This window comes from Lissotriton helveticus, chromosome 3_1, assembly GCF_964261635.1.
Source record: "Lissotriton helveticus chromosome 3_1, aLisHel1.1, whole genome shotgun sequence".
In the NCBI taxonomy this organism is placed as follows: domain Eukaryota; kingdom Metazoa; phylum Chordata; class Amphibia; order Caudata; family Salamandridae; genus Lissotriton; species Lissotriton helveticus.
The window spans coordinates 452,716,484-453,004,841 of record NC_136061.1 but is presented as its reverse complement, the minus strand read 5'-3'; positions in this window follow the sequence as shown (position 1 = coordinate 453,004,841).

Below are 288,358 nucleotides of genomic sequence, written 5' to 3'. Positions count from 1 at the left end.
TGTTTTTGTTGGCCTTAGGACTCTGAGCACCTTTCCATTGCTAATCAGTGCTAAAGTGCATGCTCTTATCCCATTAATCTGATGACATTGGTGTATACGTGTTTGGCATATTTGTTGTACTGATAAGTCCCTTGTAAAGTGGAATACCATACACTCAGGGCCTGTACTTCAAATGCTAATAGTGGGCTGCAGCACTGATTTTGCCACCCACGGAAGTAGCCTTTCAAACCTGTCTCAAGCCTGTAACTCCAGTGCCTGTGTGTGTAGTTTACTGGCACTTTGACTTGACATTTCAACCTACTTTACAAACCTCATACTCCACTTTTATTACATATAGGTCATCCCTAAACAAGGTCCTATGTAACCCTAAGGGCAGGGTGCTATGTAAGTAAAGGGTAGGCCATGTACTATATGTTTTTCATGTCCTGGTAGTGACAAACAGACTATTTAATTGTTCACTACTTTGAGGCATATTCCTCTCATAGTCTAGTATTTGAAATTTCTTAATACCCTTTTAAGCTGTATTTCAGGATCATGTTCCATATGTTTGCAATGGTAATGATAAAAGCTCCAAACTGGTGACGTTGGATCTAACATTACTGTTTTAGAAATGCCACTTTTAGAAAGTATTGTATTAGCATAGGAGGTTTTACGGTCACTGGGGTTTATATCATGGCACTGCACAGAGGATTTTTATTGGCTGATCACATTTTGTATCATTTTGTTTGTTTGTATTGCTATTTATAGTGGTATCATGTTCAGGGTCACATTTGTGTTGCCCGGTTACTCTGTGGTGTACAGGATTTGATTGTTTCTATTTCTATAGGCACGTCAGCATGTTCACTTCTTATGTTTTATTTTCCACAGGTTTAATTTTAATTTTCACCACTTTGTTTCTCCTATTTAATTTCATTGAGTCTCCCCAACATCATTTTGAATGCACAGTTTTGATTCTTAGCACTTGAGCATGTCCACTTGGGTTTCCATTCAACTTAATTGAGCCTTGCATCAATGCGTTCGTTTTACTTTATTAAGCCTTCCCCGGATCAACGTGCGCTATTCCACCAGTCCTCCTTCTATGATGACAATGGATGTCTTATACGTCTTGGATGATAGAGTTTACTGGTAACGGTCACAAAGTTATTCGGTTGACGTTTTCACGGGTGGGCTATTCGGGAGACTTACGATTTGGACCTGGAGTAAACTGTGGTGAGGCATGAATCCCGAGATGGGTTTAATTTTACTTTGCTCATTTTAGTTTTCTGCATATTGTTTCTTAATATTCAATCTTGTTTCATTTTTTCAGCTTGAGGCACTGACACTGGTTTAGCCACACAAGCTTGTAAACTGTACGTTTTCCTTTGAGCACTATTGGTTAGTGGTTTGTAAAATTTATTTTATACAATCTGGCATGCCATATATGCACAGTGAACCATTTCAACACACACTCTCTTGTAGTAGAGTTATTTAATTCATACAAGATACGGCATGTGAATTTTCATGTAATGTTATTGTGTTGCTGATTATGTTATTTATGGACTATGTATACTTGATATGCTCTCTATAAAACCAGCACGAAAGACTATTAGGGAAATTATTGTAATTATGTAAATATGTCAATATTTCAGGGTTCCCTGATGAAGGGCTAGTGAACAGCCTAAAATGCATTGGGACCATCTATTATTTAGATCTTCTTGCTGAATTCATGCACTTGGAATTCTTTTTAAGCATATTAGACTTCACCAGTGATCTTTGGAATTAAAGTCATTGGATGCTTCTTCAAGTTTGTTTATTTGTCTGGAAGAGAATATACATTGATATATTGAGGATTCATTGCATTAAGAATTGTGTTATATTTAATAACCCATATATACTTGTTGTTTTAAATTCATATACACTAGTCAGTGACATGTGGTAGTGCACGTGGGATTCTTGATACATATCCAGGGTATTTGCTTTCCATTTGAATTTGGTGGCTGGCAGAGCCACTCACCTGGTGCACACTTCATTCTATGAACTTTGGATAACTTGTTAATTATGTTTGAATACGTTTAATTAAGTGCATTTGAGCTACATTTGTGTTATTACTTTTAGAAAGTGGACATTTCTCTGCACTTACTGCTCTGTGCCCCTCTAATACAATTCAGGGGTGTGTGACATCTATATTTTGTGCATTCCCTCTAGACATCCAAAACACAGGAAGGGTAGGTATGTCTGAGTACCCATCGACATAAATCTGCAATTTGATACCCTTGCCTAGGCAGGATGGAATGGAGGGGCTAACACTTCACTTGAATAAGCAATGCCATGTCCTCACACAAAGGAATGGTTACCCCCACAAATAGCCTGGCAGACAGGACTGGGTTGAAAGGGATAATTGTGCACTTCAGGGAGCTACTTTGAAGTCACCCGCAGCATCAAGGCACTTTTGGGTTTAAGTACTGGGTCTCCAACCCCCTAAAATCAGACACTACTGGACCTTTAACTGAAACTCTGCCAGAAGAAATGCTGTGCTACGTAAAGGACTCAACTGGACTGCTGATGGAGAAGTTCTGCTTTTCTGTTTGTAGCCCTGCTGCCGGCTGCTCTCAGACTCTGCTGAAGGGGAGCTGGACCCTGCTTTCAGTTCTAGTGATCTGTAAGGGCTTGCTGTGCTTTCTCCTGTTGCTTGATAGTCAGGGATATCAAAGTCACAACCCCTGCTTCTGTGCCTGGCTCATTGGAAGTGCCCAGATACCTGCAACATGGATTTTGACACATCTCTTGTCTGTGTGTAGCAGAACCAGCATTTCGACCCAGTTACAGGAGTAAAATCAATGCATCGCATTTTAATCAGCGCTTTGCCTTCAGAGATTGAATTATTCGACAGTTTGTCGCTGCCACCGCAGCTTGGTGAGATTGATGCATCCCCTCGCCTGAGTGGCAGAATCCGGCACATCGCCTCTCAACTCTGGAACCTGTCTTTGGAACTGGCAAATCGCCTTCACTGCACGGAGAAGATCGACACATCTTGTTGTTCGTGACCAGGAAAGTGTCTTTCTTCACCAGGGCCTGCGTGGGTCCTGTAATTTTTAGGTTACAAAATAAGCCTAGAGAGGTTTTCAAAATTACTAATAAAATCACTAATCCATCCACTTTTTCTCTGAAATTAGAATCTTTGCCTAAGCTCTATTCTCAATTACCTGTTTTATTTTAGAAGAATATCTGTAAATTTGTGGAGTGATTGGGGCTCAAACAACATAATCCCTTTTCTGGGACATGAGGTTGTTGCTGAGGTTAACAAGAGAACATTTATCTGGTCAGACAACATAAATACAAAATCTAGTGGAACAGAAATCCATTTCCCAACATTTTCCCCACTGCTGGGGTTTTACTCTTTCTCCCTAGAAGACTGAATGCATGCTCTTAGAGCCTGTAAATCAGGTTCTCCTATGGATCTGTGCCCTCCTCAGACTCTAGCTACTAATGCTTAAGCCATTAATCTGGCTCTAAATTCATTATTAAAAACATCTTTATGACTGGCTATTGTTCCGATGTGCTGGAAGAGGGCTACATTGATACCACTGTTGAAGAATCTGTCAGCGGAGAAATCCATCTTGGCCAATTATAGGCCAATCTCTTTGCTGCCGGCTTTTTCCCCAAAATTCTTGAGAAACTGGTTAATTCTCAGCTCTCCAGCTACCTGGTGGCAAATCAACTTCTTCATCCTTCACAACCTGGATTTCGCTGAGGTTTTAGCACAGAAAATTCCTTATATGAAGTTCCTGATGTTATTAAACTTGCACTGGATAGTGGAAAGAATGTGGCCTTATTGTTGATGGATCTTTCGTTGGCATTCGATACGGTTTCCCACACTATCCTGCTGCATCATTTGCAAGATATTGGGATAGGTGGGACCACTTTGTGGTACCTAAGTTCTTTCCTTTTGGATAGATCTCAATCAGTGTGGATGCCACCGTTTGCTCTGAGACCAAGCCTTTGAAGTAAAGAGTTCCTCTGGATCAACCGTTAAGCCCAATATTGTTTAATATCTATCTTACTCCACTAGCAGCTCTGGTGGAGTTTTTTGGGGTGCTGATTATGTGCTAAGCTGATGACACACAGTTGATGCTAACATGGTAGTGTGACATTTCAAATGCCCAGGTTACATTCAAATCCTGACTTTCTGCAGTATTTAATTGGATGTCTCGGAGCCAGCACCAATGTAACATTAGGAAGACGAAGGTGTTTGTTTTTTGGTTCCCTACCTCCTCTGTGGGGAGATGAGATCTGGCTCAACTCATCCCCCCTCCTTAGACTCCTTCCACTGTAGTGAGTAATTTATAAATACAATTTGATAATAATCCCACCTTCAAATCCCTAGTTAAGAGCATGGTTTGGCTCCTCAGTATACTGAGAAAGGTTTTGTATATGCTCCCCACTTCCTGGCAAAAGTTGGTGATCCATTCTTTGATGACGTCTCAGCTGGATAATGCGAATGCTCTTTACTGGGGTCTCCCGGAGTACTTGTTACAAAGATTGCAGGTGGTGCAGATGCTGCTGCTCGGCTTTTACTCAAGATTCCGAGTAGTAGCACGGTGTAAGCTCACCTCAAAGATTTGCATTGGTTGCCAGTCAAGGCAAGAGTGACATTTAAGGGACTGACCTTAGTCCACAAAGCTTTCAGTAGACTGGGCCCCAGCATTCTGTCCAAGAAGCTACTGCACTATCAGCCCCCAAGAACATTGCACTTTACGGAGGCTTTACTGACTGTGGTGCCCAATATTAAGAAACAAAGATGGGGTGATTCTTCTTTTTCGGCACAGCTACCAGAGCCTGGAATTATTTGCCCTTGTCTCTCCGAAGTATCCAGATTCTTTTAAACATCAGTTGAAGACTTGGCTTTTGAATGAGGTTATGTAATCCCTCAATCATAGATCCTCTTGCTTTTATGACCTGTTAGAGATGAGGTACTCTATCGAGTAGCCGGGCACTTTAAAAATATTTTTGATTTGATAGCCGACCGGCCAGTGCAGTCGGCCCAAAATGTTATTTTGCCACGCTCCAGCATGACCTAAAGTAACCTTTTTAGCGCTTTTTGCTTTGGTATTGTTTTGTTCAGAATATAATAATCTGTTTTTCTCAACCTGTGTGGAGTCTTTTGTGGTGTATTCATTATGTTACTCTGTGTGTGTGTGTGTGTGTGTGTGTGTGTTGCACAAATAGTTTACACATTGCCTCTTTAGATAAGCCTGACTGCTCTGTGCCATTCTTCCAGAGGGTGAGCACAGGTTATCTTTTAGAGTGTATCTAACTTACCCTAACTAGAGCCAACCAAGAATACAATTTCTAACGCTCAGTCACCTTTAATTCCCACATATACTTTTCCTGCAACAACTTGCTGTTTGTTCTCTATTTAACACGTTAATACGCCTAATATTTGTATCCGCTCATGGCCATAACTTGTGGGTTTTATGTCGAATTTAATTAACTTTACTATCCATTTTACTCCTGCTTCATATATCTCTCAAGAAACTAGGCTATGTTTTGCATCCGAGTCAAATGATATGTTAGCATATATCCCTTTTATCTTCATACTTCTAAAATCATTTTCTTTTTCTTAACCGAAATTTGCATTATTTTATCCTAAACACGACTGTTCATCAGAAGCATACACATCATTCTTAATTTCTTTGATCCCCATAGTTATTCTATCAGACTTGCAACAATGTTTATAAATACCTTTGCAACTACACATTTATGAATGTCTTTCCATCCTCGACAACTCTTGTTTTTGGCCATGTGATGTCCTTCTCCACATATGTTACATTTGTCGAAAAAAAATTCCATGCATTTAATGTTTCACGTAACCTTTCACATTACTTCCTTGTGTATTCATTGCCATGTTTATAATTTTACAATTTGAACTGGATTTCCTAAACTTTTCTAAACACTTTAAACTGTGTTCAAACTTTTTTTTATCAACATTCTTATCTAATTCAAAGAAGTGTCATCTCTCATCCAAAGCTGCTCTTGTACCTTTGCATTATCACACCCCAACATACACGGATCCTGCAATCTTTCTTCCAAACTGTTACCAAATTTGCATGACGATACCACCTTCCTTAAATCAGCCATATATTTGTCCACAGACTCTCCTTTCCTTCATGCCGTCTTACCAAAATGAAATCCCTCCACAATTATTAATTTTTTTGGCAAAGAGTGACATGTTTTATAAATTCCTAATATTCAGTTAAACCCACCTCTTTATCACCTATCAGTTCTGGTAACTAGTCAGTCAGTCAGTAAGAAAACTTTACTTGGTTAGTTACAACCTTAAAAGTATACCCTATACATAAAATTCTATAAAACATAAGCAGGATCATATTAAAAATGTGGCATATGTACATCACGTTGAATAGCACTTTCCTTCATACTATACACAAATGTCCCCTTTTGGGTAATTAAGTCAGATAATTTTCCATCAGCATCAAATCCTTTCCAAGAGGTTTCATGCCATATCGTTAACCTTTACATGCACAGCCTCATCCTAGTAACTAGTCAAATACCTCTTGCCCTTCAGTCTCTATACAGTTTTACAATGGCAATGTCTTTGTCTCAGTACTTAAGCTTGTGTCATATATTCTGGCATATTTTGAACATACTTTTTCCATGTTTCCCACCTTATATCAGGTTCACCATGAGATGTTAACAGGCATTTCCTAGAGCTATTGGCGATGTAAATGACAATGTTTTTACCTTTGTGTTTTGGTTTGGAGTGTGTGGTATAAAAACTGCTTTCCGAAAAAAATAGGTCATGCAGGGCAACACATTAAACAGCCAATTATGAAGCAGTAGTATGTAATATATTGCTGCTTGTAAAAGGCTAGTAGGGATTGAGGATGAATCCTTTTCTTTACTAATACATTCTTCTATAAAAAATGATTGCCGCTAACCTGTCGGTAGTCCTGGGAATGAAGCTAGCATTTATTAAATCAGTGGTGTCTAAAAACAGGGATGGGCTTTCATACTATTTAATTCCTTGGTGAGCATTAGTTCATTTTAGGATCTGCATCTTCGCCCATTAATCCTCACTATATGCAAGGAAGTTCCACTGTATGCAGAGCTATAACAAGCAGGGATACTGGAGCGCTTAGAGCTAGTGGCACTCACTCTGTGTAGGAAGCTGGGCAGTGAAATAGGTGCTTAAGCTACACTATTGAAGCTCCATGGATTTATTACTTAATTTATATTTACACCTTCGCTGCCCTCTAATTTGTGATCCACATTCTAATATAAAGATCATTTTGAGCAATTGTTGCTGGCTGAGCAGAGTGTGGGAGGTGAAAGAGTGGTAGCAAAGATGGGGAGAGCATGCTCAAGCATGTGTGCTCCCTTTCGCCCGCTGTCTGCAATAGATTCCCCCAATGCTTGCTGCAGTAAAGTACTACAAAGGGCATTGGTTGCGGAGAGAATTGAGTAGCAGGGTGTCAGGTGCCATGGTTCCTGGGCACTCTGTGTGTTGAGTAAGTGACATGTTGAACTCTGTGGGTGGTTTATGTATTTGAGTAACTCAATAACCACGCAATATGGATGCTGAAAAAAAAACACCCGGCACTTCCATCGTCACCCACAGCAAATGAATCCCATGCATGTATTGCCACCTGGACCTTGATGCAAGTCATAAGCCCATAAATCACCGGGACATATACTTCACCATTCACAATGTGAAAGCCTATTTGTTAAGTCAAGTCAAGAGATACTTTATTTCGGGCTCACAAGACCTTAAAGGTACAGATAAAACATTTAAAAGTTCGATACAATTGCTCTGTACACAAAAATTCATTTATGCACATAAACATGTGAGGACATGAGTGTTAAAAAAGTATTAAATATGCTGATGGGCTCTAGGTATGCCAGTCATAACTTACAGAATTCATATATATTAAGAGCGACTAAAAATACAGAGTCCCAGAACGTAACGGGCGCCTAGAGTGGGTGATTTAGGCTTGGTCTTTTTTTTAGAAGAGCACAGCGAGCACACCACATTGAAAACAGGAATCGGGAGACTGAATAAACAATTGGCATAGCAGTGTCATATTTGAGGATCCTGTAAGCCTGTAGGCAGTGAGGTGTTCTGAGATTCCTACAAAGCTGTTGTAGCCAACAAGCTCTTATTGGCTTTTAGTTAGGGTAAAAAACCAGCCCATTCAGGTCAGTCTCCATACAGTTATTGCAAAACGGACAGTCCTTCGTGGAACACCATGCCTAAACTACATATAAAGTTTTCTGGCAAGGGGGGCTGTATGTCATCTGCGCTAGATTCTTAGATATATTGCTGTTTGACTTCTAGGAAGGATGATGTAATTGTGCCTGTCCTGGGGCCCCTCAGCAATAGATTGAAGTGGTAGTCTTTAAAGATTTTGGTCAAAACTTTTTGGGTGTTACCAGGGAGCTTTCTTCCAGATTAACCCATAGATCTCCCATTCCAATGTAGAAGAAGGATTTCTTATTAAAGGTGATATTTTGCTAGCTCCCCTGAGGTTTACCACCTCCCTTAGTTCCTCTCTGTACATGGATAGTTCAGGGGTGCTCCATAGGCAACGCCAGTAGAGTAGCAGTCTAAGTTGGACCCCCACAGACAATGGGCTGACACCCATATCTATTCTTAGCCGGGTTAGTGGTGTACTACTGGAAAGTCCTGTCAACTGTCTGAGGAATGAATTTTCAATCCTAGGAAGCTGTTCTGATGATCTTTGGCCCCATAGCTCCGCTCCATACAGGGTTGCCCCTCTGGCTTGTGCCTAGTAAATTTCTAGCACTGGCCCCAACATCTTGTGTGCACTCTTCCTCTGCTGTTTTGCAAGGCCCCCAGATGTTTGTGTCAGCTTGAGAGAGGCCTTCTTAATGTGATCACCCCACTCCAATTTCTCGTTAAGTGATAGTCCCAAATATTCACAACAAGGGACGCTCTCTTAAAATTCCCCTGCTAATTGTGGGTTAGATTGTTTGGAATGCCATGTATTTTGTTTTCTGGGTATTAATCTCCAGGCCCCTGTTCTTCCAAAATAGATGGAAGGTATCCAAAAACCTTTGAATACCCATCGGTGATTTCGACAGCAGGAGGGTGTCCTTTGCAAACATCAGGGCAGATATCTTGTAGCCTGCTAGTTTTGGTGCATCTAGATCCCCTACCGCTGACAGAGCTCCTATTAGGCCATTGATAAAAATGCAGAAGAGGGTTTGGGCCAGAACACATCCCTGTCTCAGCCCTCTCTCTGTGGGTATGCTGTCAGTGAGGTCTCCATTCTTCCCATATCTAATTTGGGCAAAGTTGTTTGTGTGCAGTCTTTTCAAGACCTCGCAGAAATAAGTGGGCGCCCCTAAGTCAGATAGGATAGCCCAAAGTTTTTCTCTAGGAACTAAATTGAAGGCCGATTTTAGGTCCACAAAGATCCCGTAGAGACTGCCACCCTCCACAATCACTGTTATCCATTGCAATAATTGCAAACTGACATTTGATCAATTGTGGCCGTTTTTGTTTGAAAGCCGGCCTGATAGGGAATAAGAATGGAGAACTCCTCCATCCAGTTCTGCAAGCAGTCCAGACGCACTTGAGCAAAGAATTTTTGTGCGACATCAATGAGGCTTATGGGCCGGAAGTTAGCAGGATGGAGGGGTGAGCCCTTCTTATAAATAGGGATGGTTTCTGCCCCTAGCCATGTTGAGGGACTCTCAATTCCCTGCAAAATGGCATTAAAAATACTCCATAGGTACAGAGCCCAAACACTGGGTTCAGTGCGATATAGATATCCGGGGATCTTATCTAAGCCCGGTGCCTTAGTAGGGATTACTCGAGCAATAGCAGCCGTTACCTCTTTTAAAGTTATTGGAGGAGTTTCCGGACAAGCTGTATGTAAAAGAGGGGTATGGTTTTCTGATTGCTCGAGAGTGCCATCTGGCCTGGTATAAAGTGACTGAAAGTGGATCCTCCAAACCTCAGCACCCAGGTTGGGTTCAATAGCTTGTTTGTCCTCCTTTGAGTCTGTGCTAATCAGTTTCCAAAAGGTCCTCATATCCCTCCTTTTCAGGGCGTCTTTCAGACTCTCCCATTTTTTTCCTTCCCACTCCTTTTTGTCAAGCTTGATTACATGTTTATATAGTAATCTATTTTCCTTTATTGCCTGCTTGTCATTACATTTAATGGCTATAAGCAGGGTTGTCTTAGCCTTTCTGCATTTATCATTGTAACAGGAGTCCCTTGCTGGTGCTACATAGGAGAGACTATACGCCAGGGTTGTCACTGAACCTTGGTGGTTTTCAGCATTTTCATTAAGTGGACAGATAGGAGCTTCAGACTTACTCAGTTGGGACGCTACCGCCAGATATGGCATGATTATTTGGTAGAGAGAAGATAGTCTATCTTGTGATTCACATAGGGTGCATCATCTTACTCTCCTCCTGCAACTAGTTAAAATCGGGCCTGGGGTTTTTGACAAGTGGCCCTTGTGGACAACCCCAATATATGGACAGTTCAATTCTAGGGTCAGGGCATTATGATTGCTATCATATCTAGGGACGATCTTAAAATTAAGCATCCGATGTCAAGATTTAGTATTTACCATGATGTAGTCTAAGATCGAAGAAGAGCCCGTCCTATTATAGGTGAAATTTGCCGGACTGTCAGAATTAGAGCGCCCATTACATGCCCTAAGTGAATGAGTCAAAACAAGGGTGTTCAACTGTAGAGCTAGAGAGGTCCATATCCGGACTGGTGGAGCATTAGCCACAGGAATGGCCCAGTGCAGATCCTCCTCATTTAGGTCCCAAGCCCCAAGGTCCTTCAAGGGTTCATACTGACAATTAAAATCGCCAGCTGGAAAACAAAGAAGAGAGTGAGGAGTTGCGTCCGTAGTCGTCGGACGGGGAATACTCCTGATTCCCTGGTCAAGGTTCAGAAGAACAAAATGGAGGAGTACTACCCGATGAGGGTGACAGAAGGCTTTTGTCTAAACTCAGGAAACATTGTTCCTTTGTTAGGAAACCCCTCACTCACCACCTAGTGGTGACTTGCTTCATCATCGGGGCCCACCCAAGTGGCCTAGCGTCACTTGGGTGTGCTTCAACACCTGCGATTGCAGTGGAGCTGGTAGTGAAGTGTGGGGTGCGAACAAAAAAGAGTGTAAATGTTAAAATTGTCCTGGTTAATGCTTTTATACAATGTTTAATAAAAAAGTAACTGGACAAAATTAAAAGTATAGGTGAGATAGTGGTAGGGAAGTTACGACCTACTTATCTCTGTTTCTATGTGTTGGTCGACATGTTTCTACCATAAGGGGAAAATCCCCGGTATTCCTCAGGACCAAAACAAGGAAGTGGGTGGTATGTGCCCCCTAAAAGACACACCCAGCCCTAATTCCTTGGACATCCAGAAGAAAAATGTACTTCTGGGTAAGCACGCCTAGGGTTCAGGGTGCTAAAAAACAATGCTGGGGCTCTAGTCGAGCTGCATCAGGCAGGAGTAGGGCGCTACACCGGATACAACATAATAGTTGCGTGTGGCGAAATCAGGCGGGTCACCTACTTCTCCGTACTCGCTGCTTGGTAGCGATATACCGGGGATTTTCCCCTTATGGTAGAAACATGTCGACCAACACATAGAAACAGAGATAAGTAGGTCGTAACTTCCCTACCACTATCTCACCTATACTTTTAATTTTGTCCAGTTACTTTTTTATTAAACATTGTATAAAAGCATTAACCAGGACAATTTTAACATTTACACTCTTTTTTGTTCGCACCCCACACTTCACTACCAGCTCCACTGCAATCGCAGGTGTTGAAGCACACCCAAGTGACGCTAGGCCACTTGGGTGGGCCCCGATGATGAAGCAAGTCACCACTAGGTGGTGAGTGAGGGGTTTCCTAACAAAGGAACAATGTTTCCTCAGTTTAGACAAAAGCCTTCTGTCACCCTCATCGGGTAGTACTCCTCCATTTTGTTCTTCTGAATTAAAATCGCCAGCCAGATTCACTATGTTGTTAACTATGAGTGTGGGTACAAATGATAATAGTGTATCAAGTGTGGGAGACTGTTGCCCGTACTCTACTGGCCTTGAATACACATTAATAAGCACTTGCCTGGTCCTGCAGGTGGAGCTCAAGATAACACTAAGAATGTCTCTAGATGACGTCTCCACCTTTTTCACTGTACAGCCCAGGTGCATAGCAACCGAAATGGTGAGTCCCCCAGATGGTCTGCCCTTCCCCCTGATGTAGCAGGTAGATTATACGTTATATAACCCGGTCTATGCGTGGTCTCCCAATCCCAGGTTTCCTGGAACAGGCATATGTCAACATCTTGGATAAAGGTACCCCACTCTGGGTTGTCAATTTTGGAGTGGAGACCTGCAACATTCCAGGATAAAATTTGGAGCTTCGGTGAGAGGTTTGTGGGAATACTATGGTTTTTAAGCTCCTTATCCGAAGGGCAGTGGTTGCTCCTAACTATAGGCTGATTTATTTCTGTGGTTGTATGAGGTAGGTTCGCCAACGGTTGTATGTTGTAAATTTCAGATAATGGTTCCGCATTATTGTTGTTGGGAGCAGAAATTCCCATTGCCACGTGGCTTTCTCCACCTCTAACTCCACCTATCTTTACTAGACCCTGCATATGGGGCAATGCAATGCCGAAAGTGTGGGATGTCTGGTCCACGCTCAAAGACTTAAATATATTGGCTCTGCTAGCCTCCGGTTTGCACTCAATAGATTTCAAAGGGGAGAGCATGCTCAAGGACTAACATATTTGGAGTTACTAGGGGTCCAGGCTCTTTTTCAGCCAAGTGCTGCCAAGGTGGTTCGAATTGCCATAGGCCTCTTCTAGCTACCCTTCTTTCGAGTGGCTCATCATTGAGTGGCTTCAGTCAATCATTATCATCCATGTTACTTAGAGCCGCATAGCGATTGTTCACTGTGGTGTTATATCTGGGTTGCGTCCATCCCCCACCATCATCCATCCCATATAGCATCTGGTTGTGGCTAGGTTGCTTATAGAAAAACTCCAGAGGTAAAATGTGTATCCCTCTTTGCTCAACTGACCAAGTTCCCACCCTATCAAGTATTGTTTGGACTATGTTGGGCAACCCAAAAGAAAGCACCACCCAATCCCCCCAGTAGCTCTTTTGATCTGAAACCAACCTGTCTAACCATTTTGAATTCTGAGAAGAATGGGGAGGATATTCCAGACCTTGAGCTTAGCAGAAACAGTGCCGTATTTTTAAGTGAAGTTCAATGTTCAATAGTGCCGTCTTGCAACAAGGGGGCATTGGCCAGCACTATTGTATAGGGAGTGGCTTCTGGGGGAAAGTGAAAGGTATTTGAGTCATATAGTCCACTAGGTATGTGTGGTGCTCTGTGTTGTGCATTTCTCGTTGGTGGTTTCCTTGAACAATTGTGTCATACTCTGCCTGAAGAGAGCTCATTTTAGATTCCTAATAAGCGTTCCTGCACGGAACCTGGGGCCTGCGGTTTATGAAGTACAGTGGACACTTGTAGTTTGGGGAGCCAGTTGGCCTGTTTGCAGTGCCGTCGTCAGGCTAGGGTTGGTGTTTCCTATTTGTGTCCTATTGTTTGCGTATCTCAGTGAGACTGGGGCAGTTGGGACAGTTGGTCAATGGGGGCTGGCTAGAGTGGGGACCTGAATGACTCAGCAAAGGTTGCTGCAGCCGCTCAAGTTTTTCTATACTTATTTCAATGAGATTTAGTTTTCGGTATAGGGGTTCTAATGGGGTTGTAATCAGCCCTCCAATGTTTGCCCAGACCTCTGAATTGTCAGTGCCGTATGGAGTTATTGGGGGACTTGTAGAAGGCGCTATTGTAGCATGTCTGATTGCCGACGGGTGCCCCTAAACCACCTCCTCTAACTCTTCCCTCGTGGTTTTGCTTTTACGACCTATCTTTGGAGCTGGATGGGTAGGTTTATTAAGGCCCTGCACCTTCCTCTTTCTGAGTTAGGTAGGGGAGTTATGCCCCTGATTGATCTTTCTTTTCTGGCCCCGGGTGTTTTTTATAGATTTAGCGTTTGCAACCCTCAGCGAAATACTGTCATTTGCTTCTGTGGTATGACTTCTCTCTGTCCTGGTAGGGGAAAGACAGTCTTGGTGATCGATATTGCTAGAGGCATCCATCTGGTCAGACCGCCCATGAGAAGATTTAGGTTCCAAGGGCAATCTTCTCTCTGTTAGAGAAATTACATGGATGAGAGCTAACTCTGTACGAAGCAAGAAGGCATCATGAGTCCCCACCACTCCCTGTCCTGTGAGGGCTTTTCTTTTGTTCATCTTATTGATGTGACTATGTGGAAAAAGGTAAGTGTAATAGCCTATATCAAAGGGTAATCCGCTAATCAGACCGGCTATATAGCCGTACCAGTAAGGATCACTGACCCAGAGACACTATACCCCCACTACGGACTGTAAACATATAACATTTTAAAGCACAGAATGTTAATAAGGTGGCTCTGCCCTGACTCCTACGGTCTCTGTCGAGCACGGATGGGCCCGCCCTAGGCCTGGGAGCGTCTGCGCATGTCCCGTGCTGCGGGAACACTGACAAGATTTTATACGCCTCCTTGGTGCTATGGCGTCAGGTTCCGGTGCGCTTACTCCCAGAGGATGCTGGGATGTGAAGTCCAATGCTCTGGCAGCCCCCTCCTCGCGGGAGGCAGAGCCGCGTCTCAGTGTCGGCTGTATGAGCAGCAGCAGCTCTAGGGACCCAGCAGCGGTCAGTGTCTATTTGTGTTCAGCTTACCTTAGCCTCTGACGATGCCATGCATTTCAAAGAAGATGCCTATTTGCAAAGTGTTTTTTTTATTTAAATAGCATCTGGACAACTTAGTGTCACTTGCTGGTACATATCTGTACTTCTAGTGCTGGGGCAAGTGAGGCGAGGGAGGGGAGTGGAGGTAAGATGGTGTCTTGGACGTGAATCAAAAAGAGTCAATGAAAAAAACTTTGGTGGTCTGGTTGTAGGTGTGAGTTTTCCATTTTAAAGGGGGGTGTCATGGGTTTGTGAACAAATCAGTGTTGTAGTTATCCTGGGTGTCAATGTCCAAAGAGCCAAAGGTTCACATATTCCCCTGAGCAGGGAGTACCTGCACATCAAAGAAGGATGTATATCATTCAGAGCAGATACAGTAAGCTGTCCCAGGACAGAGACTGGGGCTCTGAGATGTAAGTCACTGAGTGCCTCGGTGCACTTCCTGCTCACACTAAACAGATTCACACAACATTCTTCATCACTAGGGTGGGAGGCACGCACATTCACCCACATACATACACACACACACATACATGTGCATGTTCACACAGGAATTCATAAATAACATGGATGGAATGGGAAGAAGATTTATAAAGCGCGATAGTTACCCTGAGGCGTCCTAGCACTACAGACTGTTGCGAGCTGAATGAACAGAAAAGGAATTAGTCCGGGTGAGAGAAAAGTAGTGTTTTTAAATGCTTGCGGAAGCACAGTAAATTTGGTTCCGCATGTAGATTAAAAGAGAGGGAGTTCCAGAGTTTTGCTGCATTGAGTGAAAAGGACCGGCCTCCACATCTTGATTTTTTGATCTTATGGACTGTCACCAAAGAGGAGGATGATGATCTAAGATGCCTTACAGGGTTATATGCGGTGACCAAAGAGTGATTGATAGGCGGTCCAGTTTTCCAGTAGGCTAGATGGACGATCCAGAGAGTCTTAAACTCAATTCTTCGTCTTACTGGTAGCCAATGAAGGCTCCTCAGTCCGGACTTAATTGAAAGACGACGGGGGATTTGGAGGAGTGTTCGCGCCGCACAGTTCTGTATAATCTGGAGAGTTTTGAGAGTAGATTGGGGGGCACCTAGGTAGAGGGCATTTCCAAAGTCCAATCTGGAAAGGATAAGACACTGAACCATTATTTTCCTAGCTTCGAAGGGCAATAAGGGGAGGATCTTCCGGATTAGCCTGAGTAGGCCAAAGCAGGTTGCTGATAGTTTCGTAGCTTGTGCACTTAGGTTCAGAGATGTATCCATCCATATGGCTAGGCTCTTAATTTGTTCTTTGGGAGTGGGAGGTGGCCCAAGTGAGGGAGGCCAAAGAGTCATAAGAGCTTGTGGAGGGGGATTACCTTAAAACATTAGCTCGGTTTTATCACCGTTCAATTTGAGGTATGACTGGGTCATCCAGTTGGAAACTTCTTCCAGACAAGTCCTGATGTTGTCAGGATTTGTATTTAGTTGGTTGAGGGAAACCACTAGCTGGGTGTCGTCTGCGTATGTGATGATTTTAATTCCAAATGGACGGACTACCTCAGCTAGTGGCCCCATATAAACAATAAACAGTGTTGGGCTCAAGGATGAGCCTTGAGGAACACCACAGAGAAGGGACTTGCTTGGGGAGATGAAGGGACCCTCAAAAACTTGAAAGGAACGATCGGCGAGAAAAGATTCAAGCCAGGATATAGCCTTACCCGTAATCCCGATATTCTCCAGCCATCGTAGAAGTGTGCCATGATTGACAGTGTCGAAGGCGGCACTAAGTTCCAGGAGGATAATGGCCGCTGATCCTCCCTGGTCCAAGATCTTTCGTGCCTCCTCCGTCACTGCCAATAGCGTGGTTTCAGTTCCATGTTTGGGACGAAACCCGGTCTGGGAGTTATCAAGCAGGTGGTTGGCCACAATAAAATTTACCAGTGTGGCGTTGGCATGTTTTTCAAGAATTTTACTCATCCAAGGGAGGAGGGGAATAGGCCGATAGTTCCTTAAGTCAGTCTGATCGAGGTTGTTTTTTTAAGAGGGCCTTAATCATGGCACATTTCCATGGAGGTGGAACTAGGCCCGTAGCTAGAGAAGAATTGAGTAGGTTGAGTACTGTTGGAAGGATACTATCATTTACCTTGATCATAGTGTGTGGAGGGGCCGGGTCATTGGGGGAACCTGATTTCACCTGAGGTAGTATAAGATTTAAGGAGGCAAGGTCAAGAGGCGGAAAGGAGTGCACTACAGCCATGGGGAGAGTTTGCATGATGGGGACGGCTATTGGTTGGGCCGAAGTAAGAGGGACGGGAAGGAAGAGTAGATTCTTTGGATTTTTTGCGAAAAAAACTCGGCTAAATCGTTACAGCGGACTTGAGCGTTACATGGATCAAGGGGCTGTTCACTACGTTTGAGCAGGGATTTCGCAATCCGGTAAATTTCTTTTGGTTTAGATGCTGCTGTATTGATCTTTTCTGCAAAAAAAACTGATTGGGCTGATTTAATCTCTCTTTTGTAGGTTCTGAGCATCTCTCTATATTTAAGTTTACTCGTGTGGGAGAAATCTAATCTCCACTTCCTTTCCAAACGTTTGCATTTGGATTTTAATTCGCGAAGAGAGGGAGAGTACTAGGGGGCTGTTTTTGAGCTCCGCTTGGGTTCCATACTATTTAAAGGAAGTACAGAGTCTAAGGATTTGGAAATCCAGCTATTAAACTCCTCATTTGCTGAGGTGGGGTCTGGATTGTAAGGGGGTCGGGTGTTGTCTAGGATCATCCGCCAATCGTCCAAGGGTAATTTGGACCAATTTCTATGTAGAGAAATATTACATTGTGACGGGATGGGTGAATCAGGAGCCGACCAGGTGAACGAAATTAAATAGTGGTCAGACCATGGGATGGGGAAAGTTTCAGAACATCCAGTTCCGGGCAGTTACTAAAGATGGGGTCAAGAAGGTGACCCTTTGTATGAGTTGGATTGGTTACTAGCTGGGTCAGTTGTAGAGCCGCTAGGCTATCGAGCAGGTGTCGGGCAGTGGAATTGGTAGCGTCCTCGAAATGAATATTAAGGCCCCCAGGAGAGTGAAGTTGGCAGGCGAAGTCGCAAGACAGGCTAATATAGGGGGAAGATTGAAGGTGTAGTCAGAATGTATTGATAGGGGAGAAATCTATAGCGAATGATAGGCTTTCACAATCCGGAATGAGGCGGTGAGAGCTACGGCACCGGAACGAGTCCCTAAAAATGATAGCTACTCCACCCCTTCCCAGTTTTACGGTCCAGGCGAGCTATTTGGTAACCAGAGGGAATAGCCTGAAAAAGCTCAGGTTCGGAATCATCAATGAGCCATGTTTCGGTCAGGAAGACGATATCTCGATCGAGGTCCTGAATAAGAAGATGGATTTCTAGAGAGTTTTTAACCAGGGATCTACAATTTAACAGGAACAGCTTGTACTTGGTCAGAGGGGTCTTATTCAATGATGTTCCCTTAAAGTGAAAACCGCACAATGAGCAGATGGTCTGAGAGGAGGCCGGGTGCCAGGAGTGATCGCAAGGTTTAGGGGTAGTGGGCTTTAGCTCAAAAAGCTTGGAAGAGCTATAGGATGTTACAACTGGAGCGGAAGATGCAAGGTTTATGGCCCCTGGCTGCGCTCGCCTGCTGTGCGTCATATGGGGTATGGCCATTTAAGTCAGTGGTGGCGGGAGGGGCGAACAACTAGTCCGCCGACCCACTCCTCATCTAAGATGGCGCCTACAAAGATCCCCACCTGACAGCACCTAATCGGCTGCGGTGGTAAAGTGAGAGCGAGTAAAGGCAGGTATGTGCAAAGCGGCAGAGACACAGAGTTAAAAACACAGAAATACAATTTTTAAAATAACGCGATGTTGTATCCTCGGCTTCCGCCTCAGCAATAATAAACCTACTGGCAAAGTGCGAGCGAGTAAAGGTAGGTATGTGCAAAGCAGCAGAGACACAAAGTTAAAAACACAGAAATACAATTTTTAAATTAACGCGATGTTGTATCCCCGGCTTCAGCGTCAGGAATAATAAGCCAGCAAGTCTGCGCGCGTGAATAGCAGCGCGGCTTTTAAGTCAGTGGTGGCGGGAGGGGCGAGCAACTAGTCAGCCGACCCACTCCTCATCTAAGATGGCACCTACAAAGATCCCCATCTGACAGCACCTAATCGGCTGCGGTGGTAAAGTGGGAGCGAGTAAAGGCAGGTATGTGCGAAGAGGCAGAGACACAAAGTTAAAAACACAGAAATACAATTTTTAAAATAACGTGATGTTTTATCCCCGGCTTCCGCCTCAGGAATAATAAACCTACAAATATCCCCACCTAACAGCACCTAATCGGCTGCAGTGGCAAAGTGCGAGCGAGTAAAGGTAGGTATCTGCAAAGCGGCAGAGACACAAAGTTAAAAACACAGAAATACAATTGTTAAATTAACGCGATGTTGTATCCCCGGCTTCCGCCTCAGAATAATAAGCCAGCAATAACAAGACAATGATTAACATACATACAGTTGCACCTAAACAATCATGCAAGCAAACATAAATACACAAGATACAAGCATGAAAACGCACATATTCCCAAATTATCATGGTCTTGGACTGCCGGCCACCTCCCCCCTTGAACACTGACTGAATTACCCAACTCAACCAGTCAACACATGGGGGTCTTTGGAAGTCAAGGGGGGGTACGGGGCCCCCCCCCTGGCCGTATTTATTAAAATATAAAAACAAATCAAAAATTTTTAATCAAATAAACATTTCTGATAATTATTAAAATGCACACTTTTCAGAATATTAGATTGACATCCGTTTCGACATGGTATGATGGGCTAACCTTAACAAATAGCTAATACAGCGTGTCTCCTAACGTAATCTAATCATCCTGAAAATTAAACTGCATTCTAATATTTCCAATACTTAATAACTTTTTAATAACTTTAATAAAGGCCTAGGGCAAGGTCGCCAACCGGTGTCAGATCCTTTTACAGCTGCGCTCTCGCGTTGAAGATGCGCATGCGCAACCCAGGGCACGTTACACCCACGTGCGCTCCCCGAACTCCATTTAACCATAACAGGAGGGCCCAGACACTCGCGCACCTTAATGACGTCATAGTGTTGTGAGGGGTGGCTACCAGCCTGAGGAAAGCGTAAACTCCCTCCCCCGCACCCTTTAAATTAATGGAGACCATCTCCTGCCCCTGAAGTTCTGAGAGAGACCAAATGGCCCCTCCCGCGGGCGGCCCCTTTCGTGAATGGGTCCGCCCCCCCCGTAAGGACCTTAAAATGCTGCTCACCGATTAATGACCTTACCGCCAGACACACATAATAAATACGACAATGCTATTCTAAAAGGAAAAAAGGCCTAAGGATAAAATTGTTAACACACAGCAAAGCATAACATCACATATATAATTACTCCTGTAAGCGGGAAAAAAGGGGCCTAAGGAAAGAATTGGTTAAAATCACGGCACTGCACCAACGTTTAAATTCTGTACTTCCTTCCAGTACACAGGAAATTCCAGGCCTACTGGATCCAGTCCCCCTTACATCTATGTTCCGGCACATTGACAAAACCTGATACTCACCATTTTGCCAAGCCCCAAGGTCTGCTAAATAAGGGATGGAGGGTGGGGAAAATTAAACGGCCCCACGGTGGGGCGAGGAGCGAGCCCGGGGAGCGCGGGCACAAAGAGGCCGCTTCCCGCGCTCCCCAGGCTCTTAACCCCTTCGCCGCCGCGACCCCGCCCCCCCGCCCCGGAAGCACACCAGTACTTCCGGGGCGAGGGGGCGAGGAACGCGGCCCCGAAGGGGACGGGTTGTGGGAGGGACCGGGCCCCGCCATGCTTGCGTGGGGGCCTATTGGCCCCCCCTTGTATGAAACATTAGACACATGTGCACATGGAAGTAACTTTCATATTCAAGCACATAAACAGACACACACGCAAACATGATATTACAACCAGACCAAAGCTGATAAGTAATTACATTAAAGCAATGTGGCTTACTGATTTACCGGCACACTCCATTTTAGAGTAGAGAAACAGTGGCCATGTGTGTTTTGGGTACACAGGCGCTGTTTTACTTTGGATTCTGGGACTTGTAGTTTCAAATTTATAATTAAATGTAGTACCTTAAACATTCAAGCAAGAGAAAGTTTAGTTGGGTATCGAGCCATGCTTTATTGAAGGTGTTACAAGAACTAAACTCCTATCTGCAGCAATGTTAACCACAGAGCCACACGGAACATTATCAGGCTGCCAAACGGATGGCAGAAATTATTCTACATCATAAAGGGCTCCATTGCACAGATGAGTACTCATCCTAATGACCTTTAACGATGACCACTATGAGAACTGAAGCGCGTAATTACGTCACTTATAGATAGCCATGAAATCTTAACCCACTGACATTTATTGACGTGTACAGGATAACAGAAGGAAGATGAAGAAAACCCAGTACAGGATGTAAAAAGCTACTCCAATCTAGATGACTGGACAGAATGGTCCATGGGTAGATAGATCAATGAAGCACTGCAAAAACTAGGAAGTGTATGCATTGTAAACAACTGTCAGAAAGAAGTTCCCTTCTGGGTGAAACTCTATACCATATGGACTTTTAAACACAACTACTCATTCAAACAGGAGCAAAAAGGAAAACTAAATTAAAATTAATTAGTTTATTCAATTGAATTGTTAAAAAGCAAATCTTTTCTTGTCATCAAAACACAGTTAAAAAACTACACTGTTGGCACAAAATAAAATCACAGAGCCAGTTATACAATTGGGAAACAGAAATTAAGGAATGTATAAATCCTATTGTCATGAGGTAAATACAGGAGTCACAAATGTAATCCCACTCTGACATCCAATTGACTTTTACAGCCAGAGTTGTTATCCCATGGACTTAAAGTACTTAAACTAAAAAAAAAATCCTGGAAACAGCGTCCCGACAGAAATGCTGTAAACCAGGCCAGTGCCTCACCTTTTACTCCGATCTCTACCAAACGTTGGAGAAGGATTTTATGGGAGACCGTGTCAAAGGTGGCACTAAGATCGAGTAAAACCAGTGCTGATGTATTACCCTCATCTTGTGCTGCCCGGAGCTGCTCAGTAACAGCCAAAAGCGCTGATTCCGTGCTGTGTTTTGAGCGAAACCCGCTCTGAGAGCTGTCCAGAATAGAATTGGGCTCTAGATAGTTAGTCATTATGGTGTTGACATGGGATTCCATAATCTTGGCCAGATATAGGTCTGAAGTTCTCTGGTAAGCATGAATCAACAGTGGGCTTTTTAAGTAGCGGTACAACTTTTGCATGCTTCCAGGAATTGGGAATCTCAGTTGATTGGAGGGAGTTGTTGATAAATGTCCTACCCTCCAACAGCAAGCAGTTGTAAAGTTTTTTAAAGGTCTCAGGTTTTACAGGGTCATCAGGGGAGCTGGTTTTAACTTTCGCTGTCAAAATAACTAAGTCTTCAGAGGACACAGGTGACAAGGTATCTTTCACAAAGGAGAAAATGGTTTTAGAGGGATTAGAGCTGGAGGCAATGGATGCAGCATAAAAGGAGGCTTTCGTTTTCTGAACTAAATTGTGATAGATTTTTATAGCCTTTCTGTACGTGTATTTGGCAACTTCGTCGTATGACCGCCTCCATGCTCGCTCTAAGATTTTACACTTTTTCCTTTCTACTCGGAGAGTCTCATTATACCAGGCATGAGTTAAAGCACACCTGGACTTAGACAGTTACTCTGGGATATGTTGATCGAGTGAATCATTGATCCAACCCCTAAACGCTCTGTCGGCTGCCTCAGGATCAAGGGGCCAAACTGGACGGGAAGCTATTAGCGTAGCTTGGAGGGTGGTTTCGTCCATTTTGCGCCAGGGACGTTTCCGCAACAATTGGCGGGGGGCTTTCAGAGTGGTTTCTTCTAAATCCAGGTACATAGAAATAAGGTAATGGTCAGTCCATATCAGAGGAAGGGGGGGAAGCACTATCAGTTTTGGAAGATTAGAGAAGACTGAGTCAAGTAAATGACCAGCTTGATGTGTAGGGTCCACAGCAAATTGAACCAGTTGACAGGCTTCCAAGTCATCCAAAAAATTCGAGATCTCATGGGAGTTGTGACAGTCCAAATGGAGATTGAGATCCCCTATAATATTTAAATTGGCTCACTATAAAACAAGGGTAGAGGCAGTATGAGCAAGAGCCTCTTGAAAGGCCCTGGCTGGGCCAGGAGGGCGATACATGAGAAGCTCGGTATAGGTAAAGTTGTGTGAGATTTTGCACAAGGCGCTTTCACAATCAGGAATAGGCAGAGAGGATAGTGAGCATTGAAAGGCAGTTTTGAATATCACTGCTAGACCACCCCCTCTGCCTTTAAGCCTGTTCTGGGTAATCAGCCTATAGTCCGCCGGTAGGGCCAGGTTAGTAGTGACCATGGAGTCAGTGGTAAGCCAAGTTTCCGTCAGGAATAGTATATCAGGGCCAGCATCTAATATAAGATCCAATATATCAGCATGGTGTTTCACTAATGACCTACAGTTGAGACTAAGTATAGTGACTCGCGTGGGCAGGAACTATTAGGAGGATTAACAGGGTCCGGTATGCCTCTAAACCCACAGTTTTTACCATCTTTCCAAGGGGCATTAGGGTGACATATGTAGTACTCACAGGGTACTTTCGGCTGAAGGGCAAGCAAATACTCCCATGAATAAGACCGTCTTTGGGATGGGCCAGGGCCAGGGGGGAGGCGCCGAGTGGCGGACTGGCGCGGATGGGCGCAGACGAGCTTGCCTTTGGCACGCAGACGAGCTTGCCTTTGGCGTGCCTTCGGCGCTGCGCGTTCGTGATGCCATCCGGAGTAAATAGAGTGGAGCGGGGAAGATCTCCCGCCTCCTCCACAGCCCGGAAGTGTGTCACTAGCTCAAGGGCAGGGCAATCTGTCCTGTCCCCGCCCTCCACTCAAACGGCAGAAGCTGCAGTGGACCGGGGTTGGGCCGGTGAGTACAGTGCCAAAAAATATAAAAAAGTATATGGACAGAATAAAAACTTTCAGGAATTAAAAAACACAAGCAGCAAAGTCACTCGCATATAGTGCAAATCAATGTACATTCAGTAAGAGGCAGCAAAAACAATGCAAATGACCCTCTAAATGTCTGCTCCGCTGCGCGTTCGTGATGCCATCCGGAGTAAATAGTGTGAAGCGTGGAAGATCTCCCTCCTCCTCCACAGCCCGGAAGTGCGTCACTAGCTCAGGGGCAGGGCAGTCTGTCCGGTCCCCACCCTGCACTCAAACGACAGAAGCTACGGTGGACCGGGATCGGGGCCGGTAAGTACAGTGCGAAAAAATATAAAAAAGTATATAGACAGAATAAAAACTTTCAGGAATTAAAAACCACGAACAGCAAAGTCACTCGCATATAGTGCAAATCAATGTACATTCAGTACGGGCAGCAAAAACACAGCAACTGACCCTCTAAATGTCCTCTCCATTTAGCTAACTATAACTCGCGTCCCTGTAATGCACTGCTAATGACGTCACATATTACATCATTCATAACATGGTCAGTGACATCACTGATGACATCTCAAATGACATCACTGATGACATCATCCCCGTGATAATCTGATGCACCTCCTTACACCCTAATATAATCTTTGATACACCCACTCTAAAATACAGACTACCATTTTCATAACCGTAGACACACCAATAGCAGTTACTACATACCCACTCACTGATTTCTAGGTCTACACTCACGTCCACTCATTCACTCATACAGTCACTCATACATGTAGTCACTTATCAATACAGCACTATCATTTGCATTCATACACCTATACAGACACTCACACATTGCCACTCATCCATAAAGTTACTCACACACCTAGTCAATCATGCAAAGAATCATTCACACTCCCATTTACTCACCTATACAGTTATACACACACCACCTCACTTATTCATACATATACTAACACATACTTACTCTCTTAAACAATCACTGATACAAGCACACACTCATCCATACAGCCACTCTCACAATTACTCACTCTCACATATAGTGAGTAATATACCACAACACTCACATATACTGCCCTTCACATAAATAGTTACTCACACATGTACTACTGAGACAACCATTCACCCACCCCTACAGCCCTTTACAGATGCACTCTTGATCCTATACACTCAGTGAATTACCAATTCACTCATCTATGCACAGAGTCACACACATCCCACGCACCCACACAGACACTCGGGCACCCATACAGATACTCAGACAATCAATCAATAACCCATGTAGACACTCATGTAGCTACTCTCCATCCCATGCAATTGTTTACACACCAACTGTCAGACTAATACAGACATTCATACAGTTTAGTAACCCTTGCATTCAGTAAGACACGACTAATCACTCACTTATGCAGTTATTCACACACCTTCTAAATCATCCATTCAGACACTTATACACCCACTCATTCTTCAATACACCTTGGCATATGGCAGGGCAAGAATTGTGGTTAACTAAATATGTGAGCAATGTCAAATGAAAATATGGTAAAATAATTAGTGTTTGTTGAGAGATATCAACAACTAGAAAGGATTTAAATTTTATCAAATAATTATGAACTACATTGCCCATAATTCCTGAGACACTGAATCAGGATTCAGGAAGTTGCCATATGATGTGTTTCCTGTTTGGGAGGGGTTTGCTTTTCCACTCGATTTTTTTCAAAAAATGTAACTTTAAATACACGAGAACACAGTAGCAACTTGACCGTGATCAAGGTAGCGGAGGCTACCGAAACGCGTTGGTTATATCTGTGCTGAACCTAAATGGATTGAAGAATAAATTAACTGAATACTGATCGAGTTGGTTGGTGTTTGCGGCTTCAACTTTCTCCTTTCGGAAGAAAACGTTGTTGTAATATATATATATATATATATATATATATATATATATATATATATATATATATATATATATATATATATATATATATATATATATATATATATATATGTATATATATATATATATATATATATATATATATATATATATATATATATATATATATATATATATATATATATATAAACACCTGTCCTCCCACCAGCCCATAAATAAAATTGTGTAGCTGGGGGCGAAGCAGGTGCCAATTGGTGTGCCCTGAGTCTGTTTGTAGATGCACTGGTTAAAGAGAAAATAATTGTACATTAAACAGTACTTCGTCATCTCTAACACCATCTCTGTATGTAAAAGCAACGAGATCGGCATAGCTCTAAGGAAGTGTCTTATGGCCTGGATCCCCAGGTCATGTGGGATACTGGTATAGAGACTGGTTACATCTAATTTAACGAGTAAAACAAATTCCTCCCAAACTACACTATCAATGAATCTTAAAGAATGTGTGGTATCCTTCAGATATGCTGGTAAGGCACAAACAAATGGTTGTATATAGTGATCAATAAATGTTGATGTCATTTCTAGTTGGGAACCCATTGAGGAAACAAAGGGCGCCCTGGTGGCTTTTCACGATTTTTTGTGCAATTTGGGGAGAAAATAGATGATGTGCAATCTTGGATGTTTACAGTACATACTATGAAGCTCTTCCCATTCTAGCAAACCCTGATATTCCCAGTTTACTATCATTTTGTTGTACTGAGAATATGATGACAATACCTCCGATTTGTTACTTAATATACAGCACAACGGGTCACTCAACTGTCATATTCCTTCATTCAAGAAATCTTTCTTACTCCAAACCACAACATTTGCTCCTTTATCGGAACATCTGATAATAATCGAATGATCATATTTAAAATTTTCAATTGCCTTAAATTGTTCACTGTTTACATTACTTCTTGCTCTACCATCCATTTTATACCTCATTTTCTTCAAGTCTGAAATGATACTCCTTTCAAATAATTCTAGAGCATCACAATGGGTATTTGGTTTAAATGTAGATTTAGGTTTAAAATTGCTAAACCCTGAAGCATCCGGGTTAATGAGTGGATCCTCATGGTATACTATGTTCTCATTTAATTGTGCCATTGTATGCAATGTTTAAACATCCGTAATACACAGTGTATCTGCCCCCTGATTAGGCGGGAGTTCCCTCCTAAGTGGAGCCTGTGTGTGAAACCATTTTTTCAATTTAAGTTTTCTTAAAAAACTGAAAATTATAATTCTAGTCTGTACATAGTCCAAAGGCCTGGATGGACAGAAACATAATCCCAATGACAGCAATTTTATACCCTAGGATTATAACCTATGGTACCATAAATTCCCCACAGTCATTTTACACCTCTCTTGGCTCGAGTTGACCATGTCACCGGTTTGCCAGCCTCTCCTTTTTCTTCTCCTTGTCCTTGCTTGTTTGTTCCTGCGGTTCCTCCTCAGCCTCTTGTTCTTCCTCGTGTCCCACGTCCTCAGCCACAACAAAAATCCTGTTCCCCTTGTAATTGATTTTGTTTTGCTCTTGTTAGCATTTGGAATTGTTTCAGGAAGTTATTCTTGGCCACGTTGCTAGTTGGTGCATTTTGTGCCAATGTCTCCGCTGATATATCAGATGCGTTACTATCTGAGACATCACTATCTTCTGTAATGTCTCCTCTTGTTGTTTTTTCATTGGCCTCACAAGTCTTTTGCATTCCACTATCATTAAATAGATGATCATACTTTCTATGAAATGTTAGTGTCCTCCCTGACTGGATATCATTGAAGTCTCTAATAAAATTCCTCTGTCTTTTGCTAGTAATTTCTTCTTCCAGCTTTACCAACTTTAGTTGCATTTTGGCATAAAAATCCTCAAATGCTTCCTTGGAAACTAATTTCAACAATTCCTCCCTTATTTTATCGATTTCTGCAAAGAGCACTGTGCACTCTTTTTAAGCGTATTTAATTAGAATCCGCATCATGACTGTGGAACACTCTTTTGAATTCCCCGCCCACTTTTCTAGCATCTCTGGGTCCGGGTTCTCTTAAGTCGGGACAGTATATACGGAGTCCTCTCGGTACTCGGCCGACATCAATGTATTTTTGTAGGGATTCTGCTTCCCACCATTTCACTAATTCCTTTTTATATAGCTTTTCCAATTTGTCGTACAGTACTTGTATTTGTACTTCCTGATTTATATATACATGCTTTTGACTTGACAATCCTGCCCCAGCTTGTCCTTTTACCATTTGGGTAAAAAATAACCTGTTTGAAGTTTCTTTCCTTTTAGCTTCTATCAAAGAGGCCGTTGTTGTCTTCGTTCCTTGCATCCAATTAATCTTGTGCGTTCTCCTGTGCCAGATGACTAGCTCCTAGTCTCACAGCCATCCAGCTCCGCTCTACGTATTCCTGCTGCTAGGATCGACTTTCTCACAGCCTGCATGTCTTCCACTGGTTAGAAGTCACCTCCGTGACATTACCCACTGGCTCATATGGCACACTCCGAGATTCGTCGCGCATCAGTTTCCGATGAGTTTGAAGTAAACACAACCTATGCAGTGTACACAGTACTTACATCCCACTTTGTCAGTGTTCTTGAGATGACGGCGGCTGATATCAACACGCCGAGGGGAATAATTGTGGGTAGCTCCGCTCTTGAAGTCAATTGCACAACCAAACCCTGGACGTCCGGAGCTTCACTGACTGAGGTCCCAGATGGGTTTGAGTAGCCCGTATATCAGCACAACTCTCTCTGTATCAGGAAAGAAACCCAGGGCACACAGGGATGCTTTTCAAGATTTATTTGGGCAAGATAATGCTTTGTCACGGAATGGCAGCTACTTCATTGTTCTCTTATTTACATACAATTTCATTCATTGACATAAAGGAAGGACTACCATAATCCTGTGAATACGAAGTTTTATATGGGTGCCATTTTGAGAAGGTATCTCACAGAGGCATTTACTTAATTGCTGTATATTAAACATATTCCAAACTTATGGGTAAAATACTATTCATATTAAAAAACAATTCATATTAATATTAATGCAAGTGATACTAGTGTGATTTGGTAAGAATTCGCAATCACAAAACAACTTTACAAATACAATTGCAAAACATGAGAGGGGTGGCGACAGAGAATGTCAGAGATGGAGTATGGAGTCAAGATTCATTATTGACTTCAATACCTTGATTCCTTAAGGTTTGAACTCCAGTTTAAAAATGGCTGTACATCTGTAAAGAGTTATTGGAACCTTAGTTTGAAGCTGATTTCTGATAACAAGTGTTTTTATCTTGAATTTTATGAATTTCTGAATTAGTGATTGAAATTCTTAGAGTGATATGAGAAGCAAGAAGTAAAAAATATTTTTTCTTTCTTTTTTGTATCCTTTTAGTGTTTACATAATAAGGAAAGATGAGCGTCAGGACAGGAAATAAGAGGATCTCCGAGAAGGATCTAAGTGATAAATGCGAGGAATTGGAATAGTATGAAGTGCTTAATTCGTACTAATGTTTTGGCCCACTTGGTCGGGAGCTAATTTGCCTGTTGATAGTTGGCATTATACTGTAAGACACTATCACAAGTGTTGCTTGCAACATTAGCCGACTGGGGCAAGATTGTATTAGTAAAGTTGTTTTGTGAATCCCTCTGTGAGATACCTTCTCAAAATGGCGCCCATGTAAAACTTCGTATACACAGGTTTATGGTAGTCCTTCCTTTATGTAAATGAATTAAATTGTATGTAAATAAGGGAATAATGAACATGTTGGTGAGGCATTATCTTGCCCAATTAAATCTTGAAAGTGTCCCTGTGTGTCCTGGAATTCTTTCCTGATATAGAGAGAGTTGTGCTGATATAAATATATATATATATATATATATATATATATATATATATATATATATATATATATATATATTCACTGAAAAAACCATAGGTTATAGACCATATATAGTTAGGAATTAGCATTTAAAAAACCTTATTTTACTCACACAAAACCATTGAAATTCCATATATAGTTAGTTGCACTAACTATATATCGCGCACCCGCAATCCACTGCTGATCATGTCACATATTACATCATTCATGACATGGTCAGTGACATCACTGATGACATCACTGATGACATCACTGATGACAACATCCAGTGATTATGTGTTTCTGTAAAGTTTAAATATGTTTTACATATTGAAGAATGAGTGGATGTATAAGTGTCTGAATGAAGGTTTTAGTAGGTGCGTGATTGACTGTATGAGTGAGTGATTAAATGCGTCTTACTGAATGCACGGGTTAGTGACTAAACTGTCTAAAAGTGTGCATCAGTATGTCTGTTGTTGTGCAAGCTGCTGCACGTGTTGATCAGTAGCTATATAAGTAGCTATATGGGTTATTGATTGATTGCACAAGTATTTGTATGGGAGACTGAGTGTGTGTATGGCTGGCTGGGAGGTGTGTGACTCTGTGCAGATCAATGTGTACTTGTATCAGTGATTCTATAAGAGAGTAACTATGTGTTAGTATATGTTTCAAAAATGTAAGGTGTTCTGTGTTTAACTGTATAGATGAGAAAATGGAAGTGTGATTGATTCTTTTCAGGACTGACTAGGTGTGTGAGTAACTCCATGGATGAGTGGCAGAGTGTGAGTGTCTGTATAGGTGTATGAGTGCATATGATAGTGTTGTAAAGATGAGTGATTGTATGTATGAATGATTGTATGAGTGAATGTGTGTGTAGACATAGGAATCAGTGAGTGCGTATGTAGTAACTAGTATTGGTGTGTCAATGGTTTCAAAAATGATACTCTCTATTTAACACTGGGTGTAACGGAGGTTATATTAGAGTGTGAGGAGATGCATTGTATTATCACATGAATGATATCATCAGTGATGTGATCATTGATGTCAAGTGAGATGTCATCAGTGATGTCATTTGAGATGTCATCAGTGATGTCATCAGTGATGTCACTGACCATGTCATGAATGATGTAATATGTGACATGATCAGCAGTGGATTGCGGGTGCGCGATATATAGTTAGTGCAACTAACTATATATGGAATTTCAATGGTTTTGTGTGAGTAAAATAAGGTTTTTTAAATGCTAATTCCTAACTATATATGGTCTATAACCTATGGTTTTTTCAGTGAATTTTCAAGGTTTTGTAAATGCTAATTACTTACTATATATGGTCTATAACCTATGGTTTTTTCAGTGAATTTCATTGGTTTTTTAACAGCTAATATCTGTAGCTGTAAAATGTATTCTTCTTTAAATCCAAAAATATATTTTATATGTTTATTAATAACTTTTTTTTTTAATATTTTTTTTTCTTCGTTCCCGCTTCGCGAATCGGGAAGCTTCCCGTTAGCTGACCTTGATGCCGCGAAATAGACCGCGAGCCGGTAAACGTTTCTTTACCGCAACTGCCGCGTTAGAAAACAACATTGTGACGCCTCCCGTCCGCATGACGTTTCGCGTTGTCGCGTGATACGTCATATGACGTGCTACGTTAGCGAACTCGTACGCTTACCGAGTCGCAAAGCACAGGTTTCTGGAAGCAAACCGGGAGGCCCTGCAAAGCGCGTAACATACACACAGCAGATCATGTGACTTGGTAATAACACTTTTCATTGGTTCATTTCACTTTCGGTTTCCTAATGATGTAAGACTAGGTCATATGATCTAAAATGAACACTTTTCATTGGTTGAGAACTATTTTTTTTCCCAAATGGTGAAAATCCCTCCTTCTTTCCTCACTCTGACTTTCATCATTGTGAGAGAAAGACCCTTTGTTACCAGTGAGCAATGGCTTCTTTACTAGCTTCAGCTGGTGCTTCCCCACCACCTCCACCACATCCAAGGAAGAGTGGACCACCTGCTAAAGTTATAATTCAGCAAGAAGAGGAAGAAGAGGAACAGGACGACCTAGATAATCTCCCTATTATGGCCAGAAGATCTGTTGTACCGGAAGTAACGGGACCAGAGGGCAGGGAGATGGTGCCAAATATACAAACGAGATTTCGTGAAGTAAAACAAGTCTGCGTACATTGCAGTGGATTCATTTGCTACGCAGAAAGTAGCATCACTCTGATCAACAGAGCTATTGACAATCATACTCATGTTTGTCCGAAACTCCCCAAACAATAAATTCTTTTTTTTTGTTTTCTTGCTCCTGTTGAGCCCTTTACAATGAATCGTTTTCGTTGCCCCCTCCGAAAAAAAAACAAAAAAATATAAAACTGTTCAGAAAAATTCAAAAAAAGTAAAAAAATGTTCAGAAAAATAATAAAAAAAATATAAAACAACAAAAACAATTTAAAAAAAAGTTCTTTTCAGAACTACCTCCCCGTTATTAAAAAATTGGTACAATATTTGCAACTGTGCCAACCTCTATTTCTCTTAGTTCGCTTCCCAGTTCGCTCCCCGGTACGCGAACCGGAAGCGAACCAAAAATTTTTTTTTAAAAAAAAGAACAGTAAGTATAAGGGAAGGAAACAGACACTTATGTTAAAAGAAAGACAGCTATAAGGGAGTAAACTAGAGATACTATTACCCGTAATCCACTGCTGATGATGTCACATATTACATCATTCATGACATGCTCAGTGACATCATCAGCAGAGGATTGCGGGTAACAGTATCCCTAGTTTATTCCCTATAGCTGTGTTTCTTTTAACATAACTGTCTGTTTCCTTCCCTTATACTTACTGTTCTTTTTAAAAAAAATTTTTTAGATCAGTCAGAAACAGTGAAAGTAATGAAATATAAAAGACTACGTAGAATATGAGCACTGTATGCAACAACTTTGACACTTACAGAAGCCTCACCTTCTCCATGCCTCCTACACAGTTCTACATGTACATCATAAATGCAAACAGAACAGAATTAATTATACATGTTAAATGGTTTATTTTTGCTGTTCTCAGAATGTATCAAATTTCACTAAAACAGTGACTTGAAGGTATTCATCATATAACAGCGGGGAAAAAAAAACACAATCAAAATGATTGTGTTTAAAAAACCCATACAACATTAGAAATCAGAATTCAGAACTCCTTAAAGTTAACTTACTTTCCATGACGGCCAAGGATGTCCTATGAACAGCTTACACTCTGTTGTGCTGTTATTACTTTCAACCCGCCACTTTCTGAAAGGAAACCTCCATCGTTTTCAAAAACATGTTACATACAATAAATGACTTCTTGCTCTCTACCACAAGATTCCACAAGGCCAAATCTTGTCAGAGCCATGTATAACTCTTGGATTTCTTGTTAGCCAATCCCGTCTTTTCGCATTTCCGCAACTTTCAGAATTAAAATGTTGAAGATCATTTACACAATCCTGGACTAGTAATATCTTCCCCTTCTTGCTCAATCATGTTCTACATTTCCTATCACACTGATACTGCTTACTATGAAGCAGACTTACACTACCTTTATGACTAGTACAATTATTTAATTCTCTACATCACTTTTAATCACAAAGCAATTTAAAACAGTAGACAGCATTGCAGACTTACATTCCCTCTACTCCATGTTTTGATTGGCTGCTTCAATTAGCTTATAAAAAGAAATAGTGTTTCTGAACTCATTCAAAGTGCACGTATTTCTCAATAACGTCCAGTGTTATGGTAAAAAGTTATGTCTCTGTACTACACTTATCCTCAAGGCCAAATAGTGTAGGAGCCATGAGAACTTCTTGAAATTCCTCAGAGCACATCCCGAGATTCTTTCCCTAAAATTTTGGTTTTAAAAACACCAGGTAAGAGTTTTTAAGGTCATATGGCAATTTTTTTTTTTAAATTAAAACAGAATCATTGCAGAATGACCAGCCATTTCTAGACTTTAAATAAGCTGTGTAATGTCCTGATGTTATTGAAGGGCCATCATGATATATAATTGCTGCAGTTACAAAAGTCCTTCCTGATATTGACAACTGCGAAGCTACAAAATTTTTAATTAAAGTTGTCAATTTTGTTCCATCAGGCCTACATCGTTGGAACATTAAAATGACATACTGGCCATATGTTCGTATAAATAATGTGGACATCATTTCAGATTTACATTGGCTACACTCCATGTTGTGATCAGCTGCTTTTACTAGCTTATTAAAAGAGACTGATTTACTGTCTGGCAAAGTTAAATATATAAATCTTTCTGAGTCTACACTAGTAGTACTTGATACCCTACAGTTCTCGCAGTCATGCTGCCATTGATAAGAAAGCCCAAACAGGTGATCTACATCTACACCTTCATCATGCAATACATCAAGCATATACATTAAAAACTCCTGACAATCTTGCTGACTATTTTGAGAGAATTGTGTTTGGCCTGAACATCTGTCTAACAGATTTCGAATTTCAGACACACTTTCTATGTTTGTTCTATCAGTGCTACATTTCTCTAACACAGAATTTAACAAACTGCAAAATCTTTGATCAGAATTGACCACAATCTCTTCTTTTACATTTTGTAGAGAAAACAAAACATTTACCACTACATTAGCATAGCAGTTGACACCAGAACTGTTTTCAAATTGAAAACCAACAACATCTTCAACAGAATCCTTTTTGTTTCTGCTTATAATTTCAGGTTCATCGACTTTTCGTCTTTTTGCTACAACCTCCCCAGTATTGGTCACATTTCTTCGTTTCCGGCCTACCACACGTTTCTCAAACAAAGGATACTGAGGCAAATGTGGCGCATACTCTCTTCTCAACCTATTGAATTCCTTAACACAATCTAGATCCGCACAAATGTTTGTGACATCACACTCAATCAAGTACAATCCCGATAAAGTCCTAACTCGTGACAATGCCACATATGCCATACCCTCCTTGAACACAGAACTGCCAATATTCACCAATGCACAATCTACACTTAAACCTTGCGATTTATGGATTGTCACCGCATATGCCAAGCAAACAGGAAACTGCTTACGACGAACATATAAGTCTTTTACAAGCAAAAATCTAGCAGAACAACGAGCAATTAGCTGTACTTCCTCAATGCCATCAAATTTAATTTTTAAAAATTCAATTCCATCTCTATTTCTGTATTTCACAAAATCAACAACATTACCCATTGATCCATTTACCAGACCTCTTTCAACATGTAAATTCCTTCTTAAAATTATACGGCAGTTCAAGCACACATTCAGAGTCTTTTCAAAACCCGCAGTTTTAGATATACTCTTCTCTAATGAATCCAATTTTGTTTTCAGATTCTCAGACAAAATAATTGTTGATCCCATATGCTCTACTCTGTCAATAGCTTCCAATTTCACAATCTCTTGCTTTTCTAAATGCAACATTTTGTTGTTGAATTTGGCACATTCTGCAAGAGTTGGCATCAAACATATTCCAGATTTTTTCTCAGTAACTTTCTGAAAAATATTCTCAGGCACAACATCTTCGTCTGGATATAAATTTGTCAGTAATCGTGCATGTAAAGCTTCTTTCCCATGCTCGGTCACTTTTCCAATTCTAACATCTTGTAGAATAGTCTTGTAAACTTCATCCTTTGCCTGACGCATATTTTCATGCAGTTCAGCATAATTGAAGTTTAACCATATTTTGACGTTGCCAATACTCCCTAAGCACTTCCTGGTATCTTCATGCGTGAGCATTTTGAACACAGGTTGCCCTTTCACTGGTGTCAGCTGCAGAAGATCTCCGAAAACAATGATGTGTTTGCCACCAAATAACACATCATACTCTGTTTTGAGAACTTCTTGCATTCTCAAATGCACAAAGGCAAGCATGACATTGGAAACCATGCTTACTTCGTCAATGATAAGAAGTTTCATTTTCCTCAAGACTCTTGAAACTTCAAAACAAGCATCTCCAGATAGCTTGTGATATTCTAATTTGTTGTCATGCTCCACTGGCAGCATCAGTAAACGATGTAAAGTAATCCCTTTAATGTTATGTGCTGCCAGTCCAGTTGGAGCGGTGACAACACAAGACAGCGATGACTCTGTCCTTTCCTGCAAATAACATGAAATTGCTTTAATAAGGAAACTTTTTCCAGTTCCCGCTTCTCCACTCACGTACAGTCGGACAGGCTTCAACGACGTACATGAGCACTCTTTCTTGTCATGACTTAATCCATGATCAATTTGCATGGTAAGTTCGTCATATATTTTCCTCTGCTCAACGTTGAGTTGTCTTTCCAACTCTTCTAAGTTAACCACATCCTCCTGAGCATGTGCCATGGCTCTTTCCACTTCATTCATAGCAGTGGCAGCTTCATTTTCGATAAGAGGTCCTCCTAGTGGATCCTGACTCAATGAAGCAGAACTCTGACTGTCCTGAGAACTGTCTCTGGCAATCTCGGCTGCAATCGTTGCTTCCTGCTCAATTTCCACATTCAACATTTCTACATATTTGGGAAAAGCAGGACATTCTATGGTCTCCTTGGCAGCATTGAATGAGTCTTCGTAACAAAGGAAATCTCCAAGCAGTTCCTCTTCTGCACGCCAAGGCTTAAAAAGTTGCAAAAGTGCTAAATAGAAAAACTCCTTTTTTTCAGGAGATTCGCCACTCAGTTTTCGATGGTTTATCAAGTGACATTTTCTTTGCTTGACCAGACATCCCTCACTTCCTATTACAGCATACACTCCTTTCTCAGTATCTTCTTTGATGTTCTTCTTGAATATGTAATTTTGCAGAACCTCATACAGACAAACATTCTCGAGGTGACTGCTTCGATTTGGATAATATGTATCCAACATGTTGCTCTTCAAAATGTCGGTACTGTTTGGCTCCTTTTCCGCCAAATACTCAATTTCCCGCACAGGTTTCAGAACTCGATTACGCGTTGCAGCAAGACCAACACTCGCCCAAACGATACTCCTGGACTTGGCATAGAGACTTGCTGAAGACAACCGGTCAGAACATTCGTAAGCTCCGATTTCTCGATGCGACAACATCTTCAGACTGAAACTGTACAACTTCTTGCTGAGGCTCTTTTCATGGGAAATGTCCTCCCACATATCCTTCAATTCTGTCTTCTCTTTTTTGGTGATGTAAGATGTCACATACCGAGCCACAGCCATACAGTTATCAGCCACAAACTGTATATCCATGTTAGCATTCCACATGGACAAAATCACCGGGTTGTAGTCGTTGATGTACTTAGACTCTTCGTTCCTCTTCAAATTGTATGTGTTTTTAGGTGATTTCTTCATCACATTATGTCGCAGCGAAGACATCAAACTGTTCACTCTTCCTTTAGAAATCACCGATCGTGGAAAGCCGAAACGACATTTGGTGTAGAACTTGTCTTTGTTCCGGAATTTACGACGACAGTACTTTCCACATCGATGGCTTTGGAAACGTAGAACTTTTTCTCTTAGGCTTTTTTTCTCCTTTGCGTTTGGAACAGCACACGTAGAATACTGTTCTATGAAACTCATCACTGAGTCGTCTGCATCCGTTCCAAATTTAGGTGCATCCTTGATCCACAGCAACATATGTATATGAGGAGCACCTCTTGCTTGGTACTCCTTCCTCCAGAAGAAATCCAACACCTCTCCAAGAGGTGGATTCTTCTTATTCATGATGAAAGACATCATACCTTCAAATCTATGATTGAAGTACCTACATACATTGACTGGATCCAAAGAGCACAGTTCTCCGGGTGTCTTGAATTCGATGTTTTCTACGTTAGCATTTGCCTCTCGTAGAAATTCAAGTAAGTCTTCCCAGCCATACTCAGCACAGCTCAAAGTGAGGAACCATGTGGGAGTTCCTAAGTTCCTCAGCATACATTTTAAATCACCATGACGACGGTACCAGTACTCATTAGTACCACGCTGACACGCCATGAGATTAATCAGGTGAGAATCCAAAATACTGTCTTGGACATTGACTTTATCCATAAAGTCACTTGCCGAGATGTTTTGCATGTGTATACCACTTTTCAAGATGTGGTTCACTGCATATGACAGTCCAGACAGATCGCTTTCAAACAGGAGATGAAACAAATAAGGAATGCATTGTCGAAACCTAGGATCTCCTGCATACAATCGCAAAGTCCGGTATTCAGAAGCAGGAATTTGATGAGGTCGCTCATCATATCTTCCTCCCTGACCTGTTGGAAAAAGCTGTGGGAAACACCGAGCTTCCAAACTTTCCTCCCAAACACTAATGGGACTCCCTTTCGCTTGTTTCATTTGAAACAACTCAATAGCATTCCCCATGACTTCCTTGGAATGCAAAGGATGAACACTATAATGTTCATATATTTCTTCACTAGTACAGGGTTCTACTTTCTCAATTTGACCAGCACACAAATCGCTATCCTCTTCCTCACTTACTTCCTCTTCTGCAACATATACATTTTTATAGTATTTATTATATTTTTTCAAATACAATGTTGCCCTTTTGACTTTCCTAACATCTACTAAATCTTGCCATATTTTCTTATTCTTTGTCGGAACCCCATTAACTAAGATAACAAGAGGTTCCTCTTCCACTTTTTCTACTCCAATTGTGTTAATGTTTTTCTTCAAATCTAGAGGCAAATAAACAACTCTTCCCTTTAATCCTCTCTGTAAATCTGATGGAGGCAATTTCCCTGTCTTTGGCTCCATTCTTACAATAGCCTGAAAGGGATGGATACTTTGAATCAAAATAGATTCATAAGTATTTAAATCCTTCAATTCAGAAGGAATCTCAACCAATTCCAGATTATTATGAACTGCTCTAGCAGGCATCTGGTTTTGATTTAATTTGTTACAACAATAAGTACACACACGTTGATCCAATCCCAAATCAAAACAATTTTCTACCATCAAGTATGTTGCAAAATCCTTCCATTCACTATTATTTTCCCTTTCACTTTTTCCATATAAATCCACTAACTTAGTCTGATTCTTATAATAAGTGCGTCGACAACACACACAAGTGAAATTTGGCCTCTCACTTGATTTCACCTCAAACGTCGCAATTTCCCTCTGGAAATTATCTGTACTGGAAACCTGTACACTATCTTCCACATTACTCTCTTCTTCTTGGTCAATTTCAACATTCTCCTCTTTACTTCCAAAGTAACAAAACTCAATTTCTTCACATATATTCTTCACATCTATTTCAGAACCATGCAAAAGAGCAGCGCATAATTGTTTAAGCATAATTGCTGGACTCTTAGCATAATACAACATTCTAACTAATTTCCTCACTTTATTATGATGCACTGCTAGCATCCTGAAATGATGAAAAACACTCTGGCATACTCTCCTGGAAAGACAAGCCAGTGAAGGACCATGCAAACCTATCACTTCTCTCACTCTGCAAGGATCTAATTCTTGCAACAACTTCATTTTCTGCTTCAAACTTTTCTTACTAAATGACCGTATAAAATCACAAAGCAAATTGATGGAATCCTGTCGTACACTGCAAATACTACTACACTTCCAGGTGTACACAGGACCCTTAAGACGTCTCCCTAAAACCTCATTACAAGTTTTTCTTTTTCAACTGGACAACCATCTTTCACTTCATAAGCTCGACCACTGGTGTCAACTGCATGCACCAAATCATTATCCTGGAAATAACTCTCCTCATTAAAAAATGCCTCAGAGCTTGAACTATGCATCCATTCTCCAGAAAAAACTTCACAAAAATTACTACGATTAACTATTCTCTTCCATCTACTATTTCTTTTGAAATCATAAATTACCTTGTTTAGCTTCCTAATTCTATTGATTGTCAAAATAAATAACTTACGTTTAATTTCAAATGCCTGATCAATAACTTTCTCAACTATTTTTTTTCTCTTATAAAAAACCACTTTCTGCTGACCTTTCTTAATATTTTTTTAACAAATTCCAAATTATCCTGTGGCGGAACATTCGTTTACGAATATCCCTAAACTGTTGTTTCCTTCTACTTTCATGCATAGAGTTATCTCTTACTCTAGCAGTAACATTTCTCATTGGCCTTTCCTTACCATTTGAATTCTTTCTCCTTTTCTGGACTGAAACATTTTCTGTAGTAATATTTTTTTTACTACACATATTTCCTATGACTGTTTTTCGACTCTTACCCGGTGCTTTCTTGGTGACTTGACAAATCTTTTTGTTAGAGGACTGCTGCATTATTCCATGGTCCTGCTGTCTTTGACGTTTTGCAGCCTTTCTTACTCTTTCTTTGCTAGGCATCCTAAAATCTTGAAATAATCTGCAGTTGAATCTGTGGTAAAATATAATAAAAAATGTTATTAACCACTATTACTCAACAGTAAATTAATAACAGTCATCAAAAACTTAACACACTACTTAAGTATATAATATACTGAAGCCTATCTCCAATTTTTCACTGAACAGGACTCATCTCTTCTTAACCTTGGATAAACCTCACCTACTCTGTGTCCCCTGCACATAATTAAATGTAAAGGGGCAGATTTATATTAACTAGCACATCCCCAGGGATGCACCAGTTAACGTGCACCGCTGCTCTGCCACCCACGGTGTGCCGCATTTACAATCAGATAGGACAAAGCTACATCAAAACCCTGCGCCTGCTTGAAGCAGGCATAGATCTTGACGCAGGTAGGCTGAAAGCTAAAGCAACAACTAAGTGTCGTGTGCAGAAGTTACAAAAAAGGAAAAATGGCGTTTAAACCAGTAATGAGACCATGCTAACGTAATACAGAGTAAAAATATCCAGGATCTACATCAGTTTGGGGTTCACGAACCTGGCAGGTACAAGGCACTGAGGCTTTCCACCGTGCATGTCTCATCCCAAAACATATGTGGTTTGTGAATGAAACAATTTCCCAGACCAAATGCTTTGGATTGGCTACTTCTAAAAAATTAAACACCCCTACTATCCCGGAGTTAGAGGAATATGATGGTTGGAGTAATTTTACTCGTTGTCTATTAAAGATTTACAGGCCCTACTCCGTAACTCTTCCTTTAACATTTCCAGTATAAATCCAAAAGGTTGACTGCTTTGGCAACGTGCCTTATCCACGGTTTAATAACGCTGCCTTTTGCTTTATATAAGTTTTCAAATTGTATGAAATATATACCAATAGGTCGTTATTAACCTTTAGGTAGTGGTTTTCTTCATGAAGTCTGGTCGCTTCCATACACATACAGATTTTCAAAGATGATCAAGAACTTTATCTGAATGGAGAGGAATGCACTGAGACGCCAGATCATTCACTAATGTGTAGGCACATACAGTTACACGGTTCATGCAACAAACACCGACCAAATATGGCTTGCGTGTTGCAAGGCACACCAGTTCCTGCTATCATCCCCACGTTCAAGTTCTTGGAAAATGGTAGTTATTTGATGCTCAATAATGAAGATTGTTCTGGGTTAATTAAAAGTATTCATTTTATCGTAACAGTAAATGAACGGGTTATTTGCTGCAGAAATGTTCAATTTCCTCCCACACATGAACATAGGGAGTTTTCAATCTGGCCACAAATACCAACCTTGGCAGCACATTTCAACGGCATGGCAAGAATAAGAGCTATTTTGTCTCAGAGAGAGGTGGCCTTGAGTTCGGCCCGTGAAACTTTCGTGCTTCACACAGCGAACACCCGTACAGAGGTGCAGACCCTTTTAAATACAGATTCGCCTTTCCATTTCAGCAAGATGGTTCGGACTATCTCTAACGCGTCCTCCACAAAGGGCCTGGCGCACTTTTTTAAAATTGTTACCAGTGGTCTCGTGACTTCATTTGAGAAAATCTTTGGAGTCATCCCTGCTTTCTTTCATTCTATATTTTTCCACTGTGCTTCGTGGATTCCCATTTTTACTTGCATTACCAGCGGACGCTCTTGTGCTTTTTTACATTTTTAAATATGGATGTCCCTCCTGTGCAAGCTCCCGCCCTGCAGCTGCTGACACTGTTCCGCAATCGCATGCTAGAATATTATGGCACAATGCCGTTGGCGATATTAAGCACGGCATATGGATTATCTTTTCTATGCTGATGTGATTCCTTCAAATCTAAGACACTAAAGTATCGGCACGCCCTAAACCAACACAAAGAGACCTTCTTAGCAAATAATATAATATGTGTATTAGGGAGGGTGAGATATAAGCAGCCGCGGGCCGTGGAGGGAGTTACGGTGAGGCAGGGAGGCGGGGAGGAGGAGAAGCAGGGTGGAGCCCTCTCTACCTTGCCCCTCCCCCTCCCCGCCTCCCTGCCCCACCGTAACTCCCTCCACGGCCCGCGGCTGCTTATAAGTGTTGCTAACTCTTATTCATTTACAGCATGTTAACATACTGTCACCATTCGCTTTTTATGTACTATTGACTATGCTGGTAATTTTGCTACTGATAATATGTGTACTTGTATAATCTAAGATACTACGCCTGAGAAGACGGCATTAGTAAATAAACATTTCAAATACACATGTGTTCTTCTTAACTCCATGTTCTCGTTTCTAAGAAATATATAACGACCGACTGTTCATGAGTTCCACGTATCCTGAGGTACTATAAGTTCATATTCTGGATTGTCTAAACATTGAGAGTTTGTTATATCCAATGTGACACTGTACCTAGCTTGCTAAGGGGTTTTGATTACTAAGGTGAGTTTTGGGACACCCTAATTCGCCGAGGTTCCAATCCTCTGTCCACAGTTCTGTGTCAGAACAGAAACCCTGCGACAGGGGCACCCCTCAACCTTACTGGAGCTTCATCACACTTGCAATACAACTCCAGCAATGCGCCAACTTTACGGCACAAATACGTCACGCATCTGTGCTGTTTTTGCCCCATGATGCACACCATAGGTGACGGAACAGCGGCACAGAATGACTAACACATCCCTGGTGATGCGCCAGTCATCATAAATCTATCCCTATGCTTCTTATCTTGTTAGAGATAAACCGCCATATGTATCATCAAAGTTTTTTGCATTTCCTAAATAGCGAACTTTAAGGAATAAATAGCGATTCTTTACCATTCCTAGTTTGCGATGAGCTATTTGCTAATTACAAATTACCCATTCATTTCCATGCAGCAGGAGGCCCATAGGAATGAAGGTGCAATTTGCGATTAGCAATTACCTCATCGCAAATTACGAATTTTTCCGACGGTGCAGGGGTGTCTCAAGAACACCCTGCTGCACCCCTGAAAAAGAAATTTGGGGTCATATGGCGCACATAAATTTTGAAAACATTCCTTTACCTCAAAAACGATTTTCAACTCATAATTTGAAAACACTGCACATGGGGAAATGACTTAAAATGTCCTTAAGACACATAAAAGCATTTTTTGATTGCCTTTGCAGCATGTTTCAATCACCTTTAACATGCCTATGTAACGGAAACATTCAAAATCTAAATTTGCCATGCACAGGTGGGAGCATATTTACAAGCAATTTGCTCCACAGACAAACTTCTTACATTGAAATGGGAAAAATAACATCAGAGACTCTCAATTACCTTATAAAGAAGCAGACACCATTATGTCCTTCTCATCAATATTAAAACCATTGCTTTTTCTCAAAAACGATTTACAAGTCATAATTTGAAAACACTCCACAGCTCCTATGCACATAAAAGCCCTGTCAGTACTAATACTTCACATTTTCTCCAATTACAATTTCTCAAAGAAACAAAATCTATTTGTGAAACACTTGAGACAAAGCAACATTTGAAAAACACAACTTTCTGGCGGTCGCCAGTAGGTATATATAGCTAGGATTTTTTCTCTATGGGATTTTTGAAAATTCTATGTCTAATAACTTTGGCGTTTGTGGACGGAATTGGCTGAAATGTTCAGGAAAATGGAACATGTTGTTTCTGAGCAGCCACTGAAATTTTGGAGGAGAGTCGTCAAAGGGGGGCCGAGAAAAAAGGGGGTCCCAAAATGCGTTTTTCCCATGTTAATTTCCATAGGGCGGTTGGCCTCACTTTTAGCTCGAACGGCTGAATGGATTTGCACGAAACTTGGCAAAATTGTAGGGACTGGTAGCCCGATGTGCCTTTGCTAGGTCTCAATATATGTGCTCCAGTGGATTTTGAGAAATTAACGTTCAAAAAAACATATATATCTGTAAGCGCGCTCCGGGCAGCGCCCCGGTTCGCGTACCTGACGCATAACGGAACTTCGCGAAGCGAAGCTGATTGGCTCTCCGGTGTCTGTCAACATTCTAAACAGTCCGGAGCGGCCGCCATCTTGTCTCTCGGTATGATCGAGAGACAAGAGGAGGCCAAAACAAAGGGGGAAATGACCATAAGGGGGCATAGTAGATCCTCCCTGACCCCCTAGGTTTGATGTGGAGGCTTTAAAAGGGCCCCGCGGGTCAAAAAAAATTTAAAAAAATGTTTTGTTTTTTTTGCGTGGGGAGCGCCCGGTACGCGCACCGGGAAGCGGTCCGGGGAGCGTACTATAAGGAAAAAAGAATGATAGACTATGATATTTTGAAATATTGTATGTTTATTGATTGTTCTTTTTTTTTATTTATTTTTTATTGAAGTAGCAGTATTAATGATTATTAAATATAAATGTATTTTTGGAATTGTGAACAGTATACTATAAGTATGAATTTACATTATAATCAATTTGGTACTAGTTTATGAATTACATATAAAAATGATTAAAGACTCAAACAATTTTTTAATATTAAATATAATGATCTTGCAATGTAGTTCAGGAAGTAGTAGTCAAAATGGCTGTGTTTTTCTTTCTTTTTTTATATATATTCAGGTACATAACCAATCAAATGTCAGGTAAAAAAAGTAGAAAATGAAAGTAACATTTTAATTGGTTGTCAATTCCAACACTTCAGATGTGTTTTGTGAAGTAATTTACCTCAGGGTATTTAGAGAGGTCTACAGGCTAAATGGCTAAATGGAATTTCAACCAAATTTGTGAAAATGGTAGGGATTGGTATGTAGTATGAGTTAATCTATATTTGGTGACATTGTCTCCAGGGTTTCTTCTGTAAATTACTTTCCCACCTTTTTTAATGGAGCGCTTCCCGGTGAGCGCCCCGGTATGCGAACCGGCAGCGTTACGGGAGTCCACCATTTTGTGTTTCGGTAGAATTGAGATACAAGATGGAGGGCAAATAATGTTCAGAATGGTTAGAAGGGGGCACGGTAGACGTATCTTGACCCCCTAGGTTTTCTGAGGGTGGCTGAGGAGGCCCATATGTGCGGAAAAAAAAAAATTTAAAAAAATTTCGCACGGTTAGCGTCCGGTGCGCGTACCGGGTAGCGCTCCGGGGAGCGTACTTTGGTGAAAATTAGTGAAAAAAGTTAGAGTAAAATAATAATTGTGAGTGATCAGATGTAGGGTAGCTCTGAAAAGAGCTTTTGGGTCCTGTGGCTGATGTAGGTACCTACAAGTAGGTACCAATGCACAGTCTTAAATTGAGGATGAAAATTCTGTTCCCCTCATCTGAGAAGTGAACTCCATCTCCTCTGTAGATATCTTGCATGTAGTAACGCAAGTTATTGTTGTAGATGGAGCCCATTCCATGGTCTCTCATGTAAGCTGAAACAGACTTATTTACATGCTTCCTCGATTTCTCAATTTGTGGACAAAATTGGTTTGACCACCTCCATTTCTGTCTTTGGCATATATTTGAATATACCAAGGCAGTTTGAGGAAAAAGTGCCATCAGTTGCTCAAAGGTGTCCTTTAAAAGCATTTCCAGACCTACCCCAGTCAAAGTGCCCAATTCATTACCTCCACAGTGCACAATTAACAGGTCAGGTTTTGGCAAATGCAAAAAGGTTTTCACCAATGGTATCAATTGGTGACATTTTAATCCTCTGTGGGCAATCCACTTGATTTCCACATTTTGTAAATTGAGGTTAGGTAAATTTCTGTTATCAGCAAACCTTTGAGCCCAGTGGATATAACTATGTCCAACAATCCAGACAGAAAACATGGTGAGAGGAGGTTCTGCTGCAGTCAGATGAAGTGTGGCAATGAAATGGGAGTTGAAAAAATAAGGGGCAGATTTATGTTAACTGGCGCATCCCCAGGGATGCGCCAGTTAACATGCGCCACAGTGCACCACAGCTCCGCCACCCATGGTGCGCCGCATTTATGATGCGGCAAAAACGGCATAGATGCGTGACGCATCTGTGCCGTAAAGGTGACGCATTGCTGGAGTTGCGTCGCAAGCGCGACGCAGCTCCAGCAAGGCTCGGGGGTGCCCCATCTCCACAATGCTGCGTCAAGACCTACGCCTGCTTCAAGCAGGCGCAGGCTTTTGACGCAGCATTGGCCTGAAAGTGACTGAGTGAAATCTTATAGATTTCACTCAGCAACTTTTGCGAGGCGCACCTACCCCGGAACGCCCACCCTGCGCCGGAACGCCCACAAGCGGCGCAGGGCTTTACAACGTGACGCATCTGCCTAGATGCGTCACGTTGTAAATCGTTCGTAGGGATGCGCCACGTTTACGCCGCCTTGAGTGACGCAACAGCGGCGTAAACGTGGCGCAAGTGCCTCATAAATCTGCCCCTAAGAGTTTAAAATGAAAAAAACTGTGGAGTTTCTGTGTTAATGAAGCAGTAGCAGTGATTGGTGGATTTTGATTGCTGAAAACAGAAAGTTAGGGTGCATGGATGAGTTCTTTGAAAGATGTAATTTGAATGGTCAAAAAAAAATCATTTTATGAAAGATTGCACTGGATATGCAGGTGTACTGAGAGTTCAGAGTTCAATTGAAACATTGTTGTGTGAACTTGCAAACATGAGAGGTCTTTCAGGAGGTGGTTGCTATGCAAAAAAGGCAGAAAGGGCAGAGGGGGGAAGGGTGTTGATTTGAAAAAAGTGAGGGAAGAGTTTTGATTGGGTGACATGAGAGATATGTGTGATGAATTACAGCTTTTCTGTGCTTTTTATAGCTGCAGACTCTGGAGTGCATACCTTTTGCTCTGCTAAAGACAATTTGGTGTGTTTCTGAGACTGTTTTGAAACTCATAAAGTATTTGCTAAGGTGAGAAAAGATTCATTTAATTTAGATAGAGAATAGTATGGTTTAGGGAGAAAATTATGAAGAAAGTTGTGTATTTAAAATGTTGCTTTGTGTCAATTGTTTTACAAATAGATTTTGTTTCTTTGTGTTACATAGCCATGTTAAAAGTGACGCAAAAAAAGTGCAAGGGTCTTACAAAAATGCTTTCATGTGTCTTAGGGTATTTTAACTCACTTCCCCATGAATGTATGAATATAATTGCTTTACAAGATGTGTTTAAAAACGTTTTTGAAATCAATTAGGTTTCTTGATATGTACTGCTAGAGTTTCATAGGTTGCTTGGGGCATATTTTCAAGGCTTTTGAGTTCCTTTGATGTAATTTTTCCCATTTTAATTTAAGACCTTTCCCCGTGGTGCAAGGTCCTTGTCAATATGCCCCCATCTGTGCTTGGCAAATTTAGATTTTACTTCTTTGACTAACATAGCCATGTTAAAAGTGACCCAAAAATGTTGCAAGGGCCTTAAAAAAAACGCTTTCATGTGTCTTAGGCCATTTTAAGTCATTTCCTCTTGAATGTAGGTATATAATTGATTTAGATGATGTGTTTAAAAACGATTTTTGAAAACAATTAGGTTTCTTGATATGTACTGCTAGAGCTTCATAGGTTGCTTGGGGCATATTTATAAGGCCTTTGAGTCTCTCTGATGTTATTTTTCCCATTTTAATTTAAGACCTTTCCCTGTGGTGCAAGGTCCTTGTAAATACGCCCCCATCTGTGCTTGGCAAATTTAGATCTTGATTATTTGACTTACATAGCCATGTTGAAAGTGATCCAAAAATGGAGCAAGGGCTTAAAAAAACGCTTTCATGTGTCTTAGGGCATTTTAAGTCACTTTCCGATGAATGTAGGTATATAATTGATTTAGATGATGTGTTTTAAAACGTTTTTTGACATCAATTAGGTTTCTGGATATGTAGTGCTAGAGTTTCATAGGTTGCTTGGGGCATATTTGTAAGGCATTTGAGTCTCTCTGATGTTATTTTTCCCATTTTAATTTAAGACCTTTCCCCGTGGTGCAAGTTCCTTGTAAATATGCCCCCATCTGTGCTTGGCAAATTTAGATTTTAATTCTTTGACTAACATAGCCATGTTAAAAGCGACCCAAAAATGGTGCAAGGGCCTTAAAAAAACGCTTTCATGTGTCTTAGGCCATTTTAAGTCATTTCCCCTTGAATGTAGGTATATAATTGATTTAGATGATGTGTTTAAAAACGATTTTTGAAATCAATTAGGTTTCTTGATATGTAGTGCTAGAGTTTCATAGGTTGCTTGGGGTATATTTAAAAGGCATTTGAGTCCCTTTGATGTTATTTTTCCCATTTTAATTAAAGACATTTCCCCGTGGTGGAAGGTCCTTGTAAATACACCCCCATGTGTGCTTGGCAAATTTAGATTTTGATTATTTGACTTATATAGCCATGTTCCATACAGTTCTCACCTTCTGCGTAGTCTTACATATGCTAGACTCCATCTGCACTATGAGATACCTAAGCAAAGGAAACACAGGTGATGTGATTGTGAAATGAGGAAAAGAATCTCCACATTTTTCAATTACATCACCTGTGTTTCCTAAGTTTACGAATGACATTGTGCAGATGAGGTTTAGGCCTGTCCACGGACCCAGAAGAGGTCTGGCCTTTGTTCAAGAGTGAAGTGAACATTACTTACTTCATTGGTAGGCCTTCACATGTATTATCTCCTCTGTACTCTTCAACAAGCGTAAATTTCATCTGCAACCCTGAGTAGGCCTCACCTTAAACTAACCTCTGGATAGGCCACACCTTATCGTCATCCTGAATCAATCATTTAAAATGTTAGGGACAGATTTATGATAGATGTATGCCTCTTTTGCGTCACTGTGCGTCACTTTTGTGACGCAGCGGCGGTGCAAAAGATTTGCTATGTGGCGACATATTTACAACTTGATGCATCTAGGCAGATGTGTCATGCTGTAAAGTTCCGTGCCACATGAAACCGATGCAGCAGTGATGCAAAAGATGCACCATGTTGTAAGACAGACCTCACTTCATCTCCAACAAGATAAGAAGCTGAATCTTCTGTAAATGTCAAAATTGTTGTATACACTGCTGAACTTCTGTGTACTCTTTGATATGCTAGACTCCATCTGCACTATGAGATACCTAAGCAAAGGAAACACAGGTGATGTGATTGTGAAATGAGGAAAATAAACTCCACATTTTTCAATTACATCACCTGTGTTTCCTAAGTTTACGAATGACATTGTGCAGATGAGGTTTGGGCCTGTCCACGGACACAGAAGAGGTCTGGCCTTTGTTCAAGAGTGAAGTGGACATGACTTACTTGATTGGTAGGCCTTCACGTGTATTATCTCCTCTGTACTCTTCAACAAGCGTAAATTTCATCTGCAACCCTGAGTAGGCCTCACCTTAAACAAACCTCTGGATAGGCCACACCTTATCGTCATCCTGAATCAATCATTTAAAATGTTAGGGACAGATTTATGATAGGTGTATGCCTCTTTTGCGTCACTGTGCGTCACTTTTGTGACGCAGCGGCGGTGCAAAAGATTTGCTATGTGGCGACATATTTACAACTTGATGCATCTAGGCAGTTGTGTCATGCTGTAAAGTCCCGTGCCACATGAAACCGATGCAGCAGTGATGCAAAAGATGCACCATGTTGCAAGACAGGCCTCACTTCATCTCCAACAAGATAAGAAGCTGAATCTTCTGTAAATGTCAAAATTGTTGTATACACTGCTGAACTTCTGTGTACTCTTTCATATGCTACACTCCATCTACACTATGAGATACCTAACCAAAGGAAACACAGGTGATGTGATTGTGAAATGAGGAAAAGAAAATCCACATTTTTCAATTACATCACCTGTGTTTTCTAACTTTACGAATGACATTGTGCAGATGAGCTTTAGGCCTGTCCACGGACACAGAAGAGGTCTGGCCTTTGTTCAAGAGTGAAGTGGACATGACTCACTTCATTGGTAGGCCTGGACATGTATTATCTCCTCTGTATTCTTCAACAAACCTAAATTTCATCTGCAACCCTGAGTAGGCCTCACCTCAAACAAACCTCTGGATAGGCCACACCTTATCGTCATCCTGAATCAATCATTTAAAATGTTAGGGACAGATTTATGATAGGTGTGTGCCTCTTTTCCGCTGCTGTGCGTCACTTTTGTGATGCAACGGCGGTGCAAAAGATTTGCTATGTGGTGACATATTTACAACTTGATGCATCTAGGCAGATGTGTCATGCTGTAAAGTCCTGTGCCACACGAAACCTGCGTCAGATTTCATATAGGTGTTTTGTTGCATGGTATGCATTTATTTGCATGAAAGCCCTGTAAAACTAACACAGTGAAATTTAGAAGATTTCACTGAGTCAGCTTTATAGCATTGCTGAATGAAATCCTTACGTCTGTTTGAAACAGGCATAAGGAGTGATGCACCATGCAATGTGAGGCTTCCTCCTGTGCATTGCAGTAGACATGTCCCGCTTACGACGTGATTCCTGCAATGTGCTGCTTTTGCAGCACAGATGCGTGACGCATCTGTGCTGTTTTTGCTCAATGGTGCTCCACATTGTAAATGCGGCACACCATGGGTGGCAGAGCAGCGGTGCACATTAACTGGTGCATCCGTGGGGATGCGCCAGTTAACATAAATCTTCCCTTTTTACATTTAAGTATGAGCAGGGGACACAGAGTCGGTGAGGCTTATCCAAGGTTAAGAAGAGATGAGTCCTGTTCACTGAAAACTTGGACATAGGCCTCACCTCCTCAGCATCGCTGGATATGGCTACATAATAGCAGCAAAATGTTACTCTTGTTAAACAATTTCACTATTATAATCTCTGAGATTTGTCTCTTACTCTGCAACATCTCATTGTTGTTCTCTTTCTTTAAAGATAACGACAACATCAACCATGAGTGATAATGAGCAATCAGTTGATTTCGACCTTATCATTGAACTTGTAATTGAAGCGTCAGTGGAAGTAGATCTCTTGGATGATTTAAATCCTGAGGATGATGAAGAACATGATGAGGATGCCGATTTGTCAGAATTGTATGACATAGGGTGGGAAGCTGACCTGCTTGAGCCTATGGAACTATAAACATTTATTTTTAAAATGTACTTGAAATGAAAAGTAAAAATGTAAACCGTTTCATTTAAAATTAAACACAACTTCAAAAACAGGTTATGTGTAGTGTCTTTAATGAAATAGTAAAATATGCTCATAAAATTAGATCAGATTCACATATAAAACAGCACAGGTAAAATGTAGAAGCATTCCATTTCTTTGCTACTATTTGTGATTTCTAAATTTGCCAATGCACTAAAAATTATTCTATGTAAAAATAACAAGTAGTGTGTTAAATTTTTGATGACTGTTATTGATTTACTGTTTGCTAATAGTGGTTAATAACATTTTTTATTATATTTTACCACAGATTCAACTGCAGATCATTTCAAAATTAAAGAATGCCTTCGAAGGACAGAAGGCGAAAGGCTACCAAACATCAAAGACAGCAGCTCCAAAAAATATTGCAGCAGACCTCTACAATAAAAACTTGTCAAGTCACCAAGAAAGGTCCGGGTAAGATAAAGAAATCATTCATAAGAAATATTTGTAGAAAAAAAAGTAGTACTACAGAAAATGTTTTAGTCCAGAAAAAGAGAAGCAATTTAAACGGAAAGGGAAGGCCAATCAAAAATGTTACTGCTAGAGCAGGAGATAACTCTGTGCATGGTAGTAGAAGGAAAAACCAGTTTAGGGACATTCGTAGACGAATGTTCCGCAACAGGATAATTGGCAATTTGTTAAAAAATATTAAGAAAGGTCAGCAGAAAGTGGTTTTTTATAAGAGAAAAAAAAAATTGAGAAAGTTATTGATCAGGCATTTGAAATTAAGCGAAAGTTATTTATTTTGATAATCAATAGAATTAGGAAGCTAAACAAGGCAATTTATGATTTCAAAAGAAATAGTAGATGGAAGAGAACAGTTAATCGTAGTAATTTTTGTGAAGTTTTTTCAGGAGAATGGATGCATAGTTCAAGTTGTGAGGCATTTTTTAATGAGGAGAGTTATTTCCAGGATAATGATTTGGTGCATGCAGTTGACATCAGTGGTCGAGCTTATGAGGTGAAATATGGTTGTCCAGTTGAAAAAGAAAAACTTGTGACAACAGAGGCAGAAGAGGTGTTAGGTAATGAGGTTTTAGGAAGACGTCCTAAGGGACCTGTGTACACCTGGAAGTGTAGTAGTATTTGCAGTGTGCGACAGGATTCCATCAATTTGCTTTGTGATTTTGTACGGACATTTAATAAGAAAAGTTTGAAGCAGAAAATGAAGTTGTTGCAAGAATTAGATCCTTGCAGAGTGAGAGAAGTGACAGGTTTGCATGGTCATTCACTGGCTTGTCTTTCCAGGAAAGTATGCCAGAGTGTTTTTCATCATTTCAGGATGCTAGCAGTGCATCATAATAAAGTGAGGAAATTAGTTAGAATGTTGTATTATGCTAAGAGTCCAGCAGTTATGCTTAAACAATTATGCACTGCTCTTTTGCATGGTTCTGAAATAGATGTGAAGAATATTTGTGAAGAAATTGAGTTTTGTTACTTTGGAAGTAAAGAGGAGAATGTTGAAATTGACCCAGAAGAAGAGGATAATGTGGAAGATAGTGTACAGGTTTCCAGTACAGATAATTTTCAGAAGGAAATTGCCACGTTTCAGGTGAAATCAAGTGAGAGGCCTAATTTCACTTGTGTGTGTTGTCGACGCACTTAGAAAAAAGAATCAGACTAAGTTAGTGGATTTATATGCAAAAAGTGAAAGGGAAAATAATAGTGAATGGAAGGATTTTGCAACATACTTGATGGTAGAAAATTGTTTTGATTTGGGATTGGATCAACGTGTGTGTACTTATTGTTGTAACAAATTAAATCAAAACCAGATGCCTGCTAGAGCGGTTCATAATAATCTGGAATTGGTTGAGATTCCTTCTGAATTGAAGGATTTAAATACTTATGAATCTATTTTGATTCAAAGTATCCATCCCTTTCAGGCTATTGTAAGAATGGAGCCAAAGACAGGGAAATTGCCTCCATCAGATTTACAGAGAGGATTAAAGGGAAGAGTTGTTTATTTGCCTCTAGATTTGAAGAAAAACATTAATACAATTGGAGTAGAAAAAGTGGAAGAGGAACCTCTGGTTATCTTAGTTAATGGGGTTCCGACAAAGAGTAAGAAAATATGGCAAGATTTAGTGGATGTTAGGAAAGTCAAAAAGGCAACATTGTATTTGAAAAAAAACAATAAGTACTATAAGAATGTATATGTTGCAGAAGAGGAAGTAAGTGAAGAAGAGGATAGCGATTTGTGTGCTGGTCAAATTGAGAAAGTAGAACCCTCTAAAAGTGAAGAAATATATTAACATTATAGTGTTCATCCTTTGCATTCCAAGGAAGTCATGGGGAATGCTATTGAGTTGTTTCAAATGAATCAAGCCAAAGGGAGTCCCATTAGTGTTTGGGAGGAAAGTTTGGAAGCTCGGTGTTTCCCACAGGTATTTCCAACAGGTCAAGGAGGAAGATATGATGAGCGACCTCATCAAATTCCTGCTTCTGAATACCGGACTTTACGATTGTATGCAGAAGATCCTAGGTTTCGACAATGCATTCCCTATTTGTTTCATCTCCTGTTCGAAAGCGATCTGTCTGGACTGTCATATGCAGTGAACCACATCTTGAAAAGTGGTATACAGATGCAAAACATCTCGGCAAGTGACTTTATGGATAAAGTCAATGTGCAAGACAGTATTTTGGATTCTCACCTGATTAATCTCATGGCGTGTCAGCGTGGTACTAATGAGTACTGGTACCGTCGTCATGGTGATTTAAAATGTATGCTGAGGAACTTAGGAACTCCCACATGGTTCCTCACTCTCAGCTGTGCCGAGTATGGCTGGGAAGACTTACTTGAATTTCTACGAGAGGCAAATGGAAACATTGAAAATATCGAATTCAAGACACCCGGAGAACTGTGCTCTTTGGATCCAGTGAATGTATGCAGGTACTTCAATCATAGATTTGAAGCTATGATGTCTTTCATCATGAACAAGAGAAATCCACCTCTTGGAGAGGTGTTGGATTTCTTCTGGAGAAAGGAGTACCAAGCAAGAGGTGCTCCTCATATACATATGCTGCTGTGGATCAAGGATGCACCTAAATTTGGAACAGATCCAGAAGACTTAGTGATGAGTTTCATAGAACAGTATTCTACATGTGCTGTTCCAAATGCAAAGGAGGACAAAAGCCTAAGAGAACAAGTTCTACGCTTCCAAAGCCATCGTTGCGGAAAGTACTGTCGTCGTAAATTCTGAAACAAGGACAAGTTCTACACCAAATGTCGTTTCGCCTTTCCACGACCGGTGATTTCTAAAGGAAGAGTGAACAGTTTGATGTTTTCGCTGCGACATAATGTGATGAAGAAATCACCTAAAAACACATACAATTTGAAAAGGAACGAAGAGTCCAAGTATATCAACGACTACAACCCAGTGATTTTGTCCATGTGGAATGCTAACATGGATATACAGTTCGTGGCTGATAACTGTATGGCTGTGGCTCGGTATGTGACATCTTACATCACCAAAAAAGAAAAGACAGAATTGAAGGATATGTGGGAGGACATTTCCCATGAAAAGAGCCTCAGTAAGAAGTTGTACAGTTTCAGTCTGAAGATGTTGTCACATCGAGAAATCGGAGCTTACGAATGTTCTGACCGGTTGTCTTCAGCAAGTCTCTATGCCAAATCCAGGAGTATCGTTTGGGCGAGTCTTGGTCTTGCTGTAACGCGTAATCGAGTTCTGAAACCTGTGCGGGAAATTGAGTATTTGGCGGAAAAGGAGCCAAACAGTACTGATATTTTGAAGACCAACATGTTGGATACATATTATCCAAATAGAAGCAGACACCTCGAGAATGTTTGTCTGTATGAGGTTCTACAAAATTACATATTCAAGAGGAACATCAAAGAAGATATTGATAAAGGAGTGTATGCTGTAATTGGAAGTGAGGGATGTCTCGTCAAGCAAAGAAAATGCCACTTGGTTAACCATCGAAAATTGAGTGGCGAATCTCCTGAAAAAAAAGAGTTTTTCTATTTAGCACTTTTGCAACTTTTCAAGCCTTGGCGTGCAGAAGAGGAACTGCTTGGAGATTTCCTCTGTTACGAAGACTCTTTCAATGCCGCCAAGGAGACCATAGAATGTCCTGTTTTTCTCAAATATCTAGAAATGTTGAATGCGGAAATTGAGCAGGAAGCAACGATTGCAGCCGAGATTGCTAGAGACAGTTCTCAGGACAGTCAGAGTTCTGTTTCATTGAGTCAGGATCCACTAGGAGGACCAGTTATCGAAAATGAAGCTGCCACTGCCATGATTGAAGTGAAAAGAGCCATGGCACATGCTCAGGAGGATGCGGTTAACTTAGAAGACTTGGAAAGACAACTTAACGTTGAGCAGAGGAAAATATATGACGAAGTTACCAACCAAATTGATCATGGATTAAGTCATGAGAAGAAGGAGTGCTCATGTACATCGTTGAAACCTGTCCGACTGTACGTGAGTGGAGAAGCGGGAACTGGAAAAAGTTTCCTCATTAAAGCAATTTCATGTTATTTGCAGAAAAGGACTGAGTCATCGCTGTCTTGTGTTGTCACCGCTCCAACTGGACTGGCAGCTCATAACATTAAAGGTATTACTTTGCATCGTCTACTGATGCTGCCAGTGGAGCATGATAACAAATTACAATACCACAAGTTATCTGGAGATGCTTGTTGTGAAGTTTCAAGAGTCTTGAAGAAAATGAAACTTCTTATCATTGACGAAGTAAGCATGGTTTCCAATGTCATGCTTGCCTTTGTGCATTTGAGAATGCAAGAAGTTCTCAAAACAGAGTATGATGTGTTATTTGGTGGCAAACACATCATTGTTTTCGGTGATCTTCTGCAGCTGACACCAGTCAAAGGACAACCTGTGTTCAAAATGCTCACGCATGAAGATACCAGGAAGTGCCTAGGGAGCATTGTCAACGTTAATATATGGTTAAACTTCAATTATGCTGAACTGCATGAAAATATGCGTCAGGCGAAGGATGAAGATTACAAGAATATTCTACAAGATGTTAGAATCGGAAAAGTGACCGAGCATGGGAAAGAAGCTTTACATGCACGATTACTGTCAAATTTGTATCCAGAACAAGACGTTGTGCCTGAGAATATTTTTCAGAAAATTACTGAGAAAAAATCTGGAATATGTTTGATGCCAACTCTTGCAGAATGTGCCATCTTCAACAACAAAATGTTGTATTTAGAAAACCAAGATATTGTGAAACTGGAAGCTATTGACAGAGTAGAGCATATGGGATCAACAATTATTTTGTCTGAGAATTTGAAATCAAAATTGGATTCATTAGAAAAGAGTATATCTAAAACTGCGGGTTTTGAAAAGACTCTGAATGTGTGCTTAAATTGCCGTATAATTTTAAGAAGGAATTTACATGTTGAAAGAGGTCTGGTAAATGGATCAATGGGTAATGTTGTTGATTTTGTGAAATACAGAAATAGGGATGAAATTGAATTTTTAAAAATTAAATTTGATGGCATTGAGGAAGTACAGCTAATTGGTCGTTGCTCTGCTAGGTTTTTGCTTGTGAAAGACTTATATGTTCGCCGTAAGCAGTTTCCTGTTTGCTTGGTATATGCGGTGACAATCCATAAATCGCAAGGTTTGAGTGTAGACAGTGCATTGGTGAATATTGGCAGTTCTGTGTTCAAGGAGGGTATGGCATATGTGGCATTGTCACGAGTCAGAACTTTATCGGGATTGTACTTGATTGAGTGTGATGTCACAAACATTTGTGCGGATCTAGACTGTGTTAAGGAATACAATAGGTTAAGAAGAGAGTATGCGCCACATTTGCCTCAATATCCTTTGTTTGAGAAACGTGTGGTAGGCCGGAAACGAAGAAATGTGACCAATAGTAGGGGGGTTGTAGCAAAAAGACGAAAAGTCGATGAACCAGAAATTATAAGCAGAAAGGAAAAGGATTTTGTTGAAGATGTTGTTGGTTTTCAATTTGAAAACAGTTCTGGTGTCAACTGCTATGCTAATGTAGTGGTTAATGTTTTGTTTTCTCTAGAAACTTTAAAACAAGAGATTGTGGTCAATTCGGATCAGAGATTTTGCAGTTTGTTGAATTCTGTGTTAGAGAAATGTAGCACTGATAGAACAAAAATAGAAAGTGTGTCTGAAATTCGAAATCTGTTAGACAGATGTTCAGGTCAAACACAATTCTCTCAAAATATTCAGCAAGATTGTCAGGAGTTTTTAATGTATATGCTTGATGTATTGCATGATGAAGGTGTAGATGTAGATCACCTGTTTGGGCTTTCTTATCAATGGCAGCATGACTGCGAGAACTGTATGGTATCAAGTACTACTAGTGTAGACTCAGAAAAATTTATATATTTAACTTTGCCAGACAGTAAATCAGTGTCCTTTAGTAAGCTAGTAAAAGCAGCTGATCACAACATGGAGTGTAGCCAATGTAAGTCTGAAATGTTGTCAACATTATTTATACGAACATATGGCCAGTATGTCATTTTAATGTTCCAACGATGTAGGCCTGATGGAACAAAATTGACAACTTTGATTAAAAATGTTGTGGCTTCACAGTTGTCAATATCAGGAAGGACTTTTATAACTGCAGCAATTATATATCATGACGGTCCTTCAATAACATCAGGACATTACACAGCTTATTTAAAGTCTAGAAATGGCTGGTCATTCTGCAATGATTCTGTTTTAACTTTCAAAAAAAAATGGCCTTATGACCTTAAAAATTCTTACCTGGTGTTTTTAAAACCAAAATTTTAGGGAAAGAATCTCGGGATGTGCTCTGAGGAAATTCAAGAGGTTCTAATGGCTCCTACACAATTTGGCCTTGAGGATAAGTGTAGTACAGAGTCAAAAGTTATTTTTGAGTTTTAAATAGTTCCTGAAAAAAAAGAAGGTTTTCTTACAGAAAGTGGTGGGCACGGATTAGTTAAAGGACAACAGAGTATTTCCCAAAACAAACGGTGTTCTTACCATAACACTTGACGTCATGGAAAAATAACTGCACTTTGAATGAGTTCAGAAAAACTGTTTCTTTTTATAAGCTAATTCAAGCAGCCAATACAAACATGGAGTAGAGGTAATGTAAGTCTGCAATGCTGTCTAGATTATTTGACCAAACTTTTGGTTATAATGTCATTTTAAAATTCCAACTATATAAACCTGATGAAAGTAAGTCTTCAACTTTAATTACAAATGTTGTGGCTACATAGTCGTTTATTTTAGGAAGAACATTTTTAACTGCAGCTATTATATGACATGATGGTCCTTTGACAAGATCCGCTTATTACACAGCTTATTGAAAATGTAAAAAAAGCTGCTGTTTCGTAAATGATTCCTATTTGACTACGACACAATGTTGCCTTTTTATTTAAAAATATTCTTACTTTCTGTTTTCAGAAAAGAGAATTTAGGGTAGGTAACTGGCCTATAATGATTCTAGGGGTTGATATAATTTTATCTACTGTTTTAAATTGCTTTGTGATTAAAAGTGATGTAGAGAATTAAATAATTGTAGTAGTCATAGAGGTAGTGTAAGTCTGCTTCATAGTAAGCAGTATCAGTGTCATAGGAAATGTGGAACATGAGTGAGCAAGAAGGGTGAGATATTACTAGTACAGGATTGTGAAAGTGATCTTGAACGTTTTCTTTCTGAAAGTTGCGGAAATACAAAATGACGGGATTTGCTTAGAAGAATTCCAAGAGTTATAAATGGCTCTTACACGATTTGGCCTTGTGGAAACGTGCGGTAGAGAGCGAGAAGTCATTTATTGTATGTAACATATTTTTCAAAACGATGGAGCTTTTCTTTCAGAAAGTGGCGGGCTGAAAATAATAGCAGCACAACAGAGTGTAAGCTGTTCATAGGATATCCTTCGACGTCATGGAAAGTAAGTTACTTTTCAGGAGTTCTGATTTCTGATTGGTTATGTTATATGGGTTTTTTAAACACAATCATTTTGATTGTGTTTTTTTTTCCCCGCTGTTATATGATGAATACCTTCAAGTCACTATTTTTAGTGAAATTTGATAAATTCTGAGAACAGCAAAAATAAACCATTTAACAAGTATAATTAATTCTGTACTTTTTGTATTTATGATATACATTTAGAACTGTGTAGGAGGCATGGAGAAGCTGAGGCTACTGTAAGTGTCAAAGTTGTTGCATACAGTGCTCACATTCTACGTAGTCTTTCATATGATAGACTACATCTAAACAATGAGATACCTAAGCAAAGGAAACACAGGTGATGTGACTGTGGAATGAGCAAAACTTGCACGTTTTTCAATTAAATTACCTGTGTTTCCTAACATTTCCTAACATTACACATCACATTGTGTAGATGAGGTTTAGGCCTGTTCCAGGAGACAGAGGAGGTCTCACATTTGTTCAAGAGTGCAGTGGACATGACTCACTCCGTTGGTAGGCCTGCACATGTATTATCTCCTCTATACTCTTCAACAAGCCTAAATTTCATCTGCAACCCTGAGTAGGACTTACCTGAAACAAATCTCTGGATAGGCCACACCTTATCAGCATCTAGAAACAATCATTTAAAATGTTAAGTGCAGATTTATAATGGCCATACGCCTCTTTTGCGTCGATGTTCCGTCACTTTTGTGACGCAGCAGCAGTGTAAAAGATGCACCATGTTGCAAGATAGGCCTCAGTTCATCTCCAGCAAGATACCGTCAGTTTAAAATGTATATAATTAGGACTGTGTAGGGGGCATGCAGAAGCTGAGGCTTCAGTAAGTGTCAAAAATGTTGCATGCAGTGCTGCACTTCTGGGTACTCTTTCATATGCTGGACTACATCTGCACAATGAGATACCTAAGCAAAGGAAACACAATTGATGTGATTGTGAAAATGAGCTAAAGAAATTGCACGTTTTTCAATTACATCACCTGTGTTTCCTAACATTACACATCACATTGTGCAGATCAAGTTTAGGCCTGTCCAAGGAAACAGAGGAGGTCTGGCCTTTGTTCAAGAGTGAAGTGGACATGACTCACTTCATTGGTAGACATGGACATGTATTATCTCCTCTGTACTCTTCAACAAGCCTAAATTTCATCTGCAACCCTGAGTAGGCCTCACCTCAAACAAACCTCTGGATAGGACACACCTTATTGCCATCCTGAAACAATCATTTAAAATGTTAGGGACAGTTTTATGATGGCTGTGCACCTCTTTTGCGCTGCCGTTGCATCACTTTTGTGAGACAGCAGCAGTGCAAAAGATGCACCATGTTGCAAGATAGGCCTCACTTCATCTGCATCAAGATACTGTTAGTTTAAAATGTATATTTTTAGGACTGTGTAGGGGCATGGAGAAGCAGAGGCTTCTGTAAGTGTCAAAGTTGTTGAAAAACTGTTTGTCCTTCAATCTTTTCCCTTGTCTTTTCTAATTTTTAAATACATGTTTTAATATTTTTCAAATGTTTGTTCTTTCTTTCACAGATTGAAAGTATAAAAATAACAAGTGACTAAGTTAACGACAATTATAAGGTAAATGTTTTGTACTCTTTTCATTACATTTCTATCACATTTAACTACTATTAGTTCCACTGCTTCATTTCTTTAACCCTCACTTTCCTGCCTTTGCTACTTCCCTCATTCCTTTCTCTATTACTTACTTACTCTACTCCTTCCACTCCTTTTCTCAGTCCCTCTCTTCTCATAGTTCCTCACTCTTGTTCACTCACTCCGTCTCTATTACTCTTAGTGTCTCTGACTGATCACTCTTTCACTCCTTGTTCATTATGCTTTCTCTGTGTAGTTGAAGCACACTAAGGGGCATATTATGAACACAGCCAATAAAATTATTGCTGTTTTTATCGGCAGAAAACTGCTGCAAAAGCGGTTTTAGCGGCAGTTTTCTGCCGCAAAAGCGGCTTTAGCGACACATTTCTGCCGATAAAAGCTGCAAAACTTTTATTGCCTATGTTGATAATATGCCCCTATGTTATTTAGATTTCTTTGCTGTTTCAATTATTCTTTTTCTGTTACTTCTTCTTTTCTGCTTTCTGTTTTTTCTCTCTGTTATTCCACATGTTTTAATCTTATTTTGAACATTCACTCATATTCTCTAAGAAACTCTTCTTTGTTATTCTTCTACTCTCCTTTTTTTCTTTCACTTCCTTATCTATTTTGTTTTTCACAATTATATCCTCTTCCATCTTTTCTTTGGTAAATAAATCTATTAAACAGTATCTCTGGTTTAGTCCCTATAGCTGTCTTTCTTTTAACATTACTCTCTGTTTACTTCCCTTATACTTACTCTTCTTTTTTTTTTTGGTTCGCTCCCGGTTCGCGTACCGGGGAGCGAACCGGGAAGCGAACCAAAAGAAATAGAGGTTGCCAGAGTGCTAAACATTCTAGCAATTTTTTTATAAAGGGGAGGTAGTTCTGAAAAGAACTTTTTTTTAAAATGTTTTTGTTGTTTTATATATATATATATTTTTTCTGAACATTTTTTGTTTTTTTTGTATTTTTTGAACAATTTTATGTTTTTTTTGGTTTTTGGGGGGGGAAACAACGAAAAACAGGCATTAGAAAGGGCTCAACAGGAGCAAAAAATGTTGTTTTTTTTTGGGGCGTTTAGAGCACTTGTGGTTTTCATATGCTCTGTTTATCAAATTAATACTCATATTGCCACATGAGAGTAGGTTACCGCAATATATACACACTATCTTCATGTGTACAACATTTTCTTGAATGTTTGGCACTGTTTCCCGTGCCTCTGGCCCCGACAGAGTTACCTGTGCCGATGTCCTGGCCACAGGAGTTGGTGGGTTGTCTTGCAGGTCACGCATCTCTGCCCTGCTGTAATTCAGTGGATGCCACCTCTGCATGTGACGGTGCATAGTATAGTTGCCGAAACTATACTTTTTATCTGTGCCTCTAGATAAATCTTCTTTGCATATGAGGCATGTCACATAGCGAGCATTCACTTTTTTTTGTCCTTGAGGAAAAGAAAAAAACTGCCAAATAAAACTATTTTTGTGGTCAGATATCCGGGGCTCCTCACGTAAAAACTGTGTTGGCTGTATTTCCTCTTCCTCTTCTTCATCCTCTTCCTCCTCTGTGTTGGGAAGGAACTGTGGAGGTGGTCCTCTCTTCCTTGATGGTGGTGGTGGTGGTGGTGGGGGTGCACCAGCTGCAGCTACTACTGAAGCCATTTTCTACTCAGCAAAATAGGTCTTCCTTTCACAAAGTTGAAAGTCAGAGTGAGAAAAAAGGTGGGGGCTTTCATCATTTTGGAAAAAAAATAGTTCTAAACCAATGAAAAGTGTTATTTTTAGGTCACATGACCTAGCCTTACATCATTAGGAAACCAAAAGTGAAATGAACCAATAAAAAGTTTTATTAACAAGTCACATGACCTGTTACACTTATGTTACGCGCTGCGGGACGCGCCCCGGATCGCTTCCGGGGAGCTGCGCTTCGCGCCTCGGTTCGCGCTCCGGAGCACTTCCGGGTGCGCTAACGCGGCGCGTCATAAGACGCATTACGCGGCAACGCGATACGTCGCGCTTCCGCGATGCGTCACGATGTTGATTTCTAACGCGGCAGTTGCGCAAACGGAATGTTTACCGGTTCGCGTACCGAGTCGCGGAACCAAATTGAGCTAACGGGAAGCTACCCGGTTCGCGAACCGGGAGTGAAACAAAACATAATAATAAAAAAAATTATTAATAAACATATAAAATATATTTTTTGATTTAAAGAAGAATACATTTTACAGCTATAGATATTAGCTTTTAAAAAACCAATGAAATTCACTGAAAAAACCATAGGTTATAGACCATATATAGTTAGGAATTAGCATTTACAAAACCTTGAAAATTCACTGAAAAAACCATAGGTTATAGACCATATATAGTTAGGAATTAGCATTTAAAAAACCTTTTTTACTCACACAAAACCATTGAAATTCCATATATAGTTAGTTGTACTAACTATATATCACTGATGACATCACTGATGACATCTCATTTGACATTACTGATCACATCACTGATGACATCATTCATGTGAGAATACGATAAACCTCTTCAGACTCTAATATAACCTTAGATACACTCAGTGTAAACAGACACTCACAGACTGTCACTCATCCATGGAGTTACTCACACACCTAGTCAGTCATGCAAAGAATCAATCACACCTCCATTTCCTCAACTATACAGTTATACACACCTTACTTATTCAAACATATACTAACACATATTTACTCTCTTTTACAATGCCTGATACAAGTTCACAATGATCAATACAGCCACTCACACATTCACTGGCTCTTATGCACAGTTATTTATATATGTCAACTGTCACATGTACTGTGTTTTACATATGTACTTACTTTGACATGTAGCACTGAGATATCCATTCACTCACCAATGCACTCAGTCAACCGCCCATACAGGTGTGTCTACATGCACTTTTGAACCCATACATCTAGTGAATCACTTGCTCACACATCTATGCACAGAGTCATACACCTCCCAGCCACCCACACACACACACTCAGTCTCCCATACAAATACTTGGGCAACCAATCAATAACCCATATACTTACTCATATAGCTACTGATCAACACATGCAGCAGTTTACAGAACAACAGACATAATGATGCACAAATTAAGACAGTTTAGTCACTAACCCATGCACTCAGTGACACACATTTATTCACTCACTCATACAGTCAGTCATGCACCTACTAAATCCTTCATCCAGACACTTATACATCCACTCATTCTTCAATATGTAAGACATATTTTAACTTTACAGAAACATACAGTCACTGGATGATGTCATCAGTGATGTCATCAGTGATGTCATTTGAGATGTCATCAGTGATGTCATCAGTGATGTCATTTGAGATGTCATCAGTGATCTCATCAGTGATGTCACTGACCATGTCATGAATGATGTAATATGTGACATGATCAGCAGTGGATTGCGGGTGCGCGATATATAGTTAGTACAACTAACTATATATGGAATTTCATTGGTTTTGTGTGAGTAAAATAAGGTTTTTTAAATGCTAATTCCTAACTATATATGGTGTATAACCTATGGTTTTTTCAGTGAATATACATATATTATACACCATATATAGTTAGGAATTAGCATTTAAAAAACCTTATTTTACTCACACAAAACCAATGAAATTCCATATATAGTTAGTTGTACTAACTATATATCGCGCACCCGCAATCCACTGCTGATCATGTCACATATTACATCATTCATGACATGGTCAGTGACATCACTGATGAGATCACTGATGACATCTCAAATGACATCACTGATGACATCACTGATGACATCTCAAATGACATCACTGATGACATCACTGATGACATCATCCAGTGACTGTATGTTTCTGTAAAGTTAAAATATGTCTTACATATTGAAGAATGAGTGGATGTATAAGTGTCTGGATGAAGGATTTAGTAGGTGCATGACTGACTGTATGAGTGAGTGAATAAATGTGTGTCACTGAGTGCATGGGTTAGTGACTAAACTGTCTTAATTTGTGCATCATTATGTCTGTTGTTCTGTAAACATTTCTGTTACATTTTCAAACATATTCTAACACATACTTACTCTCTTATAAATCATTGATACAAGAACACATTGATCTGCACAGAGTCACACATCTCCCAGCCAGCCACACACACACTCAGTCTCCCATACAAATACTTGGACAATCAATCAATAACCCATATAGTTACTCATATAGCTAACCTATGGTTTTTTCAGTGAATTTTCATGGTTTTGTAAATGCTAATTCCTAACTATATATGGTCTATAACCTATGGTTTTTTCAGTGAATTTCATTGGTTTTTTAAAAGCTAATATCTATAGCTGTAAAATGTATTCTTCTTTAAATCCAAAAATATATTTTATATGTTTATTAATAATTTTTTTTAAATATTTTTTTTTGTTTCGCTCCCGGTCCGCGAACCGGAAAGCTTCCCGTTAGCTCAAATTAATGCCGCGACCCGGTCCGCGAACCGGTAAGAAATCAACATCGTGACGGTATCGCGTTGCCGCGTAATGCGTCTTGTGACGTACCGCGTTAGCGCACCCGGAAGTGCCCCGGGGCGCGGACCGAGGCGCGAAACGCAGCTCCCCGGAAGCGATCCGCGGCGCGTCGCGAAAGCGCGACGTATCGCGTTGCCGCGTAATGCGTCTTGTGACGTACCGCGTTAGCGCACCTGGAAGTGCCCCGGGGCGCGGACCGGGGCGCGAAGCGCAGCGACCCGGAAGCTAACCGGGGCGCGTTCCGCAGCGCGTAACATGAGCGTGAGAGGTCATGTGACTTGTTAATAAAACTTTTCATTGGTTCATTTCACTTTTGGTTTCATAATGATGTAAGGCTAGGTCAGGTGACCTAAAAATAACACTTTTCATTGGTTTAGAACTATTTTTTTTCCCAAATGATGAAAGCCCCCACCTTTTTTCTCACTCTGACTTTCAACTTTGAGAAAGGAAGACCTGATCATTTGCTCTGATTAAAAAATGGCTTCAATAGTAGCTTCAGCTTCTGCACCCCCACCACCACCACCACCATCTCCTCATAGGAAGAGAGGACCATCTGCACAGTTTATTGGAGACACAGAGGAGGAAGAGGAAGAACAAGACGGAGAGGAAGAAGAGGGACCACGATTTGTCAAAGAGTTACCCCGGGTATCTCATCGCAAAGTTAGCTTTATCTGGCAATTTTTTTCCATTCCACCAGGAGAGAAAAAAGTCAATGCACGCTATGCTACGTGCCTTATCTGCCAAGAAAAGTTATCCCGGGGCACTAATAAAAAATACAGTTATGGAAATTACACGATGCACCGACATATGCAGAGGTGCCATCCAATCAACTATAGTCGTGCAGAGATGCGTGAACAACAACAGAACCCCCCAACTTCGGTGACAAGAACATCACCTGATATGTCTCTCACATTTGGAGAGGCCAACGAAACAGCGCCAAATATCCCAAAAAATTTTGTCCATATGAAGGTGACATGCTTATATTGTGGCACTTTAATTTCATGCGCAAACATGAGTCTGAAATTAATTAATTTGGCTTTCGAGAAACACCGATGCTCCAAACGCAGCAAGTTTTAAATTTTTTTTTTGCTCCTGTTGAGCCTTTTTCAATGCCTCTTTCTGTTCCTTCCCTTTGAAAAAAAACAAAAAAAACAAATAAGTGTTCAAAAAATACAAAAAAAACAAATAATGTTCAAAAAAGAAAAAAAAAATATAAAACAACAAAAATATAAAAAAAAAAGTTCTTTTTAGAACTACCTCCCCGTTATTAAAAATTAGCTAGAATGTTTAGCACTCTGGCAAGCTCTATTTCTTTTGGTTCGCTTCCCGGTTAGCTTCCCGGTACGCGGACCGGGAGCTAACCCGAATTTAAAAAAAAAAAAAAATAGAGTAAGTAAGGCCCTTTTAAAACCTCCACATTAAACCTAGGGGGTCATGGAGGATCTAGTATGCCCCCTTATGGTTATTTCCCCCTTTGTTTTGTCCTCCTCTTGTCTCTCAATCCTACCGAGAGACAAGATGGCGGCCGCTCCGGACTGTTTAGAATGTTGACAGACACCGGAGGGCCAATCAGCTTCGCTTCGTGAAGTTCCGTTACGCGTAAGGTCCGCGAACCGGGGCGCTGCCCGGTCCGCTGTTACAGATATATATCTTTTTTTAAACGTTAATTTCTCAAAATCCACTGGAGCACATATATTGAGACCTACAAAAGGCACATCGGGCTACCAGTCCCTACAATTTTGCCAAGTTTCGTGCAAATCCATTCAGCCGTTCGGGCTAAAAGTGAGGCTAACCGCCCTATGGTAAACTCAATGTTAAAAACACGTTTTGGGACCCCCCTTTTTTCTCGGCCCCCCCTTGACGAACCCCCCCCAAATTTCCAGGGGCTGCTCAGAAACAAAATGTTCCATTTTCCTGAAAATTTCAGCCAATTCCGTCCACAAACGCCAAAGTTATTAGACATAGAATTTTCAAAAATCCCATAGAGAAAAAATCCTAACTATATATACCTACTGGCGACCGCCAGTAGGTAATATGTATATATATATATATATATTCACTGAAAAAACCATAGGTTATAGACCATATATAGTTAGGAATTAGCATTTAGAAAACCTTATTTTACTCACACAAAACCATTGAAATTCCATATATAGTTAGTTGCACTAACTATATATCGTGCACCCGCAATCCACTGCTGATCATGTCACATATTACATCATTCATGACATGGTCAGTGACATCACTGATGACATCACTGATGACATCTCAAATGACATCACTGATGACATCACTGATGACTACATCCAGTGACTGTATGTTTCTGTAAAGTTAAAATATGTCTTACATATTGAAGAATGAGTGGATGTATAAGTGTCTGGATGAAGGATTTAGTAGGTGCGTGACTGACTGTATGAGTGAGTGATTAAATGTGTCTCACTGAATGCATGGGTTAGTGACTAAACTGTCTTAATTTGGGCATCATTATGTCTGTTGTTCTGTAAACTGCTGCATGTGTTGATCATTAGCTATACGAGAGGCTATATGTGTTATTAATTGGTTGCCCAAGTATTTCTATGGGAGATTGAGTTTGTGTGGGGGTGGCTGGAAGGTGTGTGACTCTATGCATAGATGTGTGAGCAGTTTATTCACTAGGTGTATGAGTTCAAGAGTGCATGTGGAAACAGCTACATAGGCAGTTGACTGTGTGCATGAGTGTATTGATGAGTGAATGGATATCTCAATGCTACATGTCATAGTAAGTACATATGTAAAACACAGTACATTTGAGAGTTGGCATATATAAATAACTGTGCATGAGAGCCACTGAATGAGTGAGTGGTTGTATCGATCATTGTGAACTTGTATCAGGGATTGTATAAGAGAGTAAATATGTGTTAGTATATGTTTCAATAAGTAAGGTGTGTTTAACTGTATAGTTCAAGAAATGGAGGTGAGATTGTTTCTTTGCATGACTGACTGGGTGTGTGAGTAACTCCATGGATGAGTGGCAGTGTGTGAGTGTCTGTATACACTGAGTGTATCTAAGGTTATATCAGAGTCTGAAGAGGTTTATCGTATTAGCACAAGAATGATGTCAAATGAGATGTCATCAGTGATGTCATCAGTGGTGTCATTTGAGATGTCATCAGTGATGTCATCAGTGATGTCACTGACCATGTCATGAATGATGTAATATGTGACATGATCAGCAGTGGATTGCGGGTGCACGATATATAGTTAGTGCAACTAACTATATATGGAATTTCAATGGTTTTGTGTGAGTAAAATAAGGTTTTCTAAATGCTAATTCCTAACTATATATGGTCTATAACCTATGGTTTTTTCAGTGAATTTTCAAGGTTTTGTAAATGCTAATTCCTAACTATATATGGTCTATAACCTATGGTTTTTTCTGTGAATTTCATTGTTTTTTTAACAGCTAATATCTGTAGCTGTAAAATGTATTCTTCTTTAAATCCAAAAATATATTTTATATGTTTATGAATAATTTTTTTTTTAAATATTTTTTTTTCTTCGTTCCCGCTTCGCGAATCGGGAAGCTTCCCGTTAGCTGACCTTGATGCCGCGAAATAGACCGCGAGCCGGTAAACGTTTCTTTACCGCAAGTGCCGCGTTAGAAAACAACATCGTGACGCCTCCCGTCCGCATGACGTTTCACGTTGTCGCGTGATACGTCATATGACGTGCTACGTTAGCGAACTGGTACGCGAAGCGAGTCGCAAAGCGCAGGTTTCTGGAAGCAAACCGGGAGGCCCTGCAAAGCGCTTAACGTAAACACAGCAAGTCATGTGACTTGGTAATAACACTTTTCATTGGTTCATTTCACTTTTGGTTTCCTAATGATGTAAGACTAGGTCATATAATCTAAAATGAACACTTTTGATTGGTTGAGAACTCTTGTTTTTCCCAAATGATGAAAATCCCTCCTTCTTTCCTCACTCTGACTTTCATCATTGTGAGAGAAAGACCCTTTGTGATCACTGAGCAATGGCTTCTTTAGTAGCTTCAGCTGGTGCTTCCCCACCACCTCCACCACATCCAAGGAAGAGTGGACCACCTGCTCAAGTTGTAATTCAACAAGAAGAAGAAGAAGAGGAACAGGAGGACGAGCACGAAGAGAGGCAGTTTTTGCCTGAGCAGCCCAGGACGTCTCACCGGAAAGAAAACTTCATTTGGCAATTTTTTAAAATTCCCAAAGGTCAGAAAAAAGTAAATGCAAGATACGTAACTTGCCTTATATGTCAAGATAGACTGTCCAGAGGGACCGACAAAAAATACAGTTTCGGAAACTACACAATGCATCGCCATATGACTAGGTGGCATCCTAACAACTACAGTGCTGCACAGTTTCGGAACGACCTAGATAATCTCCCTATTATGGCCAGAAGATCTGTTGTACCGGAAGTAACAGGACCAGAGGGCAGGGAGATGGTGCCAAATATACAAATGAGATTTGGTGATGTAAAACACATCTGCGCATTTTGCGATGGATTCATTTCCTACGGAGAAAAAAGCATCACTCTGATCAACAGAGCTATTGACTATCATATGCAAGTTTGTCCGAAACGCCCAAAATAATAAATACTTCTTTTTTTTGTTTTGTTGCTCCTGTTGAGCCCTTTACAATGAATCGTTTTCATTGCCCCCTCCAAGAAAAACCCCAAAAAATATAAAACTGTTCCGAAAAATTCAAAAACAGTAAAAAAATGTTCAGAAAAAAAAAAAAAAAGTTATTTTCAGAACTACCTCCCCGTTATTAAAAAATTGGTACAATATTTGGAACTGTGCCAACCTCTATTTCTCTTAGTTCGCTTCCCAGTTCGCTCGCGGGTACGCGAACCGGAAGCGACCCAAAAACAGTAAGTATAAGGGAAGGAAACAGACACTTATGTTAAAAGAAAGACAGCTATAAGGGAGTAAACTAGAGATACCATTACCCGTAATCCACTGCTGATGATGTCACATATTACATCATTCATGACATGCTCAGTGACATCATCAGCAGAGGATTGCGGGTTTTTTGGCAACATGCCTTATCCACGGTTTAATAACGCTGCCTTTTGCTTTATATAAGTTTTCAAATTGTATGAAATATATACCAATAGGTCGTTATGAACCTTTAGGTAGTGCTTTTCTTCATGAGGTCTGGTCGCTTCCATACACATACAGATGTTTCAAAGATGATCAAGAAGTTTATCTGAATGGAGAGGAATGCACTGAGACGCCAGATCATTCACTAATATGTAGGCACATACATTTACACGGTTCATGCAACAAACACCGACCAAATATGGCTTGCGTGTTGCAAGGCACGCCAGTTCCTGCTATCATCCCCACGTTCAAGTTGTTGGAAAATGGTAGTTATTTGATGCTCAATAATGAAGATTGTTCTGAGTTAATTAAAAGTATTCCTTTTATCGTAACAGTAAGTGAACGGGTTATTTGCTGCAGAAATGTTCTATTTCCTCCCACACATGAACATAGGGATTTTTCAATCTGGCCACAAATACCAACCTTGAGACACGTTTCAACGGCATGGCAAGAATAAGAGCTCTTTTGTCTCAGAGAGAGGTGGCCTTGAGTTCGGCCCGTGAAACTTTCGTACTTCACATAGCGAACACCCATACAGAGGTGCAAAACCTTTTTCAATTAACATTTGCCTTTCAATTTCAGCAACATGTTTCCGACTATCTGTAACGCATCCTCCACAAAGTCCCTGGTGCACTTTTTTAAAGTTGTTACCAGTGGTCTCGTGACTTCATTTGAGAAAATCTTTGGAGTCATCCCTGCTTCCTTTCATTGTATTTTCTGCACTCTGGTTCGTGGATTGGCATTTTTACTTGCATTACCAGCGGACGCTCTTGTGCTTTTTTACATTTTTAAATATGGATGTCCCTCCTATGCAACCTCCGACCCTGCAGCTGCTGACACTGTTCCGCAATCGCATGCTAGAATATTATGGCACAATGCCGTTGGCGATATTAAGCACGGCATATGGATTATCTTTTCGGTTCTCCTACTTCACCTGTGTCCAGCCTGTATTTCACTGCCTGACCTGTGATTTCGATTGGGCCATTGATTTGTGTCTCTGCGGACCGGTTTCTCCTGACGTCGACTTTAATCAGCTGATGACTCCTATCATTACTCACGAGTTGGTTTGTCCTGGCGAAAGGATTATGGCTGTGGCATTGATGCATGGACTACTTGGTCCCTGGAATTTACTGGCGGCAGCACAGTCTTTCTTGGAACAGAGCTTTCTTGAAAACCCACCGAGCTGTCCTCTGATGGTGATAGAGGATCCGGTGCTGGGAGAGCACGTATGTTCTTTTCCGCTTTTAAATTGGATGGCTGAACTGTTTTCGGATGAAGACGGTGACTTCCTATTGGAGGCTGTTGCAGCTTATTTTGCATACACAGTTATGTCATAGACCTTTTTCATGTTTGATATGCTGAGTACTAGCATTTCATTGACAATTCATTGACTTATTTGTCAAGTTTTTATTATTTACCTTGCCTATTGGCTTAAGACTCGATAAAGTACTTGGCTGTTTTATTTTTCTTTAGCATTAAATTTTCCTAGTTTTTAATGCTTTACCTTGCGGACCGTCCACATATAAACTTGCAATCTGCTCTCATGAGATGGCACTTCTATTATCTTATTCAGTTCGTTTCCGGATCATGAGGAGGTGTCATCTAGGTCCTGGATATCTTTACACCGTGTTAAGTTAGCATGGGCTCATTACCGGTTTAAACGCCATTTTTCCTTTTTTGCAACTTCTGCACACGACACTTAGTTGTTGCTTTAGCTTTCCACCTAGTAGTTCATCGTGGTTTACATGAGAATAATATGTTATTGGTCTACTATCTGCTTTACTTGTTAAACTATATCTGTACAGCGAGTGCTAAAGTTTCAAGAACAACACGATACAGAATTGTTATGAGGTCTGATCTCCACGACTTCATACTCATAACATAAGTGCAACTTCTGCCAATTCTGGGCATGAGGCGGGTTTTATATTGCTTTGCCGAACACACATACACAACAGTTGATGCGGTTCACATGAAGAGAGAGCTGGTGTATGCTGATGTGATTCCTTCAAATCTAAGACACTAAAGTATGGGCACGCCCTAAACCAACACAAAGAGACCTTCTTAGCAAATAATATGATATGTGTATTAGGGAGGGTGAGATATAAGCAGCCGCGGGCCGTGGAGGGAGTTACGATGGGGCAGGGAGGCGGGGAGGGGGAGAAGCAGGGTGGAGCCCTCTCTACCTTGCCCCTCCCCCTCCCCGCCTCCCTGCCCCACCGTAACTCCCTCCACGGCCCGCGGCTGCTTATAAGTGTTGCTAACTCTTATTCATTTACAGCATGTTAACATACTGTCACCATTCGCTTTTTATGTACTAGTAACTATGCTGGTAATTTTGCTACTGATAATATGTGTACTTGTATTCTCCACCCTGCTTCTCCCCCTCCCCGCCTCCCTGCCTCACCGTAACTCCCTCCACGGCCCGCGGCTGCTTATAAGTGTTGCTAACTCTTATTCATTTACAGCATGTTAACATACTATCACCATTAAGCATGAGCGCAAAATCCGCTCCGAACGCGGATTTTTCGGATTTTCGGTAAATCCGCGATCCGCGAACTCTCGCGGATTTACCGAGAATCCGCAATCTGCGATCGGAGCGGATTTTGCGGTCAAAAGTTCAAGCCCCATGTAAATAATTTACGATGGCGCCGCCAAGCTGCCAGCGCCATCCTCAAATGGTTACTTAATTAGCTTCGACAGGAAGCTCTAACAGCTTTTATCAGTTGGAGCTTCCTGTTGAAGCTAATTAAGTAACTTTTGCAGGATGGCGCTGGCAGCTTGCCGGCGCCATCGTAAAGTATTTACATGGTGTCTTCTTCTTCAATAAATATGAAGGGCAGGGTTCATTCTGGCACGACGGTCCTGGCACAAAAAAAAACCTCAACAGGAAACACTTGCAGATATCAATAACGCATGTGCCCTAGTTGAAGCTTAAATTCAGTGACTCATTCATCAGCCCAAAAATTATCGTGAGCGCCCCCGTCCGTTTGGCCCCGCCCACACACTCGAGGTGTGCACCGTCTTCCCGCCATTTACCCACTATGATGGCCATTTCACTCCAGGGGCCCCTGCGCACTTCGGCGCGATTGCATAGTAACACACACTTGGTCGCTGGAACTCGTTGAAGTGCAAATGCAGTGACTCATTCATCAGCCCAAAAAAAATTGTGAGCGTTGGGAGGCTGGGCAGATGTGCCTTCTTCACAAATATACCATCGAAAATCCGCTGTGATGCTGGCCAGATGCATTTGCATCTTTGACTTTCACGAGCGCAACCCCCGTGCTGTTCCTGTGACCAGGGGGCTTCTGTCTCTTAATCTGCTGCTCTGATCGATCTCTGACATTTAATATACACAAGAGGCATGTGCGCTCGCATGGAAGCCCCGTCCGTTTGGCCCCGCCCACACACTCGAGGAAGCCCCGCCCCAAATCCGCAAATCCGCTAAATCCGCGGATTTTGCGGATCCACGATCCGTGAATCCGCAAATTCGTGAATCGTGGATCCGCAAAATCCGCCCATGCTTAATCACCATTCACTTTTTATGTACTAGTAACTATGCTGGTAATTTTGCTACTGATAATATGTGTACTTTTATTATCTAAGGTACTACGCCTGAGAAGATGGCATTAGTAAATAAACATTTCAAATACACATCTGTTCTTCTTAACTCCATGTTCTGGTTTCTAAGAAATCTATAACGACCGACTGTTCATGAGTTCCACGTATCCTGAGGTACTATAAGTTCATATTCTGGATTGTCTAAACATTGAGAGTTTGTTATATCCAATGTGACACTGTACCTAGCTTGCTAAATAGTTTTTGATTACTAACGTGAGTTTTGGGACACCCTAATTCGCCGAGGTTCCAATCCTCTGTCCACAGTTCTGTGTGAGAACAGAAACCCTGCGACAGGGGCACCCCCGACCCTTGCTGGAGCTTCATCACACTTGCGATACAACTCCAGCAATGCATTCGCCGAGGTTCCAATCCTCTGTCCACAGTTCTGTGTGAGAACAGAAACCCTGCGACAGGGGCACCCCCGACCCTTGCTGGAGCTTCATCACACTTGCGATACAACTCCAGCAATGCGCCACCTTTACGGCACAGATACATCACGCATCTGTGCTGTTTTTGCCCCATGATGCGCCGCATTGTAAATGCAGCACACCATAGGTGACGGAACAGCGGCACAGAATGACTAACACATCCCTGGTGATGCGCCAGTCATCATAAATGTATCCCTATGCTTCTTATCTTGTTAGAGATGAACCGCCATATGTATCATCAAAGTTATTTGCATTTCCTAAATAGCGAACTTTAAGGAATAAATAGCGATTCTTTACCATTCCTAGTTTGCGATGAGCTATTTGCTAATTAGCCGAATGTAGCCCAATGAAGCCCAATGTAGCCCAATGTAGCCCAAAGATGGCCGCCAGACACACAAAAAAACAAATGTAGCCCAAATATCAGCCAGATGTAGCCCAACTATAGCCCAGTGACAGAATGACCAATCAGCTTCGCAAACCTCCGTTACGCGAAGCGGAGCGCTGTTACAGATATATATCTTTTTTTGAACGTTAATTTCTCAAAATCCACTGGAGCACATATATTGAGACCTAGCAAAGGCACATCGGGCTACCAGTCCCTAATATTTTGCCAAGTTTCGTGCAAATCCATTCAGCCGTTCAATTATTATTATTATTATTTTTTTTTGCCCCGCGGGGCCCTTTTAAAACCTCCACATCAAACCTAGGGGGTCAGCGAGGATCTACTATGCCCCCTTATAGTTATTTCCCCCTTTGTTTTGACCTCCTCTTGTCTCTCGATCCTACCGAGAGACAAGATGGCGGCCGCTACGGACTGTTTGGAATGTTGACAGACGCCGGAGAACCAATCAGCTTCGCTTCACAAAGCTCCGTTGCGCGAAAAGTCCGCGAACCAGTGCGCTGCCCGGTCCGCTGTTACAGATATATATCTTTTTTTAAACGTTAATTTCTCAAAATCCACTGGAGCACATATATTGAGACCTACAAAAGGCACATCGGGCTACCAGTCCCTACAATTTTGCCAAGTTTCGTGCAAATCCATTCAGCCGTTCGGGCTAAAAGTGAGGCCAACCGCCCTATGGAAAACTCAATGTTAAAAACACGTTTTGGGACCCCCCTTTTTTCTCGGCCCCCACTGGACGAACCCCCCCCAAATTTTTAAGGGCTGCTCAGAAACAAAATGTGCCATTTTCCTGAAAATTTCAGCCAATTCCGTCCACAAACGCCAAAGTTATTAGACATAGAATTTTCAAAAAACCCATAGAGAAAAAATCCTAACTATATATACCTACTGGCGACCGCCAGTAGGTAATATATGTATTCACTGAAAAAACCATAGGTTTCAGGGGCGTTATAGTTAGTTGGACATTTCACTCGTACAAAACCATAGAAATTCCCCTGTTATAGTTAGTTCAGCTAACTATAACTTGCGCACCCGCAATGCACTGCTGATGACGTCACATATTACATCACTTATGACATGGACAGTGACATCACTCATGACATCACTGATGACATCTCAAATGACATCACTGATGACATCACTGATGGCATCATCCTTGTGATAGAGTGGCAGACCTCCTCTCACCCTAATATAACCTTTGATACACGCACTCAAAAATAGAAATTAAGATTTTCAAAACAATGCACACACCAATACCAGTTACCACACACCTTTTCAGTAATTCCAAGATCTACACACATATCCACTCATTCAGCAACAGTCCTATACAGTGACTCATACATGCAAACGCATCAGGGGGCGTGTTTGCAGAGTGGTGCAAGGAGGGGGCGGGCCAGCCTTTTTTGTTGTTTTGTTTTGTAAGAAGGGGGGGCTGTGTGGCCCCCTTCTTTTCCTTTTGTATAGGCCCTGGGGACCCCATCCCCCATGGCCTGACCCCTAATTATTATTTATTTTTTTTAAATAAAAATTGGAAGGGGGCCACGAATCCTGAATCCATAATCGCCCCGGGGACCCCGTCCCCTGGGGCAAGGCCAGTTTTTATTTTTAAATGTATTTGCAGGGGGGCTGCATTGTCCCCCTCCTGAGCCACTTATGGCCCCGGGGACCTCATCCCCCGGGGCCAGCCTTTGTTTTTAATTTTTTTATTATTGAGGAGGAGGGCCTCGTGGCCCCCCTTCTGAGCCACTTATGGCCCCGGGGACCTCATCCCCCGGGCCGGACCTATCCGTTGGGGACCGTGGGGAGGCCCCAATCCCCCCACGGTCCGCCCGGCTCCCTGAATACTGCGGGAGCCGACATTGCTTTTTAAATAACAAATCAAACCACATTCACTGGATGATGTCATCAGTGATGTCATTTGAGATGTCATCAGTGATATCATCAGTGATGTCACTGACCATGTCATCAATGATGTAATATGTGACATCATCACCAGTGGATTGCGGACACGAGAGTTACAGTTAGTCCAACTAACTATAACGGAGGAATCTCAATGGTTTTGCATGAGTGAAATGTCCAGCTAACTATAACACCCCAGAAATCTATGTTTTTTCAATGGATTTCTAAGGTTTTTTAAAGGAGAATTCCTAACTATAACCTGCTTGAAACCTATGTTTTTTTAGTGAATTTCAAAGGTTTTTAAAATTATAATTCCTAACTATAACCTGGCTGAAACCTGTGTTTTTTTCAGTGAATTTCAAAGGTTTTTTAAATGACAATTCCTAATTATAATGTTCAGCACTTCCCCATATTTTCAACAAGAAGCCAAATCTGCATTGCTACCTAAAAAAACAGGCAGTAGTTTAACTTACCACTAACAAATTAACATCAACATTTCACTAGTGTAAGGACGTTGACTATGTACTGCATGAATTATATCCTACTCACACCCATATTTAAAGAGGAATATGTGATAGAGGTACTAATTATACACTTCCGACACCCAACAAAATCACAATACCCAGCGCCACCACCACTCCAACCACCCCTCCTGACCCCTCCCCATCTACTATCTTAGAGGCAGTGCAAAATAAGACAACAGACCTTCCCAAAATAATATATCCCCTCAACAGCAAACTAGCTCAATGTTCAGAGATGTGGCAACCAACTATGTATAAGGGAAGGAACTTGCACATCAGCAATAATGTACACATTGCTAACACTTCTGGTGATATGCTATACACAACTCACCATACAAACCAAAAACTTTTCCGTGTGTAGATATACTATTGATAGGTGTAGTGTACTGCATAGTGGACGCAACCATATTATCTCAGACACTGGGGAATATTTCGGTCATATAGCTGTGTTGTCTCCCCCCCCCCTTGAAGCAGAAGCGGAGTGGGCTGGTCCAAAGTATGCAATGTCAGCCTAAGACTATAAATAATTAGCCTAGGCCTTGGGCGTGGTTCAATTCTGCAAAGAGAAGAGACTCCCCCACAGCGAAGGTCCGCACCCTGCCACGTGGCTGCCGCCATGACCACGTGCCTCCTCGATACAGGCCCATTGAGAACTAAGTGCCACAGCACCACAGACTTAGGTCTGTATCGACTACTACCTTCAATCTACACTGCGGACAGCAGGGTTCACAACTTTAATTCAGCTTTGGATCTACAATACGGACAGCATTGAAATTAGGCTTGATTTATGTAAGGCAGAGACAATTGTACTCTATGTCCTCAGACTTTGTTAAAATAAGTTACAAAACTTCTTTGTCGATATTTGTGCTGACTACTGCCTTCGATACAAGTTGCGCATCAGCACTACAGACAACATTGAATTCACTCTCGATTTATTTAAGGCAGAGACAATTGTACTGTGTCCTCAGATTTTGTTAAAGTATGTCACAAAAAGTATTCCTCGATGTCTGTGTCAACTACTGCCTTCGATCTACTCTGCGGACAGCAGGGTTCACAACTTGAATTCAGCTTTCCATCCACACTATGGACAGCATTCAAGTTAGCCTTGATTTATGTAAGGCAGAGAATATTTTGTTAAAGGATGCCACACAAAACATTCCTCAATAGCTATACTGACTACTGCCTTCAAATGTACACTGCGATCAACAGAGCTTATCACTTGATACCAGTGGCGCATCAGCACTACAGACAACATTGAATTCAGTCTTGATTTATTTAAGGCAGAGATAATTGTACTGTGTCCTCAGATTTTGTTAAAGTATGTGACAAAAAAGCATTCCTCGATGTCTGTGTCAACTACTGCCTTCGATCTACACTGCGGACAGCAGGGTTCACAACTTGAATTCAGCTTTTCATCTACACAACGGACAGTAGGAAATTCAGCCTTGATTTATTTAAGTCAGAGACAATTGTACTGTATGTATTTAGATTTTGTTAAAATAAGTGACAATAATCATTCGTCGTTATCTCTGCTGACTATTGCTTTCCATCTACAGTGTGGACAGCAGGGTTCACAACTTGAATTCAACTTTGCATGTGCACTACGGACAGTAGGGAATTCAACCTTAACTTATTTAATGCAGAGGCAATTGTACTGTATGTGTTTTGTTTTTGTTAAAATAAGTGACAAAAATCATTTGTCGATATCTCTGCTGACTACTGCCTTCGATCTACAATGCGGACAGCAGGGTTGACAACTTCAATTCAGCTTTGAATCTATACTATAGCTGTATTGACTCAGATGTCTTATTTAAAAAAAACATATCATAGTTTTTGGAGATCTACTGCAACTTAGTACCGTAAAAGGAGAAAAAGTATTTAAAAGAAAACTTGATTTTATTAACATTGTTGTTTCAGGTGCCACTAACTCTGTGTACCATTTATCATTGCTGGTTGCACACACGCTAAATTACCAACACTGTGCAGCTCTACTCAACGCCACGTGGCCGTGTGCTCTTACTAACCACTGCCTCCTGCCTACACTGCGGTCAACAGAGCTCACAATTAAATAGACTCTTGATTCATTATTTGCAGAGTACAATACCAAACTAAGTATAACACCTATCAAACCTATACAATATACCTTTAGTATGCTTCCTTCAAAAACTTCTTTAATATCAGTTATAGATTTAGTTGAATAATAAAATTCACGCTGCAAGTGCAAAGGCACACTTAATGGCAATCTACACTGCAGACAGCACAGGTCACAATTTGAACCTCACTTTTTCTTCATTGGAAACCTGAATTTCTATTTTGGAGACAGAAACGGCTACACCACTTGAAGAATCATCTGATTCTGATTATTTTGTCGCTGAAGAATTGATAACCATCAATGGTACTTTTTTTCCCCCTCAATGTACATGCAGTCCAATATGCAACAGTCAATGCTTTGAGTGCAGCCCGTTGAGACCACGCATATTTTGCAGGGTGAGTATACGCTATACACTAGACGGACCACTAACTCACTACACCATAAATAATCGCCACGAGGCTTTATTAAAGCAAAATTCAGTAGTCAAAAAACATTACCCCCAGTGCAGTCTGCCTGGACCACGCATCATGACAGGTTATGTACACGCTCAGTCCCAAAGGTACTACTAACTCAGTGCACCATAATTCATTGCCACATGACATTAAAGCAGAATCAACTGACTCTTCATTCATTATTTATAGAGCGCAGTACCAAACAAAGTATAACATCCCTCAAACCTAAATAATATCCCTTAAGTAGCCTTCCTTCAAAAACTATATCAGTCCTAGGTTTAGTTGAAAAACAAAATTCACGCTGTGAGTGCAAAGGCACACTCAATGGTAGTCTACACTGTGAACAGCACAGGACACATCTTGAACTATAATGTCCCTGAAACATACTTATTTTGACAATGTATTTAATACATGTTTCATCGTTTATTTCAATCGTGATTACAAATTATGAAGTCCAGTAGGCAACACGCTGAGCACCATACGTACCACTAACTCAGTGCATCATAAATAATCGCCACGTGCCCTATTAAGGCAAAATTCAGTAGCCAAAATACATTCTTAGCAGTGCAGTCTGCCTGAACCACGCATCATCGCAGGTTCCACACAAACCGACCCTAATTTATTGCACCACAACTCATGAACCCTTTACAGTAGAATCTTCTGTGTATTATTTCACATATAGTGCTCCTACCTTTGTACAGCAGAAGTCATAAACAGTTTATGATTGAATATCTGTGTATGATATCATGATTACTATACTACTTGTTACCAACAGCAACATAAAAAAATGGAGTCGAGCACACATGACTGTACCCACTCCAACTATCTATCTGTGTATTTATTATGTTTGTAAAATGCAGCTCCTGCCCCCTACGACATTATATTGTACTGTAAACAGCGTATGCAACCATCTTACCTCTGCCAGTAACAAAAACTTAGATTATACAACTTTCTCTCGCTCATTCTATGAATAAGAACGTACAAACAGGATTATTTTAATACTGCAAAGAAAATGTATAGTAAATTTATAAGTGTGCGCTATATCACATTTTATTTAGCATATTTATATTGCGCGAAGTCGATCCAAACTATATCCGCAATTTACATGAGCACAGTATTTACAGTACATTTTCAGGCATGCATAGATTAAGTAATTTCTCTACAATAACAGGATGTGGACGCGCTTCGAACACTGATTTCCAGCACCAAGTTTGACAGTGTACCTGAATGACCACATACGTATATATATATATATATTTTTTTTTCCCAAAGTGCCCGTGAGCATTGAAAGGCACTCAACACCATCTTATTCATTTCGATGCAAAGCCGCATTGACTCCGCCAGCATGTGTCGCCGACGCGTTTCGAGGCATTCGCCTCTTCTTCATGGGCTTCCGCTGACAAAAACGGAATCACAGGCTCGCATTGTTTTCACCACGGGCATCTTTTATTTCAACTCTTACCCTTGACTCGATTATAGTGCCTTCTGGGACCTGTGGTACAACAATACAAGTTCATTAGTTCCTTTGGTAAGGGCGATGCAGTTTTGTATATTTAGCGCTTTAAAATTCCTTAGTAGGATGCGGTGTCAATTGCAGCTTTTCTTTAGCTTTTAGGATGATGTGCCAAGCGGAATTTGAATAGTTCTAACCGCAGCCTCTTTTGGTTCAAGACGGTGCTCTTCCTACGGCAAGGGCTGCCGCGATAATGTTTTTTCCCAAAGTGCCCGTGAGCATTGGAAGGCACTCAACACCATCTTATTCATTTCGATGCAAAGCCGCATTGACTCCGCCAGCATGTGTCGCTAAATATACAAAACTGCATCGCCCTTACCAAAGGAACTAATGAACTTGTATTGTTGTACCACAGGTCCCAGAAGGCACTATAATCGAGTCAAGGGTAAGAGTTGAAATAAAAGATGCCCGTGGTGAAAACAATGCGAGCCTGTGATGCCGTTTTTGTCAGAGGAAGCCCATGAAGAAGAGGCGAATGCCTCGAAACGCGTCGGCGACACATGCTGGCGGAGTCAATGCGGCTTTGCATCGAAATGAATAAGATGGTGTTGAGTGCCTTCCAATGCTCACGGGCACTTTGGGAAAAACATTATTGCGGCAGCCCTTGCCGTAGGAAGAGCACCGTCTTGAACCAAAAGAGGCTGCGGTTAGAACTATTCAAATTCCGCTTGGCACATCATCCCAAATGCTAAAGAAAGGCTGCAATTGACACCGCATCTTACTAAGGAATTTTAAAGCGCTAAATATACAAAACTGCATCGCCCTTACCAAAGGAACTAATGAACTTGTATTGTTGTACCACAGGTCCCAGAAGGCACTATAATCGAGTCATGGGTAAGAGTTGAAATAAAAGATGCCCGTGGTGAAAACAATGCGAGCCTGTGATGCCGTTTTTGTCAGCGGAAGCCCATGAAGAAGAGGCGAATGCCTCGAAACGCGTCGGCGACACATGCTGGCGGAGTCAATGCGGCTTTGCATCGAAATGAATAAGATGGTGTTGAGTGCCTTCCAATGCTCACGGGCACTTTGGGAAAAAACATTATCGCGGCAGCCCTTGCCGTAGGAAGAGCACCGTCTTGAACCAAAGGAGGCTGCGGTTAGAACTATTCAAATTCCGCTTGGCACATCATCCCAAATGCTAAAGAAAAGCTGCAATTGACACCGCATCCTACTAAGGAATTTTAAAGCGCTAAATATGCAAAACTGCATCGCCCTTACCAAAGGAACTTATGAACTTGTATTGTTGTACCACAGGTCCCAGAAGGCACTATAATCGAGTCAAGGGTAAGAGTTGAAATAAAAGATGCCCGTGGTGAAAACAATGCGAGCCTGTGATGCCGTTTTTGTCAGCGGAAGCCCATGAAGAAGAGGCGAATGCCTCGAAACGCGTCGGCGACACATGCTGGCGGAGTCAATGCGGCTTTGCATCGAAATGAATAAGATGGTGTTGAGTGCCTTCCAATGCTCACGGGCACTTTGGGAAAAAACATTATCGCGGCAGCCCTTGCCGTAGGAAGAGCACCGTCTTGAACCAAAAGAGGCTGCGGTTAGAACTATTCAAATTCCGCTTGGCACATCATCCCAAATGCTAAAGAAAAGCTGCAATTGACACCGCATCCTACTAAGGAATTTTAAAGCGCTAAATATACAAAACTGCATCGCCCTTACCAAAGGAACTAATGAACTTGTATTGTTGTACTACAGGTCCCAGAAGGCACTATAATCGAGTCAAGGGTAAGAGTTGAAATAAAAGATGCCCGTGGTGAAAACAATGCGAGCCTGTGATGCCGTTTTTGTCAGCGGAAGCCCATGAAGAAGAGGCGAATGCCTCGAAACGCGTCGGCGACACATGCTGGCGGAGTCAATGCGGCTTTGCATCGAAATGAATAAGATGGTGTTGAGTGCCTTCCAATGCTCACGGGCACTTTGGGAAAAAAAAAATATATATATATATACATATATATATTCACTGAAAAAACCATAGGTTATACACCATATATAGTTAGGAATTGACATTTACAAAACCTTATTTTACTCACACAAAACCATTGAAATTCGCATATATAGTTAGTTGCACTAACTATATATCGCGCACCCGCAATCCACTGCTGATGATGTCACATATTACATCATTCATGACATGGTCAGTGACATCACTGATGACATCACTGATGACACCTCAAATGACATCACTGATGACATCATCCAGTGACTGTGTGTTTCTGTAAAGTTTAAATATGTTTTACATATTGAAGAATGAGTGGATGTATAAGTGTCTGGATGAAGGTTTTAGTAGGTGCGGGATTGACTGTATGAGTGAGTGATTAAATGCGTCTTACTGAATGCATGGGTTAGTGACTAAACTGTCTGAAAGTGTGCATCAGTATGTCTGTTGTTGTGCAAGCTGCTGCATGTGTTGATCAGTAGCTATATGAGTGGCTATATGGGTTATTGATTGGTTGCCCAAGTATTTGTATGGGAGACTGAGTGTGTGTATGGGTGGCTGGGAGGTGTATGACTCTGTGCATAGATGTGTGAGCAGTTGATTCACTAGATGTATGGGTCCAAAAGTGCATGTGGAAACAGCTATATGGACGGTTGATTGTGTGCATGAGTGTATTGGTGAGTGATTGGATATCTCAGTGCTATATGTCAAAGTAAGTACATATGTAAAACACAGTACATGTGAGAGTTGACATATATAAATAACTGTGCATAAGAGCCAGTGAATGTGTGAGTGACTGTAAGGATCAATGTGAACTTGTATCCATGATTGTATAAGAGAGTAAATAAGTGTTAGTATATGTTTGAATAAGTAAGGTGTGTATAACTGTATAGTTGAGAAAATGGAGGTGTGATTGATTATTTGCATGACTGACTAGGTGTCTGTGTAACTTCATGGATGAGTGACAGTCTGTGAGTGTCTGTTTACATTGAGTGTTTCTAAGGTTATATTAGAGTCTGTAGAGGTTCATCGTATTATCACATGAATGATGTCATCAGTGATGTGATCAGTAATGTCAACTGAGATGTCATCAGTGATGTCATCAGTGATGTCATTTGAGATGTCATCAGTGATGTCATCAGTGATGTCATTTGAGATGTCATCAGTGATGTCATCAGTGATGTCACTGACCATGTCATGAATGATGTAATATGTGACATCATCAGCAGTGGATTGCGGGTGCGCGATATATAGTTATGCAACTAACTATATATGCGAATTTCAATGGTTTTGTGTGAGAAAATAAGGTTTTGTAAATGTTAATTCCTAACTATATATGGTGTATAACCTATGGTTTTTTCAGTGAATTTTCAAGGTTTTGTAAATGCTAATTCCTAACTATATATGGTCTATAACCTATGGTTTTTTCAGTGAATTTCAATGGTTTTTTAATAGCAAATATCAAAAGCTTTAAAATGTATTCTTCTTTAAATCGAAAAATATATTTTATATGTTTTTAATACAATTTGTTTTTGTATTTTTTTTTTATTATTTTTTTTTGTTTCACTCCCGGTCCGCGAACCGGGTAGCTTCCCGTTAGCTCAATTTGGTGCCGCGACTCGGTCCGCGAACCGGTAAACGTTCCGTTTGCGCAACTGCCGCATTAGAAAACAACATCGTGACGCGTCACGTAACCGCGACGTATCGCGTTGTCGCGTAATGCGTCATATGACGCGCCGCGTTAGCGCACCCGGAAGTGCTCCGGTGCGCGAAGCGCAGCTTCCCGGAAGCGATCCGGGGCGCGGCGCGGAGCGCGTAACGTAAGCATAACAGGTCATGTGACTTGTTAATAAAACTTTTCATTGGTTCATTTCACTTTTGGTTTCCTAATGATGTAAGGCTAGGTCATGTGACCTAAAAATAACACTTTTCATTGGTTTAGAACTATTTTTTTCCCCAAATGATGAAAACCCCTCCTTGTTTCTTCACTCTGACTTTCAACTTTGTGAGAGGAAGACCTTTTTTGATTACTTAGAAATGGCAAGTCTTGTAGCTGCAGCTGGTGCACCCCCACCACCACCACCACCTCCTAGGAAGAGAGGACCACCTCCTCAGGTTATCGTTCAGCAAGAGGAGGAAGAAGAGGAAGAAGAGGAAGAGGAGCAAGAGAGGCAGTTTTTGCGTGAAGAGCCTAGGAGGTCCCATGTCAAGGAAAATTTCATTTGGCAATTTTTCAAATATCCCCGGGGCCAAAAAAAAGTAAATGCCCGCTATGTTACTTGCCTTATCTGCAAAAAAGTTCTGTCCAGAGGGACAGATAAGAAATATAGCTATGGCAATTACACCATGCATCGCCACATGGAGAGGTGGCACCCTATTAATTATAGTGCTGCGCAGGTACGTGACCTGCAGGATAACCCCCCTCCTGTGGCCAGAACATCAAATGTAGAGGCAGTGACGGGACCAGAGGCGAGGGAGACGGTCCCAAATATACAGATGAAGTTTGGGAGTGTGAAACAAGTGTTTATTGCGGCCAATTGATTTGCTATAGGGAAAGTAGCATAAATTTAATCAATGTAGCTATTGACAATCATAATTGTCCAAAACGCCCCAGAAAATAAATTATCTTTTTTTTTTGTTGCTCCTGTTGAGCCCTTTATAATGAATCATTTTCGTTCCCCCCCAAAAAAAAACAAAAAAATATATAAACAGTTCAAAAAATACAAAAAAAGTGAAAAAAAAATCAGAAAAATAATTAAAAAAATATAAAACAACAAAAACAATAAAAAAATAGTTATTTTCAGAGCTACCTCCCATTTATGAAAAATTGCTAGAATGTTTAGCACTCTGGCAACCTCTATTTCTTTTGATTCGCTTCCCGGTTCGCTACCCGGTACGCGAACCGGAAGCGAAACAAAAAAAAAAATTTTTTTAAAAAGGAAGAGTGAGTATAAGGGAAGGAAACAGAGAGTAATGTGAAAATAAAGACAGCTACAGGGAGTAACACAGAGATACTATTTAATAGATCTATTTACCAGAGAAAAGATGTAAGAGTATATAATTGAGAAAAACAACATAGATAAGGAAGTGAAAGAAAAAAAGGAGAGTAGAAGAATAATAAACAAGAGTTTCTTGGAGAATGTGAGTGAATGTTCAAATTAAGAAGAAAAACAGTAAAGGATGTGGAATGAGAGGTAGGGATAGAACCGGACTAAAAGAACAATCCTGAGGGAAAGTGTTAAGAAAACAGTGAGCAAAAGTAAATAGGAATAAAACAAGATGTATGATAGTGACTAAGGTTAAAACATGTGGAATAACAGAGAGAAAAAACAGAAAGCAGAAAAGAAGAAGTGACAGAAAAGGAATGATTGAAACAGCAAAGAAATGTAAATAACATAGGGGCATATTATCAACACAGGCGATAAAATTATCGCTGCTTTTATCGGCAGAAAACTGCCGCTAAAGCCGCTTTTGCGGCAGAAAACTGCCGCTAACGCCGCTTTTGCGGCATTTTTCTGCCGATAAAAGTAGCGATCATTTTATCGCCTGTGTTGATAATATGCCCCTTAGTGTGCTTGAACTACAGGGAGAAAGCATAATGAACAAGTAGTGAAAGAGTGATGAGTCAGAGATAGTGAGAGTAATAGAGACAGAGTGAGTGAACAGGAGTGAGGAACTATGAGAACAGAGGGACTGAGAAAAGGAGTGGAAGGAGTAGAGTAAGTAAGTAATAGAAAAAGGAATGAGGGAAGTAGCAAAGGCAGGAAACTGAGGGTTAAACAAATGAAGCAGTGGAACTAATAGAAGTTAAATGTGATAGAAATGTAACAAAAAGAGTACAAAACACTTACCTTATAATTGTCGTTAACTTAGTCACTTGTTATTTTTATATTTTCAATCTGTGAAAGAAAGAACAAAAATTTGAAAAATATTAAAACATGTATTTAAAAATTAGAAAAGACAAGGGAAAAGATTGACAATCATCCAATTTTACAAAGAAATAAAGTTAGAGATAAACATGCAGAAAAAAAAGAGAAAGAAACGGTGATAGACAGTCAGAGACAAAAAGAAATTGTAATAGAGTAAATTACTAAGAGAAAAAAAGGAAGATACTTTCAGTGACAGAAAAGAAGGATAGAAGAGAAAACTGAATTGAAGTTGTGTAAGCTACTAAAAGAAAGTGAGTAAGGTAAACTATATAAGGAAAGGGTGAATAAGGAAAAGAGAGTGAGGGAGAGAGGAGACAGAGGAAGTGAAGGAAAGAGTGTCAGATACAGACTGAGTGAGGCAACAAAGAAAGATAAATGAGTGAGGGTGAGTTATAATAACTGATTGCACCAAAAAAGGAGAACCCAAAAATATTTAATTTAGAAAACAAAGGGAGGAAAGATGGAAAAGACAAGCGAATCAGAAGGTCTAAAAGCTGGAAAATGGTGCAAGGGAGAAAAGAAAAAAACAGAGTTGGATTAGGGAAACAAAGGTTGAAAGATAAGTGGAGTTAGAGAGCAAGGGTGAAAGAGAATAAAACAAAAGGCAATGTGAGTATGTAAGGAGGATTGATAGAAGGTAGTAAAAGATGAGTGAGCATGAGATAAGACGAGTACAAACTAAAATTCACTATACAAAGTACAGAATTAATTATACATGTTAAATGGTTTATTTTTGCTGTTCTCAGAATATATCAAATTTCACTAAAAACAGTGACTTGAAGGTATTCATCATATAACAGCGGGGAAAAAAAAACACAATCAAAATGATTGTGTTTAAAAAACCCATATAACATAACCAATTAAAAATCAGAACTCCTTAAAAATAACTTACTTTCCATGACGTCGAAGGATGTCCTATGAACAGCTTACACTCTGTTGTGCTGTTATTATTTTCAGCCCGCCACTTTCTGAAAGAAAAGCTCCATCGTTTTGACAAATATGTTACATACAATAAATGACTTCTCGCTCTCTACCGCACTTCTCCTCAAGGCCAAATCGTGTAAGAGCCATTTATAACTCTTGGAATTCGTCTAAGCAAATCCCGTCATTTTCTTTTTCCGCAACTTTCAGAAAGAAAACGTTCAAGATCACTTTCACAATCCTGTACTAGTAATATTTTACCCTTCTTGCTCACTCATGTTCCACATTTCCTATGACACTGATACTGCTTACTATGAAGCAGACTTACACTACCTCTATGATTACTACAATTATTTAATTCTCTACATCACTTTTAATCACAAAGCAATTTAAAACAGTACATAACATTATATCAACTCCTAGAATCATTATAGGCCAGTTACCTACCCAAAATTCTTTCTTCTAAAAACAGAAAGTAAGAATATTTTTAAGTCAAAAGGCAACATTGTTTCATAGTCAAATGTGAATCATTTCCGAAACATCAGCTTTTTTTACATTTTCAATAAGCTGTGTAATAAGTGGATGTTGTCAAAGGACCATCATGTCATATAATAGCTGCAGTTAGAAATATTCTTCCTAAAATCAACGACTGTGTAGCCACAACATTTGTAATTAAAGTTGAAAACTTACTTTCATCAGGTTTATATAGTTAGAATTTTTAAATGACATTATAACCAAAAGTTTGTTCAAAAAATGTGGACAGCATTGCAGACTTACATTACCTCTACTCCATGTTTTGATTGGCTGCTTGAATTAGCTTATTAAAAGAAACAGTTTTTCTGAACTCATTCAAAGTGCAGTTATTTTTCCATGACGTCAAGTGTTATGGTAAGAACACCGTTTGCTTTGGGAAATACTCTGTTGTCCTTTAACTAATCCATGCCCACCACTTTCTGTAAGAAAACCTTCTTTTTTTTCAGGAACTACTTAAAACTCAAAAATAACTTTTTACTCTGTACTACACTTATCCTCAAGGCCAAATAGTGTAGGAGCCATTAGAACCTCTTGAAATTCCTCAGAGCAAATCCCGAGATTCTTTCCCTAAAATTTTGGTTGTAAAAACACCAGTTAAGAATTTTTAAGGTCAAAAGGCAATTTTTTTTTAAAGATAAAACAGAATCATTGCAGAACGACCAGCCGTTTCTAGACTTCAAATAAGCTGTGTAATGTCCTGATGTTGTTGAAGGACCGTCATGATATATAATTGCTGCAGTTACAAAAGTCCTTCCTGATATTGACAACTGCGAAGCCACAATTTTTTTTTTATTAAAGTTGTCAATTTTGTTCCATCAGGCCTACATCGTTGGAACATTAAAATGACATACTGGCCATATGTTCGTATAAATAATGTGGACAACATTGCAGACTTACATTGGCTACACTCCATGTTGTGATCGGCTGCTTTTACTAGCTTATTAAAGAACACTGATTTACTGTCTGGCAAAGTTAAATATATAAATCTTTCTGAGTCTACACTAGTAGTACTAGATACCCTACAGTTCTCGCAGTCATGCTGCCATTGATAAGAAAGGCCAAACAGATGGTCTACATCTACACCTTCATCTTGCAATACATCAAGCATATACATTAAAAACTCCTGACAATCTTGCTGAATATTTTGAGAGAATTGCGTTTGACCTGAACATTTGTCTAACAGATTTCGAACTTCAGACACACTTTCTATTTTTGTTCTATCAGTGCTACATTTCTCTAACACAGAATTCAACAAACTGCAAAATCTTTGATCCAAATTGACCACAATCTCTTCTTTTAAAGTTTCTAGAGAAAACACAACATTAACCACTACATTAGCATAGCAGTTGACACCAGAACTATTTTCAAATTGAAAACCAACAACATCTTGAACAGAATCCATTTTCTTTCTGCTTATAATTTCGGGTTCATCAACTTTTCGTCTTTTTGCTACAATCTCCCTACTATTGGTCACATTTCTTCGTTTCCGGCCTACCACACGTTTCTCAAACAAAGGATATTGAGGCAAATGTGGCGCATACTCTCTTCTTAACCTATTGTATTCCTTAACACAATCTAGATCCGCACAAATGTTTGTGACATCACACTCAATCAAGTATAATCCCGATAAAGTTCTGACTCGTGACAATGCCACATATGCCATTCCCTCCTTGAACACAGAACTGCCAATATTCACCAATGCACTGTCTACACTTAAACCTTGCGATTTATGGATTGTCAACGCATATGCCAAGCAAACAGGAAACTGCTTACGGCGAACATATAAGTCTTTTACAAGCAAAAATCTAGCAGAGCAACAACCAATTAACTGTACTTCCTCAATGCCATCAAATTTAATTTTTAAAAATTCAATTCTATCTCTATTTCTGTATTTCTCAAAATCAACAACATTACCCATTGATCCATTTACCAGACCTCTTTCAACATGTAAATTCCTTCTCAAAATGATACGGCAATTTAAGCACACATTCAGAGTCTTTTCAAAACCAGCTGCTTTGTATATAGTTTTCTCTAATGAATCCAATTTAGATTTCAAATTCTCAGACAAAATAATTGTTGCTTCCATATGCTCTATTCTGTCAATAGCTTCCAGTTTCAAAATCTCTTGGTTTTCTAAATTCAACATTTTGTTGTTGAAGATGGCACATTCTGCAAGAGTTGGCATCAAGCATATTCCAGATTTCTTCTCAGTAATTTTCCGAAAAATATTCTCTGGCAGAACGTCTTCTTCTGGATACAAATTTGACAGTAATCGTGCATGTAAAGCTTCTTTCCCATGCTCGGTCACTTTTCCGACTCTAACATCTTGTAGAATATTCTTATAATCTTCATCCTTCGCTTGACGCATATTTTCACGCAGTTCAGCATAATTAAAGTTTAACCATATATTAACGTTGCCAATGCTCCCTAGGCACTTCCTGGTATCTTCATGTGTAAGTAGTTTAAACACTGTTTGTCCTTTCACTGGTGTCAGCTGCAGAAGATCACCGAAAAAAATGATGTGTTTGCCACCAAATAACACATCATACTCTGTTTTAAGAACTTCCTGCATTCTCAAATGCACAAAGGCAAGCATAACATTGGAAACCATGCTTACTTCGTCAATGATAAGAAGTTTCATTTTCCTCAAGACTCTTGAAACTTCACAACAAGCATCTCCAGATAACTTGTGGTATTGTAATTTGTTATCATACTCCACTGGCAGCATCAGTAGACGATGCAAAGTAATACCTTTAATGTTATGTGCTGCCAGTCCAGTTGGAGCAGTGACAACACAAGACAGCGATGACTCAGTCCTTTTCTGCAAATAACATGAAATTGCTTTAATGAGGAAACTTTTTCCAGTTCCTGCTTCTCCACTCACGTACAGTCGGACAGGCTTCAACGACGTACATGAGCACTCTTTCTTCTCATGACTTAATCCATGATCAATTTGGTTGGTAACTTCGTCATATATTTTCCTCTGCTCAACGTTGAGTTGTCTTTCCAAATCTTCTAAGTTAACCGCATCCTCCTGAGCATGTGCCATGGCTCTTTCCACTTCAATCATGGCAGTTGCAGCTTCATTTTCGATAACTGGTCCTCCTAGTGGATCCTGACTCAATGAAACAGAACTCTGACTGTCCTGAGAACTGTCTCTAGCAATCTCGGCTGCAATCGTTGCTTCCTGCTTGATTTCCGCATTCAACATTTCTAGATATTTTGGAAAAACAGGACATTCTATAGTCTCCTTGGCTGCATTGAAAGAGTCTTCGTAACAGAGGAAATCTCCAAGCAGTTCCTCTTCTGCACGCCAAGGCTTGAAAAGTTGCAAAAGAGCTAAATAGAAAAACTCTTTTCTTTCAGGAGATTCGCCACTCAATTTTCGATGATTTACCAATTGGCATTTTCTTTGCTTGACCAGACATCCCTCACTTCCAATTACAGCATACACTCCTTTATCAATATCTTCTTTGATGTTCCTCTTGAATATGTAATTTTGTAGAACCTCATACAGACAAACATTCTAGAGGTGACTGCTTCTATTTGGAAAATATGTATCCAACATGTTGGTCTTCAAAATATCTGTACTGTTTGGCTCCTTCTCCGCCAAATACTCAATTTCCCGTACAGGTTTCAGAACTCGATTACGTGTTGCAGCAAGACCAAGACTCTCCCAAATGATACTCCTAGATTTGGCATAGAGACTTGCTGAAGATAACCGGTCAGAACATTCGTAAGCTCCGATTTCTCGATGCGACAACATCTTCAGACTGAAACTGTACAACTTCTTACTGAGGCTCTTTTCATGGGAAATGTCCTCCCACATATCCTTCAATTCTGTCTTTTCTTTTTTTGTGATGTAAGATGTCACATACCGAGCCACAGCCATACAGTTATCAGCCACAAACTGTATATCCATGTTAGCATTCCACATGGACAAAATCACTGGGTTGTAGTCGTTGATGTACTTGGACTCTTCGTTTCTTTTCAAATTGTATGTATTTTTGGGTGATTCCCTTGTCACATTATGTCACAGCGAAGACATCAAACTGTTCACTCTTCCTTTAGAAATCACCGGTCGTGGAAAGGCGAAACGACATTTTGTGTAGAACTTGTCCTTGTTTCTGAATTTACGACGACAGTACTTTCCACAACGATGGCTTTGAAAGCGTAAAACTTGTTCTCTTAGGCTTTTGTCTTCCTTTGTCTTTGGAACGGCACATGTAGAATACTGTTCTATGAAACTCATCACTAAGTCATCCGGATCTGTTCCAAATTTGGGTGCATCTTTGATCCATAGTAGCGTATGTATATGAGGAGCACCTCTTGCTTGATACTCCTTTCTCCAGAAGAAATCCAATACCTCTCCAAGAGGTGGATTTTTCTTGTTCATGATGAAAGACATCATAGCTTCAAATCTATGATTGAAGTACCTGCATACATTCACTGGATCCAAAGAGCACAGTTCTCCGGGTGTCTTGAATTCGATATTTTCAATTTTTCCATTTGCCTCTCGTAGAAATTTAAGTAAGTCTTCCCAGCCATATTCGGCACAGCTGAGAGTGAGGAACCATGTGGGAGTTCCTAAGTTCCTCAGCATACATTTTAAATCTCCATGTCGACGGTACCAGTACTCATTAGTACCACGCTGACATGCCATGAGATTAATCAGGTGAGAATCCAAAATACTGTCTTGCACATTGACTTTATCCATAAAGTCCCTTGCTGAGATATTTTGCATCTCTATAGCACTTTTCAAGATGTGGTTCATTGCATATGACAGTCCAGACAGATCGCTTTCAAACAGTAGATGAAAAAAATAGGGAATGCATTGACGAAACCTAGGATCTTCTGCATACAATCGTAAAGTCCGGTATTCAGAAGCAGGAATTCGATCAGGTCGCTCATCATATCTTCCTCCTTGACCTGTTGGAAATAGTTGTGGGAAACACCGAGCTTCCAAACTTTCCTCCCAAACACTAATGGGACTCCCTTTGGCTTGTTTCATTTGAAACAACTCAATAGCATTCCCCATGACTTCCTTGGAATGCAAAGGATGAACACTATAATGTTCATATATTTCTTCATTTTTAGAGGCTTCTACTTTCTCAATTTGTCCAGTACACAAATCGCTGTCCTCTTCTTCACTTACTTCCTCTTCTGCAACATATACATTCTTGTAGTACTAATTGTTTTTCTTCAAATACAATGTTGCCTTTTTGACTTTCCTAACATCCACTAAATCTTGCCAGATTTTCTTACTCTTTGTCGGAACCCCATTAACTAAGATAACAAGAGGTTCCTCTTCCACTTTCTCTACTCCAATTGTATTAATGTTTTTCTTCAACTCTAGAGGCAAATAAACAACTCTTCCCTTGAATCCTCTCTGTAAATCTGATGGAGGCAATTTCCCTCTCTTTGGCTCCATTCGTACAATAGCCTGAAAGGGATGGACACTTTGAATCAAAATAGATTCATAATTATTTAAATCCTTCAATTCAGAAGGAATGTCAACCAATTCCAGATTATTATGAACCGCTCTAGCAGGCATCTGGTTTTGATTTAATTTGTTACAACAATAAGTACACACACGTTGATCCGATCCCAAATCAAAACAATTTTCTACCATCAAGTATGTTGCGAAATCCTTCCATTCACAATTATTTTCCCTTTCACTTTTTGCATATAAATCCACTAACTTAGTCTGATTCTTATAATAAGTGTGTCGACAACACACACAAGTGAAATTAGGCCTCTCACTTGATTTCACCTGAAACGTGGCAATTTCCTTCTGAAAATTATCTGTACTGGAAACCTGTACACTCTCTTCCACATTACCTTCTTCTTCTGGGTCAATTTCAACATTCTTCTCTTTACTTGCAAAGTAACAAAACTCAATTTCTTCACAAATATTCTTCACATCTACTTCAGAACCATGCAAAAGAGCAGTGCATAATTGTTTAAGCATAATTGCTGGACTCTTAGCATAATACAACATTCTAACTAATTTCCTCACTTTATTATGATGCACTGCTAGCATCCTGAAATGATGAAAAACACTCTGGCATACTCTCCTGGATAGACAAGCCAGTGAATGACCATGCAAACCTGTCACTTCTCTCACTCTGCAAGGATCTAATTCTTGCAACATCTTCATTTTCTGTTTTAAACTTTTCTTATTAAATGTCCGTACAAAATCACAAAGCAAATTGATGGAATCCTGTCGCACACTGCAAATACTACTACACTTCTAGGTGTACACTGGTCCCTTAGGACGTCTTCCTAAAACCTCATTACCTAACACCTCTTCTGCCTCTGTTGACAAAAGTTTTTCTTTTTCAACCGGACAGCCATCCTTCACCTCATATGCTCGACCACTGGTGTCAACTGCATGCACCAAATCATTATCCTGGAAATAACTCTCCTCATTAAAAAATGCCTCACAACTTGAACTATGCATCCATTCTTCTGAAAAAACTTCACAAAAATTACTACGATTAACTGTTCTCTTCCATCTACTATTTGTTTTGAAATCATAAATTAACTTGTTTAGTTTCCTAATTCTATTGATTATCAAAATAAATAACTTTCGCTTAATTTCGAATGCCTGATCAATAATTTTCTCAATGTTTCTCTTTCTCTTATAAAAAGCCACTTTCTGTTGACCTTTCTTAATATTTTTTAACAAATTGCCAATTATCCTGTTGCGGAACATTCGTCTACGAATGTCCCTAAACTGATTTTTCCGTCTACTACCATGCACAGAGTTATCTCCTGCTCTAGCAGTAACATTTTTGAATGGCCTTTCCTTTCCGTTTAAATTGGCTCTCTTTTTCTGGACAAAAACATGTTCTGTACTGATACTTTTTTTTCTGTAAATGTTTTTTAGGAAAGGTTTCGTTCTCTTACCCGGACCTTTTTTGGTGACTTGACAAGTTTTTATTGTAGAGGACTGCTGCAAGCATGTAGTAAGCTGCTGTGTTTGACATTTTGTAGCCTTTCTCCTTCTTTGCTTTGAAGGCATTCTGTAATTTTGAAATGATCTGCAGTTGAATCTGTGGTAAAATATAATAAAAAATGTTATTAACCACTATTACCAAACAGTAAATCAATAACAGTCGTCAAAAAATTAACACACTACTTTTCAATTCTACATACAATAATTTTTAGTGCATTGGCAAATTTAAAACTCACAAATAGTAGCAAAGAAATGGAATGCTTCTACATTTGACCTTTGCTCTTTTATATGTCAATCTGAACTAATTTTATTACCATATTTCACTATTTTATTAAAGACACTTCACACAAGCTGTTTTTGAAGTTGTGTTTAATTTTAAATGAAACGGTTAACATGGTTACTTTTCATTTCCAGTAACTTATAAAAATAAATGTTTATCATCATCCACAGGATTTAAATCATCCAAGGGAACTACTTCCACTGATGTTTCAATGACAAGTTCAATGATAAGATTGAGATCAACAGATTGCTCATTATCACTCATGCTTGATGTTGTCGTTATCTTTAAAGAAAGAGAACAACAATGAGATGTTGCAGAGTAAGAGACAAATCTCAGAGACTATAATAGTAAAATTGTTTAACAAGAGTAATATTTTGCAGATATTATTTAACCATGTCCAGCGATGCTGAGGAGGTGAGGCCTATGTCTAAGTTTTCAGTCAACAGGACTCATCTCTTCTTAACCTTGGATAAGCCTCACCAACTCTGTGTCCCCTGCTCATACTTAAATGTAAAGGGGCAGATTTATGTTAACTGGCGCATCCCCAGGGATGCACCAGTTAACGTGCGCTGCTGCTCTGCCACCCATGATGTGCCGCATTTACAATGTGGAGCACCATTGAGCAAAAACAGCACAGATGCGTCACGCATCTGTGCCGCAAAAGCGGCACATTGCAGGAATCACGTCGTAAGCGCGACATGTCTACTGCAATGCACAGGGGCAAGGCACACATTGCATGGTGCATCACTCCTTATGCCTGTTTCAAACAGGCGTAAGGATTTGATTCAGCAATGCCATAAAGCTGACGCAGTGAAATCTTCTAAATTTCACTGTGTTCGTTTTACAGGGCTTTCATGCAAATGAATGCCCACCCTGCAACAAAATGGCCACATGAAACCTGACGCAGGTTTCATGTGGCACAGGACTTTACACCGTGACACATCTGCCTAGATGCATCAAATTGTAAATATGTCGCAACTTAGCACACGGCCATCATAAATCTGCCCCTAACATTTTAAATGATTGGTTCAGCATGCCGATAAGGTGTGGCCTATCCAGGGGTTTGTTTGAGGTGAGGCCTACTCAGGGTTACAGATTAAATTTAGGCTTGTTGAAGAGTACAGAGGAGATAGTACATGTGCAGGCCTACCAATGAAGTGAGTCATGTCCACTGCACTCTTGAACAAAGGCCAGACCTCCTCTGTCTCCCTGGACAGGCCTAAACCTGATCTGCACAATGTGATTCGTAATGTTAGGAAACACAGGTGATGTAATTGAAAAACGTGCAATTTTTTTTGCTCATTTCACAATCACATCACCTGTGTTTCCTTTGCTTAGGTATCTCATTGTGCCGATGTAGTCTAGCATATGAAAGAGTGCGTAGAAGGTGAGCACTGTATGCAACAACTTTGACACTTACAGAAACCTCAGCTTCTCCATGCCCCCTACAGAGTCCTAAATGTATACAGTTTAAACTGACGGTATCTTGTTGCAGATGAAGTGAGGCCTATCTTGCAACATGGTGTATCTTTTGCACCACTGCTGCGTCACAAAAGTGACGCAACAGCGGCGCAAAAGAGATGCATGGCCATCATAAATCTGCCCCTAACATTTTAAATGAATGATTCAGGATGCCGATAAGGTGTGGCCTATATAGATGTTTGTTTGAGGTGAGGCCTACTCAGGGTTACAGATGAAATTTAGGCTTGTTGAAGAGTACAGAGGAGATAGTACATGTGCAGGCCTACCAATTAAGTGAGTCATGTCCACTGCACTCTTGAACAAAGGCCAGACCTCCTCTGTCTCCCTGGACAGGCCTAAACCTCATCTGCACAATGTGATTTGTAATGTTAGGAAACACAGGTGATGTAATTGAAAAACGTGCAATTTCTTTTGCTCATTTCACAATCACATCACCTGTGTTTCCTTTGCTTAGGTATCTCATTGTGCAGATGTAGTCTAGCATATGAAAGAGAACGTAGAAGGTGAGCACTGTATGCAACAACTTTGACGCTTACAGAAACCTCAGCTTCTCCATGCCCCCTACACTGTCCTAAATGTATACAATTTAAACTGACGGTATCTTGTTGCAGATGAAGTGAGGCCTATCTTGCAACATGGTGCATCTTTTGCACCACTGCTGCGTCACAAAAGTGACGCAACAGCGGCGCAAAAGAGGCGCACGGCCATCATAAATCTGCCCCTAACATTTTAAATGATTTATTCAGGATGATGATAAGGTGTGGCCTATATAGAGTTTTGTTTGAGGTGAGGCCTACTCAGGGTTACAGATGAAATTTAGGCTTGTTGAAGAGTACAGAGGAGATAGTACATGTGCAGGCCTACCAATTAAGTGAGTCATGTCCACTGCACTCTTGAACAAAGGCCAGACCTCCTCTGTCTCCCTGGACAGGCCTAAACCTCATCTGCACAATGTGATTCGTAATGTTAGGAAACACAGGTGACGTAATTGAAAAACGTGCAATTTTTTTTGCTCATTTCACAATCACATCACCTGTGTTTCCTTTGCTTAGGTATCTCATTGTGCAGATGTAGTCTAGCATATGAAAGAGTACGTAGAAGGTGAGCACTGTATGCAACAACTTTGACACTTACAGAAACCTCAGCTTCTCCATGCCCCCTACACAGTCCTAAATGTATACAGTTTAAACTGACGGTATCTTGTTGCAGATGAAGTGAGGCCTATCTTGCAACATGGTGCATCTTTTGCACCACTGCTGCGTCACAAAAGTGACGCAACAGCGGCGCAAAAGAGATGCACAGCCATCATAAATCTGCCCCTAACATTTTAAATGAATGATTCAGGATGCCGAAAAGGTGTGGCCTATATAGAGTTTTGTTTGAGGTGAGGCCTACTCAGGGTTACAGATGAAATTTAGGCTTGTTGAAGAGTACAGAAGAGATAGTACATGTGCAGGCCTACCAATTAAATGAGTCAAGTCCACTGCACTCTTGAACAAAGGCCAGACCTCCTCTGTCTCCCTGGACAGGCCTAAACCTGATCTGCACAATATGATTCGTAAGGTTAGGAAACACAGGTGATGTAATTGAAAAACGTGCAATTTTTTTTGCTCATTTCACAATCACATCACCTGTGTTTCCTTTGCTTAGGTATCTCATTGTGCAGATGTAGTCTAGCATATGAAAGAGTACGTAGAAGGTGAGCACTGTATGCAACAACTTTGACACTTACAGAAACCTCAGCTTCTCCATGCCCCCTACACAGTCCTAAATGTGTACAGTTTAAACTGACGGTATCTTGTTGCAGATGAAGTGAGGCCTATCTTGCAACATGGTGCATCTTTTGCACCACTGCTGCGTCACAAAAGTGACGCAACAGCGGCGCAAAAGAGATGCACGGCCATCATAAATCTGCCCCTAACATTTTAAATGATTGAATCAGGATGACGATAAGGTGTGGCCTATCCAGAGGTTTGTTTGAGGTGAGGCCTACTCAGGGTTGCAGATGAAATTTAGGCTTATTGAAGAGTACAGAGGAGATAATACATGTGCAGGCCTACCAATGAAGTGAGTCATGTCCACTGCACTTTTGAACAAAGGCCAGACCTCCTCTGTCTCCCTGGACAGGCCTAAACCTCATCTGCACAATGTGATTCGTAATGTTAGGAAACACAGGTGATGTAATTGAAAAACGTGCAATTTCTTTTGCTCATTTCACAATCACATCACCTGTGTTTCCTTTGCTTAGGTATCTCATTGTGCAGATGTAGTCTAGCATATGAAAGAGTACGTAGAAGGTGAGCACTGTATGCAACAACTTTGACACTTACAGAAACCACAGCTTCTCCATGCTCCCTACACAGTCCTAAATGTATACAATTTAAACTGACGGTATCTTGTTGCAGATGAAGTGAGGCCTATCTTGCAACATGGTGCATCTTTTGCACCACTGCTGCGTCACAAAAGTGACGCAACAGCGGCGCAAAAGAGATGCACGGCCATCATAAATCTGCCCCTAACATTTTAAATGATTGAATCAGGATGACGATAAGGTGTGGCCTATCCAGAGGTTTGTTTGAGGTGAGGCCTACTCAGGGTTGCAGATGAAATTTAGGCTTATTGAAGAGTACAGAGGAGATAATACATGTGCAGGCCTACCAATGAAGTGAGTCATGTCCACTGCACTCTTGAACAAAGGCCAGACCTCCTCTGTCTCCCTGGACAGGCGTAAACCTCATCTGCACAATGTGATTCGTAATGTTAGGAAACACAGGTGATGTAATTAAAAAACGTGCAAATATTTTTGCTCATTTCACAATCACATTACCTGTGTTTCCTTTGCTTAGGTATCTCATTGTGCAGATGTAGTCTAGCATATGATTATTTGTCCTATGTAGAAGCACACCCTGTCAGTACTTAAATTTGCCAAGCACACATGGGGGCGTATTTACAAGGACCTTGCACCACGCGGAAATGACTTAAATTAAAATGGGGAAAATAACATCAAACTGACTCAAAGGCCTTTTAAATATGCCCCAGGCAGCCTATGAAACTCTAGTAGTACATATCAAGAAACCTAATTGACTTCAAAAAACGTTTTTAAACACATCAAAAAACAAATTATTTTCCCACATTCATGAGGAAGTTACTTAAAATGCCCTAACACACATGAAAGCGTATTTTTAAGGCCCTTGCACCATTTTTGTGTCACTTTTAACATGGCTATGTAACTCAAAGAAACAAAGTCTAAATTTGCCAAGCACACATGGGGGCGTATTTACAAGGACTTTGCACCACGGGGAAATGTCTTAAATTAAAATGGGGAAAATAACATCAAAGTGACTCAAAGGCCTTGTAAATATGCCTCAAGCAGCCTATGAAACTCTAGCAGTATATATCAAGAAACCTAATTGATTTTAAAAAACGTTTTTAAACACATAAAAAAAACAATTATTTTCCCACATTCATGAGGAAGTGACTTAAAATGCCCTAACACACATGAAAGCGAATTTTTAAAGCCCTTGCACCATTTTTGCGTCACTTTTAACATGGCTATGTAACTCAAAGAAACAAAGTCTAAATTTGCCAAGCACACATGGGGGCGTATTTACAAGGACTTTGCACCACGGGGAAATGTCTTAAATTAAAATGGGGAAAATAACATCAAAGTGACTCAAAGGCCTTGTAAATATGCCTCAAGCAGCCTATGAAACTCTAGCAGTACATATCAAGAAACCTAATTGATTTAAAAAAACGTTTTTAAAGACATCAAAAAAAACAATTATTTTCCCACATTCATGAGGAAGTGACTTAAAATGCCCTAACACACATGAAAGCGTATTTTTAAAGCCCTTGCACCATTTTTGCGTCACTTTTAACATGGCTATGTAACTCAAAGAAACAAAGTCTAAATTTGCCAAGCACACATGGGGGCGTATTTACAAGGTCTTTGCACCACGGGGAAATGTCTTAAATTAAAATGGGGAAAATAACATCAAAGTGACTCAAAGGCCTTGTAAATATGCCCCAAGCAGCCTATGAAACTCTAGCAGTACATATCAAGAAACCTAATTGATTTCAAAAAACGTTTTTAAACACATCAAGTAAATCACTTATTTACCCACATTCATGGGGAAGTGACTTAAAATGCCCTAACACACATGAAAGCGTATTTTTAAGGCCCTTCCACCACTTTTGCGTCACTTTTAACAAGGCTATGAAACTGAAAGAAACAAAATCTATTTGTAAAACACTTGAGACAAAGCAACATTTTAAATACACAACTTTCTTCATAAATTTATCCCTAAAGCATACTATTCTCTATCTAAATTAAATGAATCTTTACTCACCTTAGCAAATACTTTTTGAGTTTCAAAACAGTCTCAGACACACACCAATTTTTCTTTAGCAGAGCAAAGGGTATGCACTCCAGAGGCTGCAACCAACAATGGCACAGAAATGCTGTAATTCATCACACATATCTCTCATGTCACCCAATCAAAACTCTTCCCTCACTTTTTTCAAATCAACACCCTTCCCCCCTCTGCCCTTTCTGCCTTTTTTCCATAGCAACCACTTCCTGAAAGACCTCTCATGTTTACAAGTTCACACAACGATGTTTCAATTGAACTCTGAACTCTCAGTACACCTGCGTATCCAGTGCAATCTTTCATAAAATGATTTTTTCTTGACCATTCAAATTACATCTTTCAAAGAACTCATCCATGCACCCTAACTTTCCGTTTTCAGCAATCAAAATCCACCAATCACTGCTACTGATTCATTAGCACAGAAACTCCACAGTTTTTTTCATTACATACTCCTACTGTTTCAACTGCCATTTCATTACCACACTTCATCTGACTGCAGCAGAACCTCCTCTCACCATGTTTTCTGTCTGGATTGTTGGACATAGTTACATCCACTGGGCTCAAAGGTATGCTGATAACAGAAATTTACACAACCTCAATTTACAAAATGTGGAAATCAACTGGATTGGCCACAGAGGATTAAGATGTCACCAATTGATACCATTGGTGAAAACCTTTTTGCATTTGCCAAAACCTGACCTGTTAATTGTGCACTGTGGAGGAAATGACTTGGGCACTTTGACTGGGGTAGGTCTGGAAATGCTTTTAAAGGACACCTTTGAGCAATTGATGGAACTTTTTCCTCAAACTGCCTTGGTATATTCAAATATATGCCAAAGACAGAAATGGAGGTGGTCATACGAATTTTGTCCACAAATTGAGAAATCGAGGAAGCATGTAAATAAGTCTGTTTCCGCTTACCTGAGAGACCATGGAATGGGCTCCATCTACAACAATAACTTGCGTTACTACATGCAAGATATCTACAGAGAAGATGGAGTTCACTTCTCAGATGAGGGGAACAGAGTTTTCATCCTGAATTTAAGACTATGTATTGGTACCTACTTATAAGTACCTAAATCTACCACAGACCCAAAAGCTCTTCTCAGAGCTACCCTAACTATGATCACTATAAACAAATTTTAAATGTAACTTTTTTTTTTACTAATTTTCCCAATTTACGCTTTCCGGAGCGCTACCCGGTACGCGCACCGGACGCTAACCTCGCGAAAATTTGAAAAAAAATGTTTTTTTTTCGCACATATGGGCCTCCTCAGCCACCCTCAGAAAACCTAGGGGGTCAGGATACGTCTACCGTGCCCCCTTCTACCCATTCTGAACATTATTTGCCCTCCATCTTGTATCTCAATTCTACCGAAACACAAAATGGAGGACTCCCGTAACGCTGCCGGTTCGCGTACCGGGGCGCGCACCGGGAAGCGCTCGCTGAAAAAAGGTGGGAAAGTAATTCACAGAAAAACCACTGGAGACACTTTCACCAAATATAGATTAGCTCATACTACATACCAATCCCTACAATTTTCACAAATTTGATTGGAATTCCATTTAGCCATTTAGCCTGTAGACCTCTCTAAATACCCTGAGGTAAATTACTTCACAAAACACATCTGAAGTGTTGGAATTGACAACCAATTAAAATGTTACTTTCATTTTCTACTTTTTTTACCTGACATTTGATTGGTTATGTACCAGAATATATATAAAGAAAGAGAGAAAAACACAGCCATTTTGACTACTACTTCCTGAAGTACATTGCAAGAGCATTTTCACTGACAACTTAAACTTTTTTTAAAAGGTAAGATGTTATTTTGAAAACTGAAGTATATTGTGCACTTTAAGTTAATATGGAAAACTTTTTCTGATAGTTATATACTATCCCTCTGTAATAGTTATAGATTTAGATAGACTTCTCTGTTATAGTTGTGGATGGATTTAGGCTTGTCTTGTATAATTATGAATTTACTTAGGTTTCATCACATACACTTTTTTATATTTCTACTTCCAGTCTGATACCATACACTGCCCTAAGATAAATTCACTGTTAAAAACTACCTATCTAAAATTAATCCCAACAGTGCCCTATCTCTACTGATATATATATTTTTTATGCATATTTCAGGCAAAATGGAAGGAGAACAAAAAGTGTCATTTGAAATTGTCCTTGCAGAGACCAATAAAGAAAACATTGAACCAAATGACATTAAATTCATGGATGAATCACGGGACCATGAACTACTACAATGTGTACAATCTGTAGATTTCCTCCTTCAAAATGAGGACATTTCAGACACTCATATGTTGCAAGTTATGTTCACTCAAAATAAGGCCATTTCGGACACTCAAATGTTGGAAGTTATGTTCACGGAAAATGACGACATTTCGGACAGTCAAATGTTAGACGTTCTATTAAATTTTGAAAAACAATCACAAAAATAAATTTATATTTAATAATCAAATAAAAAAAACAAAAAAAACCAACAAAACGAACAATCAATAAATATACAATATTTGAAAAGTCTATCATTCTTTTTTCCTCATAGTACGCTCCCCGGACCGCTTTCAGGTGCGCGTACCGGGCGCTCCCCACGCAAAAAAAACGATATATTGTTTTTTTTTTGCCCCGTGGGGCCCTTTTAAAGCCTCCACATCAAACCTAGTGGGTCAGGGAGGATCTACTATGCCCCCTATGGTCATTTCCCCCTTTGTTTTGGCCTCCTCTTGTCTCTCGATCCTACCGAGAGACAAGATGGTGGCCGCTCCGGACTGTTTAGAATGTTGACAGACACCGGAGAGCCAATCAGCTTCGCTTCGCAAAGTTCCGTTACGCGTCAGGTACGCGAACCGGGGCGCTAACCAGAGCGCTGTTACAGATATATATATTTTTTTGAACGTTAATTTATCAAAATCCACTGGAGCACATATATTGAGACCTAGCAAAGGCACATCGGGCAAACAATATCTACAATTTTGCCAAGTTTCGTAGAAATCCATTCAGCCGTTTGAGCTAAAAGTGAGTGCAACCGCCCTATGAAAAATTTGCATGGGAAAAATGCGTTTTGGGACCCCCCTTTTTTCTCGGCCCCCCTTGATGAAACCCCCCCACATTTCCAGGGCCTGCTCAGAAACGAAATGTGCAATTTTCCTGAAACGTTCAGCCAATTCCGTCCACAAATGCCAAAGTTATTAGACATAGAATTTTCAAAAATCCCATAGAGAAATAATCCTAGCTATATATACCTACTGGCGACCGCCAGTAGGTAATATATATTACCTACTGGCGGTCGCCAGTAGGTATATATAGTTAGGATTTTTTCTCTATGGGATTTTTGAAAATTCTATGTCTAATAACTTTGGCGTTTGTGGACGGAATTGGCTGAAATTTTCAGGAAAATGGAACATTTCGTTTCTGAGCAGCCCCTAAAAATTTGGGGGGGTTTCGTCAAGGGGGGGCCGAGAAAAAAGGGGGGTCCCAAAACGTGTTTTTAACATTGAGTTTTCCATAGGGCGGTTGGCCTCACTTTTAGCCCGAACGGCTGAATGGATTTGCACGAAACTTGGCAAAATTGTAGGGACTGGTAGCCCGATGTGCCTTTTGTAGGTCTCAATATATGTGCTACAGTGGATTTTGAGAAATTAACGTTTAAAAAAAGATATATATCTGTAACAGCGGACCGGGCAGCGCTCCAGGACGCGTACTTTTCGCGCAACGGAGCTTTGTGAAGCGAAGCTGATTGGTTCTCCGGCGTCTGTCAACATTCCAAACAGTCCGTAGCGGCCGCCATCTTGTCTCTCGGTAGGATCGAGAGACAAGAGGAGGCGAAAGCGAAGGGGCAAATGACCATAAGGGGGAATAGTAGATCCTCGCTGACCCCCTAGGTTTGATGTGGAGGTTTTAAAAGGGCCCCGCGGGGCAAAAAAAAAAAATAATAATAATAATCGAACGGCTGAATGGATTTGCACGAAACTTGGTAAAATATTAGGGACTGGTAGCCCGATGTGCCTTTGCTAGGTCTCAATATATGTGCTCCAGTGGATTTTGAGAAATTAACGTTCAAAAAAAGATATATATCTGTAACAGCGCTCCGCTTCGCGTAACGGAGGTTTGCGACGCTGATTGGTCATTTTGTCACTGGGCTATAGTTGGGCTACATCTGGCTGATATTTGGGCTACATTTGTTTTTTTTCGTCTCTGGCGGCCATCTTTGGGCTACATTGGGCTACATTGGGCTTCATTGGGCTTCATTGGGCTACATTGGGCTACATTTGGGTTCCAACATATATATAGGCCAATGTAGCCCAATATATATTTTTCAAAGTTAATTTTCGTAAAAACCACTGGAGCATATATCTTGAGACATAGCAAAGGCACATCGGGCTACCAGTCCCTACAATTTTGCCAAGTTTCGTGCAAATCCATTCAGCCGTTCGAGCTAAAAGTGAGTCCAACCGCCCTATGGAAATGAAGGAAATGAATGGGTAATTTGTAATAAGCAAATAGCTCATCGCAAACTAGGAATGGTAAAGAATCGCTATTTATTCCTTAAAGTTCGCTATTTAGGAAATGCAAAAAACTTTGATGATACATATGGCGGTTCATCTCTAACAAGATAAGAAGCATAGGGATAGATTTATGATGACTGGCGCATCACCAGGGATGTGTTAGTCATTCTGTGCCGCTGTTCCGTCACCTATGGTGTGCTGCATTTACAATGCGGCGCATCATGGGGCAAAAACAGCACAGATGCGTGATGTATCTGTGCCGTAAAGGTGGCGCATTGCTGGAGTTGTATCGCAAGTGTGATGAAGCTCCAGCAAGGGTCGGGGGTGCCCCTGTCGCAGGGTTTCTGTTCTCACACAGAACTGTGGACAGAGGATTGGAACCTCGGCGAATTAGGGTGTCCCAAAACTCACCTTAGTAATCAAAAACCCCTTAGCAAGCTAGGTACAGTGTCACATTGGATATAACAAACTCTCAATGTTTAGACAATCCAGAATATGAACTTATAGTACCTCAGGATACGTGGAACTCATGAACAGTCGGTCGTTATATATTTCTTAGAAACCAGAACATGGAGTTAAGAAGAACACATGTGTATTTGAAATGTTTATTTACTAATGCCGTCTTCTCAGGCGTAGTATCTTAGATAATACAAGTACACATATTATCAGTAGCAAAATTACCAGCATAGTTACTAGTACATAAAAAGCGAATGGTGACAGTATGTTAACATGCTGTAAATGAATAAGAGTTAGCAACACTTATAAGCAGCCGCGGGCCGTGGAGGGAGTTACGGTGGGGCAGGGAGGCGGGGAGGGGGAGGGGCAGGGTGGAGAGGGCTCCACCCTGCTTCTCCCCCTCCCCGCCTCCCTGCCTCACCGTAACTCCCTCCACGGCCCGCGGCTGCTTATATCTCACCCTCCCTAATACACATATTATATTATTTGCTAAGAAGGTCTCTTTGTGTTGGTTTAGGGCGTGCCCATACTTTAGTGTCTTAGATTTGAAGGAATCACATCAGCATACACCAGCTCTCTCTTCATGTGAACCGCATCAAGTGTTGTGTATGTGTGTTCGGCAAAGCAATATAAAACCCGCCTCATGCCCAGAATTGGCAGAAGTTGCACTTATGTTATGAGTATGAAGTCGTGGAGATCAGACCTCATAACAATTCTGTATCGTGTTGTTCTTGAAACTTTAGCACTCGCTGTACAGATATAGTTTAACAAGCAAAGCAGATAGTAGAGCAATAACATATTATTCTCATGTAAACCACGATGAACTACTAGGTTGAAAGCTAAAGCAACAACTAAGTGTCGTGTGCAGAAGTTGCAAAAAAGGAAAAATGGCGTTTAAACCGGTAATGAGCCCATGCTAACTTAACACGGTGTAAAGATATCCAGGACGTAGATGACACCTCCCCATGATCCGGAAACGAACTGAATAAGATAATAGAAGTGCCATCTCATGAGAGCAGATTGCAAGTTTATATGTGGACGGTCCGCAAGGTAAAGCATTAAAAACTAGGAAAATTTAATGCTAAAGAAAAATAAAACAGCCAAGTACTTTATCGAGTCTTTAGCCAATAGGCAAGGTAAATAATAAAAACTTGACAAATAAGTCAATGAATTGTCAATGAAATGCTAGTACTCAGCATATCAAACATGAAAAAGGTCTATGACATAACTGTGTATGCAAAATAAGCTGCAACAGCCTCCAATAGGAAGTCACCGTCTTCATCCGAAAACAGTTCAGCCATCCAATTTAAAAGCGGAAAAGAACATACGTGCTCTCCCAGCACCGGATCCTCTATCACCATCAGAGGACAGCTCGGTGGGTTTTCAAGAAAGCTCTGTTCCAAGAAAGACTGTGTTGCCGCCAGTAAATTCCAGGGACCAATTAGTCCATGCATCAATGCCACAGCCATAATCCTTTCGCCAGGACAAACCAACTCGTGAGTAATGATAGGAGTCATCAGCTGATTAAAGTCGACGTCAGGAGAAACCGGTCCGCAGAGACACAAATCAATGGCCCAATCGAAATCACAGGTCAGGCAGTGAAATACAGGCTGGACACAGGTGAAGTAGGAGAATCGAAAAGATAATCCATATGCCGTGCTTAATATCGCCAACGGCATTGTGCCATAATATTCTAGCATGCGATTGCGGAACAGTGTCAGCAGCTGCAGGGCGGGAGGTTGCATAGGAGGGACATCCATATTTAAAAATGTAAAAAAGCACAAGAGCGTCCGCTGGTAATGCAAGTAAAAATGGCAATCCACGAAGCAGAGTGGAAAAAATACAATGAAAGAAAGTAGGGATGACTCGAAAGATTTTCTCAAATGAAGTCACGAGACCACTGGTAACAACTTTAAAAAAGTGCGCCAGGGCCTTTGTGGAGGATGCGTTAGAGATAGTCCGAACCATCTTGCTGAAATGGAAAGGCAAATCTGAATTGAAAAGGGTCTGCACCTCTGTACGGGTGTTCGCTATGTGAAGCACGAAAGTTTCACGGGCCGAACTCAAGGCCACCTCTCTCTGAGACAAAAGAGCTCTTATTCTTGCCATGCCGTTGAAATCTGTCCCAAGGTTGGTATTTGTGGCCAGATTGAAAACTCCCTATGTTCATGTGTGGGAGGAAATAGAACATTTCTGCAGCAAATAACCCGTTCACTTACTGTTACGATAAAAGGAATACTTTTAATTAACCCAGATCAATCTTCATTATTGAGCATCAAATAACTACCATTTTCCAACAACTTGAACGTGGGGATGATAGCAGGAACTGGCGTGCCTTGCAACACGCAAGCCATATTTGGTCGGTGTTTGTTGCATGAACCGTGTAACTGTATGTGCCTACACATTAGTGAATGATCTGGCGTCTCAGTGCATTCCTCTGCATTCAGATAAACTTCTTGATCATCTTTGAAACATCTGTATGTGTATGGAAGCCACCAGACCTCATGAAGAAAAGCACTACGTAAAGGTTCATAACGACCTATTGGTATATATTTCATACAATTTGAAAACTTATATAAAGCAAAAGGCAGCGTTATTAAACCGTGGATAAGGCACGTTGCCAAAAAACCCGCAATCCTCTGCTGATGATGTCACTGAGCATGTCATGAATGATGTAATATGTGACATCATCAGCAGTGGATTACGGGTAATAGTATCTCTAGTTTACTCCCCTATAGCTGTCTTTCTTTTAACATAAGTGTCTGTTTCCTTCCCTTATACTTACTGTTTTTGGTTCGCTTCCGGTTCGCGTACCGGCGAGCGAACTGGGAAGCGAACTAAGAGAAATAGAGGTTGGCACAGTTCCAAATATTGTACCAATTTTTTAATAACGGGGAGGTAGTTCTGAAAAGAACTTTTTTTTTATTGTTTTTGTTGTTTTAATTTTTTTGTATTATTTTTCGGAACATTTTTTTACTTTTTTTGAATTTTTCTGAACAGTTTTATATTTTTTTGGGTTTTTCTTGGAGGGGGCAATGAAAACGATTCATTGTAAAGGGCTCAACAGGAGCAACAAAACAAAAAAAAAGTATTTATTATTTTGGGCGTTTCGTACAAACTTGCATATGATAGTCAATAGCTCTGTTGATCAGAGTGATGCTTCTTTCTCCGTAGCAAATGAATCCATCGCAAAATACGCAGGTGTGTTTTACTTCACCAAATCTCATTTGTATATTTGGCACCATCTCCCTGCCCTCTGGTCCCGTTACTTCCGGTACAACAGATCTTCTGGCCATAATAGGGAGATTATCTAGGTCGTTCCGAAACTGTGCAGCACTGTAGTTGTTAGGATGCCACCTAGTCATATGGCGATGCATTGTGTAGTTTCCGAAACTGTATTTTTTCTCGGTTCCTCTGGACAGTCTATCTTGACATATAAGGCAAGTTACGTATCTTGCATTTACTTTTTTCTCACCTTTGGGAATTTTAAAAAATTGCCAAATGAAGTTTTCTTTCCGGTGAGACGTCCTGGGCTCCTCAGGCAAAAACTGCCTCTCTTCGTGCTCGTCGTCCTGTTCCTCTTCTTCCTCTTCTTGTTGAATTATAACTTGAGCAGGTGGTCCACTCTTCCTTGGATGTGGTGGAGGTGGTGGGGAAGCACCAGCTGAAGCTACTAAAGAAGCCATTGCTCAGTGATCACAAAGGGTCTTTCTCTCACAATGATGAAAGTCAGAGTGAGGAAAGAAGGAGGGATTTTCATCATTTGGGAAAAACAAGAGTTCTCAACCAATGAAAAGTGTTCATTTTAGATGATATGACCTAGTCTTACATCATTAGGAAACCAAAAGTGAAATGAACCAATGAAAAGTGTTATTACCAAGTCACATGACCTGCTGTGTTTACGTTAAGCGCTTTGCAGGGCCTCCCGGTTTGCTTCCAGAAACCTGCGCTTTGCGACTCGGTTCGCGTACCAGTTCGCTAACGTAGCACATCATATGACGTATCACGCGACAACGTGAAACGTCATGCGGACGGGAGGCGTCACGATGTTGTTTTGTAACGCGGCAGTTGCGGTAAAGAAACGTTTACCGGCTCGCGGTCTATTTCGCGGCATCAAGGTCAGCTAACGGGAAGCTTCCCGATTCGCGAAGCTGGAACGAAGAAAACAAAATATTTAAAAAAAAAATTATTCATAAACATATAAAATATATTTTTGGATTTAAAGAAGAATACATTTTACAGCTACAGATATTAGCTGTTAAAAAACCAATGAAATTCACTGAAAAAACCATAGGTTATAGACCATATATAGTTAGGAATTAGCATTTACAAAACCTTGAAAATTCACTGAAAAAACCATAGGTTATAGACCATATATAGTTAGGAATTAGCATTTACAAAACCTTATTTTACTCACACAAAACCATTGAAATTCCATATATAGTTAGTTGCACTAACTATATATCGCGCACCCGCAATCCACTGCTGATGATGTCACATATTACATCATTCATGACATGGTCAGTGACATCACTGATGACATCACTGATGACAACATCCAGTGATTATGTGTTTCTGTAAAGTTTAAATATGTTTTACATATTGAAGAATGAGTGGATGTATAAGTGTCTGAATGAAGGTGTTAGTAGGTGCGTGATTGACTGTATGAGTGAGTGATTAAATGCGTCTTACTGAATGCACGGGTTAGTGACTAAACTGTCTGAAAGTGTGCATCAGTATGTCTGTTGTTGTGCAAGCTGCTGCATGTGTTGATCAGTAGCTATATAAGTAGCTATATGGGTTATTGATTGGTTGCACAAGTATTTGTATGGGAGACTGAGTGTGTGTATGGCTGGCTGGGAGGTGTGTGACTCTGTGCAGATCAATGTGTACTTGTATCAGTGATTCTATAAGAGAGTAAGTATGTGTTAGTATATGTTTCAAAAATGTAAGGTGTTCTGTGTTTAACTGTATAGATGAGAAAATGGAAGTGTGATTGATTCTTTTCAGGACTGACTAGGTGTGTGAGTAACTCCATGGATCAGTTCCGGTAGCGCCCCAATGTAACCTGGTAGAGAAGAACTAGCCCTCCCCTCTTTGACTGATGGTTCTTGTTGCCTGTCCCTTCTGTTGTCATTTAACAGAACTATTTAGCCTGCTGAAAGGGGTTGTGTTCCGACCGCTGGTTGGTGGAGACATTTTGACTATATTCTGTACCTGCGTTGTCGCGTAATGCGTCATATGACGCGCCGCGTTAGCGCATCCGGAAGTCATCCGGGGCGCGCAGCGCGTAACGTAAGCATAACAAGTCATGTGACTTGTTAATAAAACTTTTCATTGGTTCATTTTACTTTTCTTATTGTAATGATGAAAGGCTTGGTTATATGACCTAAAAATTACGCTTTTCATTACTTCCGAACATTATTTTTTCTTAAATATATGTTATAATGTTCCAGGCTAATGTACTTTCCCGGAAATTTTACAACTGTCCTGCAAGTAAAATATATTCTTTTTTCGAGAAAAAGAGCGTTTCTTCGTCCCATGACGGAGCCGTTGAGCAAAAGAGGGTCGACCTGCTGTCTTAGTCGCCGATACGCCTGAATATGAGATTCTTATCGATCACTTTATGTTGCAGGAATAGAAAACACAACAGCCCTTGACCATTTATCTTTACTGCGTTCCTTCGTATTATACCTTTTACCCTTCATGTAATTGGTCTGCTTTATTTCACTTGCCTTTTAATGATTCTAAAACAGTCACTATTATTAAAAACTTTACCAATGTATATACTACTACCATGTTTTCTTTTAAAAACCTTTATTGTGAAAATTTCATTATACAAATACGAGCCTATAACCACGTGGGCCTGCCACAGAGCAAACTGTAATCGTATATGATGAATAGACATGAATAGACATTTACACTGTAGGGAACGTAACGGGCGGGCCATTAGGTTGCAAGAACTAAGGTGTCTAACAGTTACGGAATCGGTGGACGTACATTTTATAATTAAAATACGACAGGGCCAGTTACAATAAAATTATCTAGATATACATTTGCGGGCAAGTACCATGGGTGACGTTAATTCGAACTTTCAACAGTACAGTAATCAATAACACATCAGAACTTAATATCAATAGGGATGTCGAAATATTCAATCAATTCTCGTCCCCGCCCGCCATGTGCTTCAAAACTGCATACGTATCTCGTGATTTCAAGGTTCTGCAACCAGTACACAACAAGGAGGTACGAGTCCCATTTATTCCGGCGCCATTTTGGGCGAGGACGGGCAGGTCCAGGATATAGTCAAAATGTCTCTACCAACCATCGACTATGATGATGTTCATATGCTGTATTTATTAGAGTAACACTCATCTGTCCACATGAAATTAATTTGCCACAATCTAAACATGTCATTTTAATCTTTCCAAAGTTCTTCTAAATATTTGGGACCGTTTCCCTTGCCTCTGAAGCTCTCAGTGCCACTTCTTTGATGAATGTACTAGCAGGTCAGGGGTTCTCCTCCAAATCTCTCTTTTATGCAGCACTATAATTAATTGGTGCCACCTCTCCATATGACGATGCATGGTATAGTTACCACAACTATATTTTTTTTCGGTTCCTCTGGAGAGTTCATCGTGGCAGATGAAGCGTGTAACGTACCGGGCGTTTACCTTTTTTTGCATGTACAGGAAAGGAAAAAAAAATCGAGCGTCCGAGTTCTAAGGTGTCCCAGGGCCATTTTAGTGGACCAGGCCCAAATCCAAAGAACAGGCCGCCATTTTGAGAGTCCTCTTGCAGCCGCCTGTCGCTGTAGCATCAAGAGCAGCCGAAACTCAGCTGAATGGCAACTGAAACGGTAAAGGGGCGCCCCACTACAGCAGACGAGCCTCCACCTAGGAAGGCCCATTCACGCCGGCTCCCCCCCCTTCGGGCACCCCACGCCGTTATTCGGAGCAGTATTGTAGGATGGCCACACCAGTGCGGCAACTTGCTAGACATCACCTCGGTGGTAATCGAATCTCAACGCCTTGTGGTGTCTTCTATTCAAAAAACATTGTTATGCTGCCTTCGACCTATTCGCCGCAAGTGCGCACACAACTCAACTGCATAGCTTGCTAGACACCACCTCGGTGCCATCCGGATCTTGGAATGTCAGCACCTTTTGGTGTCTTCTCTTCAGAAAATATTGTTGCGCTGCCTTTGGCCCCATTCGCACATCAGTCCGCTACTGACGCCATCTCACAGGCTAATGGGGCGCCCCACGCCGACTTTCAGCATTGTAGAATGACCACACCAGTACAGCAACTTGCTAGACATCACCTCGGTGCCATCCGGATCTGGGCGCCCCACTGCAGATGAAGTGCCTTTCAACTATGAAACCACCACGGTGACATCCGGATCTTGGCGCGTTGTGCTGCCTTCGGCCTATTCGCACATCCGTCCGCTACTGACGCCATCTCACAGGCTAATGGGGCGACCCACGCCGAGTTTCAGCATTGTAGGATGACCACACCAGTACAGCAACTTGCTAGACATCACCTCGGTGCCATCCGAATCTTGGCATCTCAACGCCTAGTGGTATCTTCCATACAAAAAATATTGTTACGCTGCCTTTGGCCCCATTCGCACATCAGTCCGCAACTTAGACATCACCTCAGTGCCATCCGGATCTTGGCATCTCAGCGCCTTGTGGTGTCAGTCAGAAAATATTGTTGCGCTGCCTTTGGCCCCATTCGCACATCGGTCCGCTACTGACGCCATCTCACAGGCCAACGGGGCGCCCCACGCCGACTTTCAACATTGTAGGATGGCCACAGAAGTGCGACAACTTACTAGACACCACCTCGGTGCCATCCGGATCTTGTCGCGTTGTGCTGCCTTCGGCCTATTCGCACATCGGTCCGCTACTGACGCAAACTCACAGGCCAACGGGGCGCCCCACGCCGACTTTCAGCATTGTAGGATGGCCACACCAGTGCACCTTACTAGACACCACCTCGGTGCCATCCGGATCTTGGCGCGTTGTGCTGCCTTCGGCCTATTCGCACATCGGTCCGTTACTGACGCCATCTCACAGGCCAACGGGGCGCCCCACGCCGACTTTCAGCATTGTTGGATGGCCACACCAGTGCGGCAACTTACTAGACACCACCTCGGTGCCATCCGGCTCTTGGCGCGTTGTCCTGCCTTCGGCCTATTCGCACATCGGTCCGCTACTGACGCAAACTCACAGGCCAACGGGGCGCCCCACGCCGACTTTCAGCATTGTAGGATGGCCACACCATTGCTGCAACTTGCTGGACACCACCTCGGTGCCATCCGGATCTTGGCGGGTTGTATTGCCTTCGGCCTATTCGCACATCGGTCCGCTACTGACGCCGCCTCACGTGCCAACGAATTTTCTCCGCATTTTATACCCTATGCCGCATAACAGGTCATGTGACTTGTTTATAAAACCTTTCATTGGTTCATTTTACTTTTGGTTTCCTAATGATGGAAGGCTTGATCATATGACCTAAAAACAACACTTTTCATTGGATGAAAACTTTTTTTTTTTCCCAAACGATGAAAGCCCCACCTTGTTTCTGGATGTTTCAGACTAAACTGGCGTCAGCATGAGAGCACCACCATCTCGTAGCTCCGTCGTGGTCATTCCGCGAGCAATCATGGCAGCCGCTCCCCACCAGAAGCCTGCAGGAGTCGGGGCCCCCAAAACTTTTGATGAATTCTCAAGACGGAGGGGACGCTTTCGAGAATGGGGTCCAAGACCTAGCAGACAAGCGTCCGATTTCCAAGGTGTCCCAGAGCCATTTCAGTGGACCAGGCCCAAAAAGGAAAGAGCCTGCCGCCATTTTGAGAGTCCTGTGACAGCCGCCTATCGCTGCACCGCAAGAGTGGGCGCAACTCAGCTGAATTGCGGCTTTTGACACAGTGGACCATAAACGGACGGAATGGCAACTGAAACGGTAAAGGGGCGCCCCACTACAACAGATGACACTCCACCTGGAGAGGCCCGTTCACGCCGCCTCCCCCGGGGCGCCCCACGCCGTTATTCGGAGCAGCATTGTAGGATACCAAAACCAGTGCGGCAACTTACTGGACATCACCTTGGTGCCATCGTTCTGCTGCCTTGGAACTATTCGCACAACAGTTTGCTACTGATGACCCACCCCCGCGATGCCCCACGCCGTTATTTGCTGGGTGGCAACTTACTAGACATCACTTTCGTGTCATCTAGATTTCGGCGCGTTCTGCTGCCTTGGAACTATTCGCACAACAGTTTGCTACTGATGACCCACCCCCCGCGACGCCCCACGCCGGAAATCTGGACGTTGTGCTGCGTTGGGACTATTCGCACAGCCGACCGCTACTTCGTTGTTTTTCCCTAAAAATGTTTATATGTTATTACTATTTTTGTTTTCTTGTATATATTTATAAATTATTAAAGTTTTATAATCTTACTACTTTGTCGGAGTGCTATATATTTTTAATGTGACACATAATTGTAAAAACTTTGATGTACAAAGAGTCATCCCTGGAATCTTCCGCTTCACGCTCGGTCCCCTCCCCAATCACAATACAGGATGGTTTTCAGATAATAGCAACGCTTCTGCTGTGACGGATCTCATCGAGTGTGGGCCTTGATCTACTATAACTCCTTTGAAGAGGGGTGATTCTTTACAGCTGTGGCCATAAACTACATCTGCAGGGCTAGCTGATAGCCTAGGACCGGCCTGGACAATCGGACACAGAGGAAAAGGAGTGTCAGAGGGTGCGGTAGTGAATAGGGCGAAAGGGAGGTGTCGGGCGGGCACAGGGTGTGATTCTCAGGGAAGAGCAGCGCAGATGGGGGGAGGTTTATTACCCATGCATAAGACAGAGAGCGGGGGTGACCACTGCCTGGGTGAGATGCTTGCGAGGGTGGGGAGCCATGCTAAGGATCGACAGCGTGCACAGAGTGGGTCTGGTCAAGGCATCTAAAATGGCTGCCGTGCACGACAAAAGTGTGGCATTTGAAAAAAGACAAGATGGCGCAGACAATGTTTTTCAACACTTCCTGATTTCCTTCGAATCGAACGTTAACAGACGTTGGGGCATATTACCAAAGTTAAGCGATATTTATCCCTAACGATGCATTGCAAAGATTTTTTTACCGTCAGAAATTATCGCAGATAAACCTTGCTATTATCAAGGTTTATCGCAAATACGATAAAAAACGACCGCAATGCATTAATATCGCTGAAAACTCGGCGATATTCATGCATTACCGAGCTAATGCTCTTAGCCATGTTATCCACCTCCCATTGGATAACATGGCTAAGAACTGCTCAGGGCAGCTGTTACTTTTTGGAGATATTCGCGCTTATCTCGAATATTTCCAAAAGTTGATAATAGGAGATAGCGATGTTAGCGACTGTTTCCAGTCGCTAACATCTTGGCATGCCCACTTTGCATGTCATTAGTGATAAATATCACTCACATGCAAAGTGGGGCCCAAGATGGTCGCTATCTCCTACTAGCCGTCGCTAACTGGTGTTAGCAACAGCTAGGTAATACAGATATAATTTTATCTCCGCGAAGCGGAGCGCTGTTGCAGATATATATCTTGTTTTTGAACGTTAATTTCTCAAAATGCACTGAAGCACATATATTGAGACCTAGCAAAGGCACATCGGGCTACCAGTCCCTAATATTTTACCAAGTTTCGTGCAAATCCATTCAGCCGTTCGATTATTATTATTATTATTTTTTTTTGCCCCGCGGGGCCCTTTTAAAACCTCCACATCAAACCTAGGGGGTCAGCGAGGATCTACTATGCCCCCTTATGGTCATTTGCCCCTTCGCTTTGGCCTCCTCTTGTCTCTCGATCCTACCGAGAGACAAGATGGCGGCCGCTACGTACTGTTTGGAATGTTTACAGACACCGGAGAGCCAATCAGCTTCGCTTCGCAAAGCTCCGTAACGCGAAAAGTACGCGAAGCGGTGCGCTGTTACAGATATATATCTTTTTTTGAACGTTAATTTCTCAAAATCCACTGAAGCACATATATTGAGACCTAGCAAAGGCACATCGGGCTACCAGTCCCTACAATTTTGCCAAGTTTCGTGCAAATCCATTCAGCCGTTCGATTATTATTATTATTTTTTTTTTTTGCCCCGCGGGGCCCTTTTAAAACCTCCACATCAAACCTAGGGGGTCAGCGAGGATCTACTATTCCCCCTTATGGTCATTTGCCCCTTCGCTTTGGCCTCCTCTTGTCTCTCGATCCTACCGAGAGACAAGATGGCGGCCGCTACGGACTGTTTGGAATGTTGACAGACGCCGGAGAACCAATCAGCTTCGCTTCACAAAGCTCCGTTGCTCGAAAAGTACGCGTCCTGGAGCGCTGCCCGGTCCGCTGTTACAAATATATATCTTTTTTTAAACGTTAATTTCTCAAAATTCACTGTAGCACATATATAGAGACCTACAAAAGGCACATCGGGCTACCAGTCCCTACAATTTTGCCAAGTTTCGTGCAAATCCATTCAGCCGTTCGGGCTAAAAGTGAGGCCAACCGCCCTATGGAAAACTCAATGTTAAAAACACGTTTTGGGACCCCCCTTTTTTCTCGACCCCCTCTGGACGAACCCCCCCCCAATTTTCAGGGGCTGCTCAGAAACGAAATGTGCCATTTTCCTGAAAATTTCAGCCAATTCCGTCCACAAACGCCAAAGTTATTAGACATAGAATTTTCAAAAAACCCATAGAGAAAAAATCCTAACTATATATACCTACTGGCGACCACCAGTAGGTAATATATATATATATATATTAGCTGCCCTTCATGTGCCAAAAACTACATCCTAAAGCTTTTATAGCCCTTTATTACTACAGCTACAACACTCCACTGAATGTACAAAAAACATTCATATTCGCAGAAATGCGTCATGTCCACCATCTTTTATGTGTGCAACTATGGATGAATATAGGGTCAGTGATTCCTCGTACCTTCCATGTTGGCTATGTTGTGGGACTTTACAGATATAATGACACATTTGCTTTTAAGACCCGGGTATTGGCAGCACTACAACACAGACACCCAAATCAGTTGATTTCTCGTACAACTCACGACGGAGCCACGCCCCTAGCTCCAGAGTCATCGTTCACAGCCTTGCGCAGCACTGCCATACGTCAGTCCAGCCCACTCCGCTTACGCTTCCAGAAAAACACAACAACACTACATGGCCCAGATTTCAATTGTAGTGATTTCTTAATTCCAGGTCTAGTTGTCAGAACGGCACACACACACTCCCTCATGGCTGTTATACACCCACACCACACCCATCCACCACATGCGTCACAACACACGTGACCCTACCAATAAAAAAGAAGGGGCGCATGTGCTCTATGCCATTTTAAAGTTGCTCCCATCGCAAACGTTGTGATGGCCCGTCCTGGTGGTTTGGACGCCTCATGTAGGCCCGAATTACCGAACAAGAGGCCCACCACCATGTGCGTGGCCTCTTTGGTGACTGAGTTAGTGGTACCGCAAGGACTAACCGGGTAAGGAACCTGCAATGAAGATGATTGCACAAGTATGTCCTTTCCCATAGCGATATCAAGACTGAGCACCAAATACGAGACTTCTTGGTAGCAGAGCAGGACTGCATGATGTAGAATGTACCCTGTCCGCTAAAAAGTGAGCAGTGAGGCCTGGGTGCACAGTGGAGGGAGTAGATGGGGAGCAGCAGACTGGATCCAAAAAGGCGACACAGAGATTTAGGCGTACGAAGTCTTAATTACCGTATCTTATTGCACTTGTATTTGTATGTGTATCACTGCGCACCACTTCTTTTCTATAACCGGATGCAAAACATTATTATCTACGAATTATTCATTAATCGAAACTCATTAAATAAGTTGGAACTGTACAAATAGTTGTATTTTTAATGCGGGAGGGTAGGTGTGTGAAAGGGCGATGTTATTCTACTCCAATTAAGATAGTGCCAATTACCAATCATACCATCTTTCTTTTACTATCTTTTAGATGTAGAACTTCCGGGTGCACTATGTCCCGGCACGTGCTGGAAGACACACAGGTGACAGGAAGGTGAACTGCGAATATTCTTTTCAGTCACTCTCTCACTTCCTCTCTCCTTTGATAAACAAATGACGCACTACCTTATTTTCTTTTTTATATAACAGGTTGTGTTTCACAAATTGGCGTTCCCCCCAACACCTCCAAAGCTCAACGTTTGAGGTTTCTGCAATGATGCGTGGCCATCATAACAATTCCTGAGAAGGTTGCTACCACATGTGGTAGACCCTCTGAATCACGCCAATGGCATAAGGTGAGCAAAGAAGCTTGTTTCTGAAGCAACGAGAAGTCACCTGTGGGTAAAGAGAGTGGATAGTGTGCAGCAGCTTGACTGCGTAGGAATGTACAACTACCTCCGGGAACTAAGAATGGATAGGTTGAAACAGTCTGTTTGCTCAAGAAAGGGCACTCACCTCCGGACTCTGGGAGTCAATGGGGTTAAACAGGCTGGGTACGCAGTAATAAGAACTCAACGCTGTGCAGTGGGAGTGCATTGGGTATAGTATTCTGAGAGAAAAAGAGTGCACAGACACCACCTTGCAGTGGAAGTTGATATAATACAGTATCCTGAGTGTCCAAAGGCATAAACCAGAAATATACTTGTGCAGTTGTATGTACTCTGCTATTACTAACTCTATTTACTATCTTTCAGATCGCTAAACTTGAGGGTGCACTATGAACCGGCATGTGCTTGGACACACAACATAGGCAAAATGATGAGCTACGAAGATTTTCTCCAGTATTAAGACTACCTCTCCTGCTCCATCTATTACTTTCTCTCTCAAACATTTTCAATGTCTTTTTTTCTCTCTTTCTCTCTCTCCCTCTTTCTCACATTGTTTATGTTTCTCTTTTCAAGTTATGGACGCTGCTGTCCACTCTGCAGATAAATAAATCACGGCTCAATTTAATACAGTCTGCAGTGTAGAAACACAGCAGAACTCAAGTTGTGAGCTCTGTTGAACACAGTGTTTACAAAAGGTAAGCAGAGAGATCTAGATACACAATGCCTACAATTAAATGCATTGCAAATTACTCATATTGTCCTTCATAATGACGTGATCTCTCACCTAATTCTGTCTCATCTCTGAATCATTTTAAAGACTTACTGTACCATACTGTAGATCTAACGCAGTAGGCACTACCCTACAGGCACCTCTTCAACGCGGGCCTATGAGAGGGGTGGGATGTATTAGGCACACTGCACATGTGCAAATAACCAATATTACCAAGTGTTATGTTAATTTATGATCTTTGACCTCATTCAGTCACATTGATCTAATTTTAAACACTTATTTTCATTTTTGTTTTGCAGATTACCTACCCTCCTATCATTGGAGTCCATCTCACATTTTGTTTATAATATTGTTATATTAAAGTTACGTTTCTAGTTATTTATTTTTGTTCTAATAAAAGTTAATAAAAAAAGAGTGTATACGTCTTCTTTTTCTGACAACATTTCACCATTATTTAGTGTGATAATCATATGCTTAAAGAACATTTAACAATAAAAAGTACAAATGATGTTTATAACTAGAAGTATAATACTGAGACTAACATTTTACCAGCTCTTTACTAGAGTCTGTAGCTGCAATTAACGGTTCCTATGGAAAATTTTAAAAACTCCAGCACAGTTACTGTTTGGGTTAGCAACATTGTGTGGTAAACTTGTGACCTATGATCTCACTTAAGTGTTCCATGAACTGTTACTATGGTAACAGACAGTAAGCAGTTTGGGGTAGAGTTGAAAGGTACTGGCTGTACAGAAACCGTTATATTTACCCAGGATCCTCTACATGACAGGGGAAAGCAGACTAAGATGACAGAACACTGTGAAGCAGATTTACAAGCCTCTCACGTCACTTTTCCCATGTTAAAAGTGACGCTACAGTGGCGCAAGGGACTTGTAAATCTGCCCCTGTGTACATTACGAGCAATATAAGTACACAACTCTTCGAATTAACCTCAAGACAGGGTGGGAGGAATAACCACTAACGTTACAAAACCCCATGTATGATTTACCTACTCTGTACTCATTAATGAGCAATTCTTGATCGATCTGAATTACACAGTGTTGCTTCACGATTCACAGTGTGCACTTTACTAAATACTTCATGCCTATTTAAATGGGGGATGGGATTGTCGACATTACAAAATTTAGGGGCATAATTACAAGGACAGCGTTAAAATTATCGCTGCTTTAACGGCAGCAAACTACAACTAAAACGGCGATAATGGACTTCAAAATCCCTTCTTGTCTTACCGGAAGATTTTTTCAACACTGCTGTTTCCTATGCTCCCGCCCTGCCATAGCAAATTTGGGGACATATTATCAAGACAGGCGATAAAATTATCGCCGCTTTACCGGCAGAAAACTACCGCTAAAGCGGAGATAATAAATAAATGTAGGATAAATAAATAAATGTAGGAATTTGTAGAGCGCACAGCTACCTCCACCGGAGGTGTCCCGGCGCTGTCCGTATACCGCTTAGGAACCCTTCCTGGCTTTCCTGGGAAATGTCCACTCCCGGGCACCCCCCAGGTGCAGCCAGGCATCCCAGCGCTTTTGGGGCCGTTGTGGAGACTAAGCAAGCTATTGCCCAGAGTTGCAGCGTGGGACCCATGATCAGAACAGGCACTGAGGCGAGAATATCCAGTCAGGGCAATTAATAAGCCGGAGACCCGCTGAGGCGGGAATCGAACCCTGGTCCCTGGCCAGAGCTCTGCATCAAGGTCTGCCTGCTCTAACCATTGAGCCACACTTCTCCACATAATGGGCTTGATAATATGCTCTATGGAATTCCAATTGAAGCTCATGTTAGATGTCCTACATATCTAACATGGGCTTCAATTTGAATTCCATAGAGCATATTATCAAGCCTGTTATCGCCGCTTTAGCTAAAGCGGCGATAATTTTATCGCCTGTCTTGATAAAATGCCCCTTGGTTTGCATTTTAAAAGAAAGAACACGAAAACCTACTCTCTCTTTATGGGAGTCTCTTCCATGTTATATTGTCATAGGAACAGCTACCTTGCCACTGGGAATGCCTACATTGCAACTCATTGAAGATACGAGGCAAGCCGCTACGAAACCGGCTGCTAACATGCGTTAATGCATCTTAGCGTCACCTAGTAAATAGACCGATATAATTTTCACCGCACTTTTGGATTTTTTTTTAAATTGCAGCAAAATGGCACTTGTTAATATGCCCTCAAGTTTGCAATGGGCATGGCACAGCGGGAACCTTGGCTCCCGCCCTGCCATAGCAAACAGCAGTGTCCCGGGGGTAGGCACCCCAAGACATATCAGGAGCCGCTCCTGGGGGCTGGTGTTCCCCAAGGCTTTCGACTGCTCCAGAATGCAGACCACACGGCCCCCCTCCCAAAATATAAAAAGCCCTGGAGGGTGGTAATCCCTGGGCATAGAGTACCTTTTAGCTCCCTCACCCATTTATTTTGTAACACCAAGGAATGGCGATCCCCGGGCTACAGGGCCCCTCGGAACCCCTATCAAATGTAATATTTTAGACCCCCGGATTTGGCCCTCCCAGGTAGCTAATTTTTAAACAACCACGGGCACCCGCGCTTCTTTTTTATTTTTATTATTGCGGACACATGCACCCAGCGCACATTTATCCGTTTTTTTTTCTCAAAAAGAATATATATTTTTGGGGGCCCTATAGGGTCCTTGTGGGACCTCCTAAGCAGGTCAAGTGGTAAAAATATTTCTTACCTACCCACTTTATACGTTTCGAACACTTGTTCTACTAATTTCTAGATCCTCGCTTCTACAGAGGCACAAAATGGCTGCCAACACTTCTTGGTTTCGAATGTTGATAACCTCTTGACAACCAATCAGCATTCAGCGCGTGATCGGGACCTTGCGCTTAGAGTGTGCGCAAGATGCGCGGATCCATCTAGGCCATAGATATATATGTACTTTTAATTGTAATTTTCTCAGAAACTACTGAATGGATTTACACCATTTAAGCAAATGGCACAAATCTGAACTGAGGACTACCTCTTTGCCAAATTTGGTATAATTCCGTTCAGCCGTTCAGGCTGTAGCCGCAATGAACGGTTCCTATGGAAAATTGCATGGCAAAACACGTTTTGGGACCCCTCTTTTTTCTCTGCCCCGGCTTCAAATGCAATATTTTAGACCCCGGGATTTGTCCTTCCCAGGCAGCTAATTTTTAAACAAGCACAGGAGCCCGCGCTTCGTTTTTATTTTTTTTTACGGCTGATCCATGCACCCACCGCACATTTCTGTGTTTTTTCAACAACAAACAAAATTGGGGGGTGCCCTAGGGGTCCTTGTGGGACCCCCTAAGCAGGTGTAGAGGGTCAAAATATTTCTTACCTGCCCCCTTTATACATTTTGATGACAGTTCCTATGGAAAATTGCAAGGAGAAAACACATTTTGAGACCCCCCTTTTTTCTCAGCCCCCGCTTCATAAATCACCCCAAGACTTTCAGGATAGTAGCGGACCGGAGCGCCCAACCAGTTTTGAAGGCTTCACGAAGATTCGTCAACCGGCGCCAAAGTTAATCCAAATAGAATATATCGGATTTCCTATGGAAAATAGGTCCTAACTATAACTACCTACTGGCGACCGCCAGTAGGTAAAATATATATATATATATATATTCACTGAAAAAACCATAGGTTATAGACCATATATAGTTAGGAATTAGCATTTACAAAACCTTGAAAATTCACTGAAAAAACCATAGGTTATAGACCATATATAGTTTGGAATTAGCATTTAAAAAACCTTATTTTACTCACACAAAACCATTGAAACCATTGAAATTCCATATATAGTTAGTTGCACTAACTATATATCGCGCACCCGCAATCCACTGCTGATGATGTCACATATTACATCATTCATGACATGGTCAGTGACATCACTGATGACATCACTGATGACATCTCAAATGACATCACTGATGACATCATCTGTAAAGTTTAAATATGTTTTACATATTGAAGAATGAGTAGATGTATAACTGTCTGGACGAAGGATTTAGTAGGTGCATGACTGAATGTATGAGTGAGTGATTAAATGTGTCTCACTGAGTGCATGGGTTAGTGACTAAACTGTCTTAATTTGTGCATCATTATGTCTGTTGTTCTGTAAACTGCTGCATGTGTTGATCAGTAGCTATATGATTAACTATATGGGTTATTGATTGATTGTCCAAGTATTTGTATGGGAGACTGAGTGTGTGTGTGGCTGGCTGGGAGGTGTGTGACTCTGTGCAGATCAATGTGTACTTGTATCAATGATTGTATAAGAAAGTAAGTATGTGTTAGTATATGTTTGAAAATGTAAGGTGCTCTATGTTTAACTGTATAGACAAGAAAATGGAAGTGTGATTGATTCTTTACAGGACTGACTAGGTGTGTGAGTAACTCCATGGATGAGTGGCAGAGTGTGAGTGTCTGTATAGGTGTATGAGTGCATATGATAGTGTTGTAAAGATGAGTGATTGTATGTATGAATGATTGTATGGGTGAATGAGTGAATGTGTGTGTAGACGTAGGAATCAGTGAGTACGTATGTAGTAACTAGTATTGGTGTGTCAATGGTTTCAAAAATTATACTCTGTATTTAACACTGGGTGAAACAGAGGTTATATTAAAATGTGAGGAGATGCATTGTATTGTCACATGAATGATATCATCAGTGATGTGGTCATTGATGTCAAATGAGATGTCATCAGTGATGTCATCAGTGATGTCATTTGAGATGTCATCAGTGATGTCATCAGTGATGTCACTGACCATGTCATGAATGATGTAATATGTGACATCATCAGCAGTGGATTGCGGGTGCGCGATATATAGTTAGTGCAACTAACTATATATGGAATTTCAATGGTTTTGTGTGAGTAAAATAAGGTTTTTTAAATGCTAATTCCTAACTATATATGGTCTATAACCTATGGTTTTTTCAGTGAATTTTCAAGGTTTTGTAAATGCTAATTCCTAACTATATATGGTCTATAACCTATTGTTTTTTCAGTGAATTTCAATGGTTTTTTAATAGCAAATATCATAAGCTGTCGAATGTCAAGTACGTGGTAAGTGAAAACATTTTCGTATTTATGCACACTGATCTGCTTTGAATGGTGCCCCCCCTCATTTCTATTAGGAGTACTCTCTCTTTGCACATAGTGAAGGGTAGTTAACGCAGGCCTTTGCCCCCGTTGTAATACGTCGTGCCTGCTTCTCTCTCCATTTGATTGATTGTTATCCAAGTATTTACTGTTTTAGAATTGGTTCTCTTTGGTTCATTCTCTATTTACAAACAAACACAGAGTCGCAATACTCTGTTTAGTCTTTGCAGATAACGAAAAATCGTGTAAAAAAAAAGAAAAGGAATCGAGCAAAATCAGTAGGCCACTAATGGGATCTCTTTTTGACCTCGCTAAAATAGAAACATTAGGAACAACCCCTCATGACAAATACAAAACTAGTGAAATGAACTGAACTCCACACAATGATGGCTGCAAAACAGCTCGGCTCCGCCACCCACCCCGCCCAAAATAACGATAAAGAGCGGCTGCCATGATTGGTTGCGGAATGGCCACGACGGAGCTACGAAATGGTGCTGCTCTCATGCTAACCCCAGCTTCAGTCTGAAACATCCAGAAACACTGTAGACTACCAATTCGATCAGTTCCGGTAGCGCCCCAATGTAACCCGGTAGAGAAGAACTAGCCCTCCCCTCTTTGACTAATGGTTCTTGTTGCCTGTCCCTTCTGTTGTCATTTAACAGAACTATTTAGCCTGCTGAAAGGGGTTGTGTTCCGACCGCTGGTTGGTGGAGCCATTTTGACTATATTCTGGACCTGCGTTGTCGCGTAATGCGTCATATGACGCGCCGCGTTAGCGCATCCGGAAGTCATCTGGGGCGCGCAGCGCGTAACGTAAGCATAACAAGTCATGTGACTTGTTAATAAAACTTTTCATTGGTTCATTTTACTTTTCTTATTCTAATGATGAAAGGCTTGGTCATATGACCTAAAAATTACGCTTTTTATTACTTCCGAACATTATTTTTTCTTAAATATATGTTATAATGTTCCAGGCTAATGTACTTTCCCGGAAAATTTACAACTGTCCTGCAAGTAAAATATATTCTTTTTTCGAGAAAAAGAGCGTTTCTTCGTCCCATGACGGAGCCGTTGAGCAAAAGAGGGTCGACCTGCTGTCTTAGTCGCCGATACGCCTGAATATGAGATTCTTATCAATCACTTTAAGTTGCAGGAATAGAAAACACAACAGCCCTTGACCATTTATCTTTACTGCGTTCCTTCGTATTATACCTTTTACCCTTCATGTAATTGGTCTGCTTTATTTCACTTGCCTTTTAATGATTCTAAAACAGTGACTATTATTAAAAACTTTACCAATGTATATACTACTACCATGTTTTCTTTTAAAAACCTTTATTGTGAAAATTTCATTATACAAATACGAGCCTATAACCACGTGGGCCGGCCACGGAGCAAACTGTAATCGTATATGATGAGTAGACATTTACACTGTAGAGGAACGTAACGGGCGGGCCATTAGGTTGCAAGAACTAAGGTGTCTAACAGTTACGGAATCGGTGGACATACATTTTATAATTAAAATACGACAGGGCCAGTTACAATAAAATTATCTAGATATACATTTGCGGGCAAGTACCATGGGTGACGTTAATTCGAACTTTCAATAGTACAGTAATCAATAACACATCAGAACTTAATATCAATAGGGATGTCGAAATATTCAATCAATTCTCGTCCCCGCCCGCCATGTGCTTCAAAACTGCATACGTATCTCGTGATTTCAAGGTTCTGCAACCAGTACACAACAAGGAGTTATGAGTCCCATTTATTCCGGCGCCATTTTGGGCGAGGACGGGCAGGTCCAGGATATAGTCAAAATGTCTCTACCAACCATCGACTATGATGATGTTCATATGCTGTATTTATTAGAGTAACACTCCTCTGTCCACATGAAATTAATTTGCCACAAACATGTCATTTTAATCTTTCCAAAGTTCTTCTAAATATTTGGGACCGTTTCCCTTGCCTCTGATGCTGTCAGTGCCACTTCTTTGATGAATGTACTAGCAGGTCAGGGGTTCTCCTCCAAATCTCTCTTTTATGCAGCACTATAATTAATTGGTGCCACCTCTCCATATGACGATGCATGGTATAGTTACCATAACTATATTTTTTTTCGGTTCCTCTGGAGAGTTCATCGTGGCAGATGAAGCGTGTAACGTACCGGGCATTTACCTTTTTTTGCATGTACAGGAAAGGAAAAAAAAATCAAGCGTCCGAGTTCTAAGGTGTCCCAGGGCCATTTTAGTGGACCAGGCCCAAATCCAAAGAACAGGCCGCCATTTTGAGAGTCCTGTTGCAGCCGCCTGTCGCTGTAGCATCAAGAGCAGCCGAAACTCAGCTGAATGGCAACTGAAACGGTAAAGGGGCGCCCCACTACAGCAGACGAGCCTCCACCTAGGAAGGCCCGTTCACGCCGCCCCCCCCCCTTCGGGCACCCCACGCCGTTATTCGGAGCAGTATTGTAGGATGGCCACACCAGTGCGGCAACTTGCTAGACATCACCTCGGTGGTAACCGAATCTCAGTGCCTTTTGGTGTCTTCTCTTCAGAAAATATTGTTGCGCTGCCTTTGGCCCCATTGGCACATCGGTCCGCTACTGACGCCATCTCACAGGCTAATGGGGCGCCCCACGCCGAGTTTCAGCATTGTAGGATGACCACACCAGTACAGCAACTTGCTAGACACCACCTCGGTGCCATCCGGATTTTGGCATCTCAACGCCTAGTGGTGTCTTCTATTCGGAAAATATTGTTGCGCTGCCTTTGGCCCCATTCGCACATCGGTCCGCTACTGACACCATCTCACAGGCCAACAGGGCGCCCCACGCCGACTTTTACCATTGTAGGATGGCCACACCAGTGCCACAACTTGCTAGACACCACCTCGGTGCCATCCGGATCTTGGCATCTCAGCGCCTTGTGGTGTCTTTTATTCAGAAAACATTGTTGCGCTGCCTTTGGCCCCATTCGCACATCGGTCCGCTACTGATGCCATCTCACAGGCCAACGGGGCGCCCCACGCCGACTTTCAACATTGTAGGATGGCCACACCAGTGCACCTTACTAGACACCACCTCGGTGCCATCCGGATCTTGGCGCGTTGTGCTGCCTTCGGCCTATTCGCACATCGGTCCGCTACTGATGCCATCTCACAGGCTAATGGGGCGCCCCACGCCGAGTTTCAGCATTGTAGGATGACCACACCAGTACAGCAACTTGCTAGACATCACCTCAGTGCCATCCGGATCTCGGCGCCCCACTGCAGATGAAGTGCCTCTCAACTATGAAACCACCACGGTGACATCCGGATCTTGGCGCGTTGTGCTGCCTTCGGCCTATTCGCACATCGGTCCGCTACTGACGCCATCTCACAGGCTAATGGGGCGCCCCACGCCGAGTTTCAGCATTGTAGGATGACCACACCAGTACAGCAATTTGCTAGACATCACCTCGGTGCCATCCGGATCTCGGCGCCCCACTGCAGATGAAGTGCCTCTCAACTATGAAACCACCACGGTGACATCCGGATCTTGGCGCCTTGTGCTGGTTCCGGCCTATTCACACATCAGTCCGCTACTGACGCCATCTCACAGGCTAATGGGGCGCCCCACGCCGAGTTTCAGCATTGTAGGATGACCACACCAGTACAGCAACTTGCTAGACATCACCTCGGTGCCATCCGCATCTTGGCATCTCAACGCCTAGTGGTATCTTCCATACAGAAAATATTGTTGCGCTGCCTTTGGCCCCATTCGCACATCGGTCCGCAACTGACACCATCTCACAGGCCAACAGGGCGCCCCACGCCGACTTTTACCATTGTAGGATGGCCACACCAGTACAACAACTTGCTAGACATCACCTCGGTGCCATCCGGATCTTGGCATCTCAGCGCCTTGTGGTGTCAGTCAGAAAATATTGTTGCGCTGCCTTTGGCCCCATTCGCACATCAGTCCGCTACTGACACCATCTCACAGGCCAACAGGGCGCCCCACGCCGACTTTTACCATTGTAGGATGGCCACACCAGTGCCACAACTTGCTAGACACCACCTCGGTGCCATCCGGATCTTGGCATCTCAGCGCCTTGTGGTGTCTTCTATTCCGAAAATATTGTTGCGCTGCCTTTGGCCCCATTCGCACATCGGTCCGCTACTGACGCAAACTCACAGGCCAACGGGGCGCCCCACGCCGACTTTCAGCATTGTAGGATGGCCACACCAGTGCTGCAACTTGCTGGACACCACCTCGGTGCCATCCGGATCTTGGCGCGTTGTGTTGCCTTCGGCCTATTCGCACATCGGTCCGCTACTGACGCCGCCTCACGTGCCAACGTATTTTCTCCGCATTTTATACCCTATGCCGCATAACAGGTCATGTGACTTGTTTATAAAACTTTTCATTGGTTCATTTTACTTTTGGTTTCCTAATGATGGAAGGCTTGATCATATGACCTAAAAACAACACTTTTCATTGGATGAAAACTTTTTTTTTTCCCAAACGATGAAAGCCCCACCTTGTTTCTGGATGTTTCAGACTGGAACTGGCGTCAGCATGAGAGCACCACCATCTCGTAGCTCCGTCGTGGTCATTCCGCGAGCAATCATGGCAGCCGCTCCCCACCAGAAGCCTACAGGAGTCGGGGGCCCCCAAAACTTTTGATGAATCCTCAAGGCGGAGGGGACGCTTTCGAGAATGGGGTCCAAGACCTAGCAGACAAGCGTCCGATTTCCAAGGTGTCCCAGGGCCATTTCAGTGGACCAGGCCCAAAAAGGAAACAGCCTGCCGCCATTTTGAGAGTCCTGTGACAGCCGCCTATCGCTGCACCGCAAGAGTGGGCGCAACTCAGCTGAATTGCGGCTTTTGACACAGTGGACCAAAAACGGACGGAATGGCAACTGAAACGGTAAAGGGGCGCCCCACTACAACAGATGAGACTCCACCTGGAGAGGCCCGTTCACGCCGCCTCCCCCGGGGCGCCCCACGCCGTTATTCGGAGCAGCATTGTAGGATACCAAAACCAGTGCGGCAACTTACTGGACATCACCTTGGTGCCATCGTTCTGCTGCCTTGGAACTATTCGCACAACAGTTTGCTACTGATGACCCACCCCCCGCGACGCCCCACGCCAGAAATCTGGACGTTGTGCTGCGTTGGGACTATTCGCACAGCCGACCGCTACTTCGTTGTTTTTCCCTAAAAATGTTTATATGTTATTACTGTTTTTGTTTTCTTGTATATATTTATAAGTTATTAAAGTTTTATAATCTTACTACTTTGTCGGAGTGCTATATATTTTTAATGTGACACATAATTGTAAAAACTTTGATGTACAAAGAGTCATCCCTGGAATCTTCCGCTTCAGGCTCGGTCCCCTCCCCAATCACAATACAGGATGGTTTTCAGATAATAGGAACGCGTCTGCTGTGACGGATCTCATCGAGTGTGGGCCTTGATCTACTATAACTCCTTTGAAGAGGGGTGATTCTTTACAGCTGGGGCCATAAACTACATCTGCAGGGCTAGCTGATACCCTAGGACCGGCCTGGACAATCGGACACAGAGGAAAAGGAGTGTCAGAGGGTGCGGTAGTGAATAGGGCGAAAGGGAGGTGTCGGGCGGGCACAGGGTGTGATTCTCAGGGAAGAGCAGCTCAGATGGGGGGAGGTTTATTACCCATGCATAAGACAGAGAGCGGGGGTGACCACTGCCTGGGGGAGATGCTTGCGAGGGTGGGGAGCCATGCTAAGGATCGACAGCGTGCACAGAGTGGGTCTGGTCAAGGCATCTAAAATGACTACCGTGCACGACAAAAGTGTGGCATTTGAAAAAAGACAAGATGGCGCAGACAATGTTTTTCAACACTTCCAGATTTCCTTCAAATCGAACGTTAACAGACGTTGGGGCATATTACCAAAGTTAAGCGATATTTATCCCTAACGATGCTTAGCAACGATTTTTTTACCGCTAAGCATCGTCAGAAATTATCGCAGATAAACATTGCTATTATCAAGGTTTATCGCAAATACGATAAAAAATGACCGCAATGCATTAATATCGCTGAAAACTCAGCGATATTCATGCATTACCGAGCTAATGCTCTTAGCCATGTTATCCACCTCCCATTGGATAACATGGCTAAGAACTGCTCAGGGCAGGTGCTAGCTTTTGGAGATATTCGCGCTTATCGCGAATATTTCCAAAAGTTGATAATAGGAGATAGCGATGTTAGCGACTGTTTCCAATCGCTAACATCTTGGCATGCCCACTTTGCATGTCATTAGTGATAAATATCACTCACATGCAAAGTGGGGCCCAAGATGGTCGCTATCTCCTACTAGCCGTCGCTAACTGGTGTTAGCAACAGCTAGGTAATACAGATATAATTTTATCTCCGCGAAGCGGAGCGCTGTTACAGATATATATCTTGTTTTTGAACGTTAATTTCTCAAAATCCACTGAAGCACATATATTGAGACCTAGCAAAGGCACATCGAGCTACCAGTCCCTACAATTTTGCCAAGTTTCGTGCAAATCCATTCTGCCGTTCGATTATTATTATTTTTTTTTTTGCCCCGCGGGGCCCTTTTAAAACCTCCACATCAAACCTAAGAGGTCAAGGAGGATCTACTATGCCCCCTTATGGTCATTTGCCCCTTCGCTTTGGCCTCCTCTTGTCTCTCGATCCTACCGAGAGACAAGATGGCGGCCGCTACGGACTGTTTGCAATGTTTACAGACGCCGGAGAACCAATCAGCTTCGCAAACCTCCGTTACGCGAAGCGGAGCGCTGTTACTGATATATATCTTTTTTTGAACGTTAATTTCTCAAAATCCACTGGAGCACATATATTGAGACCTAGCAAAGGCACATCGGGCTACCAGTCCCTAATATCTTACCAAGTTTCGTGCAAATCCATTCAGCCGTTCGATTATTATTATTATTTTTTTTTTTTGCCCCGCGGGGCCCTTTTAAAACCTCCACATCAAACCTAGGGGGTCAGCGAGGATCTACTATGCCCCCTTATGGTCATTTACCCCTTCGCTTTGGCCTCCTCTTGTCTCTCGATCCTACCGAGAGACAAGATGGCGGCCGCTACGGACTGTTTGCAATGTTTACAGACGCCGGAGAACCAATCAGCTTCGCAAACCTCCGTTACGCGAAGCGGAGCGCTGTTACAGATATATATCTTTTTTTGAACGTTAATTTCTCAAAATCCACTGGAGCACATATATTGAGACCTAGCAAAGGCACATCGGGCTACCAGTCCCTAATATCTTACCAAGTTTCGTGCAAATCCATTCAGCCGTTCGATTATTATTATTATTTTTTTTTTTTGCCCCGCGGGGCCCTTTTAAAACCTCCACATCAAACCTAGGGGGTCAGCGAGGATCTACTATGCCCCCTTATGGTCATTTGCCCCTTCGCTTTGGCCTCCTCTTGTCTCTCGATCCTACCGAGAGACAAGATGGCGGCCGCTACGGACTGTTTGGAATGTTCACAGACGCCGGAGAACCAATCAGCTTCGCTTCACAAAGCTCCGTACCGCGAAAAGTCCGCGAACCGGAGCGCTGCCCGGTCCGCTGTTACAGATATATATCTTTTTTTGAACGTTAATTTCTCAAAATCCACTGGAGCACATATATTGAGCCCTAGCAAAGGCACATCGGGCTACCAGTCCCTACAATTTTGGCAAGTTTCGTGCAAATCCATTCAGCCGTTCGGGCTAAAAGTGAGGCCAACCGCCCTATGGAAAACTCAATGTTAAAAACACGTTTTGGGACCCCCATTTTTTCTCGGCCCCCCCTTGACGAACCCCCCCCAAATTTTCAAGGGCTGCTCAGAAACAAAATGTGCCATTTTCCTGAAAATTTCAGCCAAATCCGTCCACAAACGCCAAAGTTATTAGACATAGAATTTTCAAAAATCCCATAGAGAAAAAATCCTAACTATATATACCTACTGGCGACCGCCAGTAGGTAATATATATATATATATATATATATATATATATATATATATATATATATATATATATATATATATATATATATATATTCACTGAAAAAACCATAGGTTATAGACCATATATAGTTAGGAATTAGCATTTACAAAACCTTATTTTACTCACACAAAACCATTGAAATTCCATATATAGTTAGTTGCACTAACTATATATCGCGCACCCGCAATCCACTGCTGATGATGTCACATATTACATCATTCATGACATGGTCAGTGACATCACTGATGACATCACTGATGACATCTCAAATGACATCACTGATGACATCACTGATGACATCTCAAATGACATCACAGATGACATCACTGATGACAACATCCAATGACTGTATGTTTCTGTCAAGTTAAAATATGTCTTACATATTGAACAATGAGTGGATTTATAAGTGTCTGGATGAAGGATTTAGTAGGTGCATGACTGACTGTATGAGTGAGTGATTAAATGTGTCTCACTGAGTGCATGGGTTAGTGACTAAACTGTCTTAATTTCTGCATCATTATATCTTTTGTTCTGTAAACTGATGCATGTGTTTATCAGTAGCAGAGCAGTTGATTCACTAGATGTATGGGTTCAAAAGTGCATGTGGAAACAGCTGTATGGGGGGTTGACTGTGTGCATGAGTGTATTGGTGAGTGAATGGATATCTCAGTGCTACATGTCAAAGTAAGTACATATGTAAAACACAGTACATGTGAGAGTTGACATATATAAATAACTGTGCATAAGAGCCAGTGAATGTGTGAGTGGCTGTATGGATCATTGTGAACTTGTATCCGGGATTGTATAAGAGAGTAAATATGTGTTAGTATGTGTTTGAATAAGTAAGGTGTGTATAACTGTATAGTTGAGAAAATGGAGGTGTGATTGATTCTTTGCATGACTGACTAGGTGTGTGTGTAACTTCATGGATGAGTGACAGTCTGTGAGTGTCTGTTTACACTGAGCGTATCTAAGGTTATATTAGAGTCTGAAGAAGTTCATCGTATTATCACATGAATGATGTCATCAGTGATGTGATCAGTAATGTCAAACCAGTGATGTCATCAGTGATGTCATTTGAGATGTCATCAGTGATGTCATCAGTGATGTCACTGACCATGTCATGAATGATGTAATATGTGACATCATCAGCAGTGGATTGCGGGTGCGCGATATATAGTTAGTGCAACTAACTATATATGGAATTTCAATGGTTTTGTGTGAGTAAAATAAGGTTTTGTAAATGCTAATTCCTAACTATATATGGTCTATAACCTATGTTTTTTTTCAGTGAATTTTCAAGGTTTTGTAAATGCTAATTCCTAACTATATATGGTGTATAACCTATGGTTTTTTCAGTGAATTTCAATGGTTTTTTAATAGCAAATATCAAAAGCTTTAAAATGTATTCTTCTTTAAATCGAAAAATATATTTTATATGTTTTTAATACAATTTTTTAATGCATTTTTTTTATATATTTTTTTGTTTCGCTTCCGGTCCGCGAACCGGGTAGCTTCCCGTTAGCTCAATTTCTTGCCGCGACCTGGTCCGCGAACCGGTAAACGTTCCGTTTGCGCAACTGCCACGTTAGAAAACAACATCGTGACGCATCGCGTAATCGCGAAGTATCGCGTTGTCGCGTAATGCGTCATATGACGCGCCGCGTCAACGCACCCGGAAGCGCTCCGGTCCGCGAAGCGCGAAGCGCAGCTTCCCGGAAGCGATCCGGGGCGCGGCGCGGAGCGCGCAACGTAAGCATAACAGGTCATGTGATTTGTCATGTGACTTGTAAATAACACTTTTCATTGGTTCATTTCACTTTTGGTTTCCTAATGTTGTTAGGCTAGGTCATGTGACCTAAAAATAACACTTTTCATTGGTTTAGAACTATTTTTTTTCCCAAATGATGAAAACCCCTCCTTGTTTTTACCTCATTCTTACTTTCTACTTCCAGAGAGCAAGACCTATTTTTCACAATGGCTTCTGTAATAGCTGCAGCTGGTGCTTCTCAGCAACCACCACCACCAAAAGGACCACCTCCAACACTGGACTTTGGTAGAGAGGAAGATAATGAGGACGAAGAGGAGGAGGAGGAGGAAGAGCAAGTAAGGCAGTTCCTGCCAGAAACACCAAGGCAGAGCCATATTAAAGAGCACTACATATGGCAATTTTTTAAAATTCCACCTGGACAAAATAAGGTCAATGCACCCCAGGTGTCTTGTTTGATATGTAAAAATATACTTTCTCGTGGCAACCCCAACAAGAAATACAGCTTTGGCAATCATACAATGATTCGCCACATGGAGCGATGGCACCCTAATAATCTTTCCCAAGCACAAGTAAGGGATCTTGCTGCCAATCCCCCAAATGTCATCCCCAGCACCTCCAGTGGACAAAGCTCATTCGCCGGACCAGACAATATTCAAGCTCCTTTTGAACACTACCAAATAGTTTGTATATATTGTGGAGGAACTATTTGTTATGGAGAGAAGAGTATTACTTTGATTAACCGAGCTGGAGAAAATCATAAATGCAACAAGATGAGAAAACAATGAATCCTTTTTATTTTTTTTTGCTCCTGTTGAGACATGTTCAAACCCTGCTTTTTTGTTATTTCCTCTGAAAAAACACAAAAAAAACACAAAATAGTTTTCAAAAATCAAAAAAAATCAAAAAATTGTTCAGAAAATTAATTTACAAAAAAATTTTAAAAAAAGAATAAAAAAACAGTTCTTTTCAGAACGACCTTCCATTTATAACAAAATTGCCCACATTTTTATACCCTGTCTTTCTTTTTTCCTCATAGTACGCTCCTCGGACCGCTTCCCGGTGCACGTACCGGGCGCTCCCCACGCAAAAACAAAGAAAAAAAATATTTTTTTTTTGCCCCGTGGGGCCCTTTTAAAACCTCCACATCAAACCTAGGGGGTCAGGGAGGATCTACTATGCCCCCTTATGGTCATTTCCCCCTTTGTTTTGGCCTCCTCTTGTCTCTCGATCCTACCGAGAGACAAGATGGCGGCCGCTCCGGACTGTTTAGAATGTTGACAGACACCGGAGAGCCAATCAGCTTCGCTTCGCGAAGTTCCGTTACGCGTCAAGTACGCGAACCGGAGCGCTACCCGGAGCGCGCTTACAGATATATATCTTTTTTTGAACGTTAATTTCTCAAAATCCACTGGAGCACATATCTTGAGACCTAGCAAAGGCACATCAGGCTAACAGTCCCTACAATTTTGCCAAGTTTCGTGCAAATCCATTCAGCCGTTCGGGCTAAAAGTGAGGCCAACCGCCCTATGGAAATTAACATGGGAAAAACGCGTTTTTGGACCCCCCTTTTTTCTCGGCCCCCCCTTGACGAAACCCCCCCAAATTATCAGTGGCTGCTCAGAAACAAAATGTTCAATTTTCCTGAAAATTTCAGCCAATTCCGTCCACAAACGCCAAAGTTATTAATCATAGAATTTTCAAAAATCCCATAGAGAAAAAATCCTAACTATATAAACCTACTGGCGACCGCCAGTAGGTAATATATATATATAAATATATATATATATATATATATATATATATATATATATATATATATATTCACTGAAAAAAACCATAGGTTTCAGGCCTGATATAGTTAGGAATTAGCATTTAAAAAACCTTAGAAATTAACTAAAAAAACTGTAGATTTTAGGGGTTTTATAGTTACTGGACATTTTAGTCATACAAAACCATTGAAATTCCTCCGATATAGTTAGTTGTACTAACTATATCTCGCGCACCCGCAATCCACTGCTGATGATGTCACATATTACATCATTCATGACATGGTCAGTGACATCACTGATGAAATCTTAAATGACATCACTGATGACATCATCCACGTGACGATACACCTCATCATACACTAGTATAACCATTCGTCACTCACTGTAAAATACAGAGTACCATGTTTAAATTCATTGACACACCGATAGAAGTTTCTAAAAATCCACTCAGTGATTCCTAGATCCATACACACATCTAATCACTTACCTACAGTTTCACTCATACATGCAGTCAATGATCAATAGAACACTATCAAATATACTTATACACCTATATCGACATTACACACCAGCACACATCCTATTCACTTATAAAGTCATCCTATTCACTTATGCAAACAATGGATCATACTTACATTTACTTAGCTATACACTTATACAAACACCACGTTATCTATTCATATAGTATAGTATAGTAAATTATACTTAGTGTGTTATAAAATCACTATTACAGGTATACAGTTTCTATACAGTCACGCATACAATCTCTGAGTCTTACGTATACTTATTTATAAACAACAATTAACACATACATTGCCTTTTATTTTTCTACTTTATTGGACATGTACATTAAGAGAGATATTTGTTCCTCACCACACCCATAAAGATATTCACTCACCCAAACCACTGTTATAACATGTAGTCTTAACGTCATATACCTAGCAAATCAACTCTTCACACATCTTTGGGCAGTCACACACCTCCCACCGAACCACACACACATTCACTCTCCCATACAAATACTCAGTTAACTAATCAATACCTAATATAGACTTTCAAATAGCTAGTAACCAAGTGGAGAAGTAGTTTTTACAACAACTGACAACGTTTTTTAAATGCTAATTCCTTACTATATCAGGCCTGAAACCTATGTTTTTTCTGTGAATTTCAAAGCTTTTTAAAATGGTAATTCCTAACTATAACGTGGCTGAAACCCATAGTTTTTTCAGTGAATTTCAATGATTTTTTTAAATGATAATCTTTAAATGTATTAATTATTTATTTTTAGATATTTTCTTTTTTAAATTACATTACATCTTTTTAATATAAATTGAAAAAAAATGTTTTTACACCTCTCTGCAACGCAGCCCCCTGGTGTGTTTGCAGAGGGGGAAATAATTCCCCTTGCATACTTGCATACTGGGGGTCCCTAGGGGCCAACTAGCCCACCATGAACCTCCAGTATTCCCCAGGGGGCTGCTTTGCAGAGAGGTGTATTGAGGCAACAACCTTTTTTACACCTCTCTGTAGCGCAGCCCCGTGCGTGTTTGCAGAGGGGGAACCAATTCCCCTTGCATACTAGGGGTCCCTGGGGGCCAACTAGCCCACCTGGAACCTCCAGTATGCGCCGGAGCTGCATTGCAGAGAGGTGTAATGAGGCTATGCCCCTTTTTACACCTCTCTGCATCGCAACCCCCTGGCGCGTTTGCAGAGGGGGAAGTAATTCCCCTTGCATACTGGGGGTCCCTGGGGGCCAACTAGCCCACCTGGAACCTCTAGTATGCGCCAGGGGGCTGCATTACATAGAGGTGTAATGAGGCCACGCCCCTTTTTACACCTCTCTGCAACGCAGCCTGCTGGCGCGTTTGCAGAGAGGGAATCAATTCCCCTTGCATACTGGGGGTCCCTGGGGTCCAATTAGCCCACCAGCAACCTGCAGTATGCGCCAGGGGGCTGCTTGGCAGAGAGGTATAATGAGGCCATGCCCCTTTTTACACCTCTCTGCAGCCCTTTTTTGGAGGGGGCTGCATCCCCCCCTCGTATGCCCCCTTACATCCCCGGGGACCCTAGCCCCCGGGGCCTGGCAATTTGTTTTTTTTTCAATGGTGGAGGGGCAACTTATTGCCCCGACGACCCCATCCCCCGGGGCCTGCCCCCTGCGTTGGGGACCATTGGGGGTTCCCCAAGCCCCCCACGGTCCCTGCCGGCTCCCCGCATCCTGCGGGAGCCGGCATTACTTTTCTGCTTGGGGACCTGCTAACATGCTGCTCCCAATGCAGAAAAGCAATACGCATTGGTTTTTGAAAGAGAGAGCAGTTTCCTGCTCTCTCTTTCAAAAAGCAAAGCGGTTTGCTGTGGTAGGGTGGGAGCCGCGAGGCTCCCGCCCTACCATAGCAAACAGCAGTGTCCCTGCGGTGGGCACTTTGAGACACTACAAGAGCCGGCCCTGGTGGTCCCCAGTGCCACCCAGGGCTCCAGGAGGGGGGCCACATGGCCCCCCTCCCACCTGGTAAAAGCCCCGGGGGTGGTGGTCCCCGGGGCTGGGGGGGTCTGTCTCGGACCCCCCTATTTTACATATTAGAGCCCCGTGGAGGTGGAGGTCCCAGGGCGTATGGAGGGGCTTCACAGGTTTTTTTTTTAAACATTTTTTTTAATGAAGCCCCGGGGTGGCGGTCCTCGGGGCTGCAGGGGGCCGTGTGCCCCCAGCATACTTAATAATAAAGCCCTGGGGGTGGTTGTCCCTGGATCTTGGGGGCCTTAGAGGCCCCCCACCATACGTATTAAAGCCCCGGGGTGGTGGTCCCTGGGGCTCGGGGGGCCTTAGAGGCCCCCATCATGAATATCCAAGCCCCGGGGGGTGGCGGTCCCTGGGGCTGCGGGGGGTATTAGCCCACCCGCTATTATAATTACTTTGCCCCCAGGGGTGGCGGTCCCCGTGGCAGTGTGGGGGGGATTTGCCCTCCCCACCTTTTTTTGATTATGCCCCGTGGATTTGGTCCTCCCGGGGGCTAATTTGAAAAAGAGCAGACCGGGTTTTTTTTTTCCATGGGGTACGCGTACCTACGTGTATCCCGCGATTTAAAAAAAAAATTTTTTTTTTTGGGGCCTTGGGGGTCCTTGTGGGACTCCCTGAGCAGGCCTAGGGGGTCAGGGTGTTTCTACCCTGCCCCCTTTGCGTGTTTTGCGCACTTGTTTCACTGCTTTCTTGTGCCTCAGCTCTACTAAGGCACAAGATGGCTGCCAACACTTCCTGGTTTGGAGTATTGACAGCCAATTAGCATAAAGCTCGTGCTCGGGAAGGTACGCGTACTGTACAGAGTACAGTACAGAGTACGGTACTTCACATATAGATATATCTATGAATTTACTTTTGAATTTCTCAGGAACTACTGAACGGATTTACACCATTTAACAAAAAGCGTGATCTGCAAACCGAACTCTACCTTTTTGCCAAATGTGGTGTAATTCCCTTCAGCAGTTCGGGCTGTAGCCCTGGCTAAAGGTCCTATTGAAAATTGCATGGGGAAACCCCGTTTTGGGACCCCCTTTTTTCTCGGCCGTCGCTTCACGAATCACCCCGAAACTTTCAGGGACGGAGCGGAGCAGGCCATTTTCTCGGAGATTTTTGCTGAGATTTGTCAACCGGCGTCAAAGTTATTCCAAATAGAATGTTGCGGATTTCCTATGTAAACTAGGCCCTAACTATAACTACCTACTGGCGACCGGCAGTAGGTAATATATATCTATATCTATATCTATATATATATATCTATATATATTACCTACTGGCGGTCGCCAGTAGGTATATATAGTTAGGATTTTTTCTCTATGGGTTTTTTGAAAATTCTATGTCTAATAACTTTGGCGTTTGTGGACGGAATCGGCTGAAATTTTCAGGAAAATGGCACATTTTGTTTCTGAGCAGCCCTTGAAAATTTGGGGGGGGTTCGTCCAGTGGGGGCCGAGAAAAAAGGGGGGTCCCAAAACGTGTTTTTAACATTGAGTTTTCCATAGGGCGGTTGGCCTCACTTTTAGCCCGAACGGCTGAATGGATTTGCACGAAACTTGGCAAAATTGTAGGGACTGGTAGCCCGATGTGCCTTTTGTAGGTCTCAATATATGTGCTCCAGTGGATTTTGAGAAATTAACGTTTAAAAAAAGATATATATCTGTAACAGCGGACCGGTTAGCGCTCTGGTTCGCGGACTTTTCGCGCAACGGAGCTTTGTGAAGCGAAGCTGATTGGTTCTCCGGCGTCTGTCAACATTCCAAACAGTCCGTAGCGGCCGCCATCTTGTCTCTCGGTAGGATCGAGAGACAAGAGGAGGTCAAAACAAAGGGGGAAATAACTATAAGGGGGCATAGTAGATCCTCGCTGACCCCCTAGGTTTGATGTGGAGGTTTTAAAAGGGCCCCGCGGGGCAAAAAAAAATAATAATAATAATAATCGAACGGCTGAATGGATTTGCACGAAACTTGGCAAAATTGTAGGGACTGGTAGCCCGATGTGCCTTTGCTAGGTCTCAATATATGTGCTTCAGTGGATTTTGAGAAATTAACGTTCAAAAAAAGATATATATCTGTAACAGCGCACCGCGTCGCGTACTTTTCGCGTTACGGAGCTTTGCGAAGCGAAGCTGATTGGCTCTCCGGTGTCTGTAAACATTCCAAACAGTACGTAGCGGCCGCCATCTTGTCTCTCGGTAGGATCGAGAGACAAGAGGAGGCCAAAGCGAAGGGGCAAATGACCATAAGGGGGCATAGTAGATCCTCGCTGACCCCCTAGGTTTGATGTGGAGGTTTTAAAAGGGCCCCGCGGGGCAAAAAAAATAATAATAATAATAATCGAACGGCTGATGACCATAAGGGGGCATAGTAGATCCTCGCTGACCCCCTAGGTTTGATGTGGAGGTTTTAAAAGGGCCCCGCGGTGCAAAAAAAAATAATAATAATAATAATCGAACGGCTGAATGGATTTGCACGAAACTTGGTAAAATATTAGGGACTGGTAGCCCGATGTGCCTTTGCTATGTCTCAATATATGTGCTTCAGTGCATTTTGAGAAATTAACGTTCAAAAACAAGATATATATCTGTAACAGCGCTCCGCTTCGCGGAGATAAAATTATATGTGTATTACCTAGCTGTTGCTAACACCAGTTAGCGACGGCTAGTAGGAGATAGCGACCATCTTGGGTCCCACTTTGCATGTGAGTGATATTTATCACTAATGACATGCAAAGTGGGCATGCCAAGATGTTAGCGACTGGAAACAGTCGCTAACATCGCTATCTCCTATTATCAACTTTTGGAAATATTCGAGATAAGCGCGAATATCTCCAAAAAGTAACAGCTGCCCTGAGCAGTTCTTAGCCATGTTATCCAATGGGAGGTGGATAACATGGCTAAGAGCATTAGCTCGGTAATGCATGAATATCGCGGAGTTTTCAGCGATATTAATGCATTGCGGTCGTTTTTTATCGTATTTGCGATAAACCTTGATAATAGCAAGGTTTATCTGCGATAATTTCTGACGGTAAAAAAATCTTTGCAATGCATCGTTAGGGATAAATATCGCTTAACTTTGGTAATATGCCCCAACGTCTGTTAACGTTCGATTCGAAGGAAATCAGGAATTGTTGAAAAACATTGTGTGCGCCATCTTGTCTTTTTTCAAATGCCACACTTTTGTCGTGCACGGCAGCCATTTTAGATGCCTTGACCAGATCCACTCTGTGAACGCTGTCGATCCTTAGCATGGCTCCCCACCCTCGCAAGCATCTCCCCCAGGCAGTGGTCACCCCCGCTCTCTGTTTTATGCATGGGTAATAAACCTCCCCCCATCTGCGCTGTTCTTCCCTGAGAATCACACCCTGTGCCCGCCCGACACCTCCCTTTCGCCCTATTCACTACCGCACCCTCTGACACTCCTTTTCCTCTGTGTCCGATTGTCCAGGCCGGTCCTAGGCTATCAGCTAGCCCTGCAGATGTAGTTTATGGCCACAGCTGTAAAGAATCACCCGTCTTCAAAGGAGTTATAGTAGATCAAGGCCCACACTCGATGAGATCCGTCACAGCAGAAGCGTTGCTATTATCTGAAAACCATTCTGTATTGTGATAGGGGAGGGGACCGAGCGTGAAGCGGAAGATTCCAGGGATGACTCTTTGTACATCAAAGTTTTTACAATTATGTGTCACATTAAAAATATATAGCACTCCGACAAAGTAGTAAGATTATAAAACTTTAATAATTTATAAATATATACAAGAAAACAAAAATAGTAATAACATATAAACATTTTTAGAGAAAAACAACGAAGTAGCGGTCGGCTGTGCGAATAGTCCCAACGCAGCACAACGTCCAGATTTCCGGCGTGGGGCGTCGCGGGGGGTGGGTGATCAGTAGCAAACTGTTGTGCGAATAGTTCCAAGGCAGCAGAACGCGCCGAAATCTAGATGACACAAAAGTGATGTCTAGTAAGTTGCCACCCAGCAAATAACGGCGTGGGGCGTCGCGGGGGGTGGGTCATCAGTAGCAAACTGTTGTGCGAATAGTTCCAAGGCAGCAGAACGATGGCACCAAGGTGATGTCCAGTAAGTTGCCGCACTGGTTTTGGTATCCTACAATGCTGCTCCGAATAACGGCGTGGAGCGCCCCGGGGGAGGCGGCGTGAACGGGCCTCTCCAGGTGGAGTCTCGTCTGTTGTAGTGGGGCGCCCCTTTACCGTTTCAGTTGCCATTCCGTCCGCTTTTGGTCCACTGTGTCAAAATCCGCCATTCAGCTGAGTTGCGCCCACTCTTGCGGTGCAGCGATAGGCGGCTGTCACAGGACTCTCAAAATGGCGGCAGGCTGTTTCCTTTTTGGGCCTGGTCCACTGAAATGGCCCTGGGACACCTTGGAAATCGGACGCTTGTCTGCTAGGTCTTGGACCCCATTCTCGAAAGCGTCCCCTCCGCCTTGAGAATTCATCAAAAGTTTTGGGGGCCCCGACTCCTGCAGGCTTCTGGTGGGGAGCGGCTGCCATGATTGCTCGCGGAATGACCACGACGGAGCTACGAGATGGTGGTGCTCTCATGGTGACGCCAGCTTCAGTCTGAAACATCCAGAAACAAGGTGGGGCTTTCATCGTTTGGGGGAAAAAAAAAGTTTTCATCCAATGAAAAGTGTTGTTTTTAGGTCATATGATCAAGCCTTCCATCATTAGGAAACCAAAAGTAAAATGAACCAATGAAAAGTTTTATAAACAAGTCACATGACCTGTTATGCGGCATAGGGTATAAAATGCGGAGAAAATACGTTGGCACGTGAGGCGGCGTCAGTAGCGGACCGATGTGCGAATAGGCCGAAGGCAATACAACGCGCCAAGATCCGGATGGCATCGAGGTGGTGTCATAGTTGAGAGTTCTGAGCAGCGGTTGTAACACTGTCTGAAGCTTATTTGCAGCTGCTGCAGCTTCACTACGCGCCAAGATCCGGATGGCACCGAGGTGGTGTGTAGGAAGTTGCCGCACTGGTGTGGCCATCCTACAATGCTGAAAGTCGGCGTGGGGCGCCCCGTTGGCCTGTGAGTTTGCGTCAGTAGCGGACCGATGTGCGAATAGGCCGAAGGCAGCACAACGCGCCAAGATCCGGATGGCACCGAGGTGGTGTCTAGTAAGTTGTCGCACTTCTGTGGCCATCCTACAATGTTGAAAGTCGGCATGGGGCGCCCCGTTGGCCTGTGAGATGGTGTCAGTAGCGGACTGATGTGTGAATGGGGCCAAAGGCAGCGCAACAATATTTTCTACTATATTTCCGGTGTAGAAGAGACCACAAGGCGCTGAGATGCCAAGATCCGGATGGCACCGAGGTGGTGTCTTGCAAGTTGTGGTACTGGTGTGGCCATCCTACAATGCTGAAAGTCGGCGTGGGGCGCCCCGTTGGCCTGTGAGATGGCGTCAGTAGCGGACCGATGTGCGAATAGGCCGAAGGCAGCACAACAATATTTTCTGACTGACACCACAAGGCGCTGAGATGCCAAGATCCGGATGGCACCGAGGTGATGTCTAAGTTGCGGACTGATGTGCGAATGGGGCCAAAGGCAGCGTAACAATATTTTTTGTATGGAAGATACCACTAGGCGTTGAGATGCCAAGATTCGGATGGCACTGAGGTGATGTCTAGCAAGTTGGTGTGGTCATCCTACAATGCTGAAACTCGGCGTGGGTCACCCCATTAGCCTGTGAGATGGCGTCAGTAGCGGACCGATGTGCGAATAGGCCGAAGGCAGCACAACGCGCCAAGATCCGGATGTCACCGTGGTGGTTTCATAGTTGAGAGGCACTTCATCTGCAGTGGGGCGCCGAGATCCGGATGGCACCGAGGTGATGTCTAGCAAGTTGCTGTACTGGTGTGGTCATCCTACAATGCTGAAACTCGGCGTGGGTCGCCCCATTAGCCTGTGAGATGGCGTCAGTAGCGGACCGATGTGCGAATAGGCCGAAGGCAGCACAACGCGCCAAGATCCGGATGTCACCGTGGTGGTTTCATAGTTGAGAGGCACTTCATCTGCAGTGGGGCGCCGAGATCCGGATGGCACCGAGGTGATGTCTAGCAAGTTGCTGTACTGGTGTGGTCATCCTACAATGCTGAAACTCGGCGTGGGTCGCCCCATTAGCCTGTGAGATGGCGTCAGTAGCGGACCGATGTGCGAATAGGCCGAAGGCAGCACAACGCGCCAAGATCCGGATGTCACCGTGGTGGTTTCATAGTTGAGAGGCACTTCATCTGCAGTGGGGCGCCGAGATCCGGAAGGCACCGAGGTGATGTCTAGCAAGTTGCTGTACTTGTGTGGTCATCCTACAATGCTGAAACTCGGCGTGGGTCGCCCCATTAGCCTGTGAGATAGCAGTTCTTTGGATTTGGGCCTGGCTCGTCTGCTGTAGTGGGGCGCCCCTTTACCGTTTCAGTTGCCATTCAGCTGAGTTTCGGCTGCTCTTGATGCTACAGCGACAGGCGGCTGCAACAGGACTCTCAAAATGGCGGCCTGTTCTTTGGATTTGGGCCTGGTCCACTAAAATGGCCCTGGGACACCTTAGAACTCGGACGCTCGATTTTTTTTTCCTTTCCTGTACATGCAAAAAAAGGTAAATGCCCGGTACGTTACACGCTTCATCTGCCACGATGAACTCTCTAGAGGAACCGAAAAAAAATATAGTTGTGGTAACTATACCATGCATCGTCATATGGAGAGGTGGCACCAATTAATTATAGTGCTGCATAAAAGAGAGATTTGGAGGAGAACCCCTGACCTGCTAGTACATTCATCAAAGAAGTGGCACTGAGAGCTTCAGAGGCAAGGGAAACGGTCCCAAATATTTAGAAGAACTTTGGAAAGATTAAAATGACATGTTTAGATTGTGGCAAATTTATTTCATGTGGACATCTGAGTGTTACTCTAATAAATACAGCATATGAACATCATCATAGTCGATGGTTGGTAGAGACATTTTGACTATATCCTGGACCTGCCCGTCCTCGCCCAAAATGGCGCCAGAATAAATGGGACTCGTAACTCCTTGTTGTGTACTGGTTGCAGAACCTTGAAATCACGAGATACGTATGCAGTTTTGAAGCACATGGCGGGCGGGGACGAGAATTGATTGAATATTTCGACATCCCTATTGATATTAAGTTCTGATGTGTTATTGATTACTGTACTGTTGAAAGTTCGAATTAACGTCACCCATGGTACTTGCCCGCAAATGTATATCTAGATAATTTTATTGTAACTGGCCCTGTCGTATTTTAATTATAAAATGTACGTCCACCGATTCCGTAACTGTTAGACACCTTAGTTCTTGCAACCTAATGGCCCGCCCGTTACGTTCCTCTACAGTGTAAATGTCTATTTATCATATACGATTACAGTTTGCTCCGTGGCCGGCCCACGTGGTTATAGGCTCGTATTTGTATAATGAAATTTTCACAATAAAGGTTTTTAAAAGAAAACATGGTAGTAGTATATACATTGGTAAAGTTTTTAATAATAGTCACTGTTTTAGAATCATTAAAAGGCAAGTGAAATAAAGCAGACCAATTACATGAAGGGTAAAAGGTATAATACGAAGGAACGCAGTAAAGATAAATGGTCAAGGGCTGTTGTGTTTTCTATTCCTGCAACATAAAGTGATCGATAAGAATCTCATATTCAGGCGTATCGGCGACTAAGACAGCAGGTCGACCCTCTTTTGCTCAACGGCTCCGTCATGGGACGAAGAAACGCTCTTTTTCTCGAAAAAAGAATATATTTTACTTGCAGGACAGTTGTAAAATTTCCGGGAAAGTACATTAGCCTGGAACATTATAACATATATTTAAGAAAAAATAATGTTAGGAAGTAATGAAAAGCGTAATTTTTAGGTCATATGACCAAGCCTTTCATCATTACAATAAGAAAAGTAAAATGAACCAATGAAAAGTTTTATTAACAAGTCACATGACTTGTTATGCTTACGTTACGCGCTGCGCGCCCCGGATGACTTCCGGATGCGCTAACGCGGCGCGTCATATGACGCATTACGCGACAACGCAGGTACAGAATATAGTCAAAATGTCTCCACCAACCAGCGGTCGGAACACAACCCCTTTCAGCAGGCTAAATAGTTCTGTTAAATGACAACAGAAGGGACAGGCAACAAGAACCATCAGTCAAAGAGGGGAGGGCTAGTTCTTCTCTACCGGGTTACATTGGGGCGCTACCGGAACTGATCGAATTGGTAGTCTACAGTGTTTCTGGATGTTTCAGACTGAAGCTGGGGTTAGCATGAGAGCAGCACCATTTCGTAGCTCCGTCGTGGTCATTCCGCAACCAATCATGGCAGCCGTTCTTTATCGTTATTTTGGGCGGGGTGGGTGGCGGAGCAGAGCTGTTTTGCAGCCATCATTGTGTGGAGTTCAGTTCATCTCACTAGTTTTGTATTTGTCATGAGGGGTTGTTCCTAATGTTTCTATTTTAGCGAGGTCAAAAAGAGATCCCATTAGTGGCCTACTGATTTTGCTCGATTCCTTTTCTTTTTTTTTACACGATTTTTCGTTATCTGCAAAGACTAAACAGAGTATTGCGACTCTGTGTTTGTTTGTAAATAGAGAATGAACCAAAGAGAACTAATTCTAAAACAGTAAATACTTGGATAACAATGAATCAAATGGAGAGAGAAGCAGGCACGACGGATTACAATGGGGGCAAAGACCTGCGTTAACTACCTTTCACTATCTGCAAAGAGAGAGTACTCCTAATAGAAATGAGGGGGGGGGGCACCATTCAAAGCAGATCAGTGTGCATAAACACGAAAATGTTTTCACTTACCACGTACTTGACATTCGACAGCTTATGATATTTGCTATTAAAAAACCATTGAAATTCACTGAAAAAACCATAGGTTATAGACCATATATAGTTAGGAATTAGCATTTACAAAACCTTGAAAATTCACTGAAAAAACCATAGGTTATAGACCATATATAGTTAGGAATTAGCATTTAAAAAACCTTATTTTACTCACACAAAACCATTGAAATTCCATATATAGTTAGTTGCACTAACTATATATCGCGCACCTGCAATCCACTGCTGATGATGTCACATATTACATCATTCATGACATGGTCAGTGACATCACTGATGACATCACTGATGACATCTCAAATGACATCACTGATGACATCACTGATGACAACATCCAGTGACTGTATGTTTCTGTAAAGTTAAAATGTGTCTTACATATTGAAGAATGAGTGGAAGTATAAGTGTCTGGACAAAGGATTTAGTAGGTGCATGACTGAATGCATGAGTGAGTGATTAAATGTGTCTCACTGAGTGCATGGGTTAGTGACTAAAGTGTCTTAATTTGTGCATCATTATGTCTGTTGTTCTGTAAACTGCTGCATGTTTTGATCAGTAGCTATATGATTAACTATATGGGTTACTGATTGATTGTCCAAGTATTTGTATGGGAGACTGAGTGTGTGTGTGGCTGGCTGGGAGGTGTGTGACTCTGTGCAGATCAATGTGTACTTGTATCAATGATTGTATAACAAGGTAAGTATGTGTTAGTATATGTTTGAAAATGTAAGGTGCTCTATGTTTAACTGTATAGACAAGAAAATGGAAGTGTCATTGATTCTTTACAGGACTGACTAGGTGTGTGAGTAACTCCATGGATGAGTGGCAGACTGTGAGTGTCTGTATAGGTGTATGAGTGCATATGATAGTGTTGTAAAGATGAGTGATTGTATGTATGAATGATAGTATGGGTGAATGAGTGAAGGTGTGTGTAGACGTAGGAATCAGTGAGTGCGTATGTAGTAACTAGTATTGGTGTGTCAATGGTTTCAAAAATTATATTCTGTATTTAACACTGGGTGAAACAGAGGTTATATTAAAATGTGAGGAGATGCATTGTATTGTCACATGAATGATATCATCAGTGATGTGGTCATTGATGTCAAATGAGATGTCATCAGTGATGTCATCAGTGATGTCATTTGAGATGTCATCAGTGATGTCATCAGTGATGTCACTGACCATGTCATGAATGATGTAATATGTGACATCATCAGCAGTGGATTGCAGGTGCGCGATATATAGTTAGTGCAACTAACTATATATGGAATTTCAATGGTTTTGTGTGAGTAAAATAAGGTTTTTTAAATGCTAATTCCTAACTATATATGGTCTATAACCTATGGTTTTTTCAGTGAATTTTCAAGGTTTTGTAAATGCTAATTCCTAACTATATATGGTCTATAACCTATGGTTTTTTCAGTGAATATATATATATATATTACCTACTGGCGGTCGCCAGTAGGTATATATAGTTAGGATTTTTTCTCTATGGGATTTTTGAAAATTCTATGTCTAATAACTTTGGCGTTTGTGGACGGAATTGGCTGAAATTTTCAGGAAAATGGCACATTTTGTTTCTGAGCAGCCCTTGAAAATTTGGGGGGGTTCGTCAAGGGGGGGCCGAGAAAAAAGGGGGGTCCCAAAACGTGTTTTTAACATTGAGTTTTCCATAGGGCGGTTGGCCTCACTTTTAGCCCGAACGGCTGAATGGATTTGCACGAAACTTGGCAAAATTGTAGGGACTGGTAGCCCGATGTGCCTTTTGTAGGTCTCAATATATGTGCTCCAGTGGATTTTGAGAAATTAACGTTTAAAAAAAGATATATCTGTAACAGCGGACCGGGCAGCGCTCCGGTTCGCGGACTTTTCGCGGTACGGAGCTTTGTGAAACGAAGCTGATTGGTTCTCCGGCGTCTGTGAACATTCCAAACAGTCCGTAGCGGCCGCCATCTTGTCTCTCGGTAGGATCGAGAGACAAGAGGAGGCCAAAGCGAAGGGGCAAATGACCATAAGGGGACATAGTAGATCCTCGCTGACCCCCTAGGTTTGCTGTGGAGGTTTTAAAAGGGTCCCGCGGGGCAAAAAAAAAAAATAATAATAATAATCGAACGGCTGAATTGATTTGCACGAAACTTGGTAAAATATTAGGGACTGGTAGCCCGATGTGCCTTTGCTAGGTCTCAATATATGTGCTCCAGTGGATTTTGAGAAATTAACGTTCAAAAAAAGATATATATCTGTAACAGCGCTCCGCTTCGCGTAACGGAGGTTTGCGAAGCTGATTGGTTCTCCGGCATCTGTAAACATTGCAAACAGTCCGTAGCGGCCGCCATCTTGTCTCTCGGTAGGATCGAGAGACAAGAGGAGGCCAAAGCAAAGGGGCAAATGACCATAAGGGGGCATAGTAGATCCTCCTTGACCTCTTAGGTTTGATGTGGAGGTTTTAAAAGGGCCCCGCGGGGCAAAAAAAATATAATAATAATAATCGAACGGCTGAATGGATTTGCACGAAACTTGGCAAAATTGTAGGGACTGGTAGCTCGATGTGCCTTTGCTAGGTCTCAATATATGTGCTTCAGTGGATTTTGAGAAATTAACGTTCAAAAAAAGATATATATCTGTAACAGCGCTCCGCTTCGCGGAGATAAAATTATATCTGTATTACCTAGCTGTTGCTAACACCAGTTAGCGACGGCTAGTAGGAGATAGCGACCATCTTGGGCCCCACTGTGCATGTGAGTGATATTTATCACTAATGACATGCAAAGTGGGCATGCCAAGATGTTAGCGACTGGAAACAGTCGCTAACATCGCTATCTCCTATTATCAACTTTTGGAAATATTCGAGATAAGCGCGAATATCTCCAAAAGCTAGCACCTGCCCTGAGCAGTTCTTAGCCATGTTATCCAATGGGAGGTGGATAACATGGCTAAGAGCATTAGCTCCGTAATGCATGAATATCGCTGAGTTTTCAGCGATATTAATGCATTGCGGTCGTTTTTTATCGTATTTGCGATAAACCTTGATAATAGCAAGGTTTATCTGCGATAATTTCTGACGATGCTTAGCGGTAAAAAAATCGTTGCTAAGCATCGTTAGGGATAAATATCGCTTAACTTTGGTAATATGCCCCAACGTCTGTTAACGTTCGATTCGAAGGAAATCAGGAAGTGTTGAAAAACATTGTCTGCGCCATCTTGTCTTTTTTCAAATGCCACACTTTTGTCGTGCACGGCAGCCATTTTAGATGCCTTGACCAGACCCACTCTGTGCACGCTGTCGATCCTTAGCATGGCTCCCCACCCTCGCAAGCATCTCCCCCAGGCAGTGGTCACCCCCGCTCTCTGTCTTATGCATGGGTAATAAACCTCCCCCCATCTGCGCTGCTCTTCCCTGAGAATCACACCCTGTGCCCGCCCGACACCTCCCTTTCGCCCTATTCACTACCGCACCCTCTGACACTCCTTTTCCTCTGTGTCCGATTGTCCAGGCCGGTCCTAGGATATCAGCTAGCCCTGCAGATGTAGTTTATGGCCCCAGCTGTAAAGAATTACCCCTCTTCAAAGGAGTTATAGTAGATCAAGGCCCACACTCGATGAGATCCGTCACAGCAGACGCGTTCCTATTATCTGAAAACCATCCTGTATTGTGATTGGGGAGGGGACCGAGCCTGAAGCGGAAGATTCCAGGGATGACTCTTTGTACATCAAAGTTTTTACAATAATGTGTCACATTAAAAATATATAGCACTCCGACAAAGTAGTAAGATTATAAAACTTTAATAACTTATAAATATATACAAGAAAACAAAAATAGTAATAACATATAAACATTTTTAGGGAAAAACAACGAAGTAGCGGTCGGCTGTGCGAATAGTCCCAACGCAGCACAACGTCCAGATTTCCGGCGTGGGGCGTCGCGGGGGGTGGGTCATCAGTAGCAAACTGTTGTGCGAATAGTTCCAAGGCAGCAGAACGATGGCACCAAGGTGATGTCCAGTAAGTTGCCGCACTGGTTTTGGTATCCTACAATGCTGCTCCGAATAACGGCGTGGGGCGCCCCGGGGGAGGCGGCGTGAACGGGCCTCTCCAGGTGGAGTGTCATCTGTTGTAGTGGGGCGCCCCTTTACCGTTTCAGTTGCCATTCCGTCCGTTTTTGGTCCACTGTGTCAAAAGCTGCAATTCAGCTGAGTTGCGCCCACTCTTGCGGTGCAGCGATAGGCGGCTGTCACAGGACTCTCAAAATGGCGGCAGGCTGTTTCCTTTTTGGGCCTGGTCCACTGAAATGGCCCTGGGACACCTTGGAAATCGGACGCTTGTCTGCTAGGTCTTGGACCCCATTCTCGAAAGCGTCCCCTCCGCCTTGAGGATTCATCAAAAGTTTTGGGGGCCCCCGACTCCTGTAGGCTTCTGGTGGGGAGCGGTTGCCATGATTGCTCGCGGAATGACCACGACGGAGCTACGAGATGGTGGTGCTCTCATGCTGACGCCAGCTTCAGTCTGAAACATCCAGAAACAAGGTGGGGCTTTCATCGTTTGGGAAAAAAAAACAAGTTTTCATCCAATGAAAAGTGTTGTTTTTAGGTCATATGATCAAGCCTTCCATCATTAGGAAACCAAAAGTAAAATGAACCAATGAAAAGTTTTATAAACAAGTCACATGACCTGTTATGCGGCATAGGGTATAAAATGCGGAGAAAATACGTTGGCACGTGAGGCGGCGTCAGTAGCGGACCGATGTGCGAATAGTCCGAAGGCAATACAACGCGCCAAGATCCGGATGGCACCGAGGTGGTGTCCAGCAAGTTGCAGCACTGGTGTGGCCATCCTACAATGCTGAAAGTCGGCGTGGGGCGCCCCGTTGGCCTGTGAGTTTGCGTCAGTAGCGGACCGATGTGCGAATAGGCCGAAGGCAGCACAGAGCGCCAAGATCCGGATGGCACCGAGGTGGTGTCTAGTAAGTTGCCGCACTGGTGTGGCCATCCTACAATGTTGAAAGTCGGCGTGGGGCGCCCCGTTGGCCTGTGAGATGGCGGCAGTAGCGGACCGATGTGCGAATGGGGCCAAAGGCAGCGCAACAATATTTTCGGAATAGAAGACACCACAAGGCGCTGAGATGCCAAGATCCGGATGGCACCGAGGTGGTGTCTAGCAAGTTGTGGCACTGGTGTGGCCATCCTACAATGGTAAAAGTCGGCGTGGGGCGCCCTGTTGGCCTGTGAGATGGTGTCAGTAGCGGACTGATGTGCGAATGGGGCCAAAGGCAGCGCAACAATATTTTCTGACTGACACCACAAGGCGCTGAGATGCCAAGATCCGGATGGCACCGAGGTGATGTCTAGCAAGTTGCTGTACTGGTGTGGCCATCCTACAATGGTAAAAGTCGGCGTGGGGCGCCCTGTTGGCCTGTGAGATGGTGTCAGTTGCGGACCGATGTGCGAATGGGGCCAAAGGCAGCGCAACAATATTTTCTGTATGGAAGATACCACTAGGCGTTGAGATGCCAAGATCCGGATGGCACCGAGGTGATGTCTAGCAAGTTGCTGTACTGGTGTGGTCATCCTACAATGCTGAAACTCGGCGTGGGGCGCCCTATTAGCCTGTGAGATGGCGTCAGTAGCGGACCGATGTGTGAATGGGGCAAAGGTAGCGCAAGAATATTTTCTGAATAGAAGACACCACAAGGCGCTGAGATGCCAAGATCCGGATGGCACCGAGGTGGTGTCTAGTAAGGTGCACTGGTGTGGTCATCCTACAATGCTGAAACTCGGCGTGGGGCGCCCCATTAGTCTGTGAGATGGCGTCAGTAGCGGACCGATGTGCGAATAGGCCGAAGGCAGCACAACGCGCCAAGATCCGGATGTCACCGTGGTGGTTTCATAGTTGAGAGGCACTTCATCTGCAGTGGGGCGCCGAGATCCGGATGGCACCGAGGTGATATCTAGCAAGTTGCTGTACTGGTGTGGTCATCCTACAATGCTGAAACTCGGCGTGGGGCGCCCCATTAGCCTGTGAGATGGCGTCAGTAGCGGACCGATGTGCGAATAGGCCGAAGGCAGCACAACGCGCCAAGATCCGGATGTCACCGTGGTGGTTTCATAGTTGAGAGGCACTTCATCTGCAGTGGGGCGCCGAGATCCGGATGGCACCGAGGTGATGTCTAGCAAGTTGCTGTACTGGTGTGGTCATCCTACAATGCTGAAACTCGGCGTGGGGCGCCCCATTAGCCTGTGAGATGGCGTCAGTAGCGGACCGATGTGCGAATAGGCCGAAGGCAGCACAACGCGCCAAGATCCGGATGTCACCGTGGTGGTTTCATAGTTGAGAGGCACTTCATCTGCAGTGGGGCGCCGAGATCCGGATGGCACCGAGGTGATGTCTAGAAAGTTGCTGTACTGGTGTGGTCATCCTACAATGCTGAAACTCGGCGTGGGGCGCCCCATTAGCCTGTGAGATGGCGTCAGTAGCGGACCGATGTGCGAATGGGGCCAAAGGCAGCGCAACAATATTTTCTGAAGAGAAGACACCAAAAGGCGCTGAGATTCCAAGATCCGGATGGCACCGAGGTGGTGTCTAGCAAGCTATGCAGTTGAGTTGTGTGCGCACTTGCGGCGAATAGGTTGAAGGCAGCATAACAATGTTTTCTGAATAGAAGACACCACAAGGCGTTGAGATTCGGTTACCACCGAGGTGATGTCTAGCAAGTTGCCGCACTGGTGTGGCCATCCTACAATACTGCTCCGAATAACGGCGTGGGGTGCCCGAAGGGGGGGGGGAGGCGGCGTGAACGGGCCTTCCTAGGTGGAGGCTCGTCTGCTGTAGTGGGGCGCCCCTTTACCGTTTCAGTTGCCATTCAGCTGAGTTTCGGCTGCTCTTGATGCTACAGCGACAGGCGGCTGCAACAGGACTCTCAAAATGGCGGCCTGTTCTTTGGATTTGGGCCTGGTCCACTAAAATGGCCCTGGGACACCTTAGAACTCGGACGCTCGATTTTTTTTCCTTTCCTGTACATGCAAAAAAAGGTAAATGCCCGGTACGTTACACGCTTCATCTGCCACGATGAACTCTCCAGAGGAACCGAAAAAAAATATAGTTATGGTAACTATACCATGCATCGTCATATGGAGAGGTGGCACCAATTAATTATAGTGCTGCATAAAAGAGAGATTTGGAGGAGAACCCCTGACCTGCTAGTACATTCATCAAAGAAGTGGCACTGACAGCATCAGAGGCAAGGGAAATGGTCCCAAATATTTAGAAGAACTTTGGAAAGATTAAAATGACATGTTTAGATTGTGGCAAATTAATTTCATGTGGACAGATGAGTGTTACTCTAATAAATACAGCATATGAACATCATCATAGTCGATGGTTGGTAGAGACATTTTGACTATATCCTGGACCTGCCCGTCCTCGCCCAAAATGGCGCCGGAATAAATGGGACTCGTAACTCCTTGTTGTGTACTGGTTGCAGAACCTTGAAATCACGAGATACGTATGCAGTTTTGAAGCACATGGCGGGCGGGGACGAGAATTGATTGAATATTTCGACATCCCTATTGATATTAAGTTCTGATGTGTTATTGATTACTGTACTATTGAAAGTTCGAATTAACGTCACCCATGGTACTTGCCCGCAAATGTATATCTAGATAATTTTATTGTAACTGGCCCTGTCGTATTTTAATTATAAAATGTACGTCCACCGATTCCGTAACTGTTAGACACCTTAGTTCTTGCAACCTAATGGCCCGCCCGTTACGTTCCTCTACAGTGTAAATGTCTACTCATCATATACGATTACATTTTGCTCCGTGGCCGGCCCACGTGGTTATAGGCTCGTATTTGTATAATGAAATTTTCACAATAAAGGTTTTTAAAAGAAAACATGGTAGTAGTATATACATTGGTAAAGTTTTTAATAATAGTCACTGTTTTAGAATCATTAAAAGGCAAGTGAAATAAAGCCGACCAATTACATGAAGGGTAAAAGGTATAATACGAAGGAACGCAGTAAAGATACATGGTCAAGGGCTGTTGCGTTTTCTATTCCTGCAACATAAAGTGATCGATAAGAATCTCATATTCAGGCGTATCGGCGACTAAGACAGCAGGTCGACCCTCTTTTGCTCAACGGCTCCGTCATGGGACGAAGAAACGCTCTTTTTCTCGAAAAAAGAATATATTTTACTTGCAGGACAGTTGTAAATTTTCCGGGAAAGTACATTAGCCTGGAACATTATAACATATATTTAAGAAAAAATAATGTTCGGAAGTAATAAAAAGCGTAATTTTTAGGTCATATGACCAAGCCTTTCATCATTAGAATAAGAAAAGTAAAATGAACCAATGAAAAGTTTTATTTATGACTTGTTATGCTTACGTTACGCGCTGCGCGCCCCGGATGACTTCCGGATGCGCTAACGCGGCGCGTCATATGACGCATTACGCGACAACGCAGGTCCAGAATATAGTCAAAATGTCTCCACCAACCAGCGGTCGGAACACAACCCCTTTCAGCAGGCTAAATAGTTCTGTTAAATGACAACAGAAGGGACAGGCAACAAGAACCATCAGTCAAAGAGGGGAGGGCTAGTTCTTCTCTACCGGGTTACATTGGGGCGCTACCGGAACTGATCGAATTGGTAGTCTACAGTGTTTCTGGATGTTTCAGACTGAAGCTGGGGTTAGCATGAGAGCAGTACCATTTCGTAGCTCCGTCGTGGCCATTCCGCAACCAATCATGGCAGCCGCTCTTTATCGTTATTTTGGGCGGGGTGGGTGGCGGAGCCGAGCTGTTTTGCAGCCATCATTGTGTGGAGTTCAGTTCATTTCACTAGTTTTGTATTTGTCATGAGGGGTTGTTCCTAATGTTTCTATTTTAGCGAGGTCAAAAAGAGATCCCGTTAGTGGCCTACTGATTTTGCTCGATTCCTTTTCTTTTTTTTTTACACGATTTTTCGTTATCTGCAAAGACTAAACAGAGTATTGCGACTCTGTGTTTGTTTGTAAATAGAGAATGAACCAAAGAGAACCAATTCTAAAACAGTAAATACTTGGATAACAATCAATCAAATGGAGAGAGAAGCAGGCACGGCGTATTACAACGGGGGCAAAGGCCTGCGTTAACTACCCTTCACTATGTGCAAAGAGAGAGTACTCCTAATAGAAATGAGGGGGGGGGGGGCACCATTCAAAGCAGATCAGTGTGCATAAACACGAAAATGTTTTCACTTACCATGTACTTGACATTCGACAGCTTATGATATTTGCTATTAAAAAAACATTGAAATTCACTGAAAAAACCATAGGTTATAGATCATATATAGTTAGGAATTAGCATTTACAAAACCTTGAAAATTCACTGAAAAAACCATAGGTTATAGACCATATATAGTTAGGAATTAGCATTTAAAAAACCGTATTTTACTCACACAAAACCATTGAAATTCCATATATAGTTAGTTGCACTAACTATATATCGCGCACCCGCAATCCACTGCTGATGATGTCACATATTACATCATTCATGACATGGTCAGTGACATCACTGATGACATCACTGATGACATCTCAAATGACATCACTGATGACATCACTGATGTCATCTCATTTGACATCAATGACCACATCACTGATGATATCATTCATGTGACAATACAATGCATCTCCTCATATTTTAATATAACCTCTGTTTCACCCAGTGTTAAATACAGAGTATAATTTTTGAAACCATTGACACACCAATACTAGTTACTACATATGTACTCACTGATTCCTACGTCTACACACACATTCACTCATTCACCCATACAATCATTCATACATACAATCACTCATCTTTACAACACTATCATATGCACTCATACACCTATACAGACACTCACACTCTGCCACTCATCCATGGAGTTACTCACACACCTAGTCAGTCCTGTAAAGAATCAATCACACTTCCATTTTCTTGTCTATACAGTTAAACATAGAGCACCTTATATTTTCAAACATATACTAACACATACTTACCTTGTTATACAATCATTGATATAAGTACACATTGATCTGCACAGAGTCACACACCTCCCAGCCAGCAACACACACTCAGTCTCCCATACAAATACTTGGACAATCAATCAATAACCCATATAGTTACTCATATAGCTACTGATCAACACATGCAGCAGTTTACAGAACAACAGACATAATGATGCACAAATTAAGACAGTTTACTCACTAACCCATGCACTCAGTGAGACACATTTAATCACTCACTCATACAGTCAGTCATGCACCTACTAAATCCTTCGTCCAGACACTTATACATCCACTCATTCTTCAATATGTAAGACATATTTAAACTTTACAGAAACATAAAATCACTGGATGTTGTTATCAGTGATGTCATTTGAGATGTCATCAGTGATGTCATCAGTGATGTCACTGACCATGTCATGAATGATGTAATATGTGACATCATCAGCAGTGGATTGCGGGTGCGCGATATATAGTTAGTGCAACTAACTATATGTGGAATTTCAATGGTTTTGTGTGAGTAAAATAAGGTTTTTTAAATGCTAATTCCTAACTATATATGGTCTATAACCTATGGTTTTTTCAGTGAATTTTCAAGGTTTTGTAAATGCTAATTCCTAACTATATATGATCTATAACCTATGGTTTTTTCAGTGAATATATATATAGATATATCTATATATATATATCTATATATCACCTACTGGCGGTCGCCAGTAGGTATATATAGTTAGGATTTTTGCTCTATGGGATTTTTGAAAATTCTATGTCTAATAACTTTGGCGTCTGTGGACGGAATTGGCTGAAATTTTCAGGAAAATGGCACATTTTGTTTCTGAGCAGCCCTTGAAAATTTGGGGGGGTTCGTTAAGGGGGGGCCGAGTAAAAAGGGGGGTCCCAAAACGTGTTTTTAACATTGAGTTTTCCATAGGGCGGTTGGCCTCACTTTTAGCCCGAACGGCTGAATGGATTTGCACGAAACTTGGCAAAATTGTAGGGACTGGTAGCCCGATGTGCCTTTTGTAGGTCTCAATATATGTGCTCCAGTGGATTTTGAGAAATTAACGTTTAAAAAAAGATATATATCTGTAACAGCGGACCTGGCAGCGTCCCAGGACGCGTACTTTTCGCGCAACGGAGCTTTGTGAAGCGAAGCTGATTGGTTCTCCGGCGTCTGTCAACATTCCAAAAAGTCCGTAGCGGCCGCCATCTTGTCTCTCGGTAGGATCGAGAGACAAGAGGAGGTCAAAACAAAGGGGGAAATAACTATAAGGGGGCATAGTAGATCCTCGCTGACCCCCTAGGTTTGATGTGGAGGTTTTAAAAGGGCCCCGCGGGGCAAAAAAAAATAATAATAATAATAATCGAACGGCTGAATGGATTTGCACGAAACTTGGCAAAATATTAGGGACTGGTAGCCCGATGTGCCTTTGCTAGGTCTCAATATATGTGCTCCAGTGGATTTTGAGAAATTAACGTTCAAAAAAAGATATATATCTGTAACAGCGCTCCGCTTCGCGTAACGGAGGTTTGCGAAGCTGATTGGTCATTCTGTCACTGGGCTATAGTTGGGCTACATCTGGCTGATATTTGGGCTACATTTGTTTTTTTGTGTGTCTGGCGGCCATCTTTGGGCTACATTGGGCTACATTGGGCTTCATTGGGCTACATTGGGCTACATTTGGGCTCCAACATATATATAGGCCAATGTAGCCCAATATATATATTTCAAAGTTAATTTTCGTAAAAACCACTGGAGCATATATCTTGAGACATAGCAAAGGCACATCGGGCTACCAGTCCCTACAATTTTGCCAAGTTTCGTGGAAATCCATTCAGCCGTTCGAGCTAAAAGTGAGTCCAACCGCCCTATGGAAATGAAGGAAATGAATGGGTAATTTGTAATTAGCAAATAGCTAATCGCAAACTAGGAATGGTAAAGAATCGCTATTTATTCCTTAAAGTTCGCTATTTAGGAAATGCAAAAAACTTTGATGATACATATGGCGGTTCATCTCTAACAAGATAAGAAGCATAGGGATACATTTATGATGACTGGCGCATCACCAGGGATGTGTTAGTCATTCTGTGCCGCTGTTCCGTCACCTATGGTGTGCTGCATTTACAATGCGGCGCATCATGGGGCAAAAACAGCACAGATGCGTGATGTATCTGTGCCATAAAGGTGGCGCATTGCTGGAGTTGTATCGCAAGTGTGATGAAGCTCCAGCAAGGGTCGGGAGTGCCCCTGTCGCAGGGTTTCTGTTCTCACACAGAACTGTGGACAGAGGATTGGAACCTCGGCGAATTAGGGTGTCCCAAAACTCACGTTAGTAATCAAAAACTCCTTAGTAAGCTAGGTACAGTGTCACATTGGATATAACAAACTCTCAATGTTTAGACAATCCAGAATATGAACTTATAGTACCTCAGGATACGTGGAACTCATGAACAGTCGGTCGTTATATATTTCTTAGAAACCAGAACATGGAGTTAAGAAGAACACATGTGTATTTGAAATGTTTATTTACTAATGCCGTCTTCTCAGGCGTAGTATCTTAGATAATACAAGTACACATATTATCAGTAGCAAAATTACCAGCATAGTTACTAGTACATAAAAAGCGAATGGTGATAGTATGTTAACATGCTGTAAATGAATAAGAGTTAGCAACACTTATAAGCAGCCGCGGGCCGTGGAGGGAGTTACGGTGAGGCAGGGAGGCGGGGAGGGGGAGAAGCAGGGTGGAGAATACAAGTACACATATTATCAGTAGCAAAATTACCAGCATAGTTACTAGTACATAAAAAGCGAATGGTGACAGTATGTTAACATGCTGTAAATGAATAAGAGTTAGCAACACTTATAAGCAGCCGCGGGCCGTGGAGGGAGTTACGGTGGGGCAGGGAGGCGGGGAGGGGGAGGGGCAAGGTAGAGAGGGCTCCACCCTGCTTCTCCCCCTCCCCGCCTCCCTGCCTCACCGTAACTCCCTCCACGGCCCGCGGCTGCTTATATCTCACCCTCCCTAATACACATATTATATTATTTGCTAAGAAGGTCTCTTTGTGTTGGTTTAGGGCGTGCCCATACTTTAGTGTCTTAGATTTGAAGGAATCACATCAGCATACACCAGCTCTCTCTTCATGTGAACCGCATCAACTGTTGTGCATGTGTGTTCGGCAAAGCAATATAAAACCCGCCTCATGCCCAGAATTGGCAGAAGTTGCACTTATGTTATGAGTATGAAGTCGTGGAGATCAGACCTCTTAACAATTCTGTATCGTGTTGTTCTTGAAACTTTAGCACTCGCTGTACAGATATAGTTTAACAAGCAAAGCAGATAGTAGAGCAATAACATATTATTCTCATGTAAACCACGATGAACTACTAGGTGGAAAGCTAAAGCAACAACTAAGTGTCGTGTGCAGAAGTTGCAAAAAAGGAAAAATGGCGTTTAAACAGGTAATGAGCCCATGCTAACTTAACACGGTGTAAAGATATCCAGGACCTAGATGACACCTCCCCATGATCCGGAAACGAACTGAATAAGATAATAGAAGTGCCATCTCATGAGAGCAGATTGCAAGTTTATATGTGGACGGTCCGCAAGGTAAAGCATTAAAAACTAGGAAAATTTAATGCTAAAGAAAAATAAAACAGCCAAGTACTTTATCGAGTCTTAAGCCAATAGGCAAGGTAAATAATAAAAACTTGACAAATAAGTCAATGAATTGTCAATGAAATGCTAGTACTCAGCATATCAAACATGAAAAAGGTCTATGACATAACTGTGTATGCAAAATAAGCTGCAACAGCCTCCAATAGGAAGTCACCGTCTTCATCCGAAAACAGTTCAGCCATCCAATTTAAAAGCGGAAAAGAACATACGTGCTCTCCCAGCACCGGATCCTCTATCACCATCAGAGGACAGCTCGGTGGGTTTTCAAGAAAGCTCTGTTCCAAGAAAGACTGTGCTGCCGCCAGTAAATTCCAGGGACCAAGTAGTCCATGCATCAATGCCACAGCCATAATCCTTTCGCCAGGACAAACCAACTCGTGAGTAATGATAGGAGTCATCAGCTGATTAAAGTCGACGTCAGGAGAAACCGGTCCGCAGAGACACAAATCAATGGCCCAATCGAAATCACAGGTCAGGCAGTGAAATACAGGCTGGACACAGGTGAAGTAGGAGAATCGAAAAGATAATCCATATGCCGTGCTTAATATCGCCAACGGCATTGTGCCATAATATTCTAGCATGCGATTGCGGAACAGTGTCAGCAGCTGCAGGGTGGGAGGTTGCATAGGAGGGACATCCATATTTAAAAATGTAAAAAAGCACAAGAGCGTCCGCTGGTAATGCAAGTAAAAATGCCAATCCACGAACCAGAGTGGAGAAAATAGAATGAAAGGAAGCAGGGATGACTCCAAAGATTTTCTCAAATGAAGTCACGAGACCACTGGTAACAACTTTAAAAAAGTGCGCCAGGGCCTTTGTGGAGGATGCGTTAAAGATAGTCGGAACCATCTTGCTGAAATTGAAAGGCAAATCTGAATTGAAAAGGGTCTGCACCTCTGTACGGGTGTTCGCTATGTGAAGCACGAAAGTTTCACGGGCCGAACTCAAGGCCACCTCTCTCTGAGACAAAAGAGCTCTTATTCTTGCCATGCCGTTGAAATCTGCTCCAAGGTTGGTATTTGTGGCCAGATTGAAAACTCCCTATGTTCATGTGTGGGAGGAAATAGAACATTTCTGCAGCAAATAACCCGTTCACTTACTGTTACGATAAAAGGAATACTTTTAATTAACTCAGAACAATCTTCATTATTGAGCATCAAATAACTACCATTTTCCAACAACTTGAACGTGGGGATGATAGCAGGAACTGGCGTGCCTTGCAACACGCAAGCCATATTTGGTCGGTGTTTGTTGCATGAACCGTGTAACTGTATGTGCCTACACATTAGTGAATGATCTGGCGTCTCAGTGCATTCCTCTCCATTCAGATAAACTTCTTGATCATCTTTGAAACATCTGTATGTGTATGGAAGCGACCAGACCTCATGAAGAAAAGCACTACCTAAAGGTTCATAACGACCTATTGGTATATATTTCATACAATTTGAAAACTTATATAAAGCAAAAGGCAGCGTTATTAAACCGTGGATAAGGCACGTTGCCAAAAAACCCGCAATCCTCTGCTGATGATGTCACTGAGCATGTCATGAATGATGTAATATGTGACATCATCAGCAGTGGATTACGGGTAATAGTATCTCTAGTTTACTCCCCTATAGCTGTCTTTCTTTTAACATAAGTGTCTGTTTCCTTCCCTTATACTTACTGTTTTTGGTTCGCTTCCGGTTCGCGTACCGGCGAGCGAACTGGGAAGCGAACTAAGAGAAATAGAGGTTGGCACAGTTCCAAATATTGTACCAATTTTTTAATAACGGGGAGGTAGTTCTGAAAAGAACTTTTTTTTTTATTGTTTTTGTTGTTTTATATTTTTTTTATTATTTTTCGGAACATTTTTTTACTTTTTTTGAATTTTTCTGAACAGTTTTATATTTTTTGGGGTTTTTCTTGGAGGGGGCAATGAAAACGATTCATTGTAAAGGGCTCAACAGGAGCAACAAAACAAAAAAAGAAGTATTTATTATTTTGGGCGTTTCGTACAAACTTGCATATGATAGTCAATAGCTCTGTTGATCAGAGTGATGCTTCTTTCTCCGTAGGAAATGAATCCATCGCAAAATACGCAGATGTGTTTTACTTCACCAAATTTCATTTGTATATTTGGCACCATCTCCCTGCCCTCTGGTCCCGTTACTTCCGGTACAACAGATCTTCTGGCCATAATAGGGAGATTATCTAGGTCGTTCCGAAACTGTGCAGCACTGTAGTTGTTAGGATGCCACCTAGTCATATGGCGATGCATTGTGTAGTTTCCGAAACTGTATTTTTTCTCGGTTCCTCTGGACAGTCTATCTTGACATATAAGGCAAGTTACGTATCTTGCATTTACTTTTTTCTGACCTTTGGGAATTTTAAAAAATTGCCAAATGAAGTTTTCTTTCCGGTGAGACGTCCTGGGCTGCTCAGGCAAAAACTGCCTCTCTTCGTGCTCGTCGTCCTGTTCCTCTTCTTCCTCTTCTTGTTGAATTATAACTTGAGCAGGTGGTCCACTCTTCCTTGGATGTGGTGGAGGTGGTGGGGAAGCACCAGCTGAAGCTACTAAAGAAGCCATTGCTCAGTGATCACAAAGGGTCTTTCTCTCACAATGATGAAAGTCAGAGTGAGGAAAGAAGGAGGGATTTTCATCATTTGGGAAAAACAAGAGTTCTCAACCAATCAAAAGTGTTCATTTTAGATTATATGACCTAGTCTTACATCATTAGGAAACCAAAAGTGAAATGAACCAATGAAAAGTGTTATTACCAAGTCACATGACTTGCTGTGTTTACGTTAAGCGCTTTGCAGGGCCTCCCGGTTTGCTTCCAGAAACCTGCGCTTTGCGACTCGCTTCGCGTACCAGTTCGCTAACGTAGCACGTCATATGACGTATCACGCGACAACGTGAAACGTCATGCGGACGGGAGGCGTCACGATGTTGTTTTCTAACGCGGCACTTGCGGTAAAGAAACGTTTACCGGCTCGCGGTCTATTTCGCGGCATCAAGGTCAGCTAACGGGAAGCTTCCCGATTCGCGAAGCGGGAACGAAGAAAAAAAAATATTTAAAAAAAAAATTATTCATAAACATATAAAATATATTTTTGGATTTAAAGAAGAATACATTTTACAGCTACAGATATTAGCTGTTAAAAAACCAATGAAATTCACAGAAAAAACCATAGGTTATAGACCATATATAGTTAGGAATTCGCATTTACAAAACCTTGAAAATTCACTGAAAAAACCATAGGTTATAGACCATATGTAGTTAGGAATTAGCATTTAGAAAACCTTATTTTACTCACACAAAACCATTGAAATTCCATATATAGTTAGTTGCACTAACTATATATCGCGCACCCGCAATCCACTGCTGATGATGTCACATATTACATCATTCATGACATGGTCAGTGACATCACTGATGACATCACTGATGACATCTCAAATGACATCACTGATGACATCATCTAGTGTCTGTGTGTTTTTGTAAAGTTTAAATACGTTTTACATATTGAAGAATGAGTGGATGTATGGAAGACTGAGTGTGTGTGTGGCTGGCTGGGAGGTGTGTGACTCTGTGCATATCAATGTGTACTTGTATCAGTGATTGTATAAGAGAGTAAGTATGTGTTAGTATATGTGTGAAAAGTATGGTGTTCTGTGTTTAACTATAGATGAGGAAATCGAAGTGTGATTGATTCTTCACAGGACTGACTAGGTGTATGAGTGCATATGATAGTGTTCTAATAATAACTGACTGTATGTATGAGTAATTGTATGGGTGAATGAGTGAATGTGTGTGTAGACGTACGAATCAGTGAGTGCGTATGTAGTAACTGGTATTGGTGTGTCATGATGTCATCAGTGATGTCATTTGAGATGTCATCAGTGATGTCATTTCAGATGTCATTAGTGATGTCATCAGTGATGTCACTGAAGTATGGTGTTCTGTGTTTAACTGTATAGATGAAGAAATGGAAGTGTGATTGATTCTTTACAGGACTGACTTGGTGTGTGAGTAACTCCATGGATGAGTGGCAGTGTGTGACTGTCTGCATAGGTGTATGAGTGCATATGATAGTGTTGTAATAATGAGTGACTGTATGTATGAGTGATTGTATGGGTGAATGAGTGAATGTGTGTGTAGACGTAGGAATCAGTGAGTGCGTATGTAGTAACTGGTATTGGTGTGTCATGATGTCATCAGTGATGTCATTTGAGATGTCATCAGTGATGTCATCAGTGATGTCATTTGAGATGTCATCAGTGATGTCATCAGTGATGTCACTGACCATGTCATGAATGATGTAATATGTGACATCATCAGCAGTGGATTGCGGGTGCGCGATATATAGTTAGTGCAACTAACTATATATGGAATGTCAATGGTTTTGTGTGAGTAAAATAAGGTTTTCTAAATGCTAATTCCTAACTATATATGGTCTATAACCTATGGTTTTTTCAGTGAATTATATATATAGATATATATATAAAGATATATTCACTGAAAAAACCATAGGTTATAGACCATATATAGTTAGGAATTAGCATTTACAAAACCTTATTTTACTCACACAAAACCATTGAAATTCCATATATAGTTGGTTGCACTAACTATATATCGCGCACCCGCAATCCACTGCTGATCATGTCATATTACATCATTCATGACATGGTCAGTGACATCACTGATGACATCACTGATGACATCTCAAATGACATAACTGATGACATCACTGATGACATCTCAAATGACATCACTGATGACATCACTGATGACATCTCATTTGACATTACTGATCACATCACTGATGACATCATTCATGTGATAATACGATGAACCTCTTCAGACTCTAATATAACCTTAGATACACTCAGTGTAAACAGACACTCACAGACTGTCACTCATCCATGAAGTTACACACACACCTAGTCAGTCATGCAAAGAATCAATCACACCTCCATTTTCTCAACTATACAGTTATACACACCTTACTTATTCAAACACATACTAACACATATTTACTCTCTTATACAATCCCGGATACAAGTTCACAATGATCCATACAGCCACTCACACATTCACTGGCTCTTATGCACAGTTATTTATATATGTCAACTCTCACATGTACTGTGTTTTACATATGTACTTACTTTGACATGTAGCACTGAGATATCCATTCACTCACCAATACACTCATGCACACAGTCAACCGCCCATACAGCTGTTTCCACATGCACTTTTGAACCCATACATCTAGTGAATCAACTGCTCACACATCTATGCACAGAGTCATACACCTCCCAGACACCCACACACACACTCAGTCTCCCATACAAATACATGGGCAACCAATCAATACCCCATATAGTTACTCATATAGCTACTGATTAACACATGCAGCAGTTTACAGAACAACAGATATAATGATGCAAAAATTAAGACAGTTTAGTCACTAACCCATGCACTCAGTGAGACACATTTAATCACTCACTCATACAGTCAGTCATGCACCTACTAAATCCTTCATCCAGACACTTATAAATCCACTCATTCTTCAATATGTAAAACATATTTTAACTTTACAGAAACATAAAGTCACTGGATGTTGTCATCAGTGATGTCATCAGTGATGTCATTTGAGATGTCATCAGTGATGTCATCAGTGATGTCATTTGAGATGTCATCAGTGATGTCATCAGTGATGTCACTGACCATGTCATGAATGATATAATATGTGACATGATCAGCAGTGGATTGCGGGTGCGCGATATATAGTTAGTGCAACTAACTATATATGGAATTTCAATGGTTTTGTGTGAGTAAAATAAGGTTTTGTAAATGCTAATTCCTAACTATATATGGTCTATAACCTATGGTTTTTTCAGTGAATTTTCAAGGTTTTGTAAATGCTAATTCCTAACTATATATGGTCTATAACCTATGTTTTTTTCAGTGAATTTCAATGGTTTTTTAATAGTAAATATCAAAAGCTTTAAAATGTATTCTTCTTTAAATCGAAAAATATATTTTATTACAATTTTTTTATGTATTTTTTTGTAATATTTTTTTTTGTTTCGCTCCCGGTCCGCGAACCGGGTAGCTTCCCGTTAGCTCAATTTGCTGCCGCGACCCGGTCCGCGAACCGGTAAACGTTCCGTTTGCGCAACTGCCGCGTTAGAAAACAACATGGTGACGCGTCGCGTAACCGCGACGTATTGCGTTGTCGCGTAATGCGTCATATGACGCATCGCGTTAGCGCACCCGGAAGTGCTCCGGTACGCGAAGCGAGGCGCGAAGCGCAGCTTCCCGTAAGCGATCCGGGACGCGGCGCGGAGCGCGTAACGTAAGCATAACAGGTCATGTGACTTGTTAATAACACTTTTCATTGGTTCATTTCACTTTTGGTTTCCTAATGATGTAAGGCTAGGTCATGTGACCTAAAAATAACACTTTTCATTGGTTCAGAACTATTTTTTTTCCCAAATGATGAAAACCCCTCCTTGTTTCCTCACTCTGACTTTCATCTTTGTGAGAGGAAGACCTTTTTTCATCACTTAGCAATGGCAAGTGTTGTACCTTCAGCTGGTGCACCCCCACCACCACCACCACCTCCTAGGAAGAGAGGACCACCTCCTCAGGTAATCCTCAATCAAGAGGAGGAAGAAGAGGAAGAAGAGGAAGAGGAGCAAGAGAGGAGGCAGTTTTTGCAAGAAGAGCCTAGGACGTCCCGTGTCAAAGAGAGTTTCATTTGGCAATTTTTTAAATATCCCCGGGGCCAAAAAAAGTGAATGCCCGGTATGTAACTTGCCTTATATGCAGAAAGATCTGTCCACAGGGACAAATAAAAAATACAGTTATGGCAATTATACGATGCATCGCCATATGGAGAGGTGGCACCCTATCAACTACAGTGCTGCGCAGCTACGTGACCTGCAGGACAACCCCCCTCCTGTGGCCCAAAGATCAAATGTTGAGGAAGTGACGGGACCAGAGGCGAGGGACATGGTCCCAAATATACAGATGAGGTTCGGGACAATCAAACAAGTGTGCGTGCGTTGCGGTCAGTTGATTTGCTACAGAGAAAGTAGCATCAATTTAATCAACTTAGCAATTGATAATCATGATTGTCCGAAACGCCCCAGAGAATAAATTCTTTTTTTTTGTTGCTCCTGTTGAGCCCTTTACAATGAATCGTTTTCGTTTCCCCCCCCCCAAAAAAAAATATATATATAAAACCGTTCAAAAAATACAAAAAAAGTAAAAAAATGTTCGGAAAAATAATAAAAAAATATAAAACTACAAAAATAATAAAAAAAAAAGTTCTTTTCAGAACTACCTCCCCTTTATAAAAAAATTGCTAGAATGTTTAGCACTCTTGCAACCTCTATTTCTTTTGGTTCGCTTCCCGTTTCGCTCGCCGGTACGCGAACCGGAAGCGAAACAAAAAAAACATTTAAAAAAAAAAGAAGAGTAAGTATAAGGGAAGGAAACAGAGAGTAATGTTAAAAGAAAGACAGCTATAGGGAGTAACACAGAGATACTGTTTAATAGATCTATTTACCGAAGAAAAGATGGAAGAGGGTATAGCTGGCCGCCCACCCTTACATATTATCAACACTGGCAATAAAATTATTGCTGCTTTTATCGGCAGAAAACTGCCGCTAAAGCCGCTTTTGCGGCAGTTTTCTGCCGATAATCGCTGCTTTTATCGGCAGAAATCTGCCGCTAAAGCCGCTTTTGCAGCAGAAAACTGCCGCTAAAGCCGCTTTTGCAGCAGTTTTCTGCCGATAAAAGCAGCAATAATTTTATTGCCAGTGTTGATAATATGTAAGGGTGGGCGGCCAGCTACGGAGTGCCGTCTCCTACGCATTTTGCGTAGCGGGCGTAGCCAGGCGGCACTCCGCGCGCTCCGCAGACGGTGCGTAGCCGGCCGCCACCCGCCTCCCTCCCGCCCTCCCCAAATACATAAATAAAAGTAAAAAAAGCTTTTAAAAACAATTACCTTGTCTGCCTGCGTCCCCGGGGCTCCCTCTCGCCGTCCCGCGATTCGCGCCGCCATTTCGGATCCTAATGCGCATGCGCGGGCGGCCGCGCATGCGCATTTCCCATGAGGAATGCGCATGCGCGGCCGCCCGCGCATTAGGATCCGATTCGGTGGCGGCGCGAATCGCGGGACGGCGAGAGGGAGCCCCGGGGACGCGGCAGACAAGGTAAGTGTTTTTAAAAGCTTTTTTTACTTTTATTTATGTATTTAGGGAGGGCGGGAGGGAGGCGGGCGGCGCGGAGTGGGGCTACGCGGAGTGCGCGGGTGGGCGTAGTTGTGCTCCCACTTCGCGTAGCTCCGCGGAGCCCCACTCCGCCCACTATGCCCAGGGTTAATAATATGCCCCTTAGTGTGCTTGAACTACAGGGAGAAAGCATAATAAACTAGTAGTGAAAGAGTGATCAGTCAGAGACAGTGAGAGTGATAGAGACGGAGTGAGTGAACAGGAGTGAGGAACTATGAGAACAGAGGGACTGAGAAAAGGAGTGGAAGGAGTAGAGTAAGTAAGTAATAGAGAAAGGAATGAGGGAAGTAGCAAAGGCAGGAAACTGAGGGTTAAAGAAATGAAGCAGTGGAACTAATAGAAGTTAAATGTGATAGAAATGTAATGAAAAGAGTACAAAACATTTACCTTATAATTGTCGTTAACTTAGTCACTTGTTATTTTTATACTTTCAATCTGTGAAAGAAAGAACAAAAATTTGAAAAATATTAAAACATGTATTTAAAAATTAGAAAAGACAAGGGAAAAGATTGAAGGACAAACAGTTTTTCAACAACTTTGACGCTTACAGAAGCCTCTGCTTCTCCATGCCCCCTACACAGTCCTAAATATATACATTTTAAACTAACAGTATCTTGTTGCAGATGAAGTGAGGCCTATCTTGCAACATGGTGCATCTTTTGCATCACTGCTGCATCACATAAGTGATGCAACAGCGGCACAAAAGAGGCGCACGGCCATCATAAATCTGCCCCTAACATTTTAAATGATTGATTCAGGATGCCGATAAGGTGTGGCCTATCCAGGGGTTTGTTTGAGGTGAGGCCTACTCAGGGTTACAGATGAAATTTAGACTTGTTGAAGAGTACAGAGGAGATAATACATGTGCATGCCTACCAATGAAGTGAGTCATGTCCACTGCACTCTTTAACAAAGGCCAGACCTCCTCTGTCTCCCTGGACAGGCCTAAACCTGATCTGCACATTGTGATTCGTAATGTTAGGAAACACAGGTGATGTAATTGAAAAACGTGCAATTTCTTTTGCTCATTTCACAATCACATCACTTGTGTTTCCTTTGCTTAGGTATCTCATTGTGCAGATGTAGTCCAGTATATGAAAGAGTACGCAGAAGTTCAGCACTGCATGCAACAACTTTGACACTTACTGAAGCCTCAGCTTCTCCATGCCCCCTACACAGTCCTAATTATATACATTTTAAACTGACGGTATCTTGTTGGAGATGAAGTGAGGCCTATCTTGCAACATGGTGCATCTTTTACACTGCTGCTGCGTCACAAAAGTGACGGAACAGCGGCGCAAAAGAGGCGCACGGCCATCATAAATCTGCCCTTAACATTTTAAATGATTGTTTCTAGATGCTGATAAGGTGTGGCCTATCCACAGATTTGTTTCAGGTGAGTCCTACTCAGGGTTGCAGATGAAATTTAGGCTTGTTGAAGAGTACAGAGGAGATAATACATGTGCAGGCCTACCAACGAAGTGAGTCATGTCCACTGCACTCTTAAACAAACGTCAGACCTCTGTCTCCTGGAACAGGCCTAAACCTCATCTACACAATGTGATGCGTAATGTTAGGAAACACAGGTAATGTAATTGAAAAACGTGCAATTTTTTTTGCTCATTCCACAATCACATCACCTGTGTTTCCTTTGCTTAGGTATCTCATTGTGCAGATGTAGTCTATCATATGAAAGACTACGCAGAAGGTGAGCACTGCATGCAACAACTTTGACACTTACAGAAGCCTCAGCTTCTCCATGCCTCCTACACAGTTCTAAATGTATATCATAAATACAAAAAGTACAGAATTAATTATACATGTTAAATGGTTTATTTTTGCTGTTCTCAGAATATATCAAATTTCACTAAAAACAGTGACTTGAAGGTATTCATCATATAACAGCGGGGAAAAAAAACCACAATCAAAATGATTGTGTTTAAAAAACCCATATAACATAACCAATCAAAAATCAGAACTCTTTAAAATTAACTTACTTTCCATGACGTCGAAGGATATCCTATGAACAGCTTACACTCTGTTGTGCTGTTATTATTTTCAGCCCGCCACTTTCTGAAAGAAAAGCTCCATCGTTTTGACAAATATGTTACATACAATAAATGACTTCTAGCTCTCTACCACACTTTTCCACAAGGCCAAATCGTGTAAGAGCCATTTATAACTCTTGGAATTCGTCTAAGCAAATCCCGTCATTTTCTTTTTCTGCAACTTTCAGAAAGAAAACGTTCAAGATCACTTTCACAATCCTGTACTAGTAATATCTCACCCTTCTTGCTCACTCATGTTCCACATTTTCTATGACACTGATACCGCTTACTATGAAGCAGACTTACACTACCTCCATGACTACTACAATTATTTAATTCTCTACATCACTTTTAATCACAAAGCAATTTAAAACAGTACATACAATTATATCAACCCCTAGAATCATTATAGGCCAGTTACCTACCCTAAATTCTTTCTTCTGAAAACAGAAAGTAAGAATATTTTTAATAAGATGTGTAATAAGTGGATGTTGTCAAAGGACCATCATGTCATATAATAGCTGCAGTTAGAATTTTTTTTCTAAAATCAACGACTGTGTAGCCACAACATTTGAAATTAAAGTTGAAAACTTATTTTCATCAGGTTTATATAGTTGAAATGTTCAAATGACATTATAACCAAAAGTTTGTTCAAAATATGTCAACAGCATTGCAGACTTACATTACCTCTACTCCATGTTTTGATTGGCTGCTTGAATTAGCGTATTAAAAGAAACAGTTTTTCTGAACTCATTCAAAGTGCAGTTATTTGTCCATGACGTCAAGTGTTATGGTAAGAACACCGTTTGCTTTGGGAAATACTCTGTTGTCCTTTAACTAATCCGTGCCCACCACTTTCTGTAAGAAAACCTTCTTTTTTTTCAGGAACTACTTAAAACTGAAAAATAACTTTTGACTCTGTACTACACTTATCCTCAAGGCCAAATAGTGTAAGAGCCATTAGAACCTCTTGAAATTCCTCAGAGCACATCCCGAGATTCTTTCCCTAAAATTTTGGTTGTTAAAACAACAGGTAAGAATTTTTAAGGTCAAAAGGCAATTTTCTTTTTAAGTTAAAACAGAATCATTGCAGAATGACCAGCCGTTTCTAGACTTCAAATAAGCTGTGTAATGTCCTGATGTTGTTGAAGGACCGTCATGATATATAATTGCTGCAGTTACAAAAGTCCTTCCTGATATTGACAACTGCGAAGCCACAAATTTTTTAATTAAAGTTGTCAATTTTGTTCCATCAGGCCTACATCGTTGGAACATTAAAATGACATACTGGCCATATGTTCGTATAAATAATGTGGACAACATTTCAGACTTACATTGGCTACACTCCATGTTGTGATCGGCTGCTTTTACTAGCTTATTAAAGGACACTGATTTACTGTCTGGCAAAGTTAAATATATACATTTTTCTGAGTCTACACTAGTAGTACTTGATACCCTACAGTTCTCGCAGTCATGCTGCCATTGATAAGAAAGGCCAAACAGGTGATCTACATCTACACCTTCATCTTGCAATACATCAAGCATATACATTAAAAACTCCTGACAATCTTGCTGAATATTTTGAGAGAATTGCGTTTGACCTGAACATTTGTCTAACAGATTTCGAATTTCAGACATACTTTCTATTTTTGTTCTATCAGTGCTACATTTCTCTAACACAGAATTCAACAAACTGCAAAATCTTTGATCCGAATTGACCACAATCTCTTCTTTTAAATTTTCTAGAGAAAACAAAACATTAACCACTACATTAGCATAGCAGTTGACACCAGAACTGTTTTCAAATTGAAAACCAACAACATCTTCAACAAAATCCTTTTTCTTTCTGCTTATAATTTCTGGTCATCGACTTTTCGTCTTTTTGCTACAACCTCTCTACTATTGGTCACATTTCTTCGTTTCCGGCCTACCACACGTTTCTCAAACAAAGGATATTGAGGCAAATGTGGCGCATACTCTCTTCTTAACCTATTGTATTCCTTAACACAATCTAGATCCGCACAAATGTTTGTGACATCACACTCAATCAAGTACAATCCCGATAAAGTTCTGACTCGTGACAATGCCACATATGCCATACCCTCCTTGAACACAGAACTGCCAATATTCACCAATGCACTGTCTACACTTAAACCTTGCGATTTATGGATTGTCACCGCATATGCCAAGCAAACAGGAAACTGCTTACGGCGAACATATAAGTCTTTTACAAGCAAAAACCTAGCAGAACAACGACCAATTAGCTGTACTTCCTCAATGCCATCAAATTTAATTTTTAAAAATTCAATTCCATCTCTATTTCTGTATTTCTCAAAATCAACAACATTACCCATTGATCCATTTACCAGACCTCTTTCAACATGTAAATTCCTTCTTAAAATGATACGGCAATTTAGGCACACATTCAGAGTCTTTTCAAAACCTGCAGTTTTAGATATAGTCTTCTCTAATGAATCCAATTTTGATTTCAAATTCTCAGACAAAATAATTGTTTCTCCCATATGCTCTACTCTGTCAATAGCTTCCAGTTTCACAATCTCTTGGTTTTCTAAATGCAACATTTTGTTGTTGAAGATGGCACATTCTGCAAGAGTTGGCATCAAACTCATTCCAGATTTCTTCTCAGTAATTTTCTGAAAAATATTCTCAGGCACAACGTCTTCTTCTGGATACAAATTTGATAGTAATCGTGCATGTAAAGCTTCTTTCCCATGCTCGGTCACTTTTCCGATTCTAACATCTTGTAGAATATTCTTATAATCTTCATCCTTCGCTTGACGCATATTTTCACGCAGTTCAGCATAATTGAAGTTTAACCATATATTGACGTTGCCAATGCTCCCTAGGCACTTCCTGGTATCTTCATGCGTGAGCATTTTGAACACAGGTTGTCCTTTCACTGGTGTCAGCTGCAGAAGATCACCGAAAACAATGATGTGTTTGCCACCAAATAACACATCATACTCTGTTTTGAGAACTTCTTGCATTCTCAAATGCACAAAGGCAAGCATGACATTGGAAACCATGCTTACTTCGTCAATGATAAGAAGTTTCATTTTCCTCAAGACTCTTGAAACTTCACAACAAGCATCTCCAGATAACTTGTGGTATTGTAATTTGTATCATGCTCCACTGGCAGCATCAGTAGACGATGCAAAGTAATACCTTTAATGTTATGTGCTGCCAGTCCAGTTGGAGCGGTGACAACACAAGACAGCGATGACTCAGTCCTTTTCTGCAAATAACATGAAATTGCTTTAATGAGGAAACTTTTTCCAGTTCCCGCTTCTCCACTCACGTACAGTCGGACAGGCTTCAACGACGTACATGAGCACTCTTCCTTCTCATGACTTAATCCATGATCTATTTGGTTGGTAACTTAGTCATATATTTTCCTCTGCTCGACGTTGAGTTGTCTTTCCAAGTCTTCTAAGTTAACCGCATCCTCCTGAGCATGTGCCATGGCTCTTTCCACTTCAATCATGGCAGTGGCAGCTTCATTTTTGATAACTGGTCCTCCTAGTGGATCCTGACTCAATGAAACAGAACTCTGACTGTCCTGAGAACTGTCTCTAGCAATCTCGGCTGCAATAGTTGCTTCCTGCTCGATTTCCGCATTCAACATTTCTAGATATTTGGGAAAAACAGGACATTCTATGGTCTCCTTGGCGGCATTGAAAAAGTCTTCGTAACAGAGGAAATCTCCATGCAGTTCCTCTTCTGCACGCCAAGGCTTGAAAAGTTGCAAAAGTGCTAAATAGAAAAAATCTTTTCTTTCAGGAGATTCGCCACTCAATTTTCGATGGTTTACCAAGTGGCATTTTCTTTGCTTGACCAGACATCCCTCACTTCCAATTACAGCATACACTCCTTTATCAATATCTTCTTTGATGTTCCTCTTGAATATGTAATTTTGTAGAACCTCATACAGACAAACATTCTCGAGGTGACTGCTTCTATTTGGATAATATGTATCCAACATGTTGGTCTTCAAAATATCTGTACTGTTTGGCTCCTTCTCCGCCAAATACTCAATTTCCCGTACAGGTTTCAGAACTCGATTACGCGTTGCAGCAAGACCAAGACTCGCCCAAATGATACTCCTGGATTTGGCATAGAGACTTGCTGAAGACAACCGGTCAGAACATTCGTAAGCTCCGATTTCTCGATGCGACAACATCTTCAGACTGAAACTGTACAACTTCTTACTGAGGCTCTTTTCATGGGAAATGTTCTCCCACATATCCTTCAATTCTGTCTTTTCTTTTTTGGTGATGTAAGATGTCACATACCGAGCCACAGCCATACAGTTATCAGCCACAAACTGTATATCCATGTTAGCATTCCACATGGACAAAATCACTGGGTTGTAGTCGTTGATGTACTTGGACTCTTCGTTCCTTTTCAAATTGTACGTATTTTTGGGTGATTTCTTCATCACATTATGTCGCAGTGAAGACATCAAACTGTTCACTCTTCCTTTAGAAATCACCGGTCGTGGAAAGGCGAAACGACATTTTGTGTAGAACTTGTCCTTGTTTCTGAATTTATGACGACAGTACTTTCCACAACGATGGCTTTGGAAGCGTAAAACTTGTTTTCTTAGGCTTTTGTCTTTCTTTGCCTTTGGAACAGCACATGTAGAATACTGTTCTATGAAACTCATCACTAAGTCATCCGGATCTGTTCCAAAATTGGGTGCATCTTTGATCCACAGCAGCATATGTATATGAGGAGCACCTCTTGCTTGGTACTCCTTTCTCAAGAAGAAATCCAACACCTCTCCAAGAGGTGGATTTTTCTTGTTCATGATGAAAGACATCATAGCTTCAAATCTATGATTGAAGTACCTGCATACATTCACTGGATCCAAGGAGCACAGTTCTCCGGGTGTCTTGAATTCGATATTTTCAATGTTTCCATTTGCCTCTCGTAGAAATTCAAGTAAGTCTTCCCAGCCATACTCGGCACAGCTAAGAGTGAGGAACCAAGTGGGAGTTCCTGAGTTCCTCAGCATACATTTTAAATCACCATGACAACGGTACCAGTACTAATTAGTACCACGCTGACACGCCATGAGATTAATCAGGTGAGAATCCAAAATACTGTCTTGCACATTGACTTTATCCATAAAATCACTTGCTGAGATATTTTGCATCTGAACACCACTTTTCAAGATGTGGTTCACTGCATATGACAGTCCAGACAGATCGCTTTCAAACAGTAGATGGAACAAATAGGGAATGCATTGATGAAACCTAGGATCTTCTGCATTCAATCGTAAAGTCCGGTATTCAGAAGCAGGAATTTGATCAGGTCGCTCATCATATCTTCCTCCTTGACCTGTTGGAAATAGCTGTGGGAAACACCGAGCTTCCAAACTTTCCTCCCAAACACTAATGGGACTTCCTTTGGCTTGTTTCATTTGAAACAACTCAATAGCATTCCCCATGACTTCCTTGGAATGCAAAGGATGAACACTATAATGTTCATATATTTCTTCATTTTTAGAGGCTTCTACTTTGACCAGCACACAAATCGCTATCCTCTTCTTCACTTACTTCCTCTTCTGCAACATATACATTCTTGTAGTACTTATTGTTTTTCTTCAAATACAATGTTGCCTTTTTGACTTTCCTAACACCCACTAAATCTTGCCAGATTTTCTTACTCTTTGTCGGAACCCCATTAACTAAGATAACCAGAGGTTCCTCTTCCACTTTCTCTACTCCAATTGTATTAATGTTTTTCTTCAAATCTAGAGGCAAATAAACAACTCTTCCCTTTAATCCTCTCTGTAAATCTGATGGAGGCAATTTCCCTGTCTTTGGCTCCATTCGTACAATAGCCTGAAAGGGATGGATACTTTGAATCAAAATAGATTCATAAGTATTTAAATCCTTCAATTCAGAAGGAATCTCAACCAATTCCAGATTATTATGAACCGCTCTAGCAGGCATCCGGTTTTGATTTAATTTGTTACAACAATAAGTACACACACGTTGATCCGATCCCAAATCAAAACAATTTTCTACCATCAAGTATGTTGCAAAATCCTTCCATTCACTATTATTTTCACTTTCACTTTTCGCATATAAATCCACTAACTTAGTCTGATTCTTATAATAAGTGCGTCGACAACACACACAAGTGAAATTAGGTCTCTCACTTGATTTCACCTGAAACATGGCAATTTCTTTCTGAAAATTATCTGTACTGGAAACCTGTACACTATCTTCCACATTACCTTCTTCTTCTGGGTCAATTTCAACATTCTCCTCTTTACTTGCAAAGTAACAAAACTCAATTTCTTCACAAATATTCTTCACATCTACTTCAGAACCATGCAAAAGAGCAGTGCATAGTTGTTTAAGCATAATTGCTGGACTCTTAGCATAATACAACATTCTAACTAATTTCCTCACTTTATTATGATGCACTGCTAGCATCCTGAAATGATGAAAAACCCTCTGGCATACTCTCCTGGAAAGACAAGCCAGTGAATGACCATGCAAACCTGTCACTTCTCTCACTCTGCAAGGATCTAATTCTTGCAACAACTTCATTTTCTGTTTTAAAGTTTTCTTATTAAATGTCCGTACAAAATCACAAAGCAAATTGATGGAATCCTGTCGCACACTGCAAATTCTACTACACTTCCAGGTATACACTGGTCCCTTAGGACGTCTTCCTAAAACCTCATTACCTAACACCTCTTCTGCCTCTGTTGTCACAAGTTTTTCTTTTTCAATTGGACAACCATCTTTCACCTCATAAGCTCGACCATTGGTGTCAACTGCATGCACCAAATCATTATCCTGGTAATAACTCTCCTCATTAAAAAATGCCTCACAACTTGAACTATGCATCCATTCTCCTGAAAAAACTTCACAAAAATTACTACGATTAACTGTTCTCTTCCATCTACTATTTGTTTTGAAATCATAAATTGCCTTGTTTAGTTTCCTAATTCTATTGATTATCAAAATAAATAACTTTCGCTTAATTTCGAATGCCTGATCAATAATTTTCTCAACTTTTTTTTTTCTCTTATAAAAAACCACTTTCTGTTCACCTTTCTTAATATTTTTTAACAAATTGCCAATTATCCTGTTGCAGAATATTCGTCTACGAATGTCCCTAAACTGATTTTTCCTTCTACTACCATGCACAGAGTTATCTCCTGCTCTAGCAGTAACATTTTTGATTGGCCTTTCCTTTCCGTTTAAATTGGCTCTCTTTTTCTGGACTAAAACATGTTCTGTAGTAATACTTTTTTTTTTACAAATGTTTCTTAGGAATGATTTCGTTCTCTTACCCGGAGCTTTCTTGGTGACTTGACGAGTTTTTATTGTAGGGGACTGCTGCAAGCATTTAGTAATCTGCTGTCTTTGACGTTTTGTAGCCTTTCGGTTTCGTTGTTTAGATGGCATGTTGTAATTTTGAAATGATCTGCAGTTGAATCTGTGGTAAAATATAATAAAAAATGTTATTAACCACTATTACCAAACAGTAAATCAATAACAGTCATCAAAAAATTAACATACTAGTTGTCAATTGTACATACAATAATTTTTAGTGCATTGGCAAATTTAGTAGTCACAAATAGTAGCAAAGAAATAGAATGCTTCTACATTTGACCTTTGCTCTTTTATATGTGAATCTGAACTCATTTTTATCAGCATATTTCCCTATTTTATTAAAGACACTTCACACAAGCTGTTTTTGAAGATTTGTTTAATTTTAAATGAAAAGGTTAACATGTTTACTTTTCATTTCCAGTAACTTTTAAAAAATAAATGTTTATAGTTCCATAGGCTCGAGCAGGTCAGCTTCCCACCCTATGTCATACAATTCTGACAAATCAGCATCCTCATCATGATCTTCATCATCCTCAGGATTTAAATCATCCAAGGGATCTACTTCCACTGATGTTTCAATCACAATTTCAATGATAATATCGAGATCAACAGATTGCTCATTATCACTCATGCTTGATGTTGTCGTTATCTTTAAAGAAAGAGAACAACAATGAGATGTTGCAGAGTAAGAGACAAATCTCAGAGACTATAATTGTAAAATTGTTTAACAAGAGTAATATTTTGCAGATATTATTAAACCAGGTCCAGCGATGCTGAGGAGGTGAGGCCTATGTCCAAGTTTTCAGTGAACAGGACTCATCTCTTCTTAACCTTGGATAAGCCTCACCAACTCTGTGTCCCCTGCTAATACTTAAATGTAAAGGGGCAGATTTATGTTAACTGGCACATCCCCAGGGATGCACCAGTTAACGTGCGCCGCTGCTCTGCCACCCATGATGTGCCGCATTTACAATGCAGAGCACCATTGAGCAAAAACAGCACAGATGAGTCACGCATCTGTTCCACAAAAATGGCGCATTGCACGAATCACGTCGTAAGCGCGACATGTCTACTGCAATGCACAGGGGCAAGCCACACATTGCATGGTGCATCACTCCTTATGCCTGTTTCAAACAGGCGTAAGTATTTGATTCAGCAATGCCATAAATGTGACTCAGTGAAATCTTCTTAATTTTACTGTGTTAGTTTTACAGGGCTTTCATGCAAATGACTGGCCACCCTACAACAAAACACTCACATGAAATGTGACGCAGGTTTCATGTGGCACAGGACTTTACAGCATGACACATCTGCCTAGATGCATCAAGTTGTAAATATGTCGCAACATAGCAAATCTTTTGCACCGCCGCTGCGTCACAAAAGTGACGCACAGCGGCGCAAAAGAGGCACACGGCTATCAAAAATCTGTCCCTAACATTTTAAATGATTGATTCAGGATGACGATAAGGTGTGGCCTATCCAGAGGTTTGTTTGAGGTGAGGCCTACTCAGGGTTGCAGATGAAATTTAGGCTTGTTGAAGAGTACAGAGGAGATAATACATGTGCAGGCCTACCAATGAAGTGAGTCATGTCCACTTCACTCTTGAACAAAGGCCAGACCTCTTCTGTGTCCGTGGACAGGCCTAAACCTCATCTGCACAATGTGATTCGTAAAGTTAGGAAACACAGGTGATGTAATTGAAACATGTGGAATTTCTTTTCCTCATTTCACAATCACATCACCTGTGTTTCCTTTGCTTAGGTATCTCATTGTGCAGATGGAGTCTAGCATATCAAAGAGTACACAGAAGTTGAGCACTGTATACAACAATTTTGACATTTACAGAAGATTCAGCTTCTCCATGCCCCCTACACAGTCCTAAATGTTTACTGTTTAAACTGACGGTATCTTGTTGGAGATGAAGTGAGGCCTGTCTTGCAACATGGTGCATCTTTTGCATCACTGCTGCATCGGTTTCATGTGGCACAGGACTTTACAGCATGACACATCTGCCTAGATGCATCAAGTTGTAAATATGTCGCAACATAGCAAATCTTTTGCACCGCCGCTGCGTCACAAAAGTGACGCACAGTGGCGCAAAAGAGGCACACGGCTATCATAAATCTGTCCCTAACATTTTAAATGATTGATTTAGGATGACGATAAGGTGTGGCCTATCCAGAGGTTTGTTTGAGGTGAGGCCTACTCAGGGTTGCAGATGACATTTAGGCTTGTTGAAGAGTACAGAGGAGATAATACATGTTCAGGCCTACCAATGAAGTGAGTCATGTCCACTTCACTCTTGAACAAAGGCCAGACCTCTTCTGTGTCTGTGGACAGGCCTAAACCTCATCTGCACAATGTGATTCGTAAAGTTAGGAAACACAGGTGATGTAATTGAAAAATGTGGAATTTCTTTTCCTCATTTCACAATCACATCACCTGTGTTTCCTTTGCTTAGGTATCTCATTGTGCAGATGGAGTCTAGCATATCAAAGAGTACACAGAAGTTGAGCACTGTATACAACAATTTTGACATTTACAGAAGATTCAGCTTCTCCATGCCCCCTACACAGTCCTAAATGTTTACAGTTTAAACTGACGGTATCTTGTTGGAGATGAAGTGAGGCCTGTCTTGCAACATGGTGCATCTTTTGCATCACTGCTGCATCGGTTTCATGTGGCACAGGACTTTACAGCATGACACATCTGCCTAGATGCATCAAGTTGTAAATATGTCGCAACATAGCAAATCTTTTGCACCGCCGCTGCATCACAAAAGTAACGCAACAGCGGCACAAAAGAGGCGCACGGCCATCATAAATCTGCCCCTAACATTTTAAATGATTTATTCAGGATGATGATAAGGTGTGGCCTATCCAGAGGTTTGTTTGAGGTGAGGCCTACTCAGGGTTGCAGATGAAATTTAGGCTTGTTGAAGAGTACAGAGGAGATAATACATGTGCAGGCCTATCAATGAAGTGAGTCATGTCCACTTCACTCTTGAACAAAGGCCAGACCTCTTCTGTGTCCCTGGACAGGCCTAAACCTCAACTGCACAATGTGATTCATAATGTTAGGAAACACAGGTGATGTAATTGAAAAATATGGAATTTATTTTCCTCATTTCAGAATCACATAACCTGTGTTTCCTCAGCTTAGTTATCTCATTGAGCAGATTTAGTCTAGCATATCCAAGAGTACGCAGAGGATGAGGACTGTATCCAACAGAGCAATGTACATTACTCACCTCCTTTGACACTTACAGAAGCCTCAGTTTAATATTTCTCAGTTCAATATTTATTTAAAGAAGCACACAAAATATGACCTTCTCATAAATGTGAAAAGCGTTAAAAAAAAAAAAAAGATTTTCTGGTCATAATTTGAAAACACAACACAGGTCCTATGTAGAAGCACATCCTATCAGTACTTAAATTAGGCAAGCACACATGGGGGCGTATTTACAAGGACCTTACACCACAGGGAAATAACTTAAATTAAAATGGGGAAAATAACATCAAAGGGACTCAAAGGCCTTTTAAATATGCCCCAAGCAGCCTATGAAACTCTAGCAGTACATATCAAGAAACTTAAATGACTTCAATAAACGTTTTCAAACACATCAAGTAAAGCAGTTATTCAACTACATTCATGGGGAAGTGACTTAAAATGCCCTAACACATATGTAAGCGTATTTTGAAGGCCCTTAAACCATTTTTTCATCACTTTTAACATGGCTATGTAACTCAAAGAAACAAAATCTAAATTTGCCAAGCACACATGGGGGCGTATTTACAAGGACCTTGCACCACGGGGAAATGTCTTAAATTAAAATGGGAAAAATAATATCAAAGGGACTCAGAGGCCTTGTAAATATGCCCCAAGCAACCTATGAAACTCTAGCAGTACATATCAAGAAACTTAAATTACTTCAATAAACGTTTTTAAACACATCAAGTAAAGCAGTTATTCAACTACATTCATGGGGAAGTGACTTAAAATGCCCTACCACACATGAAAGCGTATTTTGAAGGCCCTTAAACCATTTTTGCATCACTTTTAACATGGCTATGTAACTCAAAGAAACAAAATCTAAATTTGCCAAGCACACATGGGAGCGTATTTACAAGGACCTTGCACCACGGGGAAATGTCTTGAATTAAAATGGGAAAAATAATGTCAAAGGGACTCAAAGGCCTTGTAAATATGCCCCAAGCAACCTATGAAACAAAGCAACATTTTAAATACACAACTTTCTTCATAATTTTCTCCCTAAAGCATATTATTCTCTATCTAAGTTAAATGAATCTTTTCTCACCTTAGCAAATATTTTTTGAGTTTCAAAACAGTCTCAGACACACACCAATTTGTCTTCAGCAGAGCAAAAGGTATGCACTCCAGAGGCTGCAACCAACAATGGCACAGAAATGCTGTAATTCATCACACATATCTCTCATGTCACCCAATCAAAACTCTTCCCTCACTTTTTTCAAATCAACACCCTTCCCCCTTCTGCCCTTTCTGCCTTTTTTCCATAGCAACCACCTCCTGAAAGACCTCTCATGTTTGCAAGTTCACACAACAATGTTTCAATTGAACTCTGAACTCTCAGTACACCTGCGTATCCAGTGCAATCTTTCATAAAATGATTTTTACTTGACCATTCAAATTACATCTTTCAAAGAACTCATCCATGCACCCTAACTTTCTGTTTTCAGCAATCAAAATCCACCAATCACTGCTACTGATTAATTACCACAGAAACACCACAGTTTTTTTCATTACATACTCCTACTGTTCCAACTGCCATTTAATTACCACACTTCATCTGACTGCAGCAGAACCTCCTCTCACCATGTTTTCTGTCTGGATTGTTGGACATAGTTATATCCACTGGGCTCAAAGGTATGCTGATAACAGAAATTTACAAAACCTCAATTTACAAAATGTGGAAATCAACTGGATTGGCCACAGAGGATTAAGATGTCACCAATTGATACCATTGGTGAAAATCTTTTTGCATTTGCCAAAACCTGACCTGTTAATTGTGCACTGTGGAGGAAATGACTTGGGCACTTTGACTGGGGTAGGTCTGGAAATGCTTTTAAAAGACACCTTTGACCAATTGATGGCACTTTTTCCTCAAACTGCCTTGGTATATTCAAATATATGCCAAAGACAGAAATGGAGGTGGTCCAACCAATTTTGTCCACAAATTGAGAAATTGAGGAAGCATGTAAATAAGTCTGTTTCAGCTTACATGAGAGACCATGGAATGGGCTCCATCTACAACAATAACTTGCGTTACTACATGCAAGATATCTACAGAGGAGATGGAGTTCACTTCTCAGATGAGGGGAACAGAATTTTCATCCTGAATTTAAGACTATGTATTGGTACCTACTTGTAGGTACCTAAATCAGCCACAGGACCCAAAAGCTCTTTTCAGAGCTACCCTACATCTGATCACTCACAATTATTATTTTACTCTCACTTTTTTCACTAATTTTCACCAAAGTACGCTCACCGGAGCGCTACCCGGTACGCGCACCGGACGCTAACCGTGCAAAAATTTGAAAAAAAATGTTTTTTTTCGTACTTATGGGCCTCCTCAGCCACCCTCAGAAAACCTAGGGGGTCAGGATACGTCTACCGTGCCCCCTTCTACCCATTCTCAACATTATTTGCCCTCCATCTTGTATCTCAAATCTACCGAAACACAAAATGGAGGACTCCCGTAACGTTGCCGGTTCGCGTACCGGGGCGCGCACCGGGAAGCGCTCGCTCAAAAAAGGTGGGAAAGTAATATACAGAAAACCCACTGGAGACACTTTCACCAAATATAGATTAGCTCATACTACATACCAATCCCTACCATTTTCACAAATTTGGTTGGAATTCCATTTAGCCTGTAGACCTCTCTAAATACCCTGAGGTAAATTACTTCACAAAACACATCTGAAGTGTTGGAATTGACAACCAATTAAAATGTTACTTTCATTTTCTATTTTTTTTACCTGACATTTGATTGGTTATGTACCTGAATATATATAAAGAAAGAGAGAGAAACACAGCCATTTTGACTACTACTTCCTGAACTACATTGCAAGATCATTTTCACTGACAACTTAAACTTGTTTTTAAAAGGTAAGATGTTATTTTATAAATTTGAAAACATTTTCAGATAGTTATATACTATCCCTCTGTAAGAGTTAGACATTGAGAAAGGCTTGTTTATTATAATTATGGATTGATTTAGGTTTCTGTGGTATAAATATGAATTTACTTAGGCTTTTTCACAGGCACTTTTTAATAGTACTACTTCACGCCTGAAAAGTACCTGTCTGAACTTAAACCCAACAGTGCCCTATCTCTACTGATATATTTATTTTTTATGCAAATTTCAGCACAAAAATGGAAGGAGAACAGAATGTTTCCTTTGAAATTGTCTTAGAGATGAACAATGAGGAAATCATTGAACCCATTGACTTGGAATTCATGGATGAATCACGAGACCATGAACTTCTACAATGTGTAGAATCTGTGGATTTCTTACTTCAATATGAGGACGGTCAAATGTGGAAAGTTATGTTCAGTCAAAAAGAAGACATATCAGACAGTCAAATGTTAGACGTTCTATTAAATTTTGAAAAAGAATCAGAAAAATAAATTTATATTTAATAATCAAAAATTGTACGAGTCTTTAATCATTTTTATATCTAATTCATAAACTAGTACCAAATTGATTATAATGTAAAGTCAGACTTATAGTATACTGTGCAACTTTATATTATCTCCAATGTGTATTTAACATCTCTTTATCATCTCCTGCCTCCATATTGTTTCTGCTTTCCTGACACACTATGGTATGAATTCCATATTCCACAATTACTTTTGAAACAACATGCAAGATATCTACAAAGGAGACGGTGTATATTAATTTTTTGACTCTGCATTGGTACTTACATATTGCTACTTAAATAAAAAAAAACGAAAAAAAAACAACAAAACGAACAATCAATAAACATACAATATTTAAAAAGTCTATCATTCTTTTTTCCTTATATTACGCTCCCCGGACCGCTTCCCGGTGCGCGTACCGGGCGCTCCCCACGCAAAAAAAATGAATTTTTTTTATTTTTTATTTTCCCCCTGCGGGGCCCTTTTAAAGCCTCCACATCAAACCTAGGGGGTCAGGGAGGATCTGCTATGCCCCCTTATGGTCATTTACCCCTTTGTTTTGGCCTCCTCTTTTCTCTCGATCCTACCGAGAGACAAGATGGCGGCCACTCCGGACTGTTTAGAATGTTGACAGACACCGGAGAGCCAATCAGCTTCGCTTCGCGAAGTTCCGTTACACGTCAAGTACGCGAACCGGGGCGCTGCTGGTATTGGTTTCTCCTTTTTTAAGAAAATGTTAGTTTCTATTTTTGAATGTGTGTGTCAAAGGTTATTTTATGCTGATAGGAGGTCTGCCACTTTGTCACAAGGATGTTGTCATCAGTGATGTCATTTGAGATGTCATGAGTGATGTCATGAGTGATGTCACTGACCATGTCATGAGTGATGTAATATGTGACGTCATCAGCAGTGCATTGCACGCGCAAGTTATAGCGAGTCCAACTAACTATAACGTGGGAATTTCAATGGTTTTATGCGAGTAAAATTTCCACCTAACTATAACTGGTGTGAAACCTATGGTTTTTTCAGTGAATTTAATAGGTTTTTTAAATGCTAATTCCTAACTATAACTGGTGTGAAACCTATGGTTTTTTCAGTGAATATATATATATATATATATATATATTACCTACTGGCGGTCGCCAGTAGGTATATATAGTTAGGATTTTTTCTCTATGGGTTTTTTGAAAATTCTATGTCTAATAACTTTGGCGTTTGTGGACGGAATTGGCTGAAATTTTCAGGAAAATGGCACATTTTGTTTCTGAGCAGCCCTTGAAAATTTGGGGGGGGTTCGTCCAGTGGGGGCCGAGAAAAAAGGGGGGTCCCAAAACGTGTTTTTAACATTGAGTTTTCCATAGGGCGGTTGGCCTCACTTTTAGCCCGAACGGCTGAATGGATTTGCACGAAACTTGGCAAAATTGTAGGGACTGGTAGCCCGATGTGCCTTTTGTAGGTCTCAATATATGTGCTCCAGTGGATTTTGAGAAATTAACGTTTAAAAAAAGATATATATCTGTAAGCGCGGACCAGGCAGCGCACTGGTTCGCGGACTTTTCGCGCAACGGAGCTTTGTGAAGCGAAGCTGATTGGTTCTCCGGCGTCTGTCAACATTCCAAACAGTCCGTAGCGGCCGCCATCTTGTCTCTCGGTAGGATCGAGAGACAAGAGGAGGTCAAAACAAAGGGGGAAATAACTATAAGGGGGCATAGTAGATCCTCGCTGACCCCCTAGGTTTGATGTGGAGGTTTTAAAAGGGCCCCGCGGGGCAAAAAAAAATAATAATAATAATAATTGAACGGCTGAATGGATTTGCACGAAACTTGGCAAAATTGTAGGGACTGGTAGCCCGATGTGCCTTTGCTAGGTCTCAATATATGTGCTTCAGTGGATTTTGAGAAATTAACGTTCAAAAAAAGATATATATCTGTAACAGCGCACCGCTTCGCGTACTTTTCGTGTTACGGAGCTTTGCGAAGCGAAGCTGATTGGCTCTCCGGTGTCTGTAAACATTCCAAACAGTACGTAGCGGCCGCCATCTTGTCTCTCGGTAGGATCGAGAGACAAGAGGAGGCCAAAGCGAAGGGGCAAATGACCATAAGGGGGCATAGTAGATCCTCGCTGACCCCCTAGGTTTGATGTGGAGGTTTTAAAAGGGCCCCGCGGGGCAAAAAAAAAAAATAATAATAATAATCGAACGGCTGAATGGATTTGCACGAAACTTGGTAAAATATTAGGGACTGGTAGCCCGATGTGCCTTTGCTATGTCTCAATATATGTGCTTCAGTGCATTTTGAGAAATTAACGTTCAAAAACAAGATATATATCTGTAACAGCGCTCCGCTTCGCGGAGATAAAATTATATCTGTATTACCTAGGTGTTGCTAACACCAGTTAGCGACGGCTAGTAGGAGATAGCGACCATCTTGGGTCCCACTTTGCATGTGAGTGATATTTATCACTAATGACATGCAAAGTGGGCATGCCAAGATGTTAGCGACTGGAAACAGTCGCTAACATCGCTATCTCCTATTATCAACTTTTGGAAATATTCGAGATAAGCGCGAATATCTCCAAAAAGTAACAGCTGCCCTGAGCAGTTCTTAGCCATGTTATCCAATGGGAGGTGGATAACATGGCTAAGAGCATTAGCTCGGTAATGCATGAATATCGCGGAGTTTTCAGCGATATTAATGCATTGCGCTCGTTTTTTATCGTATTTGCGATAAACCTTGATAATAGCAAGGTTTATCTGCGATAATTTCTGACGGTAAAAAAATCTTTGCAATGCATCGTTAGGGATAAATATCGCTTAACTTTGGTAATATGCCCCAACGTCTGTTAACGTTCGATTCGAAGGAAATCAGGAATTGTTGAAAAACATTGTGTGCGCCATCTTGTCTTTTTTCAAATGCCACACTTTTGTCGTGCACGGCAGCCATTTTAGATGCCTTGACCAGACCCACTCTGTGCACGCTGTCGATCCTTAGCATGGCTCCCCACCCTCGCAAGCATCTCACCCAGGCAGTGGTCACCCCCGCTCTCTGTCTTATGCATGGGTAATAAACCTCCCCCCATCTGCGCTGCTCTTCCCTGAGAATCACACCCTGTGCCCGCCCGACACCTCCCTTTCGCCCTATTCACTACCGCACCCTCTGACACTCCTTTTCCTCTGTGTCCGATTGTCCAGGCCGGTCCTAGGCTATCAGCTAGCCCTGCAGATGTAGTTTATGGCCACAGCTGTAAAGAATCACCCCTCTTCAAAGGAGTTATAGTAGATCAAGGCCCACACTCGATGAGATCCGTCACAGCAGAAGCGTTGCTATTATCTGAAAACCATCCTGTATTGTGATTGGGGAGGGGACCGAGCGTGAAGCGGAAGATTCCAGGGATGACTCTTTGTACATCAAAGTTTTTACAATTATGTGTCACATTAAAAATATATAGCACTCCGACAAAGTAGTAAGATTATAAAACTTTAATAATTTATAAATATATACAAGAAAACAAAAATAGTAATAACATATAAACATTTTTAGAGAAAAACAACGAAGTAGCGGTCGGCTGTGCGAATAGTCCCAACGCAGCACAACGTCCAGATTTCCGGCGTGGGGCGTCGCGGGGGGTGGGTCATCAGTAGCAAACTGTTGTGCGAATAGTTCCAAGGCAGCAGAACGCGCCGAAATCTAGATGACACGAAAGTGATGTCTAGTAAGTTGCCACCCAGCAAATAACGGCGTGGGGCGTCGCGGGGGGTGGGTCATCAGTAGCAAACTGTTGTGCGAATAGTTCCAAGGCAGCAGAACGATGGCACCAAGGTGATGTCCAGTAAGTTGCCGCACTGGTTTTGGTATCCTACAATGCTGCTCCGAATAACGGCGTGGAGCGCCCCGGGGGAGGCGGCGTGAACGGGCCTCTCCAGGTGGAGTCTCATCTGTTTTAGTGGGGCGCCCCTTTACCGTTTCAGTTGCCATTCCGTCCGCTTTTGGTCCACTGTGTCAAAATCCGCCATTCAGCTGAGTTGCGCCCACTCTTGCGGTGCAGCGATAGGCGGCTGCCACAGGACTCTCAAAATGGCGGCAGGCTCTTTCCTTTTTGGGCGTGGTCCACTGAAATGGCCCTGGGACACCTTGGAAATCGGACGCTTGTCTGCTAGGTCTTGGACCCCATTCTCGAAAGCGTCCCCTCCGCCTTGAGAATTCATCAAAAGTTTTGGGGGCCCTGACTCCTGCAGGCTTCTGGTGGGGAGCGGCTGCCATGATTGCTCGCGGAATGACCACGACGGAGCTACGAGATGGTGGTGCTCTCATGGTGACGCCAGTTTAGTCTGAAACATCCAGAAACAAGGTGGGGCTTTCATCGTTTGGGGGAAAAAAAAAGTTTTCATCCAATGAAAAGTGTTGTTTTTAGGTCATATGATCAAGCCTTCCATCATTAGGAAACCAAAAGTAAAATGAACCAATGAAAAGTTTTATAAACAAGTCACATGACCTGTTATGCGGCATAGGGTATAAAATGCGGAGAAAATACGTTGGCACGTGAGGCGGCGTCAGTAGCGGACCGATGTGCGAATAGGCCGAAGGCAATACAACGCGCCAAGATCCGGATGGCACCGAGGTGGTGTCATAGTTGAGAGTTCTGAGCAGCGGTTGTAACACTGTCTGAAGCTTATTTGCAGCTGCTGCAGCTTCACTACGCGCCAAGATCCGGATGGCACCGAGGTGGTGTGTAGCAAGTTGCCGCACTGGTGTGGCCATCCTACAATGCTGAAAGTCGGCGTGGGGCGCCCCGTTGGCCTGTGAGTTTGCGTCAGTAGCGGACCGATGTGCGAATAGGCCGAAGGCAGCACAACGCGCCAAGATCCGGATGACACCGAGGTGGTGTCTAGTAAGTTGTCGCACTTCTGTGGCCATCCTACAATGTTGAAAGTCGGCGTGGGGCGCCCCGTTGGCCTGTGAGATGGTGTCAGTAGCGGACTGATGTGTGAATGGGGCCAAAGGCAGCGCAACAATATTTTCTACTATATTTCCGGAGTAGAAGACACCACAAGGCGCTGAGATGCCAAGATCCGGATGGCACCGAGGTGGTGTGTAGCAAGTTGCCGCACTGGTGTGGCCATCCTACAATGCTGATAGTCGGCGTGGGGCGCCCCGTTGGCCTGTGAGATGGCGTCAGTAGCGGACCGATGTGCGAATAGGCCGAAGGCAGCACAACAATATTTTCTGACTGACACCACAAGGCGCTGAGATGCCAAGATCCGGATGGCACCGAGGTGATGTCTAAGTTGCGGACTGATGTGCGAATGGGGCCAAAGGCAGCGTAACAATATTTTTTGTATGGAAGATACCACTAGGCGTTGAGATGCCAAGATTCGGATGGCACTGAGGTGATGTCTAGCAAGTTGGTGTGGTCATCCTACAATGCTGAAACTCGGCGTGGGTCGCCCCATTAGCCTGTGAGATGGCGTCAGTAGCGGACCGATGTGCGAATAGGCCGAAGGCAGCACAACGCGCCAAGATCCGGATGTCACCGTGGTGGTTTCATAGTTGAGAGGCACTTCATCTGCAGTGGGGCGCCGAGATCCGGATGGCACCGAGGTGATGTCTAGCAAGTTGCTGTACTGGTGTGGTTATTCTACAATGCTGAAAGTCGGCGTGGGGCGCCCCATTAGCCTGTGAGATGGCGTCAGTAGCGGACTGATGTGCGAATGGGGCCAAAGGCAGCGCAACAATATTTTCTGTCGAGAAGACACCAAAAGGTGCTGACATTCCAAGATCCGGATGGCACCGAGGTGGTGTCTAAGTTGCGGACTGATGTGCGAATGGGGCCAAAGGCAGCGTAACAATATTTTTTGTATGGAAGATACCACTAGGCGTTGAGATGCCAAGATTCGGATGGCACTGAGGTGATGTCTAGCAAGTTGCTGTACTGGTGTGGTCATCCTACAATGCTGAAACTCGGCGTGGGTCGCCCCATTAGCCTGTGAGATGGCGTCAGTAGCGGACCGATGTGCGAATAGGCCGAAGGCAGCACAACGCGCCAAGATCCGGATGTCACCGTGGTGGTTTCATAGTTGAGAGGCACTTCATCTGCAGTGGGGCGCCGAGATCCGGATGGCACCGAGGTGATGTCTAGCAAGTTGCTGTACTGGTGTGGTCATCCTACAATGCTGAAACTCGGCGTGGGTCGCCCCATTAGCCTGTGAGATGGCGTCAGTAGCGGACCGATGTGCGAATAGGCCGAAGGCAGCACAACGCGCCAAGATCCGGATGTCACCGTGGTGGTTTCATAGTTGAGAGGCACTTCATCTGCAGTGGGGCGCCGAGATCCGGATGGCACCGAGGTGATGTCTAGCAAGTTGCTGTACTTGTGTGGTCATACTACAATGCTGAAACTCGGCGTGGGTCGCCCCATTAGCCTGTGAGATGGCTGTTCTTTGGATTTGGGCCTGGTCCACCAAAATGGCCCTGGGACACCTTAGAACTCGGACGCTCGATTTTTTTTTCCTTTCCTGTACATGCAAAAAAAGGTAAATACCCGGTACGTTACACGCTTCATCTGCCACGATGAACTCTCCAGAGGAACCGAAAAAAAATATAGTTGTGGTAACTATACCATGCATCGTCATATGGAGAGGTGGCACCAATTAATTATAGTGCTGCATAAAAGAGAGATTTGGAGGAGAACCCCTGACCTGCTAGTACATTCATCAAAGAAGTGGCACTGAGAGCTTCAGAGGCAAGGGAAACGGTCCCAAATATTTAGAAGAACTTTGGAAAGATTAAAATGACATGTTTAGATTGTGGCAAATTAATTTCATGTGGACAGATGAGTGTTACTCTAATAAATACAGCATATGAAGATCATCATAGTCGATGGTTGGTAGAGACATTTTGACTATATCCTGGACCTGCCCGTCCTCGCCCAAAATGGCGCCAGAATAAATGGGACTCGTAACTCCTTGTTGTGTACTGGTTGCAGAACCTTGAAATCACGAGATACGTATGCAGTTTTGAAGCACATGGCGGGCGGGGACGAGAATTGATTGAATATTTCGACATCCCTATTGATATTAAGTTCTGATGTGTTATTGATTACTGTACTGTTGAAAGTTCGAATTAACGTCACCCATGGTACTTGCCCGCAAATGTATATCTAGATAATTTTATTGTAACTGGCCCTGTCGTATTTTAATTATAAAATGTACGTCCACCGATTCCGTAACTGTTAGACACCTTAGTTCTTGCAACCTAATGGCCCGCCCGTTACGTTCCTCTACAGTGTAAATGTCTATTCATCATATACGATTACAGTTTGCTCTGTGGCAGGCCCACGTGGTTATAGGCTCGTATTTGTATAATGAAATTTTCTCAATAAAGGTTTTTAAAAGAAAACATGGTAGTAGTATATACATTGGTAAAGTTTTTAATAATAGTGACTGTTTTAGAATCATTAAAAGGCAAGTGAAATAAAGCAGACCAATTACATGAAGGGTAAAAGGTATAATACGAAGGAACGCAGTAAAGATAAATGGTCAAGGGCTGTTGTGTTTTCTATTCCTGCAACATAAAGTGATCGATAAGAATCTCATATTCAGGCGTATCGGCGACTAAGACAGCAGGTCGACCCTCTTTTGCTCAACGGCTCCGTCATGGGACGAAGAAACGCTCTTTTTCTCGAAAAAAGAATATATTTTACTTGCAGGACAGTTGTAAAATTTCCGGGAAAGTACATTAGCCTGGAACATTATAACATATATTTAAGAAAAAATAATGTTCGGAAGTAATGAAAAGCGTAATTTTTAGGTCATATGACCAAGCCTTTCATCATTACAATAAGAAAAGTAAAATGAACCAATAAAAAGTTTTATTAACAAGTCACATGACTTGTTATGCTTACGTTACGCGCTGCGCGCCCCGGATGACTTCCGGATGCGCTAACGCGGCGCGTCATATGACGCATTACGCGACAACGCAGGTACAGAATATAGTCAAAATGTCTCCACCAACCAGCGGTCGGAACACAACCCCTTTCAGCAGGCTAAATAGTTCTGTTAAATGACAACAGAAGGGACAGGCAACAAGAACCATCAGTCAAAGAGGGGAGAGCTAGTTCTTCTCTACCGGGTTACATTGGGGCGCTACCGGAACTGATCGAATTGGTAGTCTACAGTGTTTCTGGATGTTTCAGACTAAAGCTGGGGTTAGCATGAGAGCAGCACCATTTCGTAGCTCCGTCGTGGTCATTCCGCAACCAATCATGGCAGCCGTTCTTTATCGTTATTTTGGGCGGGGTGGGTGGCGGAGCCGAGTTGTTTTGCAGCCATCATTGTGTGGAGTTCAGTTCATCTCACTAGTTTTGTATTTGTCATGAGGGGTTGTTCCTAATGTTTCTATTTTAGCGAGGTCAAAAAGAGATCCCATTAGTGGCCTACTGATTTTGCTCGATTCCTTTTCTTTTTTTTTTACACGATTTTTCGTTATCTGCAAAGACTGAACAGAGTATTGCGACTCTGTGTTTGTTTGTAAATAGAGAATGAACCAAAGAGAACTAATTCTAAAACAGTAAATACTTGGATAACAATCAATCAAATGGAGAGAGAAGCAGGCACGACGGATTACAATGGGGGCAAAGACCTGCGTTAACTACCTTTCACTATCTGCAAAGAGAGAGTACTCCTAATAGAAATGAGGGGGGGGGGGCACCATTCAAAGCAGATCAGTGTGCATAAACACGAAAATGTTTTCACTTACCACGTACTTGACATTCGACAGCTTATGATATTTGCTATTAAAAAACCATTGAAAAACCGGTGGCTCTCATGCACAGTTATTTATATATGCCAACTCTCACATGTACTGTGTTTTACATATGTACTTACTATGACATGTAGCATTGAGATATCCATTCACTCATCAATACACTCATGCACACAGTCAACTGCCCATGTAGCTGTTTCCACATGCACTCTTGAACTCATACACCTAGTGAATAAACTGTTCACACATCTATGCATAGAGTCACACACCTTCCAGCCACCCCCACACAAACTCAATCTCCCATAGAAATACTTGGGCAAGCAATTAATAACACATATAGCCTCTCGTATAGCTAATGATCAACACATGCAGCAGTTTACAGAACAACAGACATAATGATGCACAAATTAAGACAGTTTAGTCACTAACCCATGCATTCAGTGAGACACATTTAATCACTCACTCATACAGTCAGTCACGCACCTACTAAATCCTTCATCCAGACACTTATACATCCACTCATTCTTCAATATGTAAGATATATTTTAACTTTACAGAAACATACAGTCACTGGATGTTGTCATCAGTGATGTCATCAGTGATGTCATTTGAGATGTCATCAGTGATGTCATCAGTGATGTCACTGACCATGTCATGAATGATGTAATATGTGACATGATCAGCAGTGGATTGCAGGTGCGCGATATATAGTTAGTGCAACTAACTATATATGGAATTTCAATGGTTTTGTGTGAGTAAAATAAGGTTTTTTAAATGCTAACTCCTAACTATATATGGTCTATAACCTATGGTTTTTTCAGTGAATTTTCAAGGTTTTGTAAATGCTAATTCCTAACTATATATGGTCTATAACCTATGGTTTTTTCAGTGAATATATATATATATATATATATATATATATTACCTATTGGCGGTCGCCAGTAGGTATATATAGTTAGGATTTTTTCTCTATGGGATTTTTTGAAAATTCTATGTCTAATAAATTTGGCGTTTGTGGACGGAATTGGCTGAAATTTTCAGGAAAATTTTGTTTCTGAGCAGCCCCTGAAAATTTGGGGGGGTTCGTCAAGGGGGGCCGAGAAAAAAGGGGGTCCCAAAACGCGTTTTTCCCATGTTAATTTCCATAGGGCGGTTGGCCTCACTTTTAGCCCGAACGGCTGAATGGATTTGCACGAAACTTGGCAAAATTGTAGGGACTGGTAGCCCGATGTGCCTTTGCTAGGTCTCAATATATGTGCTCCAGTGGATTTTGAGAAATTAACGTTCAAAAAAAGATATATATCTGTAAGCGCGCTCTGGGCAGCGCTCCGGTTCGCGTACTTGACGCGTAACGGAACTTCGCGTAGCGAAGCTGATTGGCTCTCCGGTGTCTGTCAACATTCCAAACAGTCCGTAGCGGCCGCCATCTTGTCTCTCGGTAGGATCGAGAGACAAGAGGAGGCCAAAGCGAAGGGGCAAATGGCCATAAGGGGGCATAGTAGATCCTCCCTGACCCCCTAGGTTTGATGTAGAGGCTTTAAAAGGGCCCCGCAGGGCAAAAAAAAAAAAAAACATTTTTTGTTTTTTTGCGTGGGGAGCGCCCGGTCCGCGAACCGGAAAGCGTTCTGGGAAGCGTACTAAAAGGAAAAAAGAATGATAGACTTTTCTAATATTGTATGTTAATTGATTGTTTGTTTTGTTGATTATTTTTTAATTTCTTTATTTTTTAAGCAATTATTTATTATTGTGATTGTGTTTCAAAATTTAATAAAATGTCTAACATTTCACTGTCTGAAATGTCGTTATTTTCATTGAACATAGCTTGTAATGTTTGAGTGTGTAAAATGTCCTCATTTTCAAGGAGGACATCTACTGCTTGCACACATTGCAGTAGTTCTTGGTCCCAAGTATCATCCATAAATTCTATATAATTTGGATCAATTATTTCTTGGTTGCTCTCTTGCAGGACAATTTGAAATGAAACTTTCTGTTCGCCTTCCATTTTGCCTGAAATTTGGATTAAAAAAAATATATTAGTACAGATAGGGCACTGTTGGGATTAATTTTAGATAGGCAGTTTTTATCAGTGAATTTATCTTTGGGCAGTGTATAGTATCAGAGTGGAAGTAGGAATATAAAAAAGTGTATGTGATTTAACGTAAGTAAATTCATAATTATACAAGAGAAACCTAACTCCATCCATAACTATAACAGAGAAGTCTATCTAAATCTATAACTACTACAGAGGGATAGTATATAACTATCAGAAAAAGTTTACCATATTAACTTATAGTGCACAATATACTTCAGTTTTTAAAATAACAACTTACCTTTACAAAGAAGTTGAAGTGATTAGTGAAAATCCAATTGAAATGTACACCAGGAAGTAGTAGTCAAAATGGCTGTGTTCCCTTCTCTTCCTTTAAATATATTCAGGTATATAACGAATCAAATGTCAGGTAAAAAAAGTAGAAAATGAAAGTAACATTTTTATTGGTTGTCAATTCCAACACTTCAGATGTGTTCTGTGAAGTAATTTACCTCACGGTATTTAGAAAGGTCTACAGGCTAAATGGCTAAATGGAATTTCAATCAAATTTGTGAAAATGGTAGGGATTGGTATGTAGTATGAGCTAATCTATATTTGGTGAAAGTGTCTCCAGTTGTTTTTTTGTAAATTACTTTCCCACCTTTTTTGATGGAGCGCTTCCCGGGGAGCGCCCCAGTACGCGAACTGGTGAGCGCCCCGGTACGCGAACCTGAAGCGTTACGGGAGTCCACCATTTTGTGTTTCGGTCGAATTAAGATACAAGATGGAGGGCACATAATGTTCAGAATGGGTAGAAGGGGACACGGTAGACGTATTTTGACCCCCTAGGTTTTCTGAGGATGGCTGAGGAGGCCCATATGTGCGAAAAAAAAAAAAAAATTTGGAAAATTTCGCACGGTTAGCTTCCGGTTCGCGTACCGGGTAGCGCTCCGGGGAGCGTACTTTGTTGAAAATTTGTGAAAAAAGTTAGAGTAAAATAATAATTGTGAGTGATGAGATGTAGGGTAGCTCTGAGAAGAGCTTTTGGGTTTATGGTACATTTAGGTACTTATAAGTAGGTACCAATGCACAGTCTTAAATTCAGAATGAAAACTCTGTTCCCTTCATCTGAGAAGTGAACTCCATCTCCTCTGTAGATATCTTGCATGTAGTAACGCAAGTTATTGTTGTACATGGAGCCCATTCCATGGTCTCTCATGTAAGCTGAAACAGATTTGTTTACATGCTTCCTCAACTTCTCAATTTGTGGACAAAATTGGTTCGACCACCTCAATTTCTGTCTTTGGCATATATTTGAATATACCAAGGCAGTTTGAGGAAAAAGTGCCATTAATTGTTCAAAGGTGTCCTTTAAAAGCATTGCCAGACCTACCCCAGTCAAAGTGCCCAAATCATTACCTCCACAGTGCACAATTAACAGGTCAGGTTTTGGCAAATGCATAAAGGTTTTCACCAATGGTATCAATTGGTGACATTTTAATCCTCTGTGGCCAAACCACTTAATTTCCACATCTTGTAAATTGAGGTTAGGTAAATTTCTGTTCTCAGCATACCTCTGAGCCCAATAGATGTAACTATGTCCAAAAATCCAGACAGAAAACATGGTGAGAGAAGGTTCTGCTGCAGTCAGATGAAGTGTGGCAATGAAATGGCAGTTGAAAAAATAAGAGTTTAAAATGGAAAAAAATGTGGAGTTTCTGTGTTAATGAAGCAGTAACAGTGATTGGTGGATTTTGATTGCTGAAAACAGAAAGTTAGGGTGCATGGATGAGTTCTTTGAAAGATGTATTTTGAATGGTCAATAAAAAATCATTAAATGAAAGATTGCACTGGATATGCAGGTGCACTGAGAGTTCAGAGTTCAATTGAAACATTGTTGTGTGAACTTGCAAACACCAGAGGTCTTCCAGGAGGTGGTTGCTATGCAAAAAAGGCAGAGAGGGCAGAGGGGGGAAGGGTTTTGATTTGAAAAAAGTGAGGGAAGAGTTTTGATTGGGTGACATGAGAGATATGTGTGATGAATTACAGCATTTCTGAGCTTTCTATAGCTGCAGCCTCTGGAGTGCATACCCTTTGTTCTGCTGAAGACAAATTGGTGTATTTCTGAGACTGTTTTGAAACTCATAAAGTATTTGCTAAGGTGAGAAAAGATGTATTTAATTTAGATAGAGAATAGTGTGTTTAAAGGAGAATATTATGAAGAAAGTTGTGTTTTTAAAATGTTGCTTTGTCTCAAGTGTTTTACAAATAGATTATGTTTCTTTGAGAAATTGTAATGGGAGAAAATGTGAAGTATTAGTACTGACAGGGTGTTTTTGTGCATAGGAGCTGTGCAGTGTTTTCAAATTATGACTTGAAAATCGTTTTTGAGGAAAAGTAAAGCTTTTAAAATTAATGATAAGGAAATAAATGGTGTCTGCTTCTTTATAAGGCATTTGAGTGTCTCTGATGTTATTTTTCCCATTTTAATTTAAGACCTTTCTCCGTGGGGCAAATTCCTTGTAAATATGCTCGCACCTGTGCTTGGCAAATTTAGATTTTGAGTCTTTGAGTTACATAGCCATGTTAAAAGTGACCCAAAAATGCTGCAAAGGCAATCAAAAAACGCTTTCATGTGTCCTAAGGACATTTTCAGTCATTTCCCCATGTGCAGTGTTTTCAAATTATGACTTGAAAATCGTTTTTGAGGAAAAGGAATGCTTTTAAAATTTATGACAAGGAAATAATGGTGTCTGCTTCTTTATAAGGCATTTGAGTGTCTCTGATGTTATTTTTCCCATTTTAATTTAAGACTTTTCCCCGTGGTGCAAATTCCTTGTAAATATGCTCGCACCTGTGCTTGTCAAATTTAGATTTTGAGTCTTTGAGTTACATAGCCATGTTAAAAGTGACCCAAAAATGCTGCAAAGGCAATCAAAAAACGCTTTCATGTGTCTTAAGGACATTTTCAGTCATTTCCCCATGTGCAGTGTTTTCAAATTATGACTTGAAAATCGTTTTTGAGGAAAAGGAATGCTTTTAAAATTTATGACAAGGAAATAATGGTGTCTGCTTCTTTATAAGGCATTTGAGTGTCTCTGATGTTATTTTTCCCATTTTAATTTAAGACCTTTCTCCGTGGGGCAAATTCCTTGTAAATATGCTCGCACCTGTGCTTGGCAAATTTAGATTTTGAGTCTTTGAGTTACATAGCCATATTAAAAGTGACCCAAAAATGCTGCAAAGGCAAACAAAAAACGCTTTCATGTGTCTTAAGGACATTTTCAGTCATTTCCCCATGTGCAGTGTTTTCAAATTATGACTTGAAAATCGTTTTTGAGGAAAAGGAATGCTTTTAAAATTTATGACAAGGAAATAATGGTGTCTGCTTCTTTATAAGGCATTTGAGTGTCTCTGATGTTATTTTTCCCATTTTAATGTAAGACTTTTCCCCGTGGTGCAAATTCCTTGTAAATATGCTCGCACCTGTGCTTGTCAAATTTAGATTTTGAGTCTTTGAGTTACATAGCCATGTTAAAAGTGACCCAAAAATGCTGCAAAGGCAATCAAAAAACGCTTTCATGTGTCTTAAGGACATTTTCAGTCATTTCCCGATGTGCAGTGTTTTCAAATTATGACTTGAAAATCGTTTTTGAGGAAAAGGAATGCTTTTAAAATTTATGACAAGGAAATAATGGTGTCTGCTTCTTTATAAGGCATTTGAGTGTCTCTGATGTTATTTTTCCCATTTTAATTTAAGACCTTTCTCCGTGGGGCAAATTCCTTGTAAATATGCTCGCACCTGTGCTTGGCAAATTTAGATTTTGAGTCTTTGAGTTACATAGCCATGTTAAAAGTGACCCAAAAATGCTGCAAAGGCAATCAAAAAACGCTTTCATGTGTCCTAAGGACATTTTCAGTCATTTCCCCATGTGCAGTGTTTTCAAATTATGACTTGAAAATCGTTTTTGAGGAAAAGGAATGCTTTTAAAATTTATGACAAGGAAATAATGGTGTCTGCTTCTTTATAAGGCATTTGAGTGTCTCTGATGTTATTTTTCCCATTTTAATTTAAGACTTTTCCCCGTGGTGCAAATTCCTTGTAAATATGCTCGCACCTGTGCTTGTCAAATTTAGATTTTGAGTCTTTGAGTTACATAGCCATGTTAAAAGTGACCCAAAAATGCTGCAAAGGCAATCAAAAAACGCTTTCATGTGTCTTAAGGACATTTTCAGTCATTTCCCCATGTGCAGTGTTTTCAAATTATGACTTGAAAATCGTTTTTGAGGAAAAGGAATGCTTTTAAAATTTATGACAAGGAAATAATGGTGTCTGCTTCTTTATAAGGCATTTGAGTGTCTCTGATGTTATTTTTCCCATTTTAATTTAAGACCTTTCTCCGTGGGGCAAATTCCTTGTAAATATGCTCGCACCTGTGCTTGGCAAATTTAGATTTTGAGTCTTTGAGTTACATAGCCATATTAAAAGTGACCCAAAAATGCTGCAAAGGCAAACAAAAAACGCTTTCATGTGTCTTAAGGACATTTTCAGTCATTTCCCCATGTGCAGTGTTTTCAAATTATGACTTGAAAATCGTTTTTGAGGAAAAGGAATGCTTTTAAAATTTATGACAAGGAAATAATGGTGTCTGCTTCTTTATAAGGCATTTGAGTGTCTCTGATGTTATTTTTCCCATTTTAATTTAAGACTTTTCCCCGTGGTGCAAATTCCTTGTAAATATGCTCGCACCTGTGCTTGTCAAATTTAGATTTTGAGTCTTTGAGTTACATAGCCATGTTAAAAGTGACCCAAAAATGCTGCAAAGGCAATCAAAAAACGCTTTCATGTGTCTTAAGGACATTTTCAGTCATTTCCCCATGTGCAGTGTTTTCAAATTATGACTTGAAAATCGTTTTTGAGGAAAAGGAATGCTTTTAAAATTTATGACAAGGAAATAATGGTGTCTGCTTCTTTATAAGGCATTTGAGTGTCTCTGATGTTATTTTTCCCATTTTAATTTAAGACCTTTCTCCGTGGGGCAAATTCCTTGTAAATATGCTCGCACCTGTGCTTGGCAAATTTAGATTTTGAGTCTTTGAGTTACATAGCCATGTTAAAAGTGACCCAAAAATGCTGCAAAGGCAATCAAAAAACGCTTTCATGTGTCTTAAGGACATTTTCAGTCATTTCCCCATGTGCAGTGTTTTCAAATTATGACTTGAAAATTGTTTTTGAGGAAAAGGAATGCTTTTAAAATTTATGACAAGGAAATAATGGTGTCTGCTTCTTTATAAGGCATTTGAGTGTCTCTGATGTTATTTTTCCCATTTTAATTTAAGACCTTTCCCCGTGGTGCAAATTCCTTTTAAATATGCTCGCACCTGTGCTTGGCAAATTTAGATTTTGAGTCTTTGAGTTACATAGCCATGTTAAAAGTGACCCAAAAATGCTGCAAAGGCAATCAAAAAACGCTTTCATGTGTCTTAAGGACATTTTAAGTCATTTCCCCATGTGCAGTGTTTTCAAATTATGACTTGAAAATCGTTTTTGAGGAAAAGGAATGCTTTTAAAATTTATGACAAGGAAATAATGGTGTCTGCTTCTTTATAAGGCATTTGAGTGTCTCTGATGTTATTTTTCCCATTTTAATTTAAGACCTTTCTCCGTGGGGCAAATTCCTTGTAAATATGCTCGCAGCTGTGCTTGGCAAATTTAGATTTTGAGTCTTTGAGTTACATAGCCATGTTAAAAGTGACCCAAAAATGCTGCAAAGGCAATCAAAAAACGCTTTCATGTGTCTTAAGGACATTTTCAGTCATTTCCCCATGTGCAGTGTTTTCAAATTATGACTTGAAAATCGTTTTTGAGGAAAAGGAATGCTTTTAAAATTTATGACAAGGAAATAATGGTGTCTGCTTCTTTATAAGGCATTTGAGTGTCTCTGATGTTATTTTTCCCATTTTAATTTAAGACCTTTCCCCGTGGTACAAATTCCTTGTAAATATGCTCGCAGCTGTGCTTGGCAAATTTAGATTTTGAGTCTTTGAGTTACATAGCCATGTTAAAAGTGACCCAAAAATGCTGCAAAGGCAATCAAAAAACGCTTTCATGTGTCTTAAGGACATTTTCAGTCATTTCCCCATGTGCAGTGTTTTCAAATTATGACTTGAAAATCGTTTTTGAGGAAAAGGAATGCTTTTAAAATTTATGACAAGGAAATAATGGTGTCTGCTTCTTTATAAGGCATTTGAGTGTCTCTGATGTTATTTTTCCCATTTTCATTTAAGACCTTTCCCCGTGGTGCAAATTCCTTGTAAATATGCTCGCACCTGTGCTTGGCAAATTTAGATTTTGAGTCTTTGAGTTACATAGCCATGTTAAAAGTGACCCAAAAATGCTGCAAAGGCAATCAAAAAACGCTTTCATGTGTCTTAAGGACATTTTCAGTCATTTCCCCATGTGCAGTGTTTTCAAATTATGACTTGAAAATCGTTTTTGAGGAAAAGAAATGCTTTTAAAATTTATGACAAGGAAATAATGGTGTCTGCTTCTTTATAAGGCATTTGAGTGTCTCTGATGTTATTTTTCCCATTTTAATTTAAGACCTTTCCCCGTGGTGCAAATTCCTTTTAAATATGCTCGCACCTGTGCTTGGCAAATTTAGATTTTGAGTCTTTGAGTTACATAGCCATGTTAAAAGTGACCCAAAAATGCTGCAAAGGCAATCAAAAAACGCTTTCATGTGTCTTAAGGACATTTTAAGTCATTTCCCCATGTGCAGTGTTTTCAAATTATGACTTGAAAATCGTTTTTGAGGAAAAGGAATGCTTTTAAAATTTATGACAAGGAAATAATGGTGTCTGCTTCTTTATAAGGCATTTGAGTGTCTCTGATGTTATTTTTCCCATTTTAATTTAAGACCTTTCTCCGTGGGGCAAATTCCTTGTAAATATGCTCGCAGCTGTGCTTGGCAAATTTACATTTTGAGTCTTTGAGTTACATAGCCATGTTAAAAGTGACCCAAAAATGCTGCAAAGGCAATCAAAAAACGCTTTCATGTGTCTTAAGGACATTTTCAGTCATTTCCCCATGTGCAGTGTTTTCAAATTATGACTTGAAAATCGTTTTTCAGGAAAAGGAATGCTTTTAAAATTTATGACAAGGAAATAATGGTGTCTGCTTCTTTATAAGGCATTTGAGTGTCTCTGATGTTATTTTTCCCATTTTAATTTAAGACCTTTCCCCGTGGTACAAATTCCTTGTAAATATGCTCGCAGCTGTGCTTGGCAAATTTAGATTTTGAGTCTTTGAGTTACATAGCCATGTTAAAAGTGACCCAAAAATGCTGCAAAGGCAATCAAAAAACGCTTTCATGTGTCTTAAGGACATTTTCAGTCATTTCCCCATGTGCAGTGTTTTCAAATTATGACTTGAAAATCGTTTTTGAGGAAAAGGAATGCTTTTAAAATTTATGACAAGGAAATAATGGTGTCTGCTTCTTTATAAGGCATTTGAGTGTCTCTGATGTTATTTTTCCCATTTTCATTTAAGACCTTTCCCCGTGGTGCAAATTCCTTGTAAATATGCTCGCACCTGTGCTTGTCAAATTTAGATTTTGAGTCTTTGAGTTACATAGCCATGTTAAAAGTGACCCAAAAATGCTGCAAAGGCAATCAAAAAATGCTTTCATGTGTCTTAAGGACATTTTCAGTCATTTCCCCATGTGCAGTGTTTTCAAATTATGACTTGGAAATCGTTTTTGAGGAAAAGGAATGCTTTTAAAATTTATGACAAGGAAATAATGGTGTCTGCTTCTTTATAAGGCATTTGAGTGTCTCTGATGTTATTTTTCCCATTTTAATTTAAGACCTTTCTCCGTGGGGCAAATTCCTTGTAAATATGCTCGCACCTGTGCTTGGCAAATTTAGATTTTGAGTCTTTGAGTTACATAGCCATGTTAAAAGTGACCCAAAAATGCTGGAAAGGCAATCAAAAAACGCTTTCATGTGTCTTAAGGACATTTTCAGTCATTTCCCCATGTGCAGTGTTTTCAAATTATGACTTGAAAATCGTTTTTGAGGAAAAGGAATGCTTTTAAAATTTATGACAAGGAAATAATGGTGTCTGCTTCTTTATAAGGCATTTGAGTGTCTCTGATGTTATTTTTCCCATTTTAATTTAAGACCTTTCCCCGTGGTGCAAATTCCTTGTAAATATGCTCGCACCTGTGCTTGGTAAATTTAGATTTTGAGTCTTTGAGTTACATAGCCATGTTAAAAGTGACCCAAAAATGCTGCAAAGGCAATCAAAAAACGCTTTCATGTGTCTTAAGGACATTTTCAGTCATTTCCCCATGTGCAGTGTTTTCAAATTATGACTTGAAAATCGTTTTTGAGGAAAAGGAATGCTTTTAAAATTTATGACAAGGAAATAATGGTGTCTGCTTCTTTATAAGGCATTTGAGTGTCTCTGATGTTATTTTTCCCATTTTAATTTAAGACCTTTCCCCGTGGTGCAAATTCCTTGTAAATATGCTCGCAGCTGTGCTTGGCAAATTTAGATTTTGAGTCTTTGAGTTACATAGCCATGTTAAAAGTGACCCAAAAATGCTGCAAAGGCAATCAAAAAACGCTTTCATGTGTCTTAAGGACATTTTCAGTCATTTCCCCATGTGCAGTGTTTTCAAATTATGACTTGAAAATCGTTTTTGAGGAAAAGGAATGTTTTTAAAATTTATGACAAGGAAATAATGGTGTCTGCTTCTTTATAAGGCATTTGAGTGTCTCTGATGTTATTTTTCCCATTTTAATTTAAGACCTTTCCCCGTGGTGCAAATTCCTTGTAAATATGCTCGCACCTGTGCTTGGCAAATTTAGATTTTGAGTCTTTGAGTTACATAGCCATGTTAAAAGTGACCCAAAAATGTTGAAGAGAAATGAAATGAAGAAGCAGACACCATTATTTCCTTGTCATAAATTTTAAAAGCATTCCTTTTCCTCACAAACGATTTTAATTTCATTTTAAGTCATTTCCCCATGAATGTAGGTATACAATTGATTTATATGTTGTGTTTAAAAACGTTTTTTGAAATCAGTTACATTTCTGGATATGTACTGCTAGAGCTTCATGCACCTTAAACAAACCTCTGGATAGGCTACACCTTATCGTCATCCTGAATTAATCATTTAAAATGCTAGGGACAGATTTATAATAGGTGTATGCCTCTTTTGCGCCACTGTGCGTCACTTTTGTGACGCAGTGGCAGTGCAAAAGATTTGCTATGTGGCGACAAAATTACAAATTGATGCATCTAGGCAGATGTGTCATGCTGTAAAAAACCTGTGCCACATGAAACCGATGCATCAGTGATGCAAAAGATGCACCATGTTGCAAGACAGGCCTCACTTCATCTCCAACAAGATAATAAGCTGAGTCTTCTGTAAATGTGAAAATTGTTGTATACACTGCTCAACTTCTGTGTACTCTTTGATATGCTAGACTCCATCTGCACTATGAGGTACCTAAGCAAAGGAAACACAGGTGATGTAATTGTAAAATGAGGAAAAGAAACTCCACATTTCTCAATTACATCACCTGTGTTTCTTAAGTTTACGAATGACATTGTGCAGATGAAGTTAAGGTTTGTCCACGGACAGAAAAGAGGTCTGGCCTTTGTTCAAGAGTGAAGTGCACATGACTTACTTCATTAGTAGGCCTTCACATGTATTATCTCCTCTGTATTCTTCAACAAGCGTAAATTTGATCTGCAACCCTGAGTAGGCCTCACCTTAAACAAACCTCTGGATAGGCCACACCTTATCGTCATCCTGAATCAATCATTTAACATGTTAGGGACAGATTTATGATAGCCGTGTGCCTCTTTTGCGCTGCTGTGCGTCACTTTTGTGACGCAGCGGTGGTGCAAAAGATTTGCTATGTGGCAACATATTTAAAAATTGATGCATCTAGGCAGATGTGTCATGCTGTAAAGTCCTGTGCCACATGAAACCTGCGTCAGTTTTCATATAGGTGTTTTGTTGCAAGGTATGCATTAATTTGCAAGAAAGCCCTGTAAAACTAACACAGTGAAATATAGAAGATTTCACTGAGTCAGCTTTATAGCATTGCTGAATCAAATGCTTATGCCTGTTTGAAACAGGCATAAGAAGTGATGCACCATGCAATGTGAGGGTTCCTCCTGTGCATTGCAGTAGACATGTTACGCTTATGACGTGATTCCTGCAATGTGCTGCTTTTGTGGCACAGATGTGTGACGCATCTGTGCTGTTTTTGCTCAATGGTGCTCCACATTGTAAATTCGGCACACTATGGCTGGCAGAGCAGCGGTGCACATTAACTGGTGCATCCGTGGGGATGCGCCATTTAGCATAAATCTGCCCCTGTACATTTAAGTATGAGCAGGGGACATAGAGTCGGTGAGGCTTATCCAAGGTTAAGAAGAGATGAGTCATGTTCACTGAAAACTTGGACATAGGCTTCACTTCCTCAGCATCGCTGGACATGGCTAAATAATAGCTGGAAAATGTTACTCTTGTTAAACAATTTTACTATTATAATCTCTGAGATTTGTCTCTTACTCTGCAACATCTCATTGTTGTTCTCTTTCTTTAAAGATAACGACAACATCAACCATGAGTGACAATCAGCAATCAGTTGATTATGACATTATCATTGAACTTGTAATTGAAACGTCAGTGGAAGTAGATCCCTTGGATGATTTAAATTCTCAGGATGATGAAGAAAATTATGAGGATGCCGATTTGTCAGAATTGTATGATATAGGGTGGGAAGCTGACGTGCTTGAGCCTATGGAACTATAAACATATAAAAATTTATAATAAATGAAAAGTAAAAATGTAAACCGTTTCATTTAAAAATAAAGACACCTTCAAAAACAGGTTATGTGTAGTGTCTTCAATAAAATATTAAAATATGCTCATAAAATTAGATCAGATTCACATATAAAACAGCACAGGTAAAATGAATATGAATTCCATTTCTTTTCTGCTATTTCTGTATTCCAAATTTGCCAAGCACTTAAAAATATTCTATGTAAAAATGTGAAGTAGTGTGTTAAGTTTTTGATGACTGTTATTGATTTACTGTTTGGTAATAGTGGTTAATAACATTTTTTATTATATTTTACCACAGATTCAACTGCAGATCATTTCAAGATTTCAGCATGCCAACCAAGGATAGACTTAGAAAGGCTGCAAAACGTCAAAGACAGCAGGTCCATGAAATAATGCAGCAGTCCTCTACAAAAAAAAGTTGTCAAGTCACCAAGAAAGCACCGGGTAAGACCACAAAATCATTCATAAGTAATATTTGTAGTAAAAAAAGTATTACTACAGAAAATGTTTCAGTCCAGAAAAAGAAAAGCAATTTAAACGGAAAGGAAAGGCCAATGAAAAATGTTACTGCTAGAGCAAGAGATAACTCTGTGCATGATAGTAGAAGGAAACAACAGTTTAGGGACATTCGTAAACGAATGTTCCGCAACAGGATAATTGGCAATTTGTTAAAAAATATTAAGAAAGGTCAACAGAAAGTGGTTTTTTATAAGAGAAAAAAAAGTTGAGAAAGTTATTGATCAGGCATTTGAAATTAAACGTAAGTTATTTATTTTGATAATCAATAGAATTAGGAAGCTAAACAAGGCAATTTATGATTTCAAAAGAAATAGTAGATGGAAGAGAATAGTTAATCGTAGTAATTTTTGTGAAGTTTTTTCCGGAGAATGGATGCATAGTTCAAGTTGTGAGGCATTTTTCAATGAGGAGAGTTATTTCCAGGATAATGATTTGGTGCATGCAGTTGACACCAGCGGTCGATCTTATGAGGTGAAAGATGGTTGTCCAGTTGAAAAAGAAAAACTTGTGACAACAGAGACAGAAGAGGTGTTAGGTAATGAGGTTTTAGGAAGACGTCCTAAGGGTCCTGTGTACACCTGGAAGTGTAGTAGTATTTGCAGTGTGCGACAGGATTCCATCAATTTGCTTTGTGATTTTGTACGGACATTTAATAAGAAAAGTTTGAAGCAGAAAATGAAGTTGTTGCAAGAATTAGATCCTTGCAGAGTGAGAGAAGTGACAGGTTTGCATGGTCATTCACTGGCTTGTCTTTCCAGGAGAGTATGCCAGAGTGTTTTTCATCATTTCAGGATGCTAGCAGTGCATCATAATAAAGTGAGGAAATTAGTTAGAATGTTGTATTATGCTAAGAGTCCAGAAATTATGCTTAAACAATTATGCGCTGCTCTTTTGCATGGTTCAGAAGTAGATGTGAAGAATATTTGTGCAGAAATTGAGTTTTGTTACTTTGGAAGTAAAGAGGAGAATGTTGAAATTGACCAAGAAGAAGAGGGTAATGTGGAAGATAGTGTACAGGTTTCCAGTACAGATAATTTTCAGAGGGAAATTGCGACGTTTCAGGTGAAATCAAGTGAGAGGCCTAATTTCACTTGCGTGTGTTGTCGACGCACTTATTATAAGAATCAGACTAAGTTAGTGGATTTATATGCAAAAAGTGAAAGGGAAAATAATAGTGAATGGAAGGATTTCACAACATACTTGATGGTAGAAAATTGTTTTGATTTGGGATCGGATCAACGTGTGTGTACTTATTGTTGTAACAAATTAAATCAAAACCAGATGCCTGCTAGAGCAGTTCATAATAATCTGGAATTGGTTCAGATTCCTTCTGAATTGAAGGATTTAAATACTTATGAATCTATTTTGATTCAAAGTATCCATCCCTTTCAGGCTATTGTAAGAATGGAGCCAAAGACAGGGAAATTGCCTCCATCAGATTTACAGAGAGGATTAAAGGGAAGAGTTGTTTATTTGCCTCTAGATTTGAAGAAAAACATTAACACAATTGGAGTAGAAAAAGTGGAAGAGGAACCTCTGGTTATCTTAGTTAATGGGGTTCCGACAAAGAATAAGAAAATATGGCAAGATTTAGTGGATGTTAGGAAAGTCAAAAAGGCAACATTGTATTTGAAAAAAAATAATAAGTACTATAAGAATGTATATGTTGCAGAAGAGGAAGTAAGTGAGGAAGAGGATAGCGATTTGTGTGCTGGTCAAATTGAGAAAGTAGAACCCTCTACTAGTGAAGAAATATATGAACATTATAGTGTTCATCCTTTGCATTCCAAGGAAGTCATGGGGAATGCTATTGAGTTGTTTCAAATGTAACAAGCCAAAGGGAGTCCCATTAGTGTTTGGGAGGAAAGTTTGGAAGCTCGGTGTTTCCCACAGCTTTTTCCAACAGGTCAGGGAGGAAGATATGATGAGCGACCTCATCAAATTCCTGCTTCTGAATACCGGACTTTGCGATTGTATGCAGGAGATGCTAGGTTTCGACAATGTATTCCCTATTTGTTTCATCTCCTGTTTGAAAGCGATCTGTCTGGACTGTCATATGCAGTGAACCACATCTTGAAAAGTGGTATACACATGCAAAACATCTCGGCAAGTGACTTTATGGATAAAGTCAATGTCCAAGACAGTATTTTGGATTCTCACCTGATTAATCTCATGGCGTGTCAGCGTTGTACTAACGAGTACTGGTACCGTCGTCATGGTGATTTAAAATGTATGCTGAGGAACTTAGGAACTCCCACATGGTTCCTCACTCTGAGCTGTGCCGAGTATGGCTGGGAAGACTTACTTGAATTTCTACGAGAGGCAAATGGAAACATCGAAAACATCGAATTCAAGACACCCGGAGAACTGTGCTCTTTGGATCCAGTCAATGTATGCCGGTACTTCAATCATAGATTTGAAGCTATGATGTCTTTCATCATGAATAAGAAGAATCCACCTCTTGGAGAGGTGTTGGATTTCTTCTGGAGAAAGGAGTACCAAGCAAGAGGTGCTCCTCACATAGATATGCTGTTGTGGATCAAGGATGTATCTAAATTTGGAACAGATCCAGAAGACTCAGTGATGAGTTTCATACAACAGTATTCTACGTGTGCTGTTCCAAACGCAAATAGAAGAAAAGCCTAAGAGAAAAAGTTCTACGTTTCCAAAGCCATCGTTGTGGAAAGTACTGTCGTCGTAAATTCCGAAACAAGGACAAGTTCTACACCAAATGTCGTTTCGGCTTTCCACGACCGGTGATTTCTAAAGGAAGAGTAAACAGTTTAATGTCTTCGCTGCGACATAATGTGATGAAGAAATCACCTAAAAACACATACAATTTGAAGAGGAACGAAGAGTCCAAGTACATCAACGACTACAACCCAGTGATTTTGTCCATGTGGAATGCTTACATGGATATACAGTTTGTGGCTGATAACTGTATGGCTGTGGCTCGGTATGTGACATCTTACATCACCAAAAAAGAAAAGACAGAATTGAAGGATATGTGGGAGGACATTTCCCATGAAAAGAGCCTCAGTAAGAAGTTGTACAGTTTCAGTCTGAAGATGTTGTCGCATCGAGAAATCGGAGCTTACGAATGTTCTGACCGGTTGTCTTCAGCAAGTCTCTATGCCAAATCTAGGAGTATCGTTTGGGCGAGTCTTGGTCTTGCTGCAACATGTAATCGAGTTCTGAAACCTGTGCGGGAAATTGAGTATTTGGCGGAAAAGGAGCCAAACAGTACCGACATTTTGAAGACCAACATGTTGGATACATATTATCCAAATCGAAGCAGTCACCTCGAGAATGTTTGTCTGTATGAGGTTCTACAAAATTACATATTCAAAAGGAACATCAAAGAAGATACTGAGAAAGGAGTGTATGCTGTAATTGGAAGTGAGGGATGTCTGGTCAAGCAAAGAAAATGCCACTTGGTAAACCATCGAAAATTGAGTGGCGAATCTCCTGAAAAAAAGGAGTTTTTCTATTTAGCACTTTTGCAACTTTTCAAGCCTTGGCGTGCAGAAGAGGAACTGCTTGGAGATTTCCTCTGTTATGAAGACTCTTTCACTGCCGCCAAGGAGACCATAGAATGTCCTGCTTTTCCTAAATATGTAGAAATGTTGAATGCGGAAATCGAGCAGGAAGCAATGATGGCAGCCGAGATTGCCAGAGACAGTTCTCAGGACAGTCAGAGTTCTGCTTCATTGAGTCAGGATCCACTAGGAGGACCTGTTATCGAAAATGAAGCTGCCACTGCCATGAATGAAGTGTAAAGAGCCATGGCACATGCTCAGGAGGATGCAGTTAACTTAGAAGACTTGGAAAGACAACTCAACGTTGAGCAGAGGAAAATATATGACGAAGTTACCAAGCAAATTGATCATGGATTAAGTCATGAGAAGAAAGAGTGCTCATGTACGTCGTTGAAGCCTGTCCGACTGTACGTGAGTGGAGAAGCGGGAACTGGAAAAAGTTTCCTCATTAAAGCAATTTCATGTTATTTTCAGGAAAGGACTGAGTCATCGCTGTCTTGTGTTGTCACCGCTCCAACTGGACTGGCAGCACATAACATTAAAGGGATTACTTTACATCGTTTACTGATGCTGCCAGTGGAGCATGACAACAAATTACAATATCACAAGTTATCTGGAGATGCTTGTTGTGAAGTTTCAAGAATCTTGAGAAAAATGAAACTTCTTATCATTGACGAAGTAAGCATGGTTTCCAATGTCATGCTTGCCTTTGTACATTTGAGAATGCAAGAAGTTCTCAAAACAGAGTATGATGTGTTATTTGGTGGCAAACACATCATTGTTTTCGGAGATCTTCTGCAGCTGACACCAGTGAAAGGACAACCTGTGTTCAAAATGCTCACGCATGAAGATACCAGGAAGTGCCTAGGGAGCATTGGCAACGTCAATATATGGTTAAACTTCAATTATGCTGAACTGCATGAAAATATGCGTCAGGCGAAGGATGACGTTTACAAGAATATTCTACAAGATGTTAGAATTGGAAAAGTGACCGAGCATGGGAAAGAAGCTTTACATGCACGATTACTGTCAAATTTATATCCAGAACAAGATGTTGTGCCTGAGAATATTTTTCAGAAAATTACTGAGAAGAAATCTGGAATATGTTTGATGCCAACTCTTGCAGAATGTGCCATCTTCAACAACAAAATGTTGCATTTAGAAAAGCAAGAGATTGTGAAACTGGAAGCTATTGACAGAGTAGAGCATATGGGATCAACAATTATTTTGTCTGAGAATTTGAAAACATAATTGGATTCATTAGAGAAGACTATATCTAAAACTGCAGGTTTTTAAAAGACTCTGAATGTGTGCTTAAACTGCCGTATAATTTTTAGAAGGAATTTACATGTTGAAAGAGGTCTGGTAAATGGATCAATGGGTAATGTTGTTGATTTTGTGAAATACAGAAATAGAGATGGAATTGAATTTTTAAAAATTAAATTTGATGGCATTGAGGAAGTACAGCTAATTGGTCGTTGTTCTGCTAGATTTTTGCTTGTAAAAGACTTATATGTTCGCCGTAAGCAGTTTCCTGTTTGCTTGGCATATGCGGTGACAATCCATAAATCGCAAGGTTTAAGTGTAGACAGTGCATTGGTGAATATTGGCAGTTCTGTGTTCAAGGAGGGTATGGCATATGTGGCATTGTCACGAGTTAGAACTTTATCGGGATTGTAATTGATTGAGTGTGATGTCACAAACATTTGTGCGGATCTAGATTGTGTTAAGGAATACAATAGGTTAAGAAGAGAGTATGCGCCACATTTGCCTCAATATCCTTTGTTTGAGAAACGTGTGGTAGGCCGGAAACGAAGAAATGTGACCAATACTAGGGAGGTTGTAGCAAAAAGACGAAAAGTCGATGAACCTGAAATTATAAGCAGAAACAAAAAGGATTCTGTTGAAGATGTTGTTGGTTTTCAATTTGAAAACAGTTCTGGTGTCAACTGCTATGCTAATGTAGTGGTTAATGTTTTGTTTTCTCTAGAAAATGTAAAAGAAGAGATTGTGGTCAATTCTGATCAAAGATTTTGCAGTTTGTTAAATTCTGTGTTAGAGAAATGTAGCACTGATAGAACAAAAATAGAAAGTGTGTCTGAAATTCGAAATCTGTTAGACAGATGTTCAGGTCAAACACAATTCTCTCAAAATATTCAGCAAGATTGTCAGGAGTTTTTAATGTATATACTTGATGTATTGCATGCTGAAGGTGTAGATGTAGATCACCTGTTTGGGCTTTCTTATCAATGGCAGCATGACTGCGAGAACTGTAGGGTATCAAGTACTACTAGTGTAGACTCAGAAAGATTTATATATTTAACTTTGCCAGACAGTAAATCAGTCTCTTTTAATAAGCTAGTAAAAGCAGCTGATCACAACATGGAGTGTAGCCAATGTAAATCTGAAATGATGTCAACATTATTTATACGAACATATGGCCAGTATGTCATTTTAATGTTCCAACGATGTAGGCCTGATGGAACAAAATTGACAACTTTAATTAAAAATGTTGTGGCTTCACAGTTGTCAATATCAGGAAGGACTTTTGTAACTGCAGCAATTATATATCATGACGGTCCTTCAATAACATCAGGACATTACACAGCTTATTTAAAGTCTAGAAATGGCTGGTCATTCTGCAACGATTCTGTTTTAATTTTCAAAAAAAAATTGCCGTATGACCTTAAAAATTCTTACCTGGTGTTTTTAAAACCAAAATTTTAGGGAAAGAATCTCGGGATGTGCTCTGAGGAATTTCAAGAAGTTCTAATGGCTCCTACACGATTTGGCCTTGAGGATAAGTGTAGTACAGAGACATAACTTCTTACCATAACACTGGACGTCATGGAAAAATAACTGCACTTTGAATGAGTTCAGAAAAACTATTTCTTTTTATAAGCTAATTCAAGCAGCCAATCAAAACATGGAGTAGAGGGAATGTAAGTCTGCAATGCTGTCTACTGTTTTATATTGCTTTGTGATTAAAAGTGATGTAGAGAAGTAAATAATTGTAGTAGTCATAGAGGTAGTGTAAGTCTGCTTCATAGTAAGCAGTATCAGTGTCATAGGAAATGTAGAACATGAGTGAGCAAGAAGGGTAAGATATTAGTAGTCCAGGATTGTGAAAATGATCTTCAACATTTTAATTCTGAAAGTTGCGGAAATATAAAATGACGGGATTGGCTTACAAGAATTCCAAGAGTTATAAATGGCTCTTACATGATTTGGCCTTGTGGAAACGTGTGGTAGAGAGCGAGAAGTCATTTATTGTATGTAACATATTTTTCATAACGATGGAGGTTATCTTTCAGAAAGTGGCGGGCTGAAAGTAATAACAGCACAACAGAGTGTAAGCTGTTCATAGGACATCCTTCGACGTCATGGAAAGTAAGTTAACTTTAAGGAGTTCTGAATTCTGATTTGTTATGTTGAATGGGTTTTTTAAACACAATCATTTTGATTGTGTTTTTTTTTTCCCGCTGTTATATGATGAATACCTTCAAGTCACTGTTTTTAGTGAAATTTGATACATTCTGAGAACAGCAAAAATAAACCATTTAACATGTATAATTAATTCTGTACTGTTTGCATTTATGATGTACATTTAGAACTGTGTAGGAGGCATGGACAAGGAGAGGCTTCTGTAAGTGTCAAAGTTGTTGCATACAGTGCTCACATTCTACGTAGTCTTTCATATGATAGACTACATTCCCACAATGAGATACTTAAGCAAAGGAAACACAGGTGATATGATTGTGGAATGAGCAAAAAAAATTGCACGTTTTTCAATTATATTACCTGTGTTTCCTAACATTACACATCACATTGTGTAGATGAGGTTTAGGCCTGTTCCAGGAGACAGAGGAGGTCTGACATTTGTTCAACAGTGCAGTGGACATGACTCACTTCGTTGGTAGGTCTGCACATGTATTATCTCCTCTGTATTCTTCAACAAACCTAAATTTCATCTGCAACCCTGAGTAGGACTTACCTGAAACAAATCTGTGGATAGGTTACACCTTATCGGCATCTTGAAACAATCATATAAAATGTTAGGATTAGATTTATGATGGCCGTGCGCCTCTTTTGCGCCGCTGTGGGTCAGTTTTGTGTAAAAGATGCACCATGTTGCAAGATAGGTTTCAGTTCATCTCCAGCAAGATACCATCAGTTTGAAATGTATATAATTAGCACTGTGTAGGGGGCATGCAGAAGCTGAAGCTTTTGTAAGTGTCAAAGTTGTTGCATGCAGTGTGCATTTCTGGGTACTGTTTCATATGCTGGACTACATCTGCACTATGAGATACCTAAGCAAAGGCAACACAGGTGATATGATTGTGAAATGAGGAAAAGAAACTCCGCATTTTTCAATTACATCACCTGTGTTTCCTAAGTTTACGAATGACATTGTGCAGATGAAGTTTAGGTCTGTCCACGGACACAGAAGAGGTCTGGCCTTTGTTCAAGAGTGAAGTGGACATGACTTACTTCATTGGTAGGCTTTCACATGTATTATGTCCTTTGTATTCTTCAACAAGCGTAAATTTGATCTGCAACCCTGAGTAGGCCTCACCTTAAACAAACCTCTGGAGAGGCCACACCTTATCGTCATCCTGAAGTAATCATTTAAAATGTTAGGGACAGATTTATGATAGGTGTATGCCTCTTTTGAGCCACTGTGCATCACTTTTGTGACGCATTGGCGGTGGAAAAGATTTGCTATGAGGCGACAAAATTACAAATTGATGCATCTAGGCAGATGAGTCATGCTGTAAAAAACCCGTGCCACATGAAACCGATGCAGCAGTGATGCAAAAGATGCAGCATGTTGCAAGACAGGCCTCACTTCATCTCCAACAAGATAAGAAGCTGAGTCTTCTGTAAATGTCAAAATTGTTGTATACACTGCTCAACTTTTGTGTACTCTTTGATATGCTAGACTCCATCTGCACTATGAGATTCCTAAGCAAAGGAAACACAGGTGATGTGATTGTGAAATGAGGAAAAGAAACTCCACATTTTTCAATTACATCACCTGTGTTTCCTAAGTTTACGAATGACATTGTGCAGATGAACTTTAGGTCTGTCCACGGACACAGAAGAGGTCTGGCGTTTGTTCAAGAGTGAAGTGGACATGATTTACTTCATTGGTAGACCTTCACATGTATTATGTCCTCTGTTCTCTTCAACAACTCGAAATTTCATTTGGAACCCTGAGTAGGCCTTACCTCAAACAAACCTCTGGATAGGACACATCTTATTGGCATCTTGAAACAATCATTTAAAATGTTAGTGTATTGCAACACTTTTGTGAGACAATAGCAGTGCAAAAAATGCACCATGTTCTAAGATAGGCCTCACTTCATCTGCATCAAGATACTGTTAGTTTAAAATGTATATCTTTAGGACTGTGTAGGGGGCCTGGAGAAGCAGAAGCTTCTGTAAGTGTCAAAGTTGTTGAAAAACTGTTTCTCCTTCAATCTTTTCCCTTGTCTTTTCAAATTTTTAAATACATGTTTTAATATTTTTCAAATGTTTGTTCTCTCTTTCACAGATTGAAAGTATAAAAATAAAAAGTGAGTAATTTAACGACAATTATAAGGTAAATGTTTTGTAGTCTTTTCGTTACATTTCTATCACATTCACCTACTATTAGTTCCACAGCTTCATGTCTTTAACCCTCAGTTTCCTGCCTTTGCTACTTCCCTCATTCCTTTCTCTATTACCTACTTACTCTACTCCTTCCACTCCTTTTCTCAGTCCCTCTCTTCTCATAGTTCCTCACTCTTGTTCACTCACTCCGTCTCTATTACTCTTAGTGTCTTTGACTGATCACTCTTTCACTACTTGTTCATTATGCTTTTTCTGTGTAGTTGAAGCACACTAAGGGGCATATTATGAACACAGCCAATAAAATTATTGCTGTTTTTATCGGCAGAAAACTGCTGCAAAAGTGGTTTTAGCGGCAGTTTTCTGCCGCAAAAGCGGCTTAAGCGACACATTTCTGCCGATAAAAGCTGCGAAACTTTTATTGCCTATGTTGATAATATGGCCCTATGTTATTTACATTTCTTTGCTGTTTCAATTATTCTTTTTCTGTTACTTCTTCTTTTCTGCTTTCTGTTTTTTCTCTCTGTTATTCCACATGTTTAAATCTTATTTTCAACATTCACTCATATTCTCTAAGAAACTCTTCTTTGTTATTGTTCTACTCTCTTTTTTTTCTTTCACTTCCTTATCTATTTTGTTTTTCACAATTATATCCTCTTCCCTCTTTTCTTCGGTAAATAAATCTATTAAACAGTATCTCTGGTTTAGACCCTATAGCCGTCTTTGTTTTAACATTACTCTCTGTTTACTTCCCTTATACTTACTCTTCTTTTTTTTTTTTTTTTTTTCTTTGGTTCGCTCCCGGTTCGCGTACCGGTGAGCGAACCAGGAAGCGAACCAAAAGAAATACAGCTTGCCAGAGTGCTAAACATTCTAGCAATTTTTTTTGAAAGGGGAGGTAGTTCTGAAAAGAACTTTTTTTTTAATGTTTTTGTTGTTTTATATATTTTTTTTTTTTCTGAACATTTTTTGTTTTTTTTGTATTTTTTGAACAGTTTTATGTTTTTTTTGTTTTTTTGGGAGGGGAAACAACAAAAAACAGGCATTGGAAGGGGCTCAACAGGAGCAAAAAAAAAATTTACTTTCTGGGGCGTTTAGAGCACTTGTGATTTTCATAAGCTCGGTTGATTAAGGTAATGCTCATATTGCCACATGAGAGTAATGCACCGCAATACAAACAGGTAAACTTCATATGGACAAAGTTGTCCTGAATGTTTGGCACGGTTTCCCGTGCCTCTGGCCCTGACAAAGATATCTGTGTTGATGTCCTGGCCACAGGAGTTTGAGGATTGTCCTGAAGGTCACGCATCTCTGCCCGGCTGTAGTTTAGTGGATGCCGCCTGCTCATGTGACGATGCATGGTGTAGTTGCCGAAGCTATACTTTTTTACGGTGCCTCTAGATAACTCCTCTTTACATATGAGGCACGTCACATATCTAGCATTAACTTTCTTCTGCCCTTCAGGGATTGAAAAAAACTGCCAAATAAAACTGATTTTACGATGAGAAACCCGGAGCTCCTCTTGTAAAAACTGTGGTCCTTCTGTCTCCTCTTCCTCTTGTTCATCCTCTTCCTCCTCTGTGTTGCTGATGAACTGTGGAGGTGGTTCTCTCTTCCCATGAGGAGGTGGTGGTGGTGGTGGGGGTCCACCAGCTGAAGCTACCAATGAAGCCATTGCTCAAATATCAAAAAAGGTCTTCCTCTCACAAAGATGAAAGTCAGAGTGAGGAAAGAAGGAGGGGTTTTCATCATTTGGGAAAAACAATAGTTCTAAACCAATGAAAAGTGTTATTTTTAGGTCACCTGACCTAGCCTTACATCATTATGAAACCAAAAGTGAAATGAACCAATGAAAAGTTTTATTAACAAGTCACATGACCTGTTACGCTTATGTTACGCGCTGCGGAACGCGCCCCGGATCGCTTCTGGGTCGCTGCGCTTCGCGCCTCGGTTCGCGCTCCGGAGCACTTCCGGGTGCGCTAACGCGGCGCGTCATAAGACGCATTACGCGGCAACGCGATACGTCGCGCTTTCGCGATGCGCCCCGGATCGCTTCCGGGGAGCTGCGCTTCGCGTCTCAGTTCGCGTACCGGAGCACTTCCGGGTGCGCTAACGCGGCGCGTCATAAGACGCATTACGCGACAACGTGATACGTCGCGCTTCCGCGACGCGTCACGATGTTGATTTCTAACGCGGCAGTTGCGCAAACGGAACGTTTACCGGTTCGCGGACCGGGTCGTGGCATCAAATTGAGCTAACGGGAAGCTTCCCGGTTCGCGAACCGGGAGCGAACAAAAAAAAATATTTAAATTTTTTTTATTAATAAACATATAAAATATATTTTTGGATTTAAAGAAGAATACATTTTACAGCTACAGATATTAGCTTTTAAAAAACCAATGAAATTCACTGAAAAAACCATAGGTTATAGACCATATATAGTTAGGAATTAGCATTTACAAAACCTTGAAAATTCACTGAAAAAACCATAGGTTATAGACCATATATAGTTAGGAATTAGCATTTAAAAAACCTTATTTTACTCACACAAAACCATTGAAATTCCATATATAGTTAGTTGTACTAACTATATATCGCGCACCCGCAATCCACTGCTGATCATGTCACATATTACATCATTCATGACATGGTCAGTGACATCACTGATGACATCACTGATGACATCTCAAATGACATCACTGATGACATCACTGATGACATCTCAAATGACATCACAGTCTTTTTGAACTGCATACCAGCTGCCATTAAAATTGGATGCAATACTTACTTTCCTGTGTGGGGCCCTTCTGTTTGGAGGTAACTTCGTGTGTTTATGTAAATAGCGGTTGGCCTCAGCCGCTTGCAGGAGCCCCGCTGTTTGTGGACAGCCTGGAGTTACGCCACTGTGTGTGACAAGGTTTGGGACAGGAGAGGCATAATGGTGGCATGAATAATGTTGTGCAGCATGAGGAGACTGTACCACGACCCACTGGGGTGTTGATGACTTTTATTTGCACGAATCGACTCACAGCAACTCACTGGAGTTTTATCTTACACTACAGATCCCAGGAGGCCACAGAGTGGCCACGCCCATCGGGGGAGGGTTAAGTTGTAGCACCTGCACGCTGTGAGGGCTTCGTTTGCAGTCCATGAGCCCAGGATGAAGTGCGCAGAGCACGAAACGCGTCGGCTGGACTTTTGATAATAATTGTTGGAGAAGTCTTTTTGAACTGCATACCAGCTGCCATTAAAATTGGATGCAATACTTACTTTCCTGTGTGGGGCCCTTCTGTTTGGAGGTAACTTCGTGTGTTTATGTAAATAGCGGTTGGCCTCAGCCGCTTGAAGGAGCCCCGCTGTTTGTGAACAGCCCTGGAGTTACGCCACTGTGTGTGACAAGGTTTGGGACAGGAGAGGCATAATGGTGGCATGAATAATGTTGTGCAGCATGAGGAGACTGTACCACGACCCACTGGGGTGTTGATGACTTTTATTTGCACGAATCGACTCACAGCAACTCACTGGAGTTTTATCTTACACTACAGATCCCAGGAGGCCACAGAGTGGCCACGCCCATCGGGCGAGGATTAAGTTGTAGCACCTGCACGCTGTGAGGGCTTCGTTTGCAGTCCATGAGCCCAGGATGAAGTGCGCAGAGCACGAAATGCGTCGGCTGGACTTTTGATAATAATTGTTGGAGAAGTCTTTTTGAACTGCATACCAGCTGCCATTAAAATTGGATGCAATACTTACTTTCCTGTGTGGGGCCCTTCTGTTTGGAGGTAACTTCGTGTGTTTATATATATATATATATATATATGTATATATATATATATATATATATATATATATTCACTGAAAAAACCATAGGTTATAGACCATATATAGTTAGGAATTAGCATTTACAAAACCTTGAAAATTCACTGAAAAAACCATAGGTTATAGACCATATTTAGGGGCTCATTAGGATGGCGGACGGACTTGCGTCCGTCCGCCACCCTAGAGGAGGAGGGACCGTCCGCAGGGGCAGCGGCGGTCCCTCCAGTGCAATTAGGATGTGACCGCCAGGCAGGCGGTCACATCCTCAATCTTTAACATTGCGGCGGGTGCAGCTTCAAGCTGCATCCGCCGCAATGTTAAAAATGCATACATTGCAAATGTATGCAGCAAGCAGCAGGCACCGCACGGTGCCTGCCGCTTGCTGCATACATCTGCAGGGGGGTACCACAGGTACCCCCCATGTGCACCCCCAACCCGCCAACACCCTGGGGGCCCGCAACGGGCCCCCAAAATCAAAAGTACACATGCTTTTCCACGGCGGAAAAACCGCAGAGGAAAAGCATGTTTACTAATGATTCCTAATTTGGCTGGCGGTGTCTGATAGACACTGCCAGCCAAATGAGAGCTTTTCCGCCGCGGTTGTAATCCGACCGCGGCGGAAAAGCAGCGGACAGAAACCAAGACCCACCAGCCATCGTAATGCGGCGGTGGGTCTTTGGTGACTCCGCAGAGGATTTTCCGCCTCCTCCGGGCCGGAGGTGGCTTCCGCCGGCCCGGAGGAGGCGGAAAATCCTCCATCCTAATCGGCCCCATAGTTAGGAATTAGCATTTAAAAAACCTTATTTTACTCACACAAAACCATTGAAATTCCATATATAGTTAGTTGCACTAACTATATATTGCGCACCCGCAATCCACTGCTGATGATGTCACATATTACATCATTCATGACATGGTCAGTGACATCACTGATGACATCACTGATGACATCTCAAATGACATCACTGATGACATCACTGATGACAACATCCAGTGACTATGTTTCTGTAAAGTTAAAATATGTCTTACATATTGAAGAATGAGTGGATGTATAAGTGTCTGGACGAAGGATTTAGTAGGTGCATGACTGAATGTATGAGTGAGTGATTAAATGTGTCTCACTGAGTGCATGGGTTAGTGACTAAACTGTCTTAATTTGTGCATCATTATGTCTGTTGTTCTGTAAACTGCTGCATGTGTTGATCAGTAGCTATATGAGTAACTATATGGGTTATTGATTGATTGCCCAAGTATTTGCATGGGAGACTGAGTGTGTGTGTGGCTGGATGGGAGGTGTGTGACTCTGTACAGATCAATGTGTACTTGTATCAATGATTGTATAAGAGAGTAAGTATGTGTTAGTATATGGTTGAAAACGTAAGGTGCTCTATGTTTAACTGTATAGAGTAGAAAATGGAAGTGTGATTGATTCTTTACAGGACTGACTAGGTGTGTGAGTAACTCCATGGATGAGTGGCAGAGTGTGAGTGTCTGTATAGGTGTATGAGTGCATATGATTGTGTTGTAAACATGAGTGATTGTATGTATGAATGATTGTATGGGTGAATGAGTGAATGTGTGTGTAGACGTAGGAATCAGTGAGTACGTATGTAGTAACTAGTATTGGTGTGTCAATGGTTTCAAAAATTATACTCTGTTTTTAACACTGGGTGAAACAGAGGTTATATTAAAATGTGAGGAGATGCATTGTATTGTCACATGAATGATATCATCAGTGATGTGGTCATTGATGTCAAATGAGATGTCATCAGTGATGTCATCAGTGATGTCATTTGAGATGTCATCAGTGATGTCATCAGTGATGTCACTGACCATGTCATGAATGATGTAATATGTGACATCATCAGCAGTGGATTGCGGGTGCGCAATATATAGTTAGTGCAACTAACTATATATGGAATTTCAATGGTTTTGTGTGAGTAAAATAAGGTTTTTTAAATGCTAATTCCTAACTATATATGGTCTATAACCTATGGTTTTTTCAGTGAATTTTCAAGGTTTTGTAAATGCTAATTCCTAACAATGGGGCCGATTAGGATGGCGGTTTTTCCGCATCCTCCGGGCCGGCGGAAGTGTCCGCCGGCCTGGAGGATGCGGAAAAACCGCGGCGGAGACTCCAAAGACCCACCGCCAAATTAGGATGGCTGGTGGGTCTGATAATCTGTCCGCCGCTTTTCCGCCGCGGTCGGAAGGCGACCGCGGCGGAAAAGCACTAACATGTCTGGTGGTGTCTATCAGACACCGCCAGGCATATTAGGATGTCTGAAAATATATGCTTTTCCGCGGCGGCTTTACCGCCGTGGAAAAGCATACGGACCTTCACTTCGGGGGCCCATTGCGGGCCCCCTGGGTGAAGGTGGGGTGGGGGGTGCACATGGGGGGTACCTATGGTACCCCCCTGCATTTGCGTGCACAATGCAGCAGGCACCGCGCGGTGCCTGCCGCTTTGTGCACGCAAATGCTGTGCATGGATTTTTTACATTGCGGCGGGTGCAGCTTGAAGCTGCACCCGCCGCAATGTTAGAGATAGAGGATGTGACCGCCACCCTGGCGGTCACATCCTAATTTGATCGGAGGGAACGCCGCAGCCCATGTGGACGTTCCCTCCTCCTCAGGGGTTGCGGACGGACTCAAGTCCGTCCGCGATCCTAATCGACCCCAATATATGGTCTATAACCTATGGTTTTTTCAGTGAATTTCAATGGTTTTTTAATAGCAAATATCATAAGCTGTCGAATGTCAAGTACGTGGTAAGAATTTTTTTTTTCGTGTTTATGCACACTGATCTGCTTTGATTGCTGCCCCCCACCCCTCATTTCTATTAGGAGTACTCTCTCTTTGCAGATAGTGAAGGGTAGTTAACGCAGCCCTTTCCCCCTTTGTAATCCGTCGTGCCTGCTTCTCTCTCCATTTGATTGATTGTTCTCTTTGGTTCATTCTCTATTTACAAACAAGCACAGAGTCGCAATACTCTGTTTAGTCTTTGCAGATAGCGAAAAATCGTGTAAAAAAACAAAAGGAATCGAGCAAAATCAGTAGGCCACTAATGGGATCTCTTTTGACCTCGCTAAAATAGAAACATTAGGAACAACCTGTTGAAAATAGCAATGCGTATGTATATAAGCGGCGTTCATTTGTGTTCACAGTACCCCTTGTTGATTGTTTCAATCGAGCATTGAATTGTACGAAGTTAATTCTCTTAACGATCTTCTCTACCTGCAAACGAGGAAGAATAGGAATATTCTATCTCCCTTTGCAGATAGTGAAGGGTAGGTAACGCAAGCCTTTAACACGTCGTACCTATTTCATTCCTCATTGATTGATTGATTGTCCGAACATTGACTGTTTGGGAATTAGTTCTTTTTGGAGGTATTCCCTGTTTGCAAATAAACGTAGGAAAATCTTTGCAAGTAGTGAAAGGGTACGTAATGCGGACCGTTCTCCCCCGTTGTAATCTGTCATGCCTATCTACTCCCCACTGATTGATGCACCTTTTTCACCCGGACCATTTACTAGAGATACGTCATCTGGCCCGACCAGAGAGCACCCCTAGTGAAAAGGACATATGCAATAATAACGAAGTGATCACTGTATCCTGTTAACAGAAACTTTACCATGAAACAACCTGGAAAGAAAAAAATAGGAAAACGAAAATCAGTAGGCCACTGATGAACATGAACTTTTATTAAACAACGAACAAAGAAACGATAACATAACGTAATGATAAAACCTATTAATGTCCTAGAAACAAGAAAACGTTAAAATATGCCAGTGGTGAGAGACCAGAAAAACAGTAAGAGAAACCAAATCACCCCTCGCTGTCCCACCGCCTGCCACGCCAAAAAAATCGATAGACTAGGGAAAATGCAAGTCAGTAGAACATCCACCCCCACTCTGGAAACTTCCGAAGTGGGGCAGGGTTCCGGCTACGCCCAGCCGGGAGCAGCCCATATAAGGCAGGTCCTGCTGCCACGCCTCGGCCAGGAGATCCTAACGTAGGGTGTAGCCGGAGGAGAGGCCGAGACCAGCGGGACCCGGCCAGGGGATTGCCTTTACAACGCTGAACAGTTGCAGGGGGGGGGAATGTCTCCTCGACCCTCCCCTCTCTCTCCCAGTCCGGCCGCGGTGGCCCTTGAGAGTTGCAGGTAGTCCCGCCACATGCTCTTCCGGTCCGACCACCAACGGTCGGGGGGCCGAGGCCGACGGGATCCGGCTGCAGCCGATAAACCAAGAAACCCGTTCATGGGGCCAGAGCCAGGGGCGTCCAGCCGACATCCACCGGAAGCCCGGCCCGAAGACGGACGGGACACTTCTTTCTTTTATAATGGCTGCGACAACACTGGAGGGGGATGTCTTGCACATGCCTCCGACCCCCCCCTCGTCCTCATCGCCTGGTCCGGCCATAACAAATCTCAAGCGAGACGCCGTGGGGTGCACTGGGAGGGAGAGACGGTGCGAACAGGCCTCTCCCGCCTCCCCAGGTGGAGGCTTCCCAGCTGCACCCTCAGCGCTCCAGGCGGTGGCATCCTAACAACTACAGTGCTGCACAGTTTCGGAACGACCTAGATAACGGTTCTTCCACTGTGGCCATGCTGCAACGTCTCGCCCGGCAGGGTGGAGCCCGTCCGCTCATGTGACCCCGCGATCGCCGGTAGCTGCCGAACTCTCAAAATGGCGGTCGACCTGGCAAGAGCGGGCCCAACATAAAGAAATGGCCCGGTCACTGGTTGACTCCACCACCGTAGTCCTCCACGACCTTGAAGATTCTAGAGGAGCCGCGGGAGTCTCCGACCCCCGATGGGGAATGACTGCCATGATCGCCCGTGGAGTGACGAAACTGTATCCGCGGGACGTCGGCGCTCCCATGCTGGCGCCAGCCTCACTTTGAATTACTACTATCCTGCAGACCTCACTTCCGGTGAAAGCACAGTGTGACCCGGTAGGAAAAATTATTGCACCCCCTCCCCTTTTTGACTGATAGTTCAAACCACCGATCCTTTCCTTTGCCCTTTTAACGGAACTTTGGACTGCCTCCCCCTCTTTTACATTTTCTAGAGAAAACAAAACATTAACCACTACATTAGCATAGCAGTTGACACCAGAACTGTTTTCAAATTGAAAACCAACAACATCTTCAACAGAATCCTTTTTGTTTCTGCTGTGACCCTGCTACAGCACAGGCATTGTCCCCAGCAGTAATTCTGCAATGCCGGTAAGAATAGCTGTGGTGCCTACTGGACTCACTCACCCCCGCGGCGCCCCACGCCGTTTTTTGCTGGGCGGCAACTTACTAGACATCACTTTCGTGCCATCTAGATTTCAGCGCGTTCTGCTGCCTTGGAACTATTCGCACAACAGACTGCTACTGACAAGAATATTTCATTATTGGTGCTGTCAATTTCAATAAATCTATTGGATAATTAAAAAGAAATTGCCACGGTCTCTTCGTTGTTTAAATGTTTTTACTGTTTTTGTTTTGTTGTATATATTTATATGTTATTAAAGTTTTATATTCCTACTACTTTGTTGGAGTGCTATATATTTTTAATGTGACACATAATTGTAAAAACTTTGATGTACAAAGAGTCATTCCTGGAATCTTCCGCTTCAGGCTCGGTCCCCTCCCCAATCACAATACAGGATGGTTTTCAGATAGTAGGAACGCGTGTGCTGTGACGGATCACATCGGGTGTGGGCCTTGATCTACTATAACTCCTTTGAAGAGGGGTGATTCTTTACAGCTGGGGCCATAAACTACATCTGCAGGGCTAGCTGATAGCCTAGGACCGGCCTGGACATTCGGACACAGAGGAAGAGGAGTGTCAGAGGGTGCGGTAGTGAATAGGGCGAAAGGGAGGTGTCGGGCGGGCACAGAGTGTGATTCTCAGGGAAGAGCAGCGCAGATGGGGGAAGGTTTATTGCCCATGCATAAGACAGAGAGCGGTGGTGACCAGTGCCTGGGGGAGATGCTTACGAGGGTGAGGAGCCATGCTACGAATCGACAGCGTGCAGAGAGTGGGTCTGGTCAAGACATCTAAAATGGCTGCCGTGCACGACAAAAGTGTGGCATTTCAAAAAAGGCAAGATGGCGCAGACAATGTTTTTCAACACTTCCTCATTTCCTTCGAATCGAACGTTAACAGACGTTGGGGCATATTACCAAAGTTAAGCGATATTTATCGCTAACGATGCTTACCAACCAATTTTTTACCACTAAGCATCGTCAGAAATTATCGAAGATAAACCTTACTATTATCAAGGTTTATCGCAAATGCGATAATAAACGGCCGCAATGCATGAATATCGCTAAAAACTCAGCGATATTCATGCATTACCGAGCTAATACTCTTAGCCATGTTATCCACCTCCCATTGGATAACATGGCTAAGAACTGCTCAGGGCAGGTGTTACTTTTTGGAGATATTCGCGCTTAGCGCGAATATCTCCAAAAGTTGGTAATAGGAGATAGATATCTTGCATGTTGTAATGCAAGTTATTGTGGTATATGGAACTCATACCATAATCTCTCAGGAAAGCAGAAACTGATCCTTTTGGGACCGCCTAAAAAGGCCTAGGGGGTGAGGAGTACTCTACTTTGCCCCCTTTTCACGTTCCGAACTATTTTATTTTACTCTCTTCTGTAATTACACAAAATACCAGCGATAAGATGCATCGGAGACACACAGTGAGAGAAAGGAGGCCGGAGATGAAGAAGACATGTCAAATACACATTGGAGATAATATAGTGGCAGAAGGGAAGTAAATATGAGTAAACTTACCATGTAACATAAAAATGTTGCACTCTATACTATAAGTCTCATTTTATACTGCAATCACTTCGCTACAACCTCATAAATTAAAAATAAAAATGAATAATGTCTCAAACAATTTTTGATTTCTAAATATAAATTTATTCTTCAGAATTTTCTAAATTTGAAAGAACTAGTAACATGTCCTCATCAGTAATTTCCTCTTCAATCATCTCATCTGGAATCTCCTCATTAAAAGTCTGCAATGATGATTCTTGTAACTCTATGGTCTCCAAACACTCGATAAATTCGCCATCAAGAGATTGATCAAAAAAATCATTCAAGTCATCTCCTCCTTCTGACAATATTTCATTATTGGTGCTGTCAATTTCAATCAATGTAGTGGAATCATTCAAGTCATCTCCTCGTGACAATATTTCATTATTGGTGCTCTCAATTTCAATCAATGTAGTGGAATCATTCAAGTCATCTCCTCCTTGTGACAATATTTCATTATTGGTGCTGTCCATTTCAATCAATCTAATTGAATCATACAAGCCATCTCCTCCTTGTGACAATATTTCATTATTGGTGCTCTCAATTTCAATCAATGTAGTGGAATCATTCAAGTCATCTCCTTGTGACAATATTTCATTCTTGGTGCTGTCCATTTCAATCAATCTAATGGAATCATACAAGTCATGTCCTCCTTGTGACAATATTTCATTATTGGTGCTCTCAATTTCAATCAATGTGTTGGACAATTCAAAAGAAATTGCCACGGTCTCTTCATTGTGAGCCATTTTATTTTGAAATTGCTTGCTGTAAATTGCAGAAAAAAATAATCACTTTCATTTATCGTCTTTAGTAATACATAATATAAAACTAACTTTATCAAGTATTTAGTATAACAGAAGGACTGCAAATAAATAACAGAAAACATTTTTCAAATTATCTTCAAGTGTACAACATAGTTCCCCATACAAATTAACAACTCACCTTTTTAAAAGTAGCAGAAGTGTTAGTACTGTGTAAATCAAACACCAGAAATTCACCACCAAAAATTCCTCACAAATGTACCTCAGACAGTAGTATCACAAAATGGCTGTGGTTTCCTCTCATTTGACATATATACATAACCAATTAACTTTCATCACACACAAATACAAAACCAAAGTAACATTTTAATTGGTTCTAAATTTCAACACTTTCAAATGTGTTTTCCCCATGCAATTTTCCATAGGACATTTACATACGTCTACAGCCTGAATGGCTGAACGGAATTACACCAAACTTGGCAAAATGGTACATCAAACCTAAGAGGTCAGGAAGGATCTACTATGCCCCCTTATGGTCATTTCCCCCTTCGCTTTGGCCTCCTCTTGTCTCTCAATCCTACCGAGGGACAAGATGGCGGCCGCTACGGACTGTTTGGAATGTTGACAGACGCCGGAGAACCAATCAGCTTCGCAAAGCTCCGTAACGCGAAAAGTACGCGAAGCGGAGCGCTGTTACAGATATATATCTTTTTTTCAACGTTAATTTCTCAAAATCCACTGGAGCACATATATTGAGACCTAGCAAAGGCACATCGGGCTACCAGTCCCTAATATTTTGCCAAGTTTCGTGCAAATCCATTCAGCCGTTCGATTATTATTATTTTGTTTTTTTTTTGCCCCGCGGGGCCCTTTTAAAACCTCCACATCAAACCTAGGGGGTCAGCGAGGATCTACTATGCCCCCTTATAGTTATTTCCCCCTTTGTTTTGACCTCCTCTTGTCTCTCGATCCTACCGAGAGACAAGATGGCGGCCGCTACGGACTGTTTGGAATGTTGACAGACGCCGGAGAACCAATCAGCTTCGCTTCACAAAGCTCCGTTGCGCGAAAAGTCCGCGAACCAGAGCGCTAACCGGTCCGCTGTTACAGATATATATCTTTTTTTAAACGTTAATTTCTCAAAATCCACTGGAGCACATATATTGAGACCTACAAAAGGCACATCGGGCTACCAGTCCCTACAATTTTGCCAAGTTTCGTGCAAATCCATTCAGCCGTTCGGGCTAAAAGTGAGGCCAACCGCCCTATGGAAAACTCAATGTTAAAAACACGTTTTGGGACCCCCCTTTTTTCTCGGCCCCCACTGGACGAACCCCCCCCAAATTTTCAAGGGCTGCTCAGAAACAAAATGTGCCATTTTCCTGAAAATTTCAGCCGATTCCGTCCACAAACGCCAAAGTTATTAGACATAGAATTTTCAAAAAACCCATAGAGAAAAAATCCTAACTATATATACCTACTGGCGACCGCCAGTAGGTAATATATATATATATATATATGAAATTTCTATGGCAAAATGAAACCCCTCATTTTGTTCCTTTTCAAATTAAATGTATTAAGTGCTACCACTTTATTCCAATCAAGATGACTTCAGGTGTGCCATACTTTTGTCATAAGTAAGACTGTTAGCGTTCTAGTTGTTCTTTAGAACACTCTGGGACATTCTGTCATTGGGCTATAGTTGGGCTACATCTGGCTGATATTTGGGCTACATTTGGGATCTTTTGTCTCTGGTGGCCATCTTGGGAGACTGCATATCAGAATTCTTTTAATGAAATATAAGAGGATTTGAGAAGTCACTCAAAATGTGCCCTAATTTTTCTTTCTTCAGCACTAATCATAACTTCTATGGCAAAATGAACCCCCTCATTTTGTTCCTTTGCAAATTAAATGTTTTAAGTGTTAACACTTTATTCCAATCAAGATGACTTCAGGTGTGCCATACTTTTGTCATAAGTAAGACTGTTAGCGCTCTAGTTGTTCTTTAGAACACTCTGGGACATTCTGTCATTGGGCTATAGTTGGGCTACATCTGGCTGATATTTGGGCTACATTTGTTTTTTTTTGTCTCTGGTGGCCATCTTTGGGCTACATTGGGCTACATTGGGCTACATTTGGGCTCTGACATATATATAGCCCAATGTAGCCTAATATATATTTTTTCAAAGTTAATTTTCGAAAAAACAACTGGAGCATATATCTTGAGACATAGCAAAGGCACATCGGGGTACCAGTCCCTACAATTTTGTCAAGTTTGATGGAAATCCATTCAGCCGTTCGGGCTAAAAGTGAGTCCAACCGCCCTATGGAAATTAACATGGGGAAAACACATTTTGGGACCCCCCTTTTATCTCGGCCCCCGCTTGACGGATCCCCCCGAAACTTTCAGGGAAGGAGCGGAGCGCAGCGAGGCAAAGTTTAAGAAAATTACAGGCAGATCCCTCATTCGGCACCAAAGTTATTCCCAATGAAATGTTGCAGGTTTCCTATGGAAAACGATCCTAACTATAACTACCTACTGGCGACCGCCAGTAGGTAATATATATATATATATATATAAATATATAAATATATATATATATATATATTTATATATATATATATATTCACTGAAAAAACCATTTGAGATGTCATCAGTGATGTCATCAGTGATGTCACTGACCATGTCATGAATGATGTAATATGTGACATCATCAGCAGTGGATTGCGGGTGCGCGATATATAGTTAGTGCAACTAACTATATATGGAATTTCAATGGTTTTGTGTGAGTAAAATAAGGTTTTTTAAATGCTAATTCCTAACTATATATGGTCTATAACCTATGGTTTTTTCAGTGAATTTTCAAGGTTTTTTAAATGCTAATTCCTAACTATATATGGTCTCTAACCTATGGTTTTTTCAGTGAATTTCAATGGTTTTTTAATAGCAAATATCATAAGCTGTCGAATGTCAAGTACGTGGTAAGTAAAAACATTTTCGTGTTTATGCACACTGATCTGCTTTGAATGCTGCCCCCCCCTCCCTCATTTCTATTAGGAGTACTCTCTCTTTGCAGATAGTGAAGGGTAGTTAACGCAGGCCTTTGCCCCCGTTGTAATCCGTCGTGCCTGCTTCTCTCTCCATTTGATTGATTGTTATCCAAGCATTTACTGTTTTAGAATTGGTTCTCTTTGGTTCATTCTCTATTTACAAACAAGCACAGAGTCGCAATACTCTGTTTAGTCTTTGCAGATAGCGAAAAATCGTGTAAAAAAACAAAAGGAATCGAGCAAAATCAGTAGGCCACTAATGGGATCTCTTTTTGACCTCGCTAAAATAGAAACATTAGGAACAACCCCTCATGAGAAATACGAAACTAGTGAGATGAACTGAACTCCACACCATGATGGCTGCAAGACAGCTCGGCTCCGCCACCCACCCCGCCCAACATAACGATAAACTCTATGCAAATATTACAAATATATACAACACACCAGCAAAGTAACAGGGTAAAACATTTTATTAAATAACTATTTACATAACTATTTTATACTTTTTGTTGCCCGATCCGGCTAGCTCAATCGATCGAGCATGAAACTCATGCACTCTGATAGTTCAAAGTTTTGAGGAGTGCTTGTAACACTGTCTGAAGCCTATTTGCACTTGCTACAGCTTCACTATTCTCAATGTAAGTGGGGGCTGTTTGAGGACGTGACTGCATTTGAAAACAATGTGATGCGGTGCCACCCTGAACCGCTTGACGGAGGCCCCCGAGGGACGGTGTGATGGCGCGGACTCGGAGGGGGCGCTTGGCTCCGGCCCCCTCCCCAAGTCGTGTTGCCCTGGTGTGGCCTGAGACCGCCCCTGACATAGGTGGCCGGCTCCCGGGGTCAAGCGGAATTGTTTGCCTTTTGGTGACTCTTCCATTCTTGACCTTGTCCCACAATCCGTTTCACCTAAAGACACGCTGTAGTGGGGCGCCCCTTTACCGTTTCAGTTGCCATTCAGCCCGCTTTTGCTACACTGTGCCTCTTCCGCTATTCAGCTGTTTACCGCCCGCTCTTTCGACTACAGCGTCTCGCTCACCATGTACTTGAGTTGCTCCCGCTCTTGCGGTGCAGCGATAGGCGGCTGCCACAGGACTCTCAAAATGGCAGCCGGCTCTTCAGATTTGGGCGTGGTCCACTAAAATGGCCCTGCGACACCTTGGAAATCGCGAAACATATCAGGACACATCCTGGAAAAACATGGATGGACATTAAATACTCAGGCATCGCAATGATAAAGGAGATTGAAAGAGGTGGTGACAAACTAACAAAACTTAGACGCCTCGAATCAAAATTGATAATTAGATTTAAAACCAAAACCCCGAAGGGTCTCAACGGGGATGAGGAAATGTATGTCCACTTATGATGAACAATATTGTGGAACATTCCTTATTTCCTTTAGATTATCCGAATATGACAAAGATGAACAACTGAACATCCTCAAAGTAAAAGTATAGCAATTTACTGTTTATTGAATAATTTGCGAATACAATTGACAAAACACAGATGATATACTGATAAACAAAAAATTAGTTTTTAATTTGTCACACTTGTGGGCTAGCTGACGAGTATCACATTGGCATAATTTCAGGCACTCAGCCATTAAATATGTTTATATGAATGCATATAAATTTCCAAACTCTTTATATTTATGAGAGATCAACACTCAACAATGATAGTCCCAATATAAAAAACTATAGTATATCAACGCACTTGACGCTGATATCAATATAACAGAGCACTATGCTCTTAATCCCTTTCAAAATAAAGCACAGTGTGATACACCAGCAACCCCACAATGTGAATTGAGCTAATAAAGTTAGCACCATACACAAAAAAATGAAATAACGTTTTGCCTACTGTACCCATAATGCATCATAATGTGCCTAATGGTTGAAACAGTATAAATGTGTGAAACAAACAAAGGACTAACGTTTGACACCGTGAACAGGGACTCTGTGCAGTCCGAAACGCGTAGGTGGGAGACCTACAAGAAATAAAACGAACAGCGTAATTCAAACAGTGGTGTGCGGCGTGTCTCTTACAAAGGAATCTTGCTTTTTGCATATATATATATATATATATATATATATATATATATATATATATATATATATATATATATAAATATATATATATATGTATTACCTACTGGCGGTCGCCAGTAGGTATATATAGTTAGGATTTTTTCTCTATGGGATTTTTGAAAATTCTATGTCTAATAACTTTGGCGTTTGTGGACGGACTTGGCTGAAATTTTCAGGAAAATGGAACATTTTGTTTCTGAGCAGCCCCTGAAAATTTGGGGGGGGTTCGTCAAGGGGGGGCCGAGAAAAAAGGGGGGTCCCAAAACGTGTTTTTAACATTGAGTTTTCCATAGGACGGTTGGCCTCACTTTTAGCCCGCACGGCTGAATGGATTTGCACGAAACTTGGCAAAATTGTAGGGACTGGTAGCCCGATGTGCCTTTGCTAGGTCTCAATATATGTGCTCCAGTGGATTTTGAGAAATTAATGTTCAAAAAAAGATATATATCTGTAACAGCGGACCAGGCAGCGCTCCGGTTCGCGGACTTTACGCGTTACGGAGCTTTGTGAAGCGAAGCTGATTGGTTCTCCGGCGTCTGTAAACATTCCAAACAGTCCGTAGCGGCCGCCATCTTGTCTCTCGGTAGGATCGAGAGACAAGAGGAGGCCAAAGCGAAGGGGCAAATGACCATAAGGGGGCATAGTAGATCCTCCCTGACCCTCTAGGTTTGATGTGGAGGTTTTAAAAGGGCCCCGCGGGGCAAAAAAAAAATAATAATAATAATCGAACGGCTGAATGGATTTGCACGAAACTTGGCAAAATTGTAGGGACTGGTAGCCCGATGTGCCTTTGCTAGGTCTCAATATATGTGCTCCAGTGGATTTTGAGAAATTAACGTCCAAAAAAAGATATATATCTGTAACAGCGCTCCGCTTCGCATACTTTTCGCGTAACGGAGCTTTGCGAAGCTGATTGGTTCTCCGGCGTCTGTAAACATTCCAAACAGTCCGTAGCGGCCACCATCTTGTCTCTCGGTAGGATCGAGAGACAAGAGGAGGCCAAAGCAAAGGGGCAAATGACCATAAGGGGGCATAGTAGATCCTCCCTGACCCCCTAGGTTTGATGTGGAGGTTTTAAAAGGGCCCCGCAGGGCAAAAAAAAAAATAATAATAATAATCGAACGGCTGAATGGATTTGCACGAAACTTGGCAAAATTGTAGGGACTGGTAGCTCGATGTGCCTTTGCTAGGTCTCAATATATGTGCTTCAGTGGATTTTGAGAAATTAACGTTCAAAAAAAGATATATATCTGTAACAGCGCTCCGCTTCGCGGAGATAAAATTATCTCTGTATTACCTAGCTGTTGCTAACACCAGTTAGCGACAGCTAGTAGGCGATAGCGACCATCTTGGGCCCCACTTTGCATGTCAGTGATATTTATCACTAATGACATGCAAAGTGGGCATGCCAAGATGTTAGCGACTGGAAACAGTCGCTAACATCGCTATCTCCTATTACCAACTTTTGGAGATATTCGCGCTAAGCGCGAATATCTCCAAAAGCTACCTCCTGCCCTGAGCAGTTCTTAGCCATGTTATCCAATGGGAGGTGGATAACATGGCTAAGAGCATTAGCTCGGTAATGCATGAATATCGCTGAGTTTTCAGCGATATTAATGCATTGCGGACGTTTTTTATCGCATTTGCGATAAACCTTGATAATAGCAAGGTTTATCTGCGATAATTTCTGACGATGCTTAGCGGTAAAAAATTTGTTGCTAAGCATCGTTAGGGATAAATATCGCTTAACTTTGGTAATATGCCCCAACGTCTGTTAATGTTCGATTCGAAGGAAATCAGGAAGTGTTGAAAAACATTGTCTGCGCCATCTTGCCTTTTTTCAAATGCCACACTTTTGTCGTGCACGGCAGTCATTTTAGATGCCTTGACCAGACCCACTCTCTGCACGCTGTCGATCCTTAGCATGGCTCCCCACCCTTGTAAGCATCTCCCCCAGGCACTGGTCACCCCCATTCTCTGTCTTATGCATGGGTAATAAACCTCCCCCATCTGCGCTGCTCTTCCCCGAGAATCACACCCTGTGCCCGCCCGACACCTCCCTTTCGCCCTATTCACTACCGCACCCTCTGACACTCCTTTTCCTCTGTGTCCGATTGTCCAGGCCGGTCCTAGGCTATCAGCTAGCCCTGCAGATGTAATTTATGGCCCCAGCTGTAAAGAATCACCCCTCTTCAAAGGAGTTATAGTAGATCAAGGCCCACACTCGATGAGATCCGTCACAGCACACGCGTTCCTAATATCTGAAAACCATCCTGTATTGTGATTGGGGAGGGGACCGAGCCTGAAGCGGAAGATTCCAGGGATGACTCTTTGTACATCAAAGTTTTTACAATTATGTGTCACATTAAAAATATATAGCACTCCAACAAAGTAGTAAGATTATAAAACTTTAATAACTTATAAATATATACAACAAAACAAAAACAGTAAAAATATTTAAACATTTTTAGGGAAAAACAACGAAGTAGCGGTCGGCTGTGCGAATAGTCCCAACGCAGCACAACGTCCAGATTTCTGGACGGCACCCAGGTGATGTTGCCTGGGTGCCGCACTGATTTCGGCATCCGGCGTGGGGCGTTGCGGGGGGTGGGTCATCAGTAGCAAACTGTTGTGCGAATAGTTCCAAGGCAGCAGAACGATGGCACCAAGGTGATGTCCAGTAAGTTGCCGCACTGGTTTTGGTATCCTACAATGCTGCTCCGAATAACGGCGTATGGCGCCCCGGGGGGGGGGGAGGCGGCGTGAACGGGCCTCTCCAGGTGGAGTCTCGTCTGTTGTAGTGGGGCGCCCCTTTACCGTTTCAGTTGCTATTCCGTCCGCTTTTGGTCCACTGTGTCAAAAGCCGCAATTCAGCTGAGTTGCGCCCACTCTTGCAGTGCAGCGATAGGCGGCTGTCACAGGACTCTCAAAATGGCGGCAGGCTCTTTCCTTTTTGGGCCTGGTCCACTGAAATGGCCCTGGGACACCTTGGACATCGGACGCTTGTCTGCTAGGTCTTAGACCCCATTCTCGAAAGCGTCCCCTCCGCCTTGAGGATTCAACAAAAGTTTTGGGGGCCCCCGACTCCTGCAGGCTTCTGGTGGGGAGCGGCTGCCATGATTGCTCGCGGAATGACCACGACGGAGCCACGAGATGGTGGTGCTTTCATGCTGACGCCAGCTTCAGTCTGAAACATCCAGAAACAAGGTGGGGCTTTCATCGTTTGGGAAAAAAAAAAGTTTTCATCCAATGAAAAGTGTTATTTTTAGGTCATATGATCAAGCCTTCCATCATTAGGAAACCAAAAGTAAAATGAACCAATGAAAAGTTTTATAAACAAGTCACATGACCTGTTATGCGGCATAGGGTATAAAATGCGGAGAAAATACGTTGGCACGTGAGGCGGCGTCAGTAGCGGACCGATGTGCGAATAGGCCGAAGGCAACACAATGCGCAAAGATCCGGATGGCACCGAGGTGGTGTCCAGCAAGTTGCAGCACTGGTGTGGCCATCCTACAATGCTGAAAGTCGGCGTGGGGCGCCCCGTTGGCCTGTGAGTTCGCGTCAGTAGCGGACCGATGTGCGAATAGGCCGAAGGCAGCACAACGCGCCAAGATCCGGATGGCACCGAGGTGGTGTCTAGTAAGTTGCCGCACTGGTGTGGCCATCCTACAATGTTGAAAGTCGGTGTGGGGTGCCCCGTTGGCCTGTGAGATGGCGTCAGTAGCGGACCGATGTGCGAATGGGGCCAAAGGCAGCGCAACAATATTTTCTGAATAGAAGACACCACAAGGCGCTGAGATGCCAAGATCCGGATGGCACCGAGGTGGTGTCTAGTAAGGTGCACTGGTGTGGCCATCCTACAATGCTGAAACTCGGCGTGGGGCGCCCCATTAGCCTGTGAGATGGCGTCAGTAGCGGACCGATGAGCGAATGGGGCCAAAGGCAGCGCAACAATATTTTCTGAATAGAAGACACCACAAGGCGCTGAGATTCGGTTACCACCGAGGTGATGTCTAGTAAGTTGCACTGGTGTGGCCATCCTACAATGCTGAAAGTCGGCGTGGGGCGCCCCGTTGGCCTGTGAGATGGCGTCAGTAGCGGACCGATGTGCGAATGGGGCCAAAGGCAGCGCAACAATATTTTCTGAATAGAAGACACCACAAGGGGCTGAGATGCCAAGATCCGGATGGCACCGAGGTGGTGTCTAGTAAGTTGCACTGGTGTGGCCATCCTACAATGCTGAAAGTCGGCGTGGGGCGCCCCGTTGGCCTGTGAGATGGCGTCAGTAGCAGACCGATGTGCGAATGGGGCCAAAGGCAGCGCAACAATATTTTTGGAATAGAAGACACCACAAGGCGCTGAGATTCGGTTAGCACCGAGGTGGTGTCTAGCAAGCTATGCAGCTGAGTTGCGTGCGCACTTGCGGCGAATAGGTCGAAGGCAGCACAACAATGTTTTCTGAATAGAAGACACCACAAGGCGCTGAGATTCGGTTACCACCGAGGTGGTGTCTAGCAAGTTGCTGCACTGGTGTGGCCATCCTACAATACTGCTCCGAATACCGGCGTGGGGTGCCCGAAGGGGGGGGGGAGGCGGCGTGAACGGGCCTTCCTAGGTGGAGGCTCGTCTGCTGTAGTGGGGCGCCCCTTTACCGTTTCAGTTGCCATTCAGCTGAGTTTCGGCCGCTCTTGATGCTACAGCGACAGGCGGCTGCAACAGGACTCTCAAAATGGCGGCCTGTTCTTTGGATTTGGGCCTGGTCCACTAAAATGGCCCTGGGACACCTTAGAACTCGGACGCTCGATTTTTTTTCCGTCCTCTACATGCAAAAAAAGGTAAATGCCCGGTACGTTATACGCTTCATCTGCCACGATGTACTCTCCAGAGGAACCGAAAAAAAATATAGTTATGGTAACTATACCATGCATCGTCATATGCAGAGGTGGCACCAATTAATTATAGTGCTGCATAAAAGAGAGATTTGGAGGAGAACCCCCGACCTGCCAGTACATTCATCAAAGAAGTGGCACTGACAGCATCAGAGGCAAGGGAAACGGTCCCAAATATTTAGAAGAACTTTGGAAAGATTAAAATGACATGTTTAGATTGTGGCAAATTAATTTCATGTGGACAGATGAGTGTTACTCTATAAATACAGCATATGAACATCATCATAGTCGATGGTTGGTAGAGACATTTTGACTATATCCTGGACCTGCCCGTCCTCGCCCAAAATGGCGCCGGAATAAATGGGACTCGTAACTCCTTGTTGTGTACTGGTTGCAGAACCTTGAAATCACGAGATACGTATGCAGTTTTGAAGCACATGGCGGGCGGGGACGAGAATTGATTGAGTATTTCGACATCCCTATTGATATTAAGTTCTGATGTGTTATTGATTACTGTACTATTGAAAGTTCGAATTAACGTCACCCATGGTACTTGCCCGCAAATGTATATCTAGATAATTTTATTGTAACTGGCCCTGTCGTATTTTAATTATAAAATGTACGTCCACCGATTCCGCAACTGTTAGACACCTTAGTTCTTGCAACCTAATGGCCCGCCCGTTACGTTCCTCTACAGTGTAAATGTCTACTCATCATATACGATTACAGTTTGCTCCGTGGCCGGCCCACGTGGTTATAGGCTCGTATTTGTATAATGACATTTTCCCAATAAAGGTTTTTAAAAGAAAACATGGTAGTAGTATATACATTGGTAAAGTTTTTAATAATAGTCACTGTTTTAGAATCATTAAAAGGCAAGTGAAATAAAGCAGACCAATTACATGAAGGGTAAAAGGTATAATACGCAGGAACGCAGTAAAGATAAATGGTCAAGGGCTGTTGTGTTTTCTACTCCTGCAACATAAAGTGATCGATAAGAATCTCATATTCAGGCGTATCGGCGACTAAGACAGCAGGTCGACCCTCTTTTGCTCAACGGCTCCGTCATGGGACGAAGAAACGCCCTTTTTCTCGAAAAAAGAATATATTTTACTTGCAGGACAGTTGTAAATTTTCCGGGAAAGTACATTAGCCTGGAACATTATAACATATATTTAAGAAAAAATAATGTTCGGAAGTAATAAAAAGCGTAATTTTTAGGTCATATGACCAAGCCTTTCATCATTAGAATAAGAAAAGTAAAATGAACCAATGAAAAGTTTTATTAACAAGTCACATGACCTGTTATGCTTACGTTACGTGCTGCGCGTCGCGCCCCGGATGACTTCCGGATGCGCTAACGCGGCGCGTCATTTTCTTGTCTATACAGTTAAACATAGAGCACCTTACATTTTCAAACATATACTAACACATACTTACCTTGTTATACAATCATTGATACAAGTACACATTGATCTGCACAGAGTCACACACCTCCCAGCCAGCCACACACACACTCAGTCTCCCATACAAATACTTGGGCAATCAATCAATAACCCATATAGTTACTCATATAGCTACTGATCAACACATGCAGCAGTTTACAGAACAACAGACATAATGATGCACAAATTAAGACAGTTTAGTCACTAACCCATGCACTCAGTGAGACACATTTAATCACTCAGTCATACAGTCAGTCATGCACCTACTAAATCCTTCGTCCAGACACTTACACATCCACTCATTTTTCAATATGTAAGACATATTTAAACTTTACAGAAACAAAAAATCACTGGATGTTGTTATCAGTCATGTCATCAGTGATGTCATTTGAGATATCATCAGTGATGTCATCAGTGATGTCACTGACCATGTCATGAATGATGTAATATGTGACATCATCAGCAGTGGATTGCGGGTGCGCGATATATAGTTAGTGAAACTAACTATATATGGAATTTCAATGGTTTTGTGTGGGTAAAATAAGGTTTTTTAAATGCTAATTCCTAACGATATATGGTCTATAACCTATGGTTTTTTCAGTGAATTTTCAAGGTTTTGTAAATGTTAATTCCTAACTATATATGGTCTATAACCTATGGTTTTTTCAGTGAATTTTCAAGGTTTTGTAAATGCTAATTCCTAACTATATATGGTCTATAACCTATGGTTTTTTCAGTGAATATATATATATTTATATATATATTCACTGAAAAAACCATAGGTTATAGACCATATATAGTTAGGAATTAGCATTTAGAAAACCTTATTTTACTCACACAAAACCATTGAAATTCCATATATAGTTAGTTGCACTAACTATATATCGCGCACCCGCAATCCACTGCTGATGATGTCACATATTACATCATTCATGACATGGTCAGTGACATCACTGATGACATCACTGATGACATCTCAAATGACATCACTGATGACATCACTGATGACATCTCAAATGACATCACTGATGACATCATGACACACCAATACCAGTTACTACATACGCACTCACTGATTCCTACGTCTACACACACATTCACTCATTCACCCATACAATCACTCATACATACAGTCACTCATTATTACAACACTATCATATGCACTCATACACCTGTGCAGACAGTCACACACTGCCACTCATCCATGGAGTTACTCACACACCAAGTCAGTCCTGTAAAGAATCAATCACACTTCCATTTCTTCATCTATACAGTTAAACACAGAACACCATACTTCAGTGACATCACTGATGACATCACTAATGACATCTGAAATGACATCATTGATGACATCTCAAATGACATCACTGATGACATCATGACACACCAATACCAGTTACTACATACGCACTCACTGATTCGTACATCTACACACACATTCACTCATTCACCCATACAATTACTCATACATACAGTCAGTTATTATTAGAACACTATCATATGCACTCATACACCTAGTCAGTCCTGTGAAGAATCAATCACACTTCGATTTCCTCATCTATAGTTAAACACAGAACACCATACTTTTCACACATATACTAACACATACTTACTCTCTTATACAATCACTGATACAAGTACACATTGATATGCACAGTCACACACCTCCCAGCCAGCCACACACACACTCAGTCTTCCATACATCCACTCATTCTTCAATATGTAAAACGTATTTAAACTTTACAAAAACACACAGACACTAGATGATGTCATCAGTGATGTCATTTGAGATGTCATCAGTGATGTCATCAGTGATGTCACTGACCATGTCATGAATGATGTAATATGTGACATCATCAGCAGTGGATTGCGGGTGCGCGATATATAGTTAGTGCAACTAACTATATATGGAATTTCAATGGTTTTGTGTGAGTAAAATAAGGTTTTCTAAATGCTAATTCCTAACTATATATGGTCTATAACCTATGGTTTTTTCAGTGAATTTTCAAGGTTTTGTAAATGCTAATTCCTAACTATATATGGTCTATAACCTATGGTTTTTTCTGTGAATTTCATTGGTTTTTTAACAGCTAATATCTGTAGCTGTAAAATGTATTCTTCTTTAAATCCAAAAATATATTTTATATGTTTATGAATAATTTTTTTTTTAAATATTTTTTTTTCTTCGTTCCCGCTTCGCGAATCGGGAAGCTTCCCGTTAGCTGACCTTGATGCCGCGAAATAGACCGCGAGCCGGTAAACGTTTCTTTACCGCAAGTGCCGCGTTAGAAAACAACATCGTGACGCCTCCCGTCCGCATGACGTTTCACGTTGTCGCGTGATACGTCATATGACGTGCTACGTTAGCGAACTGGTACGCGAAGCGAGTCGCAAAGCGCAGGTTTCTGGAAGCAAACCGGGAGGCCCTGCAAAGCGCTTAACGTAAACACAGCAAGTCATGTGACTTGGTAATAACACTTTTCATTGGTTCATTTCACTTTTGGTTTCCTAATGATGTAAGACTAGGTCATATAATCTAAAATGAACACTTTTGATTGGTTGAGAACTCTTGTTTTTCCCAAATGATGAAAATCCCTCCTTCTTTCCTCACTCTGACTTTCATCATTGTGAGAGAAAGACCCTTTGTGATCACTGAGCAATGGCTTCTTTAGTAGCTTCAGCTGGTGCTTCCCCACCACCTCCACCACATCCAAGGAAGAGTGGACCACCTGCTCAAGTTATAATTCAACAAGAAGAGGAAGAAGAGGAACAGGACGACGAGCACGAAGAGAGGCAGTTTTTGCCTGAGCAGCCCAGGACGTCTCACCGGAAAGAAAACTTCATTTGGCAATTTTTTAAAATTCCCAAAGGTCAGAAAAAAGTAAATGCAAGATACGTAACTTGCCTTATATGTCAAGATAGACTGTCCAGAGGAACCGAGAAAAAATACATTTTCGGAAACTACACAATGCATCGCCATATGACTAGGTGGCATCCTAACAACTACAGTGCTGCACAGTTTCGGAACGACCTAGATAATCTCCCTATTATGGCCAGAAGATCTGTTGTACCGGAAGTAACGGGACCAGAGGGCAGGGAGATGGTGCCAAATATACAAATGAAATTTGGTGAAGTAAAACACATCTGCGTATTTTGCGATGGATTCATTTCCTACGGAGAAAGAAGCATCACTCTGATCAACAGAGCTATTGACTATCATATGCAAGTTTGTACGAAACGCCCAAAATAATAAATACTTCTTTTTTTGTTTTGTTGCTCCTGTTGAGCCCTTTACAATGAATCGTTTTCATTGCCCCCTCCAAGAAAAACCCAAAAAAATATAAAACTGTTCAGAAAAATTCAAAAAAAGTAAAAAAATGTTCCGAAAAATAATAAAAAAATATAAAACAACAAAAACAATTTAAAAAAAAGTTCTTTTCAGAACTACCTCCCCGTTATTAAAAAATTGGTACAATATTTGGAACTGTGCCAACCTCTATTTCTCTTAGTTCGCTTCCCAGTTCGCTCGCCGGTACGCGAACCGGAAGCGAACCAAAAACAGTAAGTATAAGGGAAGGAAACAGACACTTATGTTAAAAGAAAGACAGCTATAGGGGAGTAAACTAGAGATACTATTACCCGTAATCCACTGCTGATGATGTCACATATTACATCATTCATGACATGCTCAGTGACATCATCAGCAGAGGATTGCGGGTTTTTTGGCAACGTGCCTTATCCACGGTTTAATAACGCTGCCTTTTGCTTTATATAAGTTTTCAAATTGTATGAAATATATACCAATAGGTCGTTATGAACCTTTAGGTAGTGCTTTTCTTCATGAGGTCTGGTCGCTTCCATACACATACAGATGTTTCAAAGATGATCAAGAAGTTTATCTGAATGGAGAGGAATGCACTGAGACGCCAGATCATTCACTAATGTGTAGGCACATACAGTTACACGGTTCATGCAACAAACACCGACCAAATATGGCTTGCGTGTTGCAAGGCACGCCAGTTCCTGCTATCATCCCCACGTTCAAGTTGTTGGAAAATGGTAGTTATTTGATGCTCAATAATGAAGATTGTTCTGAGTTAATTAAAAGTATTCCTTTTATCGTAACAGTAAGTGAACGGGTTATTTGCTGCAGAAATGTTCTATTTCCTCCCACACATGAACATAGGGAGTTTTCAATCTGGCCACAAATACCAACCTTGGGACAGATTTCCACGGCATGGCAAGAATAAGAGCTCTTTTGTCTCAGAGAGAGGTGGCCTTGAGTTCGGCCCGTGAAACTTTCGTGCTTCACATAGCGAACACCCGTACAGAGGTGCAGACCCTTTTCAATTCAGTTTTGCCTTTCAATTTCAGCAAGATGGTTCCGACTATCTTTAACGCATCCTCCACAAAGGCCCTGGCGCACTTTTTTAAAGTTGTTACCAGTGGTCTCGTGACTTCATTTGAGAAAATCTTTGGAGTCATCCCTGCTTCCTTTCATTCTATTTTCTCCACTCTGGTTCGTGGATTGGCATTTTTACTTGCATTACCAGCGGACGCTCTTGTGCTTTTTTACATTTTTAAATATGGATGTCCCTCCTATGCAAACTCCCACCCTGCAGCTGCTGACACTGTTCCGCAATCGCATGCTAGAATATTATGGCACAATGCCGTTGGCGATATTAAGCACGGCATATGGATTATCTTTTCGATTCTCCTACTTCACCTGTGTCCAGCCTGTATTTCACTGCCTGACCTGTGATTTCGATTGGGCCATTGATTTGTGTCTCTGCGGACCGGTTTCTCCTGACGTCGACTTTAATCAGCTGATGACTCCTATCATTACTCACGAGTTGGTTTGTCCTGGCGAAAGGATTATGGCTGTGGCATTGATGCATGGACTACTTGGTCCCTGGAATTTACTGGCGGCAGCACAGTCTTTCTTGGAACAGAGCTTTCTTGAAAACCCACCGAGCTGTCCTCTGATGGTGATAGAGGATCCGGTGCTGGGAGAGCACGTATGTTCTTTTCCGCTTTTAAATTGGATGGCTGAACTGTTTTCGGATGAAGACGGTGACTTCCTATTGGAGGCTGTTGCAGCTTATTTTGCATACACAGTTATGTCATAGACCTTTTTCATGTTTGATATGCTGAGTACTAGCATTTCATTGACAATTCATTGACTTATTTGTCAAGTTTTTATTATTTACCTTGCCTATTGGCTTAAGACTCGATAAAGTACTTGGCTGTTTTATTTTTCTTTAGCATTAAATTTTCCTAGTTTTTAATGCTTTACCTTGCGGACCGTCCACATATAAACTTGCAATCTGCTCTCATGAGATGGCACTTCTATTATCTTATTCAGTTCGTTTCCGGATCATGGGGAGGTGTCATCTAGGTCCTGGATATCTTTACACCATGTTAAGTTAGCATGGGCTCATTACCGGTTTAAACGCCAGTTTTCCTTTTTTGCAACTTCTGCACACGACACTTAGTTGTTGCTTTAGCTTTCCACCTAGTAGTTCATCGTGGTTTACATGAGAATAATATGGTATTGCTCTACTATCTGCTTTGCTTGTTAAACTATATCTGTACAGCGAGTGCTAAAGTTTCAAGAACAACACGATACAGAATTGTTATGAGGTCTGATCTCCACGACTTCATACTCATAACATAAGTGCAACTTCTGCCAATTCTGGGCATGAGGCGGGTTTTATATTGCTTTGCCGAACACACATACACAACAGTTGATGCGGTTCACATGAAGAGAGAGCTGGTGTATGCTGATGTGATTCCTTCAAATCTAAGACACTAAAGTATGGGCACGCCCTAAACCAACACAAAGAGACCTTCTTAGCAAATAATATAATATGTGTATTAGGGAGGGTGAGATATAAGCAGCCGCGGGCCGTGGAGGGAGTTACGGTGAGGCAGGGAGGCGGGGAGGGGGAGAAGCAGGGTGGAGCCCTCTCTACCTTGCCCTTCCCCCTCCCCGCCTCCCTGCCCCACCGTAACTCCCTCCACGGCCCGCGGCTGCTTATAAGTGTTGCTAACTCTTATTCATTTACAGCATGTTAACATACTGTCACCATTCGCTTGTTATGTACTAGTAACTATGCTGGTAATTTTGCTACTGATAATATGTGTACTTGTATTCTCCACCCTGCTTCTCCCCCTCCCCGCCTCCCTGCCTCACCGTAACTCCCTCCACGGCCCGCGGCTGCTTATAAGTGTTGCTAACTCTTATTCATTTACAGCATGTTAACATACTATCACCATTCGCTTTTTATGTACTAGTAACTATGCTGGTAATTTTGCTACTGATAATATGTGTACTTGTATTATCTAAGATACTACGCCTGAGAAGACGGCATTAGTAAATAAACATTTCAAATACACATGTGTTCTTCTTAACTCCATGTTCTGGTTTCTAAGAAATATATAACGACCGACTGTTCATGAGTTCCACGTATCCTGAGGTACTATAAGTTCATATTCTGGATTGTCTAAACATTGAGAGTTTGTTATATCCAATGTGACACTGTACCTAGCTTACTAAGGAGTTTTTGATTACTAACGTGAGTTTTGGGACACCCTAATTCGCCGAGGTTCCAATCCTCTGTCCACAGTTCTGTGTGAGAACAGAAACCCTGCGACAGGGGCACCCCCGACCCTTGCTGGAGCTTCATCACACTTGCGATACAACTCCAGCAATGCGCCACCTTTACGGCACAGATACATCACGCATCTGTGCTGTTTTTGCCCCATGATGCGCCGCATTGTAAATGCAGCACACCATAGGTGACGGAACAGCGGCACAGAATGACTAACACATCCCTGGTGATGCGCCAGTCATCATAAATGTATCCCTATGCTTCTTATCTTGTTAGAGATGAACCGCCATATGTATCATCAAAGTTTTTTGCATTTCCTAAATAGCGAACTTTAAGGAATAAATAGCGATTCTTTACCATTCCTAGTTTGCGATTAGCTATTTGCTAATTACAAATTACCCATTCATTTCCTTCATTTCCATAGGGCGGTTGGACTCACTTTTAGCTCGAACGGCTGAATGGATTTCCACGAAACTTGGCAAAATTGTAGGGACTGGTAGCCCGATGTGCCTTTGCTATGTCTCAAGATATATGCTCCAGTGGTTTTTACGAAAATTAACTTTGAAAAATATATATTGGGCTACATTGGCCTATATATATGTTGGAGCCCAAATGTAGCCCAATGTAGCCCAATGAAGCCAAATGTAGCCCAATGTAGCCCAAAGATGGCCGCCAGACACACAAAAAAACAAATGTAGCCCAAATATCAGCCAGATGTAGCCCAACTATAGCCCAGTGACAGAATGACCAATCAGCTTCGCAAACTTCCGTTACGCGAAGCGGAGCGCTGTTACAGATATATATCTTTTTTTGAACGTTAATTTCTCAAAATCCACTGGAGCACATATATTGAGACCTAGCAAAGGCACATCGGGCTACCAGTCCCTAATATTTTGCCAAGTTTCGTGCAAATCCATTCAGCCGTTCGATTATTATTATTATTATTTTTTTTTGCCCCGCGGGGCCCTTTTAAAACCTCCACATCAAACCTAGGGGGTCAGCGAGGATCTACTATGCCCCCTTATAGTTATTTCCCCCTTTGTTTTGACCTCCTCTTGTCTCTCGATCCTACCGAGAGACAAGATGGCGGCCGCTACGGACTTTTTGGAATGTTGACAGACGCCGGAGAACCAATCAGCTTCGCTTCACAAAGCTCCGTTGCGCGAAAAGTACGCGTCCTGGGACGCTGCCAGGTCCGCTGTTACAGATATATATCTTTTTTTAAACGTTAATTTCTCAAAATCCACTGGAGCACATATATTGAGACCTACAAAAGGCACATCGGGCTACCAGTCCCTACAATTTTGCCAAGTTTCGTGCAAATCCATTCAGCCGTTCGGGCTAAAAGTGAGGCCAACCGCCCTATGGAAAACTCAATGTTAAAAACACGTTTTGGGACCCCCCTTTTTTCTCGGCCCCCCCTTGACGAACCCCCCCCCAAATTTTCAAGGGCTGCTCAGAACCAAAATGTGCCATTTTCCTGAAAATTTCAGCCAATTCCGTCCACAAACGCCAAAGTTATTAGACATAGAATTTTCAAAAATCCCATAGAGAAAAAATCCTAACTATATATACCTACTGGCGACCGCCAGTAGGTAATATATATATATATATATATATATATATATATATATATATATATATATATATATATTCCACCACACTCGTTCCCTTTTCATAAAGAACGATGTCCAGGCCATCAAACAAGTTCAAAAACTGTTGTTTTATTTCACGGCCCACTCAACGCGCGTTCTTTATGAAAAGGGAACGAGTGTGGTGGAATTCGTTGGGAGTGGCGCTCCCATCCTGGCCCGCCGCTGCAAGCGGCCACTAATGCTTCTCGCCGAACGGAAAGTTGGATATATATATATATATATATATATATATATATATATATATATATATATATATATATATATATATTACCTACTGGCGGTCGCCAGTAGGTATATATAGTTAGGATTGATTTCCATAGGGAAATCGCAACATTCTATTTGGAATAACTTTGGTGCCGGTTGAGCAATCAGGCTGAAGTTTTCAGCAACTTTGCCTCGCGGCTCTCTGCTCGTTCCCTGAAAGTTTGGGGGGGATTCGTCAAGCGGGGGCTGAGATAAAAGGGGGGTCCCAAAACATGTTTTCCCCATGTTAATTTCCATAGGGCGGTCTGTCGCAGTTTTAGCTCGAACGACTGAATGGATTTTCACCAAACTTGGCAAAATTGTAGGGACTGGTAGCCCGATGTGCCTTTGCTAAGTCTCAAGATATGTGCTCCAGTGGATTTTGAGTAATTTAGGTTTAAAAAAAGGTATATATCTGTAAGCGCGCCCCGGTACGCCGGGACTTGCGCACGGCAAGCTGATTGGTTCTCGGGTGTCTGTAAACATTCGAAACAGTCAGCAGCGGCCGCCATCTTGTGTCTCGGTAGGATTGAGATACAAGAGGTGGCAAAAATCAAAGGGGGAAATGAGCAAAAGGGGGCAGGGTACACCCCCCCTGACCCCTTAGGTTTGATGTGGGGGCCATAAAAGGGTCCCGTGGGACAAATTATTTATTTTTTTTCGATTTTCGCGGGGGGAGCGCCCGGTACGCGCACCGGGGAGCGTACCAGGGAGCGTACTTAGGTGAAAAATAGTGAAAATAATAGTGTAAAATAATCATTTTGAGTGATTACAGGTAGGGTAGCTCTGAAAAGAGCTTTTGGGTTCTGTGGCTTTTTTAGGTACCTACAAGTACGTCCCACACACACCCACACGCACACAACCCCACACCCCCACACCCACACACTCCCGACACACACCTCACACACGCACAACTCCACCCACACCCAAACACCCCACAGCCCCACACCGACACCTTACACCTCCACACCCACAACCACACATCCCACACACCCAGACACACACACACACCTCACCCCCAACACACACACACGCACACACAGATACCTCACAGACACACCTCACACATCCCACACACCTCCCCCACACACACACGCACACCTCACAGACACATCCACACATCCCACACATACCCACACATACACACACATCCTATACACATACTCCCCACACCCACACACACCCCACACACACCTCACACACCCACACTTCCACCTACACCGAAACACCTCACACACCCACATCCCCACCTACACCCACATACCCCACACAGATATACACCTCATCCCCCCCAGACACACACACATACACACCTCACAGACACACCCCGCACATCCCCCACACACACCTCCCCCACCCCCACACATGGTGAAAACTCAGTGAAACACTAAAATAATAATTTAATGTGCTTAGAGGTAGGGTATCTCTGAATAGAGTTGTTGTGTTGTGTGGGTGATTTAAGTACCAACATGTAGGTACCAATGCAGAGTCTTAAATTCAATGTACACCGTTTACTCTGTAGATATCTTGCATGTTGTTAAAGAAGTTATTGTGGTATATGGAATGCATACCATAGTCTGTCAGGAAAACATAAAGAACATGGAGGCAGGAGATGAAAAAGAGATGTCAAATACACTTTGGAGATAATATAGTGGGAGAAAGGAAGTATCTATGAGCAAAATTACTATGTAAAACAAAAAAGTTGCACAGTATACTATAAGTTTTACTTTACATTATAATCAATTTGGTAGTAGTTTAAGATTTACATATAAAAATGAATAATGTCTCAAACAATTTTAGAATTATTAAATATAAATTTATTTTTGAGATTCATTTTCAAAATTTGATAGAACGTCTAACATTTGACTGTCCGAAATGTCCTCTTTTTGAGTGAACATAACTTCCAACATTTGACTGTCAGAAACGTCCTCATATTGAATTAACAAATCCACAGATTCTACACATTGTAGAAGTTCATGGTCCGGTGATTCATCCATGAATTCCAAGTCATTGGGTTCAATGATTTCCTCATTGTTCATCTCTAGGACAATTTCAAAGGAAACGTTCTGTTCTCCTTCCATTTTTGTGCTGAAATTTACATTAAAAAAAAATCAGTAGAAATATGGCACTGTTGAGTTTAAGTTCAGACAGGTAGTTTTGATTTTTTAACAGTGAAGTTAACTTTGGGCAGTGTATGGTAACAGGCAGGAAGTAGAAATATAAAAAAGTGCCTGTGAAGAAACGTAAGTAAATTCATAATTATAGCAGAGAAGCCTAAGTCAATCCATAAATATAACAGAGGAGCCTATCTCTATCTATAACTATAGCAGAGGGACAGTAAATAACTATCAGAAAAAGTTTTTAAAAAATAACTTGAAGTGCCCCTTAGAAATTATCATCTTACTTTAGAGAGAGGTGGAGAAGAAAAAATGCGAAAATCCTTTCAAGATGTACCTCAGGTAGTTGTAGTCAAAATGGCCGTGTTTCCCTCTCATTTTTCATTTATATTCCTGTACATAACCAATCAAATGTCAGGTAAAAAAAATAGAAAATGAGAGTAACATTTTAATTGGTTGTCAATTCTAACACTTCAGATGTGTTTTTGTTATGTAATTTACCTCAGGATATTTAGACAGGGCTACAGGCCAAATGGCTGAATGGAATTCCACCAAATTTGGGAAAATGGTAGGGACTGGTATGTAGTATTGCCTATTCTATATTTGGTGAAAGTGTCTCCAGTGGTTTTTATGTAAATTAACTTTTATTATTTTTTGTGGAGCGCTTCCCGGTGCGCGCCCTGATACGTACCGACAGCGCTACGGGAGTCCTCCATTTTGTGTTTCGGTAGATTTGAGTCTGAAAATGGCGGACAAACAACGTTGGGAATGGGTATAAGGGGGCACGGTTGGCACTCCCTGACCCTCTAGGTTTTCTGAGGGGGTCTTAGGAGGCCCATATAGGCCAAAAAAAAATATATATTTTAAAATTTTCGCAGGGGGAGCGCCCGGTACGCGCACCGGGAACCGTACCAGGAAGCGTACTTTGGTGAAAAATAGTGAAAAAAGTTAGAAAAAGATAATCATTTGGAGTGATCAGAGATAGGGTAGCCCTGAAAAGGGCTTTTGGGTTCTGTGGCTGATTTAGGTAACTACAAGTAGGTACCAATGCACAGTCTTAAATTCAGGAGGAATATTCTATTCCCTTCATCTGAGAAGTGCACACCATCTTCTCTGTAAATATCTTACATGTTGTAACGCAAGTTGTTGTTGTATATTGAACCCATTCCATAGTCTCTCATGTAAGCAGAAACAGATTTATTCACATGTTTCCGTGCTTTTTTAAATTGTGGACAAAATTGGTTGGACCACTTCCATTTCTGCCTTTGGCATATATTGTAATATACCAAGGCAGTTTGTGGAAAAAGTGCCATCAATTGCTCAAAGGTGTCCTTTAAAAGCATTTCCAGACCTACCCCAGTCAAAGTGCCCAAGTCATTTCCTCCACAGTGCACAATTAACAGGTCAGGGTGTGGCAAATGCAAAAAGGTTTTCACCAATGGAATCAATTGGTGACATTTTAATCCTCTGTGGCCAATCCATTTTATGTTCACGTTTGATAAATCAAGGTTGTGTAAATTTCTGGTACTAGCATACCTTTGAGCCCAGTGGATATAGCTATGTCCAATAATCCAGACAGAATACATGATCAGAGGAGATTCTGGTGCAGTTAGATGAAGTGTGGAAAAGAAATGGCAGTTGGAATAATAGGAGTTTGCAAAAAAAAACTGTGGAGTTTCAGTGCTCTTGAATCACAAGCAATGATTGGTAGAATGAGATAGGTGAAAACTGAAAGTTAGGGTGCATGGTTGTGTTCTGTGTAAGAAGTAATTTGAATGGTTAAAAAAAGTTATTTAAAGAAACCTACACCAGATAAGCTGGTGTATTTGCAGGTCAAACATCCTTGCAGAGGTGATTTGCAACATTGTAGAATAAACTTTTAAACTGGCAGCTCAGTGAGGAGGGAGTTGCTATGGTAACAGGTAGAAAGGGGCTGAGGGGGGGAAGGGTGTTGGTTTGAATATAGAGAGGGAAGAGTTTTAATTGGTTAACAAAAAGGGATATCTGTGTAGAATTAGAGGTTTTCTGTGCCTTTATGGTTTGCAGTGCTTGGAGAACATACCTTTTGCTCTGCTAAAGAAATATTGGTGTGTGTATCTGACACTGTTGTGAATGTCCTAAAGCATTTGTAAAGGTGAGTTATGATTCATTTAATATACATAGAGACTTGTATACTCTATGGAGAAGATTTGGAAGAATATTGTGGTCTTTACATGTTGCTTTGTGTCATGCTTTTTGATAATGCTTGGTAAAAAGTTTTTACTGCATAGAGTAATTGTATTTTGTAAAATTGTGAATTTTTAGTCGTGACATGGAATGCTTCTACGTAGGACTTGTGCTGTGTTTTGTAAATGTGATGTAAAAAACGATTTTGGGGGGAAAAAATAGTTTTTACATTTTTTAAAAGGAATAAAAAATGTGTGCATGTTTAATAGAAATACATTTGACTCTTTACAATGATGTTACCTGTGTTAACTCAGTGTAGGAAACATAATGAGTTTGTTTGCATAGAGGAATTGTAATTTGTAAAATTGTGAAGCTTCATGTGAAAGCTTTTGCCTTAGTCTTATCATTGCTGTGAGGCAGATGGTTGTACATAGGATCTGTGCTGTGTTTCCTAAATGTGATGTTAAAAACGATTTTGGGGAAATGAATGTTTTTTACATATTTGAGTATATTGTGGCACAGAGGTTTAAAAAGTGACGCATCTAATTACATGTGTCTCTTTTTAAATATGGTGCAAAAAAATACATGTTTGGGCTTTCCTGGGGAGCGTAGGTGGTGAGGCTTGTGTCTAAGAGTGCAGTGGACTAGACTTCATGAAGCCTATCCCTGACTGCACTGTTAGACACAGGTGTGAATTTGACTCTTTACAATGATGTTACATGTGTTAACTCAGTGTAGGAAGCATATTGAGTTTGTTTGCATAGAGGAATTGTAATTTGTAAAATTGTGAAGCTTCATGTGAAAGCTTTTGCCTTAGTCTTATCCCTGCTGTGAGGCAGATGGTTGTACATATGATCTGTGCTGTGTTTCCTAAATGTGATGTCAAAAACGATTTTGGGGAAATGAATGTTTTTTACATATTTGAGTATATTGTGGCGCAGAGGTTTAAGACGTGACGCATCTAATTACATGTCTCACTTTTTAAATATGGTGCAAAAAGGTACATGTTTGGGCTTTCCTGGGGAGCGTAGGTAGTGAGGCTTGTGTTTAAAAGTGCAGTGGACTAGGCTTCATGAAGTATAAAAATAGTTTTTACATTTTTTAAAAGGAATAAAGAATGTGTGCATTTTTAATAGAAATACATTTGACTCTTTAGAATGATGTTAGCTGTGCTAACTCAGTGTAGGAAGCATATTGAGTTTGTTTGCATAGAGGAATTGTATTTTGTAAAATTGTGAAGCTTCATGTGCAAGATTTTGCCTCAGTCTTATCCCTGCTGTGAGGCAGATGGTTGTAAATATGATCTGTGCTGTGTTTCCTAAATGTGATGTCAAAAACGATTTTGGGGAAAATAAATGGATTTTACATTTTTGGGTATAATGTGGCGCAAAGGTTTAAAAAATGACGCATACATGCGTCACTTTTTAAATATGGGGAAAAAAGGTACATGTTTGGGCTTTCCTGGGGAGCCTAGGTGGTGAGGATTGTATCTAAGTGTGCAGTGGACTTGGCTTCATGAAGCATATCCCTGTCTGCATTCTTAGAGACAGGTGTCAATTTGACTCTTAACAATGATGTTACCTGTGTTTTAAAACAGTGTAGGAAGCATATTGAGTTTGTTTGCATAGAGGAATTGTATTTTGTAAAATTGTGAAGCTCCATGAGAAATTGTTTGCCTCACTCTTATTCCTGTTGTGAGGCAGGTGCAAGATTTTGCCTCAGTCTTATCCCTGCTGTGAGGCAGATGATTGTAAATAGGATCTGTGCTGTGTTTCCTAAATGCAATGTCAACAACGATTTTGGGGAAAATAAATGGTTTTTACATTTTTGAATATAATGTGGCACAGAGGTTTAAAAAGTGACGCATCTACCTACATGCGTCACTTTTTAAATATGGGGCAAAAAAGGTACTTGTTTGGGCTTTCCTGGGGAGCATAGGTGTTGAGGCTTGTGTCTAAGAGTGCAGTGGATTAGGCTTTATGAAGCCTATCTCTGCTGCATTCTTAGACACAGGTGTTTTGAGGCAAAATCTTGTACTTGTCTCACAACAGGAATAAGAGTGAGGCAAAAGCTTTCTCATGGAGCTTCACAATTTTACAAAATACAATTCCTCTATGTAAACAAACTCAATATGCTTCCTACACTGATTTAAAACACAGGTAACATCATTGTAAAGAGTCAAATTGACACCTGTCTCTAAGAATGAAGACAGGGATATGCTTCATGAAGCCTAGTCCACTGCACACTTAGATACAATCCTCACCACCTAGGCTCACCAGGAAAGCCCAAACATGTAACTTTTTTCCCCATATTTAAAAAGTGACGCATGTATGCGTCATTTTTTAAACCTTTGTGCCACATTATACTCAAAAATGTAAAATACATTTATTTTCCCCAAAATCGTTTTTGATATCAAATTTAGGAAACACAGCACAGATCATATTTACAATCATCTGCCTCACAACAGGGATAAGACTGAGGCAAAATCTTGCACCTGCCTCACAACAGGAATAAGACTGAGGCAAACGCTTTCACATGGAGCTTCACAATTTTACAAAATACAATTCCTCTATGCAAACAAACTCAATATGATTCCTACACTTATTTAAAACACAGCTAACATCACTGTAAAGAGTCAAATTGACACCTGCGTCTAAGAATGCAGACAGGTATATGCTTCATGAAGCCTAGTCCACTGCACTCTTAGACACAAGCTTCACCAACTACGCTCCCCAGGAAAACCCAAACAAGTACCTTTTTGCTGCATATTTAAAAATTGATGCTTGTAGGTAGATGCGTCACTTTTTAAACCTCTGCGCCACATTATAATCAAAAATGTAAAAACCAATCATTTTCTCCAAAATCGTTTTTGACATCACATTTAGGAAACACAGCACAGATCCTATTTAAAATCATCTGCCTCACAGCAGGGATAAGACTGAGGCAAACGCTTTCTCATGGTGCTTCACAATTTTACAAAATACAATTCCTCTATGCAAACAAACTCAATATGATTCCTACACTGATTTAAAACACAGCTAACATCACTGTAAAGAGTCAAATTGACACCTGCGTCTAAGAATGCAGACAGGTATATGCTTCATGAAGCCTAGTCCACTGCACTCTTAGACACAAGCTTCACCAACTATGCTTCCCAGGAAAACCCAAACAAGTACCTTTTTGCTGCATATTTAAAAATTGACGCATGTAGGTAGATGCGTCACTTTTTAAACCTCTGCGCCACATTATAATCAAAAATGTAAAAACCAATCAATTTCTCCAAAATCGTTTTTGACATCACATTTAGGAAACACAGCACAGATCCTATTTACAATCATCTGCCCCACAGCAGGGATAAGACTGAGGCAAAATCTTGCACGTGCCTCACAACAGGAATAAGACTGAAGCAAACGCTTTCTCATGGAGCTTCACAATTTTATAAAATACAATTTTATATAACTATATAACTCAATATTTTCTTGGGAAGCATAGGTGGTGAAGCCTGTGTATAAGAGTGCAGTGGAGTTAGACATAGGTCTGATCTTCTTTGTAGTTGTGGACAGAGCTGTCTTCCACTATATTTTTCAATACAGTCCTCACCTTTTGTGCACCACTGGAGAATCCTCACCTGATCTGAAACCCTGTATTGATCGTTTGCTTTTTGTCATTGCTTTGTTGTTTGGTAATAGTGGTCTATAATGTGCCACTGTTTATCTTTAACACAGATTGAAATCGTTATTTGAAGAAAATGCAAAAATGCCCACAAAGGAAAGGACAAAGAAAGAACGTAACCGGGAAAAATCAAAAACAGCAACGGAATTACAGCATTCTTCCACAACAGATACTTCAAAAAACAGGAACAAAGCTCCTGGTAAGACAACTAAGTCTTTTTTACGCAACATATGTACATCCAGAAAAAATAATGGACACCATGTAGAAAAAGAAAATGAGAGAGTAAAATTGAAAAGGAAGGAGAGAACTTCAAAGAATCCTAAAACTGGAGCAGGAGAGAATAATATGTATAGGAATAGAAGGCAGAATCAGTTTAGAGACATTCGTAGACGAATATTTCGCAATAGGGTGGTTTTAAATTTGTTAAAAAACATTAGGAAAGGTAAACAGAGAGCTGCTTTTTATAAGAAAAAGAAAAGTGTAGAGAAGATTGTTGATCAGGCTTTTGAAGGTAAGAAAAAATTATTTATTTTAATAATGAATAGAATTAGGACACTTAACAAGACAATTGATGTTTTCAAATCAAACAGTAGATGGAAAAGAGTAATTAATCGGACAAATTTTTGTAAAGTTTTTTCTGGAGAATGGATGCACAGTTCAAGTTGTGAGCCATTTTTTAATGAGGAGAGTTACTTCCAGGAGAATGATTTAGTGCATGCAGTTGACACCAGTGGTCGAGCGTATGAAGTGAAAGACGGTTGTCCGATTGAAAAAGAGAAACTTGTGCCTAGAGAACCAGAAGAGGTGTTATCTGATGGAGTTTTAGGGAGACGTACTAAGGGTCCAGTGTACACTTGGAAGTGTAGTAGTATTTGTAGTGTGAGACAGGAATCAATTGATTTGTTTTGTAATTTCTTACGTACATATAGTAAGAAAAGTCTAAAGCAGAAAATGAAGTTGTTGCAAGACTTAGATCCTTGCAGAGTGAGAGGAATCACAGGTTTGCAAGGCCATTCACTGGCTTGTCTTTCTAGAAAAGTCTGTCAGAGTGTTTTTCATGATTTTAGGATGTTAGCAGTGCATCATACCAAAATGAGGAAATTAGTGAGAATGTTGTATTATGCAAAAAGTCCAGCACTTAAGCTTAAACAATTAAACAGTGCTCTTTTGCATGGAACAGAATTAGATGTGAAGAAGATTTGTGAAGAAATTGAGATTTGTTATTTTCGTGAGCAAGAGGACAGTGTAGAAATTGAGACAGCAATTCAAGGTAATGTGGAAGACAATGTACAGATTTTAAATACAGAAAAGTTTGAGAAGGAAATTACCAGGTTTAAGGTGAAATCAAGTGAAAGGCCAAATTTTACTTGTGTGTGTTGTCGATGGACTCATTTTAAGATTCAGACTAGGTTAGTTGATTTATATGCAAAAAGTGAAAAGATGGATAATTATGAGTGGAAAGATTTAGCAACTTATTTGTGGGTGGAGAATTCTTTTGATTTGAGTTCTGATCAGCGTATTTGTAAATATTGTTATGACAAATTAAATCAAAACAGAATGCCTGCTAGAGCTGTGCATAATAATCTGGAGTTGATAGACATTCCCCGTGAATTGATAGATTTAAATACATTTGAGTCTATTTTGATTCAATGTGTCCATCCTTTTCAGGCAATTGTTCGCATGGAGCCTAAGATAGGGAAATTGCTTCCTACAGATTTGCAGAGAGGATTAAAGGGAAGAGTTGTTTATTTGCCCCTAGATTTGAAAAAAAATATTGATACAATTGGTATAGAAAAAGTAGAAGAGGAAGCTTTAGTCATTCTAGTTAATGGGGTTCCAACAAAGAGTAAAAAAATCTGGCAAGATTTAGTGGATGTTAGCAAAGTCAAAAAGGCAACGTTGTATTTAGTCAAAAACAATGAGTACTACAAAGATGTATGTGTTGCAGTAGAGGAAACAGCTACAGATGAAGACAGTGATTGTTCAGGCGGCCAAATTGAAAAAGTTGATGTGTCTTGAAGTGAAGAAATATATGAACATTATACTGTTCATCCTTTACATTCCAAAGAAGTAATGGGGAATGCAATTGACTTGTTTCAAATGAAAACAGCAAAAGGAAGTCCCATTAGTGTATGGGAAGAAAGTTTGGAAGCTCGTTGTTTTCCACAGCTATTTCCAACAGGTCGAGGTGGATGATATGACGATCGACCACTTCAAATTCCTGCATCTGAATATCGAACTGTAAGATTATATGCTGAAGATGCAAGGTTTCGTCAATGCATTCCCTATTTGTTTCATCTACTGTATGAAAGTGACTTGTCTGGGCTTTCTTATGCAGTAAACCATATTCTGAAAAGTGGAGCACATCTACAAAATGTTTCGGCAAGAGACTTTATGGAGAAAGTGAATCTGCAAGATAATATTTTAGAATCTCATCTAATCAATCTCATGGCATGTCAGCGTGGTACAAATGAGTATTGGTACCGTCGCCATGGGGAATTGAAATGTATGCTAAGAAACTTAGGAACTCCTACATGGTTCCTCACTCTTAGCTGTGCCGAGTATGCATGGGAGGACTTACTTCAATTTCTACGAGAGGCCAATGCTAATATACAAAATATAGAATTCAAAACACCTGGAGAACTGTGCTCTTTGTATCCAGTGAATGTATGCAGATATTTTAATCATAGATTTGAAGCTATGATGTCTTTTATTACCAACAAAAAAAATCCTCCCCTTGGAGAGGTTTTGGATTTCTTTTGGAGAAAGGAGTATCAAGCGAGAGGTGCTCCTCACATACATATGTTGTTGTGGATTAAAGATGCACCCAAATTTGGAACAGATTCGGATGAGACAGTGATGAGTTTCATTGAAGAGTAGTCAACATGTGCTGTTCCGAAAACTACGGAAGAAAACAGTTTAAGGCAACAAGTTTTACGCTTTCAATCCCATCGTTGTGGAAAGTACTGTCGTCGAAAATTCAGAAACAAGGACAAGTTCTACACAAAATGTCGTTTCAGCTTTCCACGAACGGTGATTTCTAAAGGAAGAGTAAATAATTTGATGTCGTCTCTGCGACATACTGTGACGAGGAAATCACCAAAAAATACATACAATTTAAAAAGAGATGAAGAGTCCAAGTACATCAACAACTACAACCCAGTGATTTTGTCCATGTGGAATGCTAACATGGATATTCAATTCGTTGCTGACAACTCTATTGCTGTGGCTCGATATGTGACGTCTTACATCGCAAAAAAAGAAAAGACAGAACTAAAGGAAATGTGGGAGGACATTTCACATGAAAAGAGTCTAAGCAAGAAATTATACAGTTACAGTCTGAAGATGTTGTCGCATCGAGAAATTGGAGTGTATGAATGTTCTGATCAATTGTCGTCAGCAAGTCTCTATGCCAAATCTAGAACCATCATTTGGGTGAGTCTAGGTCTTGCTGCAACACGAAATCGAGTTTTGAAATCTGTACAAGAGATAGAGTATTTGGCGGAGAAAGAACCAGAAAGTACAGATATTTTGAAGACAAACATGTTGGATACATACTATCCAAATAAAAGTCATCACCTTGAGAACGCTTGTCTCTATGAAGTTCTGCAGAGATATATTTATAAGCGGAATATCGGAGAAGATATCAATAATGGAATATATGGAGTCATTGGATGTGAAGGATGTCTAGTGAAACGGAAAAAAGGTCATTTGATTAATCATCGCAAATTGAGTTGTGATTATCCAGATAAAAGAGAATTTTATTATTTGGCTCTTTTGCAACTGTTTAAACCATGAAGTGAAGAAGAGGAACTTCTTGGAGATTTTCTCTGTTATTAAGACTCCTTTAATGCAACGAAGGATACCATAGAATGTCCTGTTTTTCCAAATTATCTGCAAATGTTGAATGAAGAAATAGAGCAAGAAGCCACAATTGCTGCAGAGATTGCGAGAGACAGTTCTCAAGGCAGTCAGAGTTCTGCTTGATTGAGTCAGGATCCACTAGGAGGACCAATTATCCAAAATGAAGCTGCTACTGCCATGGATGAGGTGGAAAGAGCTATGGAACAAGGTCAAGATGATGAAGTTAACTTAGAAGATTTGGTGAAACAACTAAACCTTGAGCAGAAACAGATATATGACGAAGTCACAGAACAAATTGAACATGGATTCAGTCATGAGAAAAAAGAGTGCTCATGTACATCATTTAAGCCTGTCCAACTGTACGTGAGTTGAGAAGCGGGAACTGGAAAAAGTTTTCTGATTAAATCGATTTCAACGTATCTGCAGAAAAGGACTGAATCACCGCTGTCTTGTGATGTTACTGCTCCAACTGGGTTGGCAGCACATAACATTAGAGGGATTACTTTACATCGTTTACTGATGCTGCCAGTGGAGCATGATAACAAATTGGAGTATCACAAGCTATCAGGAGATGCGTGTTCCGAAGTTTCGAGAGTCCTGAAGAAAATGAAACTTCTTATCATTGATGAAGTAATCATGGTGTCAAATATCATGCTTGCTTTTGTGCATTTGAGAATGCAAGAAATTCTTAGAACAGACTATGATGTCTTATTTGGTGGAAAACATATTATTGTTTTTGGAGATCTTCTGCAGTTGACTCCAGTGAAAGGACAACCTGTGTTCAAAATGCTCACACATGAAGATACCAGGACGTGCTTAGAGAGCATCGGAAACGTTAATATATGGTTAAACTTTAAATATGCAGAACTGCTTCAAAATATGCGGCAGGCAAACTGATGAAGATTATAAAAATATTCTACAAGATGTAAGGATCGGAAAAGTAAGTCAGCAAGGGAAAGAAGCTTTACATGCACGATTAATTTCAAATTTGTACCCAAATGAAAACATTCTTCCAGAGAACATATTTAAGAAAACTAACTAGAAGAAATCTGCCATATGTTTGTTGCCAAGTCTGAAAGAATGTTCCATGTTCAACAACAAAATGTTACAGTTAGAAAATGAAGAGATAGTGAAACTGGAAGCTATTGATAAAATAGAGCATATGGGAGCAATAATTATTTCGTCTGAACATTTGAAATCAAAATTGGATTCATTAGAGTAGACTATATCTAAAACTGCTGGTTTTGAAAAGACTCTGAATGTGTGTTTGAATTGTCGTGTCATTTTAAGAAGGAAATTAAATGTTGAAAGAGGTCTAGTAAATGGAGCAATGGGTTATGTTGCTGGTTTTCTGAATTACAAAAATAGAGATGGAATTGAAATTTTAAAAATTAAATTTGATGACATTGATGAAATAGAACAAATTTGTCGTTGTTCAGCTAGATTTTTGCTCGTGAAAGACTTATATGTTCGTCGAAAACAGTTTCCTATTTGTTTGGCATATGCGGTGACAATTCATAAGTCTCAAGGTTTAAGTGTAGATAGCGCTTTGGTGAACATTGGAAGTTCTGTGTTTAAAGAGGGTAAGGCATATGTGGCATTATCACGAGTCAGATCTTTAGCAGGATTGTACTTGATTGAGTGTGATGAAACAAAGATTTGTGCAGATTTAGATTGTGTAAAAGAATACAATAGGTTACGAAGAGAGTATGCTCCACATTTGCCTCAATATCCTCTGATTGAAAAATGTGTGGTAGGCCGAAAAAGAAGAAATGATAGTAATTGCAGTGAGGTATCAGCAAAAAGGCATAAAGTAGATAAAAGTGTAATTGTGAGGAGAAACAAAAAGGATTCTGTTGAAGATGTTGTTGGATTTCAGTTTGAAAACAGTTCTGGTGTCAACTGCTATGCTAATGTAGTAGTTAATGTTGGTTTTTTTTCTTCAAAATTTACAAAGACAGATTGTTGAAAATCGGGAACAAACATTGTGCTGTTTATTTAATTCTATGTTAGAGAAATGTAGTAGTGATAGAGCTAAAATAGAAAGTGTTTCAGAAATTAGAAATCTTCTAGATATATGTTCAGGTCAAAATCAATTTTCACAGAATATTCAGCAGGATTGTCAGGAATTTTTAATGTATATGTTTGATGTATTACAAGATGAAGGAGTAGATATAAAAAATCTATTTGGCCTTTCTTATCAATTGCAACATGACTGTGATAACTGTGCTTCATCAAGTACTACTAGAATAGACTCTGAAAGATTTATATATTTAACTTTACCAGACTGCAAATCAGTGTCTTTCAATAATCTAGTTAAAGCAGCGGATCACAATATGGTGTGTACCGAATGTAAGTCTGCAATGCTGTCCACATTATTTCTACAAAATTATGGTCACTATGTTATTTTAATGTTCCAACGATGTAGACCTGATGGAACTAAATTGACAACTTCTATTAAAAATTTCGTGGCTTCTCAGTTATCGATATCAGGAAGAACCTTTGCAACTGTAGCTGTTATTTTTCATGACGGTCCTTCTACAACATCAGGGCATTACACATGCTATTTAAAAAGTTGTAAAGGTTGGACCCAATGTAACGACAATCATTTGACTTTCAAACAACGTTTGCCTTTTGGCTTTATAAATTCATATCTAGTGTTTTTACAGTCAAAATTTAGGTAAAGGTAATTGGCCTATGAAGACGGGAGGAGTACTGATATATACTCATACATCTGACACTATTTGGCCAAATGGAAAGGTGCAGGAATGAGAAAAGTGTCATGACTGAAAAAAAGGAGTATATGAAAATATTGAAAATATTTCAGATGTTCTTGGAGTTTTTCTTCTAGAAAGTCGTTGAAATGGATTTTTTACTGGACAGCAAAGTACTTTGCAACGAGAAAAGGACCTCCATGATATACTATTTGGCCTCAAGGAAAAGTAAGTCAATCAAAGATTAGCGTACATTTGTCGTTTGTCAGTATGTAAGGGTTTTTTTAAAACACAATCTTTTAGATTGTTTTTTTTTTCCCCCGCTGTCATATGATGACTAATTGGAACACACTGCTTTAAGTGAAATTCAATATATTCTGTGAACAGCAAAAATAAACTATGTAACATGTTGTAGAAATTATTCTATACTTTGGATTGTGTAAATTAAATTGTATTCCCATTCTCTGACATCCACTCTCCCTCGCTTATCTTTGTTTGCTTCTTACTTTTGACCTCTTCTCTCTATTTTTCGTTCACTACTTCTCTGTGTTCAGTGCCTCACTCTACTTGTGTTATTTTCACTTGTGTTTATCTACCTTCTATCACTTCTTTTACAACAACTTCACTGCTCCTCTCTCGTCGTTCTTCATCCCATTTCTTTTACTCTGGTTCCGTTACTATCCATCATTTCCTTTCTTTCAATGTCTTTACTTTCATCACCAAATTATTTTTTCTCAGTAGCACTGTTTTAGTCGTGTTCTCCTCTCTTTCCTTTTTTTTGCTCACTTACTTTTTTTCTTTTCTCACTCATTGTACTCCACCTCACTCTGTTTTTCTCTTAGTGTGTCTACCTTATAACTTCCTCAGTCCATTTCCTTAAATTGTTGTATATTATTCTGTCTCCCTTCATCCTTTCACTCTATTAGTGTTCGTCACTTACTCTCAGTTATCTTCTATTCCTCATTCTTCTAAATGCATCATTATTTAGACTGTTTTCTGTCTCAGTCATTATCTTTTTACTTACTTGTGTTTCCTGATTTAGTTTTGCTAACTCACATTGTTTTAGTATCTTTCTTACCTTCAGTTCATTTCTCTGTACTTCTCTCTCTTTTTCTTAGTGAATCTATATGCCTTACTCATTGTAATTTGCTCTCCTTCTATTTCTTTTTCCCTTTTGTTGTCCTTCTACCTTAGTTTATTTCTCTTTCTGTGTTCTTCACTCTCACTTTATTTCTAAATAGAGTGTTATGATGTTTTTAGCTCTTCATTTGTATCTTTTAATTTAAAATACATATTTTACTAATTAACTAATTATAACTTATATTTTTTTTCTCTTTTTCACAGATACCAATGTAGTAAAAAAAATTATAGTTACATTTATTATATGGTAAGTATGACTAAAAAATGTAGTTTGTTATCACCCTTTGCTTTAAGGTCACTAACATTTTCTCAATCTACCTCACTCCTGTGTTTTTACTCTGCTTCTCTCACTTATTTTTATACTCCATGTTTACTCTCCTTTCATTATTTACCCTCTCATATTCAACTTCTTTTGATCCCTATTCTTTACTTCACTTACCCTCTGTTCCCTTCCTTTGCTTATTTACTCAATCTCTTTTTCTTAAATATTTACCTTACACCTACACATATACCTCATTCCCCTCCCAACACATACACACACCTTTAACAAAAGGCTCCGTCCGTCGTCTTCTAAAGCTTTTTTCACTTAGTTCCTCTTTTTAGTAGAAGAGTGGATAGAGGTTCTATTCCCAAAAAATCTTGGTTAAGTAGGCTGCCGCATGCCCTGGTTCGTCCGTGGCTCGGTAAGAAAACGGGTGAGAGACGTCACTCTCCGTCAAGTTCCTGCAGGAACTTGACGGAGAGTGACGTCTCTCACCCGTTTTCTACTAAAAAGAGGAACTAAGTGAAAAAAGCTTTAGAAGACGACGGACGGAGCCTTTTTTTACTCTTCTACCCTGGTTCACTACTATTGGAAAATTATCCTTATTGGGATGTGGCTTGAAGTTACAATATTGAAACCTATTATACCACTGGTGCAATTTGGCTCTTATTAAATTTGAATAGACCTACACTATTACGCTGAAAAGTTGTTCCTCTGGAAAAGAACCAAAACTAATAGATGCCATATGCACCTTAGTGCAACATCGCGGACAAACAAATACACTCCTTGAGAACGGGAGAAGATCCAGGGACGTCACCATCAACTACCATCTTGCCCTGAAGAAGTCCCTTGAGGACGAAACGCGTCGGCTGTAGACCCTGTGTATAGCTTTTCAACTGAATTGAATAAAGAAACTTGAAGAATACAAGAAATAGTTGCTGTGATCATTACTGTTTACTTTAATAGAGATAATATTTTTTAAGAACGTTTAAGTGGTGCACCTTGACCTTTTTCTCAAATTCTCTCATAGTTCATGTTTTGAACCTACATTGTAACAGTGGGTGTTGTGGAGTGTGCACACACACTACCCCGGGTACTAGGGGGTGGGCCCGAAAGAAATAATCTTTTTTGGAGAATCCTTGACTAGGTGCTGGCAACTTGGGAACCTTCCACTGTTGTTTTTTCCTTTCAATAGGTGTGTGAGTAACTCCATGGATGAGTGACAGTCTGTGAGTGTCCATTTACACTGAGTGTATATAAGGTTATATTAGAGTCTGAAGAAGTTCATCGTATTATCACATGAATGATGTAATCAGTGATGTGATCAGTCATGTCAAATGAGATGTCATCAGTGATGTCATTTGAGATGTCATCAGTGATGTCATCAGTGATGTCACTGACCATGTCATGAATGATGTAATATGTGACGTCATTTGCAGTGGATTGCGGGTGCGCGAAATATATAGTTAGTGCAACTAACTATATATGCGAATTTCAATGGTTTTGTGTAAGTAAAATAAGGTTTTATAAATGCTAATTCCTAACTATATATGGTCTATAACCTATGGTTTTTTCAGTGAATTTTCAAGGTTTTGTAAATGCTAATTCCTAACTATATATGATCTATAACCTATGGTTTTTTCAGTGAATATATATATATATATATATACATATCAAACAAGTTTGGCCCACAGTGACGCTGGCGCTCCCAGTCTAGCGCAGTGCGTTTTCCAATCAATAGGGCCAGTCGATCATTATTTCACAAGGTCCATCTTGTAGTTGGGAATGAAAACGCACTCACTCGGATATCGGATAAGCGCCCACGGAGCAGTATAGTAATTACTATATCTGCCATAGAGAAATGCCATCAGATCAGTGTTGAATTCTGGAACACTTTATCAAACACACAACACGATCACCCAAAACACACGAACTGGGCAATTCTTAACCAAGGGACTCGGATATAAAGAAACAGCGCCTTATTATAGATTGATAAATCAATCACACCACAAAAAGTCTTTTTGCCATGGAGGAAAGAGAAGCAAAACGGAGAGCAGTAATAAATAACTTGTTTTCAGTTACAGTCACAACTCGAGCTGAGAGAGGCCAAATTACAACGCCTACCTATACAAAGACAAACTAAGGTATTGGGAAAGACTTTCCAAAAAAAGAAATAAACAAATGGTGGGAGTTATTGACCTAACGACTTAAGTATGTTGAAGTTAAAAGGATCCCACAAGGCCTTCGCCTGATACGAATGCCTAGCCACCAGGATACAAGTGGTGATCTACTCCAAGAGTGGGGGGAACATTTACTGCAATCCTCCACAGGATTAATGAATATTCTGATCAAACATATTGACAAGGCTTTGAAGGAAATAAAAAATTTATTAAAAACTGTGGAAGAGGAAATACACAAACTCACTCTCACTGAGGAGCAACAAAAACTTAAGTCAGACATTTTAAAAAACCTGGAAAAACATGAAGCACGAGTAAAATCACGCAAACAATTCAAATTCCAGAGGTACAAAGCGGACTTTGAAGAGGGAAGAATCTTCACATTTGGGAAACAATATGAGCTGAGAAAGAATAAAACACAATCCAACAAGACAGGAGAGGAAACCTCTAGTTTTGGGTCTATATCCAGCACCGACATAAGCGAAACAGAGGATAACATCCCACAAACATCAGAACTGACAAAAAAATCCAATTTTTTTATGGAAATGTGGCTAGCATTAGAGCAGCAAAACAAAGGAAATCAATCGAAGAGAGGCAGTGGCAGGGGACGTCCCAGAGGAGGAGTAAGAAAACCAGACGAGGCCAGGGTGGAACCAAACGAAGACACTTGGTCGAAAGACAGACTGAGACAACCTCGGCGATAAGAGAATCAGATCAAGACTCACAAGAATTAAACGTCATCAATCTTTCAACAAGAACTTTAACAACAACAGAAAATGAAACACTGAAAAAAGATTTAAACTTTTGTCGCACTTCCCACCTAAACATTGCAGAAACACGCATTGATCTATGTAAATATACTAGAAGCTAAATCTAGCAAAAATCTATGCTGAAAAACCATCTTAAAATAAAGAAGCTAGCAAAAGATCAACGAGCGCGCTCAATGTGGAAGACATGGAAAGCCTAACCTCTCTAATGACAATGGGTACAACATCTCTATCTCAAGAAGAACGAGCACTAATCGAAATTGAGGAAACACTCCAAATGGAGGGAGCAATTGAAAGTGGTTTGAAGCAAAAATCAAGATTCAATCCTACATTACCACCAAGAAATAAAATTGACATATTTCATGAGCTAATAGTTGAAGAATTATATAAAATCACACCAAAGAAATGACACAACAATCTAACAAAAAGGGAAGCAGAAATCTTTAAAAATCTGGCAGAAGACAAAACCATAGAGATAAAGCCAGCAGACAAGGGCGGCAACATAGTCATCACAAACAAAATTGACTATGTTGCTGAAGCCGAGCGCCAATTAAAGGATGAAAGTTGTTACCAATTACTTAAAAAAGATCCAACACAGGAGCTACAAATCTAAATAACAAACCATCTAATGGATTGGTACTAACAAGGCCTGATAAACGTAGTTGAGCACAAATATCTGGGCAACAAATATCCTACCCTACCAACTTTCTACTGCCTCCCCAAGGTCCATAAAAGCCGAGACAAACCACCAGGCAGGCCTATTGTGTCCGCCAATAACTCTCTATTAGAACCAATCTCAAACTACATAGACCAATTCCTTGCTCCATTAGTAAAAGACCTCACATCCTATCTGAAGGATACTACAAACCTTCTGAAGAAACTTGAAAATGTTGTTTGGCAACCATCCTATAAATTGATCACCATGAATGTGATTTCGTTGTACACAAACATTGAACATCAGATTGGAATCAATGCTTGTAAATATTATTTGGGGGAAAAGAAACATCAAATACAGAGAACACAATAAAATGCTAAATGAAATGATCTCACTGTGCCTCTACAATAATATCTTCTTATTTAATAAGTGAATTTACAAACAAACACGAGGATGTGCGATGGGATTTTCTTTCTCCCCAAACTATGCGAACCTCACAATGGGATGGTTCGAACAAAATGAGGCATGGAACACAGAAAACTACGAGTGGAAACAAAAAACTATACTATGGCTGAGGTTCATATACGATTTATTAATTATCTGGAATGGCACATCAGCAGAATTTGAACGATATTTTACGAAACTAAATAACACCTCAACATATCTGAAATTCACTTTTGAAATCAGCTCAGAAAGAGTAGTGTTCTTAGACATAGAAAACTACAGTGACAAAAACTCCCTAGAGACAACATCGTACCGGAATTTTTTTTGGACTAATGCAACCTTACATGGGCAGAGATTACACAATGAAAAACTCAAGTGGAGTATCCCCTATGGGGAGTTTTTGTGATTAAAAAGAAACTGCTCAAATGAGCAAGAATTTCAGAAACATAGCAAGAAAGCCACAGTCAGATTCATCAAAAGAAAATACCCGACTAAAGTTGTGGAGAAATGCCTCAACAAAGTAACAAATCAAAACTGAAAAGAAATTCTGCATAACAAAAAGGATGACACAACAGAAGACAATACAATCAGATTAATCACTACATATATTGCAGAAAACCAACAACTAACAAAAATAATCCGGAAGCATTGAGGAATCATTAAAGCGGACAAAACCTTGGTAAAAATGATTTGAGACCATCCTAATATCACTTACCAAAGAGCTAAAAACATAGGCAACCGGTTAGTGCATTGCCACTTTAGAGACTCACTAAAAACCACCTGGCTGCAAAGGGGAGGGTTTTGGCCGTGCAGGCAGTGCAAAGTTTGCAAAATTGCAACCCCTACAAGGGAAATTGAGATACATAAAGGCAAGAAATGGAAGATACGCCAACATCTCACATGCAAAAGCACACATGTCCTTTACATGGTCATGTGTCCCTGTGAAAAAAGATACATCGGCAGCACTATATTTGAGGTGAAAAAAAGAATTTTGGAACATGCACGAGCCACCACCCACATAGATCAAACAAACGCTATTGCTAAACACATGGACAAATGTCATGATAACAATTGGGAAACATTACGATATTTTGCCATTGAACAAATACCTGAAACTGAAAGAGGTGGCAATCGGACCAAGACTCTCAGGCAAAAGGAATAAAAACATATCTTCTCGTTGAGGACCTTAGACCCGAGAGGCCTAAACCAGAATGAAGAATTATACGTCCACTTGTAAAAAACAAAACATCAAAATAACAATCAGATGGGAGGCTACTTCTTAAAAGCACAAATAATTACACTCATTAACAATGCTCAGTATCTCAAAAAGGACGGCAAAAACAAGAGAAATTGATCCTAATGAAGCAAAATAACAAATGATAAAAAGTGTGAAGGAAAACGATATATCTCACTAGAGATACTATAAAATAATGAACAATCATTAAAGAAAAAATAATGATGAAATTATCCGTGACACTGCAAAAATCTCCTTTTAAGTTGTTTACAAACACATGGAGCACTTTTTATTTCTGATTTTGAAATGGTTAAAAAATATGTGGAAAACTACATTAACCAGAATGCACTAGTATCTATATTGTTTTTTCACTATGCAAAAACATAAAAGAAGGCTCAATGTTAAGGCTCAACATCCCGTGATCAAGCCTTCTGTTTAAGGTGAAACGTGTTGGGCTTTGGCGAAAAGCTTGGTAAAATAAAGCCGCTGTAATTTTTTAAACCGATATCCGAGTGAGTGCGTTTTTATTCCCAACTACAAGTTGGACCTTGTGAAATATATATATATAGCCCTTTCCAATTGCCAGTGGAGAACAGGAGGAGACAGGAGAAGACGCTACCTTCGTGGAGGCGGAGAACGAGTCCGCCAACGGGTCCAGCGGGTCCAGGAGCTGAGTCCACTCTGCTGCCGCCTTTTACCATCAGCAACGCGGACAGCAGAGCGAGGGGACTCCAACCCCCAGGAGCCTTAGCGGGGGCGCGCAGCAGTGACGCGCATGTAGGCGCCCGGAGGCGCTAAAAACACCAGCGCGCCCGGAGCACCGTGGGGAGCCCTTTCCAATTGCCAGTGGAGAACAGGAGGAGACAGGAGAAGACGCTACCTTCGTGGAGGCGGAGAACGAGTCCGCCAACGGGTCCAGCGGGTCCAGGAGCTGAGTCCACTCTGCTGCCGCCTTTTACCATCAGCAACGCGGACAGCAGAGCGAGGGGACTCCAATCCCCAGGAGCCTTAGCGGGGGCGCGCAGCAGTGACGCGCATGTAGGCGACCGGAGGCGCTAAAAACACCAGCGCGCCCAGAGCACCGTGGGGAGCCCTTTCCAATTGCCAGTGGAGAACAGGAGGAGACAGGAGAAGACGCTACCTTCGTGGAGGCGGAGAACGAGTCCGCCAACGGGTCCAGCGGGTCCAGGAGCTGAGTCCACTCTGCTGCCACCTTTTACCATCAGCAACGCGGACAGCAGAGCGAGGGGACTCCAACCCCCAGGAGCCTTAGCAGGGGCGCGCAGCAGTGACGCGCATGTAGGCGCCCGGAGGCGCTAAAAACACCAACGCCCCCTCCGCGTAGCGGGACGCGAGCGGGGCACAGCACGGGGCTAAGCCAGGGCAAAGGGCGGGCCCTCTGTGGCCCTCAGAGGCCTGAGGAGCCTGGCCTGGGCCAGAAATCCTGCCAGACTGCCATTAGCACATGGACAGTGGGACATCTGAACTGTAAGTTGGCTAACCATCCATGTTACTCGCTATTGTGACTTATTAGGATATTGACACTTCGAGACTGGCTGTTGTACTTACCAAGTTTACCCTTTGCCTTATCGCCGGGTACTTGTAGGGTCTGCCATGAATTGCCCAGAAACTAGAAGCAGGGCTGCTGCAGGAGCAAAGAAACTGACTGGTACCCTTGACGAATTTATTGTTCGCACCAATGTCTTAATTGACGAAGGGATTATACTTATGGATAGAAGGGTGTCTCAGGATTTAGCCGCGGCTAGACGTTCCTCTCTGGGTCCTATTGCTCAAGCTTGTACTCCTAATAGTGTATCTGTTCCCAACAATCTAGGAAATGTACAGAACAATGGGGGGTATAATGCTCTAGGCTCCCAAGAAGGTCTGGAGGCAACTCCTAATCTCTCTTTGTTAGTGGTTGGTGGCTCAGCTGAAAATGAGACCGAAAATCTACCCATAGCTAGCGACTTAATCCAAAGGGGTATGAAAGAGGGGGCAATCCCTAAACAGAAGATTATTAATCAAAAGACTATTAAACCTACCATATGCAAAGGGAGAAAAGCCCATATTAGCAAGAATCAAGATCTGACCACTGTAGATCCTGTGCCTTTGAATGTGAGCAGCAATCCAGTTGCTCATACTAATGATAACAGGGCAGGCCACCAGGCCAATATTGGCCTACCTTTAAGTATTCCAGACGAAACTGTTTTAGATAGTAGTTTGGAAGAAATTCTGGAATTTAGCGGTGTAGTAAATAATCAAGTTAGAGGTAGTGAGGACAGTAGCAGCCTAAGCATGGCTAATAATTATATCTTTGAAATGCTAAAAATTCTCCTCGAACCTATCGAGGTTAGGTTACGCTGTCTGGAAACTATATTAAAAAATATTCATAAAGATATAAGCGCCCCTAGCTTTAACTTGGATAATAAAGTTCCTCCCGTAAAAACTATAACGAATAGGCCACTAGCAGCTGCCAAAAGTGCTCCTACCACGAATCAATCGCCAAAAACTACACCAACCCTTAAAACCCCCGCCCCGAATGATAAAGTAGTGCCAGTCCCACAAACTCGCAAACCACAACAGGATAAAGATACCTCAGAAAAAAGGGAGGTGCGTAGAAATATACACTTACCCCCAAAAGCTGCACCGTATGTTGTGGTTCTCACAGGAGTCCCTCAACTAAATGCAAATTCAAATGAAAATAATGGGGGACTTGTAAATAAAACCATTCACTGGTTGAATGATAATTACCCTCTCCCGCCAGCTATCAGAAGTAATATTCTGATGGCTGAAAGGGCCCCATGGATTGGGTATAATAAAAAAAGGCTACACGGCGATTGTGTGGTAATAACATTTGAGAACCCACAAACCGCTAAATATATTACTACGAGACCCCCAAGAAACCATGGTCTGCCTATTACGGCTAGGGCACTATCCTATTTTTACCCTGAGGGCGAACAACCGGACAATAGGTGGAGTTGGACTAGGGACAATCGACACCAAGGAGGTAATAAGGGTCTGGCCTCTGATAGTAACCATTATAACACACAATGGGGAGGGAGAGATGAAGATGGTTGGAATGTAGTGAAACATAGAGTGAGGCCCACTTACTGCCATCCACAAAGTTTTGACCCAGGATGGCTGGGCAATCTGCACTTCCCGTGTTTTAACCGGTTTGATTGTTTGGAAGCGGTGGATTGACTCCCCATGATAAAAGAAGAGGTTCTTAAGACAACTAAACCTGTAGACTCTGGGCCTATAAAACCCTTGGGGTGTGTTGAGATACATGAAATTCATGTTGAGACACATGAAATTCATGTTGAGACACATGAAATTCATGGGGTGGATGAGATTACACAAGGGAGTCAGGGCAGTCAAACTGGAGCTATTGCAGAAGCGTTACCCATAGAAGAATATTGCAAGGTGGTTTTCTGGAATGTGGCAGGTTTAAAACAGAAAATGTCCAATCCGTCCTGGTGTGTTGTAATTGCCGATGTTGGCATACTAGCCTTACAAGAAACCTGGACCACCGCACCGATACACCTTAATGGCTATAGAACTTATTTTACACCTGCGGTGGGGGGCGCACACGGAAGACCCAAGGGTGGATTGATTGTGTATATATCGAACCTGCTTGTTTATGATAAGATCTCCTTTTCTCCCCGATCCAGTTACTATCAGAAAATAGTGATAGACACAAGGAAGGGTCTAACGATTGTTCTTTTTAATTTTTACAATAACTGTTTAAGTAGCATGATTAAGGATGTATTTGTCACTATAACTGCAGACATACAGAACAAATTTGATACAAAAAAGGGTGAAGTCATAGTATTATGGGGGGGTGATTTTAATTGTACTCTGTGTAAAAAGGGTCAGAAGGGTATTTGCGGCCTGATGTTGGAACATGATATTAACTTGACGCACTTTGAACATACCCTTCTGGTTGATTCATTAAATGAGATGATTTTTAATTTTGATCTTGGGTTTACAAATGAGTTAGCCCACCACACAATGCCATTTGTTCCAACATTTGTGGGGCGGGGGGCTTCTTCTATTATTGATTTTAGTTTGTGTACAAATAGTTCTGCTGGCAGATTGATTAGCTCTAGTATTATGGACCTACCATTAAGTGACCACTACCCACAGGTAGTAAAAATGGAGAACCTATTTGCTGCACCCGATCATATAGTAGGTTTCAACTATACGATGCAGGATGTGAAGTTAGGTACCCAAAATGGTTATAGCCTTAAATGGAGTAGAGTGGTCCCGGTTGATTTTTTGTCCAAATTACTGAATAAGTGTATGAGTAGCTTTTTGATCTGTTTGAACGAGCATGCCGAGAGTATTGAAATCTTAAATCATTTTAACATTATTTCTACCGCAATTAAGGAGGTGTTGTGGGTTGCAAGGAAAAACTCCCGAAAGCCCAATAGAAAATGGTTTGACAAGAAATGTACTAAAGCCTTATCAAAGCTTAGACATGCGATCCACAAAAGACCACGGGATGTAACCCAAATTAGAATTTTGAGGAGGGACTATAACATAGTATTGAAGGACAGGAAGGTCTCCATAAGAAGGGAGGCTTGGGATGAATTATGTGCGGCGTCACAATCCAAGGATCCGGCAGCTTTTTGGAGGGTTATTAATACCCCTCTCCTATATGAAAAAAGGCACGCATGGAAATCGCCATCCCAGAAGATGAGTGGGTGGCTCACTTTTCCTCCCTTTACAGGGCTGTGGAACCAGTCCTCGATACAGGCCAGGACCCTACGCTGTTAAACTCAGACACATCCAAAGTCTTGGTTGTAACCCTTCCTGAAGTTCTTGCGAGCTTGAAGGCAACTAAGGGGGGTAAGGCGGCTGGACCAGATGGAATACCAGCAGACCTCTATAAGGCCAATACCGAATTATGGGGGCCATTGCTTGTCCAGCTTTTTAATGTTGCCTTGGCAAAAGGTTTAGTTCCTACCTGTCAGCGTACATCGACTATAGTCCCAATCTTCAAGAAAGGTGACAGACAGAATTGCATGTGTTACAGGCCAATTTCTTTATTGGACTCTTCTATAAAAATTTTGGGGAGAGTAGTTTTAGATAAGCTGCAAATCTGGGCAGAAGATAATGGGGTGCTAAGCGATTTTCAATTTGGGTTCCAAAGGGGTTTAGGGACTATAGAGCAAGGACTGAATTTGTTTATCTTGCAACAGAAGTATATAAGGGTTAAAAAACAACGTCTATACCTCACTTTTGTTGACTTATCGTCAGCTTTTGATTGTGTGTCACACAATAAATTGTGGGCAATTATGGCCGAACTGGGGGTAGACAATGCTATTATATGCTTCTTGCAAGACCTATATTCCGGGGCCACTGCAAGTGTCCGTTATGGGAAAGATGGAGAATGCAGTAGACAATTTGGGATTGGTCGGGGTGTACGCCAAGGGTGCGTTTTAGCCCCCTTTTTATTTCTGCTATATATAAATGGCTTGGAGAAACGTCTCGTGCAGGAGGGTAGGGACATGCCAATGGTGGGTGGAAGGCCTGTCCCGGCCCTGATGTACGCTGACGACGCTGTTTTGATGGCACGAACTCCAATGGCACTACAAACTTTGGTTACATCTTTTAATAGTTTCATGCTTGGCTTAGACTTGAAAATCAACTGCTCCAAAACTTTGTCTATGTATTGTGGGTCAAGAACAAGCAAGCATTTGAAACCAATTTTTATAAATTCCAATCCCTTAGAAAAGACCTCCACCTTCCCATATCTGGGAATTCTGTTTCATGAAAGTGGCTCATGGACTAGTGCAATCTATGCTAGATCCCTGTTGTTTTCCAAAACTATTATGGCCTTACAATGTTTTATGAAAAAATTAGGGAAAAAACCCATAAAGGAAAATTTAACTATTTATAAGGCAACTTGTTTAGCTGTAGCCACCTATGGATCAGGTTTGTGGGGTTACTCAAATATTAGTTCAATTCAAACCATGGAAAACAAATTTTTACGCTACATCTTGTCCGTGCCTGAAATTACTGCAACTATGATATGCCATGTTGAATTGGGAGTACTTTATGTTACTGATACGATTAGGATCCAGCCAATCCTTCTTTGGCACAGGGTTTGGACAAATGATGAATGTGTGGTTAACCGGGCCATTTTAAAGGACATTTTAGCACTGGACAATATTAATGATTTTAAATGGATATGTTATGTCAGAAACTTTCTCGAGGAATTAAATTGTGCCCAATACTTTGAGGACCCCTTTTCAATGGCATACATACCAAGAAGAGACCTGAAAAATGTGTGTATTACTTATCTCAGGGACAAAAGACATTTAGAGGAGGCAAGAAAAAAGACTGTTTCTGCTCATCAGGATATTTTATGTGGAGAGAAACTACAGCCATACTTATCACTGTATATGTCCAACCATGAACGTTTTCTTCTAACCCGGTTCAGACTCAACATTGTTTTTAGGGTCTATCTTTTCCTGTGATGAATTGTTGGTCGAAAGAACTATCCTTTTGTCCATGTGATGATGTGTCCCCACAGTCTGACATACATATTTTATTCTTTTGTAAATTTTATACCTTCTTCCGAAAGAAACTTATCATCCCTATTATTAAAGATTTAAATATACACAGATGTCGCTTAGCGTTTTTAGAGTGCCAGAAAATGGAAACTGTTTTTATGGTAGCCTCATTTGGTGAATTTTTTAAATCTGTTTTTAAATGTCGTAAATCGATTCAAATGAATTAATTTTTATGTTGTACACATGTATTTTAAATAATGAACCATGACTCCCCTGTAAACTGTACCTTTTCATGCTACTTTTATGGTTATTTTTGCTTTTTAACCGAATAAAGTATTTTGAATCTGAATCTGAATCTATATATATATATATATATATATATATATAGATATATATTATCACCAGTTGAGTTCCTGTTAGGATTAGTCGCGTTGTCGGGTGGTGCATCCCCGGCTGGAACCAAACACCGGTAATTTCAATTACACAACTTCCTCAATTACGATGCACACTCGAAGGTTGAGAGTTCTCACCAAAGTTTTATTCACTGCAAACCGCTACGTGTTTCGACACAGCAAGTGTCTTGATCACGCAATTAATGCAGCAAAACAACCATGCCTAAATACGTACATGAGTAAACATAAACAGAGGATGAGGTTTGTATTTCGGCCCCCATTGCTGACGTTCAAGCTGGCCGCCATCTTACAGTGGTGTATTCAGATGTATTTACATTCTTGCCTTTCTGGTGTATACATATTGCTGCATATCGTCCATTACACATTTCATAGTGTCAATATATTCTTGTGTGCAAGTCCTTTTACAAAACATTGTTACTTTTGTTAAAGTTTCTATTCGAATTAGAATTCCATTGCGCACAATAAAGTTTTTCAAATTTCAGAAAAAACACGGAAACCGGGAGCGTTTACAATAAAGTGCTGCATAGCTCCTTGGACGATAAACCTTCTACTAATGGAGGAATAATCTCAATGATATGATACAGACATTGTCTCAGTGAAAAATGTATGTACACTGGTCAATCAGTCCTTTGTTGTGAATGCAAGCGGACTAAAGCCAACATGTGCCGGACTCAACCTAGAGATTACACCGCAGGGGGATATACTTCCTTCGCCAAGTAGCTGTTTAAAGAAAAACCTCATCAAACAGTTTACAATAACTAAACAAAAATGTGTATCATTCACAGAACCATCTGTTAAACGATTGGAGTGCTTATAAACCAAATGTCTCTTATCTTACGACTAAGTGCAGAGGCTCTTGTCGAGGAAAATGGTAGGGTACCCGTGTGGTATTCAAAAGTGAAGGTGAAGGGTCCCTTGCTTTCTTCCTGTAAAAACGAACAAACAAAGATGCCTCATTAAAAACACATAAGATAAAACTATACAATTAAACTATTATACACAAATTGCAATATATTCTTGTCAGAGAATGTGGAAAAGAGATATCAGCAAAAAATCATGTTTACATTTACATTTATATTTCCAAGGACTTCCAGATTTTCTATACACACTTCTAAATACATTCCTACTCATACTCTAATCCTCATAGAGGTGGGTGGCTAGCTCCTTATCCAGGTTATGTCCTCCCGGATATCTAGTCTCAAGTTAAATTTTCCATTTGGATTCTTTTTTCCTAAGGGTTAGTTCCCTATTGCCCCCTCTTTTGTTGGGATAAATCTGTTCAATTGCAAAAAAACTGAGTAAAGAGTTGTTAGAGCCGTGTTTGTCTTGAAAATGGTGGGCAATCGGGTAGTGTGGATCATGGTTCACAACTGCACGAAGATGTTCTTGAATGCGTTTTTTGACCATACAGGTTGTGCTCCCCACATACCTTAGTTTGCAGGGACATTCAAGAATATAAACTGCATAGTTCTAACTCATAAAGTTCTTCTGTGCTGCAGTTCCTTCTTGCTCTCAGTAACTCCCCTTATGGAATACTCCATTTGGGTACCTCTGGGTGAGCACTGAGGGCCTGAAGGAGGCTATTACCTGCGGTTTCTTTTCTATGGAGACTTGTCACTAAGCGTCCCTCCTGTACAGTCACAACCGTATCAAGAAATTCTATACTACTTTTGCTAAGGGTAGATGTAAGTTTGATGTTATATATATATTGTCATTCAAATTTTTTACAAACTGTCTTGCTTCCAATTCGGAACCACTCCATACAATAAAATGGTCGTCAATGTACCTAATCCAAACCTTGACATGGTCAAAGTCGGATTTAATATTTGCGTCCCTTCTTATTTCCTCCTCCCATTTGCCCAAGAAATGGTTAGCAAAACTTGGTGCAAAAGATGAACCCATTGCGGTTTCACACACCTGCCTGTAGAGAGCCCCATCAAACATGAAAATGTTGTTGTTAAGACATATCTTGAACATCTCTACAAGCATTGCGTGTGTTAATTGCGTGATCAAGACACTTGCTGTGTCGAAACGCTTAGCGGTTTGCAGTAAATAAAACTTTGGTGAGAACTCTCAACCTCCGAGTTTGTATCGTAATTGAGGAAGTTGTGTAATATATATATATATGCAAACTAAATGGGTCTGCACGAGGGGAACAATCCCCTCTTGATCGGCGCAGCAGGGATTTTATTGAAACAGGCGGAGTCTCATCCAGAGGCTCAATGAAGGGCTGCCAAAATTCGTCCCAGAAATAACGTGAGCAACTTAACCCACTGGATGGTAAAAAGGAGCATAATTGAAACTGCAAGTCCCGACGTGCATTGGGAAAGTGAAGTGATTGATAGGCACACCGGAGGACAATTGTGTAAATAAACAGCACGCAGGGGACTGGGCAGTGCTTGCAATTGCGATTCTCCTATTAACATGACTAGAGAATCTGGATTTCATTAAAGACAGGAGGCTAGCATTATGCATATAACTTTTAATGCAACTCCAAACAGCCGCATATGTCACAAAGCAATAGTTCCAATGGAATATTCTTAACAAAACAATTCTAGTAAGGACTAAGGAAACAGCCTCTTTTAAATAAGGAGTGAAGGAGAAAAGGAAATGTCCCAGTGAGAAACTTAAACGATGAGACTTCATAAAATCAAGGTAGATGGAGGACAAGCGAAATCTCCAGGATCCGAAGAGAAATAATCAGGAACATGAGTTCATGAGAGGTTATCTGAAAAGAAAAGAAGTGTATATAATTTCAGAAATATAAAGAAAGATTAATCCTGATAAGGAAAAATAAGAATTCAAGAAAGGTATTTTGATCATTAAAATATGATAATTGTCATAGTAATGCAGTTATGAAGATTTTATCAGTTTTACATAAATAAACAGTAACAATCATCAACCACCCAGGGAAGGGTGGGAGGGATAATGCTAGCCTCCGTGTCTTTAATGAAATCCAGATTCTCTAGTCATGTTAATAGGAGAATCACAATTTCATTACAAGACCGGAGGCTACCATTATGCATGTTGGTAGCCATGTAAGACAACATCAGACATATGAGTGATTGGTTTGCAATATTGATGAGCAAAGGTTCTAGAATTTGACCAATCAGCAGCTTTAAGAATACCATCCAACTTACCTCCTGACCAAAAGGACTTACTGGCCATAGCACCTCTGATAGAATGTGGTTTGAAGATATTAAGATCAACACCAGTGAAATTCATAGCAATTTTTACCCATCTTGCAATAGAGGCAGAGGAGATATCCTTATGAGGTTTAACAAAGGATATAAGTAATTGATTAACACCAGAAGGGCAAAGAGCATGCATTCTTGAATCATATTGTTTCATACAATATACAACACAAAGTTTTTTACAAATATCAAAACGAGGATAGAAAATAGAATCAGACATAGTGTTAGTCCTTCTGTGGAGTTCGAATTTAACACCAAACATATCATAAGACCTGTAGGAAATATCTAGAGCTTTAACATCAGAATCTCTACGACCTGAAATTAGACAAAGAAGGGTAGCTAGTTTGATAGAAAGGTTCTTTCTGTTCAGAAGTGAGTTATCTGGCCAACTACAGAAAAGGTCAAGAATTAATTTAACATCCCATAGAGATTGAAATCTAGGTTTTGGAGGTCTTCTAAGTCTTATACTTTTAAGGATTCTACAAATAGTAGGATTTTTACCTAAGTCTTATTGTTGACCAAGGAATGACCAGCAGAAATAGCTGATCTATAGCAATTGATAGATCTATAACTTAGACCTCTATCAAATTGTTCTCCAAGGAAATTTACTATATCAACGATAGGTGCCTCCACGGGATCCAAGTCCCTCTCCAAGCACCAACGTAACCACACTTTCCAAATGTTGTTATACCGGTAGTGTGTTTCCAGGGCCCAAGATTCTCCCAGGAGAGTTGAAGCTGTCGACGAAAGTCTTGAGAGATCATTGGATCTCCTGACACTCTCCAGGCAAGAATGTTCAACTTCCCTGTTTGAACAAGAGGATGAATAAGACCGTCTACGTCGGTGAAAAGGTCGTTGAGAAAAGGAATTAGGAAACGAAGATCGTAGGACATCTCCAGAGTAGTTGGGAACCAGGCTTGGAAAGGCTAAAAGGGAGTTATCAGGACAATGGAAGCTTTTGTGGGAGGGTAAAAAGGAATCAAAGGATTCGAAGGACTTACTTTGTGGGTTGGTGTCATTAGATCCCCTTCTTGGTCTTGAACCTCTCTTGAAGGGTAAATTTGAGTTTGGTAGGAAGACTGGTAGTCGCCTCTTGCATTATAACCTCTGAATCTACCGAAGGGCCTACGATTAAAGCGGCGACAAGTTGACCCCTTCTTCCGGCCCTGCCAAAAAGGTTATTGTTGTTGACAATGAAAAGCTTTTTCATACTTTGGTGTGCTTTATCCAGGGCTGTAAAGGTGGACACGTATTTACCTAATGTTTTGATTAGGTCTTCGCCAAAAAGAAGGCCTTTAGGATTAAGTGAAGGCTCTTTATCGGCTAAGTCAGACAACTTTGGGCTAATCTTAGTCAGAACGACTCTCCTTCTTTCAGAGTTGAGACTAGCATTAGCGTTTCCTAAAAGAACTAGTGCCCTTTGACTCCAACCACGTATAAGGTTAGTGTCTAGTGGGGAAGCATTGATATGACTATTTTCAGCGGAATCAATAATTTTAGTGAGGGGACCTAAAATATCAAGGAGTCTGTCTTGACAGATTTTAAGGGCTCTCTCAAAACCTTTTCTTGGATCCCTAACGAGCTTGAAAAGATATTTTATCAGTTCAGGATCAAGGTTAGGAGTTTGGCAGACTTTACCTCCGATAGAAGGTCTTGAACATTCAGCTCGTAAGAGATTACGAGTGTCCCTCTCTAGAGGGTACCTGATCCATTTGGTAATAAATTTGCTAACATGGTCCATAGGAACCCAGTCAGAACTTCTAGGATGTCTGATGTTCAGAGGTGAAAACATCTCTTCACCTGAAGGGTCAAGAATGCTATCCTTTGATGAGGAAGGTAAGTTATCATCATAGGATTCAAAATCTTGGTTATCTTCATCCAAGTCGAGGATGTATTCGTCGGGGAATTCTGAGGCAGTGTCATCATAATCATCATTGTCAAAGTTGTTAAAATCATCATGGCGGATGAATTCATTATTCTGAGCACTTGGATAAGTTGTGCTGCTGAGTACACCTTTATAATTTGTGCCGCGGGGGACACCTGTAGATGTTGTGCCGCTAGGGACACCCGAGGTACTAGAACCTGAAATAGTGCTCTTAGGGGTAGAATCAATATTTTTAGTTTTTTTAGTTTTTTTACCCCTTAATTCATTGAGGACATATTGAAATTCATCCTCCTCTTCGGGAGAAAATTTTCTCTTAGATGCCATGACTTTAGAAAGTGTAGAGAACATACAAGACCTCATTTCCTTATGTATTAAGGATTTAAATGCCTCATTTTCAATATTGGGGAGAGAAAGATCGTTTTGGTCTGAATCTGAGTCAGACATGATAAATGGTATAGCAAGTAATAAGTAAGGACATTTTTTCTCTAACCCGTCTTTTTTTTTTATATATAAGGATATGATTAAATAAAGAATAATTCCCCCCCTTTTTTTTGCGCAGGTGGTAGAGAATATATTAGCTCTAATATTTGATTTGTATATATCATAAATAATATAGCCCAAAATGGATCAATTTGTTAAAAAGGCAAAGGATAAACGATTAAACAGTGCAAATCGGCCGATCGCGTTGGGAAACTGACAGTTTCCCTGCGCGCGATCAGCCGGTTGCTTAGACATGCTCATTGTGAGCATCGCATTTGAGGAAAGACGCTAGGCAACAACGACGCGAAGCGCGTGTGTTGCCAATGGTCTTTCCTCATTTGCTCGAAGGACGTGGTAATGCTGAGGGAAGCGTCGAAAATCACGGATACTGTCGAGGGGGGTGATCGAGAGAGGCGATCAGGAAAACGAGGCAAGGCACTGTCTTTTCTGTTTGGACACACAACGTGCGGAGACTAAAGCGCTCAAATAGTTGGAAAATAAAAAACGGTGCGATCATCGAAAATTAATAAAACCGAGCCGACCTCCATACATTGGAGGACGGGCAACGATCGAGTCAGGGAGGGGGGAGGGAACGGGACGTCCCACAGGGGAAAGGCAATCAAAAACAAATAGGGAGATAAGAAATATTATTTGATGTACAAGAAATATCATTTGAATTTCACAGTGCAAAGTGCAATAGTTCTAGGTCAATATCAAACACAAGTCATAAGTAACAGCAGTAAAACAGTAAATAGATAATAAACAATGAATAGCGAGAGTAAGAAAAAACATGACTTATCTGCTTGGAGACGCATTTAAAAGAGGCTGTTTCCTTAGTCCTTACTAGAATTGTTTTGTTAAGAATGTTCCATTGGAACTATTGCTTTGTGACATATGCGGCTGTTTGGAGTTGCATTAAAAGTTATATGCATAATGGTAGCCTCCGGTCTTGTAATGAAATTTTAGCTGCTCACGCAGGCCTCTGAGGAAGAGAAAAGAATTTCTTGAAACGCGTAAGGCCGTGGGACATCAAAGCGGGATGTGAAGCTGCCTGTTTATCTGAAATAAAGGCTGTTACCTACCTGATGCGGAGTGCGGACTCATCTCTGAGCAAACTTGTGAAGGCATATATATATATATATATATATATATATATATGACAATGTTTGCCCACAATGAGAGAGACCACAGGCAGCTTTAAATATTCATCCGCTTTATTAGATGGCAAAACGCTGGCCAGCAGCGCACAGGAATCTTCCTTCATTTACACAAGCCAGACGCGTTTCAGGAGAATAGCACTCCCTTCCTCAGTGGCATTACAACTCCAAACAACGGATGGTTTGCTCCACGCACCTAAATATCACTGAGTCCCGCCCCACTGGGCGTAGCCACCCTCGTGGCATTATGGTTCTCGTAGTGCTGGAAAGTTCTACTACATTGAGTGTCCGTAGTGGAGTGCTTTGAAATAAAACCCCAGTGGGTTGAAGTTCGAACCTGCTCTGCTGCACGGCTTTCTGCTTTGGTATGCCTCCGTGATATCTGCCTTCCTAGCGAGTCAGCTCTACCTGGTACTCCGGCCTGCAACGCAGGGGGTCTCTTCTCGCGGCCGGGCAAGCCGCTGAAATTCCAAAAGACAATGTTTGCCCACAATGAGAGAGACCACAGGCAGCTTTAAATATTCATCCGCTTTATTAGATGGCAAAACGCTGGCCAGCAGCGCACAGGAATCTTCCTTCATTTACACAAGCCAGACGCGTTTCAGGAGAATAGCACTCCCTTCCTCAGTGGCATTACAACTCCAAACAATGGATGGTTTGCTCCACGCACCTAAATATCACTGAGTCCCGCCCCACTGGGCGTAGCCACCCTCGTGGCATTATGGTTCTCGTAGTGCTGGAAAGTTCTACTACATTGAGTGTCCGTAGTGGAGTGCTTTGAAATAAAACCCCAGTGGGTTGAAGTTCGAACCTGCTCTGCTGCACGGCTTTCTGCTTTGGTATGCCTCCGTGATATCTGCCTTCCTAGCGAGTCAGCTCTACCTGGCACTCCGGCCTGCAACGCAGGGGTTCTCTTCTCGCGGCCGGGCAAGCCGCTGAAAATCCAAAAGACAATGTTTGCCCACAATGAGAGAGACCACAGGCAGCTTTAAATATTCATCCGCTTTATTAGATGGCAAAACGCTGGCCAGCAGCGCACAGGAATCTTCCTTCATTTACACAAGCCAGACGCGTTTCAGGAGAACAGCACTCCCTTCCTCAGTGGCATTACAACTCCAAACAACGGATGGTTTGCTCCACGCACCTAAATATCACTGAGTCCCGCCCCACTGGGCGTAGCCACCCTCGTGGCATTATGGTTCTCGTAGTGCTGGAAAGTTCTACTACATTGAGTGTCCGTAGTGGAGTGCTTTGAAATAAAACCCCAGTGGGTTGAAGTTCGAACCTGCTCTGCTGCACGGCTTTCTGCTTTGGTATGCCTCCCTGACATCTGCCTTCCTAGCGAGTCAGCTCTACCTGGTACTCCGGCCTGCAACGCAGGGGGTCTCTTCTCGCGGCCGGGCAAGCCGCTGAAAATCCAAAAGACAATGTTTGCCCACAATGAGAGAGACCACAGGCAGCTTTAAATATTCATCCGCTTTATTAGATGGCAAATTGCTGGCCAGCAGCGCACAGGAATCTTCCTTCATTTACACAAGCCAGACGCGTTTCAGGAGAATAGCACTCCCTTCCTCAGTGGCATTACAACTCCAAACAACGGATGGTTTGCTCCACGCACCTAAATATCACTGAGTCCCGCCCCACTGGGCGTAGCCACCCTCGTGGCATTATGGTTCTCGTAGTGCTGGAAAGTTCTACTACATTGAGTGTCCGTAGTGGAGTGCTTTGAAATAAAACCCCAGTGGGTTGAAGTTCGAACCTGCTCTGCTGCACGGCTTTCTGCTTTGGTATGCCTCCGTGATATCTGCCTTCCTAGCGAGTCAGCTCTACCTGGTACTCCGGCCTGCAACGCAGGGGGTCTCTTCTCGCGGCCGGGCAAGCCGCTGAAAATCCAAAAGACAATGTTTGCCCACAATGAGAGAGACCACAGGCAGCTTTAAATATTCATCCGCTTTATTAGATGGCAAAACGCTGGCCAGCAGCGCACAGGAATCTTCCTTCATTTACACAAGCCAGACGCGTTTCAGGAGAATAGCACTCCCTTCCTCAGTGGCATTACAACTCCAAACAACGGATGGTTTGCTCCACGCACCTAAATATCACTGAGTCCCGCCCCACTGGGCGTAGCCACCCTCGTGGCATTATGGTTCTCGTAGTGCTGGAAAGTTCTACTACATTGAGTGTCCGTAGTGGAGTGCTTTGAAATAAAACCCCAGTGGGTTGAAGTTCGAACCTGCTCTGCTGCACGGCTTTCTGCTTTGGTATGCCTCCGTGATATCTGCCTTCCTAGCGAGTCAGCTCTACCTGGTACTCCGGCCTGCAACGCAGGGGGTCTCTTCTCGTGGCCGGGCAAGCCGCTGAAAATCCAAAAGACAATGTTTGCCCACAATGAGAGAGACCACAGGCAGCTTTAAATATTCATCCGCTTTATTAGATGGCAAAACGCTGGCCAGCAGCGCACAGGAATCTTCCTTCATTTACACAAGCCAGACGCGTTTCAGGAGAATAGCACTCCCTTCCTCAGTGGCATTACAACTCCAAACAACGGATGGTTTGCTCCACGCACCTAAATATCACTGAGTCCCGCCCCACTGGGCGTAGCCACCCTCGTGGCATTATGGTTCTCGTAGTGCTGGAAAGTTCTACTACATTGAGTGTCCGTAGTGGAGTGCAGAAAGCAGAAAGCCGTGCAGCAGAGCAGGTTCGAACTTCAACCCACTGGGGTTTTATTTTAAAGCACTCCACTACGGACACTCAATGTAGTAGAACTTTCCAGCACTACGAGAACCATAATGCCACGAGGGTGGCTACGCCCAGTGGGGCGGGACTCAGTGATATTTAGGTGCGTGGAGCAAACCATCCGTTGTTTGGAGTTGTAATGCCACTGAGGAAGGGAGTGCTATTCTCCTGAAACGCGTCTGGCTTGTTTAAATGAAGGAAGATTCCTGTGCACTGCTGGCCAGCGTTTTGCCATCTAATAAAGCAGATGAATATTTAAAGCTGCCTGTGGTCTCTCTCATTGTGGGCAAACATTGTCTTTTGGATTTTTAGCGGCTTGCCCGGCCGCGAGAAGAGACCCCCTGCGTTGCAGGCCGGAGTACCAGGTAGAGCTGACTCGCCTGGAAGGCAGATATCCCGGAGGCATACCAAAGCAGAAAGCCGTGCAGCAGAGCAGGTTCGAACTTCAACCCACTGGGGTTTTATTTTAAAGCACTCCACTACGGACACTCAATGTAGTAGAACTTTCCAGCACTACGAGAACCATAATGCCACGAGGGCGGCTACGCCCAGTGGGGCGGGACTCAGTGATATTTAGGTGCGTGGAGCAAACCATCCGTTGTTTGGAGTTGTAATGCCACTGAGGAAGGGAGTGCTATTCTCCTGAAACGCGTCTGGCTTGTGTAAATGAAGGAAGATTCCTGTGCGCTGCTGGCCAGCGTTTTGCCATCTAATAAAGCGGATGAATATTTAAAGCTGCCTGTGGTCTCTCTCATTGTGGGCAAACATTGTCTTTTGGATTTTTAGCGGCTTGCCCGGCCGCGAGAAGAGACCCCCTGCGTTGCAGGCCGGAGTACCAGGTAGAGCTGACTCGCTTGGAAGGCAGATATCCCGGAGGCATACCAAAGCAGAAAGCCGTGCAGCAGAGCAGGTTCGAACTTCAACCCACTGGGGTTTTATTTTAAAGCACTCCACTACGGACACTCAATGTAGTAGAACTTTCCAGCACTACGAGAACCATAATGCCACGAGGGTGGCTACGCCCAGTGGGGCGGGACTCAGTGATATTTAGGTGCGTGGAGCAAACCATCCGTTGTTTGGAGTTGTAATGCCACTGAGGAAGGGAGTGCTATTCTCCTGAAACGCGTCTGGCTTGTGTAAATGAAGGAAGATTCTTGTGCGCTGCTGGCCAGCGTTTTGCCATCTAATAAAGCGGATGAATATTTAAAGCTGCCTGTGGTCTCTCTCATTGTGGGCAAACATTGTCTTTTGGATTTTTAGCGGCTTGCCCGGCCGCGAGAAGAGACCCCCTGCGTTGCAGGCCGGAGTACCAGGTAGAGCTGACTCGCTTGGAAGGCAGATATCCCGGAGGCATACCAAAGCAGAAAGCCGTGCAGCAGA